The sequence below is a fragment of the Oryctolagus cuniculus genome, chromosome 10 (assembly GCF_051225735.1).
Source record: "Oryctolagus cuniculus isolate XC-2025 breed Fujian yellow rabbit chromosome 10, ASM5122573v1, whole genome shotgun sequence".
NCBI lineage: Eukaryota > Metazoa > Chordata > Mammalia > Lagomorpha > Leporidae > Oryctolagus > Oryctolagus cuniculus.
This window is the reverse complement of record NC_142876.1, coordinates 74567085-74841852: the sequence shown is the minus strand read 5'-3', so window position 1 is coordinate 74841852 and position 274768 is coordinate 74567085. Positions and strand designations below refer to the sequence as shown.

Here is a 274768-nt window from a genome sequence, read left to right as displayed (position 1 = left end):
ACATGTAATTACAAGATCATGGGATTCTGTTGGCCTGTGTAGGATATATTTCAAGTCTCTTCCATGTACTTTCAGCTGATTATGGAATAAAACAAAAGAATGTCTTATTCTTTCTGATCTAAGCTGAAAGTTATGTTCTCAAGGATAGTAAGAATCTGCAAAGAGGGAAGGCCTCTCTAGTTTTCTTAATAGAATAATTTCCATGAAGTGCTTTGGACATGTAGAATACTAGGTTATTCTGAGATATTGAGGTATATACTCCCCAAGGAGTGGTTTACCCAGATTGATTTTAAATGCTATAGGAGAATTCAGACTTGGGTAGGAAGTGATTTCAGACTACTAAATACCTATTATGAGTACCAATACTGGGTGTGACTTGTGTGTGTCATGGAGTATAGTCTTCATCCAAGAGCCCTAACATTGACATGGTATCAGGGAGACAACATATTTCAACAGCCTTCCATACCCTTTTTGTGATGATGGCAAAGTCCATTTAAAGAAAAAAGACCAAACTTTTGCTGCCAACATGTAAAACCCAAATCTCCTTCTGAATTTTACAATAAGGATGGTGCAGTTTGCCAAAACAGTGAACATGCAATACCATACAGAAACAACCCTGGACCAAATGTCTTTCTGACCACTGACCTGGTTCAAACTGCTCACCTAGCACTTCCAACAGCTTTCCTGTGGATCTTCACTAACCATGCTGAATAATCCAGAGACTACTGTTCCTAATGGTCAATGGACAGGAATTCCTAAATTGAAGGAATGCTCTTAAAAATTCAAGAGTCTAGTCATGTCTTCCAATCCCCACAGAATTAGCACTTAGTAAACCTCTTTTGACTTTTTAGGGTGCTGTCCATTTGTCCTGCTTGTGATCTTGGAGGGCTCATGCAGGCTCAACTCATCCAGGTGGTGCTAGATGTATCAGTTCAAGGACATCAAAATTTCTTACTATAAAAGCAGTAAGAGATCAATATTCAAAATGAAGTGTCTGTAATTTGAAAGGAATTGCAAAGTGATACATATTCACTGAAGGAAATGTGGACTATGGAGATATGTGAGAAGGCAAAAATAATTGCAGAATAATATTACCCAGTAGTAGTCAGCAGTATATATCCACATACACCCATATGTCCTATTTTTATAGGTACATGAAATCTAGATAGTATAGATATAGAAATCTATATAGATTTACATATCTATATGAAATAGGGCTATACCACACAGAATATTTGATAACCCACACCTCTGTTTTATACTCCTTATTATGCAGACCATGCTGGGCAACTGTATAAGCAAAAGTTGTATGAATAATGGCTGTAGATAGTACACTCAGCATGTAGAAAGGAAAGTTACATGAGGTTTATAGATGACTCCTGCAGAGTTACACATTCTACCCAAAGACAATAAGAAAGAGTTCAGTTCTTAATGGATATGTGAAACATTTAAAATCATGGCTCTGTTTCACAGTGATTAAATCAGTGAATCATAGAACAGTATGATGTCTAAAGCAGTAAGTCTGATAGTCTTTTGGCATCATGAATATGACTTTGTATTTTGACTAAAGCTTGATTTTTAGCTGGCTTTGTCTAGAGCCAGTCTATTTGGATGTCACCAGGTGCATCAAGTTCATTGCTCTTCATTGACTGCATGACCTATTGTCATGGGCACTGGCATCATCATCCTCATCTTGTCTGGGTCATCACATCTAGTCCCTTGGAATTCCTTACTGGAGCCTTGGTGACAAGCAACAAAGTGTATACACTGATAGAGGTTGGAGCCTAAAGATTTCTCTCCTTTCCACCTCCAGTTCTACCTACGTCTCAAATAGAAGACTTGTCGTTTACCATAATTGCATCCCTTGGGCAAGAGAAATGACATTTCCTGTATTATCTGAAGCAAAACCCACCACAAAGGTGATAGCCTCCCACATGATGGTCAGGGAAGGTATTTAGGTGACAGGTAAATAACCAAGACCTCTCCTAAGGACGCTGAGGTGCTGGAATGAGCCATCAGTTAAGATTTCAGCATCCTCCCCATTTCTCTTTACAAATACAAGTCTAAGCCCCAATATGGGATAATTTGGATGTACTTGGTAATGTCCTTAGAGGACTTCTGGTCCTGGATTAAATAAATGGAATATCATTTTTCTTCTAATTTGCTTTGAGTAATTGAAGCCTGGACTGCCACTTCTGTCAGATGTTTATTGACTGTGTGATATGTGGCTGAAAGCTTTTTAAACATTTATCCTTTTAAATTTAACTGTTTGGAATTGGCTATTCTATCAAAGTTCAAAGAATTCAAGTGATTTATGTAAGGTCATACAGGCTGCAAGAATCATGAGGCTTGTTAAATGAAAATTAAATGTGATGTAATGGGGTTACGAGCTATGGAATTACCAGAGAAGATACAGGCTGTCCAAACAAGTTTCAGAGACACAAAAATTATTTTATTTATAAAAGTTGTATAAACTGATCTTCTGTATATAAAGAGAATTGAAAATGAATCTTGATGTGAATGGAAGGGGAGAGGGAGTGGGAAAGGGGAGGGTTGCGGGTGGGAGGGACGTTATGGGGGGGAAGCCATTGTAATCCATAAGCTGTACTTTGGAAATTTATATTCATTAGATAAAAGTTTGAAAGCAAAAAAAAAGTTGTATATTCTAAAGATTGCATACTTAAGTGAAAGCTATTCCTTGTCCAACTGAATTTCAAATTTAACTGGACATCCTTATTTTTATAGTTTTACAGGTTAAATCTAGCAGTGCTTGTTCAATAGGATCAGGATATGAAGGATACTGAAAGCTAGACAGAAATGAGGTGAATAGGGAGTCTAGGAAAAATGCTTTGGGCAGGGCAGTGACTGATGAAAGTACTCAGTCTGAGTGAGCAGGGAGAAGACCCAGGAGACTGGAATCAGTGAAGGGGACGTGAAGGGTGTCTTGGAGGCTGTCACATCCATCTCAGGGCAAGGCCAGATGCAGCCCAGGCTGAAGGCATTGCAGCTAACAGGCTCAAGCTCAGGAGAGCCAATTGTGTTTCCATCTTCCAACTTTATGGAGGGTACTAGAACCTAGGTAAAAATGAGTCAAATAAGGGCATTAAGAAAATGTTTTGGGGAAGGCAATGATGTAATGAAGGTATTCAATCTGAGTGTGCAAGAAAGGAACCCCAGGGGCCTGGAGTTAGGGAGGTAGGCTTGGAGGCTGTTACAACAGTCTCAGAACAATACCATATGGAGCTTGGGCTGGGGATGTTTGAGCTGACTGGTTCAGCCTCCACAGAGCCAGTCGTTCTTTTCTCTTCCCAACTTTTGGTAGTAGCTAGAAATTAGGCTTCTGTCCATTCCTCAGCCTGTTAAATATCTATTAGTACATCAGTGGGTCCAAGGAAACAGAAATATCATTAATATCACAGATTAGTTCCAAACTCACTATGGAATGTAAGTAAAGGATATATCAAAGCCATTAAGTACTATTTGATCTTCATACATATTTATCCACAGTTGGCCACAATGCTTTTAAGGAAAGAGATTTTTCTTGTCAAAGAATGACATCTATTTGTCCCCAGATGTTCGCTGTCACTTGTGAAAAGAGATAAGCATAGGCTACCAGATTATTTAGGGTAGTTGAGATATGCACAGGATGAACTTGGTCCATAGAATTAGATGTCATAGGATTTTTCCCCAGAGACGTACTTTATCTTGGCTAGATGGATCAGGGCAGAGGCTGGACTCAGCTCTTTTGAGCCCTGGCCTAATTCAGGGAATTCATTGCTGCCCAAGGTGGTGTCAGTTACCTGAGATTTTCTACTTTGGCAAATTCTCATTCTAATCAGAGCTGATGAATGAACTGCTGACCTTGGAGCCCTGGGTGGACAGGCTGGGAAGAGCCCTCCAGGGTTTTCTGCATTCCCAAAGGATTGCTGGTTAAGGATCATAAATGTAGCTCCCCTTTAAAAAAAAAAAAAGACAATTTATTTGTTTATTTATTTATCTGAAAGGCAGAACAACAGAGAGATAAGGAGAGACAAAGAGGAGATCTTCTATCCTGGTTTATTCCTTAAATGGCTGCAAGAGCCAGGTCTTGGCCAGAGTGAAGCCAGAGGCCAGGAAGTCCATCATGGGCTTGCCATGTAGGTGGCAGAGACTCATGTACTTAGGTCATCCATCTGCTGCCTTCCCAGTTACATTAGCGGGAAAGTGGATTGGAAGCAAACTAGATGCAAAGCCTTAAGTGGAAGTTTTGCCTACTGTGCCACATGCTGCCTCCATAAATATAGCTCTTAGCCGTTCTATAATGACAAGGAATCACTACCCTGCTATTATTCTTGACATTGCTTTTTGTGCTGCATCCTGCTTCTGATTTATCTCTATACAGTCCTGTTGTATATCTCTAGGATGTTGTACTAGAAAAACACACAGTGCCATTAAAGCCAACCCCCTGTCCTCTTCTAACAGTATCCATTGATGACAGGAACCTGCAGGATACTTGACTGTTTTATAGCCATATTTCAGAATTTTGAGTAAAATGTGACACTCCCTGATGGAAACTTTGTTCCTTGCACAGCACAGCTCTCAGGCACATCACATGAGGACTTTCTCTCTCTCTCTCTCTCTCTCTCTCTCTCTCTCTCTCTTTCCAGCACAGTTCAGTGCAGAGTGAAATGACATCTTGCAGTTATAATGACATCCCTCTGGGGCTGGCACTGTTGCATAGTGGGTAAAGTCACTGCCTGCAATGCCGGCATCCTATATTGGTGCCAGTTTCAGTCCTGGCTGCCCCTCTTCCAATCCAGCTCTCTGCTAAGGCCTGAGAAAGCAGTAGAAGATGGCCCCAGTTCTTGGGCCCCTGCACCCACATGGGAGACCAAGAAGAAACTCCTGGCTCGTGGCTCAGGATCAGTCCAGCTATGGCTATTGCCACCATTTGGGGAGTGAATCAGCTGATGGAAGACCTCTTTCTCTGCTTCTGCCTCTCTGTAACTCTGCCTTTCAAATAAATAAATCTATTTGAAAAACGGCACCTCTGTGTTATGAACTTCTATCTAGCCTCAGCTTTTGTCTCCTTCAAACTTGAAGCCTCCTCTGATCCATTTTCAGGAACACTGAGGATTCCTTTCTGGCTCCCCTTAAGAGTCATACACTGTACAACACTCTTTCCAGTCAGGGACATGATGGCACTGGCTCTGGAGTAAAGCTTCTGGGGTTCAAATTCTGTTGTGCATGTCATTAGTGTGATTCCCTGGGAAGTTATTTAACATCTTGGATTCATTTTTCTCATTTGACAGAAGGGTAGCAATTGTAAATTCTGTCACTATAGAGTGATCAAGAAACTCTACAATAACAAAACAAACAACCCACATAAGAGATGTGCAAGGACTTAAACAGACATTTTTCAATAGAGGACACATGAAAAAATGTTCAGGATCTCTAGCTGTCAGGGAAATGCAAATCAAAACCACAATGATGTTTCACCTCATCCCAGTTAGAATGGCCCTCATACAGAAATCAACAAATAACAAATGCTGGAGAGGAATAATGTGGGGAAAAGGGCATCCTAACCCACTTTTGGTGGGAATGTGAACTGGTAAACCACTATGGAAAACTGTGGAGATACCTCAAAAATCTGAATGTAGACCTAACATATGACCCAGGCATCCCACTCCTCGAAATTTACTCAAGGGACATGAAATCAGTAAACAAAAGGGGTATCTGAACCTCCATGTTTATTGCAGCTCAATTCACAATAGCTAAGACATGGAATCAACCTAAATGCTCATCAAACAAAGACAGGAGAAAAAAAAAGTGGTATATGTACACTATGGAATACTACACAGCAGTAAAAAAGAATGAAATCTGGTAATTTGCAACAAAATGTAGCAAACTGGAAAACTTCATACTTAGTGATATAACCCAGTCCCAAAGAGATAAATACCATAAGTTCTCCTTGACTTGAGAGAATTAATAGCACTCCTAAAACAAAAGCTATAAAAGTGAAATTGACACTTTTAGAATCAATGACTTGAATAGTCCTTGTCCTGACTCTTGAGGGATAATTTATTATTGTTGCTTTTTATTTTGTATTTCCTTTTTTTCCTTGTTTTCTTTCTTTCTTTTTCTTTTCTCTTCTTCATATTCTATGTTGAACTCTTTATGTAACATGCAATTAATAATATGTATATTAAGACAATTGGAAAAAGATATCAATAAAAAGAGGGGGAATGAGAGAGGGAGGAGGTAGTGTATAACTGTAAAGCAGTATAGTTCTGCATACAGTCCTACAGACTCACTTCTGAGAGTGCAGCCTAAAAACTTTTCATGGGACTCTACACCCATTAAAATCAGTGGTATAAGCCATCTTAACTGTGAAAAGGATATTAAATGTTAAAGTCAATATATAAATAGGTTTAAGTGTAAAAGTGATCATATAAATAACATTAAGTGCCTGGTAATAATAATAGACAGAATTAAAAAGGAAGGAAAGTCCAGTATGGGAAGCAGTCCACACACAGACTCCTAGCGTGACATTCACTGTAAATAACACTCTGACCCTCAAGAATCAACCCTCAAGTCTTCCTGGCCTGGCTGAAAGGCCTGTGAGAGCATTTCAGGCATTTCAGTCTGTGGCAAAAAATACCCTACACAAAGTATCTCTGTGAGACCTCAGTGGAAACAAATGACCATCAAAGAAGGATGTACTTTTCTCTGAATGGAGGAGAGAACTTCAACTTTGTTTATGGCTGTGTCCAAATACTGATGGAGTCTATTATCACAGAAGGCTTCCATAGCCTTGGCAGCCCATGGCAAGAGCCTCAGATGATCATTGACATCATAAATAGGAGTGTTAATTGTAAAAGAAACAATAGAAGTCATTGTGCACTTACTCCCCTTTTAGGACCTCCATCCTTAATGAGTTGTACTATGAGAATTTACTGCAAGTCTTGTTCTCAAACTGTACTCTAAATGTTGTGTGTGGGGGTGGGTGGGTGTAAGCTGTTGAAATCTGTGCTTAACATGGAGTTGGTCCTCTATATATAAAATCAAACTGAAAATGAACCACAATGAAGAAGGGGATGGGAGAGGGAGAGGGAGGTGCGATGGGAGTCGGGGTGGGAGGGTGTGGATGGGGTAAAGAACCACTATATTCCTAAAGTTGTACCTATGAAAAATGCATTCATTGGGGCTGGCGCTGTGGTCCAGCGGGTTGGTGCACTGGCCTGAAGCATTGGCAACCCATATGGGCGCTGGTTCTAGTCCTGGCTGCTCCTCTTCTGATCCAGCTCTCTGCTATGGCCTGGGAAAGCAGTAGAAGACTGCACAAGTTCTTGGGCCCCTGGGCTCGTGTGGTAGATCTGGAAGAAGCTCCTGGCTCCTGGCTTTGGATCAGCATATCTCCAGCCAATGCAGCCAACTGGGGAGTGAACCATCAGATGGAAGACCAATATCTCTCTCTCTCTCTCTCTCTCTCTGCTTCTCCTCTGTGTAACTCTGACTTTCAAGGAAATGAAAAAATCTTTTAAAAAAATAAACAATAAGACTTGTTTAATCAATAAGTCTTTTTTGAAAAAAGAAAAATGTGGGGCCGGTGCCGTGGCTCACTTGGTTAACCCTCTGCCTGTGGCACTGGGCATCCCATATGGGTGCCAGGTTCTAGTCCCAGTTGCTCCTCTTCCAGTCCAGCTCTCTGCTATGGCCCTGGAAGGGCAGTGGAGGATGGCCAAGGTGATCAGGCCCCTGCACCCTAATGGGAGACCAGGAAGAAACACCTGACTCCTGGCTTTGGATCGGTGCAGAGCCAGCCGTGGCAGCCATTTGGGGAGTGAACCAATGGAAGGAAGACCTTTCTCTCTGTCTCTCTCTCTCACTGTCTATAACTCTGCCTGTCAAATAAAAAAAATACATTCATTAAATAAAAAAAACTTTAAAAAAAAAAGAAACCAAAAGAGAGCTGATGAGTTGGTGTAGTCAACCAAATATCAGACAAAATAGACATGAACAAAAAAACTGGTAGAAGAGACAAAGAAGGGCACTATGTGATGATTAACAGATCAATTCAACAAGAAGATGTAACTTTTATAAATGTATATGCTCCCAATTATAGAATACCTGGCTATTTAAAAGAAATGTTCAGGGATCTAAAGGGAGACATAGGGGTCGGCACTGTGGTACAGCAGGTTAATGCCCTCACCTGAAGCGCTGGCATCCCGTATGGGCGTCAGTTCTGGTTCTGGCTGCCCTCTTCTGATCCAGCTCTCTGCTATGGCCTGGGAAAGCAGTAGAAAATGGTCCAAGTCCTTGGGCCCCTGTACCCACATTGGAGACCTAGATGAAGCTCCTGTCTCCTGGCTTTGGATCGGTACAGCTCTGGCCTTCGTAGTCATCTGGGGAGTTACCCAGCAGATGGAAGACCTCTCTCTCTGTCTTACCTCTCTGTCTTTCAAATGAATAAAATAAATCTTTTTAAAAAAATAAAGGGAGACATAGACTTAAATACAATAGTGTTGGGGGACTTCAATACCTCACTGTCAGGAATGGACAGATAAACCAGACAGAAAATGAGCAGGGAAATAGCAGTGTTAATCGATAGATCAAATGGACATAACAGATATCTACAAAACATTTCATCCCACAGTTGCAGAATACACATTCTTCTCTCTAGTGCATTGATCTTACTTTAAGATTGACCACATACTAGGTCATAAAGCAAGTCTCAGCAAATTCAAAACAAGCAAAATCATACCATGAATCTTCACAGACAACAATGGAATGAAGCTGAAAATCAGCAACTCAGGAATTATAGAACATATGTAAACACATGTAGACCAAATAACATGCTCCTGAATGAATGGTGGGTCACAGAAGAAATCAAGAGACAAATCAAAAAATTTCTGGAAACAAATGAAGATGACAATACAATCTGTCAAACTTACAGGATACAGCAAAGAAGTATTAAAAAGAAAATTTATAGCAATTGATACCTACATCAAGAAGTTGGAAAGGTACCAAATAACTGAGCAATCGATGTATCTCAAGGATCTAGAAACACAGCAGAAAATCAAACCCAAAACCAGTAGAAGAGAAATTATTAAAACTAGAGAAGAAATCAATAAAATTGAAGCCAAAAAATGCAATATAAAAGCTCAGCAAAATGAAGAGTTGTTTTTTTTGAAAATGTAAACAAAGTTGACACACCATTGGCCAAACTAACCAAAAAAATAAAAGAAGAAGAAGAAGAAGAAAGACCCAAATCAATAAAATTAGAGATGAAAAAGGAAAAGGTAACAACAGACACCACAGAAATAAAAAGAATAATCAGAAATTACTACAAGGGACTGTATGCCAACAAACTGGGAAATCTTGAAGAAGGGATAGATTCCTGAATATATACAACCCACCTAAATTGAACCATGAAGACACAGAAAACCTAAAAGACCAATAACAAAGACAGAAACTGACTCAGTAATAAAGACCCTCCCAAAAATAAAAGCCCAGGAACAGATGGCTTCACCGCTAAATTCTACCAGACAATTAAAGAACTAACTCCAATTCTTCTCAAGTTATTCAAAACATGAAATGGAGGGAATTCTCCCAAATTCATTCTATGAAGCCAGTATCACCTTAATTCCTAAACATGAAAAAGATGTAACAGAGAAAGATAACCACAGACCAATTTCCCTGGTGAACATAGATGCAAATGTCTAGCCAATCGAATCCAACAAAACATCAGAAGATCATTAACCCAACTAAGTGGGATTTATCCCTAGTATGCAGTAATGGCTCAACATTCACAAATCAATCAATGTGATACACTATATTGACAGAATGAATAACAAGAAACATATGATTATCTCAATAGATGCAGAGAAAGCATTTGATAAAACACAATACCCTTTCATGATGAAAACTCTAAGCAAATTGGGTTTAGAAGGAACATTCCTCAACACAATCAAGGCAACTTATGACAAACCCATCACCAGTATCCTATTGAATGGGGAAAAGTTGGAAGCATTTCCACTGAGCTCTGGAACCAGACAAGGATGCCCACTGTAACCATTGCAATTCGATATAGTCTTGGAAGTTTCAGCAAGAATAATTGGGCAAGAAAAAGAAATCAAAGGGATACAAACTTGGGGTGGAAAAACTCAAACTATCCCTATTTGCAGATTACATGATTCTTTATATAGAGGAACCAAAAGATTCTGCTAAGAGACTATTTTAAATCATTGAAGAGTTTGGTAAAGTTGCAGGATATATAATCAATACACAAAAAATTAACAGCTTTTGTGAACAAGACAATGCCATGGCTGAGAAACAACTTCTAAAATCAATACCATTCACAATAGCTACAAAAAATCTTGGAATAAATTCAATCCAGGGTGTCGAAGATCTCTATAATGAGAATTACAAAAAATTGAAGAAAGAAATAGAAAAAGATACAAAAAAAGGAAAAATCTTCCATATTCATGAGTTGGAAGAATCAATAGCATCATACTTCCTAGAGCCATACTTCCTAGAGCAATTTACAGATTCAATGCAATACCAATCAAAATACCAACAACATTCCTCTCAGATATAGAAAAAATGATGCTGAAATTCATAATGCAGGAACAGGAGAACTCAAATAGCTAAGGCAATCTTATACAACAAACAGAGCTGGGGTCATTACAATACCAGATTTCATGACATACTAAAGGGCAGTTATAGTCATAATAACATGGGCTGGCACTGCGGCTCAATAGGCTAATCCTCCACCTGCAGTGCCAGCATACCGGGTTCTAGTCCTGGTTGGGGCACCGGATTCTGTCCCGGTTGCTCCTCTTCCAGGCCAGCCCTCTGCTGTGGCCCGGGAGTGCAGTGGAGGATGGCCCAAGTGCTTGGGCCTGCACCCCATGGGAGACCAGGAGAAGCACCTGGCTCCTGCCATCGGATCAGCGCAGTGTGCCGACCGCGGTGGCCATTGGAGGGTGAACCAACAGCAAAAGGAAGACCTTTCTCTCTGTCTCTGTCTCTCTCTCTCACTGTCCACGCTGCCTGTCAAAAAAATCATAACAACATGATTTTGGCACAACAATAGACATGTAGACCAATGGAATAGAAATAGAAACCCCAGAAATCAATCCACACATCTACAATGAACTTACCTTTGACAAAGGAACAAAAATCAATCCCTGGAGCAAGACAGTCTGTTTAACAAACGGTGCTGGGAAAACTGAATCTCCACATGCAAGGGTATGAGCAAGACCTTACACCTTACATAAAAATCCACTCAACATGGATTAAAGACTTAAATTTATGGCTCAACACCTTCAAATCATTAGAGAACATTGGGGAAACCTGCGAGACATTGGCATAGGCAAAGACTTCTTGGAAAAGACTCCTGAGTCATAAGCAATTAGCCAAAATTTACAAATGGGGTTACATCAAATTAGAAGTTTCTGTGCTGCAAAAGAAACACTAGGGAAAGTGAAGAGGCAACCAACAGAGTGGGAGAAATTTTTTGCAAACTATGCAACTGATAAAGAATTAATTACCAGAATCTACAAAGAAAACAAGAAACTCTACAAGAACAAAGCAAATAACCCAGTTAGGAGATGGGCCAAGAACATAAACAGATATTTTTCAAAAGAGGAAATCCAAATGGCCAATAGACACATGAAAAAGTACTCAGGATCACTAGCAATCAGGGAAATGCAAATCAAAACCACAATGAGGTTTTACCTCACCCCAGTTAGAATAGCTTTCATACAGAAATCTCCAAACAACAAATGCTGGTGAGGATGTGGGGAAAAAGATACTCTAATCCACTGTTGAAGGGAATGCAAACTGGTAAAACAACTACGGAAGTCAGTTTGGAGATATCTCAGATACCTGAATATAGACCTACCATATGACCCAGCCATCCCACTCCTCAGAGTTTACCCAAGAGAAATGAAATCGGCAAATAAAAGAGCTATCTGCACCTCCATGTTTATTGCAGTTCAATTCACAATAGCTAAGACATGGAATAAACCTAAATGCCATTAATGGAAGACTGCATAAAGAAACTATGGGATATGTACTGCAAGGAATACGACACAGTAGTTAAAAAAGAAAAAGAAAATCCAGTCATTTGCAACAAAATGGAAGAATAGGGAAAACATCATATTAGTGAAATAAGCCAGTGCCCAAAGGGACAAATACCATACCAAATACCATGACAAATACCATACTAGTGCCCAAAGTGACAAATACTATACTAAATACCATGACAAATACCATACCAAATACCATGTCCTCCCTGATCTGTGACAACTAACAGAGCACCCTAAAGGAAACCTGAGGAGTGAAATAGACACTATGAGAAGCAATGACTTGCACCACTTTTGTCTTGACTGTCAACAAATAGTTTATATTTTTTTACTATTTTATTTTTCTACTTAATACCATTAATTGAACTCCTTAAGACAGAAGTATTCACAGGTTTGTAAATCCAATCGAAAATAGATCCCAGTATAAAAATAAGAGTGGGAATAAAAGAAAAAGAAAATGCACAGTTCGGCACACATTTCCACAGATTACCCCTAAGGGTAAAGCTAAAAACTTGCCATGGGACTCCAAATTCCACTAAGTTGGCAGGTACTGATGTTATCTTACATGTTAAAGTAATCATATTAAGTGTGTAACTGATCATATAGATAGGGTTAAGTGTCAAAGGGATCACATAAATAAGACTAAGCGCATGGTAATGACAATAGATAAAATTAAAAAGGAGAGAAAATTCCAACATGGGAAGCAGTCCACACAGCAGACTCATAGAATGACAATGCCCTAAACAGCACTCTGACCCCAGCCCTTAAGTCATTCGCATATGGTTAAAAAGCCCATGAGAGCATTTCAGGCACGGAAAGCAAATATTATCTACCTGAAGGATCTCTGTGAGTGAGATACCAGTGGAAAGAAGGGGCCATTAAAGAAGGAAATACTTTTCTCTGAAAGGAGGAGAGAACTTTCACTTTGCTTATGGCCCTATCTAAATACTGATGGAGTTTGTGTACTCAAAAGGCTTCCATAGTCTTGACAGCTCATGACAAGTGCCTCGGGTGATCATTGACATCATAAGTAAGAGCGTCAATTGTTAAATCAGCAACAGAAGTCACTGTGCACTTACTCCCCATGTAGGACGTCTGTCCTTAATGAGTTGTACTATGAGAATTAACTGTGAAACTTGTCTTCAAACAGTGCTTTATACTTTGTGTGTCTGTGTAGGTGCAAATTGTGGAAACCTTTACTTAGTATAGAGTTGGTCTTCTGTATATAAAGATAATTAAAAATGAACCATAATGAAGAATGGGATGGGAGAAGGAGTAGGAGGTGGGATGGGAGTGAGGGTGGGTATAAGAGAGAAGAACTGCTATATTCATAAAGCTTACCTCTTGCTAATAGCAAGAGCAATTAGGGAGAAGGAAATAAATTAAATCAAAACTGGAAAGGAGGAGTCAAAATATCCATGTTTGCATATGACATGATGTTGCACATGCAAAAATCTAAACACCCCACCAAAAAGCTGTTAGAATTGATAGACCTATTCAGAAAATTTGCAGGTTTAAAATAAACATAAAAAAAGTAATTTTTATACACAAATAATGAAATCACTAAAAGGGAAATTAAGTAAGAAAATCCCATTCACAATTCAAGTATTGAGGAATAATTTTAATAAAAGAAGTGAAATATCCCTACAGTGAAGAATTATAAATCATTGAAGAAAGAAATCAACAAGGACACCAAAAAAATGGAAAGATATTTTTTCTTCATGGGTTGGAAGAACCAATATCATTAAAATGTCTATACTACCTAAAGCAATCTACAGATTTAATGAAATCCCTATTAAAATACCAATGATATTGTTTACAAAATTAGGGAAAAAAATCCTAAAACTCATATGGAATCACCAAAAAAAACAGAATAGCCTAAGTCATCATGAGCAGAAAACCAACCAAGCAAACAAAAAACAAACCCCCTGCCAAAAAATAAAGAAAATAAAAATCAAGTTGGTGGCATCACAATACCTGATTTCAAATCATATTACAAAGCAATAATTTTTATTATTCTAATTTTAATTTTTAGTTAGTTTTTAACAGATTCAATTTGATTTTTAGTTCCTATTCCAAGAACATAATGATATTGCCTTCTTCCCTCCCTCCCTCCCTCATCTCCGTCTCATCCTCCTTACTTCTCTTTTTCTTTGTCTTTTTTCAGTTTTTTTGAGATAACATATTTTAAACTTACATTATGTAAAAAGACTTAATACTTCACCAAATAAGAAGCTTAACAAGTAAAAAAGCGAGAATACTCTACCTCAGTTGGAATATAGATAATGGCTATAAACAATAATTAAATGAAAAATGACCATATCACCCATTTTCAGTAAATATTAAAGTAATCATATCATTCAAACTATATCAGTATAACATGTTTGACCATTGGTTTGACAAAAGTATAAAACTATATTTGTGGCCGGCACCATGGCTTACTAGGCTAATCCTCCACCTGTGGTGCTGGCACCCCGGGTTCTAGTCCCGGTCGGGTAGCCGGATTCTGTCCCGGTTGCCCCTCTTCCAGTCCAGCTCTCTGCTGTGGCCCAGGAGGGCAGTGGAGGATGGCCCAGGTCCTTGGGCCCTGCACCTGCATGGGAGAACAGGAGGAGGCACCTGGCTCCTGGCTTCAGATCAGTGCAGCGTGCCAGCTGTGGCAGCCATTTGAGGGGTAAGCCAATGGAGGGAAGACCTTTCTCTCTGTCTCTCTCTCTCACTGTCTAACTCTGCTTGTCCAACTGCCATCTTAATGATTATGCCAAATGTGGGCCTACATACTTCCTATTTAAAATACTTTTTATTGGGAGGATAAATTTGTATACTGTATTGTCACTAAGTTCAAGTTTTGAAATTTTCTGAATCATAATTTTCAAAAAAAAAGATACTTGAGAAAACACAACCCCAAATCACAGAACCTTCTCATAAGGTTCTGTGGAGGAGCCAGGGGAGCTGGAATCATTCACTGCAGGAGAGAAAATCCTGCTCAGGGGTCAAAGCTGCTTGATCCTTAAAATCACTAAGAGCAAAATAATCAATCATCCTTCTCTCTATTTGCATTTAAAACTAAAAGTGCCGGCTGGCGCCGCGGCTCACTAGGCTAGTCCTCTGCCTTGCGGCGCCGGCACACCGGGTTCTAGTCCCGGTCGGGGCGCCAGATTCTGTCCTGGTTGCCCCTCTTCCAGGCCAGCTCTCTGCTGTGGCCCGGGAAGGCAGTGGAGGATGGCCCAAGTGCTTGGGCCCTGCACCCCATGGGAGACCAGGAGAAGCACCTGGCTCCTGCTGTGGGGAGCAACTCGGACTAGACTAGACTGGAATTAAGACTTATTCTATGCATCTGCTCTCCCACAATATGGCGCTGGGAGAGGAGTAAAAACAACTTTTACACAGCTGCCTCCAGTTCAACCAGTAACCTGCAGGAGCTGATCCCGCTCCTGATTGGAGAAGAGCAGCGTACTCGGTGTGTGGGTAGCAGAGTTGGGATTGGTGGAAGAGGACTATAAAGGAGGAGAGAGACAACATGCACCAGGAACATCTAAGGGGAATATCCGAATAACATCTGAGCAGCCCCCGAGAGAGCCGGCCGGCGGTGTGCCGCTCCCCCGCGGAAGTGGGGAAAGTGGCAGGGGGAACCGCCCTTCCACGGAGGTGGAAGGGACGGTAGCCAACCCGGGAAGAACCAGCAGCAAACCCGGGGAGGGCCGAGCAGACAAAAAGAACAGTGCAGGGCCCTGTGTCGTTCCTCTGCGAAGAGGGGGAGCGACACCTGCCATCGGATCAGCGCGGTGCGCCGGCCGCGGCGGCCATTGGAGGGTGAACCAACAGCAAAAGGAAGACCTTTCTCTCTGTCTCTCTCTCTCTCTCACCGTCCACTCTGCCTGTCCAAAAAAAAAAACTAAAAGTGCCGTGACCCATCGGGACCACAACTGAGATCACTGCTTTGGCAATCTTGAAGGAAATTCCCTTTGCAAAGCAAAGGAATCAGTTTAATCGTGTCTTATTTTATACTAATTTTGGAGCCATGCTAGGGTCTTGATTTTAGCCAGGAATCATCCACAGAACTAGGTGGGTATATGCAGACCAGTGGGGTGACATGGTCTGAATCCATGTGTATGAGTCTGAGGGATCCCCTGATGAACCCATCCTAAAGTAATAGGGAATCTGTCCAAGCTTGAACCAACAAAGAAAACTCTAGCATTAGAAAGGAATTCTGATTCAGAGGCTGGAGTCAGGCCTATATTAGTTGTTTATTTCCAGTCACAAATCAAGTGACTGAAAGAAGCTATAAACACAAGATCTAGAAGATGCTACAGGCTCTCCTTGGCAGCCCTTTCAAAGAATTAAATATTACTCTTCACATTTTTGTCCTGAACCAAGTAGACTTCAGTAACTTGAGGGCTCCAGCATATCCAGGACCTGTCTTTACACCCTAAGAGGAGTAGGATCCCAAGGATGCTGACAATGGTGGAGAGACTCAGGTGGCAGTGGGGAGAGAACTAGCATAACAGAACATTCCTCTGGCACAAAGAACATAATTCTCACGAGGAGACTTGCCAAGGGGCTACAGTTGAGATGGGAAGATGACATGGACTAGAGACATGAAGAGAAAACTGGTTGGTCCAAGCCATTCTCACAAGCACACCCCACCTAGAGATGCCTGGAAATGACTGCATGAGATGTCGAGGTGGTCAGGCAGCTCTGTAACAGCTAGACCCAGCAGCAGCCAAGAAATAAAGGTACTGGTATGACTGGTAGTATCTTTCCTCCTTACAATGCCAGTCTTTAGGGCTCTGTTCTAATCTAAAGAAAATCAGAACATTTTAAAGTTTTTACAAATATCAGAAAACTTGGCTGAAAAGCCCATGAGAGTATTTCAGGCATGGAAAGCCAAGACACTCTGGCAAAAAGATCTCTGTGAGTGAGATCCCAGTGGAAAGAACAGGTCTTCAAAGAGGGAGGTGCCTTTCTCTGAAGGGAGGAGAGAACCTCCACTTTGACTATGACCGTGTCTAAACAAGATAAGAGTCGGAGAACTCAAGGGGCTTCCATAGCCTTGGAAACTCATAACTGGTGCATAGGGAGATTACTGATGCCATAAACAGGAGTGTCAATTGGTAAAGTCAACAACAGGAGTCACTGTGCACTTACTCCTCATGAAGGATCTCTGTCCTTAACGTGCTGTACACTGAGGCTTAATGCTATAACGAGTACTCAAACAGTATATTTCACTTTGTGTTTCTATGGGGGTGCAAACGACTGAAATCTTTACTTAATGTACACTAAACTGATCTTCTGTAAAAAAAAAAAAAAAAAAAAAAAAAAAGAAAGAAATTATCAATTCCCAACTTGACTCTCACTGGGATTAAACATGACAATAGGTCTGATCTGATTTCATCATCATTTAAAAAAAAATCATCTATTATTTTTCACTTTATGTTTCTGTGTGGGAGCAAACTGTTGAAATACTTACTTAAGGTATACTAAGCTGATCTTCTGTATATTAAGATAATCGAAAATGAATCTTGATGTGAATGGAAGGGGAGAGGGAGTGGGAAAGGGGAGGGTTGTGGGTGGGAGGGACGGTTTGGGGGGGAAGCCATTGTAATCCGTAAGTCGTACTTTGGAAATTTATATTCATTAAATAAAAGATTAAAAAAAATAATAATAAATAAAAATAAAAAAAAACAAATATCAGAAAACTGTAATACTAAATTTCAGTCTCAAACTTATAAATAAAGTTCTTTTAAAAAAAATCAGAGTGACCTTTAGTGTCTTTTTTTTCCTACTGATAAACTTGGAGTATGACTTCTGTGTTACTTTCATATTCTTTTGTGCTGAGTCACCAAAGAAATAAAAAGTGAGCAAGAGAAGGTGAGAAAGAAAGGACAGCAGTAGGGCTAGCCTTGGGGATATTGTAATCCACACTTTCCCCCACTAGTGATTCCTGCCATGCTAAAGGATATCCAGTTGCATAATCTCATTAAGGACTTATCAGTCCAATTTGCTGCCCTTACCCCCACAACCATGGATTTCAAAATTTCAGTCTGCTCACAATAAACATGAGCCTTAGAAATGCAAGCAGCCTAGCCTGCCCAAGGACTGTGGGAGGGAGGGTGTGTGTGGACTCTGTTAGAGCTGACCTGCCTGCCTCAGCCAACACAGCAGCAGCACCCAGCCATCTCTGCTCTTAGTTCACTTGCTGTTCTCCTTTCTGTACAGGTGCTTTCTGTCCAGGTCCAGTTGCCTCCTCCCTGGGGCTGCTCCTGGTGGTGGCTACGGCTTTCCACACTCCATTGCCTCTCACAGAAGGATTCACAAATGATGCCACTTCAAACATACCACAGTCAACTGCAGGAAAAGCTGGAGAACACATGATACATATCACCAAGAAGATCTTTGAACTGCGGGAAAAAGTAGACATATTTGGCATGGGGGGGGTGTTGGAAGGGCCCATGTGGGCTTTTATTCTGATTGTCTCTGGATGAATACAGGGGCTCCTACACTGAGCAGAATTTGTTGTGTGCTGGGTTACTTTGGAGTTGAGAAACTGAGACCAAAGAGACAGGCTACCTGTCTTCTGAATTTCTCTTCTGCTCTTGGTCTCAGGATGGATCTTCCTTTCCTGGAAAATACAGAATGGGGTTGAAATATATGCTCCTTGGCCCATTCTCAGCTCCATTTTTCTCATGAGTTGAAGGTCCTTGCTTCTGAAGCCTTGCTTTTCCTAACTGAAGAACAGGCCTGGAAACCTTCATTACATCCTTGGGCTCTGGGAGGACGTGGTGGATGTTTGGTTTTTCAAGGTGGTTGCATTTCCTTTCATCTGTAAAACCTCAGTGGTCACAACTCCACAAGCTATTTGAAGTGCATCCCTTGGACCCACCAACATGGCAAAATCTGAAGTAGAGCCAAGTTTAAACCTTAATTACAAGGTATCTTGGGTAGAAAGAAATGAGCACAGGAAAGGGCATTGGAGGCCCCGACTACTTCTGGCTCTCCAGCGTTTCATGATTTGGGGCATATTCTCGATCACCTCTAGATCCACCTGAGAAACTATACAGGAGGCTGGGGGGCGTCTCACCGTTCCTTCCAGCCTCGTCACTCTATTGCTTGAATTATATTCACTCACTCAAAATCACCTTTGAAATTGCTGACATTTCTGAAGTGAGCTATTAATTGTCAGGGATTTTACAGTTGCAACTCTATGCTTCTTAGAGATTTTCCTGGCTGAGGTACAGCATGACTCAGTGTTCAGTATGTTTGTTTGAAGGGCACGCAAATGCTAACAATCTGGTATTCATTCCCAGATGTGTGACTACAATGCCAAGTGTTTAAACAGGACTGCAGCGCTGGCAGCACCTGACCTGAACCTTCCGAAGCTGACAGAAAAAGACAAATGCTCCCCAACTGCATTGAATAAGGTACAATTGTGTCACATTCTCTGGTAGCTACTCTTTAGGCACAGGTTCTCCCTGAGTTCACATGGACACAGGAGCCCACAAAGAAAGAGATGGATGTAAAGAATACCATACATGTAAATTTCATGAGGAAGCCAATGTAGACTGTTAAAAAGGCAGTTTATCTCTGAGCAGTCAATTGCTGGGATTTTCACAGTTGTTAGAAATCACAAGGCCGGCGCTGTGGCGTAGCAGGTTAAACTGCCACCTGCAGCACCGGCGTTCCATATGGGCGGCCAGTTCAAATCCCAGCTGCTCCACTTCTGATCCAGCTCTCTGCTAATGTGCCTGGAAAAGCAGTGGAAGATGGCTCAAGTCCTTGGGCCCCTGCACCCACATGGGAGACCTGGAAGAAACTCCTGGCTCCTGGCTCCTGGCTCCTGGCTCCTGGTTTAGGACTGGCTCAGCTCCAGCTGTGGGGGCCATTTGGGGAATGAAGATCTCTCTCTCTTTGCTTCCCCCTCTCTGTGTAACTCTGCCTTAGAGTAGGCCAGGGACTGTTCTCATCTCTGGCTGGCCCAGCATGACTTTGCCATGCACTGCTTGCTGAAGTCATTGTACATACACTGTCCTTCCAGACAGTGAGATAACCTACTCTGTTTCAAGGATTCTTCTAGAAAAGAGTATGCACTCCAACATTGCCAATGGCATTCAGAGGAGAATCAGAGGAGGATCTCAATTTCCACAGTCTAGCATCTGGTGGGCTCTGAAAAAAATGATACATAAGTAAATATGTGTTTGTATCAACATTCACAATGAGACAGCTGATGCTGGTTGATTTCCCAAACATAATGTGTGAAACGTAGTAGAAATTCCTAGAGGGGCAGTCAGAGAAAATGCCAAATTACAGAAATTTACACTTTAAGGTTGATTATATTTTCTAACAGTAACCAATTTTCCTGAATCTTTCCTTGTAGGAGATTTGTCTGATGAGAATCACCATTGAACTTTTGGAGTTTCAGATATACCTGGAGTACATTCAGAATAAATTTAGAAATGATGAGGAAAATGCCAGAGCCAAAGATGTGCAGATCAGTTTGCAAGTCGAGACTGAGCTCTTAATGCAAAAGGTGAGTGCTTCTTCACTGCTCACTCTGTACATAGGGAGAGAGACTGAAAGAAAGCATCTGGGGCCGGCGCCGTGGCTCAATAGGCTAATCCTCTGCCTTGCGGCACTGGCACACCAGGTTCTAGTCCCAGTCAGGGTGCCAGATTCTGTCCCGGTTGCCCTTTTCCAGGCTAGCTCTCTGCTGTGGCCCAGGAGTGCAGTGGAGGATGGCCCATAATGCTTGGGCCCTGCACCCGCATGGGAGACCAGGAGAAGCACCTGGCTCCTGCCATCGGATCAGCGTGATGCGCTGTGAACCAATGGCAAAAAGGAAGACCTTTCTCTCTGTCTCTCTCTCTCACTGTCCACTCTGCCTGTCAAAAAAAAAAAAAAAAAAAAAAGGCATCTGGACAAGTCCAAAATGTGATACTGCTTCAAAAACATGGCTTCATATAAATGAGAAGTGTCTGATAAATATGTCCTGTTAGGTAAATTTTTTTTGAAAAATTTGTTTTTGTTCTGCTTTGTTTTTGTCTTTCTTGTGCAAAGGATGCTCATAACAGCATTTAAAACTCTATGAAATGAGATGAATTTTGACATCAATGTCCAATAGTTTCAGAGCTAAGAAAAAAATTGTCCAAGGAGTCAGAGGAGATGCCCCCAAGCATGTCCAGTTACCCATAACTATGAAGAACAAGAGCACAGAAAGTATTTTAACATTTTATTTCCTGTAAAGTAAACTTCTTTTCATCACGGTTGTTCGACCTCTTTTCTCCAGTTTTTTTATTGGGGAGTTAATGCAGAAAAATGCTCACATCTAAGTCTGGAAAGCACCAAGGGCTTAGTCCACCAACAGCTGGACAATCAAATGGCAGATAATATAAGGTTGATAATTCAATATTGTATGAGTGAGTTAAAGTGAAGTTAGAAGGGCCCATAAATGCAATAGTCACTGTTAATCCTATCTCTGCCCCTTTTATTGTCAAATTCAACCAGGATTTCTGGAACTTAATATGCACAGGAATGCCCCAGGGATTGTGTTGAAATGCATTATCTGAGCAGGACTGGGATTGGGTGAACAAGATTCACATATCTTTAAAGATTTACTTATTTGAAAGTCAGAGTTACAGAGAGAGAGAGAGAGAGAGAGAGATCTTCCATCCACTGGTTCCCTCCCCAAGTGACTACACTGGCTAGGGTTGAGCCAGGCCAAAGTCAGGAACCAAGAATTTTTTTAATATTTATTTATTTATTTATTTATTTGAAAGTCAGAGTTACACAGAGAGAAGGAGAGGGAGAGAGAGAGAGAGAGGTATTCCATTCGCTGGTTCACTCCCCAATTGGTCGCAACAGCCAGAGCTGGGCCAATCCAAAGCCAGGGAGCCAGGAGTTTCTTCCAGGTCTCTCATGTGGGTGCAGGGGCCCAAGGACTTGGGACATCCTCTTCTGCTTTCCCAGGCTATAGCAGAGAGCTGGATCAGAAGTGGAGCAGCCAGGACTCAAACCAGCGCCCATATGGGATGCTGGCATTACAGGAAGTGACTTTACCCACTTTGCCACAATGCCAGACCCCAGATATTCACATTTCTATCAAGACCCCTTGTGATGTCATGCAACAGCACTTCAAGACTTCACTTGGAGGTTCCACTGGTTCCTTATCTTCTTGTGGATGAGCCTATGGGAAAGTTTTTCTTGTCATTCTTACATAACCAGATGATTCGGCATCCAAATGATGTTGGCGGATGGTGAAAGTGAAACTAGAGAAAACTGTTAGACTTATGGGCCACTTATGAACCATTTAAAATGCTTTAACTGAGCATTGTTAATTCACCCTTGTATTTCAACTCTGTTCTAGGCACTGTTTGTATAAAATGACAGAAATGACAGTGATGCTGCCCCTGAGATTCCTATTGTTACCAGAGAAATTGTAGGGTTCTTGTCTTCGCACAAGAAAGAATTCAGGCGTGAGACAGAGAGTAGTGGGAGGTAAAACAGCAAGATTTATTAGGGAAGAGACATCCGTAAGGATGGATGGGCACCTCTCCCAGGACCTGAGAGGGTGCCCAGTCGCCCAGACTGGGGTGGGAGGGAGCAAGGTTACATGTTGAGAGGAGAGATTACACCTGGCCAGACCAGGTAGGCGGCTCAGCAGAGAGGCAGAGGGCTGAGCACGCAGTCCAGTTGAGGCCGGGGGGGGGGGGGGGGGGGGGGGGGGTGTTTAAGGAGATGGGTCTTTGTCTGCATACATCTCCTCCTGAAACAAAGGATTTTATGCAGGAGGAAGCCTAGCTGGCGCCATCCTGGGTTCAGAGGAAGGGCGAGCAGGACCCCCTAGAGAATGGGGATCCGGAGCAGGGTGTTTGAAATGCAGATACTGGGCTGCACCTGGGAGATTGTGGAAGATTTGTCAGGCAGAAGGGGTGGGGACCTCCACCTGGCAGGTTATCAGGTAGAAGGGGGCAGGGCAGGATGCGAATACCGGGCTGCCCCTGAAACATTGTCAGCAGATGCATATGCTGGACATAGATGTCTTCTCTGTAGGCCTTTATGTCACACACACACACACAAAAGCTCATAACTGACTTCCTACCTAACACTATGATCTAATAGAAGATAAAACAGGAAAGGGATATTAATTCAGTTGCTATGAAAGGATCCTACCGACCTGGGCTCAGTGAAGAAGCAAGCCTCAAACTGACCAAGTAGGAGCAAGCCCCCAAATGAGTCGCAGCCAAAATTTGAAAATCTTTGCAAAGTCCAGAGCATCACTCCATTGAAATAATTTGTTCACTATTTCAGCAATTCCTTTTATTAAAAAGTTGTATTTATTTATTTATTTATTTATTTATATGACTTGATATGTAGAGTGGCAGAGAAAATAAGTATACAGGGAGAACGGTCTCAAATATGCTGGTGGGTTCCATAAATGACTTCAACAGTCAGGCCTGGGTGAGTCAAAAGCCAGGATTTGATAACTCTGGTGCAGATCGCCTCCACAATGGGTAGGAAACTAACTACTTGACATAACCTGCTGCCTCACAGGGTGTACATTAGGAGGAAGCTGGAATGAGGAGTGAATCTGAATTCAAACCCAAGAATTCAGTATTAGTTACAGGCAAACCCAGCAGTTTTTTAACTACTACACTAAGTAGCCAACCTCTTTTCTCTTCAGGTAAAGAAGATAAAAGTAGTACCCACTCTTAGCCCATCCACCAAATCTGGTCTGCTAGAGAAGCTGCAATCAAAGAACAAGTGGCTGAAGTAAATGACAATTCACTGCATCCTGCGCAGCCTCGAGGTATTCCTAGAGCACAGCCTGAGGGCTATGCACATGATGTAGTGCAAGCATCCAGGGTTATTGTCCGTAATGGGCATTCCTTCCCATGGATGGAAACATGTCCTGGGCACTGGGCACACAAATTATGTTTTTCTTAGAACTGAAAATATCATGGTTAGGATACTACTTTAATGTTTTTTATATAGAGACAATTTAATATGTGAAGATGAGATAATGTATACGTGATTGATTTTATGAAATTTTATTTGTATTAATTGGGAAAAACAATTCATAATGGCTTGGCAACTTGAAAGTTCTCAGCTTCAGAGGCAGATAATTTCTTGAGATTTGTACATTTACCTCAAATGAATAGATATGTTACGCATATTTTAGTAAATATTTAAAACACATTTATAGGATGTTTAATTGTGCTTAAGCCAATAAATCACTTTAAAGAAAAAAATCATATGCCTTTGTGTCATTGGAAGATCAACATAAGCAAAATTCTTTTTGTGATAACAACCCCCCAAAAAATACTGTAATCCCCTGGGGAAATATATATATAATTTAGCATGCCAGACCTCATGCTAAATGTATCACATTCATCACATCCTGAAATGCCAGCATTTGCATGCTCTTCTGGAAGTGGGAGTAGATAATGTAAGGTAAGGGATGGACCCATACTTGAAGTCCAATACATCTGTCTCCATATTCTATCCTTTTAACCTTGGGTATCTTCTCTCACAGAGAACTGAGATACAGTGTAGAAATTCCCAAATCATATTGATAGTGGGAATAACATTGAAGATGCAGTCAAAATCTTAGAGATTATACAACCACTTATATAAGACATAAAGTGGTACGAGAATTCAAATACTAACTACAAACCCCACCTCACTCTCCTGATTCCTCAAGCATTACTCATATCTGTCTGTCATAGCATCAACCCCTTTGTGTTGTATTTTAAAAAATGGAGGAATTTCCTTTCCAATCAGCATGTGACTTCCTCAGTAAAATGGTTTCTAGTATATTTGTCTTTGTATCCTGTGCTCATGGTCTAGGAACAGAACAAAAGAGGCCTTGGTAAATATTTGATGAATGAAGAACACATGCATAGATGATCAAGTACAAGACACTTCAGTTTTTGAAAGTGTATAGTTTTAGTGGAGATTGCTAATTCTGTCTGCTTATTTAGCTTCATCTTTAGGGAAAATGAGTTGAATTTGAAAGAGATGTTCTAAGGACTGCTAAAGGAGTAAATGGATAATCAGTACGTGTATATCTACCTCCACTTCCTTCTCCACTGTCAATTTTCATCATCTGTTCTTGAGCTTTCCACTAGCAAGAGTGACTGAGAGGGGCAATGCAACCCACCCAACATGGCCTCTCTATCCCACCTCAATAACACTGGAAATGTGGTACAGGTTTATCCTCTTCAGCAATACAGAAGTTCTGTCTTCCAAAAAGGCTTCATCCCACCTAAGCCACATAGTTTCCTTCCTACAGGGAGGGAACTCTGCTGGCTAAGGAGAGTCCACAGAGGCCAAGAACTGAGAGCTAAGTGAGAAAAGGACCACATACTCTGATTTCTGGAAGCCATGCTATACAAGTGTGCCTCCCCAAATTGGGGTCAAATCAAAGAACAAAGAAACATACAATCTTTAAGCAAAAGTGCATTGATGAACATGTACCAGTCAGAATGTGCCTATGATAAAGAAATGGAAAGGAAGATGTGTTCCTGCTTTCGTGTGGTTTACACTATGAGAGCATAAATAGAAATGAAGCAAAGAATGTAAATGTTATGGATATGGGTCAGGTAGGGAGTGTATTAGTGAAAAAAGGAGGTATTAGGCTGCAATGTGTCTCCTTGCCGTAGCTCTGCACCACTTAAATTCCTCCCCCTTCCATACCACTTAAATTCCCCCCCCTTCCATGCCTCTTTGACACTCCCAGTTTCCCAAGATGCACCTGAGCCTCCTCCATCATGCAGAAGATGCCATGGTGAACATATGTATCCTGAGATTCATGTGGGGATACCATTAAACCTTCCAAGAAATCATCACACTCAACCCAAGCCAAACTCCACCACTTACATTTTCAAGTAGGGCACCATACACTGCCCAATAAAAGTGGTGGTGTAGGCAGCCCATAAACAAGTCATAGACAAGTCAAGGTCAGTCTTGGCTTGTGGAATTCCTGGGATGAAAAAGTCCCACACTCCCATGTTGAAGGAGGATGCACTCTGCTAAAATTAACTATGTTGTGATTGTGTTATAGAAAGCCCAATAAGTTGCTTGTGTATGTTGTTAACTTCTGAGTTGCCTTGAGCTGCAACTGGTGATGGATAAATATTGCTGAGAAGCTGGAATAAACGAGCCTTGATCAGCCTTGTTGTCTTGGCTCCATTCTCTGCGCCCTTGTCCCTCTTTTCATTCCCACTCCTTCCTTCAGGTTTCGTTCGACTGGTGCGGCAGGCCGCACATGGTGGCTGAACTATATTGGGTGAAATACTCTCTTGAGGATGCCTATACTCTTGTTGAGTATGTACTATCTTTAATCTCTACATGAATCCTGTTCCCATTCTTACACTTTATCTATGTCTCTGCTCTGAATTCATCTCTCAAGCTGAAAATGAACTTGGAATAAATATACTTTGAGACACCCCACTCACACAACACAATGAGGTTTAAGAAAGAGCAATGTGGGTTGTAATAAAAATGCATTGTGGAGGTGCTGATAACTAAGCATGAGGAGGGCAATCATGGAGATTTCCAGGCTTTGGCTGAGATGTGGAAGGTACATAAGGAGAACCAGGTGGGTAGAAGATCATCAAAGACAGAAGCTTGTACAGAGATCTGAGTCAACAAAAAGCACAATATGAGTAAGACATTGAAAATCACATTAAGTCTAGTGCATAAAGAGAAAGAAAGTAGTTCAGATTGAGTAGGGAGGGATGCTGAGATGACAATATTCACAGCATCAGAAGCCATATTTAGAGCTCTAGAATTATTCCCAATATGGTAAGAAGGCTTTGACATATTATAAACAATAGAGTCACTCATGAGATTTTCATTTTAATATCACTCAAGCTACAACATGGAGAATGTACTGAAAAGGGGCTCGCACAGAATGTTGGAGGAATTCCAAGATTCCCTTTTTTTTAGAAGTGATGCAGTAGTATTTATTTAGAGGCGGATATGTTCCCATGCTACTTAGTCATACTAGACAGCCAGCCAAGCTTGAATAACAACGGCGCGGACGCAGACGTGTCATCTTCCTGGCTCACGAGCTGTCTGAACAGGGAGTCGGCATGCATTGTCGGGTCTTCTGCCAGGGAGAGTGCCAAGGGGTCACCCTGCTTGGCTTTTGTTTGGACACTTCTGGTCAGTTTAGCCTTGTGGTTGGTTGTCATGCTCAGGGTAAGCAGCCGGAACCTGATCTAACTGGATGCCAAGGGCAGGATGTTGTGGGGTTCTTGGGAGTTGAATGCATTGCTCCTAGAGATGAACTGATTCTCTGTCCCAGCAACCAATACAAATAGGACAGAAGTTCGCTGCACCAGGCGGGTAAGGTTGCTGTTGAGATGTGGTGTGCCCACATCCAGGTCAAACGGGTCAATGAGTCCTTCCGGTAGGCAGTTACTTTCTCAATTGTGGAGTCCGGTTTGCTTCGGCCACTCTTCCCCTCTTCACCCTTGGCTGTCAGGACTATGTTGAGATAGTGCAGGTCACACAGTAGCTGCAGTGCCCGATTCTGGGTTATTGGGAATGTACCTTCCTTCTTCCTCTGCTTTTCTTCTGAAAGCTTCTCGTAGGCAGCTCTTACTTGAACCATCAGCTCCTCAGCATCTCCTGCAACTTCACCTTTGGCAAGGCATGGGCCCTGACCCGGTTAATCTCTTGGCAGAGACTAAACAGGAAGGACTGCACATACCAGGACAGTTGTGTAGGCAGCCGGATCGTGGATGTGATGTTACTGCCAGACTCGGTCTCCTCCTGAATCTCTAGCTCATCCCAGCTGGTAGCCATGGCCAGGACGGAGCCAGCATCATCTAGAAGCAATGACTGGGTGAATCCCTGAGTCAAGACCTTCAGGAGCGCGGCGCTCCACACCCAGTGGCCCAGCACACTCTGCTGCAACAGCATCTATTTCACTTCTTGCCACTCGGCCTGCGTGGGAACCATGTCCTTGGCTGTTTGTTTCAGAGCCCGGGGCTCCCTGGCTGGTTTCTCGGGGCTCCCAGATTTTCCCACGATACACTGCTTGAGATGGGGGCACAGTTATCCCAGGGACTGGCAGAGTCTGCCAGTGAACAGGACGGCGTGCAGCTGGACACCGCTGCAGACACCCTGCTGCCCTTGCACGGCTTCCTCCTACTGAACCATGGCGCAGGAAATGGCGATGGGAAGACAGAAGCGGATCAATATGGATAGGCAGCTGTCTGCAAAAGAGGAAAAACGAATTCGACTACAGCAGAAATAGAGGAATGCAAGAGAAGAATTCACGAACTGCAGGAGTAGCTGCAGCAAGAGGAGTGCAGCTTTGTGTTCCGGGTCTCCACGCAGTACACAAAGTATCTGGACAGTTGGCACAGGGCCAACGGTTTGGAGCAGGTGCTGGTGCACCACGACAGGGAGACTGAGTACTTGAGGTACAGATTGGAAATGATGCAGCTGGCAGAGGGGTTCAAGAGGCAGGAGCCAGCCCTGGGAGGACCCCGCTGGGAGAACCAGGCATGGAGATAAATGAAATGGCCTGAATTAGGGTGGTGGTCATGATAAGAGAAGAGAGGCATTGCAACTTTGAACAAAATATAAGAGTTAATTCAGTAAGAATTGGTGACAGCTAAGCAAATTAAAAGGATTGCAGGAGACACAGTGAGGGCTTTGAGGGTAGGAAGGAAACAGAGGGTGGATTAGGTGTAAAAATTTAGACAATTTAGGATTTGAGATTTTTCACTTACTCAAATATTCCCTGAGAACAGACAAGATGGTCATAAAAGATGCCCAAAGATGCCTCCTCCTCCACAATGACAAACTAGAGAACAAAACAAATAGTTGCATTTCAAGATGTCTGGCACTGAACACCAGCAAAGAAAAGATAGGAAACCTCTAAAAGATGGAGACATGAGATAGTGTTAGCAGATATGGATGAAATAGAAATTCTTGTATTCAGGAAAGAAAGAATTCAGATGTGGGACTTAGAGTAGTGGTAAGCAAGGTAGCAAGTTTTAGTGGAGCAGGACATCCATTAGAACGAATGGACCCACATTAATAAACTGCTGAACAAAAACCATATTAATATCTCAATAGATTCAGAGAAAGCACTTGATAAAATACAACACCCTTTCATGATGAAAACGGTAAGCAAATTGGGTATAGAAGGAACATTCCTCAACATAATCAAGGCAATTAAGATAAACCCACAGCCGGCATCATATTGAATGGGGAAAAGTTGGAAGCATTCCCACTGAGATCCAGTACCAGATAGGGATGCCCATTCTCACCACTGTTATTCAATATAGTCCTGGAAGTTTTAGCCAGAGACATTAGGCAAGAAAAAGAAATTAAAGGGATACAAATTGGGAAAGGAAGAAGTCAAAATATCCCTATTTGCAGATAACATGATTCTTTATTTAGGGAATCCAAAGAGCTCCAAAAGAGACTATTGGAACTCATAGAAGAGTTTGGTAAAGTAGCAGGATATAAAATCAATACACAGAAATCAACAGCCTTTGTATACAGACAATGCCATGGCTGAGAAAGAACTGCTAAGATCAATCCCATTCACAATAGCTACAAGAACAATCAAATACCTTGGAATAAACTTAACCAAGGACGTTAAAGATCTCTACAATGAGAATTGCTAATCTTTAAAGAAAGAACTAGAAGAAGATAAAAAAAATGGAAAAATCTTCCAATTTCATGGATTGGAAGAATCAATATTATCAAAATGTCCATTCTTCAAAAAGAAATTTACAGATTCAATGTAATACCAATCAAAATTCCAAAGACATTCTTCTCAGATCTGGAAAAAATGATGCTGAAATTCATATGGAGGCACAGGAGACCTTGAATAACTAAAGCAATCATATACAAGAAAAATACATCCGGAGGCATCACAATACCAGATTTCAAGATATACTACAGGGCAATTATAATCAAAACAGCCTGGTACTGGTACAGAAACAGATAGATAGACCATTGGAACAGAACAGAAGCTCCAGAAATCAACCCAAGCATCTACAACCAACTTATATTTGATCAAGAAGCTAAAACCAGTTCCTGGAGCAAGGACAGTCTCTTCAACAAGTGGTGCTGGGAAAACTGGATTTCCACATGCAGAAGCATGAAGCAAGACCCCTACCTTACACCTTACACAAAAATCCACTCAACATGGATTAAAGATCTAAATCTATGACCCAACACCATCAAATTATTAGAGAACATTGGAGAAACCCTGCAAGATATTTGAACAGGCAAAGTCTTCTTGGAAAAGACCCCAGATGCACAGGCAGCCAAAGCCAAAATTAATAACTGGGATTACATCAAACTGAGAAGTTTCTGTACTGCAAAAGAAACAGTCAGAAAGTGAAGAGGCAACCAACAGAATGGGAGAATAGGCCAAGGTTACAGAACAGGGAGGGATCTTATTGCTCTAGTCTAGGAGAAGATAGTTTAAAAAAAAAAAGTGGAGGGAGTGCAATCTCAGGGAAGAGTTAGGGAGAAAGTTGAAAAGGAAACTCCATGCAAATTAGAGGGCACTGTGGACCTACATGGAGGATGTAGGATCCCAGCAACCGAGAGCCTCATCACCAGCTTTGAAGACTGAAATGAGACCAGACTAGAGCTGCCCAAGCCACTGGTGATAAAGCTGTGAGAAGAGTCTGGTGGGAGTCCAGCTTGGAGCCCTGTGAGGGACAGTGTACCTGCCAACATAGAGGGGGAAAAGTGGGCCCATTTCTCTCTCCATGACCACCCAACACCAGTGTCCTATAACTATCAGCAAAAGAGAGGGTGCCATTTTGGACATACATAACAGCCATGCCAGCTTGTGTCTGTACCCCAGCAGCCAACCAAGAGGAGATGTCTGAGTCTGGCTGGGATAACTGACAAAAAGCAGAGTATTAACTGTGGGAGCCTCATGTGCTGGTACTGTGAAAATACTGTGGCTGGTTGGGAGGTTGCAGGGTATGGCTGGGTCTTTGGGCAGTCACTGTGGGCAGATTCACACACTTAGAATATCCTGATTCCCTGGTGAGGGCCATTTCTATGAGATCTGTGCTTCCACTGAGGACTACACAGATCCTTCGTGTGGTTCTTGTAGCAGTCCATATGAATATTGAACCCACTGGGGCAGGTGTTGGTCTCCTTGGAGGAGAGGAGATAAGCATAAGGAAGACAACATGATATCCTCAAAAGAACACAATAACACTTCAATATTAGAATGTAAAGATGAAGAGATTGAAGAAATGCCAGAAACAGAATTTAAAAAATTGATCACAGGATTACTTAGAAGTAATCAGAAGCAAATCCATGAACTAAAGAAATCCATACATGACATGAATGAAAAGTTTACCCATGAAAATTGAGATTTTAAAGAAAAATCAAAATGAAATATTGCAAGTGAAGAATTCAGTAGAACAAATAAAAATTGTGGTGGAAAGACTTAACATCAGATTCGGTGAAGCAAAAGAAAGAATATCTGAGATAGAAGACAAATCTCTGAAATTTTTCAGTCAGACAAAAAACAGAAGAAATTAGAAAATTAAAAATCAGTGTTGGAGATTTATGGGAAATTATCAAATGACTCAGCATAGATTCCCTGAAGGTGTGGAAAGACAGAATGGATTAGAGGGCCGGCGCCGCAGCTCACTAGGCTAATCCTCCGCCTTGTGGCGCCGGCACACCGGGTTCTAGTCCCGGTCGGTGCACCGGATTCTGTCCCAGTTGCCCCTCTTCCAGGCCAGCTCTCTGCTGTGGCCAGGGAGTGAGGTGGAGGATGGCCCAAGTGCTTGGGCCCTGCACCCCATGGGAGACAAGGAGAAGCACCTGGCTCCTGCCTTCAGATCAGCGTGGTGTGCCGGCCACAGCGCGCTGGCCGTGGTGGCCATTGGAGGGTGAACCAATGGTAAAAGAAGACCTTTTTCTCTGTCTCTCTCTCTCTCACTGTCCACTCTGCCTGTCAAAAAAAAAAAGAAAGAAAAAAAAAAAAGAATGGATTAGAAGGCCTTTTTAGTGAAATAATTGCAGAAATCTTCCCTAATTTGGAAAAAGAAAGGGCTAAGTACAGAAAGCACATAGAACTCTTAATAGGTGTGATCAGAAAAGATCTTCACCAAGACACATTGTAGTAAAACTCTCCACAGTAAAACATAAAGAAAATATTCTAAAATGCACACAAGAGAAATGCCAGATTACTTTCAGAGGATTTTCAGTTAGACTCACAGCTGATTTCCCTGCAGAAACCCTACAGCTTAGGAAAGAATGGCAAGAATATTCCAAGTAATAAGAAAAAAAAAAAAACTGTCAACAAGAGTACTATGCCCTGCAAAGCACTCATTTATGATTGAATGTGAAATAAGAACCTTCCATAACAAACAGAAAATGAAAGATTTAATTAAAATTAGAGAAGAAAAAATAAAACCAAAAACCAAAAGATCAGCAAAACAAAGAGCTGATTTTTTGAAAAAATAAACAGAATTGGCAAACCATTGACACGACTAACCAAAAAAGAGGAAGAAGGCCCAAATCATTAAAATTAGAGATGACAAAGGAAATGTAACAACAGATGCAATGAGAATACAAAATATTATAGAAAGAAATAGAAGAAGATTCAAAAAATGGAAAAATCTTCCATGTTCATGGATTGAAAGAATCAATATATTCAAAATGTCCATTCTTCCAAAAGCAATCTACAGATTCAATGTGATACCAATCAAAATACTGAAGAAATTCTTCTCAGATATAGAAAAAATGATGCTGAAATCCATATGGAGGCACAGGAGACCTTGAATAACTAAAGCAATCTTATATAACAAACACAAAGCCAGAGGCATCACAATACCAGATTTCTACACTTACTACAATGCAGTTATAATCAAAACAGCCTGGTACTGGTACAGAAACTGGTACCATTGGAACAGAACAGAAACTCCAGCAATCAACCCAAGCATCTACAACCAACTTATATTTGACCACAGAGCTAAAACCAATCCCTGGAGCAAGCACAGGCTCTTCAACAAGTGGTGCTGGGAAAACTGGATTTCCACATGCAGAAGTATAAAGCAAGACCACTACCTTACACCTTACACAAAAATCCACTCAACATGGATTAAAGATCTAAATCTATGACCCAACACCATCAAATTATTAGAGAACATTGGGGAAACTGTGCAAGACATTGGCTCAGGCAGAGTTCTTGGAAAAGAACCCAGAGACACAGGCAGTCAAAGCCAAAATTAACAAAAAGCATTAATTCAAATTGAGAAGCTTCTGTACTGAAAAAGAAACAGTCAGGAAAGTGAAGAGGCAGCCAACAGAATGGGAGGAATTATTTGCAAACTATACAACAGATAAAGGATTAATAACCAGAATCTACAAAGAGATCAAGAAACACCACAACAATAAAACAACCCACTTAAGAGATGGACCAAGGACTTAAACAGACATTTTTCAAAAGAGGAAATCCAAATGGCCAACAGACACATGAAAAAATATTCAGGATCACCAGCTGTCAGGGAAATGTAAATCAAAACCGCAATGAGATTTCACCTCACCCCAGTTAGAATGGCTTTCATACAGAAATCAGCAAACAAATGCTGGAGGATGTGAGGAAAATGGTATCCTAATCCACCTTTGGTGGGAATGTAAACTGGTAAAGCCACTATGAAGATACCTCAAAAATCTGAATATAGACCTGCCATATGACCCAGCCATCCCACTCCTGAAAATTTACCCAAGGGAAATGAAATTGGCAAATAAAAGAGCTATCTGCACCTCCATGTTTATTGCAGCTCAATTCACAATAGCTAAGACATGGAATCAACCAAAATGCTCATCAACCAAAGACTGGATAAAGAAATCATGGGATATGTGCTCTATGGAATACTACACAGTGATTAAAAAAAAAAGAAATCTGGTCATTTGCAACAAAATGGAGGAATTTGGAAAACATCATACTTAGTGAAATAAGCCAGTCCCAGTGGGCAAATACCATATATTCTCTCTGATCTGTGAGAACTAATAGAGCACCTAAAAATGAAATCTGTAGAAGTGAAATTGACATTTTGAGAAGGGATGACTGGAACTGTTCTTATCTTGACTGTCGAGGAACAGTTTCATTTTCTTTGTTTTTTCCTTCATACTATTGTTGAACCCATTGCTTAACATAAAGTTAATCATATGTGTATAAAGTCAATAGAAAATAGATCTCAGTAAAAAAATAAGAGTAGGAATAAGAGTAGGAGGAGGAAGTTTGTTACGGTAAAGCTGTATAGTTCTGCATACATTCCTTCAGAATTACTTCTAAAGGTATACTTTAAAAACTTGTCATGGGACGTCAAATCTTATTAAAGTTGGTAGTAAAAATGCCATCTTAATAGTAAAGTGATCATATTAAATGATAAAGTGAACATATAGAGAGGATTAAGTATAAAGTATATAAATGATCATATAAATAGGTCAAGTGTCTGGTAATAATAATAGAATTAAAAAGGAGAGAATGTCCAACATGGTAAACAGTCCACACAGCAGATTCATAGAATGACAATTGCTTTAAGTAACATGCTGACCTCAGAATTAGCCTTTAAGGCCTCCTGGTCTGGCTGAAAGGCCCATGTGAACATTTCAGGCATGGAAAACCGAGACACTGTGGCAAAAAATGTTCTTTTTAAAAAAAGATTTATTTAATTTTATTTGAAAGTCAGAGTTACAGAGAGAGGTAGAGACAGAGAGAGGTCTTCCATCCACTGGTTCACTCCCCAGTTGACCACAATGGCTGGATCCAGGAGCTTCTTCAGGTCTCCCATGTGGGTGCAGGGTCCCAAGAACTTGGGCCATCTTCCACTGCTACTCCAGGCCATAGCAGAGAGCTGGATCAGAAGAGGAGCCGCTGGGACTAGAACCAGTGCCCATATAGGATGCTGGCACTACTGGCCAGGGCTTTAACTCACTGTGCCACAATGCCAGCCCCCAAAAAATGTTCTACATGAAGGATCTCTATGAGTGAGACCTCAGTGGAAAGAAGTGGCCAGCAAAGAAGGACATACTTTTCTCTAATGGGCGTAGAGAACTTCCACTTTGCTTATGGCCTTGTCCAAATATTGACGGAGTTTGTGGACTCAAAAGTCTTTCATGGCCTAGGCAGCTTATCTCAAAAGCCTTGTGTGGTCACCGGCATCATACATAAGAGTGTGAATTGTTAGTCTAAAAACAGGAGTCACTGTGCACTAACTCTCCATGCAGAACCTCTGTCCTCAATAAGTTGTATTGAAAGTTAACTGTAAAATCAGTTCTCAGTTTGTGTGTGTGCAAATTGTTCAAATCTTTACTTAGTATAGTCTTCTGAGTAAAATGTTAATTTAAAATGAATCTTAATGGAGAATGGGACTGGCAAGGGGGGAGGGAATAGGAGAAATGGTGGGAGTGCTGGTGGGAGGGAGGATATGGGGGAAAGAATAAATATATTCCTAAAGTTGTACTCATGAAATTTATATTCTTTAAAAAATAAATTTAAAAAAGTAACACTCTGACCTCAGAATCAGCCCTTAAGACTTCCTCGTCTGGGGGAAAGCCAGTGAGAATATTTCAGGCATGGAAAGTTAAAACATTGTGGCAAAAAATGTTCTATATGAAAGATCTCTGTGAGTGAGACCCCAGCAGAAAGAAATGACTATCAAAGACTTTTCTCAGAAGGGAGGAGAGAACATCCACTTTGCTTATGGCCTTGTCCTAAACTGACTGAGTTTGTGGATTCAAAAACTTCCATAGCCTAGGAAGCTCATGTCAAGAGCCTTGGGTGGTCACTGTCGTCATACATAAGGGTGTAAATTGTTGGGACCAGTGCTGTGGCATAGCAGGTAAAGCCACTGCCTTCACTGCCAGCATCCCATATGGGTGCTGATTCGAGACCCAGCTGCTCCACTTTTGATCCAGCTCTCTGCTATGGCCTGGGAAAGCAGTATAAGGTAGCCCAAGCCCTTGGGCCCCTGCACCCACATGGGAAGACCCGGAGGAAGCTCCTGGCTCCTGGCTTCGGATCAACGCACTTCCAACCATTGTGGCCAATTGGGGAGTGAATCAGCTGATGGAAGACTTCTCTCTCTCTCTCTCTCTCTCTCTCTCTCTCTCTCTCTCTCTCTCTCTCTTCTCTGCCTCTCCTTATCTCTCTGTAACTCTGACTTTCAAATAAATAAATACATCTTTTTAAAAAAGTGTTAATTGTTAAATTAACAGGATTTGCTGTGCACTAACCCCCATGCAGGACTTCCTTCCTCAATGAGTTGTATTATGAGAGTTAACTGTAAAACTGGTTCTCAAACAGTTCGTGTGTATGTGTGCAAATTGTTGAAATTACTTAGTATAGAGTTGGTCTTCAGTGTACAAAGTTAATTGAAAGTGAATCTTAACGGAGAATGGGACTGGGAGAGGGAGGAGGAGGAGGGGTGGGAGTGTGGGTGGGAGGGTGGGTATGGTGGATGGTAGGAAGAATAACTATATTCCTAAAGTTGTCTCTTATTTTGGCCTTTTGTCATTGTGGGCCCATGCTGCCCTGCACATCCAAGACACAAGGCCATTGGGCCACCCATCCCATGCTTTCTGGCCTACATGCTCCTCCACGTGGCTGGCTCCTGATACTCAGAATGAATCCAGATTTCCCCCTCTCTTTTAGATAGGGCCTTCACTCTCCTATGCTTTTCTCTCATTGAATAAAAGCTTAAAAATTAAAAAATGTACTTATGAAATTTGTATTCCTTAAAAAATAAATTAAAAATGCATTTAGACAAATTGGTGGGAATCAGGAGGAAAAAGTCAGTCTATAGTTCACTCTCCATGCCTGGGGCCCTAGCTCTGAATTTTGTTCTCTGAAGGACAAAGCATTTTGCCCATGGAGGTAAAAACAGGGCTGGCATTTTCCTAATTCTCACTAAAGCTCTATGGTCTAGTTATGACTTTGAAAACAAGAGACAACCAGGCATCATGTATGAAAGCACACAGGGATTCTTGAACCATCAGGGATAAAATGGGAAATCTGGCAATATACTACCCAGGTTATTTGCTGACAAGGACTGAGACCATATGGGTAAAACCCACTGGGTAAAAGTAATCCAGGAAAGTGAGCTCACAGATGGAAAAGTTTGGAACCCAGCTGCCTCCATTCTGTTTGCTAGAAATTAAGTAGGTTCAATTTTTCCTGTAGTGGCTCCCTTATTATCAATCCCAAAGCCAGAGCTGTCCTGCTTCTAGAGTTGACATGAAAATTATGGGTCCACAAGGAGATGGGCTGAAACCATTGCTCCCTTATAACACATCTTGGGGACCTCATCTCACAAACAAGGACTAACTTCTAAGACAAAGGTGGCTGAGTGTCTATTTTTCAACTTCAGCAACAGCACTTAAGTTTCAGGTGGATGGTGAGATAAAACATGATCATCTCAATGAAGTGTTAGCATTCTCTTCTCATTTCAGCCTTCTATCTTAATGTGTAGTAACTGAATACAGGAGATGTTTCCATACAAAGATAAAATTCACTATTTTTATGAGGACATAAACAGGTTTTTGAAAGGGTTTTTGTAATTCTGTAATGTCATATCTAAATTGTAACTGTTCACTTTTTCCAAATTTATTATTTTTCCCAGTTTAACTCACCATAATGAAATTTTATATTATATTTAATAAATTTGAGATAATTCAGAAGTATTTAGTCATACTTCTTTATTTTGCAGGATACAAAACCAACGACAGTAGACATTCACAATAAGTACAAAACTTTAAACATTTTGGTATAAATTTAACCTTTAGTATGTTTTTAATGTTTACAACCATAGATTTCATTAAGCATGAGATTAGTTTGTGACATCTTAATTAGCTTTTAGCATGTGACCATAATGATAATTTTGTTTTATTTTGTTATAACTAATATAAAATATATTTTTTCTGATGTTTATATATAGCTCTCTGGAATTATCTCCTTCAGTTATATATTTGATGTTTGGAGAGTTAGTTACTACATTACAGAGATGGAGCATGTGATATTATGCATGATTTAAAATATTTACCACAAATTCAACTTTAATTCTTCATATTTTATAAGTAAACTGAAATTTATATACATCTCTGTGCATTCAGAGTAAAACTTTTCACAATGAGAGAATAATACTTTCCAAAATATAAAGGACATAGTATTCCTTTATTATTTAAGAAAAAATCCCCTAAATTTTATAAACATAGTTTTCACTAAAAGTTTCACAATTTGTAATTTGCTTCTTGAAACATATATGCACATATGTGGTAAGTATATTTCAATTTTATTATTGAAATTTATGTTAGTGTTTGAATTCAGAAGCGATAGGGTTTTCTAGTGCCCATGTTTCTTCACATCAGTGAGGGAGAACGGTGTAAATCAAGTTGAAACTAAAAGAAAAAAATGATACTTATTGTCCTCTATGACTCATGACATCATCATTAATTCCTCAAGGAATTTAATAGTATATGTCCACTGTTTCTGAACCTAAGAAAAAGGAATTAGGGGCCAGCACTGTGGCATAGTAGGCTAAGCTTCTGCCTGCTGCATCCCATATGGGCACTAGTTCAAGTCATGGCTGTTCCTCTTCTGATCCAGCTCTCTGCTTATGCCCTGGGAAAGCAGTAGAAGATGGCCTAATTGCTTGGGCTCCCACACCCACATCTGAGACTGGGAAGAAGCTCCTGGTTTAGGATCAGCACAGCTCCAGCTGTGTGGCCATTTGGAGAGTGAACCAGTGGATGAGACTTCGGTCCCTTTCCATGTCTGTAACTCTATCTTTAAAAATCAGAGGAGGAGACAAATTAAAGTAGTTCCCAATATTTTTAATTTCTTCATATTATGCATTTAGCAAGGATAATATCAGAGAGGAAGAACATAAACTATTACTGTTTAGTGTTCATATGCAATAAGATATTCCTCTAATTTCCAATTTACGACTTGGAAATATCTCTCTATATTCAATATTGGACACACTTGGTATGATTGTCATCATTTCTTTAGTGTGGTTCACAGGGATGTGACAGTGCAAGACCTTCAAAACTTTTAGAAAATTAAACAGGGCTGGTGTCTTCTTGGTTCAAATGATTAGAAAACAAACAAGAAGCCAAATATCATCCGATAGTGTTTTTAGAATTCTCTAAAATTCATAGTACAGCATTTGTGATCCAATTTCTCCACTGTTTCTATTTCCTAGATATGCAGTGATACTTTTGCTACTTGGAGTATACTAACAAAATTGTAGGGATATATAATAAATAAATAATAAATAAATCATTTTACATATACTCATATCATTAGCTGCTCATATACAAATAACCTTTTACTAGTCTTAAAATATGATCTTACTACATTTAAGTCTGTAATCCAATATTTTCTTGCTGTTCCTTGTTCCAGCCTGACAGCAGCACCCAGCTATAATGAAGATATAGATGCGTGTAACTGGAGCTGTCTGTTGTTGGGGTCTAAAAAATAAGATCTATGTAAATTTTTTAACAGAATATGTTTTTGGAGCAGGCATAGCAAACTTTAGATCAACAACATAAAATATACTTTGTAAAATCACATTTCAGATGATTTATTAGCACTTCTACTTCAGCCATCAGTTTCTAATTATGAGTCACGAATACACATTCTCAACATTTCTGCATCTCTACATAGTTATATTTATGGGAAAGTATGGTAATACATGATCTTCAATATATAATTAATTGCACTATGAACTAATGTGGTTTATAATTTGTGTGTGTGCAAGGGCCTGGAGTAAATTAAATATTTAAAAATAATCACACTTGAATTCAATTAAATCACATGAAACAGTAACTTCAGGATTGTTCCATGAAATTTTACAAGGTATTATGGTATTGAATATATCCTGAGAAAACATTAAAGAATTTAGCTCTATTATTGGAGATTGAATATTTTCTTTGGCATGGGAAAGTGTCCCTGTGGTAAATATAATCTCAGAAAGAGGATTAACATGGGATTATCTTAATTTAATGCTGTGGTTGTAAAAATGAATACAGGAAGTGATTTTTTTCTTAATAACTGAAAGTTGGACATTAGAAATCTTGTGCCAAGAACAAGAATCTTCACAGATAGGATATTTGGGATAGAAACTAAACTGAAAAAGCCAGGACCATTTGGGGATAATATAGTTAATTACAGTTTGTTGAAGACAGTGCTGCCCGTTCAAATATGTACACTCTGATGCCCAGATAATACATTGAATTTCGTGGAAAAGGAATTATAAAGTTGCAGATGGGATTAAAATTGCTGTTCTACTTATTACAAATAGGGAAATTATTATGAATTATCACAAACGTCCAAAATCTTAGGCAAATAATGAAGAATACAATGTATCTGAGTGATTGGTTGCAACAAAGACTCAATTGAATATTTCTTGATGTTTTGCTCTAGTTATTCTTTTTGAATTATCACATTTATTCAGTTGAACTGTAAAAACATCATTAATTCTATATACCTATCATTGTTTTGGTGCTAAATATAAAAAAAATAGAACAATAAGTTTATTTCTAAATAGGTAGGTCCTGGGGCAACAAGAACATAGGTAATATGTACCCTGTACATGCATGATTGCATGATTAAAAATGTGTTGATTTTTCATACATACAAGTTTATTTTGTGTAGGAAATAGTGCAGATGCTGGCTGTATTGTCAAGAATTTATATGCAATAGTTCATGTTAATCAAGAATAAGTTCATGAAAACATGATGATAATGGTAATTATTTTTTTAATATTTTATTTATTTGGGAAGTAGAGTTATGGATAGTGAGAGGGACAGATAGAGAGAAAGATCTTCCATCTGCTGGTTCATCCTCCAAATGGTTGCAAAAGGCCAGAGCTGGACCAATCTGAAGCCAGGAGCCAGGAGTTTCTTCCAGATCTCCCACATGAGTGCAGGGGCCCAAAGACTTGGGCCATCTTCCACTGCTTTCCCAGACCAGCACCCATATGGGATGCCAGCGCCACAGGCAGAAGATTAACCTGCTACACCACAGTGCTGGCTCCGGTAATGATTTTGACTACTGAAGAACAAACACTGATGTTCTGTGGTGTCTTTTTTTCCAGATTAAACAAAATATGTTCCTCATATGCCATTAAGATGAACACACCCTCCACTTTTGCTATCATTAAAAAATGCCTTTATTTTCAAGCGAGTATTGGGATCTCAGGCAACAGCTTCCTCCTTTTCTTCTACATTTTCACATTTTTTCAAGACCAAAGGAGGAAGTCCACTGACCTGACCACCTGTCACTTAGCCTTTGTCCACATAGTAATGCTGCTCATTTCTGTGAACTTCTTTTCACCAGACATGTTTGAATCACTAAATGTTCAGAATGACTTCAAATGTAAGGCTTTGTTTTACATGCACAGGGTAATGAGGGGTCTCTCCATCTGTACCACCTGCCTGATGAGCATGCTCCAGGCCATCATCATCAGCCCCAGCACCACTTGTTTGGCAAAATATAAACATAAGTTCATAAATTATATTAACCATGTTTTCTTCTTTTTCTGGTCCCTCAATCTGACTTTCAGTAGTAAAATGATCACATATACAGTAACTTATACCAACATGACCCAGACTAATGTACTGAAGGTCAGTAAATACTGTTCACTTTTCCACATGAACTCCACCATCAGGGCACTTCTTCTCACTCTGACGTTATCCAGGGATGTTTTCTCAGTAGGGCTCATGTTGATCTCAAGTGCATACATGGTTATTCTACTATGCAGGCACCAGAGGAAGTCCCAGAACATTCACAGCACCAGACTATCCCCAAGAATTTCCCCAGAGAAAAAGGCCACACATACCATTCTGCTGCTGGTGAGCTTCTTTGTAGTCATGTACTGGGTGGACCTTCTCACATCATCTTTCTCAACCATGTTGTGGGTGAATGACAAGGTCATTCTGAGCTTCCAGAGGCTTGTGGTTAACGTCTATGCAACCGTCAGCCCTTTTGTACTAATAAATTCTGATAAAAGAATCACCAGTATTCTACAAAACATGAAATGGAAGTGGCATCAATTTTCAACTAGTTCATGACTTTTTTTTCCTAAAAACTAGATTCTTCTGTCATCAGTTAAATGATTCAGGAAGTACAGAATTCACTACCTGATTAAAAATGTGGAATTATACTTTTAAAATATCTTAATAATTTTAATTTGATGGTACCAAAGGCTATGTGATTTATTCTTTTTTAAAATAATTATTAATACAAAGAGAACAGATTTGATGTATTTCATAGGTACAATTCTAAGAAGACAACCATACTCTCCTCATTCCCTCACTCCCTCCCTCAACTCCCCTCTTTCCTTCCTTTGTTCCTTTAGTTTTCACAAAAACATAATTTCAATCCACTCTATAACCATAGGCTTAATGCATCACTATCCATAATATTCAACAAGTGATTTATTCTTTCAGTTTAGTATCTACCATGGAGTGATACCATTTCATTTTTCTTACTCTTCCATTTTCATTTTACCTAATACAGGAAAATGGTTCTTTTTTCTTTAAGTGCATTTTGATGCTTTTTTTTTTACTGGTAATCAAATCTTTTAGTGTTTTTACTTTTGAAAACACATATTTAGCTGCACACCCACTTCTAAAGCAAATAATTTTTTTCATCACTATAATGTTGATTAATATTAATGTTCCTGTACTTTGGCTCTATACTATGGAGAGAGAGAGAAACCTCTCATCTTTCTAAGTTATCTCTCTCACTGTTTTAAGTGTTTTTCTCTTCTTCAGGGTTATGCACCTTGACTATTATTTCTTTTAAGTATTATTTAACTATTTGTTTTTTGACACTTAGTGGTTTTGTATGTTTCTGAGAATTCATGTCTGGTTTTCAATTTTTGAAAGTAAGAAATCCTTGAATATTACCTTTCATTATTTTTGTATACTTCAGTAAAACATGTATTTTATTCATCCTCATTCTAATCTTCATAAATGTATAAATATACATACATGTAGTTACATACACACACACACACACACACACACACGCCCAGAGCTCAAGGCTCAGGACCAGCATATTTGAATTCTTTGACAGGTCAGAGAACAACTTGGAGTCATTTGTGGATTTATATCTCCTTTACTCAGTATTTTCCATGTAATCCAAAGGTTATTTTAAAAGGTTACAAAATTTACAAAATGAAGTTTGCAAGTTTTGCATTGTTGGTTACAAAAGTAATATCTAGATGTGGTTGACAAATAAAAAGGGTATACAATGTGATGTTTTTACATATGTATGCGGTTTGAAATGATGACTTCAGTTAAGCTAATTAACAAATATATCACCTCACATAGTTACTTTTCGTAGTTATTCATGTGTAGTAATAACACATGAGATTTACTTTAACAAATTTCAATAATGTAATACATGATTATTTATCATACTCACCATTATATACATTAGTTCCCTATCACCCATTTCATAAATAATTTCTCTATATCCCCTGCTTCCCAGTTTGTTGTGGCTAGCCTTCTATTCACTGTTATTCTAAGTTTATTATAACAAATTATGCAATACTTGTATTTCTGCATCAAGCTTATTTCAGTTAGCATAATGTTGCCGAGGTTCATCCATGTTGCGGCAAATGGCAGAATTTCCTTATTTTTTTAATGTGCATCTGTATATGTATAGGTATATATAATTTTATCTATTCATCTATCAATGGACACTTTTGTTGTTTCTGTGTCTTAGCTGCTATGAATAATGCTGCAAAGAATAAGGAAGCATAGATTTCTCTCAAGGATACTGAATTTATATACTTTTGATATACATCCAGAATTGGAACGGATGGCTCATATGTAATTTCATTTTAAATTTTTTCAGTAACTTCCATAATTTTTTCATATGCCTGCATCAATTTTCATTTCCACCAACAATGTACAAGTGCACCCTTTGCTCTGAATCCTTACTAATACTTCTTATCATATGACTCTTTAATAATAGCTATCTTAACAGGTATAAAATGATATCTATTGCTGTTTTTATTTTTATTTTCTCGACAATTAGTGATATTGAACATTTTTTATATGTCTATTGTCCATTTGAATGTGTTTGGGAAAATACCTTTTCAGGTAATTTGCTCAATTTTTAATCAGGTTTTTTTTGTTACTTTTATAGATATTAACCCCTTATGGCATATACAGTTTATACATATTTAATCTCATTTTGTTTGTTGTTTTTTCATTTTGTTTATTATTTTCTGTGCAATGACATTTCACTTTTTTTTTAGGATTTTTTTTTTTGACAGGCAGAGTTGACAGAGAGAGAGACAGAGAGAAAGGTCTTCCTTTTCCGTTGGTTCACCCTCCAATGGCCGCCGTGGCTGGCGCACTGCGGCTGGCGCACCGCGGCCGGCCACCGCGTTGATCCGATGGCAGGAGCCAGGTGCTTCTCCTGGTCTCCCATGGGGTGCAGGGCCCAAGCACTTGGGCCATCCTCCACTGCACTCCCTGGCCACAGCAGAGAGCTGGCCTGGAAGAGGGGCAACCGGGACAGAATCCGGCACCCCGACTGGGACTAGAACCCCGTGTGCCGGCGCCACAAGGCGGAGGATTAGCCTAGTGAGCCACGGCACCGGCCCGACATTTTACTTTGAGGTAATCCTACATGTTTACTTTTGTTTGCTACCAATTGCCATCACCAACTCAAGAAATTTTCCCCTTTGCTTTTAGAAAGTGCATGGTTTCATGTCTTATGGTTTAGACTTTAATCCATTTTAAATTGATATTTTTGATGTAAGATTACAGTTCCATATTTTTTGAATATGCGTGTCTAATTTTTCCAAATCCTTTTTCCATTGTGTGCTCTTGTGCCTTCATGAAAAATTAATGTACTGTATATACATAAGGTTTATTTATGGTCTCTTTTTTGTTCCACTGGTATTTATTCCTTTTTTAGGTAAGAATGACTATAGCTTTGCAATATAGTTTGATATCAGGGTGTGTGCTGCATCCAGTTTTATCTTTCCTAATATTGCTTTGCCTTTTTAGGATCTTTTGTAGTTCCATACTAATTTTGGCTTTTTTTATTTCTATCAAAAATCTCATTGAAATTTTTGTAAGATTGCTTTAAATCTTTAAATTGCTTTGCGTAGGATGTATGTCCAACAATATTAATTCATTGAACCCACAAACAAGGGATGTAGTGACATTTATTTGTTTCTTTTTCAATTTATTTTGCCAATTTTAAAAAACTTTTATTAGCAATCATACACATTAATGAGCTACAATGTTATATTCCAATTCATGTATATGATTATACTGATCAAAACATGATAATTAAATTTTTCCTTCTTTGACGTTTCCTTGTAATTATAAGCTTGCAACTTCTTTGTTCTATTTGTTCATACAATATAGCCTAGGTTATTATAAACTGTAGACTTCCCCCATGCTGTGTAAAATGAGGAACTTATTCTTTCAATACAGCTCAACATACAGATCTTTTGTTCCTTTGGTTAAATATTCCTAAGCATTTTATTCTTTTCCTGCTATTGTAATGGAATTATTTTGTTACTTTTTCTGACATTGTGCTAGTGTACGGAAATGGAACTGATTTGTGTATGTTTATGTTGTATTGTACGACTTGATTGAATTAAATTATTAGTCTTTTTTTAAAAAAAAAAAAGACAGAAGCAGTTTTTACTATATTTACATCTAAACTTTGCAGGGAAGGAGCCTTATTGCACAGGCCAGGGCCCCAGGTCAGGGAGGCATTTCCCAAGGCGGAGCGGACACGGAGGTTTAGGACTGGAGGGTACCAGTACTTCATAAGGGGCTCTCCCACTGCCTGTTAAGGAGCTACAAACCCCTGGACCAGGGTGCCCCATTTCTATTCTCTCCCCCGCTCTCCATAAGAACCTCATAAGCAAGGGGGCTGTTGCTCCTGAATAAATAACTTAAAATACAAACACTAAGGTAGAAAAACACAGAGAGCCTTGAGCTCCTTCGACCACGCCAGGGGAGAGGGCCCACCATCGGTGGGGAACGAGGCCCCCTTCCCCCTCCCATTCAGGGCAAAGGCTCAGGAGCTCTGTATCTTTCCAGTTGTTTTTTAAAACAAAAACTTCTATGATGACCACAGCAGTGCAGATCTGTGTGTGCCCTGGAGGGAAGTGCCTGGTGGAGGACAGGGGAAGAACAGAGCTGTACCAGCTCCCCCAGGCCTCCCGCAACATCAGCATGAACAAACTGGGCAGGCTGGAGATGGAGGAACTGTGCATTTTGCCAACAGCATGTCCCTCTCTCTGCTGCCTCCTCTCGGAGCCTGTGGCTGAACAGGCTCTGTGGCCTGTTCCCAACTCCTCTGTGAAGGGAGCGGGGAAGCAGCTTAGCTCTAGAGCCCTTGCTCTCTCACCACCCCGCCTGGGGCTGGAGGGGGCAGCTTCAGGGACTGTAGCATTCCAGGGGTGCTCCAAAACATTTCCGGCAGTCAATGGCCTTGGGCGAAGGCATCTGTGCCCGCCGCTGCCTCAGCTCCTCCTTGCCCATGCTGCTGGCCAGCTTGTTAAAGGCGGACTTGTACTTCTTATCGAAGGCTCCTATGTCCACCTGGTCCTTGCCCAGAGCAGCCATTGTCAGGAATAAGATCTCACGGTAGATGCCCCTCTGCAGGTACAGGCCAGTGGGAGGGGGCCCCAGAGTTTCCAGCAGGAGCCCCACAGCCTTATGCACCTCACCGAGTCTGACGTGGCGCAGCACCGACTCCAACAACACCAAACTACGGGAGGCAGGTACTGGGCCTGGCCACATAACCCTCTGGGGGATCTGGCTGTGAACCCTCCAGAGCACATAGAGAGGTGGACAGCTATTGGGATCAAGGGTCAGGATATCCCACAGCAGCCGCACCTGCACAGAGGCTGGATCAGGGGTTAGCCAAGGAGGTGGGGCCTGAGAGGGCGGGGCCCATCACAGGAGGCCAGCACCAGGCCTGGCAGAATACTAGGCAGGCCCAGCCATTGGAAATACCACAGAAGTTCCAGAAGATGACAGGGTGGGCAGCAGGCAGCTCAGGCAACGCCAGCACCTCACTGCCCTCATTCCCTACCAGCGACTCCAGCCCCTCATGCAGCAGCAGGGGGCTCAGGTATGCCCATGCGCCACTCTCCACTTGCTGGGAGGTACCCCATGTGCCCATTGCAGAGCTGGGGCTCATCCAGGGCGAGGCAGAGCCTCCGGTCACTGAGTACAGGGCCAGGACCCCCAGGGATGGGAGCATCTTTGCTGCCACTGGCACCAGCAGGGGTCGGCTTGGGGCTGGGGGCACTGGGTCGGGAATCAAGGGTCTGGACGCTGAGCAGGGGCACGAAGGGACAGGCGCAGAAGGGACAGGTTGTGTTGAGGTTAGAGTCATCCGGTGCCCAGCCAGCCATGATTTCCTCATCCTACACCTGCAAATCACAGGCACGGCACAGGGAGCAGATGGACAGCAGAATTTCCAGGGAAAGTGTCTGGGAGGACCCAGGGGTGTCGCTGAGGAACGGCGGAGGCGCAGGCTGCTGAGAGAAGAGTCTGAGAGGTCCCACTCACTGCCCAGAGAGGCTGAACTCTTGGACGCAGTAGATCCAGGGCGCTCCCGGGGGTGCAGGAGGCTGTCCATGGGGCTGCGGCGAACTGGGGGTGGCAGGTCAGCGGGCAGCTCAGATGGGGGAATGCGGGAGGCAGGGGAGCGATGGGAGGGGGTGAGCAGCTGCTGAAGGCAGGCACCCAGCCCTCGTCGGGGGGTGCCCGCCTCCTCCTGATGCCCACCAGCCTTGGACCCACGGCCATTTAGCCCTTCCAGGGCCTCAGTGGACTGGGCACTCAGGGCAAGGCCTGAGCCCCCTGGGCTGCCCCCAGGTGCCAGCTCCTCCTCGGTAAGGCTCAGGTCTGAGAGACTTCCACCATGCCAGGGCACAAGTGAGCTGAGGGGTTCCAGAACCCCCAAGGCCTCTATCATGTGGGCCACACCGGCCTCCACAGTGGGCTGTGCACCTCGGGCACTGCCCAGGCTCCCGCTCTTCATCAGGTGCCCCACAGGGGAGGCTGGGTTCCTCAGACTTCACCCAGCCCAGGTAGTCTGGTGCTGGAGTGGGCGGGTAGGGGAGGGGCGCTCCAGACAGGGCTCTGTCTGGGAGCTGCCTACCTCTTGCTGTGCTGCCGCTGGCTGTGGCTGCTGTTGCTGCCGCCATGGCTCTCTCAGGGGTTGGTGGAACTAAGTAGCTCCCAGGACAACATTCCAGAGCTTGGCCCAGCGCAGGCGCCCACCCAGTGTGCCCACAGCCACTTGCTTTCCAGCACAGCCTTGTTGTAGTAGCCACAGGTGATGGTATTGGGCAAAATGCCCGCCCACCGCATCTCCAGCATGACCCGCACAGACAGCACAGGCTGCCCATAGTGTGAGCAGAGCTGCATCAGCACCCGGTAACACACCTCGTCAGGGAGCACCACTTTACAGCTCTCCATCTCGCGCAGCACATGGTAGGCTGTGTTCAGTGCTGGTACCTGGGATGGTGCCGACTGTATGTAGGCAGGCAGGCACAGGAACCACAGCCCGTAGCAGTGCCCCAGCAGGCACTGGGCCCACAGCTCAGGCACGGTCGCTGACTTCTGTGCCATGCGCTGTGCAACCTTCATCTCCTGTTTGGTACTGCGAGGGGCAGGACTGCTGGGGGCACTACTGGAGGTGCCCGGCACAGGCAGTGCCCCAGGTTGCTCTTGGGGAGATTCAAACAGCTCAGCCCGTAGTTCTGGGAACCCATGTAACAGAACTGGGGAGTTGGTTCGCTGCTGTCTGGGACCGGGGGCTCCTCGGGAGGCGTGATGAAGACTGTGAGCTCACTTCCCGACAACTCTTCCAGCTCCACTAACGGAGTGGGCTCAGGCCTTTCCTACTCGGCATGGACCTCGTCGACGCCGGAGTCAAAGAATTCCAGGGCAGCGTGCCGAGCAGAGCCAAAAGAGCACTCCTCAATGAACTGGGAGAACATCTGTGTGTGCAGCAGCTGGAAGTACAGCTTGTGGCTGGAGTGCTCGTGGGACTTCAGGAAGCCATGAAGATAGAAAAAGTTGTCCACGTGGGAGCGCCCTCAAGGGGGCCTGGCTGAGTGGGCGCAGGAATTCCCGGTAGCCCTTGAGCAGGCAGGCCATGAAGCGGAGGAAGGCGCCTTGGACCTCTAGCTCCAGTCGGCCCAGCGACCACACACTGCCTCATAGTCGGTCAGCAGGAATTCCAGGGAGGCCTCCTGCTCAGGTCCAGTGTACGTCTGGTCCAGCTGCTGGTACAGGTTAGTCAGAGTGGCCAGCAGAAGCTTGTAGGGTCTGCGAGGCAGGGTCCGAGGGGAGAGGGGCTTCTTTTCCTCGGTCTGGCAGAATGTGTTGGTGTCAAGGTCGGCACAGACGACGTAGGCCGGGGGATCATGCAGATCAAAGTAGCTGGAGTGGATGCCCACGATGAAGGGCACAGGGGTGCTCAGCACATCTGCCAGCACCAGCGGGCACAGCGGAATGTAGGGGCACTGCCAGTGCAGCGGAAAGATCATCGAGACAAGGGCCTCACAGACACTGGTGAGCAGGTCTGGCCGCAGCGAGTGCACCAGCAGTTTGTGCTCCGTGAGCACGGCCAGCAGCAGCATGACAGCCAGCTCAGGGCCCAGGCTCTGCAGCAGCTGCAAGAAGCTGGCACCGCTGAGGGGCAGGGGTGAAGACACAGGTTGACAGAGGAGCAGGTTGTCGTAGGGAGACATCTGCACTAGGATGCGGGGTCTCTATGGGGAGGGGAAGGCGATGTTGTGAATGAAGTGGAAGATGTGCGCTTCCAAGGGCAGGCGGTGGGGGCCTGAGACAGAGTCGCGGTAGAGGAAGGTAAGGAAGGCGGGACAGCGGGACAGCAGGGCGATGGCTCGCCGGCTGCGTACTGCTCGGCCACACAGCTCCACGGCACTCAGAAGGCCCAGCGCCCTTGCCTGCCTCTCTGACAACCTGGCCCTCATAGAACTACAAGGCAGCACCATACACCTTATCACCAGTGGCACCCGTGAGCACGAAGGTGGAGAAGACGGGCACGGGGTACTTGATCTGGGCAGGCCAGCACTCGATAGTGGCGCCCATGGGCAGGCAGAAGACGGGCACGGACTCGGGCAGCGGGAACGCCTCGTTGTCCTCCTCCGGATAGCGGCCCAGCAGCTCTGCCTCGTACACCAACGTGTTGCCCTTGGCTAGGCCCACCTTGTAGCAAAGGTACATCGCTGGGCCCCACATGCCGGGGTTGAGGTTGCGCGGCAGCCGGCAGTACGTGTGGGGAGTGCCCTCACCCTTGCTGAGCAGCACCAGACAGAGGTCAGTGATGCCCAGGGCGTGCAGCCCTGCCCCCTCTGCTGCCCGCCGGTAAGTGAGATAGGTGCTGGGGTGCCCAGGGCCTGGAGGGGCCAGGTTGGCTGAGTGGCTGTAGGGTGTTGTGTCCAGCACTTGGAAGCCAGGCTTGGGCCGTTCCTTCCCCTTTATACAACACCCCCAGCTCAACGAGGTGGGGCTTGTCACGGCCCCTGCGGTAGCAGATGGCGGGCTGAGTTCCACCCAGGAGCCGGGCACTGAGTTCCAAGGGGTGGCCTCCAGCAGAAGCCTGGATGCAGGTGTAGCCCTGGGACACCTCCTCGCCCAGGGCCCTAGCGATGACTGCCACATCTGTGATGGGCTCAGCAGGCCAGGGAGGGCGCAGGGGACCGCTGGGTTCAGGAACCCGTGCTTCCTCGGGGATGGGTGCTCCGTTCCCTGCGAGCCCAGCTTCACGAAGTAATCCACCAGCCGGGGGGGCCGCTCCTCTGCCATGCCCCCCCCCCACTGCATCTGCCTGCCCCGAGACTGCCCGGCCGGCCGGCCTGCTGGCCGGTGGCTCGGAGCGCGGGCTGGCGGGCCGGCGGGCGGCTGGGCTACCCTGCCCCGGACGTGGCGCGCCCGACTCGGGCGCCGCTCCCGCCCGGGCGGCGAGTGAAGAGGCGGCCGAGGCGTGGGGCGCGGTGCAGGGAAATCCCTGCCGACCCAGCGTCCCCGCTGCGCTGCGCCGCGCCAAGCGGGAACTGTGCTGCCGTGCCGCTAGCTCGGGCTGCACCGTCCTCCCAGCTCCCGCGGCGCTGGGGGCCCGGCGCTCCTCCGCGTGCCCCGCTTTCTCCACTCTCCCCTGGCCCCCCAGCGGGGGGCCGCGGGGGCCGCCGCTACCCCTACCACCCCCCCCCGCCTCGACCGGCGGCCTTGACCCTGGCAAGCCTAAATTATTAGTTTTAAAGTGTGGTTAGCCTATTGGTAAGTACTCTGAACTGTGTTACACTTTATTATTACTTCACAATATCTGGTATTATGTATGCTTGGATTTCTGTTGTCATGAACAGAATGCCACTTTTAGATCATTTTAAAACTTTTGTCTGTCATTTGGAAATAACGTGTATTCTGTATTTACTATCCAGAAATTCTGCCCATTATCTTTATGCTTAACTGGTCATGCTTTCTAGTAAAATTATTTTAGTTTATTTGTTGTAAGCCAAAAAAAAATTGATAATGGTAAAACCATGACACCCAAAAACGACTGAAAATATGTTACTTTGTCATTTTCAAAGGATTTTTGGGTCATTACTTTAAAAATTTTAGGTCTTGATTAGGCATCTGGTACAGTGGTTAGGATGTTGCTTTGGACACCTATATCACATACAAGAGAGCCTTGCTCCATTTCAGCTCCACTTCTGGCTCTAGCTTACTGATAATGTGCACTCTGGGAGGTAGCAAATAGTGCTTCAAATACTTGAGTACCTGCCTCTTACATTTGAGACCCAGATCAATTTCCTGTCTCCCAGATTTGTTCTTGGTCACCTGTAGTTATTCCAGGCATTTGGAGAAGGAACCAGCATGTGGAAGATCTATCTCTGTCTCTCTGACTTTCCAAATAAAATAAAATGATTAATTAAAAATATTAGGTGTAAGGGTTGGCACTGTGGTTTATCACTTAAGACCAACGCCTGCAGTGCCAACATCCCATATGGGCCCCAGTTCGAGTCCCAGCTGCTCCACTTTGGATCCAGCTCTCTGCTATGGCCTGGAAAAGCAATAGAAGATGGCCCAAGTCCTTGGGTCCCTGTACCCCCGTGGAAGACCCAGAAGCTCCTAGCTTTAGATCAGCCCAACTTCAGTTGTTGCGGCCATCTGGGGAGTGAACCAGCAGATGGAAGACCAACCGACTGACCAACCTCTCTCACTGCCTCTGCTTCTCTGTAATTCTGCCTTTCAAATAAATAAATAAGTTTTTTTAAAAAATATATTAAGTATGATGCCTATACATCTGTCATGATTAGAATCTTGCCTGAATAGTGCATGTGCTAAGTCAGTTCTAACCACTCTGACTCATCAAATCATATTTTTTCATAGCATTCTTCAAAACACTATTATTTCATATGAGATTGAAAGTTTTTCTTATTGAATATTACATATCTTTTATTCAAAAATTTTAATGTCATTCTTCTGTTTCAGATTCACATGTAATGCTTGCCCAATTTTAAGAGGTATAATGCAACTTTTCAATATGTATATATAGCTTCAGTTGACCATACCAGGTGACAAGGCTTTCCATTTCCTTATCTTTTCTTGGTATCTGGAGCCTACTAATTCCTCTCTTTTAGTTCTCATACAGGATACTATACATTATCATAAGCCATAATTACTTCAGTGTGCTGGGAAACACCAAAACTTTTTGCATTCACCCTACTCTGTTTTAGCACCTATTATCCAATTTCTTCCCTCCTTTCAACTATTCCCAGCTTCTAATACTTGCTAGTTTTAATTTATATCAAATATATAATTCTAATAAATACAAATTTATATACATATATAAATTTCAAATTCCATTGTATGAAAGTTTCAACTTCCTCATATGAGAAAGAACCCATAGCATTTATCTCTCTGTGCCTGATATATTTCACTTAAATACTCATCCATTCTACTGCAAATGTCAGGATTTCATTCTTTTTTATGACAGAATTGTTCATTGTGTATAAATATACACATTTTCTTTATCCATTCATTTTTCAAAATGATTGAAATCGCCTACATTGATTCCATATCTTGACCAGTGTGAATAGTGCTGCAATGAACAATGGAATGCATATATTTCCTTCATTGCCTGAAATTGATAAGTAGATTCAATCTTCTCTATTGATGAAATCCGAAGTTAAAGTTCCAAAAACTAACTAAGTAAATAGAAGCTCCACTAATTTTTTAGATTTATTGCCTCCTTTACAACACAGAATAAAGATGGGAATTAAGGAAAAAGTTGTATTCATAGTCTCCATCCTACAATAGAGAACACTTGGGGTCATTCATTGACTTGGCTAAGATCTCACTCTACATTATTACTGCTGATTTTTCCACATTAACTTTTTAGAGAGTCCATTATACATGAAATGCTAAAAATTAGTAAAAATATCTTGACCCAGATAATGAAACTCAAGAAATAGAACATATGAATATTACATATATTAGAAAATTATAAGGAAATGAATACATAAATGGTCACATAGCACCTAAGTATAAAATATTAATTAAAATTTTTCCACAGAGAAAAATCCTGGGCCAAATGACTTAAATGGCAAGTTAAACCAAAATTTAATGAAGTACTTATATAAATTCTTCATAAAAACTTCCAAAAAACTGATGAGGAATTTACTTTGTTATTCATTATATATGATAAATGTTATCATGGGGCTGGTACTGTGGCATGTTGGGTAAAGCCACTGCTGCGACATCAGCATCCTATATGGGCACAAGTTCGAGTCCCAGCCACTCCACTTCTGATCTAGTTCCCTGTTAATGACCTGGGAAAAGCAGCAGAAGATGGCCTAGGTACTTGGGCCCCTGTACCCATGTAAGAGACCAGATGAAGCTCTTGTTCCTGGCTTTGGCCTGACCCAGCCCCAGGCATGGTGGCCATCTGAGGAGTGAGCCAGCAGATAAAAGATTCTCTCTCTCTCTCCAATTCTCTCAAATAAATAAATAAAATATCTTTATTTTTAAAAGTGTTATCATATTACTTAAGCCAGACAAAGGTATTGCACAGAAAGAAGAAATCCTTGGGAAATACTAGCAAACTTAATTCAGCAACATAAAAATATGATTACACATTTTGAATGAATAAGCCAGCTGGTGGCTTAAAATCCAAAAATCAATACAGGAAGTGCACAACATTAGAGAAAAGGACAAAAAATAATAATTTAAACAAACACAGAAAAACATGCAACATATTTTGAGGGGGAACATTAAAGAGAAATATTAATTACCCTGATTTGATCAATACATTTTATATACATTTATTGAACTATTACATTTTACCCCTGCACCCAATAGATATGTATTTTGAGTAATTGCTAATTGAAAATTTTAACAAGGAATCAGCCTGCTCTACCAAAGTGCCAGCATCGCATATAGGTGCCAGTTTGAGTCCCAGCTGCTCCACTTCTGATCTAGCTCCCTACTGATGTTCCTGGGAAAGCAGCAGAAGATAACACAAGTGCTTGGGCCCCTGCACCCACGTGGGAGATCCAGAAGAAGCTCCAGCCTCCGGGCTTCAGATCAGCCTGGCTCCAGCCATTGTGGCTATTGGGGGAGGGAACCAGCAGATGGAAAACCTCTCTCCCTCTCTCTCTCTCTCTCTGCCTCTTCCTCTCTGTAACTCTGCCTTTCAAATACATAAATAAATCTTTAAAAGAAAAAAAGAAGGGGACTGCGCCATGGCGCAGTAGGTTAATCCTCTGCCTACGGCGCCGGCATCCCATGTAGGCGCCGATTCTAGTCCTAGCTGCTCGTCTTCCAATCCAGCTCTCTGCTATGGCCTGGGGTGCTATGGCCTGCACCCACCTAGGAGACTGGGAAGAAGCACCTGGCTCCTGGATTCAGATCGGCGAAGCTCCAGCTGTTGTGGCCATTTGGAGAGTGAGGCAATGGACGGAAGACCTTTCTCTCTGTCTCTCCCTCTCACTGTCTGTAACTCTACCTCTCAAACAAATAAAAATAAAATATTTTTTAAAAAAGAAAATTTTAACAAATGTTTAAAAACATGGAAATGCTGACTAACCTGATTTGGAATACATGTATTAAATGATCATACTGTATACCATAAACATGTACAATTAAATACCATATGTTCTTTCTGATTTGTGGTAACAAAGCACCTAAAAGGTAATCTATAGAAGTGAAATTGACACTTTGAGATGAGATGACTTTGAACAACTATTGAGGAACAGTTGAACACTCTACTTAGTATAGAGTTAATCTTATGTGTATAAAGTTAATTGAAAATAGACTTCAGTAAAAATAAGAATGGAAACAGGACATGGAGGAGGATGAAGGGTGGGAGTGTGGGTGGGAGGACAGGTAGAGTGGGAAGAATCACTATGTTCCTAAAGTTGTATTTATGAAATGCATGAAGTTTGTATTCCTTAAATAAAATGTTTCTGGGTTAAAAGAGAGAGAGAGAGAAGCACATACAACCCTATCATAAATTTTTAAATGTAAATTAAAATGTTCATTTTCTATAAAAATAATTTAAATTTAAAAAGTGGCATTCACTCGTGATAAAAAACACCAAACCACTAATTGAAGGGATCTTCTGAGATGTGCTAAAAGGCACCTATAGAAAACATACAGCAAACATGCTACTTAGCTGTGAAAGACTGAGTGCTATAACTGTACAGGAATTGGAAACAGGACAAAATAATTCCACATTATTTAATACTGAACTTGAAGCTTTAACCAGGGAAACCCTATAATGAAACTTTTTTTATATTAAATAATCTTCTATATGAGGATGTGTAAGGAATTCACTAAAATAACCTTAAAACTAAGAAAATTTTGGAGGGCCAATGCTGGGGGTAAAGCCACTGCCTGCAGTGCTGACATCCCATATGGGTACTGGTTCAAGTCTCAGCTGCTCCACTTCCCATCCAGCTCCCTGCTAATGTGCCTGGGAAAGCAGCAGAGGATGGCCTCTGCCCTTTTGGGAGACCAGAGGAGGCTCCTGGCTCCTGGCATCTGATTGGCCCAACTCTGGCTGTTGTGGCCATTTGGAGAGTGAACCAATGAATAGATCTTTCTCTCTCTCTCTCTCTCTCTCTCTCTGAAATTCTGCCTTCAAGTAAATAAATCATTTTAAAAAAAGAAAAATTTGGTGTGAATACTCATACTGTATTTATAAATGACTGAGCTCTTTTGACTCTTCTCTCTTGGTTCTGCTCTCTTGATCCTTCTCTCCTGAGCTCTCTTGGCTCTTGGTTCTTCCCTCCTGCTCTCTGCTCTATCTTCTCTCCTCCTCTGTTTCTCTCTCTTACAGTCTCTTTCTCTTTTTCCTTCGCCGCCCCTTCACTCCGGTCTGTAGGGTGTTCCCCAATAAATCCTTTCCCTTACTCCGTTGTACGGTGTGTTTTGCGACGGCTAACATTAATATATAACATTGGTGCCAGGACTTGGATAAAATTATATTGATAATCCAGCGTCCTCCAGTGCTCTGGGGTCCTGGATTTCTGCCAGTCGTGAAGCACACCTCTGAAACTCTTTCCAAGCCACCAAATGCTCTGCTATCTCTATCCACACATCAGCCTTCCAAATTTTGTAAGACGCGGAGTGGGAAGCCTTCATGGCGACTTTTGTTTGAGTGGTGGTCTACTGTCAGATACTTGCCTGACTCTAGTAAAGGTTGCAGCACTGGACTCTAGCCACCACTCCTACTTCTCCTACTTAAGGCCTTTAGCCTCTACGGACACTGTGTCCAGGCAACAGTGGGTGCGAGTGATGACTCCATCTCTGTTCGCCTCTTTACAGGTGAGGCCCTGGGCTCCAGCGGGCACTTGGGCAACGACCCCACCTTCTGCTCCCATACTCTTGTTAGTCAGACAGCCAGGATACAAGGACGCTTGCAGTCCACGGATCTGACTCTACAGGTTGCAATGGGAACTTTTCTCTAACCGCGTTCTGTCTGATGGTCCCTCTCAAATTGGCCCCAGCCCTCAAAAGCGGCCCCTCTGTGGTGGCCCATTTGGCCCTGAGGGATCGGAAGTCGGAGTAGTTTGACCCTGATAATATCTTTATCACTTTGGTGAGCATTCGAGAAAATGGAAGGAGGTTCCATGCAGTCAAGCCTTTTCCTATCTTCAAACTAAACCTTCCCTGTGTACTTCTTGCTCTCCCACTCAAGTCCTTCTGGTCTCCAAGATTCGCACTAGGGGTCAGAGGCCTGAGCAAAAAATCCTTTCTTCTGCCCCGATCCTGTTCCCGCCACTACCACAGCCTCCTTTGATCCTGAAGATGACTTCCTCCCTAGCTGCTACCCCCACTCTCACTGTATCTCCCCCCTCCCACCTAGGAATTCTTTATCTCAGAACCAGTTGGGGCCCAAAGTCTACTATCTCTGTCTTATCGGTTTGGGAAAGGCATTTTCCATGGTCTCCAACTGGTCTTTTGTCACTCTCTTGTCCCAGTCTTACCATAAGAATAGCAAGGGAATGGTAGTCCCATCCTTTTGGGCTCCCTGGTTATTGAGAAACAAATTAGGTATCCCACCCTTCTCATGGCTCTTTTGTTTTATCATGAACAAGCCAGACAGGAAAGTCAGATTTCCTGCGTGGACCTGGCTCACTGTAATTTTTCTTTAAATCTAAGAATATCACTACCTTTAAAAATATTGCTTTGTAACTTGCTGAACTTATTTTGCAATTTATTTTAACAGGTTTCCGGGTAATCAGTACTCAGTGAAACAGCAATGGGTAATTAGCACTTGTTTTAGATGAATGCAATTTTAATTTTAATTAAATTCAGATAGAGATATATAATATCAGCATCTTAAGTCATTTAGGTGTAACTGCTAATTTAAATTTGGTAAAGGCAAATGAAATGAGTGTCTAAATGTAAACTTTTGTATACTCAACATGTTATATTCTATAAAAATTATTTGGGTTAGTTTATAAACTGTCTATGAAAATAGTTCAACACTGTTTAAAGTAACTCAGGGTGAAATTTGATACGTTACCTTAATCTTAATTTGAAGATTTTTAACAGTTTACCTCAAAATGTAAATCAAGGACATTGGCAGATGGAAAACATCACAAGTATACTAATCTATTTCTCTTTGACATAGAATTAAAATATGATTCTCTGTTAAAGCAATGTGTTAAAGTAATCTATTATATTCTCTTGATGTCTGTTAAATTCTAATTGTTTAAAAACAGCTGAAATTTTTATTAAGAGCTATGGGTTATTTAAATATGAGTTTATTTTCAAATATTTAAATAATCACCTTGTAACAATGATCAAATTTGGTCTATATTAAGTCATGATGTTAAGGAATCCTATTTCAACCAGATATTTTGGATTTTGAGCCTTCTTGGCATTCTTGACAGGCATTCAAAAAAATCAAAGTTTCAAATAATTTGGACTCTGAAATTTCCAGTAAATTCTGGACTTTGGTTTTTCCAGTTCGGGCCCAACTGAAAAAATTGAAGGACCTATGTCTCTCATCTTGTAGAGACACCAACTAATCAGGCTATTTGGACTATATTAGAAGTACTGTCAAGATGTGAAGTGGTGCTAAATTTTAAGTCTATAGTATAAAATACTACTGCTACAAAGGTCTAAAAATTAAAAAGTCTAATGATCTTGTGTTACTAGACATGATGGTTATCTTAACGAGACAGCCCCAGAGGCCTAAAAGGGTTAAATGCTTTGTAAAATCCTACAGATGCTTTCAAAAGTGCTGTGTGAAGTAAGCAAGTGCCTCTTTTTGGTTAATTAGTTTATAATTTTAAATGTGGCAACTTAAAGTCTTGTCATCCACAGTTTTATATATCAGATTCATTGCTCATAAAACTAAAACACCGGTTCTGTGTTTAGCTGTCCTATAGGTTCTGATGAACTTTTTCCAGCCACTTCTATTGTATTCAGTAGTTTGGGATGGCTCTGTAAACAAATGAAGCCAATAATGTATTAAAGGTAACAATTGAGAAAAAGTATGGTTAACTGAGGTCACTAAAAACAAAAGTAATTCAAATCAATTGGTAATTTACAAACAGGGGTTAGATTTAAAAAAAAAGCTATTAAAACTGCTATATTGGTCTATTATGTTATATGTGTATACATACTGTATGTCTACATGGGAAAATCTAAGAGTTTTATTTTAATTGGCTTATAGATAAAAAATTGCCCATAAATTTAAGCTGCTAAAATTAATCAAAGATACATTTTAATTCGTGTGACTTGAATCTCTGTATCATATGTTTTAAATGTATTGGTAGAAAAAACTAGAAACATTTTATATGCTTGTGCAGAAATTTGCTGGTTAAACAAGCTACATCATGTTAGATATTTAAGAGATGTTTCCAAATATATGTATTAATATTTATGTAAGGCATTGGACCTTCTGGTAAATGTTTTCTTAAGTTGTTATCTAATGGTTAAAACTGTTTGCTAAGGGACTTGCTCCCTCATTTCTCTATTCTAAGCCCAACTTGTTCTCTCATTTCTCTATTCTCTTTGAGGTAGGAAACTAATTCTATTATGAAGGAATCTCCAAGATGCAAAATTTGATTTTAGATCTTATAAAAGAGATGGCTAACATTTTTCTGCTATAGCATAACCAAAATAAGAGCTTAAATTATAATTTCATAGCTAGATTTACTTCACCATCAGGGAGGTAAACAGTTGTGGGAGGCGAAGCCTGCCTCCCATAATATGGCACTGATAAGGAGTAACCAGCTTTTACACAGCTGATTCATCTTGACTACTAGAAGCTGCAAGAGCCGATTCATCCTCTGATTAGAAGAGAACGGCGTGCTCGACACGTGGACAGGCGGAGCACGGATTGGTGGAGAGGACTATAAAGGAGAAGAGAGACGGCACGGTGGTGTGGGTTGGTTGGAGAATGCATTGGAGAGTTCGCGGGGAAGTTCGTGGGGAAGTCTGCTGCTTCGTTCTTTCTCATTTTTCTCTACTCATTCTTGCTTTGGGAGTTCGCTGTTTGCTATAGAAAAGACTTGTAAAAAAGGGGAACAACAAGCATCCGGTCCAGTGTGGCTCCTCCGCGTGCGGAGGAGCAGCAAACAGTAAACAGAAAAAACCTCCCTTTCAGACCAAAGGCAAAGAAAGTTTTAAAGTGAGAATATAATTTTCCTCATGGGCATTGTCTACCTTAGAAAAACTACTACAGAACATGCCTGTGACTATAGATCTGTAGTTTAGGCCACCGAGATTAGAGATGGGACTTGAGTGTTATGCCCAGTTCAGTCATCCCCAAAGACCACCAAGGAGCCGATACCACTGTAAAGCACATGAGAGTTTTATTGCAGGTCCGGGCCTGGTCTCTCAATCAACACCGACGCAGCCGGTCTGAATTGAGAGCCCCGACCCTTCAGTTAACAGGGTTTTTATAGGGTTTTCAGAGACATTTTATACATTATGGTACCATTTAGCAAATCATCTCATCCTGCGGGAAATTCAAAGGACATCTCCTAGAATTGATTAGTGCATCCAGTGTAAGGAACGGACCTACTAAAGGTGGTTAGATGGCTTTGGGGTTGATGCCTTTTGAATTGATTGGCTGAAGCATAGGGTCCGAGCTGATGGGGTGTACATGCCGAACTGCAGGGTCTCAGGTAGCTATCAATCACCTTATCTGCCCTGTGAAGACACCAGAACCTCTAGGTATTTCTCTGTTATCTGTTCTCTGTTATCTGTTGCTAGCAGAGTTTATCACAAGGGGAGTTCATTTATTTACTTTTAGGAGATTCTGGCTCAGGGTTCAGGGCCTGGTCAGGCCCAAGTTATGAGATGGAGGCCTAATTTAAAATAGTTGCACCTTGATCCAGGCTCAGGTCTCACATGAGCACCCCCTTGACCTGCATCCTTTGGTCTGCTTTAACAAAACCCAGGAGGAAAAGAAAGCTAGGCATCAGAAGCAATGGGTGGCAGGCCTATTAATGGCTGTTCTGTACAGTGATCTGCCCTCAAGGAGACCCAACAGGCCAGTGCACTGCAGTGGCTTTCAACATGGCAAGCCTGGGCTTCAGCAGAAGTCAGCTTATGAAGAGCCCTGGCAGCTCTGCCAGCCAAGAGTTGAATCACTGGAAATGGACCTGCCCTAGAGTCGAAGGACGTCCAGGTCAGAGCCACAGATCTTATTGGCTCTAAGCCGAAAAGCTCTTCACTCAGCCCAGCTTCCAAAGTGACCACCACAGCTGAGGGGACGGCCAACCAGGGTCAGTAGCATTGCAGGCAGAATGGTAAATTTCCTGTTAGAGATGCCACCTGCCTTTACCTGGCCATCTCTCCTCCCAGGCCAGCTAGGTAATGGAAGTCAACAGGGTGCCTTCCCCAAGGAGGTTCACACCTCCCTTAGAATGTACCCTATGTGAAGAGATAAATAAGTCTCGGCCTCTTAATGTACAAGGCCTTAAATCCCACCATTTATCAAGCCCCTTCCATAAGGTTCTATTTGCCTCTCAATCAGAAAACTTATGTGTAGCTTAGACAGCACCTTTCTTTGCTCCTCTAATAATGACTCTGTCCTTTGTTCTAGACCCTGTCTAGCCCATTTGGGCCTCATTCCTTTGTAATCATAGCCTCTACTCTACCACCAATGGCTCTACTCCCAACCTGTGCGTACTGTGGTCCTCTCCCCCACTTAATGTTGTATGATTGTTCAAAATTTCTCTACAGACAAACCCCACTACCTACAAAAGTTGAGTGGCTTTTCTCACAGTCTTGGTTGGAATCAGCTTAAAGCACACCCTGTCCCCATAAGGGTCCAGAGACCCACCCCCTCCATTTCCTCTCCTCTATAAAATCCTCTCATTACCTGGTTAATGCTACTTTTAGGATCATTGGTTACTATTCTCACCCTGTTTTTTATACCACAGTGTCTAAGTGTTTACAGCAGGTTACATGGAACAAACGAAGGTCTTCAGCAAACAGGTAGTCAACCAAATGCTGCTACAAGGATATACTCCACTCCCCACCCAGGAGACAGCGGCTTGAGACATTGCCCCATGCCAGTGGAGAGTACCTCATTGCCCGTGTCAGCAGGAAGTAGCTCTAAAGACAGATCATCGTCCCTCTACCTCTCCTGGACTTTTGGGACTAATATAATCCCATATAAACCCTGCTTTATAAAAAACAAAAGGGGGGAACGTTAGGAAACTGGCACAGTTTTAGCCAGGTGGCCGCACAGCCCAGCTACATGAGCCAGGCTCCACCCCCATCCTAATGGGATTCGATGCTCCTGCTTCCCTGCCCAATCTCAGTCAAAGTTTTAAAAGGGCCTGTTCCTGAACACGTGCTCTCTTGATCCTTCTCTCCTGTGCTCTCTTGGCCTCTCTTGGCTTCTCTCCTCCTCTCATCTCTCTTCTCCCTCCTCTGTCTCTCTCTTATAGTCTCCTTCTCTTTTTCCTTCGCCACCCCTTCACTCCGGTCTGTAGGGTGTTTCCCAATAAACCCTTTCCCTTACTCCGGTGTACGGTGTGTTTTGCGATGGCTAACATTAATATATAACACCATCAAGTGTACAATTCTTAAGTTTTAATAAAATTACCAAGTGCAATAAAAAAATAAATGAGCTAAGTATGCAAAAATGATCTTTTGCCCATTTTCTAGCCAACACATTCTATCATTTGCCTTTTTCATAATAGTCATTCTAAGTGTGAGGTGATGTCTTACTGTGGTTATCTTTTTCTTTTTGAGATAACATTTTAATCTACAGTTTAGTCCAAGGCTTAATGTTCTGCTAAATATAGAGTTCAACAAATTAAAAGTAATAATTTGGGCCCCTGAAGAAGCTCCTGGCTCTGGCTTCAGATTGGCCCACCTCTGGCAGTTGAGGCCATTTGGGGAGTGAACCAGCTAAGGAAGACCTCTCCCTTTCTTTGTAACTATGCCTCTCAAGTAAATAATTTTTTTTTTTTTTAAGAGGCCGGCGCCATGGCTCAATAGACTAATCCTCCACCTTGCGGCACCAGCACACCGGGTTCTAGTCCCGGTCGGGGCACTGGATTCTGTCCCGGTTGCCCCTCTTCCAGGCCAGCTCTCTGCTATGGCCTGGGAGTGCAGTGGAGCACTGGATTCTGTCCCGGTTGCCCCTCTTCCAGGCCAGCTCTCTGCTATGGCCTGGGAGTGCAGTGGAGGATGGCCCAAGTCCTTGGGCCCTGCACCCCACGGGAGACCAGGAGAAGCACCTGGCTCCTGCCTTCGGATCAGCACGGTGCACCGGCCACGGCAGCCATTGGAGGGTGAACCAACGACAAAAAGGAAGACCTTTCTGTCTCTCTGTCTCTCTCTCACTGTCCACTCTGCCTGTCAAAAAAAAAAAAAAAAAGTAAAAATACCATTGCTCAGCAAAAATACAAGCAAGGACTATAATAATAAATGAAAAGATGCCAACTGCACTACATACAATAAATTTTAAATTGAATTTTTCTGTTTATTAGAGATATTGAGCATTTTTTTCATATATCTGTTGGTCATTAATAACACTTCTTGTGAAAAATGTCCAGATCATTTTCTCTTTTGAAAATCAGGCTATTTGTTGTTAGTTTTTCTCTTTTTCTATTTTGCTATTGAGTTGTTATGTATTTTGTAAGCAGCCTCTTATCAGATGTATGTACACACAAGGAAACACCATACAACCATATAACAGAAAGAAGTTGTGTCGTTTGACAAAAAGTATAGAACTCTAAGGCATTATACTATATTATAGCAAGTGATGTAAGCAAGGAACAAATACTGTATAATGTCACTATTATGTGGAAGATAAAAATGTCCATCTCATAGAAACAGATAGTAGAAAGGAAACTAAGAGAAGTTGGGACTGATAGTGATACTGGGAAAAGAAAGATGTTGATCAAAAAGCATAGAGTTTCAGTTAGGCTGAGGAAATGCTTCCATGATGGATTGCAGTACACAGTGCACAGTTAATAATATGTTGTGTATTTTTAAATTGCTAAATTAAATTATAATATTCTCAACATAAAATATGATAAATTGGTGAGATGATTGATGTTAATCAGTTTGAATGAATCTTTCTATGTGTACAAGGATCAAAACATATTTTATCCCATAAGATATACAATATTATGATTTATCAATTAAAATAATCATTTTTATTTTATTTAAGGTATACAAATCATATATTTAATATATACAGATCCAGGAACAAAGTAATACTTCCCACCCTACCCTCAACAGTCAAGACAGGCCTGTAAACAATCATCAAAGTTCAAGAATATCAATTTGACTCCTATACATAACCTTTTAGGTATTCTATTAGTTAACACAGATCAGGGAAAACATATGGCATTTGCTTTGGGGGGACTGGCTTATTTTACTAAGTGTAATGGTTTCCAGTTCCATCCATCCCATTGCAAAAGACAGAATTTCATTCTTTTTTATGACTGAGTAGTATTCCATAGTGCATATATACCATAATTTCTCTATCTAGTCTTCAGTTGATGGACGTCTGGGTTGATTCCATATCTTAGCTACTGCAAATTAAGCTGCAATAAACAAGAGGGTACAAACAACTTTTTCATATGCTGATTTCATTTCCTTTAGGTAAATTCCCAGGAATGGGATGGCAGGGTCATACGGTAGATCTATTTTCAGATTTCTGAGAAATCTCCATACTGTCTTCCATAATGGTTGTACTAGTTTACATTCCCACAAATAGTGTATTAGGGGTACCTTTTTCCCCACATACTCAACAGAATTTTTTTTTAATTTTTAGATGATATCTATTAAAAATCTTGAAAAGAAAGAACATGACCAAAAAATTTAAGTGAAAATTTATTTTCAGAACACAGAGCCCTTCTAAATATACAGAACAATAATCACATTGTCCTAGAAAGAGGTGTTTCCTCAACAAATTGAATTGTCTCCATTCCCAAACCCAGAGCACATACACTGGGAAATGAGTGTGAGAAGTATTTCAAACTTAGTTGACTTCTACTGCTCATATTTTGAAAATTCTGTTAACGAGCAACCAATTACAAAATGTTCTTGGATTATTTTAGTAACACTAGTTCAATTATATCTACAAAAGAAACTTGAAATATTCTTTACATATAGAAGAAAAAATTAATGTTAAAAATTTAAATTCACACATACGTGGAAATTAGACAATCTACATTTTTTAATTCCAGAAGACAATTTTAAGCATATTTTCTTGGCTTTTAAAGATTTATTTATTTTACTTATTTGAAAGAATGAATGAGAGAGAGAGAGAGAGAGAGAGATCTTCCTTCTGCTGATTCACTCCCCTAATGACCACAAGAGTCTGAGCTGTGCCAGGCCAAAACTGGAAGCCAGGAACATCACCCAGGTCTCCCACATGGGTGGCAGGAACCCAAGCATTAGGGCTATCATCTGCAGCCTCCCAGGCACATTACTGAAGAAACTAGAATGAAAGTGAAGTAGCTGAGACTTGAACTGGTTCTTGGACATGGGATGTGGGTGTCCCAAGAGGTGGCCCAACAGACTACACACCATGTGCTCTCCTCTTCTTGATTTTATCTTGGAATAGTGTAACTTTTATATTCATTTTAAAATTACTTTGCCTCTCAACCTCCCCAAATCCCATGGTAACCACCACTCTGCTTTCTGTCTTTGTAAAGGTCAGATAATTTATAGTGCTTCATGGAGTTCTAAGCATAATTACTAAGACTTGGTCAATCAAAATATTACTTTGAATGTTAAAAATAAAGAACAAAATGATGGGTCATAATTATATTTCTTTTAAAACACATATATGCATGGAAAGTAAGAAGGAATATAAATAAGCAGATAATTTCTTCGTAGAGTTTGGACATGTAAATATTCTATTTTTAAAATATCATTACTCTACTCATAACTTAATGGAAAATTAAAAACAAATTTAAACTTAAATGAAAAATAAAGTGCCAGTCCTGGAGTATAGTGGATATTTTTTCGGGAGAAATTTTAGAATCCCTAGTTGGGCAATAAGTAGTTTCCTACATTTTATATTTTGTGTATGCTTTTGTGTATGTCCCTAGATTGTTTTCTTTCATTTGAGCTTTACTTTTTTAACTTAATGTTTAGGAATTTTTAATATTTTATTTATTTGTTTGAGACTTTGAGTTACAGAGTGAGAGACAGAGAGAAAGGTCTTCCAGCCTCTGGTTCACTCCTCAAATGGCCACAACAGCTGGACCTGTGCCAATCCGAAGCCAGGAGGTTCTTCTGGGTCTCCAACATCAGTGAAAGGGCCCAAGCCCTTGGGCCATCTTCTACTGCTTTCCCAGGCCACAGCAGAGAACTGGATGGGAAGAGAAGCAGCCAGGACTAGAACCAGCACCCATATGGGATGCTGGTGCTATAGGCAGAGCTTAGCCCATTATGCCACAGTGCCAGCCCCTATTTAGTTTTCTTGAGATAAAATATTTTTAATCTACACTACAGTCAAAGTCTTATTGGCTCTACTATGTTCAATGAATAAAAAGGTCACACTCCAAAAGAAAAATAGGCAAAGGTTATAAACAATAATCAAATGAAAACATGTTCACTTCACTTACATAAAATTTTAAATTCCCACAAATTCATTACAATTACGGCAATATACAATTTTTATTAATTTGTTTGAAAAAATGTAAAACAAAGATTGACAAAACACTGTATTTGCAGCAAAACTGATACAAAACAGGTTTCTTTTAAAAATTTTAGCTCACACATAGAGAAAATATGTAGTATTTGTATTTCTGTGAATGACTTATTTCACTCAAAATGATGTCTTCCTATTCCATCCACTTTGCTGCAAATGATATTTCTTTATATATTCATATGATGATGGACCCCTTGGTTGATTCCATATTTTGGTTGGTATGAATCTGCTGCTGTAAACTTGGTGGAGCAGGTATCTCTTTGATACATTGAGTGTGTGTCTTGTGGGTACATACCAGTAGTGAGATTAGTGGATCACATGATAGGTCTATTTCTAGTTTTTAAACAAATCTCTTCTTGGGGCCAGCGCTGTGGTGCAGTAGGTTAATCCTTCACCTGCAGTGCCGGCATATGGGTGCCAATTCTAGTCCTAGCTGCTCGTCTTCCAATCCAGCTCTCTGCTATGGCCTGGGGAAACAGTAGAAGATGGGCCAAGTGCTTGGGCCTCTGCACCTGTGTGGGAGACCAGGAAGAAGCACCTGGCTCCTGGATTCGGATTGGCGCAGCTCCAGCCATTGCAGCCATTTGGGGAGTGACCCAACAGAAGGAAGACCTTTCTCTCTGTCTCTCCCTCTCACTGTCTGTAACTCGACCTCTCAAATAAATAAAAATAAAATCTTAAAAAAAAAATATCTTCATTTGTGTGCCTGTGGATTTCTTAGTTCATTCTTTAACCAGAGAAGTTAATTTCTCCATCAACATTAAGTTGGTGCTCTTCACCTTTCTGTGTCTGTAAGGCTGGGGATGTTTAAAGACTCTAGCCTGCCATTCTCTCAAAGTCTCAAGCTCTCCATGCTCCACTTTAGCAGGTCAATACCAGTTATCCACTCTATAGTCAGCATTTCTGCGAAATACTTTTCATGTGTTATATAAAGTCATACTCTTCTTTTATAAAGTTATATTCTAACAAACTCTATAAATCTGAAGAAAAATAAAAGACTCAGGGCCTGCACTCTGGTGTAGTAGGTTAAGCCTCTACCTGTGGCACCGGCATCCCATATGGGTGATTTGAGTCCTAGCTGCTCCACTTCTAATCCAGTTCCATGTTAATGGTCTGCTAGAGGAAGATGGCCCAAGTGCTTGGGTCTCTGAACCCATGTGGGAGATCCAGAAGATCCTGGCTCCTGGCTTCCAATCAGCCCAGCTCCAGCTGTTGCAGCCATTTGGAGAGTGAATCAATGTATGCAAGACCTCTGTCTCTCCTTCTCTCTGTCTTTAACTCTGCCTCTCAAGCAAATAAATAAATCTTAAAAAAAAAAAAAAAAAAAAAAGACAGACTCACTGGGGTGGGCATTTTGTCTAGTGATTAAGTACCAGTTAAGGGGCTGGCGCTGTGGCATACCAGGTAAAGCTGCTGCCTGCAGTGCCAGCATCCCATATGGGCAACGGTTCGTTTCCCAGTTGCCCCACTTCTGATCCAGCTCCCTGCTAATGCAGCTGGGAAAGCAGTGGAAGATGAACCAGTCTTTGGACCCCTACACCCACATGGAAGACCCAGAAAGAAGCTCCTGGCTCCTGGCTTCGGATAGGCCCAACTCCAACCACTGTGGCCATTGGGGAAGTGAACCAGAGGATGGAAGATTCTCTCTCTCTCTCTCTCTCTCTCTCTCTCCTCTCTCTCTCTCTCTCTCTCTGTAACTCTGCCTTTCAAATAAATAATCTTTTTACAAAAAAAAAAAAAAAAAAAAAAACAACTGCCAATAAAGACACTTGACATCCTCCCCAAAAGGATTTTTTAAAAATTGCCTGTTAAGATGTCTACATCCCATATTGGAATTCCTGGGATCAGTATCTACACCTGGCTCATGATTCCAGCTTCCTGACAGTGCAGACCCTTGGAGGCAGCAGTCTTACCTAAATAATTGTGTTCTTGCCACTCATGCGTGATTTCTAGATTGAGTTCCTGGCTCCTGGCTTTGGCTTCAGCAAAGCCCCAACTTTCACAAGTATTTGGACAGTGAAATAAAAGATGAGAGCTCTCTTGCTTGCTCACTTTCTTTCTCTCTCTCTTTCTCAAATAAATAATTTTTAAGACTCAACCATAAGGCAATGACACACGAATACATTGTCTTCCCTTGCAGGGGAAAATTAAGAACTCTAGTCATTGGACAGCAGTGCCATCACCACCTTCCTTGGTTCCCCAAGAATCCACACAAACCCAACCCTCACAGAAGATCCCAGTTCCTCCATGACGCTGTAACTACCACTAATCCCTGTCCAGTAACCATGGATATACCAGATAAAACAAAGCCAAGGGGTTTCCCAACAATCTTCCTGGAATCCAATCCGTTATTGTTAGCCTGGATTGGTCAATTGTATGACAGGTGTTGGGAAGGGAGATTTGTAAATAAAATATGCTTGTTTCCATTGCTACATAATGTTCTTTCTTTTATTGTTTATATATTCAATGTAGAAATCAAATCTATTAAAATGTTATAATAATCACACCATCTGAGAAATTCATAAAACTTTAAACTATCCTAATGTGTCCAATACACCTACTCGTGCATATATTGTGTTTGTTAACAATAAATATAATATTCCACTAAATGTTAAAGATCAACTAATTTGTTTTTTTTTTAAAAAAAACAATATAACTGCCTTGTAAGTTTTCAGGAAATAAACAACTGGAATTCCTATCAAATCTGTTTTCATTGCTGTTAGTTTATATCAGGTCCACTGATTCTTGAACTTCAAAAAAATTAAACACAAAATACATTTTTTTATTTCTGCCTTTGTCTTGAAACAATTCTTTGAGATCTAATTTGTCTTTATGTGAATAAAACAAGTAGTTCACCTGTTTTGATGGCTGAGTAATTTTATCCTATATGCATAGATCACAAAATGTCCATTTTCTTATTGTTGGACATTTGAGTTGCTTAAAGTGTAGGGGCATTGTGTTACTCATACAGATGTGTATTTTTAAAGTCGTGTGTTTTTATTTCTAAAGGGTGAAGGCTCTTGATAGAAATGTTGTGTATATACATGATTAAACTTTTTTATGTTACATGAGGATATATTACTGTGACTAAGTATTTTACATAAAACCAGATTTGGCACATCTCAGGGAAGCAGAGAATCTAGTAAGATAAAATTTTACTGTACTCCTCATGCCTCACATCACCACAGTTTCTGTTCCCTCCATCTGAGCCCCTGTCTCCCTCTATGGATTATGGAAAAGAAGAGTCTCACACTCTCCTCTCTGGAGATGCTCACCAGACAATTGTAATTGGCTTCCGCAACTGGTAATGAGAACAACATTGTTCAAACTACCCTTCTCCCTCTGTGTATACTGTCATAATTGTTACTCAGTGTGTTCTGTCAGTGCAGTGAAATGCTAATTGCAGTTGCATGGGGAGGTGAGGTCCCAGGATTACAAATTCATATCTCAGACCTAGCTTTCTCCGTCATACTCACTGACTTTCCCTGATCCTTCTCCAAAAACCAGACAGGCAGCAGGAAGAAGTCAGGTGCTTATTTTACATTTTGGCCTGTGAGACAAACTCTACAAGGAAAGGAAATGAACCAGGAAACAAGGCACTCTTGTCTGGATAAAGGATTCTTCCACTAGAAAGTAAGCCATTGCTAAAGCCATTTCAGAAAAGATGAAATAGCCCCTGAGTCATAGGCTGAAACTCTGAAGAATTGAGGTCCAAGACCATAAGCTAGTTCCTAGCTACTACAAATTTAACACAATCCTCAGTTTCTACTGTGTTGCTATGCTTTTTATGTATAAAACTGTGAAATGTTTTAAAAAAATCTTTGATATATATATTTATGTTTTTTTTTAAGATTTATTTCTATTAGCCAGCGCCGCGGCTCAATAGGCTAATCCTCCACCTTGCGGCGCTGGCACACCGGGTTCTAGTCCCGGTCGGGGCGCCAGTTCTGTCCTGGTTGCCCCTCTTCCAGGCCAGCTCTCTGCTGTGGCCCGGGAGTGCAGTGGAGGATGGCCCAAGTCCTTGGGCCCTGCACCCCATGGGAGACCAGGAGAAGTACCTGGCTCCTGGCTTCAGATCAGTGCGGTGTGCTGGCCGCAGCGCGCTGGCCACGGCGGCCATTGGAGGGTGAACCAACGGCAAAGGAAGACCTTTCTCTCTGTCTCTCTCTCTCACTGTCCACTCTGCCTGTCAAAAAAAAAAAAAAAAAAGATTTATTTCTATTTATTTGAAAGAGTTACAGAGAGAGGTAGAGAATGAGAGAGATCTTCCATCTGCTGGTTCAGTCCCCCAAATGGCTGCAACAGCCAGAGCTGAGCTGAAGCCAGGACCTTCTTCCAGGTCTGCCATGTAGGTACAGGGACCAAAGGACTTGGGTCATCCTCCACTGCTTTCCTAGGCACATCAGGAAGGAGCTGGATTGGAAGTGAAGCAGCTGGAACTCAGGATGCCAGCACTGCAGGCCTGGGCTTTAACCCACTGTGCCACAGTGCCAGCCCCCCTTTATATGTATTTAGTATAATCTGTTAGCTGTTTTCTATTCCTTACAAAATCAAAGACAGTATTTCTAGGATTAGGAAAGGTATTTCTATAATATGTCCCTGCCTGAGGCAATGTGTAAGATGTAACTGAATGAATATGTTTTGTTCAGAAATTATACCTATTGGGGGCCAGTGCCATGGTTCACTTGGTTAATCCTCCACCTTGCGGCACCGGCATCCCATGTGGGTGCCAGGTTCTAGCCCCAGTTGCTCCTCTTCCAGTCCAGCTCTCTGCTGTGGCCTGGGAAAGCAGTGGAGGATGGCCCAAGACTTTGGGCTCCTGCACCCACATGGGAGACCAGGAAGAAGCACCTGGCTCCTTGCTTCAAATCAGCATAGCTCCAGCCATAGCGGTCATTTGGGGAGTGAACCAACAGAAGGAAGACCTTTCTCTCTGTCTCTCTCTCTCTCTCACTAATTCTATAAAGTAAATTTTTAAAATTAAAAAAAAGAAATTATACCTATTGGAAAATTATATAATTGCTGAAGACAACAACCACGTAGCAAAATACATATATATATTTAGACTGTTTTTCTTCCTAAGAAAGGAAAGGAGCATTAAGGAGAGAACTAGATGAAGTGCAATTCAGATTTTAGGAAAACAACACGAACTTCAGCAGTTTTCAGAATTGTTTTTAAATATTTTCTCTTTTGTAAAAAAGTATTCTGTGGCAACATGGTGGCACAGCAGGTTAAGCCTATGTCTGGGATGCCTACATTCCATATCAGAGTGCTGGTTCTGATCTAGCTTCCTGCTAGTACATCCTGGGAAGCAGCAGAGGATGGCTGAAGCATCTGCACCTGTGCCATCCATGTAGGAGACCCAGACATAGCTCCAGGCACCTGGCTTTGGCCTGGAACAGCCCTTGTTTTTGAGGTAATTTCAGGATTGAAGTCCATATGAAGTCAGGAAACTCTGTTCATATGTCCTTGCTTAGGGATAGGAACCATTAGGAACCTGCCTATCCTTGGTTTTACCAACACGGATCTGCATCCTTAGCCACAGTTCCATGGATCATTCCTGTCTCTCTAAGTTTGGAGGAAGGTGATAAAGGAAGTCTACTAGCCACCCAGACTGGGATCAGATTGGTCACCTCTGGATCCCATGGTCACTGGGCCCCACAAAGTCCCAGGGTTGCCCACGATACCTACCTGAGGCTGCCAGTGAAACATGTCAAAATGAATTATCTAACTGGAGTGCAGATCTCCACTGATACCAGGAAGTCAAAACCACAATGAGGGGACTAGCACTGTGGCATAGCAGGTAAAGCCACCACCTTCAGTGCCAGCATCCCATATGGGCACTGGTTCGAGTCCCAGCTGCTCCATCTCTGATCCAGCTCTCTGCTATGTCCTGGGAAAGCAGTAGACGATGGCCCAAGTCCTTGGGCCCCTGCACCCACATGGGAGACCCAGAAGATCCTGGCTCCTGGTGTTGGATCAGTACAGCTCTGACAATTGCAGACAATTGGGGAGTGAACCAGCGGATGGAAAACATCGGACTCTCTCTCCTCACTGCCTCTCCTCTCTCTGTGTAACTCTGACTTTCAAATAAAAAATAAATAAATCTAAAACACACACACACACACACACAATGAGGAAACCAATTCTGAATCAAAGGAGCTCCATCCTTTTGTCACAGTGCTCTGACATGACCACAGCTAAGAGCTTTCTGTTTGGATGCCTGAGGTCAGAGGCTGGGAGTATTTGCTCAAGAGAACTCCTGGCAGGAACCCTGAAACCCAAGCATACAGTTGGTCACTCCCCGCCATGCAAAGGATCCCCTGGACACTGGGTGGGATGGAGCACACTGGGTCTCAATGTATGCATTTTACAGGTCCTGTCCTGTGGTTGTGGGATCTATGGGAAGGGATGCTTCAGGACGCAGCTTCCCAATCTTCACCCCTAAGAAGCAGGGGTTGCTTGTATCTGCCTTTTTCATCATTGCCCTGGACTGTGCTTGACTATTGATGCACATGGTTAACATCTGGACAGTAGGCAGAGAACATAGCTGTTGGACATCATACCCTTTGACCAAGAAGCCCAAGAGGAAACTTCAGTCAGAATAGTCAGCTTAGCTGGCTGGCCTGTTTAAGGAACCTATCGCCTTTGTCTTGCCCCTCTGCCATCAGGAGTTGTTTAGGCAAGGCTCTTGCTGTATTTTCTGTTACCACACCTGGAAAATGAAGAACACAGTGTGGACCTATCTCAGGGTAGAAGAGTGAGAGGAGAATGCTGCTGAAGTCCTTGCAAGAGTGTGATGTGAGGCTGAATCCTTGGCAGGTTTCCCTTTCCTCTTTGGGATTGGAAAGGGGATTAAAGAACAAATGCCCGGGGCTGGCACTGTGGTGCAACAGGTTAATGCCCTGGCCTGAAGTGCCAGCATCCCATTTGGGCACCAGTTCTAGTCCCAGCTGCTCCTCTTCTGATCCACCTCTCTGCTATGGCCTGGGAAAGCAGTAGATGGCCCAAGTCCTTGGGCCCCTGTACCCGTGTGGGAGACCCAAAAGAAGCTCCTGGCTCCTAGCTTCGGATCGGTGCAGCTCTGGCTGTTGCGGCCAATTGGGGAGTGAACCATTGGATGGAAGATCTCTCTCTCTGCCTCTCCTCTCTCTGCATAACTCTGACTTTCAAATAAACAAATAAATCTTTAAAAAAAAAAAAAAAGAACAAATGCCCTCTTCCTATACCCCTAAAACTGTGCATTTCTCACCACTGCATCACATTTCTGTCATGTGGGCATCTTCTATGTAGTTAAAATCACATTATTCAAATCACTATGTCCAGAGAAAATGTTATTATGCTGGCATTTACTGGACAAAGGGTTGGGGCACAATTTTTAACATCCTTTCCTAGCCCCACATGCTTCCTCTACCAGCACCTCTTCTCCACCTGCCCTTTCTGGATGATAAAGTCCGTAAACGGAATCATGGGTAGGTTCTTCTGTGACTCTACAGCAAAGTGTGAAGAACCTAGCAATGGACTGAATTACATGGCCAGCATCTTAAAGAAAGCACAGCTAAGTGTGGTCCCACAGCATGGACCAGGCTGGCTTCAGAGTTGCAACAATGCCACTGTCACTGTTTCATTAAATATGTGTTCTTAGACTTAATAAAAAAAGAAACCACCAAAATGAGGATTTACCTCACCCCCCATTAAAATGGCTTTTATACAGAAATCAACAAGCAACAAGTGCTGGTGAGGATGTGAGGGAAAACGTACCCTAATCCACTACTGGTGGGAATGTAAACTGGTACAGCCACTATGGAAGACAGTATGGAGATACCTCAGAAATCTGAATATAGGCTTGCCATATGACCCAGCCATCCCACTCCTGGGAATTTACCGTAAGGAAATTAATCCAGCATATGAAAGAGTAATCTGTAGCCCCCATGTTTACTGCAGCTCAATTCACAATAATTAAGATACAGAATCAACCCAAATGCTAATCAACTAAAGACTGGATAAATTATGGAAAATGTACACCATAGAACAGCACACAGCAGTTAAAAAAATCCAATCATTTGCAATAAAGTGGATGAAACTAGAAAATATCATGTTTAGTGAAATAAGGCAGCCCCAAAAGGACAAATACCATGTGATCCCTGATCTGTGATAACTAATAGGGCACCTAAATGGTAATCTATAGAAGTGAAACTGACCCTTTGAGAAGCAGTAACTTTGAACAGCCCTTGTCTTAACTGTTGAGGAAGTTTCTTTTTTTCCATACTACTTGTTGAACTCTTTACTTAGTATAGAATTAATCATATGTGTATGAACTGAAAACAGATCTTAAAGGGGCCAATGTTGTGGCACAGTAAGTTAACCCTCCCCCTGTGGCTCCGGTGTGAGATGCCAGTTCTAGTCCCAGCTACTCCTCTTCTGATCCAGCTCTCTGTTAAGGCCTAGGAAGGTAGGGGAGGATGGCCCGGGTCCTTGGGTCCCTGCATCCATGTGGGAAACCCGAAAGAGGCTCCTGGCTCCTGGCTTCGGATTGGTGCAGCTCTGCTGTTTCAGCTATTTTGGGAGTGAACCAACAGAGAGAAGACCTTTCTCTATGTCTCCCCCTCTCACTGTCTGTAACTCTATCTCTCAAGTAAATAAATAAGATCTTTAAAAAAAAAAAAAAAAAAAAAAAGAGGGAGGAGATGTACAGTTCAGCACACGTTCCCACAGACTTACCCCTAAGGGTAAAGCTAAAGACTTGCCATCCCATTAAGCTGGGTGGTACTAATGCCATCTTACTAGTTAAAATGAACATTTTAAGTGTGCAACTGATCATATATTTAAGTGTCAAAGGGATCACATAAATAAGATCAAATGTCTGCTAATAACAGTAGAATTAAAAATGAGAGAATGATCCAACATGGGAAGCAGGCCACACAGTAGACTCATAGAATGACAAATGCCCTAAACAGCACTCTGACCTCAGAATCAGCCTTTAAGGCATTCAGATCTGGCTAATAAGCCCATGAGAGCATTTCAGCCATTGAAAGCCAAAAAGTGACAAAAAGTGGCAAAAAGTGACCTACATGAAAAATCTCTGTGAGATCCCAGTGGAAAGAAGGGGCCATTAAAGAAGGAAATACTTTTCTCTGAAAGGAGGAAAGAATTTTTGCTTTTATTATTTATAAATACTGATGGAGTTTGTGGACTCAAAAGGCTTCCATAGCCTTGGCAGCTCATGACAAGAGCCTTGGGTGATCACTGACATCATAAATAAGAATGTCAATTGTTAAATCAACAAGAGTCACTGTGCAATTACTCCCCATGTAGGACCTCTGTCCTTAATGAGTTGTACTATGAGAATTAATGGTAAAACTTGTCTTCAGACAGTACTTTATACTTTGTGTGTCTGTGTGGGTGCAAATCATTGAAATCTTTACTTAGTATAGAATTGGTCTTCTGTATATAAAGATAATTAAAAATGAATCCTAATGAAGAATGGGCTGGGAGAGGGAGTAGGAGGTGGGACGGGAGTGAGGGTGGGTATAGAAGGAAGAATTGCTATATTCATAAAGCTGTACCTATGAAATTTGTATTTATTAAATAAAAGCTTTCTTAAAAAAATAGATCTTAGAAAAAAATAAGAATGGGAATAGGAAAGGGAGGAAGAGTGGGTGGGGGAACAGGTACAGAAGGAAGAAGCACCATGTTCCTAAAGCTGTAACTATGAAATGTATGAAGTTTGTGTTCCTTAAATAAAAGGTTTTTTTTTTTTTGTTTTTGTTTTTTTTTTTATGGAGGGGGGACAGAAATTGGCTAAGGATAGGAACATTTTTGAAGAATGAAATACAAATGGCCAACACACACATGAAAAGATGCTAAACATCACTAGCCATAAGGGAAATCCAAATACAACCCAGATGAAGTTTTACCTCACCTGTTATAATGGTTCTCATACAGAAACCAACAAATTGGGGGCTGGTGAAGTGGCATAGCAGGTAAAGCTGCTGCCTGCAGTGCTGGGATCCCATATGGGCACCAGTTTGTGTGCCAGCTGCTCCACTTCTAATCCAGCTGTTATGGCCTGGGAAAGCAGTAAAAGATGGCCCAAGTGCTTGGGCCCCTGAACCCATGTGGGAGACCCAGAAGAAGCTCCTGGCTCCTGGTTTCAGATTGGTTCAGTTCTGGTCATTGCAGCCATTTGGGGAGTGAACCAGCTGATGGAAGAAACCCCCCCCCCCAACTCTGCCTTGCAATAAATAAATGCTGGCAAGGATGTGGGGGAAAAGGTACCCTAATCCACTGTGGATGGAAACTTAAACTACTACAACCATTATGGAAGACCATATGAAGATTCCTCAGAAATCTGAATATAGACCTACCATATGACACAGTCATCCATTCCCAGGAATTTACCCAGATGATATGAAATCAGCATACAAAAGTTATCTGTATCCCCATGTTTACAATAGCTCAATTCACAATAGCTAAGATGTGGAATCAAACCAGATGTCTATCAACGGGTGACTAGTTTAAGAAAATGTGAAAGGAAAAAAATATATATATATATAGAATACTGCTTAGCCATAAAAGAATGAAAATCCTGTCTTTTGCAACAAAACGGATGCTTTGCAAAATAAGCCAGTCCCAAAAAAGACAAATATCATGTTTTTGTTAACTTGGGATAGCTAGTATATACAGTACAAAAAAAAATGCATGAGTGAAATTGACATCTTGAGGTTATTGTTTATAGATTTTATCTATACTCCTGAGGAACAGTGGTCTTTCTACTTTCTACTTGTTGAATTCTTTATTTAGTGGAGGATTAATCTTGTGATTATAAAGTGAAGTGAAAATATGTTATTGCGCTGGCGCCACAGCTCACTAGGCTAATCCTCCGCCTTGCGGCGCCGGCACACCGGGTTCTAGTCCCGGTCAGGGCGCCGGATTCTGTCCCGGTTGCCCCTCTTCCAGGCCAGCTCTCTGCTGTGGCCAGGGTGTGCAGTGGAGGATGGCCCAAGTCCTTGGGCCCTGCACCCCATGGGAGACCAGGCTCCTGCCTTCAGATCAGCGTGGTGCGCCAGCTGCGGCAGCCATTGGAGGGTGAACCAACGGCAAAAAGCAAGACCTTTCTCTCTGTCTCTCTCTCACTGTCCACTCTGCCTGTCAAAAAAAAAAAAAAAAAAAAAAAAAAAGAAAGAAAGAAAGTATGTTATTGCAATAAGAGAGGTTGGAGAAGGGAGGTTGGGAAGTATTGCTATGTTCTTAAAATTGAATGGATGAGGGTCCGGCACTGTAGCGGAGTGGGTAAAGCAGCTACCTTTGGTGCCAGCATTCCATATGGCTGCTCCACGTCCAATCCAGCTCTCTGCTATGGCCTGGGAAAGCAGTGGAAGAAGGCCTAAGTCTTGAGCCCCTGCACCTGCATGGGAGACCCGGAAGCAGCTCCTGGCTCCTGGCTTTGTATTAGTTCAGCTCTGGCTGTTGTGGTCATTTGGGGATTGAACCAGCAAATGGAAGATCTCTCTCTCTCTCTCTCTCTGGTTCTACCTCTCTTGTAACTGTCTTTCAAATAAACAAATAACTCAAAAAAAAAAAAAACTGCATGTATGAAATCTGTTCTCTTTACATAATAAATTTATTTTAAAAAGAAGTAGATATTTATAGAAAAGCAAAGAGCAAGGAGCCAGAAAGTTATCAATTTTAAGACTCATCAAGAGGTTAGGAGTGAAATTTCTTATAGATTGAAGTTGGATTTTCTCAATATGCTCAATGCTTAAGGAGGTCCCTGGTTCTTCAGTAGTGCTTGACCAATGATACTGTAATCTTTAAGAAGTTTTGATGGGGCCAGCACTGTGGCATAAGGGTTAAAACTGCTGCCTGCAGTGCTGGCATCCCATATGGGCACTGGTTTGAGTCCAAGCTGGCTGCTCCATTTCCAACGCAGCTCTCTGCTATTACCCTGGAAAGCAGTAGAGCATGGCCCAAGTCCTTTGGCCCCAAGCTAGGATTAAGACAGGTGATGAGGGGCCACCACTGTGGCATAAAAGGTGAAGCCACTGCCTGCAGTGCTGGCATCCTATATGGGTGCCGGTTCAAGTCCCAGCTGCTCTGCTTACAATCCAGCTCTCTGCTGTGGCCTGAGAAAGTAGTAGAAGATGGCCCAAGTCCTTGGGCCCCTGCATCCACATGGGAGACCCGGAGGAGGCTCCTGGCTCCTGGCTTTGGATTGGCATAGCTCCAGCCATTGCAGCCAATTGGGGAGTGAACCATCCGATGGAAGACCTCTCTCTCTCTCTCTCTCCCTCTCTCTCTCTGCAACTCTGACTTTCAAATAAATAAATAAATCTTTAAAAAAAAAAGAAGAAGAAGAAGTATTGATGATGGATGATAGCAAAGTCAAGGCCTGGAGTTCCTGGAAAAGAAATCACTCAAGACAAGATGTTATTTATGGGAGAAATAAATGACTATGATTCCAATGATTAGAGTCCTTGTTGGGCCATCTGCATCACTCCCTCAATTTAGTGAGCTAATTTTAGTAAGAGGTTGATTTCTAATTGTAAAAATCAGACAGGGAAATTTTAAGCTAAGAGGAGACTCGGAGACTAGAATCAGTGCCTAATACCTACACCTAAGACACTGGATAGGTACTCAGTTTCATCAGCAAAAGCACAAAAGTAACAAATACTGATGAGGATGTGGAGGAAGAGGAATACTATACCCTGTTGCTGGTAATGTAAATCAATACAACCACTATGGGAAACAATATCGAAACTCCTTTGAAAATTAGAAATAATGCTGCCATACAGTTCAGCAACCCCACTACTAGGTATTTACCCAAAGGAAATCAAATCAGTAGGTCAACGAGGAATCTGCAATTTTGTATTCATTGCAGAGCTATTCACAACAGCAAAAAAACAAAAAATGGAAAAGATGGAAACGAAGAGTAAATCAACCAATGCTGGGTAAGGAAAATGTGGTATATATACACAGTGGTTATATTATTAACCCATAAAAAGATGAAATCCTGCCTTTCATGATAACATAAATGGAAGTGGAAGTAATTAGATTCAATGAAATATGCCAGACACTAACAGACTCAAATACTGCATGATCTCATTTATGGTGTTGTCTTCTTCCATAGTTGTATTGTATGCTTCTATCAGGGTTGCAGTGAGCTAGTATCAGCAAGTGTTGCATGCTTCTATCTAGGAGTGTTTTGTGCTTCCAAGGCATATTGTGTAATTCTATCAATTGGTTTTGTGTGTTTTTACCAGGAAATATTACCCAGGGAATGTAACGTGCTTCTGACATGGGGTATTGTCTACTTTTCTGAAGAGGTTTTGCATAATTTCATCAGAGAATTGTGTACTTCCACAAGTGGTGTCATGCACTACAAGCATGTACACTTCCACAAAGGGGTGTTCTATGCTTCCCAGGGAAGGTAGGTAGGGTGCTTCTAACAGGTGTTAGCATGGATTTCTATCAGGGAGTGTTGTGTGTTTCCACCAAGTGGTACAGTGTTCTTCTATGGAGGGTTCTGTGCTCAAACCACAGTGGGTATATTGTGCTTCTACTTTGCAGTATTGTGCAATTCCATTGGGGTATTGATTCCTCTCAGGAATTTGCTTGCTTCTGTCAGGGAGTGTCACATTCTTCTGTCAGAGGCTTTTGTGTGTATCTGCCAGAGGATGTTGAGTTTCTATCAGTGTGTTGTGTGCTTCTATCAGGGAGCTGTGTGCTTCTCCCAAGGGATGATATGTGCTTCTCTCATGGATGTCATGTGCTTATACCAAGGGATACTGTGTACATCATCATGGAGCTATCGAGTGTTTTTATCAAGGGAGCTTGTGTACTTTTACCTGGCTTTGTGTTCTTCTACTAGGGAGTGTGTGTGCTTCTAATAGGGGATGTTCTGTGCTTCCACTAAGTGGTACTATGTTCTGGCCACTGAGCTACCACCCTGCTGCTGTTCCTGGAGCCCAGAAAACATAGAACTGGCCACCCATCATGCCTCTTCTAGCTTGCCTCCCCTCCCAGCCATACACTGTTTGGAACAGCCACAATGACCCTTCTAATCTCGTGGGAAAGGTGGCCCAGGAAGGCACAGAAATGTTCCAGCTGGTCATGGCATCTCACCTGTGTTCAAGATCCCAAGCTGTCCCTTTAAGGGGTGAGGGTAGAATTGGTGGTGGGGAGAAGAGGAGGGAGTCACATCTTTCTTCTCAGAGAGGACAGGAACAAAGCAGAAAGGGGAGAGGAGAGCAGGCCTGGTGGGCAGGATGCTGAGAGCAGAGGCCTCTCCCAACATGGGCTGAGCAGAGAGGGGTGAGGGGAGCCTCCTGTCTCCATCTTGAAAGAACACCTGACCCCTGAAGAGGTAGCCCTTCTCAGGTCCAGTCCCAATCAAGGGTCAGCTCTAAAGATGTCAGAAAATGGACATCATACAGCTGGCTGAATCAGGGCTGTAGTATTTTCATGACTGAGCCTATGGCCTGCCAAGAATAGAAGGCACAAAATGCCCTGGAAGATCTCACACAGCTGGTTTGCCAAGGTCTTTTTTTTTTTGCCTCTGACCAACTACCACAGTCATCTCCTTGCTGGATATCCAAGCTCTGCTGGTCTCAAGAAAGCCCACAGGCTGAGGCAGGCATGGCCCAGGGCTCTGCTGTTTCCTGGAAGGGCTGAGTGGTGCCTCCCATACCAGCCCAGAACATCCTCTAAATCAGGGGAAGCTGGCCTGGTGGGAGTCACAGGAACGTGCTAGAAGCATATTCTCTATGCTCAGGGCTCCTGGGAGGCTAGTGTCAGTGGCCTCCACCTCCTCCTCTGGGCCTGGGGATCAACAGAGCCAGGGTCTGCTATCTCTGGGTCAAGTGCTGATATCCCTAGTTTAGCTTGTCTTTGAAATGGGCACATGGGGACCAGTCACAGACACCCCCAAGAACCATAGTCTACACCTTGAGCTACTACAACCCATCTAGAAATTTAACTTCCAAGAATTTTTCCTGAGTAAATAACAAAGCAAAGGACAAAGGGAAGAGGACAGAGATACTCTCCCTAATGCTTATAAAACATAGATATTGGAAATAATCCAAATATCCAATAGATTGATGCACCCATTAAAACACACCTTGTAGTGAAATGCTAGCCCAGGATTTAGAGGCTGATATTCCCATAAATGGATGTAGAGAGTGGTCAGGATATATAATAGTTAAGCAAATAAAAGGGGGTAGTTCAAAACATTAGACTCCTAATTGAATAAAATGTTTAGCGAACACAGTGAATTACAACCCCAAAGGAAAAATCTACTGCATTCCACCCTGCCTGGGCTATCTCCAACCAGGTTTGCCTTCAAGTACTCAAGGAAGAAACCTCTAAATATCCACCTACATCAGTTTCCACCCACACCACTTTCCCAAAGCTAACTGGGTGGAGGATCTTGGCCTTGTGCACAGCAGGTGGGAAGGCAACATCAGTCATTCTCCTCTCTCTTAAAATGCTTTCACTGCACAGGAACTTGACATTGATTTATAACTGTCTGAATGGAACAGATTTAACTTTGGTATCTGATCCCATGAACATTTTCAAATGCTTCCTCCAGTACAGGGAGTTGTGAACCACACCATACAAATGTATAAGAAAGCTAAAAGGCTCTCAAAGCTTCACGGCAGAAACACTTGGGAAACTCTGGAGTCCAGTTTTTTTTTGTTCAGGATAAAACTCAGTAACTCATTGTGTTATACACATACTCCTCTTGGGGGCTGTTCTGGTTTCTAAGGGACAACTCCACCCAACCTGCCTTCTAAAAATTCAAGGATAATCCTGGATCCTCAGAAGGCAATACAGAAGGCCTGGGTGTCAGGTCACTAAACCTGGAAAAACAGAATTACACACAGGGGCACTGTCTGCCAACTCTAAGGCCTCAGACAGGACTCTGGAGGGAACTCTGCCCCATGGCAGGAACTTTGGTTAGAAGAGCAAGGCAGAGCCAAGGGAGGCTAGCATAAGATGCCATCACCAATTTGCTGTGAGAAATCTACTGTAAGGGGATGGATAGGAAAGGACAGAAGAGGAAGGGAGAACACCAAAGGCTCCTGCAGCCAGGAAAGAAGAGATTGGACCTGGCCTGGCCAAGAGGGCAACAAATGAGAAATAAATAGAAGTCAAGGCAATGGTTTTGGCCTGAGTAATTTGTCAAAGGGGTGGGGGGTGGGGTGGGGTAGTGTGTGGGAGAAGCTGGATGGCTGTAATATATACAACCCTAGATTACAAGGAGGCAGTAACCTAGAGGAGACATTTCTGCCAATCCTTGACCTTAAAGAAGGTGACAGAATACTGAATCCAGCGTTAGCCAGGTAGGACTTTTACCAATGATGGGGGTTGGTAGTGGGGTATAGGACAAGGAAGAGGCATCTAGAGCTAGGTCTGTTTTAATGCTGCTCTATAGTACAAAAGAAGTTGACTATGGTATGAGGAGAGGGTGAAAGTGGGGACCAGCAGTGTTGCTACTGCACCAGTCTTAGCAAGAATCAGTGTAGTAGGGAGAAATCTGGGTACAGGTATCTGTACCAGGTGGTACATCTGGAATGGTGATGGTCCACAGGTGGTATATTGGATAAAGAATTAGCCACTGGCCAGTTCAAGTCCTGGCTGTCCACTTAGAATCCACCTCCTTGCTAATGTCCCTGTGAAAGCAACAGAAGGTGGACCAAGTGCTTGGGCCTCTGCAACCAACATGGGAGACACCAAGAAGTAGCTTCTGGCTCCTGGTTTCAGCCTGGCCCAGACCAGCCATTAAGTAACCAGAAAAGAGCTGGTGTTTCCATCCTACTATCAGACAAAATAGATTTTAACACAAAAACTGTTAAAAAGAGAGAGGGCTACTATGTAATGATTAAGGGATCAGTTCAACAAGAAGATGTGGTTATAATAAATGTATATGCACCCAATTACAGGGTACCTGGCTATTTAAAAGAAATGTTAACAGATCTAAAGGGAGACATGGACTCCAATACAATAGTAATAGGGAACTTCAACACCCACTTTCATCAATGGATAGACTAACCAGTCAGAAAACCAAAGAAGAAACAACAGAGCTAATGGAACTAATTCGTATCTAGAGAACTTTTCACCCCACAGCTGCAGAATAAACATTCTTCTCATCAGTACATGGGACTTACTCTAGGACAGACCACATACCAGGCCATAAAGCAAGTCTCAGCAAATTAAAAAAAAAAAAATCAAAATCATACCATGCATCTTCTCTGATCACAATGGCTTGAAGCTGGAAATCATTAAACCAAAAATCTCTAGAATATACACAAACACATAAAGACTGAATAACATGTTCCTGAATGAAGTGGGTCATTCAAGAAATCAAAAGAGAAATCTAAAGATGTCTGGAAATGAATGAAGATGACAATACATCATATCAAAATACAGATAAAGCAAAAGCAGTGTTAAGAGGGAAGTTTAGGGCCGGTGCCATGGCTCACTTGGTTAATCCTCTGCCTGCAGCGCCAGCATCCTATATGGGCACCGGGTTCTAATCCTGGTTGCTCCTCTTCCAGTCCGGCTCTCTGCTATGGCCTGGGAAGGCAGTGGAGGATGACCCAAGTGCTTGGGTCCCTGGACTAACATGGGAGACCCAGAAGAAGCACCTGGCTCCTGGCTTCAGATCGACACAATGCCGGCTGTAGCAGCCATTTGGGGGTGAACCAATGGAAGGAGACCTTTCTCTCTCTCTCTAACTCTGTCAAAATGGAAAAAAAAAAAAAGAAGGAAGTTTATAACAATTGGTGCCTGCATCAAGAAATTAGAGGGGCCAGCACTGTGGCTCAGTGGGTTAACACCCTGGCCCGAAGCGCCGGCATCCCATATGGGCATTGGTTCTAGCCCTGGCTGCTCCTCTTCTGATCCAGCTTTCTGCTATGGCCTGGGAAAGCAGTGGAAGACGGCCCAAGTGGTTGGGCCCCTGCACCCATGTGGGAGACCCAGAAGAAGCTCCAGGCTCCTGGCTTCGGATCGGCATAGCTTCGGCCGTTGCAGCCATCTGGGGAGTGAACCATCGGGTGGAAGACCTCTCTCTCTCTGCCTTCCTCTCTCTGTGTAACACTGACTTTCAAAGAAATAAATAAATCTTAAAAAAAAAAAAAGAAAATGAAATTGGAAAGGCACAAAATAAATGAGTTATCAAGGACCTAGAAAAACAACAAACAAACCCTACATTAGCAGGAGGAAAGAAATAATTAAAATTAGATAAGAAATAAAACTGAAACAAAAAAATACAAAAAATCAGTGAACTGAAGAGTTGGTTTTTTGAAAAAATAAACAAAATTGACGCACCACTGGCCCAAATAACCAAAAAAAAAAAAAAAAAAAAAAAAGCCGAAGAGGACCCAAAGCAATAAAATCAGAGATAAAAAAGGAAATGTAACAATAGATACCCCAGAAATAGAGAAGCACCAGAAATTACTACAGAGAGCTGCATGCCAACAAGTCAGGAAATCTAGAAGAAATGGATAGATTCCTGGACAGACAAATAATCAAGACAGAGACTGAATCAGTAATAAAGACCCTCCAAACAAAGAAAAGCCCAGGTCCTGATGGCTTCACTGCTGAATTCTACTGGACATTTAAGAACAAACGCCAATTCTTCTCAAGCTATTCAAAACTACTGAAGGAGAGGGGAATCCTACCAAATTCTTTCTATGAAGCCAGCATCACCTTAATTCCTAAACCTGAAAAAGATACAACAGAGAAAGAGAATTACAGACCAATTTCCCTGACGAACATAGATGCAAAAAATCCTCAATAAAAACTAGCCAACTGAATCCAACATCACAATAGAAAGATCATTCACCTGGAACAAGAGGGATTTATCCTTGGTAAGCAGAGATGGCTCAACATTTGCAAATCAATCAATGTGATACATCACATCAACAAACTGAAGAACAAAAACCAAATGATTATCTCAACAGATGTAGAGAAAGCATTCGATAAAACACAACATACTGGACTGCGCTGTGGCATAGCAGGTAAAGCCGCCACCTACAGAGCCAGCATCCCATATGGATGGCAGTTTGAGTCCTGGCTGCTCCACTTCTGATCCACTTCTCTCTGCTGTGGCCTGGGAAAGCAGAATATGGCCCAAGTCCTTGAGACCCTGCACCCACGTAGGAGACCTGGAAGAAGCAATGACTAGAGGGTAGTACCACATCCAGGTGCCTGCTACCAACTTGAAGCCATGCCTCTCTGGCTCCACTTAGCAGGCTAAGGGTACCTGGGAGCCATAGGCAGAGCACCCCTGGGCCTTTTGGACAAAGGAGACAAAGGGATGCTTCCAGGTAGCCAGCAACTGCAAAGCCCACCATTGCCCCTGAAATTCTCTGACACTGCCAGTCAGACCCTGCACTGCATGGCCAGGGCCCAACTTCAACTTCCCCCAGCAGTAAAATGAGACCAGGGTGTAGTGCCACCTCCAGGGCAAGCAAGGAGGGGCCCCAGCATCACAGCTGCCTCTCACTTCTGGCCAGGTTCTCCCAGCCCTCCAGCTCCAGCTAAGAAAGGGGACTCTCCCAGAAAGCCTCCCAGATAGAGCAGAGCTGTGGAGGGTGCCAGCAAAACCTAACCGAGGGAACTCCCTGCTGAGCTGCTGGCACTCTTTGCCCTTTATTATAAAAGCGCTCTTGGCCCTACACTGAGCTCATTTAGCACAGCAGGTTAAAACACTGTTTGGGATGCTCATATCCCATATCCCATATCCTGGGTCTAGTCTGGGGTCCACTTCTTCCCATCCAGCTGCTTGCTCATGTGTACCCTTACAGGCAGCAGGTGATGGTTCAAATACTAGGGTCTCTGTCACCCACATATGAAACTAGGATACAGTTCCAGCTGCCTGGCTTTATCCAGGCCCAGCCCTACAAGATGGAGAATCTGTTTCTCTTTCAAATAAAAGTAAAAACTTTTAAAAGCATTGGTTCCTCCCATGTACCTTCCACCTTACCACCAGTGACATTTGTTCCTAGCTGAACCCAATTTGCAAATTTATTCTATACCTGTATAAACCATCTTTGTATTTATTTTAAATCTCTTGACTTTTGGTTCACAAAAGCAACCTTAAAACATCATCAACCACTGTATTACTTATCAACACCCTGACATATGTATATGCTGCGAACTCCAAATATTAAGGCTTTTTAATAATCTTATAAACCACAAAATATACCAACACTTAAGATTCCCTTTGTATCATTTTAATTCATTCTTATTTTAATCAATTTTGTACCTCCTTTCTCCTACTTATGACTAAATATGAGAGACTAAACCACTCTCTCAACCTCATCATTAAATTGCTCTGGAGGGTGTCCTGTGCACGCAGGATGTTTAGCAGCATCCCTAGTTGCTATCCAGTAGCATCCCAGCTGACCACTAATGATGGGATCAAAAATGTCTCCAGGGGCTGGTGCTGTGGCACAGCAGGTTAAGCCATGGCCTATAGCACCAGCATCCCACATAGGTACCAGTTTGATTCCCAGTTGCCCCACCCCCAATCCAACTCCCTGCTAATGGCCTGGGAAAAGCAGTAGAGGATGGCTCAAGTAGTTGGGCCCCTGTACCCACATGGGAGACCTGAAAGAGTTGCCTGGGCCAGCCCCAATTGTTGTGGTCATTTGCAGAGTGAACCACCAGATGGATGATCTCTCCCTCTCTATCACTCTTCCTTTCTCAGCAACTCTGCCTTTCAAATAAATAAACTTTTAAAAAAATTTTTTTTAATTTAAAAAAAATTTAGAAATGTCTCCACACTTGGCTAAATTTCTCTCCACTAGAACCATTAATATCAGATACAAAGCCTGGTCTTAATCACTTTTGCAATTGTAACTTTATACAACAGTCTGTTTCCTATTTTTCTTTCTTAACTTATAAACAAGTCTGGTCAAACATGGAAAGCTTCATGTTTCAATATTTCACATACACCACCTAGGTCAGATTCTTTTTTTCTTTTTGTCTTCACTCTTATGTACAGGCAGATTCTAATATACTATAGAGTGTACAGAGTGCTAAGAGATGTCCTTGAAAACAGCATAAATATTTCTATAAATCACACCATAAATAATCAGCACAATAATTCAACAAGCATTTATTAAATGCCTACCATGTGCTCAGCACTGTACTAGGCACTAAGAAGTACAGATAGAAATGTAAAAGTTATTATTCCTGCCCTCAAGGAGCTTACAATTTAATTTTGCAAATAAATAAAAATGTGAAACTATAATACTGAATGCTAGAAAATAATTATAAAGCAATATATTAGTCAGTGCACAGGCCACAGTACAAACTCAAAGGGTAAGTGCTTAGGCAATATGGATTAAGGGAAGGCTCACTCAGAAGAAATAAAGGAAGCTGGCTTTGAAGGGAGACTTGAACATGAGCTAGGGCCAAAAAGCAAACTAATGAAGAAGACTGTGAGAAAGGCACAGAGGCAAGGGTTTGTAAGACAACAGTAGAAAGCTATAGGAAGTTTGAATGTCATGAATCAGGATGAATAAGCTGAAGAGTAATGAAGGCTGAGGTAAGGTAATGAAGAACCTGGAACACCACTGCTCTGGAAGCAATTACCTGCTGGGCATTACTAAGTGAAAATGAGACATCTAGCAAAAGCTTCATACAAGATGAAGATCATGACAGCAAGGAAACTAGAGACAAAGAATTACAGTAACCTGGGCCTGATGTGCCCATAATGCTATAAGGGGATGGTAGAAATGTAAAAGGTCAAGCCTCAAGGAGAAGGCTAAGAATTTAATCAACAGCTAGATTTTGGACCTTAAAAATGGAGGGCAGAAAAAGATAAAAGACTATTCTAAAGCTGGGAAAAAACATGAAAGGTAGTCTGTTCAAGGTAAAGCAGTTAAGCAATGATACTCATTTTAAAAGAAAACGGGGACTGGAAAAATGAATGATGAGTTCTGTTTTCAAATAGCAAGCTGCACAGGTACCTGTGGAAAGTTTTGACATAACCCACAGGGTACAAAATAAGAAGTCACATAAATAAACTAAGTGTAAAAAAATGGATAAGTAAAAATATAAAAAAGGTAGTGAATAAAAATAAGATCTGGGGATTATTCTCAATGGAGAGGAGAAGAAAAAAGACCAATGAAGAAAAGCCAGAAGCAGGGAGGGGTGGCCAGAATCCCATAAGCCAAAGCAGGTACAGGAGGAATTTAACAATATCAAATAGGAATGAGATCAAGAAAGACAAGAACTAAAAAACAGGCTTAATATTTATCTACCAGCAATTCAGAAGCCATTTCAAATAATGCTGAGCATGAAACAATCAGGACAAGTTTTAAGAATAGATTAATGAGGAAATGGTATTGAAAAATCAGGAATGACAGAGAAAAAATAAGATAGCTATTGAAAGTGGGCAACAATGCGGCTCACTAGGCTAATCCTTCGCCTTGCGGTGCTGGCACACCGGGTTCTAGTCCAGGTCGGGGCGCTGGATTCTGTCCCGATTGCCCCTCTTCCAGGCCAGCTCTCTGCTGTGGCCAGGGAGTGCAGTGGAGGATGGCCCAAGTCCTTGGGCCCTGCACCCCATGGGAGACCAGGAGAAGCACCTGGCTCCTGCCGTCGGATCAGCGCGGTGCGCCGACCGCAGCGCACCAGCCGCGGTGGCCATTGGAGGGTGAACCAACAGCAAAAGGAAGACCTTTCTCTCTGTCTCTCTCTCTCACTGTCCACTCTGCCTGTCAAAAAAAAGGAAAAAAAAAAAAAAGTGGGCAACAAGCTTGAAGGTTTTTCACATTTTATGCTGTAGATAAACTTGCTATTGTCATCTGAACTGTCCATCTGCCCGACCTGGCATATAGATATTTCATTTCCTTCCACAATTCTACTTTCCCTTAGGCCAGGGGTGTATAAGGTTTGCAAAATCATTTTGTCTACCCCTACCAAGGCAACCACAGGCAGGATTCACAATTCAATAAATCTAAAGCAGACTAATTTTTAAGTTGATAATTTTATATAGCCCATGAATGATGTTACAAATATCCAAATGGCCCATGGCAGAAAAAAAGGTTCCCCATCCTTGCCTTGGGCAGTTTAGAGAGAAATCTACTTGATTCTCTAAGTTATATGAGGTTTTATCCTACCTATCACTCTTTCAAGCATAGTTTATTTACTCAATTTACCTCTCTACTACAAAGTATTGAAAGTATCAACATTTAAAATGATACAATTATAATCCAAAATGACATATTCAAGCAATAATTTTAGTAAATACAATGGAATTGACCAGGGATACATTTTTTTAAAGTACTTGGTCAAAGCTGTGCTGTTCATTATAGTCAGCAGAGCATAGCTGTTAGGTGCACAGGCTCTAGAATCACGTTTAAGAATTTTTGTCCTTACTGGCTGTGTGAGATCAACTCTCAAAGACTCGTTATCCTCATCTATAAAATGGAATATATAGTATTATCTATTGGAAGCACAAGAAATGCTTAATAAAGAGTCTGGCACACAGTAAGTACTCAATAAAAATCAGCTACTAGAACTATGGTTTAACTGTTCTATATGGGAATAAACCACCATATTCTAGCACTGCCACCTTGCTCCATGAAGAAAATCTTAAAACTTCTAGAACTTTATCAGATGGCAACAGTTAGGAAAAAGTACCTTATCATGTCAGATCCTAAAATGAGGGTAGGAAAAGTATTAAAGTTCTTTTCAGATTAATAGCATAAAAATAGAATCTGGGGGCCGGCACTGTGACACAGTGGGGTAAAGCCCTGGCCTGAAGCGCCGGCATCCCATATGGGCGCCAGTTCTAGTCCCGGCTGCTCCTCTTCCGATCCAGCTCTCTGCTATGGCCTGAGATAGCAGCAGAAGATGGCCCAAGTCCTTGGGCCCCTGCACCCACGTGGGAGACCTGGAGGAAGCTCCTGGTTCCTGGCTTCAGATCATCGTAGTTCCAGCCATTGCAGCCATCTAGGGAGTGAACTAGCGATGGAAGACCTCTCTCTCTCTCTGCTTCTCCTCTGTGTAACTCTTTCAAATAAATAAAATAAATCTTAAAAACAAACAAACAAACAAAAAAACAGAATCTGCTTGAAGGAGTGTACTTTATATTTTTTACAGCTAACAGCACAAAATAATGTCATATAGACTAATCAAGGACAGTCCAAAGAGAAGAGAAAAAACATACAGCCTTTTTCAATTGTCTTCTGCCCCTTGGCTATTTATATGTGCTGAAGCAGCCTTGATGATTCTTTCAAGTGAGTCTTTTCTCATTAATCTTTCTAGTCACATTATTTTCTCTCCTATGAATTTCTGTCAGATGCTTAGTAATCAGAAAGTGAAGCAACAGGATGCACATTACTCTGGGTACTGATGCTAAAGAGACACTGATTGGCACATCCACAGACATTTCAATGCAATGTGCTGCTCTGCTAAAATGTTGTTTTGTTACTGAAAAAGAAGGCAAATCTTCCTCTAAAGTAGATGGGAGAAGTGTGTGCGTGTATATATATATATATATATATATACACACACAAGCATTTTCCCTTGAATACTCATCCTAGGTAACATCTGCACACAAGACAGCACTTGCCCCAGGCAAAATTAATATCTTAACACAGGGTAAGGAACAACTGAAGCAAAAAGCAAAGATCTACACACAACCAGATTTACTTGTTTCTGATTTCTTAAAATCTGAAGCATAGGAAATTAGAAATGGTACTCTGCAGGTCAAAAAAAAGAAAAAAGAGAACAGAGGTTAACAACAGATAATGAAAAGGACTGTTTTGAAAAAATTAACCAAGAAAATCAGGATGACCAATGGCTCAATAAAATAGATACAGAAACCCTCAATGTTAGTAGTCAAAGCATGTCAAAGGGAGACAGAAAGGATGGTACAGGGAAAGAATTCAAAAGGTGGACTTCATAAAGAGTTTATTATTTTTTAACCACATCAATCATGAATTATCAAGATTAAGAGTTACATCCCTTTTCAAGACAGTCAGCATCAAATTGTATTACTTCCCTTGAAGGGTTCATCAGAACCTATGTAATTTTCTTCTGTACTGGCTTATGGAATCAATTTCAAGTTTGAGGATTACTTTGGAAAGCCAACGGTTACTTAATTCCAACTCTGGTGAATAAAGGGCTAATCAAATGATCAAATATGAAATATTATCAAGTCATAAAGGGTTTTCTTATATTGTCTATTAGGCAAGAATTCTAACTGTATTCCAAAAATTTGAAGGAATGTAACACTAATAGGAATAATGGTGCTTTGGAGTTAACTAGAACCACCCAATTTAAAGGATAATCCAGACTGGATGCATAAGTTTTAGCATATAACTTTAAAACCAGTCTCATTACTTTATAAGCATCCTTTGGTAAATTGAAAAGCCTCAAAGATGAAATACAGTGCCTGGTAATGATAAGTTTAATAGTTTATGTCTGTGCTGGGAAATTACAGACATGGAATACAGATGGAGTACATCAGAATTCAGACAAGAAATGAACTGCAAGGTATTCAATACATTATCACTGTGGATATTATATAAATTAATGGTAGGAAATACAGAAAATGATGAGCGACCAAAGGAGGTGGTTCCAGGGTAATGAAGAATGACAGATCATCTAGTCAAGGAGTCTGTGCAGGCTTATAGGACCTGAGAACAGTACTATAATGGGCCAAAAGGCATGAGTGTACATTCTTTGTAAGGATTTTTATGTCTTCTTCAAGCATCTCTGTCTCCTATTTCTTCTATGTGATGCCAAAACTAGGATAGTGCAAATTTCTATTTGTTCCACAGTATACAGCAGGGAGGTGCAAGGAGAGTCAGAAGTCACCAAAAGGTACAATTATCCAAGCTTCAGAGTAGCTGGGCTGAGTCTCCACTCACCTCATTGTTTGCATCACTCTCACAACCATCACTAACGCGTCCATTTCCTTTGCTGACACACGTACTGGGAGAGGGGTGGTGAAGGATACGTACAGATGCTCAGTGACTCAGTGGAGTCAGTGAAGGTGATATGTGAAGTAAAATGCTGGAGTGCTGTTAAAAATATAGCATTCTGAGTTTGCTTGAGAATATGGATTACTAGAAGGAACATCAGAATAAAAAAGTGCACACTTAAGCATAAATACATTAAGTGTCTGTAAAAATTTCCCTAGAACTAGGATCTTAGAAAGCTAACAAATATAAGTCACACACAGAAGCCGCCTTGGACTGTAAAGCAGCTTCTCAGATAGAAGTACAAGGGCACCTTGAGGGGAATGGAGGGGAGAAAGGTATCATAGATGGGAAGCAGCAGAGGAACTAGGTGTAGCAGCTTCTCTGAAACCTACAGCTAATTATCCAAAAGACAAAGTTAACTGTCTAAAGCCTTGACAAGCAACTTGCTCTAATGCTATTTTAGATGTCTAAAGGCTATATTAGGCCATCAGAAGCTCTGATCCATCAGACACCTGCTAGGACAGTCAAGCTAATCAACCTGTATCAAGGCACTGGCCCAAACTACTGAGGAGCTATTCTAACTTTGCCACCACTATAGATTCTGACACTAGATAAAGTTGCAATGATGAGACTTTCTGCCTTTCTACACTGAAAGGTCTTTCACCACTGCATGGTTTCTCTAATGTCAAATAATATCCAAACTATGACAAGCTTTTCCTAAACTACCATGGATTCAGATTTTTCTCCACTGTGGATTCTCTGATGTCGAATGAGACTCGACCTCTGAATAAACGCTTTCCCACACTCATTACATTGATAGGGCTTCTCCCCTGTGTGGATTCTCAGATGCTGAATGAGGCCAGTGTTCCCATTGAAAGCTTTCCCACATTCTTTACATTTATAAGGTCTTTCTCCAGTGTGGATTCTCTGATGTTCAATAAGGCCTGACTTTTGACTGAAGGCCCTGCCACATTCATTGCATTTGTAGGGTTTCTCCCCAGTGTGGCTTCTCTGGTGGCCAATAAGATGTGAGCTCCGCCTGAAGGTTTTCCCACACTCATCACACTCATAGGGCTTCTCCCCAGTGTGGATTCTCTGATGTCCAATGAGGTGTGAGCTATGACTGAAAGCTTTCCCACATTCATTACATTCATAAGGTCTCTCCCCACTGTGGATTCTCTGGTGCAAAATAAGGCCTGCACTCTGACTAAAAGCTTTCCCACACTGATTACACTGATATGGCTTCTCACCAGTGTGGATTCTCTGGTGCAGAATCAGGCCTGTGTTCTGACTGAAGGCTTTACCACACTCCTTACAGTGGTAGCGTTTTACTTTGTTGTGGATATCCTGATGGGAAAGAAGGGCTGACCTGTAACTGAAGGCTTTACCACACACATTACACTGATAGGGTTTCTCCCCAGTATGGATTCTCCAGTGGCGAACAAGGCCTGAACTCTGAGCAAAACTTTTCCCACATTCATCACATTTATGTCGTCTTTCTTGTGTGGCATTTCCCCGCTGCCTCTCTAATCTGCCCAGAAGATCTTGGGCTTCTCCATGCTCAAGACCCCTGATAACATCCCCGTTGCACTTGGCAGCTGTTTCTCCATGTGGCTGGATTCCAGTAGATATTACCTGTTTTGAAGCTAATTCCCTGTTCTCATTCCTGGTCTCACCACCTGAAATAAAAATGTAATAAGCATCAAGCCATGACATTTCCTATTCTTTATGCCAGAAGAAATAAACTGAAGTTAGGTAAAAAAGAACATATATGTAGAATAGCTACAATAAACACAAAGCTTCTATCTGCTTCCAAAATGGCTTCCTATCAGGGAAGATATATAAAGGGTCAAACAGAAGTATCACAGGCTAACCAAGAAAGTGGTATCATGACAAAAGAGGGTTACTGGAGGCCGGCACTTGGTGTAGTAAAACTGCCGCCTGTAGCACCAGCACCCCATGTGGGCACCAATTCTAATCCTAGGTGTTCCACTTCTAATCCAGCTCCCTGATAATGTGCCTGGGAAAGCAGTAGAAGGTGGACCAAATACCTGGGCTCTTACATCCATGAGAGAGACCCAGAAGAAGCCTACTTCCATCTTTGGATCAGCCCAGCTCCAGCCATTGTGGCAATTGGGGAGTGAACCAGCAGATAGAAGATGGATCTCTCTCACTCTGCCTTTCAAATGAACAAATAAATCTTTAAAAAAAAAAGAAAAAAAGAAAAAAAAAAAGAAAAGAAAAGAAAAGGAAGTCTCAAAACTCTATCCTTCTGTTGGATCCTGAGTCTAAACCCAACTGAGTTTTCTAGAATGCTCACAGCTTCCAGATATATATAAAAAAAAAGAACAAAAAACCTAAATGATAATAACCACAGCTCTCCTTACCCAGGGAGAACATGTTTCTATAATTTTCTGGTCTATTATCTCTACTCAAATCCTTCTGCAATGGATTAAGAAGCCACTCCTCTCGAATAAGGGACACAGCCATGTCTTCGATCTTCTCCAAAGTCTAAAACAAAATAAGATCACCAATCACTACGTGAGACCTTGAAGTGTTGACAGGTCAAACCTAATGTCAGAGAGATACACTAGCATTCAGAGCAGATTAAGCGGGAGAGAATATACTTTATAAAAGGATCTGAATGGCTGGGAAGAGGAAAACATACATTATTTACTGTGGGAACTCAAGATCAGTCTTTCCATATGTAAAAGAATTTAGGGTAAGTTTTTTGGTAGGTAGTGCCACAGACAGTTCAGAAATGGAGTGAATACCACAAACCAGGGAGATTTTCACGAAAAGTAACAACTCACCTGGAACCCTGCTGTGAGAAGTGTGGCGGTCATCTCCTGGTCTCCAGAATTTCCTTTCTGAGAAGAGACAGGACTCTGAGAAGTAGATAAAGCTGAGAGAGGAGAAGGGAAATTAGTCCCATCCAGTGATTTTGAGAACTAGCACTCATTCATTTCAAATTACTTGCATTTCAGAGATAATGCATGCCAAAGATTTTACATATGAAATGCTGGTAACTTGGACTTCAGTACATACAATGGTTGCCCACAAAACATCTGCAATTTGATGTCTCTAAACTCAGCCTCAAAGATACACTCAAACTGGGACAGACGCTGTGGCATAGCGGGTAAGGCCGACGCCTGCAGTGCCAGCGTCCCATATGGGCGCCGGTCCAAGTCCTGGCTGCTCCACTTCCCATCCAGCTCTCTGCTGTAGCCTGGGAAAGCAGTAAAAGATGGTCCAAGTCCTTGGGTCCCTGCACCCCTGTGGGAGACCCAGAAGAAGCTCCTGGCTCATGCCTTCGGATCTGAGCAGCTCTGGCCGTTGTGGCCAATTGGGGAGTGAACCATCTGATGGAAAACCTCCCTCTCTCTCTTTCTCTCTCTTCCTCTCTCCCTCCCTTCCTCCCTCTCCTTCTCTCTCTGAGTAACTCTGACTTTCAAATAAAGAAACTTTTCTTTAAGAAAAAAAAAAAAAAAGATACACTCAAACTGCCAACTTTTTCTCTGCCAGAATTACTAATCTTTGTGTTTATACTGTTTTTCTTCAGGCCCTGACCTGCCCAAGTGAACATTAGAACAAATCTCTCTCTACTAATTTGGTTACATTTCTGAAATATCTACCATGGCTGCCAGTATTAGCTTTTTATAGATTTCAGACAGCTCATTAACAAAATCAACATAGACTATGTATGTGTCTCAAGCACCAAGCATTAGGACCTTAGATAAGAATTCTATTATTGGGGGTCGGCACTGTGGCACAGTGGGTTAAAGCCTCAGTCTGCAGTGCCGGCATCCCATACAGGCACCGGTGCTAGTCTTGGCTGCTCCTCTTCTGATCCAGCTCTGCTATGGTCTGGGAAGGCAGCAGAAGATGGCCCAAGTCCTTGGGCCCCTGCACCCACGTGGGAGACCAGGAAGAAGCTCCTGGCTTCGGATCAGCTCCGTTTTGGCCACTGCGAACAATTGGGGAGTGAACCATTGGATGGAAGACCTCTCTCTGTCTCTACCTCTCTCTGTAACTCTGACTTTCAAATAAATAAAATAAATCTTAAAAAAAAAGAATTCTATTATTAAATGAAAGTGTTTCTACACTTATATAAAGCAAATTACTATACACGATATAAATGGGAAAGATGAGACTAGAACATCTCAAAAGAAAGCAAGAAAATTCTCAAACAATGGTGGAGAAATGTCAAAGGGACACAAAAATTAGATTTAAGGGGCCTCCTCTGGTCAAGTATGAGACAATTTAAACATCAAAATAAACACAGTGGGGCAGCATTATGACACAGTGGGTTAAGCCACTTGTAACACCTACATCCCATATCAGAATGAAGTCCTGACTATGCCACTTCCAATGTAGATCTCTGCTAATGGTCTGGGAAGCAGCAGATAGTGGCTCAAGTACTTGAGCGGTTGCCATCCACAAAGAAAAGAACCAGATGGAGTTTCAAGCTCCTGGCTTCAGCCTAGCCCAGCTCTGGCTGTGGCAGACATTTGGGTAATGAATCAGCAAATGGAAGATCTTTGTCTATGTCACTCTGTGCTTCAAATAAATAAATCTTAAAAAAAAAAAAAAAAAAAGAGTTACAGAACATTTATGGAATATTTGTCTATATTATAAAAAAAAAAATGAGGGGGGCGGTGCTCTGGTGTAGAAGGTAAGGCTGCCGCCTGCGATGCCACCAACCCATATGGGCACCAGCTCGAATCCCAGCTGCTCCACTTCCAATCCAGCTCTCTGCTATGGCCTGGGAAAGCAGTGGAGAATGGCCCAAGTTCTTGGGTCCCTGTGGGAGACCAAGAGGAAGCTCCTGGCTCCTGGCTTCAGATCGGCTCAGCTCCAGCAGTTGCAGCCAGTTGGGGAGTGAACCAGCAGATGGAAGACCCCTCTCTCTCTCTCTCTCTGTCTCTCCTTCTCTAACTCTGACTTTCGAATAGATGGATCTTTAAATAAATAAATAGGAAAAGGGAAACATTCTCCCTTATAAAAAATAGTAAATAAATATAGAAGGAATTATACAATCACCATTTTGTAAGCTCCTAAAAATCACTGAGTCAAGAAGCATCAATGAATACTTACACTGGTGTTTTAGAACAAATTTTTTTTTTTTTTTGGACAGGCAGAGTTAGTGAGAGAGAGACAGAGAGAAAGGTCTTCCTTTTTCTGTTGGTTCACCCCTCAAGTGACCGCTATGGCCAGCGCGCTGTGCCGATCTGAAGCCAGGAACCAGGCACTTCCTCCTGGTCTCCCAAGTGGGTGCAGGGCCCAAGGACTTGGGCCATCTTCCACTACCTTCTCGGCCCACAGCAGAGAGCTGGACTGTAAGAGGAGCAACCGGGACAGAATCCGGCACTCCGACCGGAACTAGAACCCGGGGTGCTGGCACCGCAGGTGGAGGATTAGCCTAGTGAGCCACAGCACTGGCAGTAACAAATGTTTAATACGGAGGATACTTGGCTGGTGCCACGGCTCACTAGGCTAATCCTCTGCCTGCCTGTGGCGCCGGCACCCCGGGTTCCAGTCCCGGTTGGGGCACCGGTTCTGTCCCGGTTGCTCCTCTTCCAGTCCAGCTCTCTGCTGTGGCCTGGGAAGACAGTGGAGGATGGCCCAAGTCCTTGGGACCTGCACCCGCAGGGGAGACCAGGAGAGGCACCTGGCTCCTGGCTTTGGATTGGCATGGTGCGCAGGCCGCAGCGCACCGGCCTCGGCGGCCATTAGAGGCTGGACCAATGGTAAAGGAAGACCTTTCTCTCTGTCTCTCTCACTCTCTCACTCTCTCACTGTCCACTCTGCCTGTCAAAAAAAAAAAAAAAAAAAAAAAAAAAGAGGATACTTGCATAGACTCAAGAGTCTCCTCCCACAAGTTAATTATCAATTACAAAGGAAGAAACAAATCTTACAATGATTAACCTGGCAAGAATAATTAACAGACAATCATCAATAATAGGACAGGTGCAAACATTTGATGCAGTACTTAAGTTGTAGCTTGTGACACCTGCGAATCATTATCAGCGTGCCTGGTTCGATCTTGGCTACTCCACTTCCTAACCAACTTCTTTCTAATGGGCATCCTGGTACAGCAGCAGATGGCAGCTCAAGCAATTGCATTCCTGCCACTCATGTGGATGACTGCGATTAAGTTCCAGGCTCCTGACTTTGATCTGGTCCAGCCCTAGCTACTGCAAGCATTTGGGAAGTCAATCAGCATGGAACATCTTGATCTCAATCTCCTTCCCATCCTCACCTCTCTCTCCCTCTCTCCCTCCCCCATACCCCTGCCTTTCAAATAACATAAAAATAAATTTTTAAAAATATTTTAAGTAACAGAACAGGGCTGACACTGTGGCACAGTGTGTTAAGCCACTGCTACAGTGCTGGCATCCCCTATGGGTATCAGTTCGAGTCCTGAGTGCTTCACTTTTTTTTTTTAAAGATTTATTTATTTATTTGCAAGTCAGAGTTACACAGAGAGAGGAGAGGCAGAGAGAGAGAGAGAGAGAGAGAGAGAGAGAGAGATCTTCTATCCAATGGTTCACCCCCCCGTTGGCCGCAACTGCTAGAGCTGCTCAGATCCGAAGCCAGGAACCAGGAGCTTCTTCCGAGCCTCCCACACAGGTGCAGGGGCCCAAGAACTTGGGCCATCTTCTACTGCTTTCCCAGGCCATAGCAGAGTTGGATTGGAAGCGGAGCAGCTGGGTCTTAAACCGGTGCCCATATGGGATGCTGGCACTTCAGGCCAGTGCGTTAACCTGCTGCACCACAGCGCCAGCCCCTGCTTCACTTCTGAACCAGCTCCTTGGGAAAATAGTAGAAGATGGTCCAAGTGTTTGGGTCCCTGCCACACACAGGAGATCCAGATGAACCTGGCTCCTGGCTTTGGCCCAGCCCAGCCCTGGCTGTTGGCGGGCATTTCGGAAGTGAAGCAGTGGAGGGAAGACCTGCCCCCTCCCCCCGCCCCCCCCCCCCGTCTCTCCTCTCTCTAACTCTTTCAAATAAACATTTCAAAAATAAAAATAATAGGACAAATTTCTGTTGTGTTCCTGAAAGAACACAGCATCACTTCTGCAGTGTTCCCACCAAATACATGCAGCCTAAATGTAAACATGAGGAAATATCACACAAACCCAAACTGCAGCTGCCCTACAACATAACTGACCCATACCCTTCAAAAAATGTGAAGATCATGAAAGGAAAAAAAAAAAAAGGCTGAGGAAATATTTCAAATTAAAGGAGACTCAGACGTGACAATCAATTGCATAGTGTGACCCTGGACTATATCTATGTTAATACTTCCTACTTGCGATGATTTTACTGTAGTTATCTAAGAAATGCCCTCATTTGAGGAAATACATACAGAACTATTTACAAATAAAGTATGATACCAGAAAACTTTATATATATTGGAACCGCACTGGGATAACAGAAATATATGAACATGTACAGATTTCCAAATTTTTAACTTGCTCATGAGTTTATGAAACCTAGGTAACTGGGGATGATCTGTAAATAGTGATTCTAGTTCCAGCTCTCCAGGATCTAGACAGGTAAAGCCAACTGTACTTCTTTCCTTTCTATTTTTCCCTCCTCCCTTATCAATGAAATCTAGTGCCTCACCTCTCTGTTGCGGCCCTTGGGACACTGGAGATTTGTATTGGATTGCCACTGGTTGGAGCGGAGTACTTGGAGGCTCTGGTGCAGATTCTGAATGCACCACCTCCTCCCAAAGTACCCTATGTCCATGAGCACGAGCTGGGACCTGAAATCAATAAAACAATAAAAGTGAATAACATAAGAGTATAAAGAACACATCTACAGGGATCCATGCTTGGGATAGGAAATAGCAGAACCTCCAGGGGCAGTGAGGAACACAATCAAGTAGACTAGCACAGAAAGAAAGGCCTCATTTCTGCTCAGCACTGAAGAAAAGAATTTCTGCTGATGCCTTCTCTGCTACATGGTACATCAATATTTTGTATTCCCAAGCCAGGGAGAAAAGGAAAATGACAAATACAAACTTAAAGCAATGCTATACAGTAGGAAAAGACTTTAAGTAAATAGGGAGCTTGAGTTATGGTCTCAGATTTACTTTTAATTATTTGAGTGACCCTGAAAAAGTGATTTAAGTTCCCTATGTATTAGGTTCCTGTCTGGCAAACAGGAAAAGTGATACAGCTGTAAGGATGTTATGAAGATTTCAAAAAAATAGATTATATTCTTTACAAAAACTAAAGGAAATTCCTAAATACAAGACATTCTACACTATAACTGCGTTCATCTTCATCCAATATAAACCAGTGTTCAGCATTTTCTCTCTCACTGGGAGACTAGTGTCTTCCACCCAGCTTCCATGACTCCCACAGTCATAGCATATACAACTTCTTCTACTTACTGGCCGTCCTAGTATATCAATCTGCCTTTCCAAATCCTCCAATAGGGTTACCACCTCCTCTCCATTCTCTAACTGATGTTCCTTAACCAGAGTCTGCAGCTCCCCAGGCAGGATAGTCAAGAACTGCTCCAGCACCAGCAGCTCCAAGATCTGTTCCTTGGTGTTCAAATCTGGCCTCAGCCACTGATGGCAAAGTGCCCGGAGTTGTATCAGAGCTTCTCGGGGTCCCAGTGTCTCCTGGTAGCACAACTGTCTGAAGCGCAGGCGAAACAGTTCTTGGCCAGGAGGGTTATTTTCATGCAGAACAGATTCTTGGTCCCAACCATGATCCTCCTCCTCTACCTTGACAATTACAAGATCCTCTTCTGGAGCCTGCTCTCGTGGAGATGGGGCTGCAGGCTTTCTTGATTCTGCAGCCATTTAGGGCCAGAAAAGCTCAGGAGGTTTGTTTCCACTACTTTCTTTATCTTAAGAACCTTCTGAAAGCCTAAGGATACTTCTTTGGGAAAAGAAAACAATAAATAGTGTTAAGACAAGTCAAAAATCATAATTTACCAAGATATTTTAACAAGTCCCCACCATGACATGGACTTCAGGCTGATCTCTCCACTGCTCCAGAAATAACTCCTGGCTTCCTTAACCTTCCACCCCACAAGTCATGCCAAATCCACCTAAGCAATAACTTCTTGCTTCTGCTTTCTCTGGTTAGCAGAGTGTGGAACACAACTAAAAAAAAGTCAGGGAACCATGTAGACTGGGTCTACTTGATTATGTGCTTAACCTCAATGGCCCCTCAGTACTGCTCATTTCATCCCTTTTAGAATGTGTTATACCAGTTGTACTAACCTGTTTCTACATGCTTCAGATCTCAATCCTTCCTTAATCTACCTCCAGGTACTGTTAACAACCTCCCTAAAACTTCCCTCTTCTCCACTTCACATTTGTCATCCTACCCATGCTTCCTATCTTCTTTCCTAGCTCAAGGCCAATTCTACTATGGATCTTATCTTCAGTTCAAGAATCTTCTTTGGAGTTTGGTTTCCAAAAGCAAAATATATCTTTTTTAAAAAGGAGGAAGGTGGGGTGGATTTTACAGTGACCAAAAGGCAAAGTGCTGGTGAAAACAATTCACTGGAAATAGTTTAATAAAAGATAACATGGGCGGTTTTCTCTTTTAAGACAAATAAGATGGAGAAGAACCTACAACCCTAAAGTCTAACCTAACATACAAATGATCTTTCAGAGGGGCCAGCGCTGTGGTGCAGCAGGTTTATGCCCTGGCCTGAAGTGCCGGCATCCCATATGGGATGCTCCTCTTCCCATCCAGCTCTCTACTATGGCCTGGGATAGCAGCCGAAGATGGCCCAAGTCCTTGGGCCCCTGCACCCGCGTGGGAGCCCCAGGAGAAGCTCCTGGCTCCTGGCTTCGGATTGGCGCAGCTCCGGCCGTTGCGGCCAATTGGGGAATGAACCAGCAGATGGAAGACCTCTCTCTATCTCTCTACCTCTCTCTGTAACTCTGTCTTTCAAGTAAATAAATCTTTAAAAAAAAATAATCTTTCAGAATGTTACATAAACTTATATTCACCTACAAAATACATTTGATATTAACTATTGTTGCATGAATCAGTACTTTATTACTTATATTGATGAATGTTCACTCAGTGTTTTAGATATCTGAGTCATCTTCAAGTTTTAATGATTATGAATAATAGGACTGAATATCTGAATGAGTTATTGTGTGACCAGTTTTCATTTCACTTGGGTAGAAGTAAAGTTGCTGGCTAGATGTAAAATTGCTGGCTCATAGAGTTTAACTTTACAGAAAAAAAGTCAAGAGGCCAGCACTGTGACACAGCCAGCTAAAGCCCTGGTCTGTAGTGCTGGCATCCCATATAGGCGCCAATTTGAGTTCCCACAGCTCCACTTCCAATCCAGCTCTCTGCTATGGCTTGGGAAAGTAGAAGATGGCTCAAGTCCTTGGGTCCCTGCACCCTCGTGGGAGACCCGGAAGAAGCTTCTGGCTTCGAATAGGCTCAGCTCTGGTCATTGCAGCTATTTGGGGAGTGAACCAGAGGATAGAAGACCTCTCTCTCTCTCTGCTTCTACCTCTCTGTAACTCTGCCTTTCAGTTAAATTAATAAATCTTAAAAAAAAAAAAAAAATGTTTTCCAGGGTCCAGCACTATAGTGTAGCAGGTAAACTGCAGCCTATAGTGCCAGCATCCCATACGGGCACCAGTTCAAGTCCCAGTTGCTCCACTTCCAATCCAGCTCTCTACTAATGGCCTGGGAAAGCAGTAGAAGATGGCCCAAGGCTTTGGGCCCCTGCAACTGCATAGGAGACCTGGAAGAAGCTCCTGGCTCCTGGCTTCGGATAGGCCCAGCTCTGGTCATTGCGGCCATTTGGGGAGTGAACCAGCAGATGAAACACCTTTCTCTCTTCCTGCCTCTGCTTCTCTGTAACTCTGCCTTTCAAATAAATAAATAAATCCTTAAAAAGAGTGTTTTCCAAAGTGGCTTTAATACCTTGAATTCCATTAACAATATTATGAGGTGCACTTGCTCCACATCGTGACTAGCACTTGATATTGTGTGGACTGTTTTATTTATTTATTCATTTAATAGGCAACGTGACAGAGAGAGAGGGAAAGACAGATCTTCCATCCACTGGTTCACTCCCAAATGTTCACCACAGCTGCAGCTGGGCCAAGCCAAAACCAGGAGCCTGTCACTCCATCTGGTCTCACACGGGCCCAAATACTTGGACTGTTATCTGCTTCTTATCATAAGTGCATTAGCAGGAAGCTGGAACAGAAGTGGATAGTAGGAACTCAAACCTGCACTCCAATATGGGATGCCAGCATTGCAACCCATTGCTTAACATGCTACACACAATGCCAGCCCGTGGGTTGCCTTTTTTTTTTTTTCATTTAGACATTTTTATAGGTATATAGTAGTATCTCCTCATGGTTTTAATTTAGATTTTCCTAATAATAATGTTGAGTATGTTTTTATGTACTTAATTTACCACCGCATATTTTCTTGGGTGGAGTATCTGTTCACATTTTTGCCAATTTCCTAATTAAGGTATTTTTAATTAAGTTTTTGATTATTCCTTACTGGCTAATTTTCCCTTTAAGCCTCTTCCATCTCCAATCAGCCAGTCTTTGAGAATTACAATCTATAAATAACTAAGTACAAAATTACTCCACTATGTACCTTTCTTCTAGATTTGTGTATACACTACACTATTACGTTGGTAAACTGATTCTTACATATCCTCCTTAAATAACATCTAATTAAGTATTACTCTTTTTTTGTAATTTAAAATAGACAATCTTTAAAACTTGTTCTGGATCTCAAATACTGTAATACTACAAATTACTGAAGACACTAGCACCAGTACTCTTCCTTACAATAAGTAAACCTAAATTTAAGTAATGTTTGGGAACTGAAAACAAAACAAGAAAGACATTTTCCAGATTTTAAAGATCAAAAAAAGGTAGCCAATGCAAGTAATATGCTTTGTGATTACCTCAAATTGCATTGGCTGAATGTTTTAACATGTATTACATTTTCCATTTAACCACAAAAACTCAAAATATGTATGTATTTGCTGAAGCAATGACTGCTGCATAAAGATACTCAACTGAACTAATCAAACAGAAATGTCTTTAGGGTTGCTGGTGGCAGTTTGAAAGTAGCTTGACAAAAACTACACGGGACTGACCTAAGTTTTGGAAACGTGGCCCCTCCAAAGAGTTTCCAAGCATGTACTTAGGTTAGCACAGTAACTGAAATAAGTATCCTTAAGTTCTGTACTATAGAAGCATATATATTCTATGCTAAATAAGCATTCGTTGAATTCTATACTACCTCTATAATATCAAAAATGTTTCTTTCGGACAGTCAAAACACCATTTTCTGAGTATGCTAAAAAATAACCTAACAGCAAAATTTTCAAGTTTCCATGGATAATGGTGGTTTCCAAAAGCAAAATATATCTTTTTTAAAAAGGAGGAAGGTGGGGTGGATTTTACAGTGACCAAAAGGCAAAGTGCTGGTGAAAACAATTCACTGGAAATAGTTTAATAAAAGATAACATGGGCGGTTTTCTCTTTTAAGACAAATAAGATGGATTGCAAAAAAAAAAAATACCACAAAATGATTTGCTGACGAAAGTCTGGGGACAAAGGATCGGCCTGCGCCTTCAACCAAGGTGAGCCCTCAACGTTCCAATCAGCCCGGTCGCCGACCACCGCCCCGCAGCTCTCGGACCCTCGGGCCTGTCCGAGCTGTGGCCCAGTCCGGCCGCTAAGCGGACCCCTCCTCCGTCCCGAAGCCCGACCGTACTCACTGTGAGTTCCAGAGCGGCCTGGGGTAAGCAGGGGCGGCTGCACAGGATGTGCTGACCCGGAACAAGGTCGAGGTAAAAAGACAAGCACCGTTATACTCCAGTAGGCCTCTCCAGCCATTAACTTCCAAACCCGCTGAGGCACACCAGGCAGAGCGCATCTTGGCCCCCAGGCACTTCCGGAAGCCCTCTAGGAACAGAGGAGGACTGACCGCTCTATGGTCGCCGGTGGAGGGGCGACACGCTTCCCTAAGCGTCCTCCTGCGCATGCGTGTTGAAGGACTATGCGGCCGCTGGTCGTAAACACTATGGGGACGCAGTCCTCAGTATCTCTGCTTTTTGCGGGGTTAGCTCCGCTGAGTGGCTGGCAGACGTGACGGTCACAGAGCTGACTCGCAGCCTTGCAGACGCCGGGGCTGGGAACGCGGCGAAGGAGGGAGCATTTCCTGGGTTTTAGGACACTAACGAGGTGGACTGCATGCTAGCTCTACTGTTCTCGCTTCGTAATCTTGTTACCACGTAGTGTAAAGAAAGAAAAGCAAGGCAAGGCGGAGGCAAGACACACAACCAGAAAAGGTTTATTCAGGGAACAAACCTGAGAGGGGCTCGAGGGAACACATGGTAGAGAAACACCTGGAAACACAGCAGAGTGAGGCCGTCCAATGGAGCTAGAGGGGGTAGGGGTCTGTGGGCCCCTCACACGTAGGTAGAATGTCCTTCACAAGCAGGCTAACAGCTGTGGCTGGAAAACCTGTCTCCAGACCCACTGGAATCTCCCCCACTAATAGCTTCTTGTACTGCATATGTGACCTTGCGACTTTAAGTCACACCTCCAGGATGGTTGCAATCTTTCACCCAGAGCTGACAGAGGAGGGGGCTGAGCCCCTAAGGAGACAGCCCCCTGCTACCTTCATGAGCCCCAAGCCAATTGACATATGTATGTGAAACCTCCTCCACCCCTCCAATGGGCTCCCCAAATAGTATGGCCCAATGAACAGTAATGCCTTAAAAACTCGGGACACTTCCTAAAAGCCAGTGTCCTGCTCCGACACTTCAGCTAGTCTCCTCTCAAACCAGACGCTTTTTCCGTCACTTGCTAATCAAATAAGTTTCTTTTCTGTCCAATAAAAGGTTCTGCCTCTTTGCAAAAGGCTTCCAGGCTTTTTATTTCTATACTAAGCTGAGGAAAAGAACCCACGAAACTCTGGCAACGAAAACTCTAGCAACCGCCCTCCCCCTGCGACTGGTAACACAGAGAGCACATTTTCATAGAAGCTTCATGCAAGATGGAGAGCTTGGGGGAGAGCAAGGCGAGGCTTGGGCTAAAATTGAGATATGGTTGAGAAGGTTTGGGAGGCTTGGAGGGCCAAGATAGGGTGGAGCTGGTTGGGGAAGAAAGTGGGGGTTCAGTCTGCTCTGAGTTAGATAGGTAGGGGACTAAAGTAGATCTGAGGCTTTTGTCCTTTGTCCATCACATAGACTGTAAATTTATTGAGGAATTCCTACTAATAATATTGTACCTGGGAATAGTACATGGTATACTATTAAGTGTTCAAAAATAATTATAATTGAATATATTTTTAATCTTAGATATTTTCCATCCATTCGTATCTTAATGAATTGCAATTTCTTACAAAACCTGTTTTCCCACTTAGCTTTTTAAATACAAAATCCATGATGTAAGCTTCAGGGATGAAGCCTAGTTTTTTTGGCTTTTTTAAAGATTTATTTATTTGAAAGGCAGAGTTACAGAGAGGCAGAGAGAGAAAGAGAGAGGTCTTCCATCCGCTGGTTCACAACCCAAATGGCTGCAACAGCAGGGGTTGGACAAGGCTGAAGCCAGGAAGGAGACTGGAGCTTCTTCTGGGTCTCCCACAAGGGTGCAAGGGTCCCATGACATGGACCATCTTCCACTGCTTTCCCTGGCACATTAGTAGGGAGCTGGATCAGAAGTGCAGCAGCCAGGTCTGGAAATTCACTCAAGATCCACCTCAGTCTTTCTCATGCCCCAGGGCATGGCGGCCAAGGTTCATGGTTGGCCAAGTATATCCACACCAAGTTGCAGAATAAAGAGAATATTACTGAGGCCCTACACAGGGCCAAATCCAAGTTTTCCATCTGCCAGAAGATCCATATCTCAAAGATGAGGACTTTACCACTTTTTTTTTATAAGATTTATTTATTTATTTGAAAGAGTTACAGAGAGAGAGAAAGAGAGGCAGAGAGGTCTTCCATCCGCTGGTTCTCTCCCCAGTTGGCCGCAATGTCCAAGCTGCACCCATCTGAAACCAGGAGCCACTTCAGGTCTCCCATGTGGGTGCAGGGACCCGAGGACTTGGGCCATCTTCTACTGCTTTCCCAGGCCATAGCAGAGAGCTGGATCAGAAGTGGAGCAGCCGGGACTTGAACCGGTGCCCATATCGGATGCCGGCACCGCAGGCGGCGGCTTTACCTGCTACGCCACAGCCCCAGCCCCATTTTTACAACTTTTAATTTGGATGAATTTGAAGACCTGGTGGTCCTTTTTTTTTTTTTTTTTTTTTTTTTTTAGATTTATTTATTTATTTAAGAGTTAGAGTTACAGACAGTGAGAGGGAGAGACAGGTCTTCGGTCCACTGGTTCACACCCCAAATGGCCGAAACAGTAGGCGCTGCGCCGATTCAAAGCCAGGAGCCAGGAGCTTCTTGCGGATATCCCACATGGGTGCAGGGGCCCAAGGACTTGGGCCATCCTCCACTGCTCTCCAGGGCCACAGCCCTGGTGGTCCTTGGTTTGTTACAATAGTTTAAATCATTTGAAGTTGCTGATATTTAATGGTTTGGAGCATATAGAAATAGAAACTTCATGTGTTTAACCTAATATGTAAGCATTTTTTTCATGTGAGAATGTAGAGGTCTACAATAATCAGGTTATTCTGATTTTATTTCTGTACTTCAAATCCATTTCTTTTCATTCTAATGTGAATCCATAGACCACCCCACAACTTGTGACACCTGGGTCACTGTAGTAATGTTTTGAATGGTCTCCTTGTGTCTGCTTTTTTCTCTTTCTTACCTCTTTAAAAACCAAAATTATTTTTTCTCATTATATATTTATTTTGCTTTAGATGCCAGGAAAGAAGCTTATTTAGTCTTAAAGAATTTTGAAGAATGCCACACGACATATCTGCTTGGATCTCCTGGGACCAGTCTGACTCCCCCTTGGGGCTCAGCCCCTTCCCCAGCCAGCTCTGGGTGAAAGCTTGCACCCACCCTGAAGGTGTGATTTAAAGCTGCAAGGTCACACATGCAGAACAAGAAGCTATTAGTGTGGGGAGGTATCAGCTGGTCTGGAGACAGGCTTTCCAGCCACAACTAGTCAGCCTGCTTGTGGAAGAACATTCTACCTATGTATGAGGGGCCCAAAGACCCCCAACCCCACTAGATGGCCGAAAGAGAGAGCGAGAAGAGAGAGAAATATATCTTCCATCCACTGGTTTACTCCCCAAATGGCCACAATATCCAGCAGTGGGCCAGGTCAAAGCCAAGAGTCAGGAGCTTCATCTGGGTCTCCCACATGGGTGGCAGGGGCCCAAACACTTGGACCATCTTCCACTGCTTTCCTGGACATTAGCAGAGAGCTGGATCAGAAATGGAGTAGCTGGTACATGAAACAGCATCCATATGGGATGCCAATGTTGTAGGCAGCTGCTACCCACTACACACAACACCCATCCCTTCCATCACAAATGTTTTTTGTCTGTCTCCCTTTACTGTAATATAGACTTAAAATAGTAGGGATCTGGTTTATCTTGCTCCCTGCTATATCCCTAGTAACTAGAATAGAGGCCTGGCAATGTACTCAGTAAATACCGTTGAGTGAATAAATAAGAAGCAGGTTTAAAAAAAAAAAAAAGGCCCTTGACATTATAGAATTTAGCATCACAGAAGTGAGGTGGTTTGGAACATACAGGACCTCCCCATGAGGACAAGAAGATCTTGGTCAATGCTGTTTAATCAATAGGAATATATTATGATCCATCCATGTAATTTTTTGTTTATTTTTAAATATTTATTTATTTGAAAGGCAGAGTTACAGAGACAGAGTGATTTTCCATCCACAGGTTTACAAATCTCCACATGGCCACAATGGCTAGAGCCAAGTAAATCCGAAGCCAGGAGATAACTACTCTTAAAACCTCAGCCTAACTCTTGTATTACGTTACTAAGGTGGGAACAGGTTGTTCTGAAGTGTTTCCAAGTTTCTGGCTGTGTTTTCACTTGATAGACTTTGTACTTAGACTATAATGAAATAATTTTATGTTCATAGATGAGAAGATAGATCACTTGCTGAAGATACTATAAATAATACGTGTGTTAAGATTCAACTGTAGGGCCAACACTGTAGTGTAGCCAGTGAAGCCGCCACCAGCGGTGCCGGCATCCCATATGGGCACTGGTTCGGGTCCTGGCGGCTCCACTTCCGATCTGGCTCTCTGCTGTGGCCTTGAAGGGTAGTGGAAGATGGCCCAGGTCTTTGGGCTCCTGTGCCCACATGGGAGACCTGGGGGGAATCTCCTAGCTCCTGGCTTCGGATAGGCGCAGCTCCTGCCATTGTGGCAGGTTGGGGAGTGAACCAGTGGATGGAAGGCCTCTCTCTCTCTCTCTGCCTCTCCTCTGTGTAGCTCTGACTTTCAAATAAATAAATAAATATTTTAAAAAAAAAAATCAACTGTGCCTTTCTTGCCCCCTAGCCATCTTGGCGGCTACATTTGGTTGGAGGCCATCCCACACCTAAGGCAGGAAGATAGTGGTCACAAAGAAGACAAAAAAGTTGCTGGAGTCTATCAACTCTAGGCTCTAGCTCATGATGAAGAATGGAAAATATGTGCTACGGTACAAGCAGTCTCTGAACATGATCAGACAAAGCAAAGCGAAACTGGTCATCCTCACCAACAACTGCCTGGCTCTGAGGAAATTTGAAATAGAATATTAACATCATGTTGGCCAAAACTGGTGTCCATCACTATAGTGGCAATCATAATTAACTGGGCACCACTTGTGGAAAAAACTACAGAGTATGCACTCATTCTATCATTGATCCAGGTGATTCTGATATTATTAGAAACATGCCAGAACAGACTGGTGAAAAGTAAATCATGCAATTTTTTCTTTAATAAAACCTGCTACTGGGCCTGGCACTGTGGCCTGACACGCCAGCATCCTATATGGGCACCAGTTCAAGTCCCGGCTGCTCCACTTCTGATCCAGCTCTCTGCTATGGCCTGGGAAAGCAGAGAAGATGGCCCAAGTCCTTGGGCCCCTGCACCCACATGGGGTCCTGGAGAAGTCTCCTGGCTTTGCATCAGCTCAGTTCTGGCTGTTGCAGCCATTTGGGGAATGGACCAGTTGATGGAAGACCCCTCTCTGTAGCTCTACCTCTCAAATAGATAGAATCTAAAAAAAAGGAAGGAAGGAAGGAAGGAAGGAAGGAAGGAAGGAAGGAAGGAAGGAAGGAAGGAAGGAAGGAGGAAGGAAGGAAGGAAGGAAGGAAGGAAGGAAGGAAGGAAGGAAGGAGAAAAGAAAGAAAGAATGTGAAATCAGGGCTCAAAATAGCCACTCTAATATGGGATGATGGTGTCCTAACATTGCATCCTTAATTAATTAATTAATTTCCTGGGCCAGCACTTCGGATTGTAGGTTAAGCCTCTGCCTGTGAGCCGGCATCCCATATGAGTGCCAGTTTGAGTCCCAGCTGCTCCACATCCAATCCAGCTTCCTGCTAATGGCCTGGGAAAGCAGTGGAAGATGGCCCAAATGCTTGGGCCCCTGCACCCACATGGGAGACCCAGAAGAAGTTCCTCGTTCCATTTCTGGGTTCAGACTGGCCAAGCTCCGGCCATTGTGACCATTTGGGGATTGAACCCGTGGATGGGAGACCTCTTTCTCTGTCTATAACTCTATCTCTCAAAAAAATAAATAAATCTTCAAAAAAAATTCCTTCAATCCCCCTCTTCTCTATCTTATTTCCCCCTCTTCACCAATGTCCATTTATACCTCTTACAACCCTCTCCCTCAAGACACTTATTTATTTCATTTTTAACTATTCATTTATAATTATTTATAGCTATTTGGATATATGATTTGCCCTACAAAGTTCTTTGTATTGGAAACTTGGTCCCCAATGTGGCAGTACTGAGGCAATGGAATCTTTAAGAGATGGATCTAGTGGCAGGTAATTAGGTCACGGGGCTCCACCCCATTCTTATAACAGGATGGGTCGGGTATTACACAATTAGATGCATTCTCTCAAAAGCAACATCTCTGCCCCTTCTTTAAACAATTTCCTTTTCAACCACAAATTCATAATGTAACCAGGAGGGTTCCTTGCCAGTGCCAGTTACTGGTGACCCTTCAGTCACCAGAATCATGGGCCAGATAAACCTTTAATTTACTCAGCTTTTAGGTATTTTGTAATGGTAACACTAAACAGAGTAAACCAGCTCCCTCATAATCATTTCATTACCAACCCCATGTGTGATTGAGAAAGCTATCCCTGTATTTCCTGTAGCTGCCTTTTTTTTTTTTTAAGATTTATTTATTTATTTGAAAGGCAGAGTTAAGAGAGGCAGAGAGAGAGAGAGAGAGAGAGAGAAAGAGAGAGTCTTCCATCCACTGGTTCACTCCCCAAATAGCCACAATAGCCAGAACTGGGCCAATCCGAAGCCAGGAGCCAGGAGCTTCTTTTAGGTCCTCCCACACAGGTGCAGGGGCCCATCATCTACTGCTTTCTCAAGCTATAGTAGAGAGCTGGATCTGAAGTGTAGTAGCCAGGACTCAAACTGACGCCCACATGGGATTCCAGCACTGCAGGCGGTTGGCCCCGCTACCTGCCTCTTAACAATCACTGTCTCAACTGTTAGATCATGAATACTACAAAATTCAAGTTTTTGCCTCCTCCCTCCAAAAAGAAGAGAGAAGCAGCCATGCATGTGATTCAAATAGCATGTATGTGCTTCTGACACAACTCTTGATAAATTGATTCGGTGTTTAGAGTTCTTTTAGAGTAAATTGTCCATCTAGGACAATTCTCCCTTAGAACCTAGTGGTTCTGATTAGTGTGCAACATGTTAAATCTTCTCTTCCAGTAATTGTATGATTAAACTTATTGCAATACTCCCACCAGTTTCTTTTGTGGGTTTCTACAGACTTACTAGGACATTGCCTGCTTCTCCATACTACCAGCAACTACTTAGATCTCCTTTGACCTCATGCTTTCTTTCCTTTTAAAAAAAAATTTTCACTTTATTTGAAATACAGAGAGACAGAGATCTTCCACCTGCTAGTTCACTCCCCAAAATGTCCATAATAACAAGGTCTGGATCAGGCAGAAGCCAAGAGCCTGGAACTCAGTCTGGGTCTTCTACATGGCTGGCAGGACCCTAAGTGTTTGGCATCCCATCTCCTGTCTCCCAGGGTAAACATTAGTGGGAAGCTAGATCAGATGTGGGGGAGCCAGGACTCAAACCAGGCACTCAGACATGTGATGCAGGCATTCCATGTAGCATCTTAACTACTGTCCCAAACATCTACACCCTCTTTGCCTTTTGCCTGCAGTTACCCCACACTTCATTGATAATTCTTGTCTTACCTACCTCACTTCAGGCTGTCTCCGGCCACATATATTTTTGCCCTTCCCTGACTCTTACCATTACCCTCTGGTCAACATTAGACCAAATTTGTGGTGGCCACTGGTGGCAGTTTGGGATCAACACAAAACCTAAAAAGGAGAGCAGGCATGTAGTGCTCCAAACTACACTCAGCCTTTAAGGGTACAGAACTCTAACAACTCTAAAAACAGTTCTTGGGACAAAACTACTAGCTGAATTGAGTGTTCTGTCACATAGAGGATGATAGGAGAATACAAGTTTGTCATGTCTTCACTAATTTCAGGGAACTGAATCCTGGGTCCAAGATCATCTTTCTTATCATTGCAGAAGCTTCTCTAAATTCAAGGAAGAATAAGATCACAAACTTAAGTTCCCCCTTGAATATTATGAAAAGCTAAGCCTTGGTGTTTCTCAACAAGACTAAAGGTAAAGGGGTAAAGCCATTATTCAGTGAACATGTTTCTTTTGTAAAAGATTTATTTATTTGAAAGGCACAGTGACAAGGGATGAGAGATCAATCTCCCACCTGCTGGTTTACTCCCCAAATATCGGGACTGGGCCAAGTCAAAGCCAGGAGCCTGGAACTCCATCTGGTTTACCCACATAGGTGGCAGGGGCCCAAGTACTTGAGCCATCTCTCTCTGACTCTACCTCTCTCTCTAACCCTGTCTCTCAAATAAATAAAACAAATCTTTAATTAAAAAAAGTAGTGTTATGCTCAAAGACAATAAAAACTCCATTTACATTATGGTGTTATGAGGAATGCTTTAAGAGTTATCTTCCAAAGTAGTAGATATAAAAATGATTCTTGTGGTCTTCCTGATCTCAAACACAATGCAAAAACAAGTATGTTTAATTACTATCTTCAGCAAGAGATTTGAAGCACTTAGATCACTCCTTTTTTGATCGTTTTGGCAATTCCTAAAACCAGTCAAGGAATGAGAGGTTCACGGAGTTCAATAGTGCTAGAAGTTTGAATATACCAGGCCTCTGGCCACAATTCCTGTCATACTATAAAACTCTCCAATTAGCAATGTAAAAATCTATAAAAGTACTTGACAGTGATTGCACAAGATGGCTGAACAGAGAGGCCCTGCACTCACTTTTTTTTTTTTTTAATTTTTGACAGGCAGAGTGGACAGTGAGAGAGAGAGAGAGACAGAGAGAGAAACAGAGAGAAAGGTCTTCCTTTCCATTGGTTCACCCCCAAAATGGCCACTACAGCCAGCGCTGCGCCGACCCGAAGGCAGGAGCCAGGCGCTTATCCTGGTCTCCCACGGGGTGCAGGGCCCAAGTCCATCCTCCACTGCACTCCCGGGCCACAGCAGAGAGCTGGCCTGGAAGAGGGGCAACCAGGACAGAATCCGGTGCCCTGACCGGGACTAGAACCTGGTGTGTCGGCGCCATAAGGCGGAGGATTAGCCTATTGAGCCACGGCACCAGCCTGCACTCACTTTTAGTACAGAAAAAAACAACAGAATGAGGGCCAGCATTGAGAGCTAGTTCAAGTCCCAGCTGCTCTGCTCCCCAGCCAGGCCCTTGCTAATGTGCCTGAGAAAGCAGTAGAAAATGGCCAGGGTGCTTGTGCCCTGCCACCCATGTGGGAGACCTGAATGAAGTTCCTGGCTCCTGGCTTTGGCCTGGCCCAGTCCCAGACATTAGGGCTATTTGAGGAGTGAACCAATAGATGAAAGATCTCTCTCTCTCTCCCTCCCTCTCTCTCTCTCTGTAACTCTGTCTTTCAAATTTTAAAGATTTATTTATTTATTTGAAAGTCAGAGTTACACAGAGAGAGGCAGAGAGAAAAAGAGCTCTTCCATCTGATGGTTCACTCCCCAGATGGCTGCAATGGCTGGAGCTGTGCTGATCCGAAGCCAGAAGCCAGGAGCTTCTTCCAGGTCTCCCAAGTGGGTGCAGGGACCCAAGGACTTGGGCCATGTTCTTCTCGGGCTATAGCAGAGAGCTGGACAGGAAGTGGAGCAGCCAGGTTTAGAACTGGTGCCCATATGGGATGCTGGTGCTTCAGGCCAGGGCGTTAACCCACTGCGCCACAGCACCGGTCCCATAAAAATAAATCTTAAAAAAAAAAAAAAATAACAAAGGAAGGATCACATTTTTAGCAGACTGCCTGAGTGAAAACTTCAGTAAAGAAGTACAACAATTCTAAACAGTACAGAGAAAGAACAACACATACTGTCACTCCCACCATGGCTCCCCAGCTGGGAGGACCCCATCTTCTGGAGAAAGGAAAGCAGAAAGCTTCATCTTTGCCATAAAGCAGCATATCTAACTACAGGAGAATTTTCCAGTCCTTACTGGCCTTAATCCAGTCTAGAAAGTTGACTGGGGTCCCACAGGTTGCTTTATTCCCAAAAAAGGAACCCACATCACCTCCCTCCATCTTCAAGCCCCAGACCTGCGCTGCTGTGGTACAGCCATGGCTAGACTTCATTCTGGCTTAGGAGACAGCAAGCAGCCCCACCACTGCCAGAAGCCCCAAGGGCCAGAGTCAGGGGGATTTCAAAGGAAAGAGAGCAGACCCCTCTGCATCCTGCAGCTGAAGGATTGCTGGGAACAAGTCCTGGAGTCACATTTACTACCTGCATGATATAGGGAAGTTCCCCCTCCGCTCCTTGGGCCTAAGAACAAGCAGTAACCAACAGACAAGCCCAGGTGATCAGGCCTGAGGATGCCTCCTTCTGCATTTCTTGGCACAAGGTTCTGGATGACCAGGGCACAAGGCCAGCATCAGCCTTGCATGTCCTGGGGGAATAGTACCTTCTTTGTCCTGCAGCTTTGGGACAGTAGTTGTGAGTGCCACAATTGCTACAGTAACTCAACATTCGCTGGTGGGCCCTATTTGCATTTCTGTTACAAGCTGAAGGCTGTAACTCCCTGGTATAACTGGCTCTTGACCTGTGAGACCTGGCTAATGACCTCACTGCATACAAAAGATTATGAGAAAACATATGGACAACTATATGCTAAAAAATTAGAAAACCTCAAAGAAACCTGGGCATAAACAACCTACCAACACTGAATCACGATTTAGAGGGCAGGAGGAAGGGTAGGGTGGGAAGTATCACTATGTTCCTAAATCTGTATATTTGAAATACATGAAATTTGTATAACTTAAATAAAATTTTTAAAAAACATAAAAAAGTGGAGTAAAAAAAGGGAAAAAGAACATTTAGAAGATATAAACAGAATAATATTAATGAGATTGAAGCAGTAACTAAAAATCTTCTATCAAACAAAGTTCAGGATCTGACAGTTTCACTACTGAATTCTACAAAACATTTAAAGAGGAGGTAATTCCAATACTTTTCAAACTATTCCAAAATATCCAAAAGTACAGAACTTTGTTAAACTCTTTACATGAGGTCAGCACTACTCTGATACCAAAAACAAATATACAACACAAACATAAAACTACAGAACAATATTCTTGATGAAGATGAATGCAAAAATTCTCAACAGAATATCAGCAAAGTGAATCTAACACTACATATAAAGATCATACATCACAATCAAATGGGATTTGTACCAGGGATGCAAGGTTTGCAAATTAATAAATGTAATAAATCACATTAGCAGCATAAAGAACAAAAAACATATCATTACCTCAAAAATGCAAAAAGAAAAGCACCTGATAAGATTCAATGCCCTTCCATGATGAAATCAAAAATTAGGCATAGAAGTAACATACCTGAAAATTATAATGGCCATACATGACAAAACCACACTGGAAGTACCACACTGAAAAGAGAACATCTGAGAGCATTTCACATCAGACCTGGAACAAGAAAAGGATGTCCATTTTCACGACTCCTATATAGTACTGAAGTACTAACAAGAGATTTAGGGAAGAGAACAAAATAAAGGGCATCAAAATTCGAAAGAAGTCAGAATATCTATGTTTGCAGATATGATTTTGTACAAATGATAAAACCAATTCAGCAAAGTGGCAGTATACAAAAATCAACATACAAAAAATCAGAAGCATTTTTATACAGCAACAATGATCTTGTGAAAAAGGAAATCAATCACAATAGCTACAAAAATATCAGTATTTAGAAATAAATTTAATTAAAGGTATCTAAACACTGATGAAAGAAGAAAAAAAGAAATTAGCAAGTGCACAAAAATTGGAAAACTATCCCTTATTCATAGATTGGAAGAATTAACATTGTTAAAATATAGATAGTATTATTACCTAAAGCAAACAACAGATTCAGTGCAATCCCTATCAAAATACAAATGACATTCTTTCTAGAATTAAAAAATAATCCTAAAATTCACATGGAACCACAAAAGACCCAGAACAGCAAGAGAGATCATGAGTCAAAACAAAACAAACAAAAAGGCATCACGAAACCTAATTTCAAAGAATACTACAAGGGGCCTCTGCCTGCAGTGTCCATTCCACATGGGCACCAGTCCAAATCTTGGCTGCTCCACTTCTGAGGCGGCTCCCTGCTAATGCATCTGGGAAAGCAGAAGATGGCACAAGCACTTGGGTCCCTGAACCTACATGGGAAACCTGGAGGAAGCTCTTAGATCCTGGCTTCAGCCTGGCCCAGCCCCAGCCATTGTAGCCATTTGGGGGGTAAACCAATGGATGGAAGATTCTCTCTCTCTCTCGCTCTCTTTCTCTCTCTGCCTCTGGCTCTCCTTCTCTGTAACTCTTTCAAATAAATCTTTAAAAAAAATTAAAACAGCATCATACAGCCATAAAAACCTACATATAGAACAAAATAGAGAACCTAGAAGTTAATCCATGCACATAGAGCCAACTGATTTTTTACATACACTGGAGAAAGGAATCTTTTCAATAAATGGGGCTGGCAAAACCGTGTATGTATATATGTAGAAGCAAGAAATTAGATCCCTACCTCTCACCATATACAAAAATAAAATAAAAATGGATTGAAGACCTAAATGTAAGATCTCAAACTATGAGACTGCTAGAAGAAAACAGGAGAAATGCTTCAAGACAATGGTGCTAGCAATTATTCTTTTAATAAGACCCCAAAGCAAAGGCACTACAAATAAAACTAGACAAATGGGATTATACCAAACTCAGAAGCTTCTGTACAGCAAAGGAAACCACAACAGAATGAAGTTATCCAATAGAATGAAGGGAAATATTTGCAAGCCACTTACCTGACAAGGGATTAATATCAAGAATATATGAGGGGGGCTGACGCTGTGGCGCAGCAGGCTAAAGCCCTGGTCTGCAGCACTGGCACTCCACATGGATGCCAGTTGCTCCATTTCCGATACAGCTCTCTGCTGTGGCCTGGGAAAGCAGTAGAAGATGGCCCAAGTCCTTGGGTCCCTGCACCCATTTGGGAGACCTGGGAGAAGCTCCTGGCTCCTGGCTTTCGATCAGTTCATCTCTGGCCATTGTGGTCATTTGGGCAGTAAACCAGCAGATGGAAGCTCTCTCTCTCTCTCTGGCTCTACCTCATTCTATAACTGTCTTTCAAATAAATAAAATAAATCTTAAAAAAAATACATGAGGAACACAAAAAACTCAACAACCAATCCAGTTAAGAAATGAGCAAGGCAGATTGATAAAATTGGACCCCTGGTCCCAAGCCAACAGTATGTGGTATTACCATTCCAGTCTGATGTGTGAATCCTGGCATCACCATGGTTACCCTTGAAAAATAGAATTTTAGACAGTTGATGAGACTTTACTCAGACCAAGGAATATCTTTTATGGTCTAAGAAACACAATGAATATAAAAAAAAAAAATTGAGCAAGGGCCAGCGCCACAGCTCACTTGGCTAATTCTCCGCCTGCGGCACCGGCACCCCAGGTTCTAGTCCCGGTTGGGGCACCAGATTCTGTCCTGGTTGCTCCTCTTCCAGTCCAGCTCTCTGTGGTGGCCCAGGAGTGCAGTGGAGGATGGCTCAGGTCCTTGGGCCCTGCACCCGCATGGGAGACCAGGAGGAAGCACATGGCTCCTGGCTTTGGATCGCCACAGCACGCCGGCAGCAACGCACCGGCCATAGCAGCCACTTGAGGGGGTGAACCAATGGGAAAAGGAAGACTCTCTCTCTCTCTAATTCTGCCTGTCAAAAAAAAGAAAAGAAAGAAAGAAATGAAATGAGCAAGGGACCCGAATAGACATTTCTCAAAAGAAATACAAATGGTGGCCAACAAATATATAAAAAATTGCTCAGTATCACTAGCTATCACGGAAATGCAAATCCAAATCACAATGAGGTATCACTTTATCCTTGTTAGAATGACTATTATCAAAAAGACAGAAAACAGGCCAGCGCCGCGGCTTACTAGGCTAATCCTCTGCCTTGTGGCGCCGGCACACCGGGGTTCTAGTCCCGGTCGGGGCGCCAGATTCTGTCCCGGTTGCCCCTCTTCCAGGCCAGCTCTCTGCTGTGGCCAGGGAAGTGCAGTGGAGGATGGCCCAAGTACTTGGGCCCTGCACCCCATGGGAGACCAGGAGAAGCACCTGGCTCCTGGCTGGCCGCAGCGGCCATTGGAGGGTGAACCAACGGCAAAAGGAAGGAAGACCTTTCTCTCTGTCTCTCTCTCTCTCTCACTGTCCACTCTGCCTGTCAAAAAAAAAAAAAAAAACAGGCCGGCGCCGCGGCTCACTAGGCTAATCCTCCGCCTAGCGGCGCCGGCACACCGGGTTCTAGTCCCGGTCAGGGCGCCGGATTCTGTCCCGGTTGCCCCTCTTCCAGGCCAGCTCTCTGCTGTGGACAGGGAGTGCAGTGGAGGATGGCCCGGGTGCTTGGGCCCTGCACCCCATGGGAGACCAGGAAAAGCACCTGGCTCCTGGCTCCTGGCTCCTGGCTCCTGGCTCCTGCCAACGGATCAGCGCGGTGCGCCGGCCGCAGCGCGCCGGCCGCGGCGGCCATTGGAGGGTGAACCAACGGCAAAAGGAAGACCTTTCTCTCTCTCTCTCTCACTGTCCACTCTGCCTGTCAAAAAAAAAAAAAAAAGAAAGACAAAACAACAAACACTGGATAGGATGTGGAAAAAAGAAAACTCTTAAATGCTTTTGATGGAAATGTAAATTTGTAGAGCCACTATGGAAAACAGTATGGAGATGCCTTTAAAAACTAGAAACAGAACTACCATATGGGAACCAGTGCTGTGGCACAGCGGGGTAATGCCCTGGCCTGAAGCGCCAGTATCCCATATGAGCGCCGGTTCTAGTCCCAGCTGCTCCATTTCTGATCCAGCTCTCTGCTATGGCCTGTGAAAGCAGAAGATGGCCCAACTTGGGCCCCTGCACCCATGTGGGAGACACGGAAGAAGCTCCTGGCTCCTGGCTTCGGATCAGCACAGCTCTGGCCGTTGCAGCCAATTGGGGAGTGAACCATCGGATGGAAGACTCTCTCTCTGCCTCTTCTCTCTCTGTGTAACTCTGACCTTCAAAAAAATAAATAAATCTTTTAAAAAACAAAAAGAGCTACCATATGATCCAGCAATCCCAGTACTGGGTATGTATCCAACAGACATGAAGTCACTATATCAAAGATATACCTACAACCACCACCATGCTTACTGTAGCATTGTTCACAATAACTAAGACATGGAACCAAACACTAGATGGATAAAAAAGTGTGACATATATACACATATTATTCCACCATAAGAAAGAAAGAGGGAGCAAACTAGATGAAACTGCATGACACTGTTAAGCAAAATAATCCATGTGTAGAAGCTTAAAAAAAAAATGGAACACAGAACGGTAATTACTGGAGTCTGGGAGGAAAGCGATTGATACAGAAAGTTTGGATAATGGGGCAAATTAGAGTTAGATGAAGAAATAAGTTCCTAATGTTACACGACATAGTGGGGAGACTATAAGCTCACAGCTTCCAATCATAATATAATGTCAAAGGAGAAATGCTGATTATTCTGTTTTGATCAGTACACATCACACACGATAGCCCATAAAATGTACAATTGTTTTTTTTTAATTTACATAAAAGAAACTCATCCAATTTTTTAAAAATTTTATTTAAGGTATACAACCTTCATGTATAGAAATCCATCCATGAAATGGTAATGCATTCAAAAGTCAAAAGAAAAAAAATTGGAATGTACACCATATAGAATATTTGTGTTCCAAGAATCCTAGTTCCTCATTAGTTTAGGTTATCTGATACATATTTTGTAAGGTAATCACATACTTTGCACACAGGTGAGTGGTAATTTGATCTAAATCTAATTCCAGGGGCTGTGGCACAGGTTAACGCCCTGGCCTGAAGTGCCAGCATCCCATTTTGGCACCGATTCTAATCCCGGCTGCTCCACTTCTGATCCAGCTCTCTGCTATGGCCTGGGAAAGCAGTGGAAGATGGCCCAAGTCCTTGGGCTCTTGCACCCATGTGGGAGACCTGGAAGAACCTCTTGGCTCCTGGCTTCAGATCGTCACAGTTCCGGCCATTGCGGCCAATTGGGGAGTGAACCATAGGATGGAAGACCTCTCTCTCTCTCTCTCTCTCTCTCTCTCTCTCTCTCTCTCTGTCTCTCCTCTCTCTGTGTAACTCTGACTTTCAAATAAAGAAATAAATTTTTAAAAAATCATCTAATTCCATTTAGATTAGATTATGTTTACTTTAACAATCCTCTTCCTCCAGTTATAATACACCCCTTTTCACAAGGCTGCAAAGTGTCATTAAGTTAACTAGCCCAAGAAGATGCAGGGGCCCTTCTCCACAGGTCAAATCAATTTCTTTGGTTGTTATTGCAGCCTCCTTGGTGTCTTTCACACAGTAAGGCAGGAAGAGATCTCATTAGTGGCTGATTTAGCTATCAATATCCTCTAGAACTTTCTGCAATGAGAAAATTGGTCTGTATCCATGCATTGAATATAGCAGCTACTCAGATTGAATATTCTGTATTCAACAAGCTTGAGGCCAGAAGTATTCAGATTTAATGTGTTTTTTTAATTGTGGAATATTTGCATATACATAATGCAATCTGGGGATTGGACTCAACTCTAAACAGGAAATTCATCAATGTTTTATACCTTATGCACACTGTCCAGAAGTAACTCTACACAATATTTTAAATAATTTTGCATAGAAACAAGGTTTGTAAGTCACAGCTAACGGGGCTGAGAGGGCGTGCTTTTTTTCACTTAGGTTACTGAAAGTATACACCTGCATTTTTACTGCAACCTGACACAGTAATTAGGTATGAAACTTTTCACTAACAACATCATGTTGGAACTCAAAACATTTGATTTTGCAACATTTAAGATTTGGATTTTCCACACCCATGTGGGAAACCTGGATGGAATTTCAGGCTCCTGGCTTTGGCCTGGTCCAGCCCCAGCTATTGTAGCCATTTGGGGAGTGAACTAGTGGTTGGAAGATCTCTCTCTGTAACCCTGCCTTTCAAATAAATAAATCTTTTAAAAGAGAGAGAGAAAGAAATACGGCTAATGTCACTGAGGAAGGAAATTTTTTATTTAAGAAGAATTTATATAGCCACATGTTGATACAGACTACAATATTGGCCAGCATAGATACATGCCAACATCTCTCATCTCTTTCAGTTTATGAAGGCCTGAGAACCAGAAGAAGTGTTTTATCCTAAGTTATAGGTACCTAACACACTCTAGTATACCCCTTCACAGCAGCACTTACTGATAGTGATTGGTTACTGATTTCACTTCCACTTTGTTTTCTTCAATCTGTGTCTTTTCTGATGACTTCATTTTTACCACTAACAAAGATCACACCCAGGCTACTCAAAGACTCAAAAAAAAGATATAAGTATTTAAGCAGTTATACAGATAATGATGGAGCAAAATAATTAATATTCTTTTAGTTAATTTCAAAAGCAGTTTTAATCTATTTTAACCTGTCAAAACACACCTGCTTATGGCCTCCATTATCACCTACACTGTACAGGAAGAATGAAGGCAAAATTAATTTCCTTCCTGAAGTCATACACTGAATAGGAACTAGAGAAAAGAGAGGTATACTTTCAACCAGGAAATATGGATCTTGGACTACAAGTGAGTAGTGCAGTGGAAAGGCTTTGAAAGCCTTGAAAGCCTTCTTGATTCTTCCCAAACTCTAAAGTAATTTAGAAATAAAAGGCTATTTCCCTTAAGAGTCTCAAGGGCCAGAGAAGTTTTTCACAACTGAAGCTCTGCTTACATTCAGCAAACCAATAAGGCCTCTAGGTAAATTCTCTGATAAGCAATTGGCCCTGGAGCCAGTGTTGTGGCATAATGAGTAAAGCCGCTGCCTGTGATGCCTGTATCTCATAAGAAGTTGGTTTTTAGCCGGCGCCGCGGCTCACTAGGCTAATCCTCCGCCTTGCGGCGCCGCCACACCGGGTTCTAGTCCCGGTCACGGCGCCGGATTCTGTCCTGGTTGCCCCTCTTCCAGGCCAGCTCTCTGCTGTGGCCTGGGAGTGCAGTGGAGGATGGCCCAAGTGCTTGGGCCCTGCACCCCATGGGAGACCAGGAGAAGCACCTGGCTCCTGCCATCAGATCAGCACGGTGCGTGGCGGCCATTGGAGGGTGAACCAACGGCAAAGGAAGACCTTTCTTTCTGTCTCTCTCTCTCTCACTGTCCACTCTGCCTATCAAAAAAAAAAAAAAAAAAGTTGGTTTTTAGATTTGTTAAAATTTATTTGAGGGGCCAGCACTATGGCGCAGAGAGTTAATGCCCTGGCCTGGAGCACCAGCATCCCATATAGGCGCCGGTTCAAGACCCAGATGTCCATTTCCGATCCAGCTTTCTGCTGTGACCTGGGAAAGCTGTAGAAGATGGCCCAAGTCCTTGGGCCCCAGCACCCATGTGGGAGATCCAGAAGAAGCTCCTGGCTTCGGATCGGCACAGCTCTGGCCGTTGCAGCCAACTGGGGAGTGAATCATCAGATAGAAGATCTCTCTCTCCTTATTAGTGTAACTCTTTTGAATAAATAAATACATTTTTAAAAATTATTTTTTTGAAAGAGTTACAGCAAAAGAGAGAAATCCCATATGAGATGTCGGCACTGCAGATGGTGTAAACCACTGCACCACAGCACCAGCCCACGGGGTGCTGTTTGAGTCCCAGCTACTCCATTTCTGATCCACCTCTCTGTTATTGTCCTGGGAAAAGCAGAAGATGGCCCAAGTGTTTGGGCTCCTGCCACCCACATAAGAGACATAAATGAAGCTCTTGTCTTCAGCCTGGCCCAGGACTGGCCATTGTAGTCATCTGGATCGATCGATTGATCGATCTATCTATCTACCTATCTATCTATATCTAACTCCCTCCATCCTGCACCATAACTCTTTCAGAATAAATAAGTCCTCACAAAATAATAATAATAATTAGGCCTGAGTACCTATTACTTCTACCATGTTAGTAGGGCGAATGTGCTATATGAATTCTTTGATGTCTAATAAGAGCTGAACTTACACGGAAGGGCCTCCCACACTCATCACACTCATATGGTTTTTCACCTGTGTGGATTCTCTGATGCTGAGTAAGACCTGTGCGTCCACTGAAATCTTTCCCACATTCTTTACATTTATAGGGCTTCACTCCACTGTGTACTCTGTGATGTCCAATAAGATGTGAACATTGAATAAAGGCTTTGCCACACTCATCACATTTATAGGGTTTCTCTCCAGTGTGAGTTCTTCTATGCTTACTAAGGTCTGAGCTATGACTGAAACTTTTCTCACATTCTTCACACTTATATCGTCTTCTTTTCCTGTGTTGCCATTCTAAACTGCCTTCATTTTCAATAGCATCTTTGGATTCACAATGCTGAGGACAATCTTCGTTAAGTCTATTATTTAATTCCCCAAGGAATTCCACATCTTTAATCATATCTTTCGTCTGGAACAACTCTTCTTTTGTAGTAATGGTTTTATCACCTGTAACAAACAAACAATACACAAATAGGTCCTATTCTAGGTTTGGGATGCAAAAAGTCTATGGAGGAAAGAACATCAAAATTTCACAGAGGTCGGTGCTGTGGTGTAATGGGTAAAGCCACCACCAGCAATGCTAGCATCCCAAATGGGTGCTGATTCCAGTCCCGGCTGCTCCACTTCCGATCCAGCTCTCTGCTATGGGCTGGGAAAGCAGTAGAAGATGGCCCAAGTCCTTGGGCCCCTGTGCCTGCATGGGAGACTCTGAAGCTCCTGGCTCCTGGCTTCAGATCAGCCACTGCAGCCATTTGGGGAGTGAACCAGTGGATGGAAGACTTCTCTATCTCTGCCTCTCTCTGTAACTCTTCTTTTCAAATAAATAATTAAAAAAAATGTCACAAACATGTTATAAAGTAAGGCACATACAACACACATATGATATTTGGCATCACCTCAATTTTGATACTAACCTAGCATATAGTCACAATACAGGAAAGAAATTAGGAAGAAGTAAGTAAGGAAATGACAGCCGAATAAGTTATTTGAAAGTAGATTGAGAGAAAAAGGCAAAAATGTGGTTCGAGAGATTACCTGACCATTTGTTCAAAGTATGCAAAGGCAGTGTGGTAAATGGGGGGGAAAGGGCGGGGGGGGGCTATAGATATATCAAGGATGGGGCCGGCACTGTGGCATAGTGGGTAAAGCTGCTGCCTGCAGTGCCGGCATCCCATGTGGGCGCCGGTTCGAGTCCTGGCTGCTCCACTTCTGATCCAGCTCTCTGCTATGGCCTGGGAGAGCAGTAGATGATGGCCCAAGTCCTTGGGCCCCTGCACCCTTGTGGGAGACCCAGAAGAAGCTCCTGGCTCCTGGCTTTGGATTGCCACAGCTCCAGCTGTTGTGGCCATCTGGGGAATGAACCAGCAGATGGAAGACAATTCTTTCTCTCTCTCTCTCTCTCTCTCTCTCTACTTCTCCTTCTCTGTGTGTAACTCAGACTTTCAAATAAATAAATCGGCCAGCGCCGCAGCTCACTTGGATAATCCTCCGCCGCCTGCGGCGCTGGCACCTCAGGTTCTAGTCCCAGTTGGGGCGCTGGATTCTGTCCCGGTTGTTCCTCTTCCAGTCCAGCTCTCTGCTGTGTTCCGGGAAGGCAGTGGAGGATGGCTCAGATCCTTGGGCCCTGCACCCACATGGGAGATCAGGAGGAAGTGCCTGGCTCCTGGCTTTGGATCAGCGCAGCGCGCCAGCAATGGCAGTCATTTGGGGGGTGAACCAACAGAAAAAGGAAGACCTTTCTCTCTGTCTCTCTCTCTCTCACTAACTCTGTCAAAAAAATAATAAAATAGGGCTGGCGCTGCGGCTCACTAGGTTAATCCTCCGCCTTGCAGTGCCGGCACACCGGGTTCTAGTCCCGGTCGGGGCGCCGGATTCTGTCCTGGTTGCCCCTCTTCCAGGCCAGCTCTCTGCTGTGGCCAGGGAGTGCAGTGGAGGATGGCCCAAGTCCTTGGGCCCTGCACCCCATGGGAGACCAGAAGTACCTGGCTCCTGCCATCGGATCAGCGCGGTGCGCCGGCCGCGGCGGCCATTGGAGGGTGAACCAACAGCAAAAGGAAGACCTTTCTCTCTGTCTCTCTCTCTCACTGTCCACTCTGCCTGTCAAAAAATAAAAAAAAATTTTTTTAAATAATAAAATAAAATCAATCAATCAATCAAATAAATTTTATAAAATAAAATAAATAAATAAAACAGGATTTAAGACCTGAGAAGAATGTCATGGACAGGAACCACCCAAGGAGGGGAGTTTGTATAAGGCATAATAGCTGGAAGCAGAGTAAGAGCTCACAGGTCAGGATACAGAGGAAGGAAAATGAGTAGGGAATTGACAGTGGATGTGTATGTGGTGTATGTACTGGACTAATTTTTTTTTCCTGAAACTGATGTCTTCACTATCATCACCTTTTTTTTTTTTTTTAAGATTTATTTATTTATTTGAAAGTCAGTTACACAGAGAGAGAGGTCTTCCACCTGCTGGCTCCCTCCCCAGTTGGATGCAACAGCCAGAGCTGCACTGATCTGATCTGAAGCCAGAAGCCAGGAGCTTCTTCCAGGTCCCCCACATGGCTGCAAAGGACTTGGGCCATCTTCCACTGCTCTCCCAGGCCACAGGAGAGAGCTGGACTGGAAGTAGAGCAGCCAAGACTTAAACTGGCACCCACATGGGATGCCGGCACTGCAGGCAGCAGATAACCCACTACATCACACAATGCCAGCCCCTTATCACCTGTCTAATCCTAGCTTGTTTTCTTACTTTACTGTTCCTCAGAATCACAGATTTCTGGGCTTACTCTGTCCCTAGTTTCCAATTTGTTAAGGATAGAGTGGAAATTAAGAATTTGCATTTCTAGCAAGTTTCCAGGTGAGACAGATTCTGCTGGTCCAGGAACCATACTTTGAGAAACACTGGTCTTACCATTTCCCAAGGTACACTTCAAACTCTTCTCTAGTGAGTCTTCCTTAATCTCCCCAGCTAAATGTGCTTTCTTCCCCTTCCTAATTCTCATGTCCTTAACCTCAAGCTCGGCATAGAACTTGCCACACATTGCCAAGTACTCAGTAAATACTTGATTGTATAAGAAAAGAGCTGTTCTGCCCATGGTGCTGGTATTCCAGGCATCCCATACGGGCACCAGTTAATGTCCCAGCTGCTCCTCTTCCAATCCAACTTTCTGCTTATGGCTTAGGAAAGCAGTAGAAGATGGCCCAAGTGTTTGGGTCCCTGTACCTGCATGGGAGACCTGGAAGAAGCTCCTACCTCCTCGCTTCAGATAGGTTCAGCTCCAGCCATTGCAGACATTTGGGGAGTGAACCAGTGGATGGCAGACCTTTCTCTCTGTCTCTTCCTCTGTCTGTAACTCTACCTTTCAAACAAATAAGTAAATCTTAAAAAAATAAAATAAAATAAAAAAGGAAAGAGCTGTTTTGATGATTTCAGGAGGGTAAAAGACACCATTTATTTGGTCCATGCTGCAACCACCATCTCAATAGAATACACCAAATTACAAAATACAAACTGTACAATGATCACTGGTTGTAATTTCTAGTAGTTCATTTGGCACTATGAAGAAGCACCAAGCGCTACCAGAATGCTTTAATACCAAGGCTGAACACAGAAAGCACTGACTCTGACTCTGGCCTGAGTGCCATAATTCTGTTCTTCATTGTCATCAACATAATCTCTTCCTCAAATCTCATCTCTTTCCCTATAATCATTTTTTGAGAGTGGATTCTCTAAAATTTTGTTCTTTGTTATTTGTTCTAAGATAACGTTATCTTGGAATCTAGAACATATTATCTCTGGCTAGAAAATATCAAGGGTAAATGAGAGCCAGAAAACCCAGATTCCAATACTGTTTTGCTCTAATTGTTTGAATTTTGGCAGATGATAACCACTTTAGTTTTTGTATCACTTCTGTGCCTTCTTTTTAATCTTCCTTACCTGTGGTTTGGATGATCAGATGAGGGAATGTATAATAAAGTATCTGGAAAACTACGATATTTTGACAGAAATATCACTAAGTTAGTAGATAAAACAAATCATGGAAATCAAAAACACTCCCATACCACTAGAAAAAAACAACAACATATTGACTCAACAGTTGCTTTTACATACTTCAGTGACTGCTAGTTGGTTTCCCTACAGGGTAACAATGACAACGAATATTTAAAAGAGAAAAAGGGTCAGCACCAATGGTCAGTTTACTACCTAAAGAGTCTTGTACCGGCCGGTGCTGCAGCTCAATAGGCTAATCCTCCGCCTAACAGGTTCTAGTCCCGGTCGGGGCGCCAGATTCTGTCCTGGCTGCTCCTCTTCCAGTCCAGCTCTCTGCTGTGGACAGGGAGTGCAGTGGAGGATGGCCCAAGTACTTGGGCCCTGCACCCCATGGGAGACCAGGAGAAACACCTGGCTCCTGCCATCGGATCAGCACGGTGCACCGGCCGCAGCGTGCCGCCACGGTGGCCATTGGAGGGTGAACCAACGGCAAAAGGAAGACCTTTCTCTCTGTCTCTCTCTCTCTCTCATTGTCCACTCTGCCTGTAAAAAATAAATAAATAAAATCTTTAAAAAAAAAAAAAAAAGAGTCTTGTACCCATCCTCAGGACAACTCTTTCAGGATAAAGCTACAGACAAATCTTTCATCAGGACTTTGCTTTTGTATTTTTCTTTTAGAGATAATATTTTTTTTAAAGATTTATTTATTTATCTGAAAGGCAGAGTTACAGAGAAAGGGAAAGAGAGAGAAAGAGAGAGATCTATCATCTACTGGTTTACTCCCCAAATGGCCACAATGGTCAGGGCTGGGCTAAGCCAAAGCCAGGAGCCTGGAACTCCTTCTGGGCCTCCCACATGAGTGCAGGGACCCAAAGGCTTGAACTATATTCTGTTGCTTCTCTAGCCCATTATCAGGGAGCTGGATCTGAAGTAGAGCAGCCAGAACTTGAACTGGCACCCATGAAGGTTTCTGACACTGTAGGCAATGACTTAACTCGCTGCAAAGATAGCCCTTAGGGCTTTGAATGATAATTTTTTACAATTCAGTCAATTTCCCCTTGGCCAGCAATTAAAATTGTAACTGTTTTCCTTAGCTCTCTAATTGAACAATGTAATTAAAAATATTTGGAAAATGTCAAAGTAAACTTTTCTTAGAGAACTGCTGTCTACTTAGCTAACTGAGTTTCAGGGCCTTGTTTATGTATCTCTTGCAAGTGCTAACTTAACCCAGACTAACATGATTCGAAGAGATCCTGTTTCAGAACGTATAAAATTAGGAAGAATTGGTATGTCTTCTGCCCAGGACCATTTTTCTTGTTATTCTGGCACATGTAATACCAAGAGTTTTTATCTGTTATGATTCCAGATAGGAATTCTACTGCTCCATCTACTTCCTAAATATCTCTCTATTTTCCCCTTTCTCTTTCTCCAGCCATATTACTGCTCTGGTCTACTCCTCTCTTTGAGAGTGGCCTTCCCCTCACCTCTCTGTGTTTATTTTTTCACCCTACCATAGCTGTATGCTTAATTCAAATATAGATTTGGAAGACAGAGAAAAAGAAATGAATTACTTGTGATTTCATTATCTTAAAATAACCACAGTTTACACTTGGCAATATTCTTCTAATCTTTTTCTGTTACAATGGCATTTTTTTATTTTTTTTTTATAAATATAAAAGGCAGACAGAAACAGGGACAGACAGACAGAAAGATTTATCCACTGATTCACTTCTCAAATGTCTATAACAGTTGGGGCTGGGCTAGGCTGAAGACAAGAGCCTAGAACTCAAGCTGGGTCTTCCATGCAGGTGACAGAGACACAAGCACTTCAGCCATCACATGCTGTCTCCCAAGGTGCACATTAGAAGGAAGCTAGAATTAGAATCATACCTGGGACTTGAACCCAGCAACTCCAATGTGGAACTCAGAGTAGCATCTTAACTAGAAACAGAGAGAAAGCAACATCTTAACTGCTGCACCAATCATCCACCCCACATAGAAACTTAAAAATGGGAAAAAAAGTGAATGACTTGTGTCACCCACTTTTTTATTTAAAATATTATCACAGATTTAAGCTAACAGGATGAAGTTCTACTTTCTCAGCATTATACTCAGCAATCTTCATCACTGGCCTTTGATTTTTGCCTCCCATAAAATCTTCCATATTAAAATCAGAGTAATTTAGCCGTTCCCCCGCCGTCCCAGCCGGCAGCCCACGTCGCGTCGTGCGTCAGTCTCTCAGCGGCATGCCGCACGCCCCCCGGGGTCCGTCCGGTGTGGAGAGCCCTTTGTCCTGCCGGAAAGGGGCCTGGCGCTAAACCATTCGTAGATGACCTGCTTCTGGGTCGGGTTTCCGCATGTAGCAGAGCAGCTCCCTCGCTGCAATCTATTGAAAGTTAGCCCTCGAAACAAGGGTTAAAAAAAAATCAGAGTAATTTGGGGCCAGTGCTGCAGCGCAGTGAGTTAAAGCCCCAGCCTGCAGCACACACATCCCATATGAGTGCTGGTTCGATACCCGCTACTCCACTTCTGATCCAGCTCTCTGCTATGGCCTAGGATAGCAGTAGAAGATGGTCCAAGTCCTTAGGCCCCTGCACCTGCATGAGAGAGCCAGAAGTCATGGCTCCTGGCTTCAGATCAGCTCAGTTCTTGCCGTTGCAGTCATATGGGAAGTGAACCAGTGGATGGAAGAATTCTCTCTCTGGCTCTACTTCTCTCTGTAACTCTGTCTTTCAAATAAGTAAAGCTTAAAAAAATAAAAAATTTTAAAAAAACAGAGTAATTGTTATTCTTTGAATGAATTAATGTACTCATGGGGTTTTTTTGTTTGTTTGTTTGTTTCTTCACTGTTCTCTTTCCTTACAATGTTAGCTCTTTTCAGTTTCCATGCATCTAACCAGATCAGCTCAGGCATACCTACTCTGTGATATCTTTGCAGGCCCACCACAAATATAGTTGTCCTTTTCTCTGCAGCTCACAGCCCGTCTCTAGCACAGCAATTACCATGGTATTTGCTATCCTACTTCTTGAAGAGAAATAACCTAAATGTCTTATCTTTGGATTCCTTTTAGCTACCACGGTGCTTAGTATATAGCTGCAACTCAATAAATATTGAATGAAAAAGGAATGAATGAATAGAATGGGAGGCTCTTAACCTTAACTCCAGAGCCAAACAACCACAACTCTACCCCTAGAGTTAAAACACTGAAAGACTCCTTTAAATTATATGTAAATGAATGTAATCCTTTACAAATATTAGCTAAGAACGTCTTAGCTCAATATAATTTTTCAGGTTGAGGGCCAAGGTTGTGGCACAATGGGTTAAGCTGCCACTTGCAATGCTCATATTCCACATCATAGTGCAAGTTTGAGTCCCAGTTGCTCCACTTTCAATCCAGTTCCTTGTTAATGTGTGGTTTCAGCCTGGCCCAGTCCCAGCCACTGTGACCATTTCAGGAGTGAACAGGTAAATGTAAGATCTCTCTCTCGCTCGCTCTCTGTGTCACTCTGCTTTTCAAAGAAAATAAACTTAAAAATAATCATTTTCAGATTTGATAAATCACCTGGTAGGAATCATAAAGAAAAAGAACTACACAATTGAAATATAAGTTGTAGAAATCAGAAAGAAGTCAGAGTATAAGATACAGCCCAGAAGAGGGATTATGGACATATGAACATGGCAGCCCCTAAAGAAAGGGCAGAGAGCATGGAAAATGGTAGAGCTTGGGCAAACTGAGATTTAAAATCCCCCTGCATTAGTGTCATTTGGGTGTACACTAGACATCTTGGTTTGTAATTAGTGAGCTAGAATGGGGGACCACACCCAAGTCAACCTGAAGTACAGATTTAAAAAAATAATAATAATTCTGCTGTTCTGATTGATGCTTGTTCTCTTCCCATCTCTTTCAGCAAGATGGTGTTACAGACTTAATTGTGTCTATCTCCTCCCAAATTCATATGATAAAGTTCTAATCCCTAATGTGACTATATGTGAAAAGAGGGCCTGTAATAAGTTAATTAAGGTTAACTGAGGAGCTCGGGCGGCGGGAGCAGCGGCAGCGGCCAGGCAGCCCAGCTCCGCGAAGGCTCTCGGCGCGCCGCGGCCCGCAGGCACCCGGCACGCGCCCTTCGCGCCGCCAGGATGCCCAAGAGGAAGGTCAGCTCTGCCGAGGGGGCGGCCAAGGAGGAGCCCAAGAGGAGGTCGGCGCACTTGTCGGCGAAGCCGGCCCCCGCCAAGGTGGAAGCGAAGCCCAAGAAGGCCGCTGGGAAGGATAAGTCATCAGACAAGAAAGTGCAAGCAAAGGGGAAGAGAGGAGCAAAGGGAAAACAGGCCGAGGTGGCTAACCAAGAAGCTAAAGAAGACCTGCCTGCAGAAAACGGAGAAACGAAAAACGAGGAGAGTCCAGCCTCTGATGAAGCAGAAGAGAAAGAAGCCAAGTCCGATTAACACCATACACCATGTGTTATTAGTGGTCCCTGTCTCCCTTCTTGTACAATCCAGAGGAATATTTTTATCAACTATTTTGTAAATGCAAGTTTTTTAGTAGCTCTAGAAACATTTTTAAGAAGGAGGGAAGCCCACCCCATCCCATTTTTTAAGTGTAAATGATTTTTTTAAGAGGTGAAATCATTTGCTGGTTGTTTATTTTTTGGTACAACCAGAAAATAGTGGCATATTGAATTCTGGGAGGCTTTGACTGTCTTGGGTGTCAGCTTAACATTCCATAGGTGGGGGTGGTTTTTATATCCTACAGTACAGCGCATACTAAATGGCGATTTGGAGTCTCAATTGTGCATTTAATCTGTCTTGAATATTTTCAGTTACTTCTCCCGTGTTTTGTAGAATTGTTTTCTACAGAAAACCACTCCTTGTTCTGTCAGAACCATGTGCACTCTGTAACATCTTTGGTTGTGGTAGTCCAGTTTTCCTAATGATTTTGTTAATGTGCCGTGAAAGATTGAAAATTTGAGTGTCGTGTATATGCTATTATATTGTGAATGGGTGGGATTTATGTAACAGCATCTGAAGATACTTGTACTTGATAGCCTCTTAAGGAAGAGTTGCCTCCAAATTTGAAGCTGGAAAGTCACTGGAATAACTTTTAAAAAAAAGAATGACAATTCATGGCTTTTTAGATTTTTGGTACGTATGTTAAGAATTATGTACAAATTAAAATGTGTGTGCTGATTCTCAACACCAATAAAATCTCAATTATGGACAAAAAAAAAAAAAAGGTTAACTGAGGTCACAAGGGTCAGACCCTAATCCAATAGGACTGTATCTTCATAAGACAAAGACAGATCAGCCATGTGCAGGTAGATAAAAAGTCATGTGAAAAAAAATGAATGAAAAGTCCATAAAACAAGAAGAGAGACCTCATCAAAAACTAAGCCTGGGGCCGGCACTGTGGCGCAGCGGGTTAAAGCCCTGGCCTGAAGCGCTGGCAATCCATAGGGGCGCCGGTTCGAGTCCTGGCTGCTCCTCTTCCAATCCAGGTCTCTGCTATGGCCTGGGAAAGCAGTAGAAGATGGCCCAAGTCCTTGGGTCCCTGCACCCATGTGGGAGACCTGGAAGAAGCTCCTGGCTCCTGGCTTCAGATAGGCACAGCTCCGCCATTGCAGCCATCTGGGGAGTAAACCAACATATGGAAGACCTCTTTCTCTGTCTCTCTCTCTCTCTCTGTAACTCTCTTTCAAATAAATTAAATAAATCTTAAAAAAAAAAAAAAAACTAACCCTAATCTTGGACTTTTAGCCTCCACAACTGTGAGTAAACAAATTTCTGTTCTTTAAGCCACCTAGTCTATGATATTCTGTTATGGCAGCCCTAGTTAACTAACACAAATACAGAATGCCACAAATTCTCCTATCTCAAAATGGAAATTTAAGGGCATTTAGAATTAGAATCATCAGCTAAGAAATATAAGGTATTATAAGCTTGAATGAGTATTTAAATCCCTTCCTCTACTCCTTGAGTCCAACAGAGGATTTTAAGTTCAATGAAAAACTAGAATGTAATTCTTCCTGTGAGGAGGCAAGGGTAAAAGGAGGATAAAATTCTCTGTAATGAGGTAAAGGACAAGAAAGAAACCTTTAAAAATGAGATAATTATGAAAAATGTACACCACTCTGTTATGGTTTGAATACTTTTGTCCCCTCCAAAACTCATGTTGGAATTTAATGTCTATTGTGAGACATTAAGAAAGCGTGCACTAACACAACTGTGGTAGTTAGAGGAGGATCCTTTTGGATGTGATCATGATTAAATATCACCAGAGTGGAGCCTCCACTATTTAAATACTGGTGACTTTATAAGACCAGAACACACACACAAACACACACACACACACCCTGTCACTTGCCACCTGATGTCCTGTACCACCACTTCAGGACTTCCAGCAAGAAGGCCATCCCCAGATGTTGGCCTTCAACCTTGGACTAAAATGAACCAAAATAACCTCTTTTCTTCATAGCTTACCCTGTTTGTGGTGTTGTGTTATTGGCAATAGCAAATAAGTGGTCATCTCTAACCTAAGAAACCACCTTTTCCCTCATACACACAGAACTGTGACTCCTTACCATTTCTTTGTAGATCCCCAGATGCCTGTCCCAGAAAAGTTGTCTTGTGATGGAACTGGACAGTCAGTGACCCATTTGGCATTCCCAGGGGGGCCAACCTGTCCAAGAGTATGTCTTGCCTCTCTGAATTGGCTGGAACCTGGAAACAAGGTATAACTCAGCTTGTAAGGTAGACTTTGTGGGAACAGAAACAACTTCAGATAAAAGATCATTAAGAAACACCTGCTAGGGACAAGAGACATAGAAAAAGAAACAAATTCTCATTCAATTTTAAATGGCATTAATGCCTAAGAAAAGAAGGAGACTAATCTCTAATTCAGAACACTAGAGTGTGAAATTCAGTGTCTCTTCTCCCATTGATGTCAAGAGGTCCAAAGCTAGTCTTGGGATTTTAAAGAGACTTTTAAAATCATCTAGCCCAACCCCCAGCAAATGGAAGCATTTCTTTTCTAACTGTACTGTTCAATTTGGTAGCCAGTAGCAAAATGAGACAACTGAGTATTTAAAATGTGGCTAGTGCAAATTGAGATAGGATAAGTGTAAAATGCACACCCAATCTTAACAACTTAATACAAAAAATTTTTAATATCTAATATTCTATACTGATTGTTTTGAGTTAATTAAATATAACTAATTTCACCTGTCTTTTTTTAAAATGTTGCTACTAGAAAATTTAGAGAGAGGTAGATCACAAGTATAGTTCCGTTGGACAGTATGGTTCTACAGTAACCTTGGCATCTACTTCAATAATTCTATAGGAAATGAGCTTCTTACAGGGTATCCCATTTCACTGATGGGTAAACACGAAAGCATTTAACTTCCCACTGATCCTAGCATTCCAAACTGACAAAGAATCAGTCTGTCTCTTCTCTCCTTACCCAGTTATACTTTAGTTTCTTGACACTGGTAACCATGTCCCTTCTTTTATACGCCTTTTGCTTTGGCTTGGTCCATATACCCTAATGACATTCAACCAAACAACTGCCCCTTCACACCTGCTTCCAGGATTCATCAAGTTCTTTTTCCAAATCCTCCAGCATGACCACTGCCTCCTCTCCAGTCTCTGGATGGTGTGCCTACACCCATGCTTGCAAATCCTTAGGAAGAATTCTCAGGAACTGTTCCAGCACCAGCAGGTCTAAAATCTGCTCCTTGGTGTGGCACTCTGGCCTCAGACACTGGCAGCAAAGCTCCCACAGCTGGGTCAGAGCTTCACGGGGTCCAGGTGCATCCTGATAGCAGAGCTTCCTGAATTGCTGCCTGAAGAGTTCCCTCCTTTGAAGACTGTGCCTTTGTGACATGGAGTCCAGCCCCCAGCAATGATCCTCCATCTTAATTTTCATTAGTCCTTTTTGTTCCTCAGTTTCCAGGGCTGCAGTCATCCTGGGCTTTGATAAATTGCTTAATCCTCATCTGGGATTGATTCAGAAGGAATCCCTCCAGGAACTCACCTCAGAGAGATGCCTAAGACATAAAAATTATCATAAGAGAAATGACAAAACTGCTGGGAACATAAACACACTAACAAAGCCAAGCGACTGGAGCTGAGTCAAAGAAATCAGTCTCATATGAGGCTGGAAATAAGAACAGTGAAACAGGGACACAGTTTGGTGTTAGGCCATCCAGTGGGGGGGGGGGTTTGCCCAGGGTCCCCTCACAGGTAGGTAGAATGACCTTCACAAACAGGCTGCCAGCTGTGGCTGTTAGTAAAATGGCACAGTCTTATCTATGACATGATCTATACCCTGACACCATCCTAGGCTCTAGCTCCCATTGCCATTGCTGGAAGCCAGGTGGCCACACGGCCCAACCACGAGTGTCAGCTCCACCACCACCCCCCCCCCATGGGATTCACTGCTCCTACTTCCCTGCCGGCCAGGAAAACTTGTCTCCAGACCCACTGGAATCTCCCCCACTAATAGTTTCTTGTGTTGCATGTATCACCTTGTGGTTTTAAATCACACCTTCAGAGTGGTTGCAATCTTTCACCCAGAGCTGGCACAGGAGGGGGATGAACCCTAATCGAAGGAGTTCAGACCCGCTATCTCCATGAACCCCAAGCCAATCAACATATGTATGTGAAACTCCTGTCCAGTGGAATGATTCCCCCAACAGAATGATTCAATGAACACATAGTAATACCTTAAAAACCCTCAAAGCCAGTGTCCCCACTCGGGTATTCCACCTGGTCTCCTCTCAGACCAGAGGCTCTTTCTGTCGCATGCCAATCAAATAAAAGTTTCTGTCTCTTTGTAAATTGTTTCCCCGCTTTTTATTTCTATAGTAAACTGAGTTAAAGAACCCAAGAAACTCGCTCCTGCAACCGCCCTCCCCTCGGCGACCGGTTCTACTGTGAAATTCAGAGAAAGTTACTCTAGATCTAGACAAGAGCTACAGATCCTCACATAAAATTCTGTTTCTCTTTGGGGTGCATATATTAAGTGAGGACATAGCGAAATACCTGGCGTTGTACAAGGCAGAAAGAAGCACTGAAGAAACACTGAATAGTAACAGCTTTGTTAAAAGGCTCTTCCACTGCGCTTCCCGAGGTACATGCATCGAGGGCGTCTCCGGGACTCGCTAGGTGCAGGGTGTCCGCGCCAACCCAGGCTAAAGGGCCACACGGCAGTGGAACCCGCGCCCAGTATCCCCCTCCCACCCAGTCCTCTCTCGCACACCTGTGGAGGAAGGAAACCCTCCTCTTCTCCACCGGGGAGCTGCGAGATACTCACACGGCCTGGGGAAGTAGGGGTGTGACTCCGATAGCCCAGGACAAACGCTAATCTTAAACACATGAAAGCGCGACTGCCGCCGCCACTGAGCACTTCCGGCCACTCTAGGCAGCTCCGACTCGGTGGCAGCCACAAATTTGGAACTTCCGGCAGCTCTAGGAAGCCCGGGGTTGCTGTGCCTGTTATTGTTGGGGCCTGGGCTTGTCTTCACAGAGTCTCAGAGCTGTTACGAACTTTTTCCCACCTTAACAAGATTTTCTCATTATATTTAGTAAGTAATATGAACAAATGCATTTGTTAGGCAGGAAGTTAGGTTTGAGCTTATGTGTGTGTGACAAAGGCCTCCAGAGAAGACTTCTACGTCCAGCATATGCATCTACATCTCAAAGTTATCCCGATAATGCTTCAGGGGCAGCCCAGTGTTTGCATCCTGCCCTGCCCCCTTCTACCTGATAACCTGCCAGGCGGAGATCCCTACCCCTTCTGCCTGACAAATCTTCCACAATCTCCCAGATGCAGCCCAGTATCTGCATTTCAAACACCCTGCTCTGGATCCCCATTCTCTAGGGGGTCCTCTGAACCCAGGATGGCACCAGCTAGGTTTCCTCCTGGCTGATACCTTCAAGGAAAAACTCAGATAGGAGCTTCTTAGTATTTACAGCCATAAAATCCTTTGTTTCAGGAGGAAATGTGTGAAGACAGAGACCCAGCTCCTTAAACACCCCCCACACACACACCTCAACCAGACTGCTTGCTCAGCCCTCTGCCTCTCTGCTGAGCCGCCGGCCTGGCCTGGTCAGGTGTAATCTCTCTACTCAATCATGTAACCTCGCTCCTTCCCCACTCCCCCAGTCTCTCAGGCTCTGTCTGGAGGGGTGCCCATCCATCCTTACGGATGTCCCTTCCCTAATAAACCTTGCTATTTTACCTCCCACCACTCTCTGTCTCATGCCTGAATTCTTTCTTGCGCGAAGACAAGAACCTCTCTGGTAACACATTCACCTAAGTTTATCAAAAATTAAACCCTTCAGCATCTAATTTTGACAACCAATATTTTTTGTGACATGTGTGCAGATATTTTTTCATATCCACATTGCACATATTTTTTACCTTCTCTTTTTTCCTGCCACACAAATTGCAGCATTATACACCTTGCTTTTTTTTCCTACCAGTTGATCCTAGAGAATGTACAGAAGAGGTTCCTCCATTAAAAAATTATTTTAGATTTGTTTATTCATTTTATTTTAAAGGCAGAAAGAGATCTCACATCCACTTGTTTAGTCCTCAGATGTCCACAATTGCCCAGGCTGGGCCAAGTGAAAACCAGGAGCCAGGAATTCCATCTGAGTCTATGCCATGGATGTCTGGATCCAGGAATTCTAGCTGATTCTCCCACTTGGATGCCAGGAGCCCAAGTACTTGGGCCATCTTCTGTTGCCTTCCCATGTGCAGGGATCTGGATGGGAAATGGAGTAACAGAGACACTACCAAATCTGCAGAAATGGGATGCCAGTGTTGTAAACAACAACACTAGCTCCATGAAAAATATTTGTGTCTTGGTCATTAGCATGGCTGAAAAATGCTGGGAATTCAGGTTAAGAATGAAGTGATATGATTTTAATAGAATGCTCACAGAGGACCTCAACTAGTACACTGATGTTTGAGAAAAGATGAAGGAGTCTGAGGGAGTGGGCAGTCAGGGTAAAGATGTTTCACTGAGAGGGAGAATGAATGTGAAGAACTAAAGTAGACTGTTTAAAGTACTGTATTCTAGGAACAGAAAGTAAGATTGTTGCGTCTGGGTAGTGGCAGTAGAGGGAGGGAAAGATAGAGGACTTTTTTGCCATTTACTAAAAGATGAGAATTGTTACATCCTGGTCATGGACTTATTGCTCACTATACAAATGAAAAGAAAAGTCCAAAAGAGAGTGCAAGAGCAAAAGCAAGTTGATTTGCCATAAACCGCAGAAGCTACCCCATGCAGGAGAGGGGCCCCAGAGCTGGGAATCTGTTGGCCCAGCAGGGCTCCTCTCATTCCAATTATTTTTTTCCTCCCTCCTCCATAATTTGTGAGGTACTGGACTCCCACTAAGTATATGTAGTAGGGTCATATTTGGAGCAGCTCTCCTGCCTCTGTACAGGGGCATGAAAGTGGTCGGTAACTGTATCCCCACCTTTGTTCACAAGTACAAAGGGGCCTCCATTGTTAGATCCCTGATATCTATGAGCATGAAGGGTAAGTATTGGTTAATACTTCCTATACCCTTACCTTAGGTATCCTAAAACCCTTGTTCTTCCTTTGGTCTATTTTAAATTATGTTTTCTTACATTTTGTTTTTCCCTTGAGGGGTGGAATTTTCCCAGAATTTGCCCAAAGTGCAAAACTTTTCTGCAACTCTACCTCATGGGCCCACTTTCCCTTACAGAAGCAGCTTTTTCTGACAAAAGTAACAGGATTAAACTTAAGTACTGGAAATATTATTCTGGCTGCTGTGCTAAAAGGTGACTTGTGGGGGCTGCTCTTGTGGGGGATACTCTTGTGTTGTACTGAATAAAACCACTGCCCAATATTCAATATGGGGGCAAGTTCACATCCTGGATTCTCCAGTTCCATTCCATCTCCCTCGAAAAGATGACACAAGACTTTGGGGCATTGCCACTCACAAGGTAGACCTACATGAAGCACCTGGCTTTCACCTGGCACAGCCCTGACCACCGAGGGCATCTGAGGAGTGAACCAGTGGATGGGAGAGATCTCTCACTCTCTCTCTCGCTCTCGCTCTCGCTCTTTGTAACTCTGACATTCAGATAGGTAAATAAAACTTCAAAGAACATGGCACAAGTGCTTGGTACACTGCAGACCAGCTGAAGCACCTGGCACCTGGCTTTGATTTGATTCAACCCTGATTGTTGTGTCAATATTTTTAATAATAAAACTGTTAATTTATAACTTATATTACTTAATATTTTTATTAGTATTACCACCAAATCTGGAGAGAAACCATTATTGCTATTTTCTTGAGGGTAATAAGATAGTATACTGGTTAATATATTTGGTAGAAATAATCATACTAACCTATAAAAAGCAAAGCTAGTAGGTATCACGAAAAGTGTTACCAGAGATGCATCCACAATAGGAAGTACTGCCTCACGAAGGAACAATAACATGAAAAGAAAAGGCATTATACATGATTTCTGCATTTCAAATTATAGCTTGTTCAAGATATTAGACCTCAATGTTCAATGTCATCACCTTATTCAAAAACTATTGTAATTGCATTCAGAAACTTTACATTTCCGCGAAAAAATAAATCTAAACAGAACTCGAGTGTATATGTATGAAAAACAGTGAGAAAACGGAGCAATATCTGTACGAACTATCTGTACTTATGCAATGTCAGCAAGCCCTCCAGGAGTTTCTGTGTTGGTGTAAGTCAGAGACAGAGGGAGAGGGTGCCTGTATTGCCTGCGTGGCTTGGTGTGGGGTCCCTCCTTTGCGCTCTGGAGGGCTTCCGCGGCTGTGGCGCGTGGCCGCCGCACGGCCAGGTGGCGCAGAGGGCCCGCGGGTTGGGCTGCGCGAGGCACCGGGCCCTGAGTGGTGGGCAACCGCGCCCTGGCGTCGTCTTCGGGCGGTGGTCGTGGTCGTGGTCGTGGTCACAGTCATTGGGCTCCCTGGGAGACAGGAGCCCGGGAGGGGCGGTGGGAGTGCAGGTGCCGGGAGCTGCTGGTGCGGCGGGCTGCGGGGTTGGGGCGGCCGGCAGGGGAGCACCCTGGCGGGCGGTGAGTCGCTGGTTTGGGGTTGGAGGGGGCGCGCTGGGATGGCGCGGGGCGTGGCCTGTGTCCCGGGGTGGGCCCCGGGGTTGGCGGTGGGGCTGCGGCAGCCGGGGACGGCTGGCCAGCCCGCCCGTGCCCGTGCCCGTGCCCGTGCCCGTGCCCGTGCCCAGGCCCAGGCCCGAGGCGCGGGCGGGCTGGGGCTGCCAGGTGGAGGGGTCGGGCTTCTGCCCCCTGCTGGAGCTGCGTTGGGGGTCGCAGGGGTCCCGGCGTGCGGGCTGGCGGATGGGGGCGTGGCTAGGCAGCCAGCCAAAGGCGAGCAAAAGGGGAGGGTGCCGCGGGGCAAAAGCCTACAGCACCCGGTATTCCCAGGCGGTCTCCCATCCAAGTACTAACCAGGCCCGACCCTGCTTAGCTTCCGAGATCAGACGAGATCGGGCGCGTTCAGGGTGGTATGGCCGTAGACGCCAGAGGCTGCCTCCAGGCCCCTCTTGAGTGCGCGCCCGCACAGCCGCCGCCGCCGCCGCCGCCGCCGCCGCCGCCTCCTCCTCCTGCCCGCTCCCCGCTCTCACTCCCATTCCCATTCCCATTCCCATTCCCGCTCCCGCTCCCGCTCCCGCTCCCGCTGCCGCTTCTCCTCCGCCTCCTCCCTCTTTTCTCTTCTCTTCTCTTCTCCTCCTCCCCCCCCCCCTCCTCAGCCGCCCTCCGCCTAGCCCTGCACCAGTGCCCGAACTCCAGCCCTCCGCCTGCCCAGCCCAGGACCTGCAGCACCGGGCGCCCAGTCGGCACGCTGCCGCCAAGCCAAGGGGAGCCAACCTCCTCCGGCTGCCGCTGGCCACAGGGAACTCCTACTCTCTCTTTCTAGGCCGGATCCCCTGCCTGCCGCCATCGCCCAGCCACACGCCAGCCGTGCCCGGCAGCCTCCACGCCTGCCCAGGGCTGCGCCCCGCGGCTCGCGGGTCCCGGCACCAGGGGGTTCGGCGCCCCACACCACCGCGGCCCGGGCCTTCCCTCCTACCCGGCCGCCAGCAGCCCCCCCACCGCTGACGCACAGGTCGCCCGCCCTCCCCCGGCACGGCCGCCGCGCCTCCACACACTCCCACGCCGCGAGGACAGCTGAGGGCCTGGGGACCCTTGTCCCCGCTCGGTCACGGGGGCCCAAGTGGGGCAGCAGGTCGGGAAGGAGGGCGGCAGCGCACGGAATCACCCCCGCCGCACGCTCGCGTGGGCACTCACACACACACACACACACACACACACACGCCTACACAAGGGGCACACAGTCGCACACCCCGACACCCTTCGTGGCACAGAGGGATTTCCGTCCTCAGCGCCCGTTCCCTCACGGGAGGGTGGGGCGCTTCAGCGCGACCCGCACCCTCCAGCCCGGCAGCCAGTTCGAGACTGTCGCTCCCCCTCTTCATGGAGGAACGACACAGGACCCTGCGCTGTTCTTTCGTCTGCTCGGCCCTCCCCGGGTTTGCTGCTGGTTCTTCCCGGGTTGGCTACCGTCCCTTCCACCTCCGTGGAAGGGCGGTTCCCCCTGCCACATTCCCCACTTCCGCGGGGGAGCGGCACACCGCCGGCCGGCCGGCCGGCTCTCTCGGGGGCTGCACAGGTGTTCCCCTTAGATGTTCCTGGTGCATGTTGTCTCTCTCCTCCTTTATAGTCCTCTTCCGCCAATCCCAACTCGGCTGCCCACACGCCAAGTACGCTGCTCTCCTCCAATCAGGAGCAGGATCAGCTCCTGGAGGTCATCACTCAAGTTGGCAAGAGGCAGCTGCATAGAAGCTGTTTTCTCCTCTCCCAGCGCCATATTGTGGGAGAGCAGATGCATAGAATAAGTCTTAATTCCAGTAACTCAGTCCAATCCGAGTTGCTCCCCACAGAGACCACAGGCTGTGTGCTGCCTGCCTGCCACGGACCCTCTGTCCCGGGGAGGTCCTGTGGGCACGCAGCCTGTGGCCGCGGGTCTCTGCCTGGCCTGCCAAAAGGGTGCCCCGTTTGGATGCTGTGTGAGTCAGGGCTGATGGGGGAGAGGGGGACAGAGAGAGGAGAGAGAGACAGAGAGAGAGAGAGAAAGAGAGAGAGACGTGTAGGTGTTGGTGTAAGTCAGAGACAGAGGGAGAGGGTGCCTGTATTGCCTGCGAGGCTTGGTGTGGGGTCCCTCCTTTGCGCTCTGGAGGGCTTCCGCGGCTGTGGCGCGTGGCCGCCGCACGGCCAGGTGGCGCAGAGGGCCCGCGGGTTGGGCTGCGCGAGGCACCGGGCCCTGAGTGGTGGGCAACCGCGCCCTGGCGTCGTCTTCGGGCGGTGGTCGTGGTCGTGGTCGTGGTCACAGTCATTGGGCTCCCTGGGAGACAGGAGCCCGGGAGGGGCGGTGGGAGTGCAGGTGCCGGGAGCTGCTGGTGCGGCGGGCTGCGGGGTTGGGGCGGCCGGCAGGGGAGCGCCCTGGCGGGCGGTGAGTCGCTGGTTTGGGGTTGGAGGGGGCGCGCTGGATGGCGCGGGGCGTGGCCTGTGTCCCGGGGTGGGCCCCGGGGTTGGCGGTGGGGCTGCGGCAGCCGGGGACAGCTGGCCGGCCCGCCCGTGCCCGTGCCCGTGCCCGTGCCCGTGCCCAGGCCCAGGCCCGAGGCGCGGGCGGGCTGGGGCTGCCAGGTGGAGGGGTCGGGCTTCTGCCCCCTGCTGGAGCTGCGTTGGGGGTCGCAGGGGTCCCGGCGTGCGGGCTGGCGGATGGGGGCGTGGCTAGGCAGCCAGCCAAAGGCGAGCAAAAGGGGAGGGTGCCGCGGGGCAAAAGCCTACAGCACCCGGTATTCCCAGGCGGTCTCCCATCCAAGTACTAACCAGGCCCGACCCTGCTTAGCTTCCGAGATCAGACGAGATCGGGCGCGTTCAGGGTGGTATGGCCGTAGACGCCAGAGGCCGCCTCCAGGCCCCCCTTGAGTGCGCGCACGCACAGCCGCCGCCGCCGCCGCCGCCGCCGCCTCCGCCGCCGCCGCCGCCTCCTCCTCCTCCTCCTCCTGCCCGCTCCCCGCTCTCACTCCCATTCCCATTCCCATTCCCATTCCCATTCCCACTCCCGCTCCCGCTCCCGCTGCCGCTTCTCCTCCGCCTCCTCCCTCTTTTCTCTTCTCTTCTCTTCTCCTCCTCCCCCCCCCTCCTCCTCAGCCGCCCTCCGCCTAGCCCTGCACCAGTGCCCGAACTCCAGCCCTCCGCCTGCCCAGCCCAGGACCTGCAGCACCGGGCGCCCAGTCGGCACGCTGCCGCCAAGCCAAGGGGAGCCAACCTCCTCCGGCTGCCGCTGGCCACAGGGAACTCCTACTCTCTCTTTCTAGGCCGGATCCCCTGCCTGCCGCCATCGCCCAGCCACACGCCAGCCGTGCCCGGCAGCCTCCACGCCTGCCCAGGGCTGCGCCCCGCGGCTCGCGGGTCCCGGCACCAGGGGGTTCGGCGCCCCACACCACCGCGGCCCGGGCCTTCCCTCCTACCCGGCCGCCAGCAGCCCCCCCACCGCTGACGCACAGGTCGCCCGCCCTCCCCCGGCACGGCCGCCGCGCCTCCACACACTCCCACGCCGCGAGGACAGCTGAGGGCCTGGGGACCCTTGTCCCCGCTCGGTCACGGGGGCCCAAGTGGGGCAGCAGGTCGGGAAGGAGGGCGGCAGCGCACGGAATCACCCCCGCCGCACGCTCGCGTGGGCACTCACACACACACACACACACACACACACACGCCTACACAAGGGGCACACAGTCGCACACCCCGACACCCTTCGTGGCACAGAGGGATTTCCGTCCTCAGCGCCCGTTCCCTCACGGGAGGGTGGGGCGCTTCAGCGCGACCCGCACCCTCCAGCCCGGCAGCCAGTTCGAGACTGTCGCTCCCCCTCTTCATGGAGGAACGACACAGGACCCTGCGCTGTTCTTTCGTCTGCTCGGCCCTCCCCGGGTTTGCTGCTGGTTCTTCCCGGGTTGGCTACCGTCCCTTCCACCTCCGTGGAAGGGCGGTTCCCCCTGCCACATTCCCCACTTCCGCGGGGGAGCGGCACACCGCCGGCCGGCCGGCCGGCTCTCTCGGGGGCTGCACAGGTGTTCCCCTTAGATGTTCCTGGTGCATGTTGTCTCTCTCCTCCTTTATAGTCCTCTTCCGCCAATCCCAACTCGGCTGCCCACACGCCAAGTACGCTGCTCTCCTCCAATCAGGAGCAGGATCAGCTCCTGGAGGTCATCACTCAAGTTGGCAAGAGGCAGCTGCATAGAAGCTGTTTTCTCCTCTCCCAGCGCCATATTGTGGGAGAGCAGATGCATAGAATAAGTCTTAATTCCAGTAACTCAGTCCAATCCGAGTTGCTCCCCACAGAGACCACAGGCTGTGTGCTGCCTGCCTGCCACGGACCCTCTGTCCCGGGGAGGTCCTGTGGGCACGCAGCCTGTGGCCGCGGGTCTCTGCCTGGCCTGCCAAAAGGGTGCCCCGTTTGGATGCTGTGTGAGTCAGGGCTGATGGGGGAGAGGGGGACAGAGAGAGGAGAGAGAGACAGAGAGAGAGAGAGAAAGAGAGAGAGACGTGTAGGTGTTGGTGTAAGTCAGAGACAGAGGGAGAGGGTGCCTGTATTGCCTGCGAGGCTTGGTGTGGGGTCCCTCCTTTGCGCTCTGGAGGGCTTCCGCGGCTGTGGCGCGTGGCCGCCGCACGGCCAGGTGGCGCAGAGGGCCCGCGGGTTGGGCTGCGCGAGGCACCGGGCCCTGAGTGGTGGGCAACCGCGCCCTGGCGTCGTCTTCGGGCGGTGGTCGTGGTCGTGGTCGTGGTCACAGTCATTGGGCTCCCTGGGAGACAGGAGCCCGGGAGGGGCGGTGGGAGTGCAGGTGCCGGGAGCTGCTGGTGCGGCGGGCTGCGGGGTTGGGGCGGCCGGCAGGGGAGCGCCCTGGCGGGCGGTGAGTCGCTGGTTTGGGGTTGGAGGGGGCGCGCTGGATGGCGCGGGGCGTGGCCTGTGTCCCGGGGTGGGCCCCGGGGTTGGCGGTGGGGCTGCGGCAGCCGGGGACAGCTGGCCGGCCCGCCCGTGCCCGTGCCCGTGCCCGTGCCCGTGCCCAGGCCCAGGCCCAGGCCCAGGCCCGAGGCGCGGGCGGGCTGGGGCTGCCAGGTGGAGGGGTCGGGCTTCTGCCCCCTGCTGGAGCTGCGTTGGGGGTCGCAGGGGTCCCGGCGTGCGGGCTGGCGGATGGGGGCGTGGCTAGGCAGCCAGCCAAAGGCGAGCAAAAGGGGAGGGTGCCGCGGGGCAAAAGCCTACAGCACCCGGTATTCCCAGGCGGTCTCCCATCCAAGTACTAACCAGGCCCGACCCTGCTTAGCTTCCGAGATCAGACGAGATCGGGCGCGTTCAGGGTGGTATGGCCGTAGACGCCAGAGGCCGCCTCCAGGCCCCCCTTGAGTGCGCGCACGCACAGCCGCCGCCGCCGCCGCCGCCGCCGCCTCCGCCGCCGCCGCCGCCTCCTCCTCCTCCTCCTCCTGCCCGCTCCCCGCTCTCACTCCCATTCCCATTCCCATTCCCATTCCCATTCCCACTCCCGCTCCCGCTCCCGCTGCCGCTTCTCCTCCGCCTCCTCCCTCTTTTCTCTTCTCTTCTCTTCTCCTCCTCCCCCCCCCTCCTCCTCAGCCGCCCTCCGCCTAGCCCTGCACCAGTGCCCGAACTCCAGCCCTCCGCCTGCCCAGCCCAGGACCTGCAGCACCGGGCGCCCAGTCGGCACGCTGCCGCCAAGCCAAGGGGAGCCAACCTCCTCCGGCTGCCGCTGGCCACAGGGAACTCCTACTCTCTCTTTCTAGGCCGGATCCCCTGCCTGCCGCCATCGCCCAGCCACACGCCAGCCGTGCCCGGCAGCCTCCACGCCTGCCCAGGGCTGCGCCCCGCGGCTCGCGGGTCCCGGCACCAGGGGGTTCGGCGCCCCACACCACCGCGGCCCGGGCCTTCCCTCCTACCCGGCCGCCAGCAGCCCCCCCACCGCTGACGCACAGGTCGCCCGCCCTCCCCCGGCACGGCCGCCGCGCCTCCACACACTCCCACGCCGCGAGGACAGCTGAGGGCCTGGGGACCCTTGTCCCCGCTCGGTCACGGGGGCCCAAGTGGGGCAGCAGGTCGGGAAGGAGGGCGGCAGCGCACGGAATCACCCCCGCCGCACGCTCGCGTGGGCACTCACACACACACACACACACACACACACACGCCTACACAAGGGGCACACAGTCGCACACCCCGACACCCTTCGTGGCACAGAGGGATTTCCGTCCTCAGCGCCCGTTCCCTCACGGGAGGGTGGGGCGCTTCAGCGCGACCCGCACCCTCCAGCCCGGCAGCCAGTTCGAGACTGTCGCTCCCCCTCTTCATGGAGGAACGACACAGGACCCTGCGCTGTTCTTTCGTCTGCTCGGCCCTCCCCGGGTTTGCTGCTGGTTCTTCCCGGGTTGGCTACCGTCCCTTCCACCTCCGTGGAAGGGCGGTTCCCCCTGCCACATTCCCCACTTCCGCGGGGGAGCGGCACACCGCCGGCCGGCCGGCCGGCTCTCTCGGGGGCTGCACAGGTGTTCCCCTTAGATGTTCCTGGTGCATGTTGTCTCTCTCCTCCTTTATAGTCCTCTTCCGCCAATCCCAACTCGGCTGCCCACACGCCAAGTACGCTGCTCTCCTCCAATCAGGAGCAGGATCAGCTCCTGGAGGTCATCACTCAAGTTGGCAAGAGGCAGCTGCATAGAAGCTGTTTTCTCCTCTCCCAGCGCCATATTGTGGGAGAGCAGATGCATAGAATAAGTCTTAATTCCAGTAACTCAGTCCAATCCGAGTTGCTCCCCACAGAGACCACAGGCTGTGTGCTGCCTGCCTGCCACGGACCCTCTGTCCCGGGGAGGTCCTGTGGGCACGCAGCCTGTGGCCGCGGGTCTCTGCCTGGCCTGCCAAAAGGGTGCCCCGTTTGGATGCTGTGTGAGTCAGGGCTGATGGGGGAGAGGGGGACAGAGAGAGGAGAGAGAGACAGAGAGAGAGAGAGAAAGAGAGAGAGACGTGTAGGTGTTGGTGTAAGTCAGAGACAGAGGGAGAGGGTGCCTGTATTGCCTGCGAGGCTTGGTGTGGGGTCCCTCCTTTGCGCTCTGGAGGGCTTCCGCGGCTGTGGCGCGTGGCCGCCGCACGGCCAGGTGGCGCAGAGGGCCCGCGGGTTGGGCTGCGCGAGGCACCGGGCCCTGAGTGGTGGGCAACCGCGCCCTGGCGTCGTCTTCGGGCGGTGGTCGTGGTCGTGGTCGTGGTCACAGTCATTGGGCTCCCTGGGAGACAGGAGCCCGGGAGGGGCGGTGGGAGTGCAGGTGCCGGGAGCTGCTGGTGCGGCGGGCTGCGGGGTTGGGGCGGCCGGCAGGGGAGCGCCCTGGCGGGCGGTGAGTCGCTGGTTTGGGGTTGGAGGGGGCGCGCTGGATGGCGCGGGGCGTGGCCTGTGTCCCGGGGTGGGCCCCGGGGTTGGCGGTGGGGCTGCGGCAGCCGGGGACAGCTGGCCGGCCCGCCCGTGCCCGTGCCCGTGCCCGTGCCCGTGCCCAGGCCCAGGCCCAGGCCCAGGCCCGAGGCGCGGGCGGGCTGGGGCTGCCAGGTGGAGGGGTCGGGCTTCTGCCCCCTGCTGGAGCTGCGTTGGGGGTCGCAGGGGTCCCGGCGTGCGGGCTGGCGGATGGGGGCGTGGCTAGGCAGCCAGCCAAAGGCGAGCAAAAGGGGAGGGTGCCGCGGGGCAAAAGCCTACAGCACCCGGTATTCCCAGGCGGTCTCCCATCCAAGTACTAACCAGGCCCGACCCTGCTTAGCTTCCGAGATCAGACGAGATCGGGCGCGTTCAGGGTGGTATGGCCGTAGACGCCAGAGGCCGCCTCCAGGCCCCCCTTGAGTGCGCGCACGCACAGCCGCCGCCGCCGCCGCCGCCGCCGCCTCCGCCGCCGCCGCCGCCTCCTCCTCCTCCTCCTCCTGCCCGCTCCCCGCTCTCACTCCCATTCCCATTCCCATTCCCATTCCCATTCCCACTCCCGCTCCCGCTCCCGCTGCCGCTTCTCCTCCGCCTCCTCCCTCTTTTCTCTTCTCTTCTCTTCTCCTCCTCCCCCCCCCTCCTCCTCAGCCGCCCTCCGCCTAGCCCTGCACCAGTGCCCGAACTCCAGCCCTCCGCCTGCCCAGCCCAGGACCTGCAGCACCGGGCGCCCAGTCGGCACGCTGCCGCCAAGCCAAGGGGAGCCAACCTCCTCCGGCTGCCGCTGGCCACAGGGAACTCCTACTCTCTCTTTCTAGGCCGGATCCCCTGCCTGCCGCCATCGCCCAGCCACACGCCAGCCGTGCCCGGCAGCCTCCACGCCTGCCCAGGGCTGCGCCCCGCGGCTCGCGGGTCCCGGCACCAGGGGGTTCGGCGCCCCACACCACCGCGGCCCGGGCCTTCCCTCCTACCCGGCCGCCAGCAGCCCCCCCACCGCTGACGCACAGGTCGCCCGCCCTCCCCCGGCACGGCCGCCGCGCCTCCACACACTCCCACGCCGCGAGGACAGCTGAGGGCCTGGGGACCCTTGTCCCCGCTCGGTCACGGGGGCCCAAGTGGGGCAGCAGGTCGGGAAGGAGGGCGGCAGCGCACGGAATCACCCCCGCCGCACGCTCGCGTGGGCACTCACACACACACACACACACACACACACACGCCTACACAAGGGGCACACAGTCGCACACCCCGACACCCTTCGTGGCACAGAGGGATTTCCGTCCTCAGCGCCCGTTCCCTCACGGGAGGGTGGGGCGCTTCAGCGCGACCCGCACCCTCCAGCCCGGCAGCCAGTTCGAGACTGTCGCTCCCCCTCTTCATGGAGGAACGACACAGGACCCTGCGCTGTTCTTTCGTCTGCTCGGCCCTCCCCGGGTTTGCTGCTGGTTCTTCCCGGGTTGGCTACCGTCCCTTCCACCTCCGTGGAAGGGCGGTTCCCCCTGCCACATTCCCCACTTCCGCGGGGGAGCGGCACACCGCCGGCCGGCCGGCCGGCTCTCTCGGGGGCTGCACAGGTGTTCCCCTTAGATGTTCCTGGTGCATGTTGTCTCTCTCCTCCTTTATAGTCCTCTTCCGCCAATCCCAACTCGGCTGCCCACACGCCAAGTACGCTGCTCTCCTCCAATCAGGAGCAGGATCAGCTCCTGGAGGTCATCACTCAAGTTGGCAAGAGGCAGCTGCATAGAAGCTGTTTTCTCCTCTCCCAGCGCCATATTGTGGGAGAGCAGATGCATAGAATAAGTCTTAATTCCAGTAACTCAGTCCAATCCGAGTTGCTCCCCACAGAGACCACAGGCTGTGTGCTGCCTGCCTGCCACGGACCCTCTGTCCCGGGGAGGTCCTGTGGGCACGCAGCCTGTGGCCGCGGGTCTCTGCCTGGCCTGCCAAAAGGGTGCCCCGTTTGGATGCTGTGTGAGTCAGGGCTGATGGGGGAGAGGGGGACAGAGAGAGGAGAGAGAGACAGAGAGAGAGAGAGAAAGAGAGAGAGACGTGTAGGTGTTGGTGTAAGTCAGAGACAGAGGGAGAGGGTGCCTGTATTGCCTGCGAGGCTTGGTGTGGGGTCCCTCCTTTGCGCTCTGGAGGGCTTCCGCGGCTGTGGCGCGTGGCCGCCGCACGGCCAGGTGGCGCAGAGGGCCCGCGGGTTGGGCTGCGCGAGGCACCGGGCCCTGAGTGGTGGGCAACCGCGCCCTGGCGTCGTCTTCGGGCGGTGGTCGTGGTCGTGGTCGTGGTCACAGTCATTGGGCTCCCTGGGAGACAGGAGCCCGGGAGGGGCGGTGGGAGTGCAGGTGCCGGGAGCTGCTGGTGCGGCGGGCTGCGGGGTTGGGGCGGCCGGCAGGGGAGCGCCCTGGCGGGCGGTGAGTCGCTGGTTTGGGGTTGGAGGGGGCGCGCTGGATGGCGCGGGGCGTGGCCTGTGTCCCGGGGTGGGCCCCGGGGTTGGCGGTGGGGCTGCGGCAGCCGGGGACAGCTGGCCGGCCCGCCCGTGCCCGTGCCCGTGCCCGTGCCCGTGCCCAGGCCCAGGCCCGAGGCGCGGGCGGGCTGGGGCTGCCAGGTGGAGGGGTCGGGCTTCTGCCCCCTGCTGGAGCTGCGTTGGGGGTCGCAGGGGTCCCGGCGTGCGGGCTGGCGGATGGGGGCGTGGCTAGGCAGCCAGCCAAAGGCGAGCAAAAGGGGAGGGTGCCGCGGGGCAAAAGCCTACAGCACCCGGTATTCCCAGGCGGTCTCCCATCCAAGTACTAACCAGGCCCGACCCTGCTTAGCTTCCGAGATCAGACGAGATCGGGCGCGTTCAGGGTGGTATGGCCGTAGACGCCAGAGGCCGCCTCCAGGCCCCCCTTGAGTGCGCGCACGCACAGCCGCCGCCGCCGCCGCCGCCGCCGCCTCCGCCGCCGCCGCCGCCTCCTCCTCCTCCTCCTCCTGCCCGCTCCCCGCTCTCACTCCCATTCCCATTCCCATTCCCATTCCCATTCCCACTCCCGCTCCCGCTCCCGCTGCCGCTTCTCCTCCGCCTCCTCCCTCTTTTCTCTTCTCTTCTCTTCTCCTCCTCCCCCCCCCTCCTCCTCAGCCGCCCTCCGCCTAGCCCTGCACCAGTGCCCGAACTCCAGCCCTCCGCCTGCCCAGCCCAGGACCTGCAGCACCGGGCGCCCAGTCGGCACGCTGCCGCCAAGCCAAGGGGAGCCAACCTCCTCCGGCTGCCGCTGGCCACAGGGAACTCCTACTCTCTCTTTCTAGGCCGGATCCCCTGCCTGCCGCCATCGCCCAGCCACACGCCAGCCGTGCCCGGCAGCCTCCACGCCTGCCCAGGGCTGCGCCCCGCGGCTCGCGGGTCCCGGCACCAGGGGGTTCGGCGCCCCACACCACCGCGGCCCGGGCCTTCCCTCCTACCCGGCCGCCAGCAGCCCCCCCACCGCTGACGCACAGGTCGCCCGCCCTCCCCCGGCACGGCCGCCGCGCCTCCACACACTCCCACGCCGCGAGGACAGCTGAGGGCCTGGGGACCCTTGTCCCCGCTCGGTCACGGGGGCCCAAGTGGGGCAGCAGGTCGGGAAGGAGGGCGGCAGCGCACGGAATCACCCCCGCCGCACGCTCGCGTGGGCACTCACACACACACACACACACACACACACACGCCTACACAAGGGGCACACAGTCGCACACCCCGACACCCTTCGTGGCACAGAGGGATTTCCGTCCTCAGCGCCCGTTCCCTCACGGGAGGGTGGGGCGCTTCAGCGCGACCCGCACCCTCCAGCCCGGCAGCCAGTTCGAGACTGTCGCTCCCCCTCTTCATGGAGGAACGACACAGGACCCTGCGCTGTTCTTTCGTCTGCTCGGCCCTCCCCGGGTTTGCTGCTGGTTCTTCCCGGGTTGGCTACCGTCCCTTCCACCTCCGTGGAAGGGCGGTTCCCCCTGCCACATTCCCCACTTCCGCGGGGGAGCGGCACACCGCCGGCCGGCCGGCCGGCTCTCTCGGGGGCTGCACAGGTGTTCCCCTTAGATGTTCCTGGTGCATGTTGTCTCTCTCCTCCTTTATAGTCCTCTTCCGCCAATCCCAACTCGGCTGCCCACACGCCAAGTACGCTGCTCTCCTCCAATCAGGAGCAGGATCAGCTCCTGGAGGTCATCACTCAAGTTGGCAAGAGGCAGCTGCATAGAAGCTGTTTTCTCCTCTCCCAGCGCCATATTGTGGGAGAGCAGATGCATAGAATAAGTCTTAATTCCAGTAACTCAGTCCAATCCGAGTTGCTCCCCACAGAGACCACAGGCTGTGTGCTGCCTGCCTGCCACGGACCCTCTGTCCCGGGGAGGTCCTGTGGGCACGCAGCCTGTGGCCGCGGGTCTCTGCCTGGCCTGCCAAAAGGGTGCCCCGTTTGGATGCTGTGTGAGTCAGGGCTGATGGGGGAGAGGGGGACAGAGAGAGGAGAGAGAGACAGAGAGAGAGAGAGAAAGAGAGAGAGACGTGTAGGTGTTGGTGTAAGTCAGAGACAGAGGGAGAGGGTGCCTGTATTGCCTGCGAGGCTTGGTGTGGGGTCCCTCCTTTGCGCTCTGGAGGGCTTCCGCGGCTGTGGCGCGTGGCCGCCGCACGGCCAGGTGGCGCAGAGGGCCCGCGGGTTGGGCTGCGCGAGGCACCGGGCCCTGAGTGGTGGGCAACCGCGCCCTGGCGTCGTCTTCGGGCGGTGGTCGTGGTCGTGGTCGTGGTCACAGTCATTGGGCTCCCTGGGAGACAGGAGCCCGGGAGGGGCGGTGGGAGTGCAGGTGCCGGGAGCTGCTGGTGCGGCGGGCTGCGGGGTTGGGGCGGCCGGCAGGGGAGCGCCCTGGCGGGCGGTGAGTCGCTGGTTTGGGGTTGGAGGGGGCGCGCTGGATGGCGCGGGGCGTGGCCTGTGTCCCGGGGTGGGCCCCGGGGTTGGCGGTGGGGCTGCGGCAGCCGGGGACAGCTGGCCGGCCCGCCCGTGCCCGTGCCCGTGCCCGTGCCCGTGCCCAGGCCCAGGCCCAGGCCCAGGCCCGAGGCGCGGGCGGGCTGGGGCTGCCAGGTGGAGGGGTCGGGCTTCTGCCCCCTGCTGGAGCTGCGTTGGGGGTCGCAGGGGTCCCGGCGTGCGGGCTGGCGGATGGGGGCGTGGCTAGGCAGCCAGCCAAAGGCGAGCAAAAGGGGAGGGTGCCGCGGGGCAAAAGCCTACAGCACCCGGTATTCCCAGGCGGTCTCCCATCCAAGTACTAACCAGGCCCGACCCTGCTTAGCTTCCGAGATCAGACGAGATCGGGCGCGTTCAGGGTGGTATGGCCGTAGACGCCAGAGGCCGCCTCCAGGCCCCCCTTGAGTGCGCGCACGCACAGCCGCCGCCGCCGCCGCCGCCGCCGCCTCCGCCGCCGCCGCCGCCTCCTCCTCCTCCTCCTCCTGCCCGCTCCCCGCTCTCACTCCCATTCCCATTCCCATTCCCATTCCCATTCCCACTCCCGCTCCCGCTCCCGCTGCCGCTTCTCCTCCGCCTCCTCCCTCTTTTCTCTTCTCTTCTCTTCTCCTCCTCCCCCCCCCTCCTCCTCAGCCGCCCTCCGCCTAGCCCTGCACCAGTGCCCGAACTCCAGCCCTCCGCCTGCCCAGCCCAGGACCTGCAGCACCGGGCGCCCAGTCGGCACGCTGCCGCCAAGCCAAGGGGAGCCAACCTCCTCCGGCTGCCGCTGGCCACAGGGAACTCCTACTCTCTCTTTCTAGGCCGGATCCCCTGCCTGCCGCCATCGCCCAGCCACACGCCAGCCGTGCCCGGCAGCCTCCACGCCTGCCCAGGGCTGCGCCCCGCGGCTCGCGGGTCCCGGCACCAGGGGGTTCGGCGCCCCACACCACCGCGGCCCGGGCCTTCCCTCCTACCCGGCCGCCAGCAGCCCCCCCACCGCTGACGCACAGGTCGCCCGCCCTCCCCCGGCACGGCCGCCGCGCCTCCACACACTCCCACGCCGCGAGGACAGCTGAGGGCCTGGGGACCCTTGTCCCCGCTCGGTCACGGGGGCCCAAGTGGGGCAGCAGGTCGGGAAGGAGGGCGGCAGCGCACGGAATCACCCCCGCCGCACGCTCGCGTGGGCACTCACACACACACACACACACACACACACACACGCCTACACAAGGGGCACACAGTCGCACACCCCGACACCCTTCGTGGCACAGAGGGATTTCCGTCCTCAGCGCCCGTTCCCTCACGGGAGGGTGGGGCGCTTCAGCGCGACCCGCACCCTCCAGCCCGGCAGCCAGTTCGAGACTGTCGCTCCCCCTCTTCATGGAGGAACGACACAGGACCCTGCGCTGTTCTTTCGTCTGCTCGGCCCTCCCCGGGTTTGCTGCTGGTTCTTCCCGGGTTGGCTACCGTCCCTTCCACCTCCGTGGAAGGGCGGTTCCCCCTGCCACATTCCCCACTTCCGCGGGGGAGCGGCACACCGCCGGCCGGCCGGCCGGCTCTCTCGGGGGCTGCACAGGTGTTCCCCTTAGATGTTCCTGGTGCATGTTGTCTCTCTCCTCCTTTATAGTCCTCTTCCGCCAATCCCAACTCGGCTGCCCACACGCCAAGTACGCTGCTCTCCTCCAATCAGGAGCAGGATCAGCTCCTGGAGGTCATCACTCAAGTTGGCAAGAGGCAGCTGCATAGAAGCTGTTTTCTCCTCTCCCAGCGCCATATTGTGGGAGAGCAGATGCATAGAATAAGTCTTAATTCCAGTAACTCAGTCCAATCCGAGTTGCTCCCCACAGAGACCACAGGCTGTGTGCTGCCTGCCTGCCACGGACCCTCTGTCCCGGGGAGGTCCTGTGGGCACGCAGCCTGTGGCCGCGGGTCTCTGCCTGGCCTGCCAAAAGGGTGCCCCGTTTGGATGCTGTGTGAGTCAGGGCTGATGGGGGAGAGGGGGACAGAGAGAGGAGAGAGAGACAGAGAGAGAGAGAGAAAGAGAGAGAGACGTGTAGGTGTTGGTGTAAGTCAGAGACAGAGGGAGAGGGTGCCTGTATTGCCTGCGAGGCTTGGTGTGGGGTCCCTCCTTTGCGCTCTGGAGGGCTTCCGCGGCTGTGGCGCGTGGCCGCCGCACGGCCAGGTGGCGCAGAGGGCCCGCGGGTTGGGCTGCGCGAGGCACCGGGCCCTGAGTGGTGGGCAACCGCGCCCTGGCGTCGTCTTCGGGCGGTGGTCGTGGTCGTGGTCGTGGTCACAGTCATTGGGCTCCCTGGGAGACAGGAGCCCGGGAGGGGCGGTGGGAGTGCAGGTGCCGGGAGCTGCTGGTGCGGCGGGCTGCGGGGTTGGGGCGGCCGGCAGGGGAGCGCCCTGGCGGGCGGTGAGTCGCTGGTTTGGGGTTGGAGGGGGCGCGCTGGATGGCGCGGGGCGTGGCCTGTGTCCCGGGGTGGGCCCCGGGGTTGGCGGTGGGGCTGCGGCAGCCGGGGACAGCTGGCCGGCCCGCCCGTGCCCGTGCCCGTGCCCGTGCCCGTGCCCAGGCCCAGGCCCAGGCCCAGGCCCGAGGCGCGGGCGGGCTGGGGCTGCCAGGTGGAGGGGTCGGGCTTCTGCCCCCTGCTGGAGCTGCGTTGGGGGTCGCAGGGGTCCCGGCGTGCGGGCTGGCGGATGGGGGCGTGGCTAGGCAGCCAGCCAAAGGCGAGCAAAAGGGGAGGGTGCCGCGGGGCAAAAGCCTACAGCACCCGGTATTCCCAGGCGGTCTCCCATCCAAGTACTAACCAGGCCCGACCCTGCTTAGCTTCCGAGATCAGACGAGATCGGGCGCGTTCAGGGTGGTATGGCCGTAGACGCCAGAGGCCGCCTCCAGGCCCCCCTTGAGTGCGCGCACGCACAGCCGCCGCCGCCGCCGCCGCCGCCGCCTCCGCCGCCGCCGCCGCCTCCTCCTCCTCCTCCTCCTGCCCGCTCCCCGCTCTCACTCCCATTCCCATTCCCATTCCCATTCCCATTCCCACTCCCGCTCCCGCTCCCGCTGCCGCTTCTCCTCCGCCTCCTCCCTCTTTTCTCTTCTCTTCTCTTCTCCTCCTCCCCCCCCCTCCTCCTCAGCCGCCCTCCGCCTAGCCCTGCACCAGTGCCCGAACTCCAGCCCTCCGCCTGCCCAGCCCAGGACCTGCAGCACCGGGCGCCCAGTCGGCACGCTGCCGCCAAGCCAAGGGGAGCCAACCTCCTCCGGCTGCCGCTGGCCACAGGGAACTCCTACTCTCTCTTTCTAGGCCGGATCCCCTGCCTGCCGCCATCGCCCAGCCACACGCCAGCCGTGCCCGGCAGCCTCCACGCCTGCCCAGGGCTGCGCCCCGCGGCTCGCGGGTCCCGGCACCAGGGGGTTCGGCGCCCCACACCACCGCGGCCCGGGCCTTCCCTCCTACCCGGCCGCCAGCAGCCCCCCCACCGCTGACGCACAGGTCGCCCGCCCTCCCCCGGCACGGCCGCCGCGCCTCCACACACTCCCACGCCGCGAGGACAGCTGAGGGCCTGGGGACCCTTGTCCCCGCTCGGTCACGGGGGCCCAAGTGGGGCAGCAGGTCGGGAAGGAGGGCGGCAGCGCACGGAATCACCCCCGCCGCACGCTCGCGTGGGCACTCACACACACACACACACACACACACACACGCCTACACAAGGGGCACACAGTCGCACACCCCGACACCCTTCGTGGCACAGAGGGATTTCCGTCCTCAGCGCCCGTTCCCTCACGGGAGGGTGGGGCGCTTCAGCGCGACCCGCACCCTCCAGCCCGGCAGCCAGTTCGAGACTGTCGCTCCCCCTCTTCATGGAGGAACGACACAGGACCCTGCGCTGTTCTTTCGTCTGCTCGGCCCTCCCCGGGTTTGCTGCTGGTTCTTCCCGGGTTGGCTACCGTCCCTTCCACCTCCGTGGAAGGGCGGTTCCCCCTGCCACATTCCCCACTTCCGCGGGGGAGCGGCACACCGCCGGCCGGCCGGCCGGCTCTCTCGGGGGCTGCACAGGTGTTCCCCTTAGATGTTCCTGGTGCATGTTGTCTCTCTCCTCCTTTATAGTCCTCTTCCGCCAATCCCAACTCGGCTGCCCACACGCCAAGTACGCTGCTCTCCTCCAATCAGGAGCAGGATCAGCTCCTGGAGGTCATCACTCAAGTTGGCAAGAGGCAGCTGCATAGAAGCTGTTTTCTCCTCTCCCAGCGCCATATTGTGGGAGAGCAGATGCATAGAATAAGTCTTAATTCCAGTAACTCAGTCCAATCCGAGTTGCTCCCCACAGAGACCACAGGCTGTGTGCTGCCTGCCTGCCACGGACCCTCTGTCCCGGGGAGGTCCTGTGGGCACGCAGCCTGTGGCCGCGGGTCTCTGCCTGGCCTGCCAAAAGGGTGCCCCGTTTGGATGCTGTGTGAGTCAGGGCTGATGGGGGAGAGGGGGACAGAGAGAGGAGAGAGAGACAGAGAGAGAGAGAGAAAGAGAGAGAGACGTGTAGGTGTTGGTGTAAGTCAGAGACAGAGGGAGAGGGTGCCTGTATTGCCTGCGAGGCTTGGTGTGGGGTCCCTCCTTTGCGCTCTGGAGGGCTTCCGCGGCTGTGGCGCGTGGCCGCCGCACGGCCAGGTGGCGCAGAGGGCCCGCGGGTTGGGCTGCGCGAGGCACCGGGCCCTGAGTGGTGGGCAACCGCGCCCTGGCGTCGTCTTCGGGCGGTGGTCGTGGTCGTGGTCGTGGTCACAGTCATTGGGCTCCCTGGGAGACAGGAGCCCGGGAGGGGCGGTGGGAGTGCAGGTGCCGGGAGCTGCTGGTGCGGCGGGCTGCGGGGTTGGGGCGGCCGGCAGGGGAGCGCCCTGGCGGGCGGTGAGTCGCTGGTTTGGGGTTGGAGGGGGCGCGCTGGATGGCGCGGGGCGTGGCCTGTGTCCCGGGGTGGGCCCCGGGGTTGGCGGTGGGGCTGCGGCAGCCGGGGACAGCTGGCCGGCCCGCCCGTGCCCGTGCCCGTGCCCGTGCCCGTGCCCAGGCCCAGGCCCAGGCCCAGGCCCGAGGCGCGGGCGGGCTGGGGCTGCCAGGTGGAGGGGTCGGGCTTCTGCCCCCTGCTGGAGCTGCGTTGGGGGTCGCAGGGGTCCCGGCGTGCGGGCTGGCGGATGGGGGCGTGGCTAGGCAGCCAGCCAAAGGCGAGCAAAAGGGGAGGGTGCCGCGGGGCAAAAGCCTACAGCACCCGGTATTCCCAGGCGGTCTCCCATCCAAGTACTAACCAGGCCCGACCCTGCTTAGCTTCCGAGATCAGACGAGATCGGGCGCGTTCAGGGTGGTATGGCCGTAGACGCCAGAGGCTGCCTCCAGGCCCCTCTTGAGTGCGCGCCCGCACAGCCGCCGCCGCCGCCGCCGCCGCCGCCGCCGCCTCCTCCTCCTCCTCCTGCCCGCTCCCCGCTCTCACTCCCATTCCCATTCCCATTCCCATTCCCATTCCCATTCCCATTCCCACTCCCGCTCCCGCTCCCGCTGCCGCTTCTCCTCCGCCTCCTCCCTCTTTTCTCTTCTCTTCTCTTCTCCTCCTCCCCCCCCCTCCTCCTCAGCCGCCCTCCGCCTAGCCCTGCACCAGTGCCCGAACTCCAGCCCTCCGCCTGCCCAGCCCAGGACCTGCAGCACCGGGCGCCCAGTCGGCACGCTGCCGCCAAGCCAAGGGGAGCCAACCTCCTCCGGCTGCCGCTGGCCACAGGGAACTCCTACTCTCTCTTTCTAGGCCGGATCCCCTGCCTGCCGCCATCGCCCAGCCACACGCCAGCCGTGCCCGGCAGCCTCCACGCCTGCCCAGGGCTGCGCCCCGCGGCTCGCGGGTCCCGGCACCAGGGGGTTCGGCGCCCCACACCACCGCGGCCCGGGCCTTCCCTCCTACCCGGCCGCCAGCAGCCCCCCCACCGCTGACGCACAGGTCGCCCGCCCTCCCCCGGCACGGCCGCCGCGCCTCCACACACTCCCACGCCGCGAGGACAGCTGAGGGCCTGGGGACCCTTGTCCCCGCTCGGTCACGGGGGCCCAAGTGGGGCAGCAGGTCGGGAAGGAGGGCGGCAGCGCACGGAATCACCCCCGCCGCACGCTCGCGTGGGCACTCACACACACACACACACACACACACACACGCCTACACAAGGGGCACACAGTCGCACACCCCGACACCCTTCGTGGCACAGAGGGATTTCCGTCCTCAGCGCCCGTTCCCTCACGGGAGGGTGGGGCGCTTCAGCGCGACCCGCACCCTCCAGCCCGGCAGCCAGTTCGAGACTGTCGCTCCCCCTCTTCATGGAGGAACGACACAGGACCCTGCGCTGTTCTTTCGTCTGCTCGGCCCTCCCCGGGTTTGCTGCTGGTTCTTCCCGGGTTGGCTACCGTCCCTTCCACCTCCGTGGAAGGGCGGTTCCCCCTGCCACATTCCCCACTTCCGCGGGGGAGCGGCACACCGCCGGCCGGCCGGCCGGCTCTCTCGGGGGCTGCACAGGTGTTCCCCTTAGATGTTCCTGGTGCATGTTGTCTCTCTCCTCCTTTATAGTCCTCTTCCGCCAATCCCAACTCGGCTGCCCACACGCCAAGTACGCTGCTCTCCTCCAATCAGGAGCAGGATCAGCTCCTGGAGGTCATCACTCAAGTTGGCAAGAGGCAGCTGCATAGAAGCTGTTTTCTCCTCTCCCAGCGCCATATTGTGGGAGAGCAGATGCATAGAATAAGTCTTAATTCCAGTAACTCAGTCCAATCCGAGTTGCTCCCCACAGAGACCACAGGCTGTGTGCTGCCTGCCTGCCACGGACCCTCTGTCCCGGGGAGGTCCTGTGGGCACGCAGCCTGTGGCCGCGGGTCTCTGCCTGGCCTGCCAAAAGGGTGCCCCGTTTGGATGCTGTGTGAGTCAGGGCTGATGGGGGAGAGGGGGACAGAGAGAGGAGAGAGAGACAGAGAGAGAGAGAGAAAGAGAGAGAGACGTGTAGGTGTTGGTGTAAGTCAGAGACAGAGGGAGAGGGTGCCTGTATTGCCTGCGAGGCTTGGTGTGGGGTCCCTCCTTTGCGCTCTGGAGGGCTTCCGCGGCTGTGGCGCGTGGCCGCCGCACGGCCAGGTGGCGCAGAGGGCCCGCGGGTTGGGCTGCGCGAGGCACCGGGCCCTGAGTGGTGGGCAACCGCGCCCTGGCGTCGTCTTCGGGCGGTGGTCGTGGTCGTGGTCGTGGTCACAGTCATTGGGCTCCCTGGGAGACAGGAGCCCGGGAGGGGCGGTGGGAGTGCAGGTGCCGGGAGCTGCTGGTGCGGCGGGCTGCGGGGTTGGGGCGGCCGGCAGGGGAGCGCCCTGGCGGGCGGTGAGTCGCTGGTTTGGGGTTGGAGGGGGCGCGCTGGATGGCGCGGGGCGTGGCCTGTGTCCCGGGGTGGGCCCCGGGGTTGGCGGTGGGGCTGCGGCAGCCGGGGACAGCTGGCCGGCCCGCCCGTGCCCGTGCCCGTGCCCGTGCCCGTGCCCAGGCCCAGGCCCAGGCCCAGGCCCGAGGCGCGGGCGGGCTGGGGCTGCCAGGTGGAGGGGTCGGGCTTCTGCCCCCTGCTGGAGCTGCGTTGGGGGTCGCAGGGGTCCCGGCGTGCGGGCTGGCGGATGGGGGCGTGGCTAGGCAGCCAGCCAAAGGCGAGCAAAAGGGGAGGGTGCCGCGGGGCAAAAGCCTACAGCACCCGGTATTCCCAGGCGGTCTCCCATCCAAGTACTAACCAGGCCCGACCCTGCTTAGCTTCCGAGATCAGACGAGATCGGGCGCGTTCAGGGTGGTATGGCCGTAGACGCCAGAGGCTGCCTCCAGGCCCCTCTTGAGTGCGCGCCCGCACAGCCGCCGCCGCCGCCGCCGCCGCCGCCGCCGCCTCCTCCTCCTCCTCCTGCCCGCTCCCCGCTCTCACTCCCATTCCCATTCCCATTCCCATTCCCATTCCCATTCCCATTCCCACTCCCGCTCCCGCTCCCGCTGCCGCTTCTCCTCCGCCTCCTCCCTCTTTTCTCTTCTCTTCTCTTCTCCTCCTCCCCCCCCCTCCTCCTCAGCCGCCCTCCGCCTAGCCCTGCACCAGTGCCCGAACTCCAGCCCTCCGCCTGCCCAGCCCAGGACCTGCAGCACCGGGCGCCCAGTCGGCACGCTGCCGCCAAGCCAAGGGGAGCCAACCTCCTCCGGCTGCCGCTGGCCACAGGGAACTCCTACTCTCTCTTTCTAGGCCGGATCCCCTGCCTGCCGCCATCGCCCAGCCACACGCCAGCCGTGCCCGGCAGCCTCCACGCCTGCCCAGGGCTGCGCCCCGCGGCTCGCGGGTCCCGGCACCAGGGGGTTCGGCGCCCCACACCACCGCGGCCCGGGCCTTCCCTCCTACCCGGCCGCCAGCAGCCCCCCCACCGCTGACGCACAGGTCGCCCGCCCTCCCCCGGCACGGCCGCCGCGCCTCCACACACTCCCACGCCGCGAGGACAGCTGAGGGCCTGGGGACCCTTGTCCCCGCTCGGTCACGGGGGCCCAAGTGGGGCAGCAGGTCGGGAAGGAGGGCGGCAGCGCACGGAATCACCCCCGCCGCACGCTCGCGTGGGCACTCACACACACACACACACACACACACACACGCCTACACAAGGGGCACACAGTCGCACACCCCGACACCCTTCGTGGCACAGAGGGATTTCCGTCCTCAGCGCCCGTTCCCTCACGGGAGGGTGGGGCGCTTCAGCGCGACCCGCACCCTCCAGCCCGGCAGCCAGTTCGAGACTGTCGCTCCCCCTCTTCATGGAGGAACGACACAGGACCCTGCGCTGTTCTTTCGTCTGCTCGGCCCTCCCCGGGTTTGCTGCTGGTTCTTCCCGGGTTGGCTACCGTCCCTTCCACCTCCGTGGAAGGGCGGTTCCCCCTGCCACATTCCCCACTTCCGCGGGGGAGCGGCACACCGCCGGCCGGCCGGCCGGCTCTCTCGGGGGCTGCACAGGTGTTCCCCTTAGATGTTCCTGGTGCATGTTGTCTCTCTCCTCCTTTATAGTCCTCTTCCGCCAATCCCAACTCGGCTGCCCACACGCCAAGTACGCTGCTCTCCTCCAATCAGGAGCAGGATCAGCTCCTGGAGGTCATCACTCAAGTTGGCAAGAGGCAGCTGCATAGAAGCTGTTTTCTCCTCTCCCAGCGCCATATTGTGGGAGAGCAGATGCATAGAATAAGTCTTAATTCCAGTAACTCAGTCCAATCCGAGTTGCTCCCCACAGAGACCACAGGCTGTGTGCTGCCTGCCTGCCACGGACCCTCTGTCCCGGGGAGGTCCTGTGGGCACGCAGCCTGTGGCCGCGGGTCTCTGCCTGGCCTGCCAAAAGGGTGCCCCGTTTGGATGCTGTGTGAGTCAGGGCTGATGGGGGAGAGGGGGACAGAGAGAGGAGAGAGAGACAGAGAGAGAGAGAGAAAGAGAGAGAGACGTGTAGGTGTTGGTGTAAGTCAGAGACAGAGGGAGAGGGTGCCTGTATTGCCTGCGAGGCTTGGTGTGGGGTCCCTCCTTTGCGCTCTGGAGGGCTTCCGCGGCTGTGGCGCGTGGCCGCCGCACGGCCAGGTGGCGCAGAGGGCCCGCGGGTTGGGCTGCGCGAGGCACCGGGCCCTGAGTGGTGGGCAACCGCGCCCTGGCGTCGTCTTCGGGCGGTGGTCGTGGTCGTGGTCGTGGTCACAGTCATTGGGCTCCCTGGGAGACAGGAGCCCGGGAGGGGCGGTGGGAGTGCAGGTGCCGGGAGCTGCTGGTGCGGCGGGCTGCGGGGTTGGGGCGGCCGGCAGGGGAGCGCCCTGGCGGGCGGTGAGTCGCTGGTTTGGGGTTGGAGGGGGCGCGCTGGATGGCGCGGGGCGTGGCCTGTGTCCCGGGGTGGGCCCCGGGGTTGGCGGTGGGGCTGCGGCAGCCGGGGACAGCTGGCCGGCCCGCCCGTGCCCGTGCCCGTGCCCGTGCCCAGGCCCAGGCCCAGGCCCAGGCCCGAGGCGCGGGCGGGCTGGGGCTGCCAGGTGGAGGGGTCGGGCTTCTGCCCCCTGCTGGAGCTGCGTTGGGGGTCGCAGGGGTCCCGGCGTGCGGGCTGGCGGATGGGGGCGTGGCTAGGCAGCCAGCCAAAGGCGAGCAAAAGGGGAGGGTGCCGCGGGGCAAAAGCCTACAGCACCCGGTATTCCCAGGCGGTCTCCCATCCAAGTACTAACCAGGCCCGACCCTGCTTAGCTTCCGAGATCAGACGAGATCGGGCGCGTTCAGGGTGGTATGGCCGTAGACGCCAGAGGCCGCCTCCAGGCCCCCCTTGAGTGCGCGCACGCACAGCCGCCGCCGCCGCCGCCGCCGCCGCCGCCTCCGCCGCCGCCGCCGCCTCCTCCTCCTCCTCCTCCTCCTGCCCGCTCCCCGCTCTCACTCCCATTCCCATTCCCATTCCCATTCCCATTCCCATTCCCATTCCCACTCCCGCTCCCGCTCCCGCTGCCGCTTCTCCTCCGCCTCCTCCCTCTTTTCTCTTCTCTTCTCTTCTCCTCCTCCCCCCCCCTCCTCCTCAGCCGCCCTCCGCCTAGCCCTGCACCAGTGCCCGAACTCCAGCCCTCCGCCTGCCCAGCCCAGGACCTGCAGCACCGGGCGCCCAGTCGGCACGCTGCCGCCAAGCCAAGGGGAGCCAACCTCCTCCGGCTGCCGCTGGCCACAGGGAACTCCTACTCTCTCTTTCTAGGCCGGATCCCCTGCCTGCCGCCATCGCCCAGCCACACGCCAGCCGTGCCCGGCAGCCTCCACGCCTGCCCAGGGCTGCGCCCCGCGGCTCGCGGGTCCCGGCACCAGGGGGTTCGGCGCCCCACACCACCGCGGCCCGGGCCTTCCCTCCTACCCGGCCGCCAGCAGCCCCCCCACCGCTGACGCACAGGTCGCCCGCCCTCCCCCGGCACGGCCGCCGCGCCTCCACACACTCCCACGCCGCGAGGACAGCTGAGGGCCTGGGGACCCTTGTCCCCGCTCGGTCACGGGGGCCCAAGTGGGGCAGCAGGTCGGGAAGGAGGGCGGCAGCGCACGGAATCACCCCCGCCGCACGCTCGCGTGGGCACTCACACACACACACACACACACACACACACGCCTACACAAGGGGCACACAGTCGCACACCCCGACACCCTTCGTGGCACAGAGGGATTTCCGTCCTCAGCGCCCGTTCCCTCACGGGAGGGTGGGGCGCTTCAGCGCGACCCGCACCCTCCAGCCCGGCAGCCAGTTCGAGACTGTCGCTCCCCCTCTTCATGGAGGAACGACACAGGACCCTGCGCTGTTCTTTCGTCTGCTCGGCCCTCCCCGGGTTTGCTGCTGGTTCTTCCCGGGTTGGCTACCGTCCCTTCCACCTCCGTGGAAGGGCGGTTCCCCCTGCCACATTCCCCACTTCCGCGGGGGAGCGGCACACCGCCGGCCGGCCGGCCGGCTCTCTCGGGGGCTGCACAGGTGTTCCCCTTAGATGTTCCTGGTGCATGTTGTCTCTCTCCTCCTTTATAGTCCTCTTCCGCCAATCCCAACTCGGCTGCCCACACGCCAAGTACGCTGCTCTCCTCCAATCAGGAGCAGGATCAGCTCCTGGAGGTCATCACTCAAGTTGGCAAGAGGCAGCTGCATAGAAGCTGTTTTCTCCTCTCCCAGCGCCATATTGTGGGAGAGCAGATGCATAGAATAAGTCTTAATTCCAGTAACTCAGTCCAATCCGAGTTGCTCCCCACAGAGACCACAGGCTGTGTGCTGCCTGCCTGCCACGGACCCTCTGTCCCGGGGAGGTCCTGTGGGCACGCAGCCTGTGGCCGCGGGTCTCTGCCTGGCCTGCCAAAAGGGTGCCCCGTTTGGATGCTGTGTGAGTCAGGGCTGATGGGGGAGAGGGGGACAGAGAGAGGAGAGAGAGACAGAGAGAGAGAGAGAAAGAGAGAGAGACGTGTAGGTGTTGGTGTAAGTCAGAGACAGAGGGAGAGGGTGCCTGTATTGCCTGCGAGGCTTGGTGTGGGGTCCCTCCTTTGCGCTCTGGAGGGCTTCCGCGGCTGTGGCGCGTGGCCGCCGCACGGCCAGGTGGCGCAGAGGGCCCGCGGGTTGGGCTGCGCGAGGCACCGGGCCCTGAGTGGTGGGCAACCGCGCCCTGGCGTCGTCTTCGGGCGGTGGTCGTGGTCGTGGTCGTGGTCACAGTCATTGGGCTCCCTGGGAGACAGGAGCCCGGGAGGGGCGGTGGGAGTGCAGGTGCCGGGAGCTGCTGGTGCGGCGGGCTGCGGGGTTGGGGCGGCCGGCAGGGGAGCGCCCTGGCGGGCGGTGAGTCGCTGGTTTGGGGTTGGAGGGGGCGCGCTGGATGGCGCGGGGCGTGGCCTGTGTCCCGGGGTGGGCCCCGGGGTTGGCGGTGGGGCTGCGGCAGCCGGGGACAGCTGGCCGGCCCGCCCGTGCCCGTGCCCGTGCCCGTGCCCGTGCCCAGGCCCAGGCCCGAGGCGCGGGCGGGCTGGGGCTGCCAGGTGGAGGGGTCGGGCTTCTGCCCCCTGCTGGAGCTGCGTTGGGGGTCGCAGGGGTCCCGGCGTGCGGGCTGGCGGATGGGGGCGTGGCTAGGCAGCCAGCCAAAGGCGAGCAAAAGGGGAGGGTGCCGCGGGGCAAAAGCCTACAGCACCCGGTATTCCCAGGCGGTCTCCCATCCAAGTACTAACCAGGCCCGACCCTGCTTAGCTTCCGAGATCAGACGAGATCGGGCGCGTTCAGGGTGGTATGGCCGTAGACGCCAGAGGCCGCCTCCAGGCCCCCCTTGAGTGCGCGCACGCACAGCCGCCGCCGCCGCCGCCGCCGCCGCCTCCGCCGCCGCCGCCGCCGCCTCCTCCTCCTCCTCCTGCCCGCTCCCCGCTCTCACTCCCATTCCCATTCCCATTCCCATTCCCATTCCCACTCCCGCTCCCGCTCCCGCTGCCGCTTCTCCTCCGCCTCCTCCCTCTTTTCTCTTCTCTTCTCTTCTCCTCCTCCCCCCCCCTCCTCCTCAGCCGCCCTCCGCCTAGCCCTGCACCAGTGCCCGAACTCCAGCCCTCCGCCTGCCCAGCCCAGGACCTGCAGCACCGGGCGCCCAGTCGGCACGCTGCCGCCAAGCCAAGGGGAGCCAACCTCCTCCGGCTGCCGCTGGCCACAGGGAACTCCTACTCTCTCTTTCTAGGCCGGATCCCCTGCCTGCCGCCATCGCCCAGCCACACGCCAGCCGTGCCCGGCAGCCTCCACGCCTGCCCAGGGCTGCGCCCCGCGGCTCGCGGGTCCCGGCACCAGGGGGTTCGGCGCCCCACACCACCGCGGCCCGGGCCTTCCCTCCTACCCGGCCGCCAGCAGCCCCCCCACCGCTGACGCACAGGTCGCCCGCCCTCCCCCGGCACGGCCGCCGCGCCTCCACACACTCCCACGCCGCGAGGACAGCTGAGGGCCTGGGGACCCTTGTCCCCGCTCGGTCACGGGGGCCCAAGTGGGGCAGCAGGTCGGGAAGGAGGGCGGCAGCGCACGGAATCACCCCCGCCGCACGCTCGCGTGGGCACTCACACACACACACACACACACACACACACGCCTACACAAGGGGCACACAGTCGCACACCCCGACACCCTTCGTGGCACAGAGGGATTTCCGTCCTCAGCGCCCGTTCCCTCACGGGAGGGTGGGGCGCTTCAGCGCGACCCGCACCCTCCAGCCCGGCAGCCAGTTCGAGACTGTCGCTCCCCCTCTTCATGGAGGAACGACACAGGACCCTGCGCTGTTCTTTCGTCTGCTCGGCCCTCCCCGGGTTTGCTGCTGGTTCTTCCCGGGTTGGCTACCGTCCCTTCCACCTCCGTGGAAGGGCGGTTCCCCCTGCCACATTCCCCACTTCCGCGGGGGAGCGGCACACCGCCGGCCGGCCGGCCGGCTCTCTCGGGGGCTGCACAGGTGTTCCCCTTAGATGTTCCTGGTGCATGTTGTCTCTCTCCTCCTTTATAGTCCTCTTCCGCCAATCCCAACTCGGCTGCCCACACGCCAAGTACGCTGCTCTCCTCCAATCAGGAGCAGGATCAGCTCCTGGAGGTCATCACTCAAGTTGGCAAGAGGCAGCTGCATAGAAGCTGTTTTCTCCTCTCCCAGCGCCATATTGTGGGAGAGCAGATGCATAGAATAAGTCTTAATTCCAGTAACTCAGTCCAATCCGAGTTGCTCCCCACAGAGACCACAGGCTGTGTGCTGCCTGCCTGCCACGGACCCTCTGTCCCGGGGAGGTCCTGTGGGCACGCAGCCTGTGGCCGCGGGTCTCTGCCTGGCCTGCCAAAAGGGTGCCCCGTTTGGATGCTGTGTGAGTCAGGGCTGATGGGGGAGAGGGGGACAGAGAGAGGAGAGAGAGACAGAGAGAGAGAGAGAAAGAGAGAGAGACGTGTAGGTGTTGGTGTAAGTCAGAGACAGAGGGAGAGGGTGCCTGTATTGCCTGCGAGGCTTGGTGTGGGGTCCCTCCTTTGCGCTCTGGAGGGCTTCCGCGGCTGTGGCGCGTGGCCGCCGCACGGCCAGGTGGCGCAGAGGGCCCGCGGGTTGGGCTGCGCGAGGCACCGGGCCCTGAGTGGTGGGCAACCGCGCCCTGGCGTCGTCTTCGGGCGGTGGTCGTGGTCGTGGTCGTGGTCACAGTCATTGGGCTCCCTGGGAGACAGGAGCCCGGGAGGGGCGGTGGGAGTGCAGGTGCCGGGAGCTGCTGGTGCGGCGGGCTGCGGGGTTGGGGCGGCCGGCAGGGGAGCGCCCTGGCGGGCGGTGAGTCGCTGGTTTGGGGTTGGAGGGGGCGCGCTGGATGGCGCGGGGCGTGGCCTGTGTCCCGGGGTGGGCCCCGGGGTTGGCGGTGGGGCTGCGGCAGCCGGGGACAGCTGGCCGGCCCGCCCGTGCCCGTGCCCGTGCCCGTGCCCGTGCCCGTGCCCAGGCCCAGGCCCGAGGCGCGGGCGGGCTGGGGCTGCCAGGTGGAGGGGTCGGGCTTCTGCCCCCTGCTGGAGCTGCGTTGGGGGTCGCAGGGGTCCCGGCGTGCGGGCTGGCGGATGGGGGCGTGGCTAGGCAGCCAGCCAAAGGCGAGCAAAAGGGGAGGGTGCCGCGGGGCAAAAGCCTACAGCACCCGGTATTCCCAGGCGGTCTCCCATCCAAGTACTAACCAGGCCCGACCCTGCTTAGCTTCCGAGATCAGACGAGATCGGGCGCGTTCAGGGTGGTATGGCCGTAGACGCCAGAGGCTGCCTCCAGGCCCCTCTTGAGTGCGCGCCCGCACAGCCGCCGCCGCCGCCGCCGCCGCCGCCGCCGCCTCCGCCTCCTCCTCCTCCTCCTCCTGCCCGCTCCCCGCTCTCACTCCCATTCCCATTCCCATTCCCATTCCCGCTCCCGCTCCCGCTGCCGCTTCTCCTCCGCCTCCTCCCTCTTTTCTCTTCTCTTCTCTTCTCCTCCTCCCCCCCCCTCCTCCTCAGCCGCCCTCCGCCTAGCCCTGCACCAGTGCCCGAACTCCAGCCCTCCGCCTGCCCAGCCCAGGACCTGCAGTGCAGCACCGGGCGCCCAGTCGGCACGCTGCCGCCAAGCCAAGGGGAGCCAACCTCCTCCGGCTGCCGCTGGCCACAGGGAACTCCTACTCTCTCTTTCTAGGCCGGATCCCCTGCCTGCCGCCATCGCCCAGCCACACGCCAGCCGTGCCCAGCAGCCTCCACGCCTGCCCAGGGCTGCGCCCCGCGGCTCGCGGGTCCCGGCACCAGGGGGTTCGGCGCCCCACACCACCGCGGCCCGGGCCTTCCCTCCTACCCGGCCGCCAGCAGCCCCCCCACCGCTGACGCACAGGTCGCCCGCCCTCCCCCGGCACGGCCGCCGCGCCTCCACACACTCCCACGCCGCGAGGACAGCTGAGGGCCTGGGGACCCTTGTCCCCGCTCGGTCACGGGGGCCCAAGTGGGGCAGCAGGTCGGGAAGGAGGGCGGCAGCGCACGGAATCACCCCCGCCGCACACTCGCGTGGGCACTCACACACACACACACACACACACACACACACGCCTACACAAGGGGCACACAGTCGCACACCCCGACACCCTTCGTGGCACAGAGGGATTTCCGTCCTCAGCGCCCGTTCCCTCACGGGAGGGTGGGGCGCTTCAGCGCGACCCGCACCCTCCAGCCCGGCAGCCAGTTCGAGACTGTCGCTCCCCCTCTTCATGGAGGAACGACACAGGACCCTGCGCTGTTCTTTCGTCTGCTCGGCCCTCCCCGGGTTTGCTGCTGGTTCTTCCCGGGTTGGCTACCGTCCCTTCCACCTCCGTGGAAGGGCGGTTCCCCCTGCCACATTCCCCACTTCCGCGGGGGAGCGGCACACCGCCGGCCGGCCGGCCGGCTCTCTCGGGGGCTGCACAGGTGTTCCCCTTAGATGTTCCTGGTGCATGTTGTCTCTCTCCTCCTTTATAGTCCTCTTCCGCCAATCCCAACTCGGCTGGCCCACACGCCAAGTACGCTGCTCTCCTCCAATCAGGAGCAGGATCAGCTCCTGGAGGTCATCACTCAAGTTGGCAAGAGGCAGCTGCATAGAAGCTGTTTTCTCCTCTCCCAGCGCCATATTGTGGGAGAGCAGATGCATAGAATAAGTCTTAATTCCAGTAACTCAGTCCAATCCGAGTTGCTCCCCACAGAGACCACAGGCTGTGTGCTGCCTGCCTGCCACGGACCCTCTGTCCCGGGGAGGTCCTGTGGGCACGCAGCCTGTGGCCGCGGGTCTCTGCCTGGCCTGCCAAAAGGGTGCCCCGTTTGGATGCTGTGTGAGTCAGGGCTGATGGGGGAGAGGGGGACAGAGAGAGGAGAGAGAGACAGAGAGAGAGAGAGAAAGAGAGAGAGACGTGTAGGTGTTGGTGTAAGTCAGAGACAGAGGGAGAGGGTGCCTGTATTGCCTGCGAGGCTTGGTGTGGGGTCCCTCCTTTGCGCTCTGGAGGGCTTCCGCGGCTGTGGCGCGTGGCCGCCGCACGGCCAGGTGGCGCAGAGGGCCCGCGGGTTGGGCTGCGCGAGGCACCGGGCCCTGAGTGGTGGGCAACCGCGCCCTGGCGTCGTCTTCGGGCGGTGGTCGTGGTCGTGGTCGTGGTCACAGTCATTGGGCTCCCTGGGAGACAGGAGCCCGGGAGGGGCGGTGGGAGTGCAGGTGCCGGGAGCTGCTGGTGCGGCGGGCTGCGGGGTTGGGGCGGCCGGCAGGGGAGCGCCCTGGCGGGCGGTGAGTCGCTGGTTTGGGGTTGGAGGGGGCGCGCTGGATGGCGCGGGGCGTGGCCTGTGTCCCGGGGTGGGCCCCGGGGTTGGCGGTGGGGCTGCGGCAGCCGGGGACAGCTGGCCGGCCCGCCCGTGCCCGTGCCCGTGCCCGTGCCCGTGCCCAGGCCCAGGCCCAGGCCCAGGCCCGAGGCGCGGGCGGGCTGGGGCTGCCAGGTGGAGGGGTCGGGCTTCTGCCCCCTGCTGGAGCTGCGTTGGGGGTCGCAGGGGTCCCGGCGTGCGGGCTGGCGGATGGGGGCGTGGCTAGGCAGCCAGCCAAAGGCGAGCAAAAGGGGAGGGTGCCGCGGGGCAAAAGCCTACAGCACCCGGTATTCCCAGGCGGTCTCCCATCCAAGTACTAACCAGGCCCGACCCTGCTTAGCTTCCGAGATCAGACGAGATCGGGCGCGTTCAGGGTGGTATGGCCGTAGACGCCAGAGGCCGCCTCCAGGCCCCCCTTGAGTGCGCGCACGCACAGCCGCCGCCGCCGCCGCCGCCGCCGCCGCCGCCGCCGCCTCCGCCGCCGCCGCCGCCTCCTCCTCCTCCTCCTCCTGCCCGCTCCCCGCTCTCACTCCCATTCCCATTCCCATTCCCATTCCCACTCCCGCTCCCGCTCCCGCTGCCGCTTCTCCTCCGCCTCCTCCCTCTTTTCTCTTCTCTTCTCTTCTCCTCCTCCCCCCCCCTCCTCCTCAGCCGCCCTCCGCCTAGCCCTGCACCAGTGCCCGAACTCCAGCCCTCCGCCTGCCCAGCCCAGGACCTGCAGCACCGGGCGCCCAGTCGGCACGCTGCCGCCAAGCCAAGGGGAGCCAACCTCCTCCGGCTGCCGCTGGCCACAGGGAACTCCTACTCTCTCTTTCTAGGCCGGATCCCCTGCCTGCCGCCATCGCCCAGCCACACGCCAGCCGTGCCCGGCAGCCTCCACGCCTGCCCAGGGCTGCGCCCCGCGGCTCGCGGGTCCCGGCACCAGGGGGTTCGGCGCCCCACACCACCGCGGCCCGGGCCTTCCCTCCTACCCGGCCGCCAGCAGCCCCCCCACCGCTGACGCACAGGTCGCCCGCCCTCCCCCGGCACGGCCGCCGCGCCTCCACACACTCCCACGCCGCGAGGACAGCTGAGGGCCTGGGGACCCTTGTCCCCGCTCGGTCACGGGGGCCCAAGTGGGGCAGCAGGTCGGGAAGGAGGGCGGCAGCGCACGGAATCACCCCCGCCGCACGCTCGCGTGGGCACTCACACACACACACACACACACACACACGCCTACACAAGGGGCACACAGTCGCACACCCCGACACCCTTCGTGGCACAGAGGGATTTCCGTCCTCAGCGCCCGTTCCCTCACGGGAGGGTGGGGCGCTTCAGCGCGACCCGCACCCTCCAGCCCGGCAGCCAGTTCGAGACTGTCGCTCCCCCTCTTCATGGAGGAACGACACAGGACCCTGCGCTGTTCTTTCGTCTGCTCGGCCCTCCCCGGGTTTGCTGCTGGTTCTTCCCGGGTTGGCTACCGTCCCTTCCACCTCCGTGGAAGGGCGGTTCCCCCTGCCACATTCCCCACTTCCGCGGGGGAGCGGCACACCGCCGGCCGGCCGGCCGGCTCTCTCGGGGGCTGCACAGGTGTTCCCCTTAGATGTTCCTGGTGCATGTTGTCTCTCTCCTCCTTTATAGTCCTCTTCCGCCAATCCCAACTCGGCTGCCCACACGCCAAGTACGCTGCTCTCCTCCAATCAGGAGCAGGATCAGCTCCTGGAGGTCATCACTCAAGTTGGCAAGAGGCAGCTGCATAGAAGCTGTTTTCTCCTCTCCCAGCGCCATATTGTGGGAGAGCAGATGCATAGAATAAGTCTTAATTCCAGTAACTCAGTCCAATCCGAGTTGCTCCCCACAGAGACCACAGGCTGTGTGCTGCCTGCCTGCCACGGACCCTCTGTCCCGGGGAGGTCCTGTGGGCACGCAGCCTGTGGCCGCGGGTCTCTGCCTGGCCTGCCAAAAGGGTGCCCCGTTTGGATGCTGTGTGAGTCAGGGCTGATGGGGGAGAGGGGGACAGAGAGAGGAGAGAGAGACAGAGAGAGAGAGAGAAAGAGAGAGAGACGTGTAGGTGTTGGTGTAAGTCAGAGACAGAGGGAGAGGGTGCCTGTATTGCCTGCGAGGCTTGGTGTGGGGTCCCTCCTTTGCGCTCTGGAGGGCTTCCGCGGCTGTGGCGCGTGGCCGCCGCACGGCCAGGTGGCGCAGAGGGCCCGCGGGTTGGGCTGCGCGAGGCACCGGGCCCTGAGTGGTGGGCAACCGCGCCCTGGCGTCGTCTTCGGGCGGTGGTCGTGGTCGTGGTCGTGGTCACAGTCATTGGGCTCCCTGGGAGACAGGAGCCCGGGAGGGGCGGTGGGAGTGCAGGTGCCGGGAGCTGCTGGTGCGGCGGGCTGCGGGGTTGGGGCGGCCGGCAGGGGAGCGCCCTGGCGGGCGGTGAGTCGCTGGTTTGGGGTTGGAGGGGGCGCGCTGGATGGCGCGGGGCGTGGCCTGTGTCCCGGGGTGGGCCCCGGGGTTGGCGGTGGGGCTGCGGCAGCCGGGGACAGCTGGCCGGCCCGCCCGTGCCCGTGCCCGTGCCCGTGCCCGTGCCCAGGCCCAGGCCCAGGCCCAGGCCCAGGCCCGAGGCGCGGGCGGGCTGGGGCTGCCAGGTGGAGGGGTCGGGCTTCTGCCCCCTGCTGGAGCTGCGTTGGGGGTCGCAGGGGTCCCGGCGTGCGGGCTGGCGGATGGGGGCGTGGCTAGGCAGCCAGCCAAAGGCGAGCAAAAGGGGAGGGTGCCGCGGGGCAAAAGCCTACAGCACCCGGTATTCCCAGGCGGTCTCCCATCCAAGTACTAACCAGGCCCGACCCTGCTTAGCTTCCGAGATCAGACGAGATCGGGCGCGTTCAGGGTGGTATGGCCGTAGACGCCAGAGGCTGCCTCCAGGCCCCTCTTGAGTGCGCGCCCGCACAGCCGCCGCCGCCGCCGCCGCCGCCGCCGCCGCCTCCGCCTCCTCCTCCTCCTCCTCCTGCCCGCTCCCCGCTCTCACTCCCATTCCCATTCCCATTCCCATTCCCGCTCCCGCTCCCGCTGCCGCTTCTCCTCCGCCTCCTCCCTCTTTTCTCTTCTCTTCTCTTCTCCTCCTCCCCCCCCCTCCTCCTCAGCCGCCCTCCGCCTAGCCCTGCACCAGTGCCCGAACTCCAGCCCTCCGCCTGCCCAGCCCAGGACCTGCAGTGCAGCACCGGGCGCCCAGTCGGCACGCTGCCGCCAAGCCAAGGGGAGCCAACCTCCTCCGGCTGCCGCTGGCCACAGGGAACTCCTACTCTCTCTTTCTAGGCCGGATCCCCTGCCTGCCGCCATCGCCCAGCCACACGCCAGCCGTGCCCAGCAGCCTCCACGCCTGCCCAGGGCTGCGCCCCGCGGCTCGCGGGTCCCGGCACCAGGGGGTTCGGCGCCCCACACCACCGCGGCCCGGGCCTTCCCTCCTACCCGGCCGCCAGCAGCCCCCCCACCGCTGACGCACAGGTCGCCCGCCCTCCCCCGGCACGGCCGCCGCGCCTCCACACACTCCCACGCCGCGAGGACAGCTGAGGGCCTGGGGACCCTTGTCCCCGCTCGGTCACGGGGGCCCAAGTGGGGCAGCAGGTCGGGAAGGAGGGCGGCAGCGCACGGAATCACCCCCGCCGCACACTCGCGTGGGCACTCACACACACACACACACACACACACACACACGCCTACACAAGGGGCACACAGTCGCACACCCCGACACCCTTCGTGGCACAGAGGGATTTCCGTCCTCAGCGCCCGTTCCCTCACGGGAGGGTGGGGCGCTTCAGCGCGACCCGCACCCTCCAGCCCGGCAGCCAGTTCGAGACTGTCGCTCCCCCTCTTCATGGAGGAACGACACAGGACCCTGCGCTGTTCTTTCGTCTGCTCGGCCCTCCCCGGGTTTGCTGCTGGTTCTTCCCGGGTTGGCTACCGTCCCTTCCACCTCCGTGGAAGGGCGGTTCCCCCTGCCACATTCCCCACTTCCGCGGGGGAGCGGCACACCGCCGGCCGGCCGGCCGGCTCTCTCGGGGGCTGCACAGGTGTTCCCCTTAGATGTTCCTGGTGCATGTTGTCTCTCTCCTCCTTTATAGTCCTCTTCCGCCAATCCCAACTCGGCTGGCCCACACGCCAAGTACGCTGCTCTCCTCCAATCAGGAGCAGGATCAGCTCCTGGAGGTCATCACTCAAGTTGGCAAGAGGCAGCTGCATAGAAGCTGTTTTCTCCTCTCCCAGCGCCATATTGTGGGAGAGCAGATGCATAGAATAAGTCTTAATTCCAGTAACTCAGTCCAATCCGAGTTGCTCCCCACAGAGACCACAGGCTGTGTGCTGCCTGCCTGCCACGGACCCTCTGTCCCGGGGAGGTCCTGTGGGCACGCAGCCTGTGGCCGCGGGTCTCTGCCTGGCCTGCCAAAAGGGTGCCCCGTTTGGATGCTGTGTGAGTCAGGGCTGATGGGGGAGAGGGGGACAGAGAGAGGAGAGAGAGACAGAGAGAGAGAGAGAAAGAGAGAGAGACGTGTAGGTGTTGGTGTAAGTCAGAGACAGAGGGAGAGGGTGCCTGTATTGCCTGCGAGGCTTGGTGTGGGGTCCCTCCTTTGCGCTCTGGAGGGCTTCCGCGGCTGTGGCGCGTGGCCGCCGCACGGCCAGGTGGCGCAGAGGGCCCGCGGGTTGGGCTGCGCGAGGCACCGGGCCCTGAGTGGTGGGCAACCGCGCCCTGGCGTCGTCTTCGGGCGGTGGTCGTGGTCGTGGTCGTGGTCACAGTCATTGGGCTCCCTGGGAGACAGGAGCCCGGGAGGGGCGGTGGGAGTGCAGGTGCCGGGAGCTGCTGGTGCGGCGGGCTGCGGGGTTGGGGCGGCCGGCAGGGGAGCGCCCTGGCGGGCGGTGAGTCGCTGGTTTGGGGTTGGAGGGGGCGCGCTGGATGGCGCGGGGCGTGGCCTGTGTCCCGGGGTGGGCCCCGGGGTTGGCGGTGGGGCTGCGGCAGCCGGGGACAGCTGGCCGGCCCGCCCGTGCCCGTGCCCGTGCCCGTGCCCGTGCCCAGGCCCAGGCCCAGGCCCAGGCCCGAGGCGCGGGCGGGCTGGGGCTGCCAGGTGGAGGGGTCGGGCTTCTGCCCCCTGCTGGAGCTGCGTTGGGGGTCGCAGGGGTCCCGGCGTGCGGGCTGGCGGATGGGGGCGTGGCTAGGCAGCCAGCCAAAGGCGAGCAAAAGGGGAGGGTGCCGCGGGGCAAAAGCCTACAGCACCCGGTATTCCCAGGCGGTCTCCCATCCAAGTACTAACCAGGCCCGACCCTGCTTAGCTTCCGAGATCAGACGAGATCGGGCGCGTTCAGGGTGGTATGGCCGTAGACGCCAGAGGCCGCCTCCAGGCCCCCCTTGAGTGCGCGCACGCACAGCCGCCGCCGCCGCCGCCGCCGCCGCCGCCGCCGCCGCCTCCGCCGCCGCCGCCGCCTCCTCCTCCTCCTCCTCCTGCCCGCTCCCCGCTCTCACTCCCATTCCCATTCCCATTCCCATTCCCACTCCCGCTCCCGCTCCCGCTGCCGCTTCTCCTCCGCCTCCTCCCTCTTTTCTCTTCTCTTCTCTTCTCCTCCTCCCCCCCCCTCCTCCTCAGCCGCCCTCCGCCTAGCCCTGCACCAGTGCCCGAACTCCAGCCCTCCGCCTGCCCAGCCCAGGACCTGCAGCACCGGGCGCCCAGTCGGCACGCTGCCGCCAAGCCAAGGGGAGCCAACCTCCTCCGGCTGCCGCTGGCCACAGGGAACTCCTACTCTCTCTTTCTAGGCCGGATCCCCTGCCTGCCGCCATCGCCCAGCCACACGCCAGCCGTGCCCGGCAGCCTCCACGCCTGCCCAGGGCTGCGCCCCGCGGCTCGCGGGTCCCGGCACCAGGGGGTTCGGCGCCCCACACCACCGCGGCCCGGGCCTTCCCTCCTACCCGGCCGCCAGCAGCCCCCCCACCGCTGACGCACAGGTCGCCCGCCCTCCCCCGGCACGGCCGCCGCGCCTCCACACACTCCCACGCCGCGAGGACAGCTGAGGGCCTGGGGACCCTTGTCCCCGCTCGGTCACGGGGGCCCAAGTGGGGCAGCAGGTCGGGAAGGAGGGCGGCAGCGCACGGAATCACCCCCGCCGCACGCTCGCGTGGGCACTCACACACACACACACACACACACACACGCCTACACAAGGGGCACACAGTCGCACACCCCGACACCCTTCGTGGCACAGAGGGATTTCCGTCCTCAGCGCCCGTTCCCTCACGGGAGGGTGGGGCGCTTCAGCGCGACCCGCACCCTCCAGCCCGGCAGCCAGTTCGAGACTGTCGCTCCCCCTCTTCATGGAGGAACGACACAGGACCCTGCGCTGTTCTTTCGTCTGCTCGGCCCTCCCCGGGTTTGCTGCTGGTTCTTCCCGGGTTGGCTACCGTCCCTTCCACCTCCGTGGAAGGGCGGTTCCCCCTGCCACATTCCCCACTTCCGCGGGGGAGCGGCACACCGCCGGCCGGCCGGCCGGCTCTCTCGGGGGCTGCACAGGTGTTCCCCTTAGATGTTCCTGGTGCATGTTGTCTCTCTCCTCCTTTATAGTCCTCTTCCGCCAATCCCAACTCGGCTGCCCACACGCCAAGTACGCTGCTCTCCTCCAATCAGGAGCAGGATCAGCTCCTGGAGGTCATCACTCAAGTTGGCAAGAGGCAGCTGCATAGAAGCTGTTTTCTCCTCTCCCAGCGCCATATTGTGGGAGAGCAGATGCATAGAATAAGTCTTAATTCCAGTAACTCAGTCCAATCCGAGTTGCTCCCCACAGAGACCACAGGCTGTGTGCTGCCTGCCTGCCACGGACCCTCTGTCCCGGGGAGGTCCTGTGGGCACGCAGCCTGTGGCCGCGGGTCTCTGCCTGGCCTGCCAAAAGGGTGCCCCGTTTGGATGCTGTGTGAGTCAGGGCTGATGGGGGAGAGGGGGACAGAGAGAGGAGAGAGAGACAGAGAGAGAGAGAGAAAGAGAGAGAGACGTGTAGGTGTTGGTGTAAGTCAGAGACAGAGGGAGAGGGTGCCTGTATTGCCTGCGAGGCTTGGTGTGGGGTCCCTCCTTTGCGCTCTGGAGGGCTTCCGCGGCTGTGGCGCGTGGCCGCCGCACGGCCAGGTGGCGCAGAGGGCCCGCGGGTTGGGCTGCGCGAGGCACCGGGCCCTGAGTGGTGGGCAACCGCGCCCTGGCGTCGTCTTCGGGCGGTGGTCGTGGTCGTGGTCGTGGTCACAGTCATTGGGCTCCCTGGGAGACAGGAGCCCGGGAGGGGCGGTGGGAGTGCAGGTGCCGGGAGCTGCTGGTGCGGCGGGCTGCGGGGTTGGGGCGGCCGGCAGGGGAGCGCCCTGGCGGGCGGTGAGTCGCTGGTTTGGGGTTGGAGGGGGCGCGCTGGATGGCGCGGGGCGTGGCCTGTGTCCCGGGGTGGGCCCCGGGGTTGGCGGTGGGGCTGCGGCAGCCGGGGACAGCTGGCCGGCCCGCCCGTGCCCGTGCCCGTGCCCGTGCCCGTGCCCAGGCCCAGGCCCAGGCCCAGGCCCAGGCCCGAGGCGCGGGCGGGCTGGGGCTGCCAGGTGGAGGGGTCGGGCTTCTGCCCCCTGCTGGAGCTGCGTTGGGGGTCGCAGGGGTCCCGGCGTGCGGGCTGGCGGATGGGGGCGTGGCTAGGCAGCCAGCCAAAGGCGAGCAAAAGGGGAGGGTGCCGCGGGGCAAAAGCCTACAGCACCCGGTATTCCCAGGCGGTCTCCCATCCAAGTACTAACCAGGCCCGACCCTGCTTAGCTTCCGAGATCAGACGAGATCGGGCGCGTTCAGGGTGGTATGGCCGTAGACGCCAGAGGCTGCCTCCAGGCCCCTCTTGAGTGCGCGCCCGCACAGCCGCCGCCGCCGCCGCCGCCGCCGCCTCCTCCTCCTCCTCCTCCTGCCCGCTCCCCGCTCTCACTCCCATTCCCATTCCCATTCCCATTCCCGCTCCCGCTCCCGCTGCCGCTTCTCCTCCGCCTCCTCCCTCTTTTCTCTTCTCTTCTCTTCTCCTCCTCCCCCCCCCTCCTCCTCAGCCGCCCTCCGCCTAGCCCTGCACCAGTGCCCGAACTCCAGCCCTCCGCCTGCCCAGCCCAGGACCTGCAGTGCAGCACCGGGCGCCCAGTCGGCACGCTGCCGCCAAGCCAAGGGGAGCCAACCTCCTCCGGCTGCCGCTGGCCACAGGGAACTCCTACTCTCTCTTTCTAGGCCGGATCCCCTGCCTGCCGCCATCGCCCAGCCACACGCCAGCCGTGCCCGGCAGCCTCCACGCCTGCCCAGGGCTGCGCCCCGCGGCTCGCGGGTCCCGGCACCAGGGGGTTCGGCGCCCCACACCACCGCGGCCCGGGCCTTCCCTCCTACCCGGCCGCCAGCAGCCCCCCCACCGCTGACGCACAGGTCGCCCGCCCTCCCCCGGCACGGCCGCCGCGCCTCCACACACTCCCACGCCGCGAGGACAGCTGAGGGCCTGGGGACCCTTGTCCCCGCTCGGTCACGGGGGCCCAAGTGGGGCAGCAGGTCGGGAAGGAGGGCGGCAGCGCACGGAATCACCCCCGCCGCACGCTCGCGTGGGCACTCACACACACACACACACACACACACACACACACACGCCTACACAAGGGGCACACAGTCGCACACCCCGACACCCTTCGTGGCACAGAGGGATTTCCGTCCTCAGCGCCCGTTCCCTCACGGGAGGGTGGGGCGCTTCAGCGCGACCCGCACCCTCCAGCCCGGCAGCCAGTTCGAGACTGTCGCTCCCCCTCTTCATGGAGGAACGACACAGGACCCTGCGCTGTTCTTTCGTCTGCTCGGCCCTCCCCGGGTTTGCTGCTGGTTCTTCCCGGGTTGGCTACCGTCCCTTCCACCTCCGTGGAAGGGCGGTTCCCCCTGCCACATTCCCCACTTCCGCGGGGGAGCGGCACACCGCCGGCCGGCCGGCCGGCTCTCTCGGGGGCTGCACAGGTGTTCCCCTTAGATGTTCCTGGTGCATGTTGTCTCTCTCCTCCTTTATAGTCCTCTTCCGCCAATCCCAACTCGGCTGCCCACACGCCAAGTACGCTGCTCTCCTCCAATCAGGAGCAGGATCAGCTCCTGGAGGTCATCACTCAAGTTGGCAAGAGGCAGCTGCATAGAAGCTGTTTTCTCCTCTCCCAGCGCCATATTGTGGGAGAGCAGATGCATAGAATAAGTCTTAATTCCAGTAACTCAGTCCAATCCGAGTTGCTCCCCACAGAGACCACAGGCTGTGTGCTGCCTGCCTGCCACGGACCCTCTGTCCCGGGGAGGTCCTGTGGGCACGCAGCCTGTGGCCGCGGGTCTCTGCCTGGCCTGCCAAAAGGGTGCCCCGTTTGGATGCTGTGTGAGTCAGGGCTGATGGGGGAGAGGGGGACAGAGAGAGGAGAGAGAGACAGAGAGAGAGAGAGAAAGAGAGAGAGACGTGTAGGTGTTGGTGTAAGTCAGAGACAGAGGGAGAGGGTGCCTGTATTGCCTGCGAGGCTTGGTGTGGGGTCCCTCCTTTGCGCTCTGGAGGGCTTCCGCGGCTGTGGCGCGTGGCCGCCGCACGGCCAGGTGGCGCAGAGGGCCCGCGGGTTGGGCTGCGCGAGGCACCGGGCCCTGAGTGGTGGGCAACCGCGCCCTGGCGTCGTCTTCGGGCGGTGGTCGTGGTCGTGGTCGTGGTCACAGTCATTGGGCTCCCTGGGAGACAGGAGCCCGGGAGGGGCGGTGGGAGTGCAGGTGCCGGGAGCTGCTGGTGCGGCGGGCTGCGGGGTTGGGGCGGCCGGCAGGGGAGCGCCCTGGCGGGCGGTGAGTCGCTGGTTTGGGGTTGGAGGGGGCGCGCTGGATGGCGCGGGGCGTGGCCTGTGTCCCGGGGTGGGCCCCGGGGTTGGCGGTGGGGCTGCGGCAGCCGGGGACAGCTGGCCGGCCCGCCCGTGCCCGTGCCCGTGCCCGTGCCCGTGCCCAGGCCCAGGCCCAGGCCCAGGCCCGAGGCGCGGGCGGGCTGGGGCTGCCAGGTGGAGGGGTCGGGCTTCTGCCCCCTGCTGGAGCTGCGTTGGGGGTCGCAGGGGTCCCGGCGTGCGGGCTGGCGGATGGGGGCGTGGCTAGGCAGCCAGCCAAAGGCGAGCAAAAGGGGAGGGTGCCGCGGGGCAAAAGCCTACAGCACCCGGTATTCCCAGGCGGTCTCCCATCCAAGTACTAACCAGGCCCGACCCTGCTTAGCTTCCGAGATCAGACGAGATCGGGCGCGTTCAGGGTGGTATGGCCGTAGACGCCAGAGGCCGCCTCCAGGCCCCCCTTGAGTGCGCGCACGCACAGCCGCCGCCGCCGCCGCCGCCGCCGCCGCCGCCGCCGCCGCCGCCGCCGCCGCCGCCGCCGCCGCCGCCGCCGCCGCCGCCTCCTCCTCCTCCTCCTCCTGCCCGCTCCCCGCTCTCACTCCCATTCCCATTCCCATTCCCATTCCCATTCCCATTCCCACTCCCGCTCCCGCTCCCGCTGCCGCTTCTCCTCCGCCTCCTCCCTCTTTTCTCTTCTCTTCTCTTCTCCTCCTCCCCCCCCCTCCTCCTCAGCCGCCCTCCGCCTAGCCCTGCACCAGTGCCCGAACTCCAGCCCTCCGCCTGCCCAGCCCAGGACCTGCAGCACCGGGCGCCCAGTCGGCACGCTGCCGCCAAGCCAAGGGGAGCCAACCTCCTCCGGCTGCCGCTGGCCACAGGGAACTCCTACTCTCTCTTTCTAGGCCGGATCCCCTGCCTGCCGCCATCGCCCAGCCACACGCCAGCCGTGCCCGGCAGCCTCCACGCCTGCCCAGGGCTGCGCCCCGCGGCTCGCGGGTCCCGGCACCAGGGGGTTCGGCGCCCCACACCACCGCGGCCCGGGCCTTCCCTCCTACCCGGCCGCCAGCAGCCCCCCCACCGCTGACGCACAGGTCGCCCGCCCTCCCCCGGCACGGCCGCCGCGCCTCCACACACTCCCACGCCGCGAGGACAGCTGAGGGCCTGGGGACCCTTGTCCCCGCTCGGTCACGGGGGCCCAAGTGGGGCAGCAGGTCGGGAAGGAGGGCGGCAGCGCACGGAATCACCCCCGCCGCACGCTCGCGTGGGCACTCACACACACACACACACACACACACACACGCCTACACAAGGGGCACACAGTCGCACACCCCGACACCCTTCGTGGCACAGAGGGATTTCCGTCCTCAGCGCCCGTTCCCTCACGGGAGGGTGGGGCGCTTCAGCGCGACCCGCACCCTCCAGCCCGGCAGCCAGTTCGAGACTGTCGCTCCCCCTCTTCATGGAGGAACGACACAGGACCCTGCGCTGTTCTTTCGTCTGCTCGGCCCTCCCCGGGTTTGCTGCTGGTTCTTCCCGGGTTGGCTACCGTCCCTTCCACCTCCGTGGAAGGGCGGTTCCCCCTGCCACATTCCCCACTTCCGCGGGGGAGCGGCACACCGCCGGCCGGCCGGCCGGCTCTCTCGGGGGCTGCACAGGTGTTCCCCTTAGATGTTCCTGGTGCATGTTGTCTCTCTCCTCCTTTATAGTCCTCTTCCGCCAATCCCAACTCGGCTGCCCACACGCCAAGTACGCTGCTCTCCTCCAATCAGGAGCAGGATCAGCTCCTGGAGGTCATCACTCAAGTTGGCAAGAGGCAGCTGCATAGAAGCTGTTTTCTCCTCTCCCAGCGCCATATTGTGGGAGAGCAGATGCATAGAATAAGTCTTAATTCCAGTAACTCAGTCCAATCCGAGTTGCTCCCCACAGAGACCACAGGCTGTGTGCTGCCTGCCTGCCACGGACCCTCTGTCCCGGGGAGGTCCTGTGGGCACGCAGCCTGTGGCCGCGGGTCTCTGCCTGGCCTGCCAAAAGGGTGCCCCGTTTGGATGCTGTGTGAGTCAGGGCTGATGGGGGAGAGGGGGACAGAGAGAGGAGAGAGAGACAGAGAGAGAGAGAGAAAGAGAGAGAGACGTGTAGGTGTTGGTGTAAGTCAGAGACAGAGGGAGAGGGTGCCTGTATTGCCTGCGAGGCTTGGTGTGGGGTCCCTCCTTTGCGCTCTGGAGGGCTTCCGCGGCTGTGGCGCGTGGCCGCCGCACGGCCAGGTGGCGCAGAGGGCCCGCGGGTTGGGCTGCGCGAGGCACCGGGCCCTGAGTGGTGGGCAACCGCGCCCTGGCGTCGTCTTCGGGCGGTGGTCGTGGTCGTGGTCGTGGTCACAGTCATTGGGCTCCCTGGGAGACAGGAGCCCGGGAGGGGCGGTGGGAGTGCAGGTGCCGGGAGCTGCTGGTGCGGCGGGCTGCGGGGTTGGGGCGGCCGGCAGGGGAGCGCCCTGGCGGGCGGTGAGTCGCTGGTTTGGGGTTGGAGGGGGCGCGCTGGATGGCGCGGGGCGTGGCCTGTGTCCCGGGGTGGGCCCCGGGGTTGGCGGTGGGGCTGCGGCAGCCGGGGACAGCTGGCCGGCCCGCCCGTGCCCGTGCCCGTGCCCGTGCCCGTGCCCAGGCCCAGGCCCAGGCCCAGGCCCAGGCCCGAGGCGCGGGCGGGCTGGGGCTGCCAGGTGGAGGGGTCGGGCTTCTGCCCCCTGCTGGAGCTGCGTTGGGGGTCGCAGGGGTCCCGGCGTGCGGGCTGGCGGATGGGGGCGTGGCTAGGCAGCCAGCCAAAGGCGAGCAAAAGGGGAGGGTGCCGCGGGGCAAAAGCCTACAGCACCCGGTATTCCCAGGCGGTCTCCCATCCAAGTACTAACCAGGCCCGACCCTGCTTAGCTTCCGAGATCAGACGAGATCGGGCGCGTTCAGGGTGGTATGGCCGTAGACGCCAGAGGCTGCCTCCAGGCCCCTCTTGAGTGCGCGCCCGCACAGCCGCCGCCGCCGCCGCCGCCGCCGCCTCCTCCTCCTCCTCCTCCTGCCCGCTCCCCGCTCTCACTCCCATTCCCATTCCCATTCCCATTCCCGCTCCCGCTCCCGCTGCCGCTTCTCCTCCGCCTCCTCCCTCTTTTCTCTTCTCTTCTCTTCTCCTCCTCCCCCCCCCTCCTCCTCAGCCGCCCTCCGCCTAGCCCTGCACCAGTGCCCGAACTCCAGCCCTCCGCCTGCCCAGCCCAGGACCTGCAGTGCAGCACCGGGCGCCCAGTCGGCACGCTGCCGCCAAGCCAAGGGGAGCCAACCTCCTCCGGCTGCCGCTGGCCACAGGGAACTCCTACTCTCTCTTTCTAGGCCGGATCCCCTGCCTGCCGCCATCGCCCAGCCACACGCCAGCCGTGCCCGGCAGCCTCCACGCCTGCCCAGGGCTGCGCCCCGCGGCTCGCGGGTCCCGGCACCAGGGGGTTCGGCGCCCCACACCACCGCGGCCCGGGCCTTCCCTCCTACCCGGCCGCCAGCAGCCCCCCCACCGCTGACGCACAGGTCGCCCGCCCTCCCCCGGCACGGCCGCCGCGCCTCCACACACTCCCACGCCGCGAGGACAGCTGAGGGCCTGGGGACCCTTGTCCCCGCTCGGTCACGGGGGCCCAAGTGGGGCAGCAGGTCGGGAAGGAGGGCGGCAGCGCACGGAATCACCCCCGCCGCACGCTCGCGTGGGCACTCACACACACACACACACACACACACACACACACGCCTACACAAGGGGCACACAGTCGCACACCCCGACACCCTTCGTGGCACAGAGGGATTTCCGTCCTCAGCGCCCGTTCCCTCACGGGAGGGTGGGGCGCTTCAGCGCGACCCGCACCCTCCAGCCCGGCAGCCAGTTCGAGACTGTCGCTCCCCCTCTTCATGGAGGAACGACACAGGACCCTGCGCTGTTCTTTCGTCTGCTCGGCCCTCCCCGGGTTTGCTGCTGGTTCTTCCCGGGTTGGCTACCGTCCCTTCCACCTCCGTGGAAGGGCGGTTCCCCCTGCCACATTCCCCACTTCCGCGGGGGAGCGGCACACCGCCGGCCGGCCGGCCGGCTCTCTCGGGGGCTGCACAGGTGTTCCCCTTAGATGTTCCTGGTGCATGTTGTCTCTCTCCTCCTTTATAGTCCTCTTCCGCCAATCCCAACTCGGCTGCCCACACGCCAAGTACGCTGCTCTCCTCCAATCAGGAGCAGGATCAGCTCCTGGAGGTCATCACTCAAGTTGGCAAGAGGCAGCTGCATAGAAGCTGTTTTCTCCTCTCCCAGCGCCATATTGTGGGAGAGCAGATGCATAGAATAAGTCTTAATTCCAGTAACTCAGTCCAATCCGAGTTGCTCCCCACAGAGACCACAGGCTGTGTGCTGCCTGCCTGCCACGGACCCTCTGTCCCGGGGAGGTCCTGTGGGCACGCAGCCTGTGGCCGCGGGTCTCTGCCTGGCCTGCCAAAAGGGTGCCCCGTTTGGATGCTGTGTGAGTCAGGGCTGATGGGGGAGAGGGGGACAGAGAGAGGAGAGAGAGACAGAGAGAGAGAGAGAAAGAGAGAGAGACGTGTAGGTGTTGGTGTAAGTCAGAGACAGAGGGAGAGGGTGCCTGTATTGCCTGCGAGGCTTGGTGTGGGGTCCCTCCTTTGCGCTCTGGAGGGCTTCCGCGGCTGTGGCGCGTGGCCGCCGCACGGCCAGGTGGCGCAGAGGGCCCGCGGGTTGGGCTGCGCGAGGCACCGGGCCCTGAGTGGTGGGCAACCGCGCCCTGGCGTCGTCTTCGGGCGGTGGTCGTGGTCGTGGTCGTGGTCACAGTCATTGGGCTCCCTGGGAGACAGGAGCCCGGGAGGGGCGGTGGGAGTGCAGGTGCCGGGAGCTGCTGGTGCGGCGGGCTGCGGGGTTGGGGCGGCCGGCAGGGGAGCGCCCTGGCGGGCGGTGAGTCGCTGGTTTGGGGTTGGAGGGGGCGCGCTGGATGGCGCGGGGCGTGGCCTGTGTCCCGGGGTGGGCCCCGGGGTTGGCGGTGGGGCTGCGGCAGCCGGGGACAGCTGGCCGGCCCGCCCGTGCCCGTGCCCGTGCCCGTGCCCGTGCCCAGGCCCAGGCCCAGGCCCAGGCCCGAGGCGCGGGCGGGCTGGGGCTGCCAGGTGGAGGGGTCGGGCTTCTGCCCCCTGCTGGAGCTGCGTTGGGGGTCGCAGGGGTCCCGGCGTGCGGGCTGGCGGATGGGGGCGTGGCTAGGCAGCCAGCCAAAGGCGAGCAAAAGGGGAGGGTGCCGCGGGGCAAAAGCCTACAGCACCCGGTATTCCCAGGCGGTCTCCCATCCAAGTACTAACCAGGCCCGACCCTGCTTAGCTTCCGAGATCAGACGAGATCGGGCGCGTTCAGGGTGGTATGGCCGTAGACGCCAGAGGCCGCCTCCAGGCCCCCCTTGAGTGCGCGCACGCACAGCCGCCGCCGCCGCCGCCGCCGCCGCCGCCGCCGCCGCCGCCTCCGCCGCCGCCGCCGCCGCCTCCTCCTCCTCCTCCTCCTGCCCGCTCCCCGCTCTCACTCCCATTCCCATTCCCATTCCCATTCCCATTCCCACTCCCGCTCCCGCTCCCGCTGCCGCTTCTCCTCCGCCTCCTCCCTCTTTTCTCTTCTCTTCTCTTCTCCTCCTCCCCCCCCCTCCTCCTCAGCCGCCCTCCGCCTAGCCCTGCACCAGTGCCCGAACTCCAGCCCTCCGCCTGCCCAGCCCAGGACCTGCAGCACCGGGCGCCCAGTCGGCACGCTGCCGCCAAGCCAAGGGGAGCCAACCTCCTCCGGCTGCCGCTGGCCACAGGGAACTCCTACTCTCTCTTTCTAGGCCGGATCCCCTGCCTGCCGCCATCGCCCAGCCACACGCCAGCCGTGCCCGGCAGCCTCCACGCCTGCCCAGGGCTGCGCCCCGCGGCTCGCGGGTCCCGGCACCAGGGGGTTCGGCGCCCCACACCACCGCGGCCCGGGCCTTCCCTCCTACCCGGCCGCCAGCAGCCCCCCCACCGCTGACGCACAGGTCGCCCGCCCTCCCCCGGCACGGCCGCCGCGCCTCCACACACTCCCACGCCGCGAGGACAGCTGAGGGCCTGGGGACCCTTGTCCCCGCTCGGTCACGGGGGCCCAAGTGGGGCAGCAGGTCGGGAAGGAGGGCGGCAGCGCACGGAATCACCCCCGCCGCACGCTCGCGTGGGCACTCACACACACACACACACACACACACACACGCCTACACAAGGGGCACACAGTCGCACACCCCGACACCCTTCGTGGCACAGAGGGATTTCCGTCCTCAGCGCCCGTTCCCTCACGGGAGGGTGGGGCGCTTCAGCGCGACCCGCACCCTCCAGCCCGGCAGCCAGTTCGAGACTGTCGCTCCCCCTCTTCATGGAGGAACGACACAGGACCCTGCGCTGTTCTTTCGTCTGCTCGGCCCTCCCCGGGTTTGCTGCTGGTTCTTCCCGGGTTGGCTACCGTCCCTTCCACCTCCGTGGAAGGGCGGTTCCCCCTGCCACATTCCCCACTTCCGCGGGGGAGCGGCACACCGCCGGCCGGCCGGCCGGCTCTCTCGGGGGCTGCACAGGTGTTCCCCTTAGATGTTCCTGGTGCATGTTGTCTCTCTCCTCCTTTATAGTCCTCTTCCGCCAATCCCAACTCGGCTGCCCACACGCCAAGTACGCTGCTCTCCTCCAATCAGGAGCAGGATCAGCTCCTGGAGGTCATCACTCAAGTTGGCAAGAGGCAGCTGCATAGAAGCTGTTTTCTCCTCTCCCAGCGCCATATTGTGGGAGAGCAGATGCATAGAATAAGTCTTAATTCCAGTAACTCAGTCCAATCCGAGTTGCTCCCCACAGAGACCACAGGCTGTGTGCTGCCTGCCTGCCACGGACCCTCTGTCCCGGGGAGGTCCTGTGGGCACGCAGCCTGTGGCCGCGGGTCTCTGCCTGGCCTGCCAAAAGGGTGCCCCGTTTGGATGCTGTGTGAGTCAGGGCTGATGGGGGAGAGGGGGACAGAGAGAGGAGAGAGAGACAGAGAGAGAGAGAGAAAGAGAGAGAGACGTGTAGGTGTTGGTGTAAGTCAGAGACAGAGGGAGAGGGTGCCTGTATTGCCTGCGAGGCTTGGTGTGGGGTCCCTCCTTTGCGCTCTGGAGGGCTTCCGCGGCTGTGGCGCGTGGCCGCCGCACGGCCAGGTGGCGCAGAGGGCCCGCGGGTTGGGCTGCGCGAGGCACCGGGCCCTGAGTGGTGGGCAACCGCGCCCTGGCGTCGTCTTCGGGCGGTGGTCGTGGTCGTGGTCGTGGTCACAGTCATTGGGCTCCCTGGGAGACAGGAGCCCGGGAGGGGCGGTGGGAGTGCAGGTGCCGGGAGCTGCTGGTGCGGCGGGCTGCGGGGTTGGGGCGGCCGGCAGGGGAGCGCCCTGGCGGGCGGTGAGTCGCTGGTTTGGGGTTGGAGGGGGCGCGCTGGATGGCGCGGGGCGTGGCCTGTGTCCCGGGGTGGGCCCCGGGGTTGGCGGTGGGGCTGCGGCAGCCGGGGACAGCTGGCCGGCCCGCCCGTGCCCGTGCCCGTGCCCGTGCCCGTGCCCAGGCCCAGGCCCAGGCCCGAGGCGCGGGCGGGCTGGGGCTGCCAGGTGGAGGGGTCGGGCTTCTGCCCCCTGCTGGAGCTGCGTTGGGGGTCGCAGGGGTCCCGGCGTGCGGGCTGGCGGATGGGGGCGTGGCTAGGCAGCCAGCCAAAGGCGAGCAAAAGGGGAGGGTGCCGCGGGGCAAAAGCCTACAGCACCCGGTATTCCCAGGCGGTCTCCCATCCAAGTACTAACCAGGCCCGACCCTGCTTAGCTTCCGAGATCAGACGAGATCGGGCGCGTTCAGGGTGGTATGGCCGTAGACGCCAGAGGCTGCCTCCAGGCCCCTCTTGAGTGCGCGCCCGCACAGCCGCCGCCGCCGCCGCCGCCGCCGCCTCCGCCTCCTCCTCCTCCTCCTCCTGCCCGCTCCCCGCTCTCACTCCCATTCCCATTCCCATTCCCATTCCCGCTCCCGCTCCCGCTGCCGCTTCTCCTCCGCCTCCTCCCTCTTTTCTCTTCTCTTCTCTTCTCCTCCTCCCCCCCCCCCCTCCTCAGCCGCCCTCCGCCTAGCCCTGCACCAGTGCCCGAACTCCAGCCCTCCGCCTGCCCAGCCCAGGACCTGCAGTGCAGCACCGGGCGCCCAGTCGGCACGCTGCCGCCAAGCCAAGGGGAGCCAACCTCCTCCGGCTGCCGCTGGCCACAGGGAACTCCTACTCTCTCTTTCTAGGCCGGATCCCCTGCCTGCCGCCATCGCCCAGCCACACGCCAGCCGTGCCCAGCAGCCTCCACGCCTGCCCAGGGCTGCGCCCCGCGGCTCGCGGGTCCCGGCACCAGGGGGTTCGGCGCCCCACACCACCGCGGCCCGGGCCTTCCCTCCTACCCGGCCGCCAGCAGCCCCCCCACCGCTGACGCACAGGTCGCCCGCCCTCCCCCGGCACGGCCGCCGCGCCTCCACACACTCCCACGCCGCGAGGACAGCTGAGGGCCTGGGGACCCTTGTCCCCGCTCGGTCACGGGGGCCCAAGTGGGGCAGCAGGTCGGGAAGGAGGGCGGCAGCGCACGGAATCACCCCCGCCGCACGCTCGCGTGGGCACTCACACACACACACACACACACACACACGCCTACACAAGGGGCACACAGTCGCACACCCCGACACCCTTCGTGGCACAGAGGGATTTCCGTCCTCAGCGCCCGTTCCCTCACGGGAGGGTGGGGCGCTTCAGCGCGACCCGCACCCTCCAGCCCGGCAGCCAGTTCGAGACTGTCGCTCCCCCTCTTCATGGAGGAACGACACAGGACCCTGCGCTGTTCTTTCGTCTGCTCGGCCCTCCCCGGGTTTGCTGCTGGTTCTTCCCGGGTTGGCTACCGTCCCTTCCACCTCCGTGGAAGGGCGGTTCCCCCTGCCACATTCCCCACTTCCGCGGGGGAGCGGCACACCGCCGGCCGGCCGGCCGGCTCTCTCGGGGGCTGCACAGGTGTTCCCCTTAGATGTTCCTGGTGCATGTTGTCTCTCTCCTCCTTTATAGTCCTCTTCCGCCAATCCCAACTCGGCTGGCCCACACGCCAAGTACGCTGCTCTCCTCCAATCAGGAGCAGGATCAGCTCCTGGAGGTCATCACTCAAGTTGGCAAGAGGCAGCTGCATAGAAGCTGTTTTCTCCTCTCCCAGCGCCATATTGTGGGAGAGCAGATGCATAGAATAAGTCTTAATTCCAGTAACTCAGTCCAATCCGAGTTGCTCCCCACAGAGACCACAGGCTGTGTGCTGCCTGCCTGCCACGGACCCTCTGTCCCGGGGAGGTCCTGTGGGCACGCAGCCTGTGGCCGCGGGTCTCTGCCTGGCCTGCCAAAAGGGTGCCCCGTTTGGATGCTGTGTGAGTCAGGGCTGATGGGGGAGAGGGGGACAGAGAGAGGAGAGAGAGACAGAGAGAGAGAGAGAAAGAGAGAGAGACGTGTAGGTGTTGGTGTAAGTCAGAGACAGAGGGAGAGGGTGCCTGTATTGCCTGCGAGGCTTGGTGTGGGGTCCCTCCTTTGCGCTCTGGAGGGCTTCCGCGGCTGTGGCGCGTGGCCGCCGCACGGCCAGGTGGCGCAGAGGGCCCGCGGGTTGGGCTGCGCGAGGCACCGGGCCCTGAGTGGTGGGCAACCGCGCCCTGGCGTCGTCTTCGGGCGGTGGTCGTGGTCGTGGTCGTGGTCACAGTCATTGGGCTCCCTGGGAGACAGGAGCCCGGGAGGGGCGGTGGGAGTGCAGGTGCCGGGAGCTGCTGGTGCGGCGGGCTGCGGGGTTGGGGCGGCCGGCAGGGGAGCGCCCTGGCGGGCGGTGAGTCGCTGGTTTGGGGTTGGAGGGGGCGCGCTGGATGGCGCGGGGCGTGGCCTGTGTCCCGGGGTGGGCCCCGGGGTTGGCGGTGGGGCTGCGGCAGCCGGGGACAGCTGGCCGGCCCGCCCGTGCCCGTGCCCGTGCCCGTGCCCGTGCCCGTGCCCAGGCCCAGGCCCAGGCCCGAGGCGCGGGCGGGCTGGGGCTGCCAGGTGGAGGGGTCGGGCTTCTGCCCCCTGCTGGAGCTGCGTTGGGGGTCGCAGGGGTCCCGGCGTGCGGGCTGGCGGATGGGGGCGTGGCTAGGCAGCCAGCCAAAGGCGAGCAAAAGGGGAGGGTGCCGCGGGGCAAAAGCCTACAGCACCCGGTATTCCCAGGCGGTCTCCCATCCAAGTACTAACCAGGCCCGACCCTGCTTAGCTTCCGAGATCAGACGAGATCGGGCGCGTTCAGGGTGGTATGGCCGTAGACGCCAGAGGCTGCCTCCAGGCCCCTCTTGAGTGCGCGCCCGCACAGCCGCCGCCGCCGCCGCCGCCGCCGCCGCCGCCGCCTCCGCCTCCTCCTCCTCCTCCTGCCCGCTCCCCGCTCTCACTCCCATTCCCATTCCCATTCCCATTCCCATTCCCGCTCCCGCTCCCGCTGCCGCTTCTCCTCCGCCTCCTCCCTCTTTTCTCTTCTCTTCTCTTCTCCTCCTCCCCCCCCCTCCTCCTCAGCCGCCCTCCGCCTAGCCCTGCACCAGTGCCCGAACTCCAGCCCTCCGCCTGCCCAGCCCAGGACCTGCAGCACCGGGCGCCCAGTCGGCACGCTGCCGCCAAGCCAAGGGGAGCCAACCTCCTCCGGCTGCCGCTGGCCACAGGGAACTCCTACTCTCTCTTTCTAGGCCGGATCCCCTGCCTGCCGCCATCGCCCAGCCACACGCCAGCCGTGCCCGGCAGCCTCCACGCCTGCCCAGGGCTGCGCCCCGCGGCTCGCGGGTCCCGGCACCAGGGGGTTCGGCGCCCCACACCACCGCGGCCCGGGCCTTCCCTCCTACCCGGCCGCCAGCAGCCCCCCCACCGCTGACGCACAGGTCGCCCGCCCTCCCCCGGCACGGCCGCCGCGCCTCCACACACTCCCACGCCGCGAGGACAGCTGAGGGCCTGGGGACCCTTGTCCCCGCTCGGTCACGGGGGCCCAAGTGGGGCAGCAGGTCGGGAAGGAGGGCGGCAGCGCACGGAATCACCCCCGCCGCACGCTCGCGTGGGCACTCACACACACACACACACACACACACACGCCTACACAAGGGGCACACAGTCGCACACCCCGACACCCTTCGTGGCACAGAGGGATTTCCGTCCTCAGCGCCCGTTCCCTCACGGGAGGGTGGGGCGCTTCAGCGCGACCCGCACCCTCCAGCCCGGCAGCCAGTTCGAGACTGTCGCTCCCCCTCTTCATGGAGGAACGACACAGGACCCTGCGCTGTTCTTTCGTCTGCTCGGCCCTCCCCGGGTTTGCTGCTGGTTCTTCCCGGGTTGGCTACCGTCCCTTCCACCTCCGTGGAAGGGCGGTTCCCCCTGCCACATTCCCCACTTCCGCGGGGGAGCGGCACACCGCCGGCCGGCCGGCCGGCTCTCTCGGGGGCTGCACAGGTGTTCCCCTTAGATGTTCCTGGTGCATGTTGTCTCTCTCCTCCTTTATAGTCCTCTTCCGCCAATCCCAACTCGGCTGCCCACACGCCAAGTACGCTGCTCTCCTCCAATCAGGAGCAGGATCAGCTCCTGGAGGTCATCACTCAAGTTGGCAAGAGGCAGCTGCATAGAAGCTGTTTTCTCCTCTCCCAGCGCCATATTGTGGGAGAGCAGATGCATAGAATAAGTCTTAATTCCAGTAACTCAGTCCAATCCGAGTTGCTCCCCACAGAGACCACAGGCTGTGTGCTGCCTGCCTGCCACGGACCCTCTGTCCCGGGGAGGTCCTGTGGGCACGCAGCCTGTGGCCGCGGGTCTCTGCCTGGCCTGCCAAAAGGGTGCCCCGTTTGGATGCTGTGTGAGTCAGGGCTGATGGGGGAGAGGGGGACAGAGAGAGGAGAGAGAGACAGAGAGAGAGAGAGAAAGAGAGAGAGACGTGTAGGTGTTGGTGTAAGTCAGAGACAGAGGGAGAGGGTGCCTGTATTGCCTGCGAGGCTTGGTGTGGGGTCCCTCCTTTGCGCTCTGGAGGGCTTCCGCGGCTGTGGCGCGTGGCCGCCGCACGGCCAGGTGGCGCAGAGGGCCCGCGGGTTGGGCTGCGCGAGGCACCGGGCCCTGAGTGGTGGGCAACCGCGCCCTGGCGTCGTCTTCGGGCGGTGGTCGTGGTCGTGGTCGTGGTCACAGTCATTGGGCTCCCTGGGAGACAGGAGCCCGGGAGGGGCGGTGGGAGTGCAGGTGCCGGGAGCTGCTGGTGCGGCGGGCTGCGGGGTTGGGGCGGCCGGCAGGGGAGCGCCCTGGCGGGCGGTGAGTCGCTGGTTTGGGGTTGGAGGGGGCGCGCTGGATGGCGCGGGGCGTGGCCTGTGTCCCGGGGTGGGCCCCGGGGTTGGCGGTGGGGCTGCGGCAGCCGGGGACAGCTGGCCGGCCCGCCCGTGCCCGTGCCCGTGCCCGTGCCCGTGCCCAGGCCCAGGCCCAGGCCCGAGGCGCGGGCGGGCTGGGGCTGCCAGGTGGAGGGGTCGGGCTTCTGCCCCCTGCTGGAGCTGCGTTGGGGGTCGCAGGGGTCCCGGCGTGCGGGCTGGCGGATGGGGGCGTGGCTAGGCAGCCAGCCAAAGGCGAGCAAAAGGGGAGGGTGCCGCGGGGCAAAAGCCTACAGCACCCGGTATTCCCAGGCGGTCTCCCATCCAAGTACTAACCAGGCCCGACCCTGCTTAGCTTCCGAGATCAGACGAGATCGGGCGCGTTCAGGGTGGTATGGCCGTAGACGCCAGAGGCTGCCTCCAGGCCCCTCTTGAGTGCGCGCCCGCACAGCCGCCGCCGCCGCCGCCGCCGCCGCCTCCGCCTCCTCCTCCTCCTCCTCCTGCCCGCTCCCCGCTCTCACTCCCATTCCCATTCCCATTCCCATTCCCGCTCCCGCTCCCGCTGCCGCTTCTCCTCCGCCTCCTCCCTCTTTTCTCTTCTCTTCTCTTCTCCTCCTCCCCCCCCCCCTCCTCAGCCGCCCTCCGCCTAGCCCTGCACCAGTGCCCGAACTCCAGCCCTCCGCCTGCCCAGCCCAGGACCTGCAGTGCAGCACCGGGCGCCCAGTCGGCACGCTGCCGCCAAGCCAAGGGGAGCCAACCTCCTCCGGCTGCCGCTGGCCACAGGGAACTCCTACTCTCTCTTTCTAGGCCGGATCCCCTGCCTGCCGCCATCGCCCAGCCACACGCCAGCCGTGCCCAGCAGCCTCCACGCCTGCCCAGGGCTGCGCCCCGCGGCTCGCGGGTCCCGGCACCAGGGGGTTCGGCGCCCCACACCACCGCGGCCCGGGCCTTCCCTCCTACCCGGCCGCCAGCAGCCCCCCCACCGCTGACGCACAGGTCGCCCGCCCTCCCCCGGCACGGCCGCCGCGCCTCCACACACTCCCACGCCGCGAGGACAGCTGAGGGCCTGGGGACCCTTGTCCCCGCTCGGTCACGGGGGCCCAAGTGGGGCAGCAGGTCGGGAAGGAGGGCGGCAGCGCACGGAATCACCCCCGCCGCACGCTCGCGTGGGCACTCACACACACACACACACACACACACACGCCTACACAAGGGGCACACAGTCGCACACCCCGACACCCTTCGTGGCACAGAGGGATTTCCGTCCTCAGCGCCCGTTCCCTCACGGGAGGGTGGGGCGCTTCAGCGCGACCCGCACCCTCCAGCCCGGCAGCCAGTTCGAGACTGTCGCTCCCCCTCTTCATGGAGGAACGACACAGGACCCTGCGCTGTTCTTTCGTCTGCTCGGCCCTCCCCGGGTTTGCTGCTGGTTCTTCCCGGGTTGGCTACCGTCCCTTCCACCTCCGTGGAAGGGCGGTTCCCCCTGCCACATTCCCCACTTCCGCGGGGGAGCGGCACACCGCCGGCCGGCCGGCCGGCTCTCTCGGGGGCTGCACAGGTGTTCCCCTTAGATGTTCCTGGTGCATGTTGTCTCTCTCCTCCTTTATAGTCCTCTTCCGCCAATCCCAACTCGGCTGGCCCACACGCCAAGTACGCTGCTCTCCTCCAATCAGGAGCAGGATCAGCTCCTGGAGGTCATCACTCAAGTTGGCAAGAGGCAGCTGCATAGAAGCTGTTTTCTCCTCTCCCAGCGCCATATTGTGGGAGAGCAGATGCATAGAATAAGTCTTAATTCCAGTAACTCAGTCCAATCCGAGTTGCTCCCCACAGAGACCACAGGCTGTGTGCTGCCTGCCTGCCACGGACCCTCTGTCCCGGGGAGGTCCTGTGGGCACGCAGCCTGTGGCCGCGGGTCTCTGCCTGGCCTGCCAAAAGGGTGCCCCGTTTGGATGCTGTGTGAGTCAGGGCTGATGGGGGAGAGGGGGACAGAGAGAGGAGAGAGAGACAGAGAGAGAGAGAGAAAGAGAGAGAGACGTGTAGGTGTTGGTGTAAGTCAGAGACAGAGGGAGAGGGTGCCTGTATTGCCTGCGAGGCTTGGTGTGGGGTCCCTCCTTTGCGCTCTGGAGGGCTTCCGCGGCTGTGGCGCGTGGCCGCCGCACGGCCAGGTGGCGCAGAGGGCCCGCGGGTTGGGCTGCGCGAGGCACCGGGCCCTGAGTGGTGGGCAACCGCGCCCTGGCGTCGTCTTCGGGCGGTGGTCGTGGTCGTGGTCGTGGTCACAGTCATTGGGCTCCCTGGGAGACAGGAGCCCGGGAGGGGCGGTGGGAGTGCAGGTGCCGGGAGCTGCTGGTGCGGCGGGCTGCGGGGTTGGGGCGGCCGGCAGGGGAGCGCCCTGGCGGGCGGTGAGTCGCTGGTTTGGGGTTGGAGGGGGCGCGCTGGATGGCGCGGGGCGTGGCCCTGTGTCCCGGGGTGGGCCCCGGGGTTGGCGGTGGGGCTGCGGCAGCCGGGGACAGCTGGCCGGCCCGCCCGTGCCCGTGCCCGTGCCCGTGCCCGTGCCGTGCCCAGGCCCAGGCCCAGGCCCGAGGCGCGGGCGGGCTGGGAGCTGCCAGGTGGAGGGGTCGGGCTTCTGCCCCCCTGCTGGAGCTGCGTTGGGGGTCGCAGGGGTCCCGGCGTGCAGGCTGGCGGATGGGGGCGTGGCTAGGCAGCCAGCCAAAGGCGAGCAAAAGGGGGAGGGTGCCGCGGGGCAAAGGCCTACAGCACCCGGTATTCCCAGGCGGTCTCCCATCCAAGTACTAACCAGGCCCGACCCTGCTTAGCTTCCGAGATCAGACGAGATCGGGCGCGTTCAGGGTGGTATGGCCGTAGACGCCAGAGGCTGCCTCCAGGCCCCCCTTGAGTGCGCGCACGCACAGCCGCCCGCCGCCGCCGCCGCCGCCACCCGCCTCCGCCGCCTCCTCCTCCTCCTCCTCCCTGCCCCGCTCCCCGCTCTCACTCCCATTCCCATTCCCATTCCCATTCCCATTCCCATTCCCACTCCCGCTCCCGCTCCCGCTGCCGCTTCTCCTCCGCCTCCTCCCTCTTTTCTCTTCTCTTCTCTTCTCCTCCTCCCCCCCTCCTCCTCAGCCGCCCTCCGCCTAGCCCTGCACCAGTGCCCGAACTCCAGCCCTCCGCCTGCCCAGCCCAGGACCTGCAGCACCGGGCGCCCAGTCGGCACGCTGCCGCCAAGGGGAGCCAACCTCCTCCGGCACCCGCTGGCCACAGGGAACTCCTACTCTCTTTCTAGGCCGGATCCTGCCTGCCGCCATCGCCCAGCCACACGCCAGCCGTGCCCGGCAGCCTCCACGCCTGCCCAGGGCTGCGCCCCGCGGCTCGCGGGTCCCGGCACCAGGGGTTCCGGCGCCCCACACCACCGCGGCCCGGGCCTTCCCTCCCTGCCCCGGCCGCCCGGCCCCCCACCGCTGACGCACAGGTCGCCCGCCCTCCCCCGGCACGGCCGCCGCGCCTCCACACACTCCCACGCCGCGAGGACAGCTGAGGGCCTGGGGACCCTTGTCCCCGCTCGGTCACGGGGGCCCAAGTGGGGCGGCAGGTCGGGAAGGAGGGCGGCAGCGCACGGAATCACCCCCGCCGCACGCTCGCGTGGGCACTCACACACACACACACACACACACACACACACACACGCCTACACAAGGGGCACACAGTCGCACACCCCGACACCCTTCGTGGCACAGGGGACCTGCGTCCTCAGCGCCCGTTCCCTCACGGGAGGGTGGAGGCGCTTCAGCGCGACCCGCACCCTCCAGCCCGGCAGCCAGTTCAGGACATGCAGCTCCCCCTCTTCATGGAGGAACGACACAGAGTTTTCGCTGTTCTTTCGTCTGCTCGGCCCTCCCCGAGGTTTGCTGGTTCTTCCCGGGTTGGCTACCGTCCCTTCCACCTCCGTGGAAGGGGCGGTTCCCTGCCACATTCCCCACTTCCGCGGGGGAGCGGCACGCCGGCCGGCCGGCCGGCTCTCTCGGGGCTGCACAGGTGTTCCCCTTAGATGTTCCCTGGTGCATGTTGTCTCTCTCCTCCTTTATAGTCCTCTTCCGCCAATCCCAACTCGGCTGCCCACACGCCAAGTACGCTGCTCTCCTCCAATCAGGAGCAGGATCAGCTCCTGGAGGTCATCACTCAAGTTGGCAAGAGGCAGCTGCATAGAAGCTGTTTTCTCCTCTCCCAGCGCCATATTGTGGGAGAGCAGATGCATAGAATAAGTCTTAATTCCAGTAACTCAGTCCAATCCGAGTTGCTCCCCACAGAGACCACAGGCTGTGTGCTGCCTGCCACGCACGGACCCTCTGTCCCGGGGAGGTCCTGTGGGCACGCAGCCTGTGGCCGCGGGTCTCTGCCTGGCCTGCCAAAAGGGTGCCCCGTTTGGATGCTGTGTGAGTCAGGGCTGATGGGGGAGAGGGGGACAGAGAGAGGAGAGAGAGACAGAGAGAGAGAGAGAGAAAGAGAGAGAGACGTGTAGGTGTTGGTGTAAGTCAGAGACAGAGGGAGAGGTGCCTGTATTGCCTGCGAGGCTTGGTGTGGGGGTCCCTCCCTTGCGCTCTGGAGGGCTTCCGCGGCTGTGGCAGCGGGCCGCCGCACGGCCAGGTGGCGCAGAGGGCCCGCGGGTTGGGCTGCGCGAGGCACCGGGCCCTGAGTGGTGGGCAACCCGCGCCCTGGCGTCGTCTTCGGGCGGTGGTCCTGGTCGTGGTCGTGGTCACAGTCATTGGGCTCCCTGGGAGACAGGAGCCCGGGAGGGGCGGTGGGAGTGCAGGTGCCGGGAGCTGCTGGTGCGGCGGCGGAGCTGCAGGGTTGGGGCGGCCGGCAGGGAGCGCCCTGGCGGGCGGTGAGTCGCTGGTTTGCAGGGTTGGAGGGCGCGCTGGATGGCGCGGGGCGTGGCCTGTGTCCCGGGGTGGGCCCGGGGTTGGCGGTGGGGCTGCGGCAGCCGGGGACAGCTGGCCGGCCCGCCCGTGCCCGTGCCCGTGCCCGTGCCCAGGCCCAGGCCCAGGCCCAGGCCCGAGGCGGGCGGAGCTGGGGCTGCCAGGTGGAGGGGTCGGGCTTCTGCCCCCTGCTGGAGCTGCGTTGGGGGTCGCAGGGGTCCCGGCGTGCGGGCTGGCGGATGGGGGCGTGGCTGGGCAGCCAGCCAAGGCGAGCAAAAGGGGAGGGTGCCGCGGGGCAAAGCCTGGCACCCGGTATTCCCAGGCGGTCTCCCATCCAAGTACTAACCAGGCCCGACCCTGCTTAGCTTCCGAGATCAGACGAGATCGGGCGCGTTCAGGGTGGTATGGCCGTAGACGCCAGAGAGGCTGCCTCCAGGCCCCTCTTGAGTGCGCGCCCGCACAGCCGCCGCCGCCGCCGCCGCCGCCGCCTCCTCCTCCTCCTCCTCCCTGCCCGCTCCCCGCTCTCACTCCCATTCCCATTCCCATTCCCATTCCCGCTCCCCGCTCCCGCTGCCGCCGCTTCTCCTCCGCCTCCTCCTCTTTTCTCTTCTCTTCTCTTCTCCTCCTCCCCCCTCCTCCTCAGCCGCCCTCCGCCTAGCCCTGCACCAGTGCCCGAACTCCAGCCCTCCGCCTGCCCAGCCCAGGACCTGCAGTGCAGCACCGGGCGCCCAGTCGGCACGCTGCCGCCAAGCCCGGGGAGCCAACCTCCTCCGGCTGCCGCTGGCCACGGGAACTCCTACTCTCTCTCTTTCTAGGCCGGATCCCCTGCCTGCCGCCATCCCCTTATACCGCGCCAGCCGTGCCCGGCAGCCTCCACGCCTGCCCAGGGGCTGCGCCCCGCGGCTCGCGGGTCCCACCAGGGGGTTCGGCCGCCCCACACCACCGGCCCGGGCCTTCCCTCCTACCCGGCCGCCAGCAGCCACCCGCTGACGCACAGGTCGCCCGCCCTCCCCCGGCACGGCCGCCGCGCCTCCACACACTCCCACGCCGCGAGGACAGCTGAGGGCCTGGGGACCCTTGTCCCCCGCTCGGTCACGGGGGCCCAAGTGGGGCAGCAGGTCGGGAAGGAGGGCGGCAGCGCACGGAATCACCCCCGCCGCACGCTCGCGCGTGGGCACTCACACACACACACACACACACACACACACACACACGCCTACACAAGGGGCACACAGTCGCACACCCCGACACCCTTCGTGGCACCAGAGGGATTTCCGTCCTCAGCGCCCGTTCCCTCACGGGAGGTGGGGCGCTTCAGCGCGACCCGCACCCTCCAGCCCGGCAGCCAGTTCGAGACTGTCGCTCCCTCTTCATGGAGGAACGACACAGGACCCTGCGCTGTTCTTTCGTCTGCTCGGCCCTCCCCGGGTTTGCTGCTGGTTCTTCCCGGGTTGGCTACCGTCCCTTCCACCTCCGTGGAAGAGGCAGTTCCCCTGCACATTCCCCACTTCCGCGGGGGAGCGGCACACCGCCCGGCCGGCTCTCTCAAGGGGCTGCACAGGTGTTCCCCCTTAGATGTTCCTGGTGCATGTTGTCTCTCTCCTCCTTTATAGTCCTCTTCCGCCAATCCCAACTCGGCTGCCCACACGCCAAGTACGCTGCTCTCCTCAATCAGGAGCAGGATCAGCTCCTGGAGGTCATCACTCAAGTTGGCAAGAGGCAGCTGCATAGAAGCTGTTTTCTCCTCTCCCAGCGCCATATTGTGGGAGAGCAGATGCATAGAGAATAAGTCTTAATTCCAGTAACTCAGTCCAATCCGAGTTGCTCCCCACAGAGACACGGGCTGTGTGCTGCACCTGCCACGGACCCTCTGTCCCGGGGAGGTCCTGTGGGCACGCAGCCTGTGGCCGCGAGGTCTCTGCCTGGCCTGCCAAAGGGTGCCCCGTTTGGATGCTGTGTGAGTCAGGGCTGATGGGGGAGAGGGGGACAGAGAGAGGAGAGAGAGAGACAGAGAGAGAGAGAAAGAGAGAGAGACGTGTAGGTGTTGGTGTAAGTCAGAGACAGAGGGAGAGGGTGCCTGTATTGCCTGCGAATTTGGTGTGGGGTCCCTCCTTTGCGCTCTGGAGGGCTTCCGCGGCTGTGGCGCGTGGCCGCCGCACGGCCAGGTGGCGCAGAGGGCCCGCGGGTTGGGCTGCGCGAGGCACCGGGCCCTGAGTGGTGGGCAACCGCGCCCTGGCGTCGTCTTCGGGCGGTGGTCGTGGTCGTGGTCGTGGTCACAGTCATTGGGCTCCCTGGGAGACAGGAGCCCGGGAGGGGCGGTGGGAGTGCAGGTGCGGGAGCTGCTGGTGCGGCAGGCTGCGGGGTTGGGGCGGCCGGCAGGGAGGGGCGCCCTGGCGGGCGGTGAGTCGCTGGTTTGGGGTTGGAGGGGGCGCGCTGGATGGCATGAGGCGTGGCCTGTGTCCCGGGGTGGGCCCCGGGTTGGCCAGTGGGGCTGCGGCAGCCGGGGACGACTGGCCGACCCGCCCGTGCCCGTGCCCGTGCCCGTGCCCAGGCCCAGGCCCAGGCCCAGGCCCGGGGCGCGGGCGGGGCTGGGGCTGCCAGGTGGAGGGGTCGGAGCTTCTGCCCCCTGCTGGAGCTGCGTTGGGGGTGCCGGGGTCCCGGCGTGCGGGCTGGCGGATGGGGGCGTGGCTAGGCAGCCGGCCAAAGGCGAGCAAAAAGGGGAGGGTGCCGCGGGGCAAAAGCCTACAGCACCCGGTATTCCCAGGCGGTCTCCCATCCAAGTACTAACCAGGCCCGACCCTGGCAACGCTTCCGAGATCAGACGAGATCGGGCGCGTTCAGGGTGGTATGGCCGTAGACGCCAGAGGCTGCCTCCAGGCCCCTCTTGAGTGCGCGCCCGCACAGCCGCCGCCGCCGCCGCCGCCTCCTCTCCTCCTCCTCCTGCCCGCTCCCCGCTCTCACTCCCATTCCCATTCCCATTCCCATTCCCCATTCCCATTCCCTCCCGCTCCCCGCTCCCGCTCCCGCTTCTCCTCCGCCTCCCTCCCTCTTTTCTCTTCCCTCTCTTCTCCTCCTCCCCCTCCTCCTCAGCCGCCCTCCGCCTAGCCCTGCACCAGTGCCCGAACTCCAGCCCTCCGCCTGCCCAGCCCAGGACCTGCCCGGCACCGGGCGCCCAGTCGGCCGCTGCCGCCAAGCCAAGGGGAGCCAACCTCCTCCGGCTTTTAGCGGCCACAGGGAACTCCCTACTCTCTTTCTAGGCCGGATCCCCTGCCTGCCGCCATCGCCCAGCCACACGCCAGCCGTGCCCGGCAGCCTCCACGCCTGCCCAGGGCTGCGCCGCGGCTCGCGGGTCCCGGCACCAGGGGGTTCGGCGCCCCCACCACCGCGGCCCGGGCGCTTCCCCCTACCCGGCCGCCAGCAGCCCCCCCCCACCGCTGACACGCGGTCAGCGCCCGCCCCTCCCCCGGCACGGCCGCCGCGCCTCACACACTCCCACGCCGCGAGGACAGCTGAGGGCCTGAGGCCGCTGTCCCCCGCTCGGTCACGGGGGCTTGAAAGTGGGCAGCAGGTCGGGAAGGAGGGCGGCAGCGCGCGAATCACCCCCGCCGCACGCTCGCGTGGGCACACTCACACACACACACACACACACACACACACACACGCCTACACAAGGGGCACACAGTCGCACACCCGACACCCTTCGTGGCACAGAGGATTTCCGTCCTCAGCGCCCGTTCCCTCACGGGAGGGTGGGCGCTTCAGCGCGACCCGCACCCTCCAGCCCGGCAGCCAGTTCGAGACGCCGGCTCCCCCTCTTCATGGAGGAACGACACAGGACCTCGCGCTGTTCTTTCGTCTGCTCCGGCCTTCCCTCCCCGGGTTTGCTGCTGGTTCTTCCCGGGTTTGGCTACCGTCCATCCCTCCGTGGAAGGGCGGTTCCCCTGCCACATTCCCCACTTCCGCGGGGGCGCTCCCCGCCGGCCGGCCGGCCGGCTCTCTCGGGGAGCTGCACAGGTGTTCCCCTTAGATGTTCCTGGTGCATGTTGTCTCTCTCCTCTTCCATAGTCCTCTTCCGCCAATCCCAACTCGGCTGCCCACACGCCAAGTACGCTGCTCTCCTCCAATCAGGAGCAGGATCAGCTCCTGGAGGTCATCACTCAAGTTGGCAAGAGGCAGCTGCATAGAAGCTGTTTTCTCCTCTCCCAGCGCCATATTGTGGGAGAGCAGATGCATAGAATAAGTCTTAATTCCAGTAACTCAGTCCAATCCGAGTTGCTCCCCACAGGAACTCCCCAGCTGTGTGCTGCCTGCCTACCACGGACCCTCTGTCGGGGGAGGGTCCTGTGGGCACGCAGCCTGTGGCCGCGGGTCTCTGCCTGGCCTGCCAAAGGGTGCCCCGTTTGGATGCTGTGTGAGTCAGGGCTGATGGGGGAGAGGGGGACAGAGAGAGGAGAGGGCAGAGAGAGAGAAAGAGAGAGACGTGTAGGTGTTGGTGTAAGTCAGAGACAGAGGGAGAGGGTGCCTGTATTGCCTGCGAGGCTTGGTGTGGGGTCCCTCCTTTGCGCTCTGGAGGGCTTCCGCGGCTGTGACGTGGCCGCCGCACGGCCAGGTGGCGCAGAGGGCCCGCGGGTTGGGCTGCGCGAGGCACCGGGCCCTGAGTGGTGGGCAACCGCGCCCTGGCGTCGTCTTCGGGGCGGTGGTCGTGGTCGTGGTCGTGGTCGCAGTCATTGGGCTCCCTGGGAGACAGGAGCCCGGGAGGGGCGGTGGGAGTGCAGGTGCCGGGAGCTGCTGGTGCGGCGGGCTGCGGGGTTGGGGCGGCCGGCAGGGGAGCGCCCTGGCGGGCGGTGAGTGGCTGGTTTGGGGTTGGAGGGGGCGCGCTGGATGGCGCGGGGCGTGGCCTCATTGTCCCGGGGTGGGCCCCGGGGTTGGCGGTGGGGCTGCGGCAGCCGGAGACGCTGGCCGGCCCGCCCGTGCCCGTGCCCGTGCCCGTGCCCGAGCCCAGGCCCAGGCCCAGGCCCGAGGCGCGGAGCGGGCTGGGGGCTGCCAGGTGGAGGGGTCCGGGCTTCTGCCCCCTGCTGGAGCTGCGTTGGGGGTCGCAGGGGTCCCGGCGTGCGGGCTGGCGGATGGGGGCGTGGCTAGGCAGCCAGCCAAAGGCGAGCAAAGGGGAGGTGCCGCGGGGCAAAAGCCTACAGCACCCGGTATTCCCAGGCGGTCTCCCATCCAAGTACTAACCAGGCCCGACCCTGCTTGGCTTCCGAGATCAGACGAGATCGGAGGGGCGCGTTCGGGGTGGTATGGCCGTAGACGCGGGAGGCTGCCTCCAGGCCCCTCTTGAGTGCGCGCCCGCACGGCCGCCGCCGCCGCCGCCGCCGCCGCCTCCTCCTCCTCCTCCTCCTGCCCGCTCCCCGCTCTCACTCCCATTCCCATTCCCCATTCCCATTCCCGCTCCCGCTCCGCTGCCGCTTCTCCTCCGCCTCCTCCCTCTTTTCTCTTCTCTTCTCTTCTCCTCCTCCCCCCCCTCCTCCTCAGCCGCCCTCCGCCTAGCCCTGCACCAGTGCCCGAACTCCAGCCCTCCGCCTGCCCAGCCCAGGACCTGCAGTGCAGCACACCGGGCGCCCAGTCGGCACGCTGCCGCCAAGCCAGGGAGCCAGCCTCCTCCGGCTGCCGCTGGCCACAGGGAACTCCTACTCTCTTTCTAGGCCGGATCCCCTGCCTGCCGCCATCGCCCAGCCACACGCCAGCCGTGCCCGGCAGCCTCCACGCCTGCCCAGGGCTGCGCCCCGCGGCTCGCGGGTCCCGGCACCAGGGTTCGGCGCCCCACACCACCGGCCCGGGCCTTCCCTCCTACCCGGCCGCCAACCTTCGCTGACGCACAGGTCGCCCGCCCTCCCCCGGCACGGCCGCCGCGCCTCCACACTCCCACGCCGCGAGGACAGCTGAGGGCCTGGGGACCCTTGTCCCCGCTCGGTCACGGGGGCCCAAGTGGGGCAGCAGGTCAGGAAGGAGGGCGGCAGCGCACAATCACACCCCCGCCGCACGCTCGCGTGGGCACTCACACACACACACACACACACACACACGCCTACACAAGGGGCACACAGTCGCACACCCCGACACCCTTCGTGGCACAGAGGGATTTCCGTCCTCAGCGCCCGTTCCCTCACGGGAGGGTGGGGCGCTTCAGCGCGACCCGCACCCTCCAGCCCGGCAGCCAGTTCGAGACTGTCGCTCCCCCTCTTCATGGAGGAACGACACAGGACCCTGCGCTGTTCTTTCGTCTTGGCCCTCCCGAGTTTGCTGCTGGTTCTTCCCGGGTTGGCTACCGTCCCTTCCACCTCCGTGGAAGGGCGGTTCCCCCTGCCACATTCCCCACTTCCGCGGGGGAGCGGCCGCACCGCCGGCCGGCCGGCCGGCTCTCTCGGGGGCTGCACAGGTGTTCCCCTTAGATGTTCCTGGTGCATGTTGTCTCTCTCCTCCTTTATAGTCCTCTTCCGCCAATCCCAACTCGGCTGGCCCACACGCCAAGTACGCTGCTCCTCCTCAATCAGGAGCAGGATCAGCTCTGGAGGTCATCACTCAAGTTGGCAAGAGGCAGCTGCATAGAAGCTGTTTTCTCCTCTCCCAGCGCCATATTGTGGGAGAGCAGATGCATAGAATAAGTCTTAATTCCAGTAACTCAGTCCAATCCGAGTTGCTCCCCACAGAGACCACAGGCTGTGTGCTGCCTGCCTGCCACGGACCCTCTGTCCCGGGGAGGTCCTGTGGGCACGCAGCCTGTGGCCGCGGGTCTCTGCCTGGCCTGCCAAAGGGTGCCCCGTTTGGATGCTGTGTGAGTCAGGGCTGATGGGGAGAGAGGGGACAGAGAGAGGAGAGAGAGAGACAGAGAGAGAGAGAGAGAAGAGAGAGAGAGAGACGTGTAGGTGTTGGTGTAAGTCAGAGACAGAGGGAGAGGGTGCCTGTATTGCCTGCGAGGCTTGGTGTGGGGTCCCTCCCCTTTGCGCTCTCGGAGGGGCTTCCGCGGCTGTGGCGCGTGGCGCACACGGCCAGGTGGCGCGGAGAGGGCCCGCAGGTTGGGCTGCGCGAGGCACCGGGCCCTGAGTGGTGGGCAACCGCGCCCTGGCGTCGTCTTCGGGCGGTGGTCGTGGTCGTGGTCGTGGTCACAGTCATTGGGCTCCCTGGGAGACAGGAGCCCAGGAGGGGCGGAGTGGGAGTGCAGGTGCCGGGAGCTGCTGGTGCGGCGGGCTGCGGGGTTGGGGCGGCCGGCAAGGGGAGCGCCTGGCGGGCGGTGAGTCGCTGGTTTGGGGTTGGAGGGGGCGCGCTGGATGGCGCGGGGCGTGGCCTGTGTCCCGGGGTGGGCCCCGGGGTTGGCGGTGGGGCTGCGGCAGCCGGGGACAGCTGGCCGGCCCGCCCGTGCCCGTGCCCGTGCCCGTGCCCCGTGCCCGTGCCCAGGCCCAGGCCCAGGCCCGAGGCGCGGGCGGGCTGGGGCTGCCAGGTGGAGGGGTCGGGCTTCTGCCCCCTGCTGGAGTGCGTTGGGGGTCGCAGGGGTCCCGGCGTGCGGGCTGGCGGATGGGGGCGTGGCTAGGCAGCCAGCCAAAGGCGAGCAAAAGGGGAGGGTGCCGCGGGGCAAAAGCCTACAGCACCCGGTATTCCCAGGCGGTCTCCCATCCAAGTACTAACCAGGCCCGACCCTGCTTAGCTTCCGAGATCAGACGAGATCGGGCGCGTTCAGGGTGGTATGGCCGTAGACGCCAGAGGCTGCCTCCAGGCCCCCCTTGAGTGCGCGCACGCACAGCCGCCGCCGCCGCCGCCGCCGCCGCCGCCTCCGCCGCCTCCTCCTCCTCCTCCTCCTGCCCGCTCCCCGCTCTCACTCCCATTCCCATTCCCATTCCCATTCCCATTCCCATTCCCACTCCCGCTCCCGCTCCCGCTGCCGCTTCTCCTCCGCCTCCTCCCTCTTTCTCTTCTCTTCTCTTCTCCTCCTCCCCCCCTCCTCCTCAGCCGCCCTCCGCCTAGCCCTGCACCAGTGCCCGAACTCCAGCCCTCCGCCTGCCCAGCCCAGGACCTGCAGCACCGGGCGCCCAGTCGGCACGCTGCCGCCAAGCCAAGGGGAGCCAACCTCCTCCGGCTGCCGCTGGCCACAGGGAACTCCTACTCTCTCTTTCTAAGGCCGGATCCCCTGCCTGCCGCCATCGCCCAGCCACACGCCAGCCGTGCCCGGCAGCCTCCACGCCTGCCCAGGGCTGCGCCCGCGGCTCGCGGGTCCCGGCACCAGGGGGTTCGGCGCCCCACACCACCGCGGCCCGGGCCTTCCCTCCTACCCGGCCGCCAGCAGCCCCCACCGCTGACGCACAGGTCGCCCGCCCTCCCCCGGCACGGCCGCCGCGCCTCCACACACTCCCCCACGCCGCGAGGACAGCTGAGGGCCTGGGGACCCTTGTCCCCGCTCGGTCACCGGGGGCCCAAGTGGGGCAGCAGGTCGGGAAGGAGGGCGGCAGCGCACGGGTCACACCCCCGCCGCACGCTCGCGTGGGCACTCACACACACACACACACACACACACACACACACGCCTACACAAGGGGCACACAGTCACTGCACCCCGACACCCTTCGTGGCACAGAGGGATTTCCGTCCTCAGCGCCCGTTCCCTCACAGGAGGGTGGGGCGCTTCAGCGCGACCCGCACCCTCCAGCCCGGCAGCCAGTTCGGGACTGTGGCTCCCCCTCTTCATGGAGGAACGACACAGGACCCTCAGCTGTTCTTTCGTCTGCTCGGCCCTCCCGGGTTTGCTGCTGGTTCTTCCCGGGTTGGCTACCGTCCCTTCCACCTCCGTGGAAGGGCGGTTCCCCTGCCACATTCCCCACTTCCGCGGGGAGCGGCGCGCACCGCCGGCCGGCCGGCCGGCTCTCTCGGGGGCTGCACAGGTGTTCCCCTTAGATGTTCCTGGTGCATGTTGTCTCTCTCCTCCTTTATAGTCCTCTTCCGCCAATCCCAGCGCTCGGCTGCACACGCCAGGTGCGGCTGCTCTCCTCCAATCAGGAGCAGGATCAGCTCCTGGAGGTCATCACTCAAGTTGTGAGAGAGGCAGCTGCATGAAGCTGTTTTCTCCTCTCCCAGCGCCATATTGTGGGAGAGCAGATGCATAGAATAAGTCTTAATTCCAGTAACTCAGTCCAATCCGAGTTGCTCCCCACAGAGACCACAGGCTGTGTGCTGCCTGCCTGCCACGGACCCTCTGTCCCGGGGAGATCCTGTGGGCACGCAGCCTGTGGCCGCGGGTCTGCCTGGCCTGCCAAAGGGTGCCCCGTTTGGATGCTGTGTGAGTCAGGGCTGATGGGGGAGAGGGGACAGAGAGAGGAGAGAGAGACAGAGAGAGAGAGAGAAAGAGAGAGAGACGTGTAGGTGTTGGTGTAAGAATTGAGGAACAGAGGGAGAGGTGCCTGTATTGCCTGCGGGCTTTGGTGTGGGGTCCCTCCTTTTGCGCTCTGGAGGCTTCCGCGGCTGTGGCGCGTGGCCGCCGCACGGCCAGGTGGCGCAGAGGGCCCGCGGGTTGGGCTGCCGCGAGGCACCGGGCCCTGAGTGGTGGGCAACCGCGCCCTGGCGTCGTCTTCGGGGCGGTGGTCGTGGTCGTGGTCGTGGTCACAGTCATTGGGCTCCCTGGGAGACGGGAGCCCGGGAGGGGCGGGAAGTGGGAGTGCAGGTGCCGGGAGCTGCTGGTGCGGCGGGCTGCGGGGTTGGGGCGGCCGGCGGGGGAGCGCCCTGGCAGGCGGTGAGTGGTCGCTGGTTTGGGGGTTGGAGGGGGCGCGCTGGATGGCGCGGGGCGTGGCCTGTGTCCCGGGGTGGGCCCGGGGTTGGCAGTGGGGCTGCGGCAGCCGGGGACAGCTGGCCGGCCCGCCCGTGCCCGTGCCCGTGCCCGTGCCCCGGGCTTGGGCCCAGGCCCAGGCCCGAGGCGCGGGCGGGCTGGGGCTGCCAGGTGGAGGGGTCGGGCTTCTGCCCCCTGCTGGAGCTGCGTTGGGGGTCGCAGGGGTCCCGGCGTGCGGGCTGGCGGATGGGGGCGTGGCTAGGCAGCCAGCCGAGAGCGGAAATAAAGGGGAGGGTGCCGCGGGGCAAAAGCCTACAGCACCCGGTATTCCCAGGCGGTCTCCCATCCAAGTACTAACCAGGCCCGACCCTGTAGCTTCCGAGATCAGACGAGATCGGGCGCGTTCAGGGTGGTATGGCCGTAGACGCCAGAGGCTGCCTCCAGGCCCCTCTTGAGTGCGCGCCCGCACAGCCGCCGCCGCCGCCGCCGCCGCCTCCTCCTCCTCCTCCTGCCCGCTCCCCGCTCTCACTCCCATTCCCATTCCCATTCCCATTCCCGCTCCCGCTCCCGCTGCCGCTTCTCCTCCGCCTCCTCCCTCTTTTCTCTTCTCTTCTCTTCTCCTCCTCCCCCTCCTCCTCAGCCGCCCTCCGCCTAGCCCTGCACCAGTGCCCGAACTCCAGCCCTCCCCCGCCTGCCCAGCCCAGGACCTGCAGTGCAGCACCGGGCGCCCAGTCGGCACGCTGCCGCCAAGCCAAGGGGAGCCAACCTCCTCCGGCTGCCGCTGGCCACAGGGGAACTCCTACTCTCTCTTTCTAGGCCGGATCCCCTGCCTGCCGCCATCGCCCAGCCACACGCCAGCCGTGCCCGGCAGCCTCCACGCCTGCCCAGGGCTGCGCCCGCGGCTCGCGGGTCCCGGCACCAGGGAGTTCGGCGCCCCACACCACCGCGGCCCGGGCCTTCCCTCCTACCCGGCCGCCAGCAGCCCCCCCACCGCTGACGCACAGAGGCCGCCCGCCCTCCCCCGGCACGGCCGCCGCGCCTCCACACACTCCCACGCCGCGAGGACAGCTGAGGGCCTGGGGACCCTTGTCCCCGCTCGGTCACGGGGGCCCAGAGAAGTGGGGCAGCAGGTCGGGAAGGAGGGCGGCAGCGCCTGAATCACCCCCGCCGCACGCTCGCGTGGGCACTCACACACACACACACACACACACACACACACACACACGCCTACACAAGGGGCACACAGTCGCACACCCCGACACCCTTCGTGGCACAGAGGGATTTTCAGCGTCCTCAGCGCCCGTTCCCTCACGGGAGGGTGGGGCGCTTCAGCGCGACCCGCACCCTCAGCCCGGCCCAGCCAGTTCGAGACTGTCGCTCCCCCTCTTCATGGAGGAACGACACAGGACCCTGCGCTGTTCTTTCGTCTGCTCGGCCCTCCCCGGGTTTGCTGCTGGTTCTTCCCGGGTTGGCTACCGTCCCTTCCACCTCCGTGGAAGGGCGGTTCTGCATTCCCCACTTCCGCGGGGGGAGCGGCACACCGCCGGCCGGCCGGGCAGCTCTCTCCGGGGCTGCACAGGTGTTCCCCTTAGATGTTCCTGGTGCATGTTGTCTCTCTCCTCCTTTATAGTCCTCTTCCGCCAATCCCAACTCCGGCTGCCCACACGCCAAGTACGCTGCTCTCCTCCAATCAGGAGCAGGATCAGCTCCTGGAGGTCATCACTCAAGTTGGCAAGAGGCAGCTGCACATGAAGCTGTTTTCTCCTCTCCCAGCGCCATATTGTGGGAGAGCAGATGCATAGAATAAGTCTTAATTCCAGTAACTCAGTCCAATCCGAGGTTGCTCCCCACAGAGACCACAGGCTGTGTGCTGCCTGCCTGCCACGGACCCTCTGTCCCGGGGGAGGTCCCTGTGGGCACGCAGCCTGTGGCCGCAGGTCTCTGCCTGGCCTGCCAAAAGGGTGCCCCGTTTGGATGCTGTGTGAGTCAGGGCTGATGGGGGAGAGGGGGACAGAGAGAGGAGAGAGAGACAGAGAGAGAGAGAGAAAGAGAGAGAGAGACGTGTAGGTGTTGGTGTAAGTCAGAAGACAGAGGAGAGGGTGCCTGTATTGCCTGGGAAGCAGTGGCGGGGTCCCTCCCTTTGCGCTCTGGAGGGCTTCCGCGGCTGTGGCGCGTGGCCGCCGCACGGCCAGGTGGCGCAGAGGGCCCGCGGGTTGGGCTGCGCGAGGCACCGGGCCCTGAGTGGTGGGCAACCGCGCCTAGGCGTCGTCTTCGGGCGGTGGTCCGTGGTCGTGGTCGTGGTCACAGTCATTGGGCTCCCTGGGAGACAGGAGCCCGGGAGGGGCGGTGGGAGTGCAGGTGCCGAGGAGCTGCTGGTGCGGCGGGCTGCGGGGTTGGGGCGGCCGGCAGGGGAGCGCCTGGCGGGCGGTGAGTCGCTGGTTTGGGGTTGGAGGGGGCGCGCTGGATGGCGCGGGCGTGGCCTGTGTCCCGGGGTGGGCCCCGGGAGTTGGCGGTGGGGCTGCGGCAGCCGGGGACAGCTGGCCGGCCCGCCCCGTGCCCGTGCCCCGTGCCCGTGCCCAGGCCCAGGCCCAGGCCGGAGCCCGAGGCGCGGGCGGGCTGGGGCTGCCAGGTGGAGGGGTCGGGCTTCTGCCCTACTGGAGCTGCGTTGGGGGTCGCAGGGGTCCCGGCGTGCGGGCTGGCGGATGGGGGCGTGGCTAGGCAGCCAGCCAAAGGCGAGCAAAAGGGGAGGGTGCCGCGGGGCAAAAGCCTACAGCACCCGGTATTCCCAGGCGGTCTCCCATCCAAGTACTAACCAGGCCCGGCCTGCTTAGCTTCCGAGATCAGACGAGATCGGGCGCGTTCAGGGTGGTATGGCCGTAGACGCCAGAGGCTGCCTCCAGGCCCCTCTTGAGTGCGCGCCCGCACAGCCGCCGCCGCCGCCGCCGCCTCCTCCTCCTCCTCCTCCTGCCCGCTCCCCGCTCTCACTCCCATTCCCATTCCCATTCCCATTCCCATTCCCATTCCCCTCCCGCTCCCGCTCCCGCTCCCGCTTCTCCCTCCGCCTTTCCTCCCTCTTTTCTCTTCTCTTCTCTTCTCCTCCTCCCCCCCTCCTCCTCAGCCGCCCTCCGCCTAGCCCTGCACCAGTGCCGGGAACTCCAGCCCTCCGCCTGCCCAGCCCAGGACCTGCAGCACCGGGCGCCCAGTCGGCACGCTGCCGCCAAGCCAAGGGGAGCCAACCTCCTCCGGCTGCCGCTGGCCACAGGGAACTCCTACCTCTCTCTTTCTGGGCGGATCCCCTGCCTGCCGCCATCGCCCAGCCACACGCCAGCCGTGCCCGGCAGCCTCCACGCCTGCCCAGGGGCTGCGCCCCGCGCTCGCGGGTCCCGGCACCAGGGGGGTTCGGCGCCCCACCACCGGCCCGGGCCTTCCCTCCTACCCGGCCGCCAGCAGCCCCACCGCTGACGCACAGGTCGCCCGCCCTCCCCCGGCACGGCCGCCGCGCCTCCACCACGCTCCCACGCCGCGAGGACAGCTGAGGGCCTGCGGACCCTTGTCCCGCTCGGTCCTGAGGCCCAAGTGGGGCAGCAGGTCGGGAAGGAGGGCGGCAGGCGCACAGAGTCACCCCCGCCGCGCTCGCGTGGGCACTCACACACACACACACACACACACACACACACACACGCCTACACAAGGGGCACACAGTCGCACACCCCGACACCCTTCGTGGCACAGAGGGATTTCCGTCCTCAGCGCCCGTTCCCTCACGGGAGGGTGGGGGCGCTTCAGCGCGACCCGCACCCTCCAGCCCGGCAGCCAGTTGAGACTGGCCGCTCCCCCTCTTCATGGAGGAACCCGAGCACAGGACCCTGCGCTGTTCTTTCGTCTGCTCGGCCCTCCCCGGGTTTGCTGCTGGTTCTTCCCGGGTTGGCTACCGTCCCTTCCACCTCCGTGGAAGGGGCGGTTCCCCTGCCACATTCCCCACTTCCGCGGGGGAGCGGCACACCGCCGGCCGGCCGGCCAGCTCTCTCAGGGGCTGCACAGGTGTTCCCCTTAGATGTTCCTGGTGCATGTTGTCTCTCTCCTCCTTTATAGTCCTCTTCCGCCAATCCCAACTCGGCTGCCCACACGCCAAGTACGCTGCTCTCCTCTCAATCAGGAGCAGGATCAGCTCCTGGAGGTCATCACTCAAGTTGGCAAGAGGCAGCTGCACTTAAACTTGTTTTCTCCTCTCCCAGCGCCATATTGTGGGAGAGCAGATGCATAGAATAAGTCTTAATTCCAGTAACTCAGTCCAATCAGAGTTGCTCCCCACAGAGACCACAGGCTGTGTGCTGCCTGCCTGCCACGGACCCTCTGTCCCGGGGAGGTCCTGTGGAGCACGCAGCCTGTGGCCGCGGGTCTCTGCCTGGCCTGCCAAGGGTGCCCCGTTTGGATGCTGTGTGAGTCAGGGCTGATGGGGGAGAGGGGGACAGAGAGAGGAGAGAGAGACAGAGAGAGAGAGAGAAAGAGAGAGAGACGTGTAGGTGTTGGTGTAAGTCAGAGACAGAGGGAGAGGGTGCCTGTATTGCCTGCGAGGCTTGGTGTGGGGTCCCTCCTTTGCGCTCTGGAGGGCTTCCGCGGCTGTGGCGCGTGGCCGCCGCACGGCCAGGTGGCGCAGAGGGCCCGCGGAGTTGGGCTGCGCGAGGGCACCGGGCCCTGAGTGGTGGGCAGCCGCGCCCTGGCGTCGTCTTCGGGCGGTGGTCGTGGTCGTGGTCGTGGTCACAGTCATTGGGCTCCCTGGGAGACGGGAGCCCGGGAGGGGCGGTGGGAGTGCAGGTGCCGGGAGCTGCTGGTGCGGCGGGCTGCGGGGTTGGGGGCGGCCGGCAGGGGAGCGCCCTGGCGGGCGGTGAGTCGCTGGTTTGGGGTTGGAGGGCGCGCTGGATGGCGCGGGGCGTGGCCTGTGTCCCAGGGTGGGCCCCGGGGTTGGCGGTGGGGCTGCGGCAGCCGGGGACAGCTGGCCGGCCCGCCCGTGCCCGTGCCCGTGCCCGTGCCCAGGCCCAGAGCCCAGGCCCAGGCCCGGGCGCGGGCGGGCTGGGGCTGCCAGGTGGAGGGGTCGGGCTTCTGCCCCCTGCTGGGCTGCGTTGGGGGTCGCAGGGGTCCCGGCGTGCGGGCTGGCGGATGGGGGCGTGGCTAGGCAGCCAGCCAAAGGCGAGCAAAAGGGGGAGGTGCCGCGGGGCAAAAGCCTACAGCACCCGGTATTCCCAGGCGGTCTCCCATCCAAGTACTAACCAGGCCCGACCCTGCTTAGCTTCCGAGATCAGACGAGATCGGGCGCGTTCAGGAGTGGTATGGCCGTAGACGCCAGAGCTGCCTCCAGGCCCCTCTTGAGTGCGCGCCCGCACAGCCGCCGCCGCCGCCGCCGCCACCGCCGCCTCCTCCTCCTCCTCCTCCTGCCCGCTCCCCGCTCTCACTCCCATTCCCATTCCCATTCCCATTCCCGCTCCCGCTCCCGCTGCCGCTTCTCCTCCGCCTCCTCCCTCTTTTCTCTTCTCTTCTCTTCTCCTCCTCCCCCCTCCTCCTCAGCCGCCCTCCGCCTAGCCCTGCACCAGTGCCCGAACTCCAGCCCTCCGCCTGCCCAGCCCAGGACCTGCAGTGTTCTGGCACCGGGCGCCCAGTCGGCACGCTGCCGCCAAGCCAGGGGAGCCAACCTCCACTCCGGCTGCCGCTGGCCCTGAGGAACTCCTACTCTCTCTTTCTAGGCCGGATCCCCTGCCTGCCGCCATCGCCCAGCCACACGCCAGCCGTGCCCGGCGGCCACCTCCACGCCTGCCCAGGGCTGCGCCCCGCGGCTCGCGGGTCCCGGCACCAGGGGGTTCGGCGCCCCACACCACCGCGGCCCGGGCCTTCCCTCCTACCCGGCCGCCAGCAGCCCCACCGCTGACGCACAGGTCGCCCGCCCTCCCCCGGCACGGCCGCCGCGCCTCCACACACTCCCACGCCGCGAGGACAGCTGAGGCCTGGGGACCCTTGTCCCCGCTCGGTCACAGGGGCCAAGTGGGGCAGCAGGTCGGGAAGGAGGGCGGCAGCCTACGGAATCACCCCCGCCGCACGCTCGCGTGGGCACACACACACACACACACACACACACACACACGCCTACACAAGGGGCACACAGTCGCACACCCCGACACCCTTCGTGGCACAGAGGGATTTCCGTCCTCAGCGCCCGTTCCCTCACGGGAGGGTGGGGCGCTTCCAGCGCGACCCGCACCCTCCAGCCCGGCAGCCAGTTCGAGACTGTGGCTCCCCCTCTTCATGGAGGAACGACACAGGGACCCTGCGCTGTTCTTTCGTCTGCTCGGCCCTCCCCGGGTTTGCTGCTGGTTCTTCCCGGGTTGACTACCGTCCCTTCCACCTCCGTGGAAGGGCGGTTCCCCTGCCACATTCCCCACTTCCGCAGGGGGAGCGGCACACCGCCGGCCGGCCGGCCGGCTCTCGAGGGCTGCACAGGTGTTCCCCTTAGATGTTCCTGGTGCATGTTGTCTCTCTCCTCCTTTATAGTCCTCTTCCGCCAATCCCAACTCAGCTGCCCACACGCCAAAGTACGCTGCTCTCCTCCAATCAGGAGCAGGATCAGCTCCCCTGGAGGTCATCACTCAAGTTGGCAAGAGGCAGCTGCACTGAGAAGCTGTTTTCTCCTCTCCCAGCGCCATATTGTGGGAGAGCAGATGCATAGAATAAGTCTTAATTCCAGTAACTCAGTCCAATCCGAGTTGCTCCCCACAGAGACCACAGGCTGTGTGCTGCCTGCCTGCCACGGACCCTCTGTCCCGGGGAGGTCATGGGCACGCAGCCTGTGGCCGCGGGTCTCTGCCTGGCCTGCCAAGGGTGCCCCGTTTGGATGCTGTGTGAGTCCGGGGCTGATGGGGGAGAGGGGGACAGAGAGGAGAGAGAGACAGAGAGAGAGAGAGAAAGAGAGAGACGTGTAGGTGTTGGTGTAAGTCAGAGACAGAGGGAGAGGGGTGCCTGTATTGCCTGCGAGGCTTGGTGTGGGGTCCCTCCCTTTGCGCTCTGGAGGGCTTCCCGCGGCTGTGAGCGCGTGGCCGCCGCACGGCCAGGTGGCGCAGAGGACGCGGGTTGGGCTGCGCGAGGCACCGGGCCCTGAGTGGTGGGCAACCGCGCCCTGGCGTCGTCTTCGGGCGGTGGTCGTGGTCGTGGTCGTGGTCACAGTCATTGGGCTCCCCTGGGAGACAGGAGGAGGAGCCCGGGAGGGGGCGGTGGGAGTGCAGGTGCCGGGAGCTGCTGGTGCGGCGGGCTGCGGGGGTTGGGGCGGCCGGCAGGGGAGCGCCCTGGCGGGCGGTGAGTCGCGTTTTGGGGTTGGAGGGGGCGCTGTCTGCGCGGGCGTGGCCTGTGTCCCGGGGTGGGCCCCGGGGTTGGCGGTGGGGCTGCGGCAGCCGGGGACAGCTGGCCGGCCCGCCCGTGCCCGTGCCCGTGCCCGTGCCCAGGCCCAGGCCCAGGCCCAGGCCCGAGGCGCGGGCGGGCTGGGGCTGCCAGGTGGAGGGTCCGGGCTTCTGCCCCCTGCTGGAGCTGCGTTGGGGGTCGCAGGGGTCCCGGCGTGCGGGCTGGCGGATGGGGGCGTGGCTAGGCAGCCAGCCAAAGGCGAGCAAAAAGGGGAGGGTGCCGCGGGGCAAAAGCCTACAGCACCCGGTATTCCCAGGCGGTCTCCCATCCAAGTACTAACCAGGCCCGACCCTGCTTAGCTTCCGAGATCCAGACGAGATCAGGCGCGTTCAGGGTGGTATGGCCAAAGCGACGCCAGAGGCTGCCTCCAGGCCCCTCTTGAGTGCGCGCCCGCACAGCCGCCGCCGCCGCCGCCGCCTCCTCCTCCCTCCTCACCCTGCCGCTCCCATCCTCACTCCCATTCCCTTCCCATTCCCATTCCCGCTCCCGCTCCCACTGCGCTTCTCCTCCGCCCCTCCTCCCTCTTTTCTCTTCTCTTCTCTTCTCCTCCTCCCCCCCTCCTCCTCAGCCGCCCTCCGCCTAGCCCTGCACCAGTGCCCGAACTCCAGCCCTCCGCCTGCCCAGCCCAGGACCTGCAGCACCGGGCGCCCAGTCGGCACGCTGCCGCCAAGCCGGGAGCCAGCCTCCTCCGGCTGCCGCTGGCCGCAGGGAACTCCTACTCTCTCTTTCTGGGCCGGATCCCCTGCCTGCCGCCATCGCCCAGCCACACGCCAGCCGTGCCCGGCAGCCTCCACGCCTGCCCAGGGCTGCGCCCCGCGGCTCGCGGGTCCCGGCACCAGGGGGTTCGGCGCCCCACACCACGCAGCCCGGGCCTTCCCTCCTACCCGGCCGCCAGCAGCCCCCACCGCTGACACACAGGTCGCCCGCCCTCCCCCGGCACGGCCGCCGCGCCTCCACACACTCCCACGCCGCGAGGACAGCTGAGGGCCTGGGGACCCTTGTCCCCGCTCGGTCACGGGGGCCCAAGTGGGGCGGCAGGTCGGGAAGGAGGGCGGCAGCGCACGGAATCACCCCCGCCGCACGCTCGCGTGGGCACTCACACACACACACACACACACACACACACGCCTACACAAGGGGCACACAGTCGCACACCCCGACACCCTTCGTGGCACAGAGGGATTTCCGTCCTCAGCGCCCGTTCCCTCACGGAGGAGGGTGGGGCGCTTCAGCGCGACCCGCACCCTCCAGCCCGGCAGCCAGTTCGAGACTGTCGCTCCCCCTCTTCATGGAGGAACGACACAGGACCCTGCGCTGTTCTTTCGTCTGCTCCGGCCCACTCACGGGTTTGCTGCTGGTTCTTCGGGTTGGCTACCGTCCCTTCCACCTCCGTGGAAGGGCAGTTCCCCTGCCACATTCCCCACTTCGCGGGGGAGCGGCTACCTGCCACCAGCCGGCCGGCCGGCTCTCAGGGGCTGCACAGGTGTTCCCCTTAGATGTTCCTGGTGCATGTTGTCTCTCTCCTCCTTTATAGTCCTCTTCCGCCAATCCCAACTCGGCTGCCCACACGCCAAGTACGCTGCTCTCCTCCAATCAGGAGCAGGATCAGCTCCTGGAGGTCATCACTCAAGTTGGCAAGAGGCAGCTGCATAGAAGCTGTTTTCTCTATCTCCCAGCGCCATATTGTGGGAGAGCAGATGCATAGAATAAGTCTTAATTCCAGTAACTCAGTCCAATCCGAGTTGCTCCCCACAGAGAACCACAGGCTGTGTGCTGCCTGCCCTGCCACGGACCCTCTGTCCCGGGGAGGTCCCTGTGGGCACGCAGCCTGTGGCCCAGGGTCTCTGCCTGGCCTGCCAAAGGGTGCCCCGTTTGGATGCTGTGAGTCAGGGCTGATGGGGGAGAGGGGGACAGAGAGAGGAGAGAGAGACAGAGAGAGAGAGAGAGAAAGAGAGAGAGAGACGTGTAGGTGTTGGTGTAAGTCAGAGACAGAGGGAGAGGGTGCCTGTATTGCCTGCGAGGGCTTGGTGTGGGGTCCCTCCTTTGCGCTCTGGAGGGCTTCCGCGGCTGTGGCGCGTGGCCGCGCACGGCCAGGTGGCGCAGAGGGCCCGCGGGTTGGGCTGCACGGAGCACCGGGCCTGAGTGGTGGGCAACCGCCTGGCATCGTCTTCGGGCGGTGGTCGTGGTCGTGGTCGCGTGGTCACAGTCATTGGGCTCCCTGGAGACAGGAGCCCGGGAGGGGCGAGTGGGAGTGCAGGTGCCGGGGCTGCTGGTGCGGCAGGCTGCAGGGTTGGGGCGGCCGGCAGGGGAGGCGCCTGGCGGGCGGTGAGTCGCTGGTTTGGGGTTGGAGGGGGCGCGCTGGATGGCGCGGGGCGTGGCCTGTGTCCCGGGGGTGGGCCCAGGGTTGGCAGTGGGGGCTGCGGCAGCCGGGGACAGCTGGCCGGCCCGCCCGTGCCCGTGCCCGTGCCCGTGCCCGTGCCCAGGCCCAGGCCCAGGCCCAGGCCCGGGCGCGGGCGGGCTGGGGCTGCCAGGTGGAGGGGTCGGGCTTCTGCCCCCTGCTGGAGCTGCGTTGGGGGTCGCAGGGGTCCCGGCGTGCGGGCTGGCGGATGGGGGCGTGGCTAGGCAGCCAGCCAAAGGCGAGCAAAGGGGAGGGTGCCGCGGGGCAAAGCCTACAGCACCCGGTATTCCCAGGCGGTCTCCCATCCAAGTACTAACCAGGCCCGACGCCCTGCTTAGCTTCCGAGATCAGACGAGATCGGGCGCGTTCAGGGTGGTATGGCCGTAGACGCCAGAGGCTGCCTCCAGGCCCCTCTTGAGTGCGCGCCCGCACACAGCCGCCGCCGCCGCCGCCGCCGCCGCCGCCGCCTCCCTCCTCCTCCTCCTCCTGCCCGCTCCCCGCTCTCACTCCCATTCCCATTCCCATTCCCATTCCCATTCCCATTCCCTCCCGCTCCCGCTCCCGCTGCCGCTTCTCCTCCGCCTCCTCCTCTTTTTCTCTTCTCTTCTCTTCTCCTCCTCCCCCCCTCCTCCTCAGCCGCCCTCCGCCTAGCCCTGCACCAGTGCCCGAACTCCAGCCCTCCGCCTGCAGCCCAGGACCTGCAGCACCGGGCGCCCAGTCGGCACGCTGCCGCCAAGCCAAGGAGAGCCAGCTTCCTCCGGCTGCCGCTGGCCCACAGGGAACTCCCTACTCTCTCTTTCTCCGACCGGATCCCCTGCCTGCCGCCATCGCCCAGCCACACGCCAGCCGTGCCCGGCAGCCTCCACGCCTGCCCAGGGCTGCGCCGCGGCTCGCGGGTCCCCGGCACCAGGGGGTTCGGCGCCCCCCACCACCGCGGCCCGGGCCTTCCCTCCTACCCGGCCGCCAGCAGCCCACCGCTGACGCACAGGTCGCCCGCCCTCCCCCGGCACGGCCGCCGCGCCTCCCACACACTCCCACGCCGCGAGGACAGCTGAGGGCCTGGGGACCCTTGTCCCCGCTCGGTCACAGGGGCCCAAGTGGGGCAGGTCGGGAAGGAGGGCGGCAGCTGCGGAATCACCCCGCCGCACGCTCGCGTGGGCACTCACACACACACACACACACACACACACGCCTACACAAGGGGCACACAGTCGCACACCCGCGACACCCTTCGTGGCACAGAGGGATTTCCGTCCTCAGCGCCCGTTCCCTCACGGGAGGGTGGGGCGCTTCAGCGCGACCCGCACCCTCAGCCGGCAGCCAGTTCGAGACTGTCGCTCCCCCTCTTCGGAGGGAACGACACAGGACCCTGCGCTGTTCTTTCGTCTGCTCGGCCCTCCCCGGGTTTGCTGCTGGTTCTTCCCGGGTTGGCTACCAATCCCTTCCACCTCCGTGGAAGGGCGGTTCCCCTGCCACATTCCCCACTTCCGCGGGGGAGCGGCACACGCCGGCCGGCCAGCCCGGCTCTCTCAGGGGCTGCACAGGTGTTCCCCTTAGATGTTCCTGGTGCATGTTGTCTCTCTCCTCCTTTATAGTCCTCTTCCCTTCAATCCCAACTCGGCTGCCCACACGCCAAGTACGCTGCTCTCCTCCAATCAGGAGCAGGATCAGCTCCTGGAGGTCATCACTCAAGTTGGCAAGAGGCAGCTGCACATAGAAGCTGTTTCTCCTCTCCCAGCGCCATATTGTGGGAGAGCAGATGCATAGAATAAGTCTTAATTCCAGTAACTCAGTCCAATCCGGGGATTTGCTCCCCACCAGAGACCACAGGCTGTGTGCTGCCTGCCTGCCACCCGGACCCTCTGTCCCGGGGAGGTCCTGTGGAGACGCATGGCCTGTGGCCGCGGGTCTCTGCCTGGCCTGCCAAAGGGTGCCCCGTTTGGATGCTGTGTGAGTCAGGGCTGATGGGGAGAGGGGACAGAGAGAGGGAGAGAGAGACAGAGAGAGAGAGAGAAAGAGAGAGAGACGTGTAGGTGTTGGTGTAAGTCAGAGACAGAGGAGAGGGTGCCTGTATTGCCTGCGAGGCTTGGTGTGGGGTCCCTCCTTTGCGCTCTGGAGGGCTTCCGCGGCTGTGGGCGCGTGGCCGCCGCGCGGCCAGGTGGCGCAGAGGGCCCGCAGGTTGGGCTGCGCGAGGCACCGGGCCCTGGTGGTGGGCAACCGCGCCTGGCGTCGTCTTCGGGCGGTGGTCGTGGTCGTGGTCGTGGTCACAGTCATTGGGCTCCCTGGGAGACAGGAGCCAGGAGGGGCGGTGGGAGTGCAGGTGCCGGGAGCTGCTGGTGCGGCGGGCTGCGGGGTTGGGGCGGCCGGCAGAGAGGAGCGCCCTGGCGGGGCGGTGAGTCGCTGGTTTGGGGTTGGAGGGCGCGCTGGATGGCGCGGGGCGTGGCCTGTGTCCCGGGGTGGGCCCCGGGGTTGGCGGTGGGGCTGCGGCAGCCGGGGACACAGCTGGCCGGCCCGCCCGTGCCCGTGCGTGCCCGTGCCCGTGCCCAGGCCCAGGCCCAGGCCCAGGCCCGAGGCGCGGGCGGGCTGGGGCTGCCAGGTGGAGGGGTCGGGCTTCTGCCCCCTGCTGGAGCTGCGTTGGGGGTCGCAGGGGTCCCGGCGTGCGGGCTGGCGGATGGGGGCGTGGCTAGGCAGCCAGCCAAAGGCGAGCAAAAGGGGAGGGTGCCGCGGGGCCAAAAGCCTACAGCACCCGGTATTCCCAGGCGGTCTCCATCCAAGTACTAACCAGGCCCGACCCTGCTTAGCTTCCGAGATCAGACGAGATCGGGCGCGTTCAGGGTGGTATGGCCGTAGACGCCAGAGGCTGCCTCCAGGCCCCTCTTGAGTGCGCGCCCGCACAGCGCGCCGCCGCCGCCGCCGCCGCCGCCGCCGCCACCTCCTCCTCCTCCTCCTCCTGCCCGCTCCCCGCTCTCACTCCCCATTCCCATTCCCATTCCCATTCCCGCTCCCGCTCCCGCTGCCGCTTCTCCTCCGCCTCCTCCTCTTTTCTCTTCTCTTCTCTTCTCCTCCTCCCCCCTCCTCCTCCAGCCGCCCTCCGCCTAGCCCTGCACCAGTGCCCGAACTCCAGCCCTCCGCCTGCCCAGCCCAGGACCTGCAGTGCAGCACCGGGCGCCCAGTCGGCACGCTGCCGCCAAGCCAAGGGGGCAACCTCCTCCGGCTGCCGCTGGCCACAGGAACTCCTACTCTCTCTTTCTAGGCCGGATCCCCTGCCTGCCGCCATCGCCCAGCCACACGCCAGCCGTGCCCGGCAGCCTCCACGCCTGCCCAGGGCTGCGCCCCGCGGCTCGCGGGTCCCGGCACCAGGGGTTCGGCGCCCACACCACCGCGGCCCGGGCCTTCCCTCCCTGCCGGCCGCCAGCAGCCCCCCCCCACCGCTGACGCACAGGTCGCCCGCCCTCCCCCGGCACGGCCGCCGCGCCTCCACACACTCCCACGCCGCGAGGACAGCTGAGGGCCTGGGGACCCTTGTCCCCGCTCGGTCACGGGGGCCCAAGTGGGGCAGCAGGTCGGGAGGAGGGGCGGCAGCACGGAATCACCCGCCGCACGCTCAGCGTGGGCACTCACACACACACACACACACACACACACACACACACGCCTACACAAGGGGCACACAGTCGCACACCCCGACACCCTTCGTGGCACAGAGGGATTTCCGTCCTCAGCGCCCGTTCCCTCACGGGAGGGTGGGGCGCTTCAGCGCGACCCGCACCCTCCAGCCCGGCAGCCAGTTCGAGACTGTCGCTCCCCCTCTTCATGGGAGGAGCGACACAGGACCCTGCGCTGTTCTTTCGTCTGCTCGGCCCTCCCCGGGTTTTGCTGCTGGTTCTTCCCGGGTTGGCTACCGTCCCTTCCACCTCCGTGGAAGGGCGGTTCCCCTGCCACATTCCCCACTTCCGCGGGGGAGCGGCACACGCCCGGCCGGCGGGCCGGCTCTCTCGGGGGCTGCACAGGTGTTCCCCATGAATGTTCTGGTGCATGTTGTCTCTCTCCTCCTTTATAGTCCTCTTCCGCCAATCCCAACTCGGCTGCCCACACGCCAGTACGCTGCTCTCCTCCAATCAGGAGCAGGATCAGCTCCTGGAGGTCATCACTCAAGTTGGCAAGAGGCAGCTGCATGAAACTGTTTTCTCCTCTCCCAGCGCCATATTGTGGGAGAGCAGATGCATAGAATAAGTCTTAATTCCAGTAACTCAGTCCAATCCGAGTTGCTCCCCACAGAGACCACAGGCTGTGTGCTGCCTGCCTGCCACGGACCCTCTGTCCCGGGGAGGTCCTGTGGGCACGCAGCCTGTGGCCGCGGGTCTCTGCCTGGCCTGCCAAAAGGGTGCCCCGTTTGGATGCTGTGTGAGTCAGGGCTGATGGGGGAGAGGGGGACAGAGAGAGGAGAGAGAGACAGAGAGAGAGAAAGAGAGAGAGACGTGTAGGTGTTGGTGTAAGTCAGAGACAGAGGGGGAGAGGGTGCCTGTATTGCCTGCGAGGCTTGGTGTGGGGTCCCCTCCTTGCGCTCTGGAGGCTTCCGCGGCTGTGGCGCGTGGCCGCCGCACTGCACGGCCAGGTGGCGCCAGAGGACGCCGAGTTGGGCTGCGCGAGGCACCGGGCCCTGAGTGGTGGGCAACCGCGCCCTGGCGTCGTCTTCGGGCGGTGGTCGTGGTCGTGGTCGTGGTCACAGTCATTGGGCTCCCTGGGAGACAGGAGCCCGGGAGGGGCGGTGGGAGTGCAGGTGCCGGGAGCTGCTGGTGCGCGGCCGGGCTGCAGGGTTGGGGCGGCCGGCAGGGGAGCGCCCTGGCGGGCGGTGAGTCGCTGGTTTGGGGTTGGAGGGGGCCGCGCTGGATGGCCGCAGGGCGTGGCCTGTGTCCCGGGGTGGGCCCCGGGGTTGGCAGTGGGGCTGCGGCAGCCGGGGACAGCTGGCCGGCCGCCCGTGCCCGTGCCCGTGCCCGTGCCCGTGCCCAGGCCCAGGCCCAGGCCCAGGCCCAGCGGGCGCGGGCGGGCTGGGGCTGCCAGGTGGAGGGGTCGGGCTTCTGCCCCTGCTGGAGCTGCGTTGGGGGTCGCAGGGGTCCCGGCGTGCGGGCTGGCGGATGGGGGCGGCGTGGCTAGGCGGCCAGCCAAAGGCGAGCAAAAGGGGAGGGTGCCACGGGGCAAAAGCCTACAGCACCCGGTATTCCCAGGCGGTCTCCCATCCAAGTACTAACCAAGGGCCCGACCCTGCTTAGCTTCCGAGATCAGACGAGATCGGGCGCGTTCAGGGTGGTATGGCCGTAGACGCCAGAGGCTGCCTCCAGGCCCCTCCCGAGGTGCGCGCCCGCACAGCCGCCGCCGCCGCCGCCGCCGCCGCCTCCTCCGCCTCCTCCTCCTCCTCCCCTCCTCCTGCCCGCTCCCCGCTCTCACTCCCATTCCCATTCCCATTCCCATTCCCATTCCCGCTCCCGCTCCCGCTGCCGCTTCTCCTCCGCCCTCCTCCTCCCTCTTTTCTCTTCTCTTCTCTTCTCCTCCTCCCCCCCTCCTCCTCAGCCGCCCTCCGCCCTAGCCCTGCACCAGTGCCCGAACTCCAGCCCTCCGCCTGCCCAGCCCAGGACCTGCAGTGCAGCACCGGGCGCCCAGTCGGCACGCTGCCGCCAAGCCAAGGGGAGCCAACCTCCTCCGGCTGCCGCTGGCCACAGGGAACTCCTACTCTCTCTTTCTAGGCGGGATCCCCTGCCTGCCGCCATCGCCCAGCCGCACGCCAGCCGTGCCCAGCAGCCTCCACGCCTGCCCCGGGGCGCCCCGCGGCTCGCGGGTCCCGGCACCAGGGGTTCGGCGCCCCACACCCACCGCGGCCCGGGCCTTCCCCTCCTACCCGGCCGCCAGCAGCCCCCCCCACCGCTGACGCACAGGTCGCCCGCCCTCCCCCGGCACGGCCGCGCGCCTCCACACACTCCCACGCCGCGAGGACAGCTGAGGGCCTGGGGACCCTTGTCCCCGCTCGGTCTGGGGGGCCCAAGTGGGGCAGCAGGTCGGGAAGGAGGGCGGCAGCGCACGGGTCCCCCCGCCGCACGCTCGCGTGGGCACTCACGCACACACACACACACACACGCACACGCCTACACAAGGGGCACACAGTCGCACACACCCGACACCCTTCGTGGCACAGAGGGATTTCCGTCCTCAGCGCCCGTTCCCTCACGGGAGGGGGCGGGGCATTCAGCGCGACCCGCACCCTCCAGCCCGGCAGCCAGTTCGAGACTGTCGCTCCCCCTCTTCGTGGAGGAACGACACAGGACCCTGCACGCTGTTCTTTCGTCTGCTCCGGCCCTCCCCGGGTTTTGCTGCTGGTTCTTCCCGGGTTGGCTACCGTCCCTTCCACCTCCGTGGAAGGGCGGTTCTCCTGCCACATTCCCCACTTCCGCGGGGGAGCGGCACACCGCCGGCCGGCCGGCCGGCTCTCTCGGGGGCTGCACAGGTGGTCCCCTTAGATGTTCCTGGTGCATGTTGTCTCTCTCTCCTCCTTTATAGTCCTCTTCCGCCAATCCCAACTCGGCTGGCCCACACGCCAAGTACTTTGCTCTCCTCCAATCAGGAGCAGGATCAGCTCCTGGAGGTCATCACTCAAGTTGGCAAGAGGCAGCTGCCATAGAAGCTGTTTTCTCCTCTCCCAGCATATGTGTGGGAGAGCAGATGCATAGAATAAGTCTTAATTCCAGTAACTCAGTCCAATCCGAGTTGCTCCCCACAGAGACCACAGGCTGTGTGCTGCCTGCCTGCCACGGACCCTCTGTCCCGGGGAGGTCCTGTGGGCACGCAGCCTGTGGCCGCGGGTCTCTGCCTGGCCTGCCAAAGGGTGCCCCGTTTGGATGCTGTGTGAGTCAGGGCGGCTGATGGGGAGAGGGGACAGAGAGAGGAGAGAGAGACAGAGAGAGAGAGAGAAAGAGAGAGAGACGTGTAGGTGTTGGTGTAAGTCAGAGACAGAGGGAGAGGGTGCCTGTATTGCCTGCGAGGCTTGGTGTGGGGTCCCTCCTTTGCGCTCTGGAGGGCTTCCGCGGCTGTGGCGCGTGGCCGCCCGCACGGCCAGGTGGCGCAGAGGGCCCGCGCGGCACGCCGAGGCACCGGGCCCTGAGTGGTGGGCAACCGCGCCCTGGCGTCGTCTTCGGGCGGTGGTCGTGGTCGTGGTCGTGGTCACAGTCATTGGGCTCCCTGGGAGACAGGAGCCCGGGAGGGGCTGTTGGGAGTGCAGGTGCGGGAGCTGCTGGTGCGGCGGGCTGCGGGGTTGGGGCGGCCGGCAGGGAGCGCCCTGGCGGGCGGTGAGTCGCTGGTTTGGGGTTGGAGGGGGCGCGCTGGATGGCGCGGGGCGTGGCCTGTGTCCCGGGGTGGGCCCCGGGGTTGGCGGTGGGGCTGCGGCAGCCGGGGACAGCTGGCCGGCCCGCCCGTGCCCGTGCCCGTGTCGCCCCGCGCTGTGCCCAGGCCCAGGCCCAGGCCCAGGCCCGAGGCGCGGGCGGGCTGGGCGCTGCCAGGTGGAGGGGTCGGGCTTCTGCCCCCTGCTGGAGCTGCGTTGGGGGTCGCAGGGGTCCCGGCGTGCGGGCTGGCGGATGGGGGCGTGGCTAGGCAGCCAGCCAAAGGCGAGCAAAAGGGGAGGGGTACCGCGGGGCAAAAGCCTACAGCGCGGTATTCCCAGGCGGTCTCCCATCCAAGTACTAACCAGGCCCGACCCTGCTTAGCTTCCGAGATCAGACGAGATCGGGCGCGTTCAGGGTGGTATGGCCGTAGACGCCAGAGGCTGCCTCCAGGCCCCTCTTGAGTGCGCGCCCGCACAGCCGCCGCCGCCGCCGCCGCCGCCGCCGCCGCCTCCTCCGCCTCCTCCTCCTCCTCCTCCTGCCCGCTCCCGCTCTCACTCCCATTCCCATTCCCATTCCCATTCCCCGCCGCTCCCCGCTGCCGCTTCTCCTCCGCCTCCTCCCTCTTTTCTCTTCTCTTCTCTTCTCCTCCTCCCCCCTCCTCCTCAGCCGCCCTCCGCCTAGCCCTGCACCAGTGCCCGAACTCCAGCCCTCCGCCTGCCCAGCCAGGACCTGCAGTGCAGCACCGGGCGCCCAGTCGGCACGCTGCCGCCAAGCCAAGGGGAGCCAACCTCCTCCGGCTGCCGCTGGCCGCAGGGGCCCCTCCTACTCTCTCTTTCTAGGCCGGATCCCCTGCCTGCCGCCATCGCCCAGCCACACGCCAGCCGTGCCCAGCAGCCTCCACGCCTGCCCAGGGCTGCGCCCCGCGGCTCGCGGGTCCCGGCACCAGGGGGTTCGGCGCCCCCACCGCACCGCGGCCCGGGCCGCCACCTCCTACCCCGGCCGCCAGCAGCCCCCACCGCTGACGCACAGGTCGCCCGCCCTCCCCCGGCACGGCCGCCGCGCCTCCACACACTCTCCCACGCCGGGGACAGCTGAGGGCCTGGGGACCCTTGTCCCGGCTCGGTCACAGGGGCCCAAGTGGGGCAGCAGGTCGGGAAGGAGGGCGGCAGCGCACGGAATCACCCCGCCGCACGCTCAGGCGTGGGCACTCACACACACACACACACACACACACACACACACCTACACAAGGGGCACACAGTCGCACACCCGACACCCTTCGTGGCACAGAGGGATTTCCGTCTCCAGCGCCCGTTCCCTCTCCACGGGAGGGTGGGGCGCTTCAGCGACCCGCACCCTCCAGCCCGGCAGCCAGTTCGGGGCCTGTCGCTCCCCCTCTTCATGGAGGAACGACACGGACCCTGCGCTGTTCTTTCGTCTGCTCGGCCCTCCCCGGGTTTGCTGCTGGTTCTTCCCGGGTTGGCTACCGTCCCTTCCACCTCCGTGGAAGGGCGGGTTCTCCCTGCCACATTCCCCACTTCCGCGGGGGGCAGCCACACACCGCCAGCCCGGCCGGCCGGCTCTCTCGGGAGCTGCACAGATGTTCCCCTTAGATGTTCCTGGTGCATGTTGTCTCTCTCCTCCTTTATAGTCCTCTTCGCCAATCCCAACTCGGCTGGCCCACACGCCAAGTACGCTGCTCTCCTCCAATCAGGAGCAGGATCAGCTCCTGGAGGTCATCACTCAAGTTGGCAGGGCAGCTGCATAGAAGCTGTTTTCTCCTCTCCCAGCGCCATATTGTGGGAGAGCAGATGCATAGAACAAGTCTTGAATTCCAGTAACTCAGTCCAATCCGAGTTGCTCCCCACAGAGACCACAGGCTGTGTGCTGCATGCCACCTGCCACGGACCCTCTGTCCCGGGAGGTCCTGTGGGCAGCCCTGTGGCCTCGCGGGTCTCTGCCTGGCCTGCCAAAAGGGTGCCCCGTTTGGATGCTGTGTGAGTCAGGGCTGATGGGGGAGAGGGGGACAGAGAGAGGAGAGAGAGACAGAGAGAGAGAGAGAGAAAGAGAGAGAGACGTGTAGGTGTTGGTGTAAGTCAGAGACAGAGGGAGAGGGTGCCTCTGTTGCCTGCGGGCTTGGTGTGGGGTCCCTCTTTGCGCTCTGGAGGGCTTCTGGCGGCTGTGGCGCGTGGCCCGCCACGCGGCCAGGTGGCGCAGAGGGCCCGCAGGTTGGGCTGCGCAGGGCACCGGGCCCTGAGTGGTGGGCAGCCGCGCCCTGGCGTCGTCTTCGGGCGGTGGTCGTGGTCGTGGTCGTGGTCGCAGTCATTGGGCTCCCTGGGAGACAGGAGCCCGGGAGGGGCGGTGGGAGTGCAGGTGCCGGGAGCTGCTGGTGCGGCGGGCTGCGGGGTTGGGGCGGCCGGCAGGACGCCCTGGCGGGCGGTGAGTCGCTGGTTTGGGGTTGGAGGGCGCGCTGGATGGCGCGGGGCGTGGCCTGTGTCCCGGGGTGGGCCCCGGGGTTGGCAGTGGGGCTGCGGCAGCCGGGGACAGCTGGCCGGCCCGCCCGTGCCCGTGCCCGTGCCCGTGCCCGTGCCCAGGCCCAGGCCGAAGCCGAGGCCCGAGGCGCGGGCGGGCTGGGGGAACTGCCAGGTGGAGGGTCGGGCTTCTGCCCCCTGCTGGAGCTGCGTTGGGGTCGCAGGGGTCCCGGCGTGCGGGCTGGCGGATGGGGGCGTGGCTGGGCAGCCAGCCAAAGGCGAGCAAAGGGAGGGTGCCGCGGGGCAAAAGCCTACAGCACCCGGTATTCCCAGGCGGTCTCCCATCAAGTACTAACCAGGCCCGACCCTGCTTAGCTTCCGAGATCAGACGAGATCGGGCGCGTTCAGGGTGGTATGGCCGTAGACGCCAGAGGCCGCCTCCAGGCCCCCTTGAGTGCGCGCACGCACAGCCGCCGCCGCCGCCGCCGCCGCCGCCGCCGCCGCCGCCGCCTCCGCCGCCGCCGCCTCCTCCCTCCTCCTCCTCCTGCCCGCTCCCACTCTCACTCCCATTCCCATTCCCATTCCCATTCCCATTCCCATTCCCATTCCCACTCCGCTCCCACTCGCTGCCGCTTCTCCTCCGCCTCCTCCCTCTTTTCTCTTCTCTTCTCTCTCCTCCTCCCCCCCTCCTCCTCAGCCGCCCTCCGCCTAGCCCTGCACCAGTGCCCGAACTCCAGCCCTCCGCCTGCCCAGCCCAGGACCTGCAGCACCGGGCGCCCAGTCGGCACGCTGCCGCCAAGCCAAGGGGAGCCAACCTCCTCCGGCTGCCGCTGGCCACAGGGAACTCCTACTCTCTCTTTCTAGGCCGGATCCCCTGCCTGCCGCCATCGCCCAGCCACACACCAGCCGTGCCCGGCAGCCTCCACGCCTGCCCAGGGCTGCGCCCGCGGCTCGCGGGTCCCGGCACCAGGGGGTTCGGCGCCCCACACCACCGCGGCCCCGGGCCTTCCCTCCTACCCGGCCGCCAGCAGCCCACCGCTGACGCACAGGTCGCCCGCCCTCCCCCGGCACGGCCGCCGCGCGCTCCACGCACTCCCACGCCGCGAGGACAGCTGAGGGCCTGGGGACCCTTGTCCCCGCTCGGTCACGGGGGCCCAAGTGGGGCAGCAGGTCGGGAAGGAGGGCGGCAGCGCACGGAATCACCCCCGCCGCACGCTCGCGTGGGCACTCACACACACACACACACACACACACACGCGCCTACACAAGAGGCACACAGTCGCACACCCACGACACCCTTCGTGGCACAGAGGGATTTCCGTCCTCAGCGCCCGTTCCCTCACGGGAGGGTGGGGCGCTTCAGCGCCCGCACCCTCCAGCCCGGCAGCCAGTTCGAGACTGTCGCTCCCCCTCTTCATGGAGGAACGACACAGGACCTGCGCTGTTCTTTCGTCTGCTCGGCCCTCCCCGGGTTTGCTGCTGGTTCTTCCCGGGTTGGCTACCGTCCCTTCCACCTCCGTGTGGAAGGGCAGTTCCCTGCCACATTCCCCACTTCCGCGGGGGAGCGGCACACCGCCGGCCGGCCGGCCGGCTCTCTCGAGGGCTGCACAGGTGTTCCCTTAGATGTTCCTGGTGCATGTTGTCTCTCTCCTCCTTTATAGTCCTCTTCCGCCAATCCCAACTCGGCTGCCCACGCCAAGTACGCTGCTCTCCTCCAATCAGGAGCAGGATCAGCTCCTGGAGGTCATCACTCAAGTTGGCAGAGGCAGCTGCATAGAAGCTGTTTTCTCCTCTCCCAGCGCCATATTGTGGGAGAGCAGATGCATAGAATAAGTCTTAATTCCAGTAACTCAGTCCAATCCGAGTTGCTCCCCACAGAGACCACAGGCTGTGTGCTGCCTGCCTGCCGCCGAGACCCTCTGTCCCGGGAGGTCCCTGTGGGCAAGCATGTGGCCGCGGGTCTCTGCCTGGCCTGCCAAAAGGGTGCCCCGTTTGGATGCTGTGTGAGTCAGGGCTGATGGGGGAGAGGGGGACAGAGAGAGGAGAGAGAGACAGAGAGAGAGAAAGAGAGAGAGACGTGTAGGTGTTGGTGTAAGTCAGAGACAGAGGGAGAGGGTGCCTGTATTGCCTGCGAGGCTTGGTGTGGGGTCCCTCCTTTGCGCTCTGGGCTTCGCGGCTGTGGCGCGTGGCCGCCGCACGGCCAGGTGGCGCAGAGGGCCCGCGGGTTGGGCTGCGCGGGCACCGGGCCCTGAGTGGTGGGCAACCGCGCCCTGGCGTCGTCTTCGGGCGGTGGTCGTGGTCGTGGTCGTGGTCACAGTCATTGGGCTCCCTGGGAGACAGGAGCCAGGAGGGGCGGTGGGAGTGCAGGTGCCGGGAGCTGCTGGTGCGGCGGGCTGCGGGGTTGGGGCGGCCGGCAGGGGAGCGCCCTGGCGGGCGGTGAGTCGCTGGTTTGGGGTTGGAGGGGGCGCGCTGGATGGCGCGGGGCGTGGCCTGTGTCCCGGGGTGGGCCCCGGGGTTGGCGGTGGGGCTGCGGCAGCCGGGGACAGCTGGCCGGCCCGCCCGTGCCCGTGCCCGTGCCCGTGCCCGTGCCCAGGCCCAGGCCCAGGCCCAGGCCCGAGGCGCGGGCGGGCTGCTGCCAGGTGGAGGGGTCGGGCTTCTGCCCCCTGCTGGAGCTGCGTTGGGGGTCGCAGGGGTCCCGGCGTGCGGGCTGGCGGATGGGGGCGTGGCTAGGCAGCCAGCCAAAGGCGAGCAAAGGGAGGGGCCGCGGGGCAAAAGCCTACAGCACCCGGTATTCCCAGGCGGTCTCCCATCCAAGTACTAACCAGGCCCGACCCTGCTTAGCTTCCGAGATCCAGACGAGATCGGGCGCGTTCAGGGTGGTATGGCCGTAGACGCCAGAGGCTGCCTCAGGCCCCTCTTGAGTGCGCGCCCGCACAGCCGCCGCCGCCGCCGCCGCCGCCGCCGCCTCCTCCTCCTCCTCCTGCCCGCTCCCCGCTCCTCACTCCCATTCCCATTCCCATTCCCATTCCCGCTCTCCCGCTCCCGCTGCCGCTTCTCCTCCGCCTCCTCTCCCTCTTTTCTCTTCTCTTCTCCTCCTCCCCCCTCCTCCTCAGCCGCCCTCCGCCTAGCCCTGCACCAGTGCCCGAACTCCAGCCCTCCGCCTGCCCAGCCCAGGACCTGCAGTGCAGCACCGGGCGCCCAGTCGGCACGCTGCCGCCAAGCCAAGGGCCAACCTCCTCCGGCTGCCGCTGGCCACAGGGAACTCCTACTCTCTCTTTCTAAGGCCGGATCCCCTGCCTGCCGCCATCGCCCAGCCACACGCCAGCCGTGCCCGGCGGCCTCCCACGCCTGCCCAGGGCTGCGCCCCGCGGCTCGCGGGTCCCGGCACCAGGGGGTTCGGCGCCCCACACCACCGCGGCCCGGGCCTTCCCTCCTACCCGGCCGCCAGCAGCCCCCACCGCTGACGCACAGGTCGCCCGCCCTCCCCCGGCACGGCCGCCGCGCCTCCACACACTCCCACGCCGCGAGGACGGCTGGGGGCCTGGGGACCTGCTCCCCGCTCGGTCACAGGGGCCCAAGTGGGGCAGCAGGTCGGGAAGGGCGGCGGCGCACGGAATCACCCCCCGCCGCACGCGCTCGCGTGGGCACTCACACACACACACACACACACACACACACACACACACGCCTACACAAGGGGCACACAGTCGCACACCCCGACACCCTTCGTGGCACAGAGGGATTTCCGTCCTCAGCGCCCGTTCCCTCACGGGAGGGTGGGGCGCTTCAGCGCGACCCGCACCCTCCAGCCCGACAGCCAGTTCGAGACTGTCATCCCCACTCTTCATGGAGGAACGACACAGGACCCTGCGCTGTTCTTTCGTCTGCTCGGCCCTCCACGGGTTTGCTGCTGGTTCTTCCCGGGTTGGCTACCGTCCCTTCCACCTCCGTGGAAGGGGCGGTTCCCCCTGCCACATTCCCCACTTCCGCAGGGGAGCGGCACACCGCCGGCCGGCCGGCCGGCTCTCTCGGGGAGCTGCAGGTGTTCCCTTAGATGTTCCTGGTGCATGTTGTCTCTCTCCTCCTTTATAGTCCTCTTCCGCCAATCCCAACTCGGCTGGCCCACACGCCAAGTACGCTGCTCTCCTCCAATCAGGAGCAGGATCAGCTCCTGGAGGTCATCACTCAAGTTGGCAAGAGGCAGCTGCATGAAGCTGTTTTCTCCTCTCCCAGCGCCATATTGTGGGAGAGCAGATGCATAGAATAGATCCGTAATTCCAGTAACTCAGTCCAATCCGAGTTGCTCCCCACAGAGACCCACAGGCTGTGTGCTGCCTGCCTGCCACGGACCCTCTGTCCCGGGGAGGTCCTGTGGGCACGCAGCCTGTGGCCGCGGGTCTCTGCCTGGCCTGCCAAAGGGTGCCCCGTTTGGATGCTGTGTGAGTCAGGGCTGATGGGGGGAGAGGGGGACAGAGAGAGGAGAGAGAGACAGAGAGAGAGAGAGAAAGAGAGAGAGACGTGTAGGTGTTGGTGTAAGTCAGAGACAGAGGGAGAGGGTGCCTGTATTGCCTGCGAGGCTTGGTGTGGGGTCCCTCCTTTGCGCTCTGGAGGGCTTCCGCGGCTGGCGGCGCGTGGCCGCCGCACGGCCAGGTGGCGCAGAGGGGCCCGCGGGTTGGGCTGCGCGAGGCACCGGGCCCTGAGTGGTGGGCAACCGCGCCCTGGCGTCGTCTTCGGGCGGTGGTCGTGGTCGTGGTCGTGGTCACAGTCATTGGGCTCCCTGGGAGACAGGAGCCCGGGAGGACGGTGGGAGTGCAGGTGCCGGGCTGCTGGTGCGGCGGGCTGCGGGGTTGGGGCGGCCGGCAGGGGGGGCGCCTGGCCCCGGGGCGGTGAGTCGCTGGTTTGGGGTTGGAGGGGGCGCGCTGGATGACGCAGGGCGTGGCAGCCTGTGTCCCGGGGTGGGCCCAGGGTTGGCGGTGGGGCTGCGGCAGCCGGGGACAGCTGGCCGGCCCGCCCGTGCCCCGTGCCCGTGCCCGTGCCCGTGCCCAGGCCCAGGCCCAGGCCCGGGCCCGAGGCGCGGGCAGGCTGGAGGCTGCCAGGTGGAGGGTCGGGCTTCTGCCCCCTGCTGGAGCTGCGTTGGGGGTCGCAGGGGTCCCGGCGTGCGGGCTGGCGGATGGGGGCGTGGCTAGGCAGCCAGCCAAAGGCGAGCAAAGGGGAGGGTGCCGCGGGGCAAAGCCTACAGCACCCGGTATTCCCAGGCGGTCTCCCATCCAAGTACTAACCAGGCCCGACCCTGCTTAGCTTCCGAGATCAGACGAGATCGGGCGCGTTCAGGGTGGTATGGCCGTAGACGCCAGAGGCTGCCTCCAGGCCCCTCGCGGAGTGCGCGCCCGCACGGCCGCCGCCGCCGCCGCCGCCGCCTCACCTCCTCCTCCCTCCTCCTGCCCGCTCCCCGCTCTCCTCCCATTCCCATTCCCATTCCCATTCCCGCTCCCGCTCCCGCTGCCGCTTCTCCTCCGCCTCCTCCCTCTTTTCTCTTCTCTTCTCTTCTCCTCCTCCCCCCCTCCCTCCTCAGCCGCCCTCCGCCTAGCCCTGCACCAGTGCCCGAACTCCAGCCCTCCGCCTGCCCAGCCCAGGACCTGCAGTGCAGCACCGGGCGCCCAGTCGGCACGCTGCCGCAAGCCAGGGGAGCCAACCTCCTCCGGCTGCCGCTGGCCGCAGGAACTCCTACTCTCTTTCTAAGGCCGGATCCCCTGCCTGCCGCCATCGCCCAGCCACACGCCAGCCGTGCCCGGCAGCCTCCACGCCTGCCCAGGGCTGCGCCCCGCAGCTCGCGGGTCCCGGCACCAGGGGTTCGGCGCCCCACACCACCGCGGCCCGGGCCTTCCCTCCCTACCCGGCCGCCAGCAGCCCCCACCGCCCCGGGCGCACAGGTCGCCCGCCCTCCCCCGGCACGGCCGCCGCGCCTCCACACACTCCCACGCCGCGAGGACAGCTGAGGGGCCTGGGGACCCTTGTCCCCGCTCGGTCACGGGGGCCCAAGTGGGGCAGCAGCAGGTCAGGAAGGAGGGCGGCAGCGCACGGAATCACACCCCGCCGCACGCTCGCGTGGGCACTCACACACACACACACACACACACACACACACACACACGCCTACACAAGGGGCACACAGTCGCACACCCGAGCACCCGCGCCCATTGGCACAGAGGGATTTCCGTCCTCAGCACGCCCGTTCCCTCACGGGAGGGTGGGGCGCTTCAGCGCGACCCGCACCCTCAGCCCGGCAGCCAGTTCGAGACTGTCGCTCCCCTCTTCATGGAGGAACGACACAGGACCCTGCGCTGTTCTTTCGTCTGCTCGGCCCTCCCCGGGTTTGCTGCTGGTTCTTCCCGGGTTGGCTACCGTCCCGCCCACCTCCGTGGAAGGGCAGTTCCCCTGCCACATTCCCCACTTCCGCAGGGGAGCGGCCACACCGCCGGCCGGCCCGGCCGGCTCTCGGGGGCTGCACAGGTGTTCCCCTTAGATGTTCCTGGTGCATGTTGTCTCTCTCCTCCTTTATAGTCCTCTTCAATCCCAACTCGGCTGGCCCACGCGCCAAGTACGCTGCTCTCCTCCAATCAGGAGCAGGATCAGCTCCTGGAGGTCATCACTCAAGTTGGCAAGAGGCAGCTGCATAGAAGCTGTTTTCCTCCTCTCCCAGCGCCATATTGTGGGAGAGCAGATGCACAGAATCGTCTTAATTCCCGTAACTCAGTCCAATCCGAGTTGCTCCCCACAGAGACCACAGGCTGTGTGCTGCCTGCCTGCCACGGACCCTCTGTCCCGGGAGGTCCCTGTGGGCACGCAGCCTGTGGCCGCGGGTCTCTGCCTGGCCTGCCAAAAGGGTGCCCCGTTTGGATGCTGTGTGAGTCAGGGCTGATGGGGGAGAGGGGGACAGAGAGAGGAGAGACAGAGAGAGAGAGAGAAAGAGAGAGACGTGTAGGTGTTGGTGTAAGTCAGAGACAGAGGAGAGGTGCCTGTATTGCCTGCGAGGCTTGGTGTGGGGTCCCTCCTTTGCGCTCTGGAGGGCTTCCGCGGCTGTGGCGCGTGGCCGCCGCACGGCCAGGTGGCGCAGAGGGCCCCGCGGGTTGGGCTGCGCGAGGCACCGGGCCCTGAGTGGTGGGCAACGCGCCCTGGCGTCGTCTTCGGGCGGTGGTCGTGGTCGTGGTCGTGGTCACAGTCATTGGGCTCCCTGGGAGACAGGAGCCCGGGAGGGCGGTGGGAGTGCAGGTGCCGGGGAGCTGCTGGTGCGGCGGGCTGCGGGGTTGGGGCGGCCGGCAGGGGCGCCCTGGCGGGCGGTGAGTCGCTGGTTTGGGGTTGGAGGGGGCGCGCTGGATGGCGCCGGGAGGACGTAGCCTGTGTCCAGGGTGGGCCCCGGGGTTGGCGGTGGGGCTGCGGCAGCCGGGGACAGCTGGCCGGCCCGCCCGTGCCCCGTACTTGTGCCCGTGTGACCACCCCGAGGCCAGGCCCAGGCCCAGGCCCGAGGCGCGGGCGGGCTGGGGCTGCCAGGTGGAGGGGTCCGGGCTTCTGCCCCCTGCTGGAGCTGCGTTGGGGGTCGCAGGGGTCCCGGCGTGCGGGCTGGCGGATGGGGGCGTGGCTAGGCGGCCAGCCAAAGGCGAGCAAAAGGGGAGGGTGCCGCGGGGCCGCCTACAGCACCCGGTATTCCCAGGCGGTCTCCCATCCAAGTACTAACAGGCCCGACCCTGCTTAGCTTCCGAGATCAGACGAGATCGGGCGCGTTCAGGGTGGTATGGCCGTAGACGCCAGAGGCTGCCTCCAGGCCCCTCTTGAGTGCGCGCCCGCGCAGCCCGCCGCCGCCGCCGCCGCCGCCGCCTCCTCCTCCTCCTCCTCCTGCCCGCTCCCCGCTCTCACTCCCCATTCCCATTCCCATTCCCATTCCCGCTCCCGCTCCCGCTGCCGCTTCTCCTCCGCCTCCCTCCCTCTTTTCTCTTCTCTTCTCTTCCTCCCTCCTCCCCCCCTCCCTCCTCAGCCGCCCTCCGCCCCAGCCCTGCGCAGTGAACTCCAGCCTCCGCCTGCCCAGCCCAGGACCTGCAGTGCAGCACCCGGGGCGCCCAGTCGGCACGCTGCCGCCAAGCCAAGGGGAGCCAACCTCCTCCGGCTGCCGCTGGCCACAGGGAACTCCTACTCTCTCTTTCTAGGCGGGATCCCCTGCCTGCCATCGCCCAGCCACACGCCAGCCGTGCCCGGCAGCCTCCCGCCTGCCCAGGGCTGCGCCCGCGGCTCGCGGGTCCCGGCACCAGGGGGTTCGGCGCCCCACCACCGCGGCCCGGGCCTTCCCTCCTACCCGGCCGCCAGCAGCCCCCACCGCTGACGCACAGGTCGCCCGCCCTCCCCCGGCACGGCCGCCGCGCCTCCACACACTCCACGCCGCGAGGACAGCTGAGGGCCTGGGGACCTTGTCCCCGCTCGGTCACAGGGGCCCAAGTGGGGCAGCAGGTCGGGAAGGAGGGCGGCAGCGCACACGCGGAGATCACCCCCGCCGCACGCTCGCGTGGGCACTCACACACACACACACACACACACACACACACACGCCTACACAAGGGGCACACAGTCGCACACCCCCGACACCCCTTCGTGGCACAGAGGGATTTCCGTCCTCAGCGCCCGTTCCCTCACGGGAGGGTGGGGGCGCTCGCGCGACCCGCACCCTCCAGCCCGGCCCAGCCAGGTTAAGGCCTTCGCTCCCCTCTTCATGGAGGAACGACACAGGACCCTGCGCTGTTCTTTCGTCTGCTCGGCCCTCCCGGGTTTGCTGCTGGTTCTTCCCAGGTTGGCTACCGTCCCTTCCCACCTCCGTGGAAGGGCAGTTCCCTGCCACATTCCCCACTTCCGCGGGGGCCGGCCGCCGGCCGGCCGGCCGGCTCTCTCGGGGGCTGCACAGGTGTTCCCCTTAGATGTTCCTGGTGCATGTTGTCTCTCTCCTCCTTTATAGTCCTCTTCCGCCAATCCCAACTCGGCTGCCCCACACGCCAAGTACGCTGCTCTCCTCCAATCAGGAGCAGGATCAGCTCCTGGAGGTCATCACTCAAGTTGGCAAGAGGCAGCTGCATAGAAGCTGTTTTCTCCTCTCCCAGCGCCATATTGTGGGAGAGCAGATGCATAGAATAAGTCTTAATTCCAGTAACTCAGTCCAATCCGAGTTGCTCCCACAGAGAACCACAGGCTGTGTGCTGCCTGCCACGGACCCTCTGTCCCGGGAGGTCCTGTGGGCACGCAGCCCTGTGGCCGCGGGTCTCTGCCTGGCCTGCCAAAAGGGTGCCCCGTTTTGGATGCTGTGTGAGTCAGGGCTGATGGGGAGAGGGGGACAGAGAGAGGAGAGAGAGACAGAGAGAGAGAGAGAAAGAGAGAGAGACGTGTAGGTGTTGGTGTAAGTCAGAGACAGAGGGAAGGGTGCCTGTACCTGCGAGGCTTGGTGTGGGGTCCCTCCTTTGCGCTCTGGAGGGCTTCCGCGGCTGTGGCGCGTGGCCGCCGCACGGCCAGGTGGCGCAGAGGGCCCGCGGGTTGGGCTGCGCGAGGCACCGGAGCCCTGAGTGGTGGGCAACCGCGCCCTGGCGTCGTCTTCGGGCGGTGGTCGTGGTCGTGGTCGTGGTCACAGTCATTGGGCTCCCTGGGAGACAGGAGCCCGGGAGGGGCGGTGGGAGTGCAGGTGCCGGGAGCTGCTGGTGCGAGCGGGCTGCGGGGTTGGGGCGGCCGGCAGGGGAGCGCCTGGCGGGCGGTGAGTCGCTGGTTTGGGGTTGGAGGGGGCGCGCTGGATGGCGCGGGGCGTGGCCTGTGTCCCGGGGTGGGCCCCGGGGTTGGCGGTGGGGCTGCGGCAGCCGGGGACAGCCGGCCGGCCCGCCCGTGCCCGTGCCCGTGCCCGTGCCCGTGCCCAGGCCCAGGCCCAGGCCCAGGCCCGAGGCGCGGGCGGGCTGGGGCTGCCAGGTGGAGGGGTCGGGCTTCTGCCCCCTGCTGGAGCTGCGTTGGGGGTCGCAGGGGTCCCGGCGTGCGGGCTGGCGGATGGGGGCGTGGCTAGGCAGCCAGCCAAAGGCGAGCAAAAGGGGAGGGTGCCGCGGAGCCAAAAGCCTACAGCACCCGGTATTCCCAGGCGGTCTCCCATCCAAGGGCCCGGGGCTTCTGCCCCCTGCTGGAGCTGCGTTGGGGGTCGCAGGGGTCCCGGCGTGCGGGCTGGCGGATGGGGGCGTGGCTAGGCAGCCAGCCAAAGGCGAGCAAAAGGGGAGGGTGCCGCGGGGCAAAAGCCTACAGCACCCGGTATTCCCAGGCGGTCTCCCATCCAAGTACTAACCAGGCCCGACCCTGCTTAGCTTCCGAGATCAGACGAGATCGGGCGCGTTCAGGGTGGTATGGCCGTAGACGCCAGAGGCTGCCTCCAGGCCCCTCTTGAGTGCGCGCCCGCACAGCCGCCGCCGCCGCCGCCGCCGCCGCCTCCTCCTCCTCCTCCTCCTGCCCGCTCCCCGCTCTCACTCCCATTCCCATTCCCATTCCCATTCCCGCTCCCGCTCCCGCTGCCGCTTCTCCTCCGCCTCCTCCCTCTTTTCTCTTCTCTTCTCTTCTCCTCCTCCCCCCCCCTCCTCCTCAGCCGCCCTCCGCCTAGCCCTGCACCAGTGCCCGAACTCCAGCCCTCCGCCTGCCCAGCCCAGGACCTGCAGTGCAGCACCGGGCGCCCAGTCGGCACGCTGCCGCCAAGCCAAGGGGAGCCAACCTCCTCCGGCTGCCGCTGGCCACAGGGAACTCCTACTCTCTCTTTCTAGGCCGGATCCCCTGCCTGCCGCCATCGCCCAGCCACACGCCAGCCGTGCCCGGCAGCCTCCACGCCTGCCCAGGGCTGCGCCCCGCGGCTCGCGGGTCCCGGCACCAGGGGGTTCGGCGCCCCACACCACCGCGGCCCGGGCCTTCCCTCCTACCCGGCCGCCAGCAGCCCCCCCACCGCTGACGCACAGGTCGCCCGCCCTCCCCCGGCACGGCCGCCGCGCCTCCACACACTCCCACGCCGCGAGGACAGCTGAGGGCCTGGGGACCCTTGTCCCCGCTCGGTCACGGGGGCCCAAGTGGGGCAGCAGGTCGGGAAGGAGGGCGGCAGCGCACGGAATCACCCCCGCCGCACGCTCGCGTGGGCACTCACACACACACACACACACACACACACACACACACACGCCTACACAAGGGGCACACAGTCGCACACCCCGACACCCTTCGTGGCACAGAGGGATTTCCGTCCTCAGCGCCCGTTCCCTCACGGGAGGGTGGGGCGCTTCAGCGCGACCCGCACCCTCCAGCCCGGCAGCCAGTTCGAGACTGTCGCTCCCCCTCTTCATGGAGGAACGACACAGGACCCTGCGCTGTTCTTTCGTCTGCTCGGCCCTCCCCGGGTTTGCTGCTGGTTCTTCCCGGGTTGGCTACCGTCCCTTCCACCTCCGTGGAAGGGCGGTTCCCCCTGCCACATTCCCCACTTCCGCGGGGGAGCGGCACACCGCCGGCCGGCCGGCCGGCTCTCTCGGGGGCTGCACAGGTGTTCCCCTTAGATGTTCCTGGTGCATGTTGTCTCTCTCCTCCTTTATAGTCCTCTTCCGCCAATCCCAACTCGGCTGGCCCACACGCCAAGTACGCTGCTCTCCTCCAATCAGGAGCAGGATCAGCTCCTGGAGGTCATCACTCAAGTTGGCAAGAGGCAGCTGCATAGAAGCTGTTTTCTCCTCTCCCAGCGCCATATTGTGGGAGAGCAGATGCATAGAATAAGTCTTAATTCCAGTAACTCAGTCCAATCCGAGTTGCTCCCCACAGAGACCACAGGCTGTGTGCTGCCTGCCTGCCACGGACCCTCTGTCCCGGGGAGGTCCTGTGGGCACGCAGCCTGTGGCCGCGGGTCTCTGCCTGGCCTGCCAAAAGGGTGCCCCGTTTGGATGCTGTGTGAGTCAGGGCTGATGGGGGAGAGGGGGACAGAGAGAGGAGAGAGAGACAGAGAGAGAGAGAGAAAGAGAGAGAGACGTGTAGGTGTTGGTGTAAGTCAGAGACAGAGGGAGAGGGTGCCTGTATTGCCTGCGAGGCTTGGTGTGGGGTCCCTCCTTTGCGCTCTGGAGGGCTTCCGCGGCTGTGGCGCGTGGCCGCCGCACGGCCAGGTGGCGCAGAGGGCCCGCGGGTTGGGCTGCGCGAGGCACCGGGCCCTGAGTGGTGGGCAACCGCGCCCTGGCGTCGTCTTCGGGCGGTGGTCGTGGTCGTGGTCGTGGTCACAGTCATTGGGCTCCCTGGGAGACAGGAGCCCGGGAGGGGCGGTGGGAGTGCAGGTGCCGGGAGCTGCTGGTGCGGCGGGCTGCGGGGTTGGGGCGGCCGGCAGGGGAGCGCCCTGGCGGGCGGTGAGTCGCTGGTTTGGGGTTGGAGGGGGCGCGCTGGATGGCGCGGGGCGTGGCCTGTGTCCCGGGGTGGGCCCCGGGGTTGGCGGTGGGGCTGCGGCAGCCGGGGACAGCTGGCCGGCCCGCCCGTGCCCGTGCCCGTGCCCGTGCCCGTGCCCAGGCCCAGGCCCAGGCCCAGGCCCGAGGCGCGGGCGGGCTGGGGCTGCCAGGTGGAGGGGTCGGGCTTCTGCCCCCTGCTGGAGCTGCGTTGGGGGTCGCAGGGGTCCCGGCGTGCGGGCTGGCGGATGGGGGCGTGGCTAGGCAGCCAGCCAAAGGCGAGCAAAAGGGGAGGGTGCCGCGGGGCAAAAGCCTACAGCACCCGGTATTCCCAGGCGGTCTCCCATCCAAGTACTAACCAGGCCCGACCCTGCTTAGCTTCCGAGATCAGACGAGATCGGGCGCGTTCAGGGTGGTATGGCCGTAGACGCCAGAGGCTGCCTCCAGGCCCCTCTTGAGTGCGCGCCCGCACAGCCGCCGCCGCCGCCGCCGCCGCCGCCTCCTCCTCCTCCTCCTCCTGCCCGCTCCCCGCTCTCACTCCCATTCCCATTCCCATTCCCATTCCCGCTCCCGCTCCCGCTGCCGCTTCTCCTCCGCCTCCTCCCTCTTTTCTCTTCTCTTCTCTTCTCCTCCTCCCCCCCCCTCCTCCTCAGCCGCCCTCCGCCTAGCCCTGCACCAGTGCCCGAACTCCAGCCCTCCGCCTGCCCAGCCCAGGACCTGCAGTGCAGCACCGGGCGCCCAGTCGGCACGCTGCCGCCAAGCCAAGGGGAGCCAACCTCCTCCGGCTGCCGCTGGCCACAGGGAACTCCTACTCTCTCTTTCTAGGCCGGATCCCCTGCCTGCCGCCATCGCCCAGCCACACGCCAGCCGTGCCCGGCAGCCTCCACGCCTGCCCAGGGCTGCGCCCCGCGGCTCGCGGGTCCCGGCACCAGGGGGTTCGGCGCCCCACACCACCGCGGCCCGGGCCTTCCCTCCTACCCGGCCGCCAGCAGCCCCCCCACCGCTGACGCACAGGTCGCCCGCCCTCCCCCGGCACGGCCGCCGCGCCTCCACACACTCCCACGCCGCGAGGACAGCTGAGGGCCTGGGGACCCTTGTCCCCGCTCGGTCACGGGGGCCCAAGTGGGGCAGCAGGTCGGGAAGGAGGGCGGCAGCGCACGGAATCACCCCCGCCGCACGCTCGCGTGGGCACTCACACACACACACACACACACACACACACACGCCTACACAAGGGGCACACAGTCGCACACCCCGACACCCTTCGTGGCACAGAGGGATTTCCGTCCTCAGCGCCCGTTCCCTCACGGGAGGGTGGGGCGCTTCAGCGCGACCCGCACCCTCCAGCCCGGCAGCCAGTTCGAGACTGTCGCTCCCCCTCTTCATGGAGGAACGACACAGGACCCTGCGCTGTTCTTTCGTCTGCTCGGCCCTCCCCGGGTTTGCTGCTGGTTCTTCCCGGGTTGGCTACCGTCCCTTCCACCTCCGTGGAAGGGCGGTTCCCCCTGCCACATTCCCCACTTCCGCGGGGGAGCGGCACACCGCCGGCCGGCCGGCCGGCTCTCTCGGGGGCTGCACAGGTGTTCCCCTTAGATGTTCCTGGTGCATGTTGTCTCTCTCCTCCTTTATAGTCCTCTTCCGCCAATCCCAACTCGGCTGCCCACACGCCAAGTACGCTGCTCTCCTCCAATCAGGAGCAGGATCAGCTCCTGGAGGTCATCACTCAAGTTGGCAAGAGGCAGCTGCATAGAAGCTGTTTTCTCCTCTCCCAGCGCCATATTGTGGGAGAGCAGATGCATAGAATAAGTCTTAATTCCAGTAACTCAGTCCAATCCGAGTTGCTCCCCACAGAGACCACAGGCTGTGTGCTGCCTGCCTGCCACGGACCCTCTGTCCCGGGGAGGTCCTGTGGGCACGCAGCCTGTGGCCGCGGGTCTCTGCCTGGCCTGCCAAAAGGGTGCCCCGTTTGGATGCTGTGTGAGTCAGGGCTGATGGGGGAGAGGGGGACAGAGAGAGGAGAGAGAGACAGAGAGAGAGAGAGAAAGAGAGAGAGACGTGTAGGTGTTGGTGTAAGTCAGAGACAGAGGGAGAGGGTGCCTGTATTGCCTGCGAGGCTTGGTGTGGGGTCCCTCCTTTGCGCTCTGGAGGGCTTCCGCGGCTGTGGCGCGTGGCCGCCGCACGGCCAGGTGGCGCAGAGGGCCCGCGGGTTGGGCTGCGCGAGGCACCGGGCCCTGAGTGGTGGGCAACCGCGCCCTGGCGTCGTCTTCGGGCGGTGGTCGTGGTCGTGGTCGTGGTCACAGTCATTGGGCTCCCTGGGAGACAGGAGCCCGGGAGGGGCGGTGGGAGTGCAGGTGCCGGGAGCTGCTGGTGCGGCGGGCTGCGGGGTTGGGGCGGCCGGCAGGGGAGCGCCCTGGCGGGCGGTGAGTCGCTGGTTTGGGGTTGGAGGGGGCGCGCTGGATGGCGCGGGGCGTGGCCTGTGTCCCGGGGTGGGCCCCGGGGTTGGCGGTGGGGCTGCGGCAGCCGGGGACAGCTGGCCGGCCCGCCCGTGCCCGTGCCCGTGCCCGTGCCCGTGCCCAGGCCCAGGCCCAGGCCCAGGCCCGAGGCGCGGGCGGGCTGGGGCTGCCAGGTGGAGGGGTCGGGCTTCTGCCCCCTGCTGGAGCTGCGTTGGGGGTCGCAGGGGTCCCGGCGTGCGGGCTGGCGGATGGGGGCGTGGCTAGGCAGCCAGCCAAAGGCGAGCAAAAGGGGAGGGTGCCGCGGGGCAAAAGCCTACAGCACCCGGTATTCCCAGGCGGTCTCCCATCCAAGGCCCGACCCTGCTTAGCTTCCGAGATCAGACGAGATCGGGCGCGTTCAGGGTGGTATGGCCGTAGACGCCAGAGGCTGCCTCCAGGCCCCTCTTGAGTGCGCGCCCGCACAGCCGCCGCCGCCGCCGCCGCCGCCGCCGCCGCCGCCGCCGCCTCCTCCTCCTCCTCCTCCTGCCCGCTCCCCGCTCTCACTCCCATTCCCATTCCCATTCCCATTCCCATTCCCATTCCCGCTCCCGCTCCCGCTGCCGCTTCTCCTCCGCCTCCTCCCTCTTTTCTCTTCTCTTCTCTTCTCCTCCTCCCCCCCCCTCCTCCTCAGCCGCCCTCCGCCTAGCCCTGCACCAGTGCCCGAACTCCAGCCCTCCGCCTGCCCAGCCCAGGACCTGCAGTGCAGCACCGGGCGCCCAGTCGGCACGCTGCCGCCAAGCCAAGGGGAGCCAACCTCCTCCGGCTGCCGCTGGCCACAGGGAACTCCTACTCTCTCTTTCTAGGCCGGATCCCCTGCCTGCCGCCATCGCCCAGCCACACGCCAGCCGTGCCCGGCAGCCTCCACGCCTGCCCAGGGCTGCGCCCCGCGGCTCGCGGGTCCCGGCACCAGGGGGTTCGGCGCCCCACACCACCGCGGCCCGGGCCTTCCCTCCTACCCGGCCGCCAGCAGCCCCCCCACCGCTGACGCACAGGTCGCCCGCCCTCCCCCGGCACGGCCGCCGCGCCTCCACACACTCCCACGCCGCGAGGACAGCTGAGGGCCTGGGGACCCTTGTCCCCGCTCGGTCACGGGGGCCCAAGTGGGGCAGCAGGTCGGGAAGGAGGGCGGCAGCGCACGGAATCACCCCCGCCGCACGCTCGCGTGGGCACTCACACACACACACACACACACACACACACACGCCTACACAAGGGGCACACAGTCGCACACCCCGACACCCTTCGTGGCACAGAGGGATTTCCGTCCTCAGCGCCCGTTCCCTCACGGGAGGGTGGGGCGCTTCAGCGCGACCCGCACCCTCCAGCCCGGCAGCCAGTTCGAGACTGTCGCTCCCCCTCTTCATGGAGGAACGACACAGGACCCTGCGCTGTTCTTTCGTCTGCTCGGCCCTCCCCGGGTTTGCTGCTGGTTCTTCCCGGGTTGGCTACCGTCCCTTCCACCTCCGTGGAAGGGCGGTTCCCCCTGCCACATTCCCCACTTCCGCGGGGGAGCGGCACACCGCCGGCCGGCCGGCCGGCTCTCTCGGGGGCTGCACAGGTGTTCCCCTTAGATGTTCCTGGTGCATGTTGTCTCTCTCCTCCTTTATAGTCCTCTTCCGCCAATCCCAACTCGGCTGCCCACACGCCAAGTACGCTGCTCTCCTCCAATCAGGAGCAGGATCAGCTCCTGGAGGTCATCACTCAAGTTGGCAAGAGGCAGCTGCATAGAAGCTGTTTTCTCCTCTCCCAGCGCCATATTGTGGGAGAGCAGATGCATAGAATAAGTCTTAATTCCAGTAACTCAGTCCAATCCGAGTTGCTCCCCACAGAGACCACAGGCTGTGTGCTGCCTGCCTGCCACGGACCCTCTGTCCCGGGGAGGTCCTGTGGGCACGCAGCCTGTGGCCGCGGGTCTCTGCCTGGCCTGCCAAAAGGGTGCCCCGTTTGGATGCTGTGTGAGTCAGGGCTGATGGGGGAGAGGGGGACAGAGAGAGGAGAGAGAGACAGAGAGAGAGAGAGAAAGAGAGAGAGACGTGTAGGTGTTGGTGTAAGTCAGAGACAGAGGGAGAGGGTGCCTGTATTGCCTGCGAGGCTTGGTGTGGGGTCCCTCCTTTGCGCTCTGGAGGGCTTCCGCGGCTGTGGCGCGTGGCCGCCGCACGGCCAGGTGGCGCAGAGGGCCCGCGGGTTGGGCTGCGCGAGGCACCGGGCCCTGAGTGGTGGGCAACCGCGCCCTGGCGTCGTCTTCGGGCGGTGGTCGTGGTCGTGGTCGTGGTCACAGTCATTGGGCTCCCTGGGAGACAGGAGCCCGGGAGGGGCGGTGGGAGTGCAGGTGCCGGGAGCTGCTGGTGCGGCGGGCTGCGGGGTTGGGGCGGCCGGCAGGGGAGCGCCCTGGCGGGCGGTGAGTCGCTGGTTTGGGGTTGGAGGGGGCGCGCTGGATGGCGCGGGGCGTGGCCTGTGTCCCGGGGTGGGCCCCGGGGTTGGCGGTGGGGCTGCGGCAGCCGGGGACAGCTGGCCGGCCCGCCCGTGCCCGTGCCCGTGCCCGTGCCCAGGCCCAGGCCCGAGGCGCGGGCGGGCTGGGGCTGCCAGGTGGAGGGGTCGGGCTTCTGCCCCCTGCTGGAGCTGCGTTGGGGGTCGCAGGGGTCCCGGCGTGCGGGCTGGCGGATGGGGGCGTGGCTAGGCAGCCAGCCAAAGGCGAGCAAAAGGGGAGGGTGCCGCGGGGCAAAAGCCTACAGCCCCCGGTATTCCCAGGCGGTCTCCCATCCAAGTACTAACCAGGCCCGACCCTGCTTAGCTTCCGAGATCAGACGAGATCGGGCGCGTTCAGGGTGGTATGGCCGTAGACGCCAGAGGCCGCCTCCAGGCCCCTCTTGAGTGCGCGCCCGCACAGCCGCCGCCGCCGCCGCCGCCTCCTCCTCCTCCTCCTCCTCCTCCTCCTCCTCCTCCTCCTCCTCCTCCTCCTCCTCCTCCTCCTGCCCGCTCCCCGCTCTCACTCCCATTCCCATTCCCATTCCCATTCCCATTCCCGCTCCCGCTCCCGCTGCCGCTTCTCCTCCGCCTCCTCCCTCTTTTCTCTTCTCTTCTCTTCTCCTCCTCCCCCCCCCTCCTCCTCAGCCGCCCTCCGCCTAGCCCTGCACCAGTGCCCGAACTCCAGCCCTCCGCCTGCCCAGCCCAGGACCTGCAGCACCGGGCGCCCAGTCGGCACGCTGCCGCCAAGCCAAGGGGAGCCAACCTCCTCCGGCTGCCGCTGGCCACAGGGAACTCCTACTCTCTCTTTCTAGGCCGGATCCCCTGCCTGCCGCCATCGCCCAGCCACACGCCAGCCGTGCCCGGCAGCCTCCACGCCTGCCCAGGGCTGCGCCCCGCGGCTCGCGGGTCCCGGCACCAGGGGGTTCGGCGCCCCACACCACCGCGGCCCGGGCCTTCCCTCCTACCCGGCCGCCAGCAGCCCCCCCACCGCTGACGCACAGGTCGCCCGCCCTCCCCCGGCACGGCCGCCGCGCCTCCACACACTCCCACGCCGCGAGGACAGCTGAGGGCCTGGGGACCCTTGTCCCCGCTCGGTCACGGGGGCCCAAGTGGGGCAGCAGGTCGGGAAGGAGGGCGGCAGCGCACGGAATCACCCCCGCCGCACGCTCGCGTGGGCACTCACACACACACACACACACACGCCTACACAAGGGGCACACAGTCGCACACCCCGACACCCTTCGTGGCACAGAGGGATTTCCGTCCTCAGCGCCCGTTCCCTCACGGGAGGGTGGGGCGCTTCAGCGCGACCCGCACCCTCCAGCCCGGCAGCCAGTTCGAGACTGTCGCTCCCCCTCTTCATGGAGGAACGACACAGGACCCTGCGCTGTTCTTTCGTCTGCTCGGCCCTCCCCGGGTTTGCTGCTGGTTCTTCCCGGGTTGGCTACCGTCCCTTCCACCTCCGTGGAAGGGCGGTTCCCCCTGCCACATTCCCCACTTCCGCGGGGGAGCGGCACACCGCCGGCCGGCCGGCCGGCTCTCTCGGGGGCTGCACAGGTGTTCCCCTTAGATGTTCCTGGTGCATGTTGTCTCTCTCCTCCTTTATAGTCCTCTTCCGCCAATCCCAACTCGGCTGCCCACACGCCAAGTACGCTGCTCTCCTCCAATCAGGAGCAGGATCAGCTCCTGGAGGTCATCACTCAAGTTGGCAAGAGGCAGCTGCATAGAAGCTGTTTTCTCCTCTCCCAGCGCCATATTGTGGGAGAGCAGATGCATAGAATAAGTCTTAATTCCAGTAACTCAGTCCAATCCGAGTTGCTCCCCACAGAGACCACAGGCTGTGTGCTGCCTGCCTGCCACGGACCCTCTGTCCCGGGGAGGTCCTGTGGGCACGCAGCCTGTGGCCGCGGGTCTCTGCCTGGCCTGCCAAAAGGGTGCCCCGTTTGGATGCTGTGTGAGTCAGGGCTGATGGGGGAGAGGGGGACAGAGAGAGGAGAGAGAGACAGAGAGAGAGAGAGAAAGAGAGAGAGACGTGTAGGTGTTGGTGTAAGTCAGAGACAGAGGGAGAGGGTGCCTGTATTGCCTGCGAGGCTTGGTGTGGGGTCCCTCCTTTGCGCTCTGGAGGGCTTCCGCGGCTGTGGCGCGTGGCCGCCGCACGGCCAGGTGGCGCAGAGGGCCCGCGGGTTGGGCTGCGCGAGGCACCGGGCCCTGAGTGGTGGGCAACCGCGCCCTGGCGTCGTCTTCGGGCGGTGGTCGTGGTCGTGGTCGTGGTCACAGTCATTGGGCTCCCTGGGAGACAGGAGCCCGGGAGGGGCGGTGGGAGTGCAGGTGCCGGGAGCTGCTGGTGCGGCGGGCTGCGGGGTTGGGGCGGCCGGCAGGGGAGCGCCCTGGCGGGCGGTGAGTCGCTGGTTTGGGGTTGGAGGGGGCGCGCTGGATGGCGCGGGGCGTGGCCTGTGTCCCGGGGTGGGCCCCGGGGTTGGCGGTGGGGCTGCGGCAGCCGGGGACAGCTGGCCGGCCCGCCCGTGCCCGTGCCCGTGCCCGTGCCCGTGCCCAGGCCCAGGCCCGAGGCGCGGGCGGGCTGGGGCTGCCAGGTGGAGGGGTCGGGCTTCTGCCCCCTGCTGGAGCTGCGTTGGGGGTCGCAGGGGTCCCGGCGTGCGGGCTGGCGGATGGGGGCGTGGCTAGGCAGCCAGCCAAAGGCGAGCAAAAGGGGAGGGTGCCGCGGGGCAAAAGCCTACAGCACCCGGTATTCCCAGGCGGTCTCCCATCCAAGTACTAACCAGGCCCGACCCTGCTTAGCTTCCGAGATCAGACGAGATCGGGCGCGTTCAGGGTGGTATGGCCGTAGACGCCAGAGGCCGCCTCCAGGCCCCTCTTGAGTGCGCGCCCGCACAGCCGCCGCCGCCGCCGCCGCCGCCGCCTCCTCCTCCTCCTCCTCCTCCTCCTCCTCCTGCCCGCTCCCCGCTCTCACTCCCATTCCCATTCCCATTCCCATTCCCGCTCCCGCTCCCGCTGCCGCTTCTCCTCCGCCTCCTCCCTCTTTTCTCTTCTCTTCTCTTCTCCTCCTCCCCCCCCCTCCTCCTCAGCCGCCCTCCGCCTAGCCCTGCACCAGTGCCCGAACTCCAGCCCTCCGCCTGCCCAGCCCAGGACCTGCAGTGCAGCACCGGGCGCCCAGTCGGCACGCTGCCGCCAAGCCAAGGGGAGCCAACCTCCTCCGGCTGCCGCTGGCCACAGGGAACTCCTACTCTCTCTTTCTAGGCCGGATCCCCTGCCTGCCGCCATCGCCCAGCCACACGCCAGCCGTGCCCGGCAGCCTCCACGCCTGCCCAGGGCTGCGCCCCGCGGCTCGCGGGTCCCGGCACCAGGGGGTTCGGCGCCCCACACCACCGCGGCCCGGGCCTTCCCTCCTACCCGGCCGCCAGCAGCCCCCCCACCGCTGACGCACAGGTCGCCCGCCCTCCCCCGGCACGGCCGCCGCGCCTCCACACACTCCCACGCCGCGAGGACAGCTGAGGGCCTGGGGACCCTTGTCCCCGCTCGGTCACGGGGGCCCAAGTGGGGCAGCAGGTCGGGAAGGAGGGCGGCAGCGCACGGAATCACCCCCGCCGCACGCTCGCGTGGGCACTCACACACACACACACACACACACACACACACACACACGCCTACACAAGGGGCACACAGTCGCACACCCCGACACCCTTCGTGGCACAGAGGGATTTCCGTCCTCAGCGCCCGTTCCCTCACGGGAGGGTGGGGCGCTTCAGCGCGACCCGCACCCTCCAGCCCGGCAGCCAGTTCGAGACTGTCGCTCCCCCTCTTCATGGAGGAACGACACAGGACCCTGCGCTGTTCTTTCGTCTGCTCGGCCCTCCCCGGGTTTGCTGCTGGTTCTTCCCGGGTTGGCTACCGTCCCTTCCACCTCCGTGGAAGGGCGGTTCCCCCTGCCACATTCCCCACTTCCGCGGGGGAGCGGCACACCGCCGGCCGGCCGGCCGGCTCTCTCGGGGGCTGCACAGGTGTTCCCCTTAGATGTTCCTGGTGCATGTTGTCTCTCTCCTCCTTTATAGTCCTCTTCCGCCAATCCCAACTCGGCTGGCCCACACGCCAAGTACGCTGCTCTCCTCCAATCAGGAGCAGGATCAGCTCCTGGAGGTCATCACTCAAGTTGGCAAGAGGCAGCTGCATAGAAGCTGTTTTCTCCTCTCCCAGCGCCATATTGTGGGAGAGCAGATGCATAGAATAAGTCTTAATTCCAGTAACTCAGTCCAATCCGAGTTGCTCCCCACAGAGACCACAGGCTGTGTGCTGCCTGCCTGCCACGGACCCTCTGTCCCGGGGAGGTCCTGTGGGCACGCAGCCTGTGGCCGCGGGTCTCTGCCTGGCCTGCCAAAAGGGTGCCCCGTTTGGATGCTGTGTGAGTCAGGGCTGATGGGGGAGAGGGGGACAGAGAGAGGAGAGAGAGACAGAGAGAGAGAGAGAAAGAGAGAGAGACGTGTAGGTGTTGGTGTAAGTCAGAGACAGAGGGAGAGGGTGCCTGTATTGCCTGCGAGGCTTGGTGTGGGGTCCCTCCTTTGCGCTCTGGAGGGCTTCCGCGGCTGTGGCGCGTGGCCGCCGCACGGCCAGGTGGCGCAGAGGGCCCGCGGGTTGGGCTGCGCGAGGCACCGGGCCCTGAGTGGTGGGCAACCGCGCCCTGGCGTCGTCTTCGGGCGGTGGTCGTGGTCGTGGTCGTGGTCACAGTCATTGGGCTCCCTGGGAGACAGGAGCCCGGGAGGGGCGGTGGGAGTGCAGGTGCCGGGAGCTGCTGGTGCGGCGGGCTGCGGGGTTGGGGCGGCCGGCAGGGGAGCGCCCTGGCGGGCGGTGAGTCGCTGGTTTGGGGTTGGAGGGGGCGCGCTGGATGGCGCGGGGCGTGGCCTGTGTCCCGGGGTGGGCCCCGGGGTTGGCGGTGGGGCTGCGGCAGCCGGGGACAGCTGGCCGGCCCGCCCGTGCCCGTGCCCGTGCCCGTGCCCGTGCCCAGGCCCAGGCCCAGGCCCAGGCCCGAGGCGCGGGCGGGCTGGGGCTGCCAGGTGGAGGGGTCGGGCTTCTGCCCCCTGCTGGAGCTGCGTTGGGGGTCGCAGGGGTCCCGGCGTGCGGGCTGGCGGATGGGGGCGTGGCTAGGCAGCCAGCCAAAGGCGAGCAAAAGGGGAGGGTGCCGCGGGGCAAAAGCCTACAGCACCCGGTATTCCCAGGCGGTCTCCCATCCAAGGCCCGACCCTGCTTAGCTTCCGAGATCAGACGAGATCGGGCGCGTTCAGGGTGGTATGGCCGTAGACGCCAGAGGCTGCCTCCAGGCCCCTCTTGAGTGCGCGCCCGCACAGCCGCCGCCGCCGCCGCCGCCGCCGCCGCCGCCGCCGCCGCCTCCTCCTCCTCCTCCTCCTGCCCGCTCCCCGCTCTCACTCCCATTCCCATTCCCATTCCCATTCCCATTCCCATTCCCGCTCCCGCTCCCGCTGCCGCTTCTCCTCCGCCTCCTCCCTCTTTTCTCTTCTCTTCTCTTCTCCTCCTCCCCCCCCCTCCTCCTCAGCCGCCCTCCGCCTAGCCCTGCACCAGTGCCCGAACTCCAGCCCTCCGCCTGCCCAGCCCAGGACCTGCAGTGCAGCACCGGGCGCCCAGTCGGCACGCTGCCGCCAAGCCAAGGGGAGCCAACCTCCTCCGGCTGCCGCTGGCCACAGGGAACTCCTACTCTCTCTTTCTAGGCCGGATCCCCTGCCTGCCGCCATCGCCCAGCCACACGCCAGCCGTGCCCGGCAGCCTCCACGCCTGCCCAGGGCTGCGCCCCGCGGCTCGCGGGTCCCGGCACCAGGGGGTTCGGCGCCCCACACCACCGCGGCCCGGGCCTTCCCTCCTACCCGGCCGCCAGCAGCCCCCCCACCGCTGACGCACAGGTCGCCCGCCCTCCCCCGGCACGGCCGCCGCGCCTCCACACACTCCCACGCCGCGAGGACAGCTGAGGGCCTGGGGACCCTTGTCCCCGCTCGGTCACGGGGGCCCAAGTGGGGCAGCAGGTCGGGAAGGAGGGCGGCAGCGCACGGAATCACCCCCGCCGCACGCTCGCGTGGGCACTCACACACACACACACACACACACACACACACGCCTACACAAGGGGCACACAGTCGCACACCCCGACACCCTTCGTGGCACAGAGGGATTTCCGTCCTCAGCGCCCGTTCCCTCACGGGAGGGTGGGGCGCTTCAGCGCGACCCGCACCCTCCAGCCCGGCAGCCAGTTCGAGACTGTCGCTCCCCCTCTTCATGGAGGAACGACACAGGACCCTGCGCTGTTCTTTCGTCTGCTCGGCCCTCCCCGGGTTTGCTGCTGGTTCTTCCCGGGTTGGCTACCGTCCCTTCCACCTCCGTGGAAGGGCGGTTCCCCCTGCCACATTCCCCACTTCCGCGGGGGAGCGGCACACCGCCGGCCGGCCGGCCGGCTCTCTCGGGGGCTGCACAGGTGTTCCCCTTAGATGTTCCTGGTGCATGTTGTCTCTCTCCTCCTTTATAGTCCTCTTCCGCCAATCCCAACTCGGCTGCCCACACGCCAAGTACGCTGCTCTCCTCCAATCAGGAGCAGGATCAGCTCCTGGAGGTCATCACTCAAGTTGGCAAGAGGCAGCTGCATAGAAGCTGTTTTCTCCTCTCCCAGCGCCATATTGTGGGAGAGCAGATGCATAGAATAAGTCTTAATTCCAGTAACTCAGTCCAATCCGAGTTGCTCCCCACAGAGACCACAGGCTGTGTGCTGCCTGCCTGCCACGGACCCTCTGTCCCGGGGAGGTCCTGTGGGCACGCAGCCTGTGGCCGCGGGTCTCTGCCTGGCCTGCCAAAAGGGTGCCCCGTTTGGATGCTGTGTGAGTCAGGGCTGATGGGGGAGAGGGGGACAGAGAGAGGAGAGAGAGACAGAGAGAGAGAGAGAAAGAGAGAGAGACGTGTAGGTGTTGGTGTAAGTCAGAGACAGAGGGAGAGGGTGCCTGTATTGCCTGCGAGGCTTGGTGTGGGGTCCCTCCTTTGCGCTCTGGAGGGCTTCCGCGGCTGTGGCGCATGGCCGCCGCACGGCCAGGTGGCGCAGAGGGCCCGCGGGTTGGGCTGCGCGAGGCACCGGGCCCTGAGTGGTGGGCAACCGCGCCCTGGCGTCGTCTTCGGGCGGTGGTCGTGGTCGTGGTCGTGGTCACAGTCATTGGGCTCCCTGGGAGACAGGAGCCCGGGAGGGGCGGTGGGAGTGCAGGTGCCGGGAGCTGCTGGTGCGGCGGGCTGCGGGGTTGGGGCGGCCGGCAGGGGAGCGCCCTGGCGGGCGGTGAGTCGCTGGTTTGGGGTTGGAGGGGGCGCGCTGGATGGCGCGGGGCGTGGCCTGTGTCCCGGGGTGGGCCCCGGGGTTGGCGGTGGGGCTGCGGCAGCCGGGGACAGCTGGCCGGCCCGCCCGTGCCCGTGCCCGTGCCCGTGCCCGTGCCCAGGCCCAGGCCCAGGCCCAGGCCCGAGGCGCGGGCGGGCTGGGGCTGCCAGGTGGAGGGGTCGGGCTTCTGCCCCCTGCTGGAGCTGCGTTGGGGGTCGCAGGGGTCCCGGCGTGCGGGCTGGCGGATGGGGGCGTGGCTAGGCAGCCAGCCAAAGGCGAGCAAAAGGGGAGGGTGCCGCGGGGCAAAAGCCTACAGCACCCGGTATTCCCAGGCGGTCTCCCATCCAAGTACTAACCAGGCCCGACCCTGCTTAGCTTCCGAGATCAGACGAGATCGGGCGCGTTCAGGGTGGTATGGCCGTAGACGCCAGAGGCTGCCTCCAGGCCCCTCTTGAGTGCGCGCCCGCACAGCCGCCGCCGCCGCCGCCGCCGCCGCCTCCTCCTCCTCCTCCTCCTGCCCGCTCCCCGCTCTCACTCCCATTCCCATTCCCATTCCCATTCCCGCTCCCGCTCCCGCTGCCGCTTCTCCTCCGCCTCCTCCCTCTTTTCTCTTCTCTTCTCCTCCTCCCCCCCCCTCCTCCTCAGCCGCCCTCCGCCTAGCCCTGCACCAGTGCCCGAACTCCAGCCCTCCGCCTGCCCAGCCCAGGACCTGCAGTGCAGCACCGGGCGCCCAGTCGGCACGCTGCCGCCAAGCCAAGGGGAGCCAACCTCCTCCGGCTGCCGCTGGCCACAGGGAACTCCTACTCTCTCTTTCTAGGCCGGATCCCCTGCCTGCCGCCATCGCCCAGCCACACGCCAGCCGTGCCCGGCAGCCTCCACGCCTGCCCAGGGCTGCGCCCCGCGGCTCGCGGGTCCCGGCACCAGGGGGTTCGGCGCCCCACACCACCGCGGCCCGGGCCTTCCCTCCTACCCGGCCGCCAGCAGCCCCCCCACCGCTGACGCACAGGTCGCCCGCCCTCCCCCGGCACGGCCGCCGCGCCTCCACACACTCCCACGCCGCGAGGACAGCTGAGGGCCTGGGGACCCTTGTCCCCGCTCGGTCACGGGGGCCCAAGTGGGGCAGCAGGTCGGGAAGGAGGGCGGCAGCGCACGGAATCACCCCCGCCGCACGCTCGCGTGGGCACTCACACACACACACACACACACACACACACACACACGCCTACACAAGGGGCACACAGTCGCACACCCCGACACCCTTCGTGGCACAGAGGGATTTCCGTCCTCAGCGCCCGTTCCCTCACGGGAGGGTGGGGCGCTTCAGCGCGACCCGCACCCTCCAGCCCGGCAGCCAGTTCGAGACTGTCGCTCCCCCTCTTCATGGAGGAACGACACAGGACCCTGCGCTGTTCTTTCGTCTGCTCGGCCCTCCCCGGGTTTGCTGCTGGTTCTTCCCGGGTTGGCTACCGTCCCTTCCACCTCCGTGGAAGGGCGGTTCCCCCTGCCACATTCCCCACTTCCGCGGGGGAGCGGCACACCGCCGGCCGGCCGGCCGGCTCTCTCGGGGGCTGCACAGGTGTTCCCCTTAGATGTTCCTGGTGCATGTTGTCTCTCTCCTCCTTTATAGTCCTCTTCCGCCAATCCCAACTCGGCTGGCCCACACGCCAAGTACGCTGCTCTCCTCCAATCAGGAGCAGGATCAGCTCCTGGAGGTCATCACTCAAGTTGGCAAGAGGCAGCTGCATAGAAGCTGTTTTCTCCTCTCCCAGCGCCATATTGTGGGAGAGCAGATGCATAGAATAAGTCTTAATTCCAGTAACTCAGTCCAATCCGAGTTGCTCCCCACAGAGACCACAGGCTGTGTGCTGCCTGCCTGCCACGGACCCTCTGTCCCGGGGAGGTCCTGTGGGCACGCAGCCTGTGGCCGCGGGTCTCTGCCTGGCCTGCCAAAAGGGTGCCCCGTTTGGATGCTGTGTGAGTCAGGGCTGATGGGGGAGAGGGGGACAGAGAGAGGAGAGAGAGACAGAGAGAGAGAGAGAAAGAGAGAGAGACGTGTAGGTGTTGGTGTAAGTCAGAGACAGAGGGAGAGGGTGCCTGTATTGCCTGCGAGGCTTGGTGTGGGGTCCCTCCTTTGCGCTCTGGAGGGCTTCCGCGGCTGTGGCGCGTGGCCGCCGCACGGCCAGGTGGCGCAGAGGGCCCGCGGGTTGGGCTGCGCGAGGCACCGGGCCCTGAGTGGTGGGCAACCGCGCCCTGGCGTCGTCTTCGGGCGGTGGTCGTGGTCGTGGTCGTGGTCACAGTCATTGGGCTCCCTGGGAGACAGGAGCCCGGGAGGGGCGGTGGGAGTGCAGGTGCCGGGAGCTGCTGGTGCGGCGGGCTGCGGGGTTGGGGCGGCCGGCAGGGGAGCGCCCTGGCGGGCGGTGAGTCGCTGGTTTGGGGTTGGAGGGGGCGCGCTGGATGGCGCGGGGCGTGGCCTGTGTCCCGGGGTGGGCCCCGGGGTTGGCGGTGGGGCTGCGGCAGCCGGGGACAGCTGGCCGGCCCGCCCGTGCCCGTGCCCGTGCCCGTGCCCGTGCCCAGGCCCAGGCCCAGGCCCAGGCCCGAGGCGCGGGCGGGCTGGGGCTGCCAGGTGGAGGGGTCGGGCTTCTGCCCCCTGCTGGAGCTGCGTTGGGGGTCGCAGGGGTCCCGGCGTGCGGGCTGGCGGATGGGGGCGTGGCTAGGCAGCCAGCCAAAGGCGAGCAAAAGGGGAGGGTGCCGCGGGGCAAAAGCCTACAGCACCCGGTATTCCCAGGCGGTCTCCCATCCAAGTACTAACCAGGCCCGACCCTGCTTAGCTTCCGAGATCAGACGAGATCGGGCGCGTTCAGGGTGGTATGGCCGTAGACGCCAGAGGCTGCCTCCAGGCCCCTCTTGAGTGCGCGCCCGCACAGCCGCCGCCGCCGCCGCCGCCGCCGCCTCCTCCTCCTCCTCCTCCTGCCCGCTCCCCGCTCTCACTCCCATTCCCATTCCCATTCCCATTCCCGCTCCCGCTCCCGCTGCCGCTTCTCCTCCGCCTCCTCCCTCTTTTCTCTTCTCTTCTCTTCTCCTCCTCCCCCCCCCTCCTCCTCAGCCGCCCTCCGCCTAGCCCTGCACCAGTGCCCGAACTCCAGCCCTCCGCCTGCCCAGCCCAGGACCTGCAGTGCAGCACCGGGCGCCCAGTCGGCACGCTGCCGCCAAGCCAAGGGGAGCCAACCTCCTCCGGCTGCCGCTGGCCACAGGGAACTCCTACTCTCTCTTTCTAGGCCGGATCCCCTGCCTGCCGCCATCGCCCAGCCACACGCCAGCCGTGCCCGGCAGCCTCCACGCCTGCCCAGGGCTGCGCCCCGCGGCTCGCGGGTCCCGGCACCAGGGGGTTCGGCGCCCCACACCACCGCGGCCCGGGCCTTCCCTCCTACCCGGCCGCCAGCAGCCCCCCCACCGCTGACGCACAGGTCGCCCGCCCTCCCCCGGCACGGCCGCCGCGCCTCCACACACTCCCACGCCGCGAGGACAGCTGAGGGCCTGGGGACCCTTGTCCCCGCTCGGTCACGGGGGCCCAAGTGGGGCAGCAGGTCGGGAAGGAGGGCGGCAGCGCACGGAATCACCCCCGCCGCACGCTCGCGTGGGCACTCACACACACACACACACACACACACACACACACACACGCCTACACAAGGGGCACACAGTCGCACACCCCGACACCCTTCGTGGCACAGAGGGATTTCCGTCCTCAGCGCCCGTTCCCTCACGGGAGGGTGGGGCGCTTCAGCGCGACCCGCACCCTCCAGCCCGGCAGCCAGTTCGAGACTGTCGCTCCCCCTCTTCATGGAGGAACGACACAGGACCCTGCGCTGTTCTTTCGTCTGCTCGGCCCTCCCCGGGTTTGCTGCTGGTTCTTCCCGGGTTGGCTACCGTCCCTTCCACCTCCGTGGAAGGGCGGTTCCCCCTGCCACATTCCCCACTTCCGCGGGGGAGCGGCACACCGCCGGCCGGCCGGCCGGCTCTCTCGGGGGCTGCACAGGTGTTCCCCTTAGATGTTCCTGGTGCATGTTGTCTCTCTCCTCCTTTATAGTCCTCTTCCGCCAATCCCAACTCGGCTGGCCCACACGCCAAGTACGCTGCTCTCCTCCAATCAGGAGCAGGATCAGCTCCTGGAGGTCATCACTCAAGTTGGCAAGAGGCAGCTGCATAGAAGCTGTTTTCTCCTCTCCCAGCGCCATATTGTGGGAGAGCAGATGCATAGAATAAGTCTTAATTCCAGTAACTCAGTCCAATCCGAGTTGCTCCCCACAGAGACCACAGGCTGTGTGCTGCCTGCCTGCCACGGACCCTCTGTCCCGGGGAGGTCCTGTGGGCACGCAGCCTGTGGCCGCGGGTCTCTGCCTGGCCTGCCAAAAGGGTGCCCCGTTTGGATGCTGTGTGAGTCAGGGCTGATGGGGGAGAGGGGGACAGAGAGAGGAGAGAGAGACAGAGAGAGAGAGAGAAAGAGAGAGAGACGTGTAGGTGTTGGTGTAAGTCAGAGACAGAGGGAGAGGGTGCCTGTATTGCCTGCGAGGCTTGGTGTGGGGTCCCTCCTTTGCGCTCTGGAGGGCTTCCGCGGCTGTGGCGCGTGGCCGCCGCACGGCCAGGTGGCGCAGAGGGCCCGCGGGTTGGGCTGCGCGAGGCACCGGGCCCTGAGTGGTGGGCAACCGCGCCCTGGCGTCGTCTTCGGGCGGTGGTCGTGGTCGTGGTCGTGGTCACAGTCATTGGGCTCCCTGGGAGACAGGAGCCCGGGAGGGGCGGTGGGAGTGCAGGTGCCGGGAGCTGCTGGTGCGGCGGGCTGCGGGGTTGGGGCGGCCGGCAGGGGAGCGCCCTGGCGGGCGGTGAGTCGCTGGTTTGGGGTTGGAGGGGGCGCGCTGGATGGCGCGGGGCGTGGCCTGTGTCCCGGGGTGGGCCCCGGGGTTGGCGGTGGGGCTGCGGCAGCCGGGGACAGCTGGCCGGCCCGCCCGTGCCCGTGCCCGTGCCCGTGCCCGTGCCCAGGCCCAGGCCCAGGCCCAGGCCCGAGGCGCGGGCGGGCTGGGGCTGCCAGGTGGAGGGGTCGGGCTTCTGCCCCCTGCTGGAGCTGCGTTGGGGGTCGCAGGGGTCCCGGCGTGCGGGCTGGCGGATGGGGGCGTGGCTAGGCAGCCAGCCAAAGGCGAGCAAAAGGGGAGGGTGCCGCGGGGCAAAAGCCTACAGCACCCGGTATTCCCAGGCGGTCTCCCATCCAAGTACTAACCAGGCCCGACCCTGCTTAGCTTCCGAGATCAGACGAGATCGGGCGCGTTCAGGGTGGTATGGCCGTAGACGCCAGAGGCTGCCTCCAGGCCCCTCTTGAGTGCGCGCCCGCACAGCCGCCGCCGCCGCCGCCGCCGCCGCCTCCTCCTCCTCCTCCTCCTGCCCGCTCCCCGCTCTCACTCCCATTCCCATTCCCATTCCCATTCCCGCTCCCGCTCCCGCTGCCGCTTCTCCTCCGCCTCCTCCCTCTTTTCTCTTCTCTTCTCTTCTCCTCCTCCCCCCCCCTCCTCCTCAGCCGCCCTCCGCCTAGCCCTGCACCAGTGCCCGAACTCCAGCCCTCCGCCTGCCCAGCCCAGGACCTGCAGTGCAGCACCGGGCGCCCAGTCGGCACGCTGCCGCCAAGCCAAGGGGAGCCAACCTCCTCCGGCTGCCGCTGGCCACAGGGAACTCCTACTCTCTCTTTCTAGGCCGGATCCCCTGCCTGCCGCCATCGCCCAGCCACACGCCAGCCGTGCCCGGCAGCCTCCACGCCTGCCCAGGGCTGCGCCCCGCGGCTCGCGGGTCCCGGCACCAGGGGGTTCGGCGCCCCACACCACCGCGGCCCGGGCCTTCCCTCCTACCCGGCCGCCAGCAGCCCCCCCACCGCTGACGCACAGGTCGCCCGCCCTCCCCCGGCACGGCCGCCGCGCCTCCACACACTCCCACGCCGCGAGGACAGCTGAGGGCCTGGGGACCCTTGTCCCCGCTCGGTCACGGGGGCCCAAGTGGGGCAGCAGGTCGGGAAGGAGGGCGGCAGCGCACGGAATCACCCCCGCCGCACGCTCGCGTGGGCACTCACACACACACACACACACACACACACACACGCCTACACAAGGGGCACACAGTCGCACACCCCGACACCCTTCGTGGCACAGAGGGATTTCCGTCCTCAGCGCCGATTTCCGTCCTCAGCGCCCGTTCCCTCACGGGAGGGTGGGGCGCTTCAGCGCGACCCGCACCCTCCAGCCCGGCAGCCAGTTCGAGACTGTCGCTCCCCCTCTTCATGGAGGAACGACACAGGACCCTGCGCTGTTCTTTCGTCTGCTCGGCCCTCCCCGGGTTTGCTGCTGGTTCTTCCCGGGTTGGCTACCGTCCCTTCCACCTCCGTGGAAGGGCGGTTCCCCCTGCCACATTCCCCACTTCCGCGGGGGAGCGGCACACCGCCGGCCGGCCGGCCGGCTCTCTCGGGGGCTGCACAGGTGTTCCCCTTAGATGTTCCTGGTGCATGTTGTCTCTCTCCTCCTTTATAGTCCTCTTCCGCCAATCCCAACTCGGCTGCCCACACGCCAAGTACGCTGCTCTCCTCCAATCAGGAGCAGGATCAGCTCCTGGAGGTCATCACTCAAGTTGGCAAGAGGCAGCTGCATAGAAGCTGTTTTCTCCTCTCCCAGCGCCATATTGTGGGAGAGCAGATGCATAGAATAAGTCTTAATTCCAGTAACTCAGTCCAATCCGAGTTGCTCCCCACAGAGACCACAGGCTGTGTGCTGCCTGCCTGCCACGGACCCTCTGTCCCGGGGAGGTCCTGTGGGCACGCAGCCTGTGGCCGCGGGTCTCTGCCTGGCCTGCCAAAAGGGTGCCCCGTTTGGATGCTGTGTGAGTCAGGGCTGATGGGGGAGAGGGGGACAGAGAGAGGAGAGAGAGACAGAGAGAGAGAGAGAAAGAGAGAGAGACGTGTAGGTGTTGGTGTAAGTCAGAGACAGAGGGAGAGGGTGCCTGTATTGCCTGCGAGGCTTGGTGTGGGGTCCCTCCTTTGCGCTCTGGAGGGCTTCCGCGGCTGTGGCGCGTGGCCGCCGCACGGCCAGGTGGCGCAGAGGGCCCGCGGGTTGGGCTGCGCGAGGCACCGGGCCCTGAGTGGTGGGCAACCGCGCCCTGGCGTCGTCTTCGGGCGGTGGTCGTGGTCGTGGTCGTGGTCACAGTCATTGGGCTCCCTGGGAGACAGGAGCCCGGGAGGGGCGGTGGGAGTGCAGGTGCCGGGAGCTGCTGGTGCGGCGGGCTGCGGGGTTGGGGCGGCCGGCAGGGGAGCGCCCTGGCGGGCGGTGAGTCGCTGGTTTGGGGTTGGAGGGGGCGCGCTGGATGGCGCGGGGCGTGGCCTGTGTCCCGGGGTGGGCCCCGGGGTTGGCGGTGGGGCTGCGGCAGCCGGGGACAGCTGGCCGGCCCGCCCGTGCCCGTGCCCGTGCCCGTGCCCGTGCCCGTGCCCGTGCCCGTGCCCAGGCCCAGGCCCGAGGCGCGGGCGGGCTGGGGCTGCCAGGTGGAGGGGTCGGGCTTCTGCCCCCTGCTGGAGCTGCGTTGGGGGTCGCAGGGGTCCCGGCGTGCGGGCTGGCGGATGGGGGCGTGGCTAGGCAGCCAGCCAAAGGCGAGCAAAAGGGGAGGGTGCCGCGGGGCAAAAGCCTACAGCACCCGGTATTCCCAGGCGGTCTCCCATCCAAGTACTAACCAGGCCCGACCCTGCTTAGCTTCCGAGATCAGACGAGATCGGGCGCGTTCAGGGTGGTATGGCCGTAGACGCCAGAGGCCGCCTCCAGGCCCCCCTTGAGTGCGCGCACGCACAGCCGCCGCCGCCGCCGCCGCCGCCGCCGCCGCCGCCGCCGCCTCCGCCTCCGCCTCCGCCGCCGCCGCCTCCTCCTCCTCCTCCTCCTGCCCGCTCCCCGCTCTCACTCCCATTCCCATTCCCATTCCCATTCCCATTCCCACTCCCGCTCCCGCTCCCGCTGCCGCTTCTCCTCCGCCTCCTCCCTCTTTTCTCTTCTCTTCTCTTCTCCTCCTCCCCCCCCCTCCTCCTCAGCCGCCCTCCGCCTAGCCCTGCACCAGTGCCCGAACTCCAGCCCTCCGCCTGCCCAGCCCAGGACCTGCAGCACCGGGCGCCCAGTCGGCACGCTGCCGCCAAGCCAAGGGGAGCCAACCTCCTCCGGCTGCCGCTGGCCACAGGGAACTCCTACTCTCTCTTTCTAGGCCGGATCCCCTGCCTGCCGCCATCGCCCAGCCACACGCCAGCCGTGCCCGGCAGCCTCCACGCCTGCCCAGGGCTGCGCCCCGCGGCTCGCGGGTCCCGGCACCAGGGGGTTCGGCGCCCCACACCACCGCGGCCCGGGCCTTCCCTCCTACCCGGCCGCCAGCAGCCCCCCCACCGCTGACGCACAGGTCGCCCGCCCTCCCCCGGCACGGCCGCCGCGCCTCCACACACTCCCACGCCGCGAGGACAGCTGAGGGCCTGGGGACCCTTGTCCCCGCTCGGTCACGGGGGCCCAAGTGGGGCAGCAGGTCGGGAAGGAGGGCGGCAGCGCACGGAATCACCCCCGCCGCACGCTCGCGTGGGCACTCACACACACACACACACACACACACACACACGCCTACACAAGGGGCACACAGTCGCACACCCCGACACCCTTCGTGGCACAGAGGGATTTCCGTCCTCAGCGCCCGTTCCCTCACGGGAGGGTGGGGCGCTTCAGCGCGACCCGCACCCTCCAGCCCGGCAGCCAGTTCGAGACTGTCGCTCCCCCTCTTCATGGAGGAACGACACAGGACCCTGCGCTGTTCTTTCGTCTGCTCGGCCCTCCCCGGGTTTGCTGCTGGTTCTTCCCGGGTTGGCTACCGTCCCTTCCACCTCCGTGGAAGGGCGGTTCCCCCTGCCACATTCCCCACTTCCGCGGGGGAGCGGCACACCGCCGGCCGGCCGGCCGGCTCTCTCGGGGGCTGCACAGGTGTTCCCCTTAGATGTTCCTGGTGCATGTTGTCTCTCTCCTCCTTTATAGTCCTCTTCCGCCAATCCCAACTCGGCTGCCCACACGCCAAGTACGCTGCTCTCCTCCAATCAGGAGCAGGATCAGCTCCTGGAGGTCATCACTCAAGTTGGCAAGAGGCAGCTGCATAGAAGCTGTTTTCTCCTCTCCCAGCGCCATATTGTGGGAGAGCAGATGCATAGAATAAGTCTTAATTCCAGTAACTCAGTCCAATCCGAGTTGCTCCCCACAGAGACCACAGGCTGTGTGCTGCCTGCCTGCCATGGACCCTCTGTCCCGGGGAGGTCCTGTGGGCACGCAGCCTGTGGCCGCGGGTCTCTGCCTGGCCTGCCAAAAGGGTGCCCCGTTTGGATGCTGTGTGAGTCAGGGCTGATGGGGGAGAGGGGGACAGAGAGAGGAGAGAGAGACAGAGAGAGAGAGAGAAAGAGAGAGAGACGTGTAGGTGTTGGTGTAAGTCAGAGACAGAGGGAGAGGGTGCCTGTATTGCCTGCGAGGCTTGGTGTGGGGTCCCTCCTTTGCGCTCTGGAGGGCTTCCGCGGCTGTGGCGCGTGGCCGCCGCACGGCCAGGTGGCGCAGAGGGCCCGCGGGTTGGGCTGCGCGAGGCACCGGGCCCTGAGTGGTGGGCAACCGCGCCCTGGCGTCGTCTTCGGGCGGTGGTCGTGGTCGTGGTCGTGGTCACAGTCATTGGGCTCCCTGGGAGACAGGAGCCCGGGAGGGGCGGTGGGAGTGCAGGTGCCGGGAGCTGCTGGTGCGGCGGGCTGCGGGGTTGGGGCGGCCGGCAGGGGAGCGCCCTGGCGGGCGGTGAGTCGCTGGTTTGGGGTTGGAGGGGGCGCGCTGGATGGCGCGGGGCGTGGCCTGTGTCCCGGGGTGGGCCCCGGGGTTGGCGGTGGGGCTGCGGCAGCCGGGGACAGCTGGCCGGCCCGCCCGTGCCCGTGCCCGTGCCCGTGCCCGTGCCCAGGCCCAGGCCCAGGCCCAGGCCCGAGGCGCGGGCGGGCTGGGGCTGCCAGGTGGAGGGGTCGGGCTTCTGCCCCCTGCTGGAGCTGCGTTGGGGGTCGCAGGGGTCCCGGCGTGCGGGCTGGCGGATGGGGGCGTGGCTAGGCAGCCAGCCAAAGGCGAGCAAAAGGGGAGGGTGCCGCGGGGCAAAAGCCTACAGCACCCGGTATTCCCAGGCGGTCTCCCATCCAAGTACTAACCAGGCCCGACCCTGCTTAGCTTCCGAGATCAGACGAGATCGGGCGCGTTCAGGGTGGTATGGCCGTAGACGCCAGAGGCTGCCTCCAGGCCCCTCTTGAGTGCGCGCCCGCACAGCCGCCGCCGCCGCCGCCGCCGCCGCCGCCGCCTCCTCCTCCTCCTCCTGCCCGCTCCCCGCTCTCACTCCCATTCCCATTCCCATTCCCATTCCCGCTCCCGCTCCCGCTGCCGCTTCTCCTCCACCTCCTCCCTCTTTTCTCTTCTCTTCTCTTCTCCTCCTCCCCCCCCCTCCTCCTCAGCCGCCCTCCGCCTAGCCCTGCACCAGTGCCCGAACTCCAGCCCTCCGCCTGCCCAGCCCAGGACCTGCAGCACCGGGCGCCCAGTCGGCACGCTGCCGCCAAGCCAAGGGGAGCCAACCTCCTCCGGCTGCCGCTGGCCACAGGGAACTCCTACTCTCTCTTTCTAGGCCGGATCCCCTGCCTGCCGCCATCGCCCAGCCACACGCCAGCCGTGCCCGGCAGCCTCCACGCCTGCCCAGGGCTGCGCCCCGCGGCTCGCGGGTCCCGGCACCAGGGGGTTCGGCGCCCCACACCACCGCGGCCCGGGCCTTCCCTCCTACCCGGCCGCCAGCAGCCCGCCCACCGCTGACGCACAGGTCGGCCGCCGCGCCTCCACACACTCCCACGCCGCGAGGACAGCTGAGGGCCTGGGGACCCTTGTCCCCGCTCGGTCACGGGGGCCCAAGTGGGGCAGCAGGTCGGGAAGGAGGGCGGCAGCGCACGGAATCACCCCCGCCGCACGCTCGCGTGGGCACTCACACACACACACACACACACACACACGCCTACACAAGGGGCACACAGTCGCACACCCCGACACCCTTCGTGGCACAGAGGGATTTCCGTCCTCAGCGCCCGTTCCCTCACGGGAGGGTGGGGCGCTTCAGCGCGACCCGCACCCTCCAGCCCGGCAGCCAGTTCGAGACTGTCGCTCCCCCTCTTCATGGAGGAACGACACAGGACCCTGCGCTGTTCTTTCGTCTGCTCGGCCCTCCCCGGGTTTGCTGCTGGTTCTTCCCGGGTTGGCTACCGTCCCTTCCACCTCCGTGGAAGGGCGGTTCCCCCTGCCACATTCCCCACTTCCGCGGGGGAGCGGCACACCGCCGGCCGGCCGGCCGGCTCTCTCGGGGGCTGCACAGGTGTTCCCCTTAGATGTTCCTGGTGCATGTTGTCTCTCTCCTCCTTTATAGTCCTCTTCCGCCAATCCCAACTCGGCTGCCCACACGCCAAGTACGCTGCTCTCCTCCAATCAGGAGCAGGATCAGCTCCTGGAGGTCATCACTCAAGTTGGCAAGAGGCAGCTGCATAGAAGCTGTTTTCTCCTCTCCCAGCGCCATATTGTGGGAGAGCAGATGCATAGAATAAGTCTTAATTCCAGTAACTCAGTCCAATCCGAGTTGCTCCCCACAGAGACCACAGGCTGTGTGCTGCCTGCCTGCCACGGACCCTCTGTCCCGGGGAGGTCCTGTGGGCACGCAGCCTGTGGCCGCGGGTCTCTGCCTGGCCTGCCAAAAGGGTGCCCCGTTTGGATGCTGTGTGAGTCAGGGCTGATGGGGGAGAGGGGGACAGAGAGAGGAGAGAGAGACAGAGAGAGAGAGAGAAAGAGAGAGAGACGTGTAGGTGTTGGTGTAAGTCAGAGACAGAGGGAGAGGGTGCCTGTATTGCCTGCGAGGCTTGGTGTGGGGTCCCTCCTTTGCGCTCTGGAGGGCTTCCGCGGCTGTGGCGCGTGGCCGCCGCACGGCCAGGTGGCGCAGAGGGCCCGCGGGTTGGGCTGCGCGAGGCACCGGGCCCTGAGTGGTGGGCAACCGCGCCCTGGCGTCGTCTTCGGGCGGTGGTCGTGGTCGTGGTCGTGGTCACAGTCATTGGGCTCCCTGGGAGACAGGAGCCCGGGAGGGGCGGTGGGAGTGCAGGTGCCGGGAGCTGCTGGTGCGGCGGGCTGCGGGGTTGGGGCGGCCGGCAGGGGAGCGCCCTGGCGGGCGGTGAGTCGCTGGTTTGGGGTTGGAGGGGGCGCGCTGGATGGCGCGGGGCGTGGCCTGTGTCCCGGGGTGGGCCCCGGGGTTGGCGGTGGGGCTGCGGCAGCCGGGGACAGCTGGCCGGCCCGCCCGTGCCCGTGCCCGTGCCCGTGCCCGTGCCCAGGCCCAGGCCCAGGCCCAGGCCCGAGGCGCGGGCGGGCTGGGGCTGCCAGGTGGAGGGGTCGGGCTTCTGCCCCCTGCTGGAGCTGCGTTGGGGGTCGCAGGGGTCCCGGCGTGCGGGCTGGCGGATGGGGGCGTGGCTAGGCAGCCAGCCAAAGGCGAGCAAAAGGGGAGGGTGCCGCGGGGCAAAAGCCTACAGCACCCGGTATTCCCAGGCGGTCTCCCATCCAAGTACTAACCAGGCCCGACCCTGCTTAGCTTCCGAGATCAGACGAGATCGGGCGCGTTCAGGGTGGTATGGCCGTAGACGCCAGAGGCTGCCTCCAGGCCCCTCTTGAGTGCGCGCCCGCACAGCCGCCGCCGCCGCCGCCGCCGCCGCCGCCGCCTCCTCCTCCTCCTCCTGCCCGCTCCCCGCTCTCACTCCCATTCCCATTCCCATTCCCATTCCCGCTCCCGCTCCCGCTGCCGCTTCTCCTCCGCCTCCTCCCTCTTTTCTCTTCTCTTCTCTTCTCCTCCTCCCCCCCCCTCCTCCTCAGCCGCCCTCCGCCTAGCCCTGCACCAGTGCCCGAACTCCAGCCCTCCGCCTGCCCAGCCCAGGACCTGCAGCACCGGGCGCCCAGTCGGCACGCTGCCGCCAAGCCAAGGGGAGCCAACCTCCTCCGGCTGCCGCTGGCCACAGGGAACTCCTACTCTCTCTTTCTAGGCCGGATCCCCTGCCTGCCGCCATCGCCCAGCCACACGCCAGCCGTGCCCGGCAGCCTCCACGCCTGCCCAGGGCTGCGCCCCGCGGCTCGCGGGTCCCGGCACCAGGGGGTTCGGCGCCCCACACCACCGCGGCCCGGGCCTTCCCTCCTACCCGGCCGCCAGCAGCCCCCCCACCGCTGACGCACAGGTCGCCCGCCCTCCCCCGGCACGGCCGCCGCGCCTCCACACACTCCCACGCCGCGAGGACAGCTGAGGGCCTGGGGACCCTTGTCCCCGCTCGGTCACGGGGGCCCAAGTGGGGCAGCAGGTCGGGAAGGAGGGCGGCAGCGCACGGAATCACCCCCGCCGCACGCTCGCGTGGGCACTCACACACACACACACACACACACACACACGCCTACACAAGGGGCACACAGTCGCACACCCCGACACCCTTCGTGGCACAGAGGGATTTCCGTCCTCAGCGCCCGTTCCCTCACGGGAGGGTGGGGCGCTTCAGCGCGACCCGCACCCTCCAGCCCGGCAGCCAGTTCGAGACTGTCGCTCCCCCTCTTCATGGAGGAACGACACAGGACCCTGCGCTGTTCTTTCGTCTGCTCGGCCCTCCCCGGGTTTGCTGCTGGTTCTTCCCGGGTTGGCTACCGTCCCTTCCACCTCCGTGGAAGGGCGGTTCCCCCTGCCACATTCCCCACTTCCGCGGGGGAGCGGCACACCGCCGGCCGGCCGGCCGGCTCTCTCGGGGGCTGCACAGGTGTTCCCCTTAGATGTTCCTGGTGCATGTTGTCTCTCTCCTCCTTTATAGTCCTCTTCCGCCAATCCCAACTCGGCTGCCCACACGCCAAGTACGCTGCTCTCCTCCAATCAGGAGCAGGATCAGCTCCTGGAGGTCATCACTCAAGTTGGCAAGAGGCAGCTGCATAGAAGCTGTTTTCTCCTCTCCCAGCGCCATATTGTGGGAGAGCAGATGCATAGAATAAGTCTTAATTCCAGTAACTCAGTCCAATCCGAGTTGCTCCCCACAGAGACCACAGGCTGTGTGCTGCCTGCCTGCCACGGACCCTCTGTCCCGGGGAGGTCCTGTGGGCACGCAGCCTGTGGCCGCGGGTCTCTGCCTGGCCTGCCAAAAGGGTGCCCCGTTTGGATGCTGTGTGAGTCAGGGCTGATGGGGGAGAGGGGGACAGAGAGAGGAGAGAGAGACAGAGAGAGAGAGAGAAAGAGAGAGAGACGTGTAGGTGTTGGTGTAAGTCAGAGACAGAGGGAGAGGGTGCCTGTATTGCCTGCGAGGCTTGGTGTGGGGTCCCTCCTTTGCGCTCTGGAGGGCTTCCGCGGCTGTGGCGCGTGGCCGCCGCACGGCCAGGTGGCGCAGAGGGCCCGCGGGTTGGGCTGCGCGAGGCACCGGGCCCTGAGTGGTGGGCAACCGCGCCCTGGCGTCGTCTTCGGGCGGTGGTCGTGGTCGTGGTCGTGGTCACAGTCATTGGGCTCCCTGGGAGACAGGAGCCCGGGAGGGGCGGTGGGAGTGCAGGTGCCGGGAGCTGCTGGTGCGGCGGGCTGCGGGGTTGGGGCGGCCGGCAGGGGAGCGCCCTGGCGGGCGGTGAGTCGCTGGTTTGGGGTTGGAGGGGGCGCGCTGGATGGCGCGGGGCGTGGCCTGTGTCCCGGGGTGGGCCCCGGGGTTGGCGGTGGGGCTGCGGCAGCCGGGGACAGCTGGCCGGCCCGCCCGTGCCCGTGCCCGTGCCCGTGCCCGTGCCCAGGCCCAGGCCCAGGCCCAGGCCCGAGGCGCGGGCGGGCTGGGGCTGCCAGGTGGAGGGGTCGGGCTTCTGCCCCCTGCTGGAGCTGCGTTGGGGGTCGCAGGGGTCCCGGCGTGCGGGCTGGCGGATGGGGGCGTGGCTAGGCAGCCAGCCAAAGGCGAGCAAAAGGGGAGGGTGCCGCGGGGCAAAAGCCTACAGCACCCGGTATTCCCAGGCGGTCTCCCATCCAAGTACTAACCAGGCCCGACCCTGCTTAGCTTCCGAGATCAGACGAGATCGGGCGCGTTCAGGGTGGTATGGCCGTAGACGCCAGAGGCTGCCTCCAGGCCCCTCTTGAGTGCGCGCCCGCACAGCCGCCGCCGCCGCCTCCTCCTCCTCCTCCTGCCCGCTCCCCGCTCTCACTCCCATTCCCATTCCCATTCCCATTCCCGCTCCCGCTCCCGCTGCCGCTTCTCCTCCGCCTCCTCCCTCTTTTCTCTTCTCTTCTCTTCTCCTCCTCCCCCCCCTCCTCCTCAGCCGCCCTCCGCCTAGCCCTGCACCAGTGCCCGAACTCCAGCCCTCCGCCTGCCCAGCCCAGGACCTGCAGCACCGGGCGCCCAGTCGGCACGCTGCCGCCAAGCCAAGGGGAGCCAACCTCCTCCGGCTGCCGCTGGCCACAGGGAACTCCTACTCTCTCTTTCTAGGCCGGATCCCCTGCCTGCCGCCATCGCCCAGCCACACGCCAGCCGTGCCCGGCAGCCTCCACGCCTGCCCAGGGCTGCGCCCCGCGGCTCGCGGGTCCCGGCACCAGGGGGTTCGGCGCCCCACACCACCGCGGCCCGGGCCTTCCCTCCTACCCGGCCGCCAGCAGCCCCCCCACCGCTGACGCACAGGTCGCCCGCCCTCCCCCGGCACGGCCGCCGCGCCTCCACACACTCCCACGCCGCGAGGACAGCTGAGGGCCTGGGGACCCTTGTCCCCGCTCGGTCACGGGGGCCCAAGTGGGGCAGCAGGTCGGGAAGGAGGGCGGCAGCGCACGGAATCACCCCCGCCGCACGCTCGCGTGGGCACTCACACACACACACACACACACACACACGCCTACACAAGGGGCACACAGTCGCACACCCCGACACCCTTCGTGGCACAGAGGGATTTCCGTCCTCAGCGCCCGTTCCCTCACGGGAGGGTGGGGCGCTTCAGCGCGACCCGCACCCTCCAGCCCGGCAGCCAGTTCGAGACTGTCGCTCCCCCTCTTCATGGAGGAACGACACAGGACCCTGCGCTGTTCTTTCGTCTGCTCGGCCCTCCCCGGGTTTGCTGCTGGTTCTTCCCGGGTTGGCTACCGTCCCTTCCACCTCCGTGGAAGGGCGGTTCCCCCTGCCACATTCCCCACTTCCGCGGGGGAGCGGCACACCGCCGGCCGGCCGGCCGGCTCTCTCGGGGGCTGCACAGGTGTTCCCCTTAGATGTTCCTGGTGCATGTTGTCTCTCTCCTCCTTTATAGTCCTCTTCCGCCAATCCCAACTCGGCTGCCCACACGCCAAGTACGCTGCTCTCCTCCAATCAGGAGCAGGATCAGCTCCTGGAGGTCATCACTCAAGTTGGCAAGAGGCAGCTGCATAGAAGCTGTTTTCTCCTCTCCCAGCGCCATATTGTGGGAGAGCAGATGCATAGAATAAGTCTTAATTCCAGTAACTCAGTCCAATCCGAGTTGCTCCCCACAGAGACCACAGGCTGTGTGCTGCCTGCCTGCCACGGACCCTCTGTCCCGGGGAGGTCCTGTGGGCACGCAGCCTGTGGCCGCGGGTCTCTGCCTGGCCTGCCAAAAGGGTGCCCCGTTTGGATGCTGTGTGAGTCAGGGCTGATGGGGGAGAGGGGGACAGAGAGAGGAGAGAGAGACAGAGAGAGAGAGAGAAAGAGAGAGAGACGTGTAGGTGTTGGTGTAAGTCAGAGACAGAGGGAGAGGGTGCCTGTATTGCCTGCGAGGCTTGGTGTGGGGTCCCTCCTTTGCGCTCTGGAGGGCTTCCGCGGCTGTGGCGCGTGGCCGCCGCACGGCCAGGTGGCGCAGAGGGCCCGCGGGTTGGGCTGCGCGAGGCACCGGGCCCTGAGTGGTGGGCAACCGCGCCCTGGCGTCGTCTTCGGGCGGTGGTCGTGGTCGTGGTCGTGGTCACAGTCATTGGGCTCCCTGGGAGACAGGAGCCCGGGAGGGGCGGTGGGAGTGCAGGTGCCGGGAGCTGCTGGTGCGGCGGGCTGCGGGGTTGGGGCGGCCGGCAGGGGAGCGCCCTGGCGGGCGGTGAGTCGCTGGTTTGGGGTTGGAGGGGGCGCGCTGGATGGCGCGGGGCGTGGCCTGTGTCCCGGGGTGGGCCCCGGGGTTGGCGGTGGGGCTGCGGCAGCCGGGGACAGCTGGCCGGCCCGCCCGTGCCCGTGCCCGTGCCCGTGCCCGTGCCCGTGCCCGTGCCCGTGCCCAGGCCCAGGCCCAGGCCCAGGCCCAGGCCCGAGGCGCGGGCGGGCTGGGGCTGCCAGGTGGAGGGGTCGGGCTTCTGCCCCCTGCTGGAGCTGCGTTGGGGGTCGCAGGGGTCCCGGCGTGCGGGCTGGCGGATGGGGGCGTGGCTAGGCAGCCAGCCAAAGGCGAGCAAAAGGGGAGGGTGCCGCGGGGCAAAAGCCTACAGCACCCGGTATTCCCAGGCGGTCTCCCATCCAAGTACTAACCAGGCCCGACCCTGCTTAGCTTCCGAGATCAGACGAGATCGGGCGCGTTCAGGGTGGTATGGCCGTAGACGCCAGAGGCTGCCTCCAGGCCCCTCTTGAGTGCGCGCCCGCACAGCCGCCGCCGCCGCCGCCGCCTCCTCCTCCTCCTCCTGCCCGCTCCCCGCTCTCACTCCCATTCCCATTCCCATTCCCATTCCCGCTCCCGCTCCCGCTGCCGCTTCTCCTCCACCTCCTCCCTCTTTTCTCTTCTCTTCTCTTCTCCTCCTCCCCCCCCCTCCTCCTCAGCCGCCCTCCGCCTAGCCCTGCACCAGTGCCCGAACTCCAGCCCTCCGCCTGCCCAGCCCAGGACCTGCAGCACCGGGCGCCCAGTCGGCACGCTGCCGCCAAGCCAAGGGGAGCCAACCTCCTCCGGCTGCCGCTGGCCACAGGGAACTCCTACTCTCTCTTTCTAGGCCGGATCCCCTGCCTGCCGCCATCGCCCAGCCACACGCCAGCCGTGCCCGGCAGCCTCCACGCCTGCCCAGGGCTGCGCCCCGCGGCTCGCGGGTCCCGGCACCAGGGGGTTCGGCGCCCCACACCACCGCGGCCCGGGCCTTCCCTCCTACCCGGCCGCCAGCAGCCCCCCCACCGCTGACGCACAGGTCGCCCGCCCTCCCCCGGCACGGCCGCCGCGCCTCCACACACTCCCACGCCGCGAGGACAGCTGAGGGCCTGGGGACCCTTGTCCCCGCTCGGTCACGGGGGCCCAAGTGGGGCAGCAGGTCGGGAAGGAGGGCGGCAGCGCACGGAATCACCCCCGCCGCACGCTCGCGTGGGCACTCACACACACACACACACACACACACACGCCTACACAAGGGGCACACAGTCGCACACCCCGACACCCTTCGTGGCACAGAGGGATTTCCGTCCTCAGCGCCCGTTCCCTCACGGGAGGGTGGGGCGCTTCAGCGCGACCCGCACCCTCCAGCCCGGCAGCCAGTTCGAGACTGTCGCTCCCCCTCTTCATGGAGGAACGACACAGGACCCTGCGCTGTTCTTTCGTCTGCTCGGCCCTCCCCGGGTTTGCTGCTGGTTCTTCCCGGGTTGGCTACCGTCCCTTCCACCTCCGTGGAAGGGCGGTTCCCCCTGCCACATTCCCCACTTCCGCGGGGGAGCGGCACACCGCCGGCCGGCCGGCCGGCTCTCTCGGGGGCTGCACAGGTGTTCCCCTTAGATGTTCCTGGTGCATGTTGTCTCTCTCCTCCTTTATAGTCCTCTTCCGCCAATCCCAACTCGGCTGCCCACACGCCAAGTACGCTGCTCTCCTCCAATCAGGAGCAGGATCAGCTCCTGGAGGTCATCACTCAAGTTGGCAAGAGGCAGCTGCATAGAAGCTGTTTTCTCCTCTCCCAGCGCCATATTGTGGGAGAGCAGATGCATAGAATAAGTCTTAATTCCAGTAACTCAGTCCAATCCGAGTTGCTCCCCACAGAGACCACAGGCTGTGTGCTGCCTGCCTGCCACGGACCCTCTGTCCCGGGGAGGTCCTGTGGGCACGCAGCCTGTGGCCGCGGGTCTCTGCCTGGCCTGCCAAAAGGGTGCCCCGTTTGGATGCTGTGTGAGTCAGGGCTGATGGGGGAGAGGGGGACAGAGAGAGGAGAGAGAGACAGAGAGAGAGAGAGAAAGAGAGAGAGACGTGTAGGTGTTGGTGTAAGTCAGAGACAGAGGGAGAGGGTGCCTGTATTGCCTGCGAGGCTTGGTGTGGGGTCCCTCCTTTGCGCTCTGGAGGGCTTCCGCGGCTGTGGCGCGTGGCCGCCGCACGGCCAGGTGGCGCAGAGGGCCCGCGGGTTGGGCTGCGCGAGGCACCGGGCCCTGAGTGGTGGGCAACCGCGCCCTGGCGTCGTCTTCGGGCGGTGGTCGTGGTCGTGGTCGTGGTCACAGTCATTGGGCTCCCTGGGAGACAGGAGCCCGGGAGGGGCGGTGGGAGTGCAGGTGCCGGGAGCTGCTGGTGCGGCGGGCTGCGGGGTTGGGGCGGCCGGCAGGGGAGCGCCCTGGCGGGCGGTGAGTCGCTGGTTTGGGGTTGGAGGGGGCGCGCTGGATGGCGCGGGGCGTGGCCTGTGTCCCGGGGTGGGCCCCGGGGTTGGCGGTGGGGCTGCGGCAGCCGGGGACAGCTGGCCGGCCCGCCCGTGCCCGTGCCCGTGCCTGTGCCCGTGCCCAGGCCCAGGCCCAGGCCCAGGCCCGAGGCGCGGGCGGGCTGGGGCTGCCAGGTGGAGGGGTCGGGCTTCTGCCCCCTGCTGGAGCTGCGTTGGGGGTCGCAGGGGTCCCGGCGTGCGGGCTGGCGGATGGGGGCGTGGCTAGGCAGCCAGCCAAAGGCGAGCAAAAGGGGAGGGTGCCGCGGGGCAAAAGCCTACAGCACCCGGTATTCCCAGGCGGTCTCCCATCCAAGTACTAACCAGGCCCGACCCTGCTTAGCTTCCGAGATCAGACGAGATCGGGCGCGTTCAGGGTGGTATGGCCGTAGACGCCAGAGGCTGCCTCCAGGCCCCTCTTGAGTGCGCGCCCGCACAGCCGCCGCCGCCGCCGCCGCCGCCGCCGCCGCCGCCGCCTCCTCCTCCTCCTCCTGCCCGCTCCCCGCTCTCACTCCCATTCCCATTCCCATTCCCATTCCCGCTCCCGCTCCCGCTGCCGCTTCTCCTCCGCCTCCTCCCTCTTTTCTCTTCTCTTCTCTTCTCCTCCTCCCCCCCCCTCCTCCTCAGCCGCCCTCCGCCTAGCCCTGCACCAGTGCCCGAACTCCAGCCCTCCGCCTGCCCAGCCCAGGACCTGCAGCACCGGGCGCCCAGTCGGCACGCTGCCGCCAAGCCAAGGGGAGCCAACCTCCTCCGGCTGCCGCTGGCCACAGGGAACTCCTACTCTCTCTTTCTAGGCCGGATCCCCTGCCTGCCGCCATCGCCCAGCCACACGCCAGCCGTGCCCGGCAGCCTCCACGCCTGCCCAGGGCTGCGCCCCGCGGCTCGCGGGTCCCGGCACCAGGGGGTTCGGCGCCCCACACCACCGCGGCCCGGGCCTTCCCTCCTACCCGGCCGCCAGCAGCCCCCCCACCGCTGACGCACAGGTCGCCCGCCCTCCCCCGGCACGGCCGCCGCGCCTCCACACACTCCCACGCCGCGAGGACAGCTGAGGGCCTGGGGACCCTTGTCCCCGCTCGGTCACGGGGGCCCAAGTGGGGCAGCAGGTCGGGAAGGAGGGCGGCAGCGCACGGAATCACCCCCGCCGCACGCTCGCGTGGGCACTCACACACACACACACACACACACACACACGCCTACACAAGGGGCACACAGTCGCACACCCCGACACCCTTCGTGGCACAGAGGGATTTCCGTCCTCAGCGCCCGTTCCCTCACGGGAGGGTGGGGCGCTTCAGCGCGACCCGCACCCTCCAGCCCGGCAGCCAGTTCGAGACTGTCGCTCCCCCTCTTCATGGAGGAACGACACAGGACCCTGCGCTGTTCTTTCGTCTGCTCGGCCCTCCCCGGGTTTGCTGCTGGTTCTTCCCGGGTTGGCTACCGTCCCTTCCACCTCCGTGGAAGGGCGGTTCCCCCTGCCACATTCCCCACTTCCGCGGGGGAGCGGCACACCGCCGGCCGGCCGGCCGGCTCTCTCGGGGGCTGCACAGGTGTTCCCCTTAGATGTTCCTGGTGCATGTTGTCTCTCTCCTCCTTTATAGTCCTCTTCCGCCAATCCCAACTCGGCTGCCCACACGCCAAGTACGCTGCTCTCCTCCAATCAGGAGCAGGATCAGCTCCTGGAGGTCATCACTCAAGTTGGCAAGAGGCAGCTGCATAGAAGCTGTTTTCTCCTCTCCCAGCGCCATATTGTGGGAGAGCAGATGCATAGAATAAGTCTTAATTCCAGTAACTCAGTCCAATCCGAGTTGCTCCCCACAGAGACCACAGGCTGTGTGCTGCCTGCCTGCCACGGACCCTCTGTCCCGGGGAGGTCCTGTGGGCACGCAGCCTGTGGCCGCGGGTCTCTGCCTGGCCTGCCAAAAGGGTGCCCCGTTTGGATGCTGTGTGAGTCAGGGCTGATGGGGGAGAGGGGGACAGAGAGAGGAGAGAGAGACAGAGAGAGAGAGAGAAAGAGAGAGAGACGTGTAGGTGTTGGTGTAAGTCAGAGACAGAGGGAGAGGGTGCCTGTATTGCCTGCGAGGCTTGGTGTGGGGTCCCTCCTTTGCGCTCTGGAGGGCTTCCGCGGCTGTGGCGCGTGGCCGCCGCACGGCCAGGTGGCGCAGAGGGCCCGCGGGTTGGGCTGCGCGAGGCACCGGGCCCTGAGTGGTGGGCAACCGCGCCCTGGCGTCGTCTTCGGGCGGTGGTCGTGGTCGTGGTCGTGGTCACAGTCATT

The 274768-nt window shown here is 55.6% G+C and overlaps 3 protein-coding genes, 48 non-coding genes and 11 pseudogenes across 59 annotated transcripts; 4 read left to right on the top strand and 58 right to left on the bottom strand.

The window, feature by feature from the left end:
• Nucleotides 1-18958: 18958 nt before the first annotated feature.
• On the top strand, nt 18959-24092 carry LOC127492484 (interleukin-6-like; annotated as a pseudogene).
• Nucleotides 24093-27061: 2969 nt separating this feature from the next.
• LOC103349276 (conserved oligomeric Golgi complex subunit 1 pseudogene) lies at nt 27062-32990 on the bottom strand (annotated as a pseudogene).
• An 8232-nt stretch (nt 32991-41222) lies between these two features.
• Nucleotides 41223-42164, top strand: ORYCUNV1R1530 (vomeronasal 1 receptor oryCunV1R1530). The gene has a single exon (NM_001167219.1). It carries the CDS (start codon nt 41223-41225, stop codon nt 42162-42164), a length of 942 nt encoding a protein of 313 aa, NP_001160691.1.
• Nucleotides 42165-43201: 1037 nt separating this feature from the next.
• LOC127492314 (DENN domain-containing protein 4B pseudogene) lies at nt 43202-51291 on the bottom strand (annotated as a pseudogene). Its single transcript, XR_016214187.1, has one exon. The product of XR_016214187.1 is annotated as a DENN domain-containing protein 4B pseudogene (transcript).
• A 36615-nt stretch (nt 51292-87906) lies between these two features.
• ZKSCAN8 (zinc finger with KRAB and SCAN domains 8) lies at nt 87907-106590 on the bottom strand. 7 transcript variants are annotated; one of them, XM_089305412.1, is made up of 7 exons: nt 105513-106590; nt 101155-101653; nt 100380-100521; nt 95561-95652; nt 95135-95258; nt 94383-94426; nt 87907-89528 (listed from the first exon to the last, which is right to left on the bottom strand). In XM_089305412.1, exons 2-7 carry the CDS (start codon nt 101572-101574, stop codon nt 89418-89420), a joined length of 933 nt encoding a protein of 310 aa, XP_089161538.1. In that variant the 5' UTR covers nt 101575-101653; nt 105513-106590; the 3' UTR covers nt 87907-89417. The 7 variants fall into 7 exon arrangements, with proteins under 7 accessions (XP_089161538.1, XP_089161539.1, XP_089161540.1 ...); XM_089305413.1 differs by lacking the exon at nt 87907-89528 and adding an exon at nt 91715-92846; XM_089305414.1 differs by lacking the exon at nt 87907-89528 and adding an exon at nt 91715-92846 and having other exon boundaries at nt 101155-101650; nt 105513-105700.
• Nucleotides 106591-107524: 934 nt separating this feature from the next.
• On the top strand, nt 107525-110774 carry LOC108177169 (large ribosomal subunit protein eL30 pseudogene; annotated as a pseudogene).
• Nucleotides 110775-121147: 10373 nt separating this feature from the next.
• Nucleotides 121148-138038, bottom strand: ZSCAN16 (zinc finger and SCAN domain containing 16). Its single transcript, XM_089305415.1, is given in 4 exon segments — nt 121148-125043; nt 135170-135308; nt 136165-136633; nt 137902-138038. Coding segments are annotated over 3 exon segments (1047 nt in total). The 5' UTR covers nt 136552-136633; nt 137902-138038; the 3' UTR covers nt 121148-124522.
• Nucleotides 132592-133705, top strand: LOC149124290 (non-histone chromosomal protein HMG-14 pseudogene; annotated as a pseudogene). Its single transcript, XR_016214186.1, has one exon. The product of XR_016214186.1 is annotated as a non-histone chromosomal protein HMG-14 pseudogene (transcript).
• Nucleotides 138039-142019: 3981 nt separating the features above from the next.
• LOC149124289 (5S ribosomal RNA) lies at nt 142020-142138 on the bottom strand. Its single transcript, XR_016215487.1, has one exon. It is a non-coding gene; the product is annotated as a 5S ribosomal RNA (ribosomal RNA).
• A 2323-nt stretch (nt 142139-144461) lies between these two features.
• LOC149124288 (5S ribosomal RNA) lies at nt 144462-144580 on the bottom strand. The gene has a single exon (XR_016215486.1). It is a non-coding gene; the product is annotated as a 5S ribosomal RNA (ribosomal RNA).
• Nucleotides 144581-146937: 2357 nt separating this feature from the next.
• LOC149124287 (5S ribosomal RNA) lies at nt 146938-147056 on the bottom strand. The gene has a single exon (XR_016215484.1). It is a non-coding gene; the product is annotated as a 5S ribosomal RNA (ribosomal RNA).
• A 2357-nt stretch (nt 147057-149413) lies between these two features.
• Nucleotides 149414-149532, bottom strand: LOC149124286 (5S ribosomal RNA). Its single transcript, XR_016215483.1, has one exon. It is a non-coding gene; the product is annotated as a 5S ribosomal RNA (ribosomal RNA).
• Nucleotides 149533-151877: 2345 nt separating this feature from the next.
• LOC149124285 (5S ribosomal RNA) lies at nt 151878-151996 on the bottom strand. Its single transcript, XR_016215482.1, has one exon. It is a non-coding gene; the product is annotated as a 5S ribosomal RNA (ribosomal RNA).
• Nucleotides 151997-154353: 2357 nt separating this feature from the next.
• Nucleotides 154354-154472, bottom strand: LOC149124284 (5S ribosomal RNA). The gene has a single exon (XR_016215481.1). It is a non-coding gene; the product is annotated as a 5S ribosomal RNA (ribosomal RNA).
• Nucleotides 154473-156831: 2359 nt separating this feature from the next.
• On the bottom strand, nt 156832-156950 carry LOC149124283 (5S ribosomal RNA). Its single transcript, XR_016215480.1, has one exon. It is a non-coding gene; the product is annotated as a 5S ribosomal RNA (ribosomal RNA).
• Nucleotides 156951-159307: 2357 nt separating this feature from the next.
• Nucleotides 159308-159426, bottom strand: LOC149124282 (5S ribosomal RNA). Its single transcript, XR_016215479.1, has one exon. It is a non-coding gene; the product is annotated as a 5S ribosomal RNA (ribosomal RNA).
• Nucleotides 159427-161780: 2354 nt separating this feature from the next.
• Nucleotides 161781-161899, bottom strand: LOC149124281 (5S ribosomal RNA). Its single transcript, XR_016215478.1, has one exon. It is a non-coding gene; the product is annotated as a 5S ribosomal RNA (ribosomal RNA).
• A 2348-nt stretch (nt 161900-164247) lies between these two features.
• On the bottom strand, nt 164248-164366 carry LOC149124280 (5S ribosomal RNA). The gene has a single exon (XR_016215477.1). It is a non-coding gene; the product is annotated as a 5S ribosomal RNA (ribosomal RNA).
• A 2363-nt stretch (nt 164367-166729) lies between these two features.
• Nucleotides 166730-166848, bottom strand: LOC149124279 (5S ribosomal RNA). The gene has a single exon (XR_016215476.1). It is a non-coding gene; the product is annotated as a 5S ribosomal RNA (ribosomal RNA).
• Nucleotides 166849-169199: 2351 nt separating this feature from the next.
• Nucleotides 169200-169318, bottom strand: LOC149124278 (5S ribosomal RNA). The gene has a single exon (XR_016215475.1). It is a non-coding gene; the product is annotated as a 5S ribosomal RNA (ribosomal RNA).
• Nucleotides 169319-171665: 2347 nt separating this feature from the next.
• Nucleotides 171666-171784, bottom strand: LOC149124277 (5S ribosomal RNA). Its single transcript, XR_016215473.1, has one exon. It is a non-coding gene; the product is annotated as a 5S ribosomal RNA (ribosomal RNA).
• Nucleotides 171785-174151: 2367 nt separating this feature from the next.
• Nucleotides 174152-174270, bottom strand: LOC149124276 (5S ribosomal RNA). Its single transcript, XR_016215472.1, has one exon. It is a non-coding gene; the product is annotated as a 5S ribosomal RNA (ribosomal RNA).
• Nucleotides 174271-176617: 2347 nt separating this feature from the next.
• On the bottom strand, nt 176618-176736 carry LOC149124275 (5S ribosomal RNA). The gene has a single exon (XR_016215471.1). It is a non-coding gene; the product is annotated as a 5S ribosomal RNA (ribosomal RNA).
• Nucleotides 176737-179103: 2367 nt separating this feature from the next.
• On the bottom strand, nt 179104-179222 carry LOC149124274 (5S ribosomal RNA). The gene has a single exon (XR_016215470.1). It is a non-coding gene; the product is annotated as a 5S ribosomal RNA (ribosomal RNA).
• Nucleotides 179223-181560: 2338 nt separating this feature from the next.
• Nucleotides 181561-181679, bottom strand: LOC149124273 (5S ribosomal RNA). The gene has a single exon (XR_016215469.1). It is a non-coding gene; the product is annotated as a 5S ribosomal RNA (ribosomal RNA).
• A 2405-nt stretch (nt 181680-184084) lies between these two features.
• On the bottom strand, nt 184085-184203 carry LOC149124272 (5S ribosomal RNA). The gene has a single exon (XR_016215468.1). It is a non-coding gene; the product is annotated as a 5S ribosomal RNA (ribosomal RNA).
• Nucleotides 184204-186539: 2336 nt separating this feature from the next.
• LOC149124271 (5S ribosomal RNA) lies at nt 186540-186658 on the bottom strand. Its single transcript, XR_016215467.1, has one exon. It is a non-coding gene; the product is annotated as a 5S ribosomal RNA (ribosomal RNA).
• Nucleotides 186659-189027: 2369 nt separating this feature from the next.
• Nucleotides 189028-189146, bottom strand: LOC149124270 (5S ribosomal RNA). Its single transcript, XR_016215466.1, has one exon. It is a non-coding gene; the product is annotated as a 5S ribosomal RNA (ribosomal RNA).
• A 2337-nt stretch (nt 189147-191483) lies between these two features.
• Nucleotides 191484-191602, bottom strand: LOC149124269 (5S ribosomal RNA). The gene has a single exon (XR_016215465.1). It is a non-coding gene; the product is annotated as a 5S ribosomal RNA (ribosomal RNA).
• A 2337-nt stretch (nt 191603-193939) lies between these two features.
• LOC149124268 (5S ribosomal RNA) lies at nt 193940-194058 on the bottom strand. Its single transcript, XR_016215464.1, has one exon. It is a non-coding gene; the product is annotated as a 5S ribosomal RNA (ribosomal RNA).
• A 2339-nt stretch (nt 194059-196397) lies between these two features.
• On the bottom strand, nt 196398-196516 carry LOC149124267 (5S ribosomal RNA). Its single transcript, XR_016215559.1, has one exon. It is a non-coding gene; the product is annotated as a 5S ribosomal RNA (ribosomal RNA).
• Nucleotides 196517-198861: 2345 nt separating this feature from the next.
• LOC149124266 (5S ribosomal RNA) lies at nt 198862-198978 on the bottom strand. Its single transcript, XR_016215649.1, has one exon. It is a non-coding gene; the product is annotated as a 5S ribosomal RNA (ribosomal RNA).
• A 2323-nt stretch (nt 198979-201301) lies between these two features.
• Nucleotides 201302-201421, bottom strand: LOC149124265 (5S ribosomal RNA; annotated as a pseudogene).
• A 2324-nt stretch (nt 201422-203745) lies between these two features.
• Nucleotides 203746-203868, bottom strand: LOC149124264 (5S ribosomal RNA; annotated as a pseudogene).
• A 2322-nt stretch (nt 203869-206190) lies between these two features.
• Nucleotides 206191-206309, bottom strand: LOC149124263 (5S ribosomal RNA). Its single transcript, XR_016215463.1, has one exon. It is a non-coding gene; the product is annotated as a 5S ribosomal RNA (ribosomal RNA).
• A 2364-nt stretch (nt 206310-208673) lies between these two features.
• Nucleotides 208674-208790, bottom strand: LOC149124262 (5S ribosomal RNA). The gene has a single exon (XR_016215648.1). It is a non-coding gene; the product is annotated as a 5S ribosomal RNA (ribosomal RNA).
• Nucleotides 208791-211128: 2338 nt separating this feature from the next.
• LOC149124261 (5S ribosomal RNA) lies at nt 211129-211246 on the bottom strand. Its single transcript, XR_016215647.1, has one exon. It is a non-coding gene; the product is annotated as a 5S ribosomal RNA (ribosomal RNA).
• A 2337-nt stretch (nt 211247-213583) lies between these two features.
• LOC149124260 (5S ribosomal RNA) lies at nt 213584-213703 on the bottom strand. Its single transcript, XR_016215640.1, has one exon. It is a non-coding gene; the product is annotated as a 5S ribosomal RNA (ribosomal RNA).
• Nucleotides 213704-216035: 2332 nt separating this feature from the next.
• On the bottom strand, nt 216036-216155 carry LOC149124259 (5S ribosomal RNA; annotated as a pseudogene).
• A 2315-nt stretch (nt 216156-218470) lies between these two features.
• Nucleotides 218471-218591, bottom strand: LOC149124258 (5S ribosomal RNA). Its single transcript, XR_016215643.1, has one exon. It is a non-coding gene; the product is annotated as a 5S ribosomal RNA (ribosomal RNA).
• Nucleotides 218592-220936: 2345 nt separating this feature from the next.
• Nucleotides 220937-221054, bottom strand: LOC149124257 (5S ribosomal RNA). The gene has a single exon (XR_016215638.1). It is a non-coding gene; the product is annotated as a 5S ribosomal RNA (ribosomal RNA).
• A 2348-nt stretch (nt 221055-223402) lies between these two features.
• Nucleotides 223403-223523, bottom strand: LOC149124256 (5S ribosomal RNA). Its single transcript, XR_016215644.1, has one exon. It is a non-coding gene; the product is annotated as a 5S ribosomal RNA (ribosomal RNA).
• Nucleotides 223524-225884: 2361 nt separating this feature from the next.
• LOC149124255 (5S ribosomal RNA) lies at nt 225885-226001 on the bottom strand (annotated as a pseudogene).
• A 2347-nt stretch (nt 226002-228348) lies between these two features.
• On the bottom strand, nt 228349-228466 carry LOC149124254 (5S ribosomal RNA). The gene has a single exon (XR_016215633.1). It is a non-coding gene; the product is annotated as a 5S ribosomal RNA (ribosomal RNA).
• Nucleotides 228467-230813: 2347 nt separating this feature from the next.
• LOC149124253 (5S ribosomal RNA) lies at nt 230814-230933 on the bottom strand. The gene has a single exon (XR_016215502.1). It is a non-coding gene; the product is annotated as a 5S ribosomal RNA (ribosomal RNA).
• A 2337-nt stretch (nt 230934-233270) lies between these two features.
• On the bottom strand, nt 233271-233389 carry LOC149124252 (5S ribosomal RNA). The gene has a single exon (XR_016215462.1). It is a non-coding gene; the product is annotated as a 5S ribosomal RNA (ribosomal RNA).
• A 2334-nt stretch (nt 233390-235723) lies between these two features.
• Nucleotides 235724-235841, bottom strand: LOC149124251 (5S ribosomal RNA). The gene has a single exon (XR_016215642.1). It is a non-coding gene; the product is annotated as a 5S ribosomal RNA (ribosomal RNA).
• Nucleotides 235842-238336: 2495 nt separating this feature from the next.
• Nucleotides 238337-238455, bottom strand: LOC149124250 (5S ribosomal RNA). The gene has a single exon (XR_016215461.1). It is a non-coding gene; the product is annotated as a 5S ribosomal RNA (ribosomal RNA).
• Nucleotides 238456-240796: 2341 nt separating this feature from the next.
• On the bottom strand, nt 240797-240915 carry LOC149124249 (5S ribosomal RNA). The gene has a single exon (XR_016215460.1). It is a non-coding gene; the product is annotated as a 5S ribosomal RNA (ribosomal RNA).
• A 2334-nt stretch (nt 240916-243249) lies between these two features.
• On the bottom strand, nt 243250-243358 carry LOC149124248 (5S ribosomal RNA; annotated as a pseudogene).
• A 2343-nt stretch (nt 243359-245701) lies between these two features.
• LOC149124247 (5S ribosomal RNA) lies at nt 245702-245820 on the bottom strand. The gene has a single exon (XR_016215630.1). It is a non-coding gene; the product is annotated as a 5S ribosomal RNA (ribosomal RNA).
• Nucleotides 245821-248172: 2352 nt separating this feature from the next.
• Nucleotides 248173-248291, bottom strand: LOC149124246 (5S ribosomal RNA). The gene has a single exon (XR_016215459.1). It is a non-coding gene; the product is annotated as a 5S ribosomal RNA (ribosomal RNA).
• Nucleotides 248292-250644: 2353 nt separating this feature from the next.
• On the bottom strand, nt 250645-250753 carry LOC149124245 (5S ribosomal RNA; annotated as a pseudogene).
• A 2361-nt stretch (nt 250754-253114) lies between these two features.
• On the bottom strand, nt 253115-253233 carry LOC149124244 (5S ribosomal RNA). The gene has a single exon (XR_016215458.1). It is a non-coding gene; the product is annotated as a 5S ribosomal RNA (ribosomal RNA).
• A 2334-nt stretch (nt 253234-255567) lies between these two features.
• Nucleotides 255568-255686, bottom strand: LOC149124243 (5S ribosomal RNA). Its single transcript, XR_016215457.1, has one exon. It is a non-coding gene; the product is annotated as a 5S ribosomal RNA (ribosomal RNA).
• A 2341-nt stretch (nt 255687-258027) lies between these two features.
• Nucleotides 258028-258146, bottom strand: LOC149124242 (5S ribosomal RNA). Its single transcript, XR_016215456.1, has one exon. It is a non-coding gene; the product is annotated as a 5S ribosomal RNA (ribosomal RNA).
• A 2359-nt stretch (nt 258147-260505) lies between these two features.
• LOC149124241 (5S ribosomal RNA) lies at nt 260506-260624 on the bottom strand. Its single transcript, XR_016215455.1, has one exon. It is a non-coding gene; the product is annotated as a 5S ribosomal RNA (ribosomal RNA).
• A 2383-nt stretch (nt 260625-263007) lies between these two features.
• On the bottom strand, nt 263008-263126 carry LOC149124240 (5S ribosomal RNA). The gene has a single exon (XR_016215454.1). It is a non-coding gene; the product is annotated as a 5S ribosomal RNA (ribosomal RNA).
• A 2309-nt stretch (nt 263127-265435) lies between these two features.
• Nucleotides 265436-265554, bottom strand: LOC149124239 (5S ribosomal RNA). Its single transcript, XR_016215453.1, has one exon. It is a non-coding gene; the product is annotated as a 5S ribosomal RNA (ribosomal RNA).
• A 2330-nt stretch (nt 265555-267884) lies between these two features.
• On the bottom strand, nt 267885-268003 carry LOC149124238 (5S ribosomal RNA). Its single transcript, XR_016215452.1, has one exon. It is a non-coding gene; the product is annotated as a 5S ribosomal RNA (ribosomal RNA).
• A 2333-nt stretch (nt 268004-270336) lies between these two features.
• Nucleotides 270337-270455, bottom strand: LOC149124237 (5S ribosomal RNA). The gene has a single exon (XR_016215451.1). It is a non-coding gene; the product is annotated as a 5S ribosomal RNA (ribosomal RNA).
• A 2316-nt stretch (nt 270456-272771) lies between these two features.
• On the bottom strand, nt 272772-272890 carry LOC149124236 (5S ribosomal RNA). Its single transcript, XR_016215450.1, has one exon. It is a non-coding gene; the product is annotated as a 5S ribosomal RNA (ribosomal RNA).
• Between the last annotated feature and the right edge of the window lie 1878 nt (nt 272891-274768).

Bases quoted from the DNA above. Each gene is read 5' to 3' on its own strand.
- ORYCUNV1R1530 (NM_001167219.1), top strand. From the start codon at position 41,223: ATGAACACACCCTCCACTTTTGCTATCATTAAAAAATGCCTTTATTTT.
- ZKSCAN8 (XM_070050561.2), bottom strand. From the start codon at position 101,574: ATGGCTGCAGAATCAAGAAAGCCTGCAGCCCCATCTCCACGAGAGCAG. The intron at 100,522-101,154 runs GTAAGTAGAAGA...TATTGATTTCAG, and splicing joins TTGATATACTAGGACGGCCA to GTCCCAGCTCGTGCTCATGG. The intron at 95,653-100,379 runs GTGAGGCACTAG...CTCCTCTCTCAG, and splicing joins CCAAGGGCCGCAACAGAGAG to CTTTATCTACTTCTCAGAGT.